The sequence below is a fragment of the Pygocentrus nattereri genome, chromosome 28 (genome assembly GCF_015220715.1).
Source record: "Pygocentrus nattereri isolate fPygNat1 chromosome 28, fPygNat1.pri, whole genome shotgun sequence".
Lineage (NCBI taxonomy): Eukaryota > Metazoa > Chordata > Actinopteri > Characiformes > Serrasalmidae > Pygocentrus > Pygocentrus nattereri.
The window spans coordinates 7,685,528-7,930,338 of NC_051238.1; the positions used below are offsets into that span (position 1 = coordinate 7,685,528).

The following is a 244,811-nucleotide window of genomic DNA, read 5'->3' on the forward strand; positions in this document are numbered from 1 at the left end:
GCAATCCACACAGATCTATGTGTACTCCATTCATTCGCACAGATTTAGAATCCACTTTCTTAAAGTGAAAGACTAAAACTATTTCTGTTTGTTTACTGAGGTTAAAATTAAGGTCAAAGATAAATGTAAAACATTATATATATATATATATATATATATATATATATATATATATATATATATTACAAATGGTAATTTCCAGTCAAAATAGCCATTAGGTACAAGTTTTTTACCTTTCAGCATTAGGAATAAAAAGAAAGATACAGAAAGTTACACAAAAGCCTCAACAACTAAATATAATATCCCATTTTTCAGTGTTCCATGTGTCACTCTTTACCTTCATTACAGCTTCTATTCTTATCAGGAGACTCACTTTCAGTTCCTCAAAGAATCTGCAGACACACCTCCAAAGTTCAAGCTGGTTGATGATTTTCTGAAGTAATCAAACACACTCAGTGGTGTTGAGGTCTGGACTCTGGGGTGGTCAGTCCATTGTTCAGCTTCTTTGATGTGTCCGTCTCCTTTTCTCAGTGAGGTTCTTCTTGATCAGCTACACGTCCTTTCAGACCCACAGCGCTGAGTGGTCTTCTCACAGTGGAAGGATGGACAGAAACACCCGTGGATGTTTTCAGATCTGAAGCAGCTTGATTTTCTCCTCTCTCTCAGATGAAAGCTTTAAGTGCTGTTTATCTGATGGGGCAGTTTTGGTGTCTTCCAGGTCTTCCAGGTGGTTGTTAGGAGTCTCAAATTCTTATCTTTTAATAATTTTTTAAAATCCATTTTTAAAAATCATTATTTTTCTTTCCTCTTCCTTACGCAAGTTAATTATTATTATCTAATCTGCTCAGAAACATCTGAAAAATGAATAACTTGTAGTTAATGTCCATTTTGACAGGAAATTCAATAAATGAAGGGTGCGCTATAGTTTTGCACAGTACTGTATATTATTACTACAAATAGGCATTTCCATACATATAATATAGGACACATCTATGATCCCACATTCTGACAAAAACAACATGTGTGTGTTCTGTATGTGTGTGTGTATTAGTGTGTGAGTGTGTGAGTGTGTCAGTATGAGAGTGTGTCTCTGTGTGTCTGTTTGTCATTGTGTGAGCGTCAGTGTGTGAGTGTGTGTCTACGTGTGTGTGTGAGTGTATGTCAGTGTGTGAGTGTGTGTCTGTGTATGTGTGAGTGTGTATTAGTGTGAGTGTGTGTCTGTGTGAGTGTTTGTGTCTGTGTGTGTGTGTGTGTGTGTGTGTGTCTGTCTGTGTGTGTGTGTGTTTGTCTGTGTGTGAGTGTGTGTCAGTGTGACAGTGTGTGTGTGTGTGTCTCTGTCAGTGTGTGAGTGTCAGTGTGTGTGTATGTGTATGAGTGTCAGTGTGTGTGTGTGACAGTGTGTGTGTGTCTCTGTCAGTATGTGAGTGTCAGTGTGTGTGTGTGTGTGTGTGTGTGTGTGTGTGAGTGTCAGTGTGTCAGTGTGTGTAGGTGTGTGTGTCAGTGTGTGTGTGTGTGTGTGTGAGTGTCAGTGTGTCAGTGTGTGTGTGTGTGTGTGTGTCAGTGTGTGTGTACCAGGAACAGAATAAAGCAGAGAAACAGATGCTGTTGGGCTCAGACAGCTGCGGAGTAAAGGCACCAATTACAGTGCCACCGTACCTCTGACACACATTATTACACACTCTGTAATCTCCACTCTCACTCCCACACACTGCCACCCAACATAGAGATGGAGAGTGAGAGAGAGAGAGAGAGAGAGAGAGAGAGAGTCTGTGAGAGTTCTTGTGAGAGAGAAAGACTGAGACTGAGCAACACATAGATATAAAGATCTGTGAGATAGAGACAGAAAGGAGGAGAGAAGCAGATGGGGTAGAAAAGGAGATGGTGAAGGGAAGAGAGAAACACAAAAGGGATGAAAGAGACAAAAGGATAGAGAGGCAAATGGAATGAAATAGAATGAAAAAAAGAGAGGAACAATGAAGGGAAGACAGAAAGACAGGGAGAAAAATAGAAAAAATAGAAAGAGAGAAGGAGTGACAGAGAAAGACAAAATGAGGGAAAGATAGAAAGGAGAGAGGGGACAGAAAGAGAGAGAAGGAGAGAAAAGGATGGGGTAGAAAAAAGAAGGAAAGCAAATGAGAAAGAGAAGAAGAAAAAAGAAAAAGGCAAAAGGACAGAGAGAAAGAAAGAAAGAAAGAAAGAAAGAAAGAAAGAAAGAAAAACAAAGGCAAAAGGAGAGAAGGGGGCATACATGCCACTGGGAGACAGAAGTAGAGATTAAGAGGGGGAAAAGAAAAGGAGAGAGGAGGTAAAGATAGAAGGCAGAGAGAGCGAGCAGGAGAAGGAGGAGAAGTCATTAGCTCAGTGTTGTGTGGCGGAGCAGCAGGAGGCTAAAATAACTCAGACAGACCGAGAGAGAGAGAGAGAGAGAGAGAGAGAGAGAGAGACGGCGTGTCCATCGCAGAGTCGTCACCGTCATTATCCTCCTCTCACAAAACAGCCTGTCAGGAAGACAGGAAGAGAGTGCGCAGTTCTGGAGTGAGTGCAGCTCTCATACATGCACACACACACACACACACACACACTCCAGCAGTGAACACAGCCTACCCATAAACTCACTGCACATACTGAACCACACAAACCTTCTGATTAAGCAGTAAATCAACTGAGAGAGAGAGAGTGAGAGAGCGTGAGAGAGAGAGAGAGACAGTGAGAGAGCGTGAGAGAGAGAGAGAGAGAGAGACAGTGAGAGAGCGTGAGAGAGAGAGAGAGAGAGAGAGAGAGACAGTGAGAGAGCGTGAGAGAGAGAGAGAGAGAGAGAGACAGTGAGAGAGCGTGAGAGAGAGAGAGAGAGAGAGAGAGAGAGACAGTGAGAGAGCGTGAGAGAGAGAGAGAGAGAGACAGTGAGAGAGCATGAGAGAGAGAGAGAGAGACAGTGAGAGAGCGTGAGAGAGAGAGAGAGAGAGAGACAGTGAGAGAGCGTGAGAGAGAGAGAGAGAGAGAGAGAGAGACAGTGAGAGAGCATGAGAGAGAGAGACAGTGAGAGAGCATGAGAGAGAGAGAGAGAGAGACAGTGAGAGAGCGTGAGAGAGAGAGAGAGAGAGAGAGAGACAGTGAGAGAGCGTGAGAGAGAGAGAGAGAGAGAGAGAGAGAGAGAGACAGTGAGAGAGCGTGAGAGAGAGAGAGAGAGAGAGAGAGAGAGAGAGACAGTGAGAGAGCGTGAGAGAGAGAGAGAGAGAGAGAGAGAGAGACAGTGAGAGAGCGTGAGAGAGAGAGAGAGAGACAGTGAGAGAGCATGAGAGAGAGAGAGAGAGACAGTGAGAGAGCGTGAGAGAGAGAGAGAGAAAGAGGGAGAGGCATAGAGAAAAAGAGATGCGAAGAGGGAGAAAGAGAGACATACAGACAGAGAGAGAAAGAAAGAAGCAGTGAGAGAAACAGAGACACAAGGGTTAAAGAGAGAGAGAAAGACAGAAACATGCAGATAGAGAAAAACAGATAAGAGAGAAAGAAAAAAGAAAAAAAGGCACACGAAGGACGTAAATAATGAAAAATGTGAAAGAAAGCATATTAAAAAATAGAAAAAGTAATACAGAAAGAAAGAACGAAATAAATAAAGAGAGAAGGTAAAAGTCAGAAAGCAGACAGCAGTGAGAGTCGGAGTGAATGTGCGTGAACACAAGTGGATGTGAACGAATGCAAATGAATGCGAGTGGATGCGAGTGAACGGGAGTAGATGTGAGGGAACATGAGTGAATATGAGTGAATGTGAGTGAATGTGAGTGGATGTAAGTGAATGGGAGTTAGCATGAGTGAGTGCAAGTGAGTGAGAGTGAGTGAGTGAGTGAGTGAGTGAGTGTGAGTGAATTTGAGGGTGAGTGAATGTGAGTGGATGTGAGTGAGTGAGTAAATGTGAGTGAGTGTTAGTGAATGTGAGTGAGTGTGAGTGAATGTGAGTGAGTGAGTGTGAGTGGATGTAAGTGAGTGTGAGTGAGTATGAGTGAATGAGTATAAGTAAATGTGAGTGGATGTGAGTATGCCTGAGTGAGTGTGAGTGAATGTGAGTGAGTGAGTCAGTGAGTGAGTGAGTGAGTGGATGTTAGTGAGTGAGTAAGTGTAAGTGAATGTGAGTGAGTGTAAGTGAATGTGAGTAAGTGTGAGTGAGTGTGAGTGAGTGACTGGGAGTGAGTGTGGGTGAATGGGAGTAAGTGAATGAGTGTGAGTGAGTGTGAGCAAGTGTCAGTGAATGTGAGTGAATATGAGTATGAGTGAATGTGAGTGTGAGTGAATGTGAGTGAGTGTGAGTGAATGCAAATGAATGTGAGTGAATGAGTGAGTGTGTGTGAGTGAGTGTGAGTTGATGTGAGTGGATGTGAGTGAGTGAGTGAGTGTGAGTGATTGTGAGTGAACGTGAGTGTGAGTGATTGTGAGTGAACGTGAGTGTGAGTGAATGTGAGTGAGTGACTGGGAGTAAATGTGAGTAAATAAGAATGAGTGAATGAGTGTGAGTGAGTGAGTGTGAGAAAGTGACTTGGAGTGAATGTAAATGAATGTGAGTGTGAGTGAATGTGAGTATGAGTGAGTGTGAGTGAATGTGAGTATGAGTGAGTGTAAGTGAATGAGAGTGGGAGTGAGTGAGTGAGTGAGTGAGTGAGTGAGTGAGTGAGTGAGTGAGTGAGTGAGTGAGTGAGTGAGTGAGTGAGTGAGTGAGCCAGTGTGAGTGAGTGTGAGTCAGTGTGAGTGAATGTGAGTGGGAGTGAGAGTGTGAGTGAGTGAGTGAGTGAGTGAGTGAGTGAGTGAGTGAGTGAGAGTGTGAGTGAGTGAGTGAGTCAGTGTGATTGAGTGCGAGTGAGTGTGAGTGAATGTGAGTGGGAGTGAGTGAGTGAGTGAATGAGTGAGTGAGTGAGTGAGTGAGTGAGTGAGTGAGTGAGTGAGTGAGTGAGAGTGTAAGCCAGAGTGAGTGAGTGTGAGTCAGTGGGAGTGAATGTGAGTGGGAGTGAGAGTGTGATTTAGTGAGTGAGTGAGTGAGTGAGTGAGTGAGAGTGTGAGCCAGTGTGAGTCAGTGTGAGTGAATGTGAGTGGGAGTGAGAGTGTGATTTAGTGAGTGAGTGAGTGAGTGAGTGAGTGAGTGAGAGTGTGAGCCAGTGTGAGTCAGTGTGAGTGAATGTGAGCGGGAGTGAGTGAGTGAGTGAGTGAGTGAGTGAGTGAGTGAGTGAGTGAGAGTGTGAGCCAGTGTGAGTCAGTGTGAGTGAATGTGAGCGGGAGTGAGTGAGTGAGTGAGTGAGTGAGTGAATGTGAGTGAGTGACTGGGAGTAAATGTGAGTAAATAAGAATGAGTGAATGAGTGTGAGTGAGTGAGTGTGAGAAAGTGACTTGGAGTGAATGTAAATGAATGTGAGTGTGAGTGAATGTGAGTATGAGTGAGTGTGAGTGAATGTGAGTATGAGTGAGTGTAAGTGAATGAGAGTGGGAGTGAGTGAGTGAGTGAGTGAGTGAGTGAGTGAGTGAGTGAGTGAGTGAGTGAGTGAGTGAGTGAGTGAGCCAGTGTGAGTGAGTGTGAGTCAGTGTGAGTGAATGTGAGTGGGAGTGAGAGTGTGAGTGAGTGAGTGAGTGAGTGAGTGAGTGAGTGAGTGAGTGAGTGAGTGAGTGAGTGAGAGTGTGAGTGAGTGAGTGAGTCAGTGTGATTGAGTGCGAGTGAGTGTGAGTGAATGTGAGTGGGAGTGAGTGAGTGAGTGAATGAGTGAGTGAGTGAGTGAGTGAGTGAGTGAGTGAGTGAGTGAGTGAGTGAGTGAGTGAGTGAGTGAGTGAGAGTGTAAGCCAGAGTGAGTGAGTGTGAGTCAGTGGGAGTGAATGTGAGTGGGAGTGAGAGTGTGATTTAGTGAGTGAGTGAGTGAGTGAGTGAGTGAGAGTGTGAGCCAGTGTGAGTCAGTGTGAGTGAATGTGAGTGGGAGTGAGAGTGTGATTTAGTGAGTGAGTGAGTGAGTGAGTGAGTGAGTGAGAGTGTGAGCCAGTGTGAGTCAGTGTGAGTGAATGTGAGCGGGAGTGAGTGAGTGAGTGAGTGAGTGAGTGAGTGAGAGTGTGAGCCAGTGTGAGTCAGTGTGAGTGAATGTGAGCGGGAGTGAGTGAGTGAGTGAGTGAGTGAGTGAGTGAGTGAGTGAGTGAGAGTGTGAGCCAGTGTGAGTCAGTGTGAGTGAATGTGAGTGGGAGTGAGAGTGTGATTTAGTGAGTGAGTGAGTGAGTGAGAGTGTGAGCCAGTGTGAGTCAGTGTGAGTGAATGTGAGCGGGAGTGAGTGAGTGAGTGAGTGAGTGAGTGAGTGAGTGAGTGAGTGAGTGAGAGTGTGAGCCAGTGTGAGTCAGTGTGAGTGAATGTGAGCGGGAGTGAGTGAGTGAGTGAGTGAGTGAGTGAGTGAGAGTGTGAGCCAGTGTGAGTCAGTGTGAGTGAATGTGAGTGGGAGTGAGAGTGTGATTTAGTGAGTGAGTGAGTGAGTGAGAGTGTGAGCCAGTGTGAGTCAGTGTGAGTGAATGTGAGTGGGAGTGAGAGTGTGAGTGAGTGAGTGTGAGCGTGAGTTAATTTGAGGGAGTGAGTGTGAATGAGTGAGTTCAGCTGTGTGTGCTGTGCTCCTCTGTGCTCATATTAATGGTGATCAAACTCCAGCAGCCTCACTTGACCTGCAGGACACAGTCACTGACTGTACAGCGTTACTGCTGCTCTCCTGACCTGCTCTCACAGCTAAAAACGCTAATTTCATTATCAGCCTCAAATAGATGGACAGGTCAGAGAGACTGCACTCCAGAAAGACGGCGTGGGGGGTTGGAGGGACACACAATAGGAGGAAAATGCTTAGAGGCCTTGGAGAGGAAGCAACTGGGTGACAAACAAAAGACAAACAGAGGGAGACAGAGAGAGAGAGAGAGAGAGAGAGAGAGAGAGAGAGAGAGAGAGAGAGAGAGAGAGAGCAAGAGAGAGAGAGAGAACAAGAGAGAGAGAGGTAGAGTGAGAGAGGAATATACAGAGAGGGACACAGAGCAAGAGAGAGAGGGGGACAGGATGAAGACAGAGAAAGAGAAAGGGTGGAATAGAAAAAGAGAGGGGGAATGACAGAGAGGGACAGAGAAATAGAGAGAAAAAAGAGACAGAGAAGGAGGAAAGTAAAAGAGGACAACAAAATAGCAGAGAGAGAGAGATAGAGAGATAGAGAGAGAGACGTATAGAGACGTAGAGAGAAAGATGTAGAGAGAGATAGAGATCTAGAGATGTAGATAGAGAGAGAGAGACGTAGAGAGAGTAAGATGTAGAGAAATAAAGTGACCTAGAGATGGAGAGAGAGAGAGAGAGAGAGAGAGAGAGAGACGGACGTAGAGAGAGATGTAGAGAAAGAACTGTAGATAGAGAGAGAAAGAGAGAGATGTAGAGAGACAGAGAGAGACCTAGAGAGATGTAGAGAGAGATAAAGAGACCTAGAGAGATGTAGAGAGAGAGAAAGAGAGATGTAGAGAGAGAGATGTAGAGAAAGAAAGAGAGAGATGTAGAGAGAGAGCTGTAGATAGAGAGAGAAAGAGAGAGATGTAGAGAGAGATAAAGAGACCTAGAGAGATGTAGAGAGAAAGAGAGAGAGAGATGTAGAGAGAGATGTAGAGAAAGAAAGAGAGAGATGTAGAGAGACGTAGAGAGAGAGAGAGATGTAGAGAGAGAGATATAGAGAGAGAGAGAGATGGAGAGGGAGAGAGATGTAGAGACGTAGAGAGAGAGAAAGAGAGAGAGATGTAGAGAGAGATGTAGAGAAAGAAAGAGAGAGATGTAGAGAGAGATGTAGAGAGCAAGAGAGAGAGAGAGATGTAGAGAGAGATGTAGAGAGAGAAAGAGAGAATTGAGAGAGATGTAGAGAGAGAGAGATGTAGAGAGAGAGAGAGAGAGAGATGTAGAGAGAGAGAGAGAGAGATGTAGAGAAAGAGAGAGAGAGATGTAGAGAAAGAGAGATGTAGAGAGCGAGAGAGAGAGAGAGATGTAGAGAGAGATGTAGAGAAAGAGAGAGAGAGATGTAGAGAAAGAGAGATGTAGAGAGCGAGAGAGAGAGAGAGATGTAGAGAGAGATGTAGAGAGAGAAAGAGAGAGAGAGATGTAGAGAGAGATGTAGAGAGAGAGAGATGTAGAGAGAGATGTAGAGAGAGAGATGTAGAGATGTAGAGAAAGAAAGAGAGAGATGTAGAGAGCGAGAGAGAGATGTAGAGAGAGAGATGTAGAGAGATGTAGAGAGAGAGATGTAGAGAGAGATGTAGAGAAAGAAAGAGAGAGATGTAGAGAGTGAGAGAGAGATGTAGAGAGAGAGATGTAGAGAAAGAAAGAGAGATGTAGAGAGCGAGAGAGAGATGTAGAGAGAGAGATGTAGAGAGAGATGTAGAGAAAGAAAGAGAGATGTAGAGAGCGAGAGAGAGATGTAGAGAGAGAGATGTAGAGAGAGATGTAAAGAAAGAAAGAGAGAGATGTAGAGAGCGAGAGAGAGATGTAGAGAGAGATGTAGAGAAAGAAAGAGAGATGTAGAGAGTGAGAGAGAGATGTAGAGAGAGAAAGAGAGAGATGTAGAGAGAGATGTAGAGAGCGAGAGAGAGAGATGTAGAGAGAGATGTAGAGAGAGAAAGAGAGAATTGAGAGAGATGTAGAGAGAGAGAGATGTAGAGAGAGAGAGAGAGAGAGACATGTAGAGAGAGAGAGAGAGATGTAGAGAGAGATGTAGAGAAAGAGAGAGAGAGATGTAGAGAGAGAGAGTTGTAGAGAGCGAGAGAGAGAGAGAGATGTAGAGAGAGATGTAGAGAGAGAAAGAGAGAGAGAGATGTAGAGAGAGATGTAGAGAGAGAGAGATGTAGAGAGAGATGTAGAGAGAGAGATGTAGAGATGTAGAGAAAGAAAGAGAGAGATGTAGAGAGCGAGAGAGAGATGTAGAGAGAGAGATGTAGAGAGAGATGTAGAGAAAGAAAGAGAGAGATGTAGAGAGCGAGAGAGAAATGTAGAGAGAGAGATGTAGAGAGAGATGTAGAGATGTAGAGAAAGAAAGAGAGAGATGTAGAGAGCGAGAGAGAGATGTAGAGAGAGAGATGTAGAGAGAGATGTAGAGAGAGATGTAGAGAGAGAGATGTAGAGATGTAGAGAAAGAAAGAGAGAGATGTAGAGAGCGAGAGAGAGATGTAGAGAGAGAGATGTAGAGAGAGATGTAGAGAAAGAAAGAGAGATGTAGAGAGCGAGAGAGAGATGTAGAGAGAGAGATGTAGAGAGAGATGTAGAGAAAGAAAGAGAGATGTAGAGAGCGAGAGAGAGATGTAGAGAGAGAGATGTAGAGAGAGATGTAAAGAAAGAAAGAGAGAGATGTAGAGAGCGAGAGAGAGATGTAGAGAGAGATGTAGAGAGAGATGTAGAGAAAGAAAGAGATGTAGAGAGCGAGAGAGAGATGTAGAGAGAGAGATGTAGAGAGAGATGTAGAGAAAGAAAGAGAGATGTAGAGAGCGAGAGAGAGATGTAGAGAGAGATGTAGAGAGAGATGTAGAGAAAGAAAGAGAGATGTAGAGAGCGAGAGAGAGATGTAGAGAGAGAGATGTAGAGAGAGATGTAGAGAAAGAAAGAGAGATGTAGAGAGCGAGAGAGAGATGTAGAGAGAGAGATGTAGAGAGAGATGTAGAGAAAGAAAGAGAGATGTAGAGAGCGAGAGAGAGATGTAGAGAGAGATGTAGAGAGAGATGTAGAGAAAGAAAGAGAGATGTAGAGAGCGAGAGAGAGATGTAGAGAGAGAGATGTAGAGAGAGATGTAGAGAGCGAGAGAGAGATGTAGAGAGAGATGTAGAGAAAGAAAGAGAGATGTAGAGAGCGAGAGAGATGTAGAGAGAGAGATGTAGAGAGAGATGTAAAGAAAGAAAGAGAGAGATGTAGACAGCGAGAGAGAGATGTAGAGAGAGAGATGTAGAGAGAGATGTAGAGAAAGAAAGAGAGAGATGTAGAGAGCGAGAGAGAGATGTAGAGAGAGAGATGTAGAGAGAGATGTAAAGAAAGAAAGAGAGAGATGTAGAGAGCGAGAGAGAGATGTAGAGAGAGATGTAGAGAAAGAAAGAGAGATGTAGAGAGCGAGAGAGAGATGTAGAGAGAGAGATGTAGAGAGAGATGTAGAGAAAGAAAGAGAGATGTAGAGAGCGAGAGAGAGATGTAGAGAGAGATGTAGAGAAAGAAAGAGATGTAGAGAGCGAGAGAGATGTAGAGAGAGATGTAGAGAGAGAGAGATGTAGAGAAAGAGATGTAGAGAGAGATGTAAAGAAAGAAAGAGAGAGATGTAGAGAGCGAGAGAGAGATGTAGAGAGAGAGATGTAGAGAGAGATGTAGAGAAAGAAAGAGAGATGTAGAGAGCGAGAGAGAGATGTAGAGAGAGATGTAGAGAAAGAAAGAGATGTAGAGAGCGAGAGAGAGATGTAGAGAGAGATGTAGAGAGAGAGAGAGATGTAGAGAAAGAGATGTAGAGAGAGAGGTGTAGAGAGAGAGAGAGAGAGAGAGACATGTAGAGAGAGAGAGAGAGAGAGAGATGTAGAGAGCGAGAGAGAGATGTAGAGAGAGATGTAGAGAGAGAGAGAGATGTAGAGAAAGAGATGTAGAGAGAGAGGTGTAGAGAGAGAGAGAGAGAGAGAGAGACATGTAGAGAGAGAGAGAGAGAGAGAGAGAGAGAGAGAGAGATGTAGAGAGAGAGAGAGAGAGAGATGTAGAGAGAGAGAGAGAGAGATGTAGAGAGAGAGAGAGAGAGAGAGAGAGAGAGAGAGAGAGAGACAGAGGATGAATAGTTTTGTTTGTGGTGAGTTCAGTTGAGTGAGTGTTTTAATTTGAAGTGCAGCGACAAAAAACCAGACAAATAAATTTTTTTGAAATTCTTTTAAACTGGCTGGGACTTCGATCGATTCAGCAGAGTCCATCTCCATAAACACCACCACACCAGTCTGAGACTCTCTCCCTCTCTCTCTCTCTCTCTCTCTCTCTCTCTCTCTGTGGTAAAACCCTCTGAGACTAGAGGGTCACGCTGTTATGGGAGACTGAAATTTTTTTTAATGTCCAGAATGAGCGAGCATCAGATAACGAGGGAGAGACAGAGAGAAATTCAAAAAAGAAAGTGAGGGAGACGAAGGCAGAGACAGGCAAAGAAAAAGAAGATAGAAGGAGAGAAAGAGAAAAGCGAGAGAAAGGAAAAGAGAGTGAGAAAGAAAAAAGAAGAGAGAGGGGAAGAGAGAGAGAAGAGAGAAAGTGTGATTAACAGGAGGAGAGAGAGAAAGAGAGAGAGAAGGTGAAGGAGAGGGGGAGAAAGACGAAAAAGTGAGGGGTTTAAAAAAAACACCTTGCTATCACTGCCTCCATCTTTGCTGGAGCTGCTATTTCCCCTCAGTGTCACACACACACACACACACACACACACACAAACACACAAACACACACACACACACACACACACACACACACACACACACACACCATGCACAGCCTCTGTGTGTGTGAGCTTTTTGCCAAGACACTCCTCCTCCTCCTCCTCCTCCTCCTCCCTTCAGGGATAAATTTAGCCTAATTGTTCTCTCATATTCCTCCAGAAACATGCAGCCGTATGCCCACCTCTGCAAAACTGCTAAATTGAGTTTAGCTCAGTTAATAAGTGCAGAAAAACAGACTCGGAGCCTTCAGCATCCAGAAGGACTGTAGTCAGCCACAGACAGACCTACGTTTACACAGCAGGTAAAAGTGGAGCAAACCTGATTTTCTCACCAAATCCGATTTCTGTGCTTCACTGTTCACGCTATCTTTTAAATGTGATCTGTATGTGACATCAGTCCGAACAGATCAGCTCCCAAACCGACCCACACGCGCAAAAGAACAACGCTTCAGGTGGCTCGTCCACAGGTAAACAGTCATGAAGACCAGCGAACACTAGTCGCTCCCGGTTTCGTCTTTGCTAGCATCTCAGGAGCGGTTATGAAGTTCCAGTGGTTGACAGCTGGGCTCATCACCCCCGATGTGTTCGAGTTCACCGTAAAAAGGAACGTTATACAGCCAGGTCCACTTCTTTGGTTCGTGTCTTCAGATTCTTTAAACTGTTCTCTGGCGCTGCAGACTCAGGCTCCTCCAGCTGTGCTCGGCCATTTCGTCCCAATCCTCTTCAAACTCGGAGCGGCTGCAATGAGTCTTCTATTTTTTGGTACAGAAACCTCGGCCTAAATGTTTATGAGTCTCAGCAGCACGAAATTATGAACGTGGAGTTCTGACGTAAATGTCGCATGAATTCAGATCTGGCTGTTCAGACCGAGTCGCATTGGCACAGATTGGATATGGATCAGATTTCAGTTCCACATATGAAAGCGTCTCAAATCGAAACCGAAACTGTCAGATTCAATGTGTGTTTTGCTGTTCACACTGCCACACAAATGACCCCTCTGTGTCACATATGAGGTAAAAGATCAGATTTGGGCCACTTTTACCTGCTGTAAACATAGCCTTACGAAGGTACGTACACTATACTGCCAAAAGTATTCACTCCCCCATCCAAATCACTGAATCCAGGTGTTCCAATCACGTCCATGGCCACAGGTGTATAAACCCAAGCCCCTAGGCCTGCAGACTGCTTCTACAGACATTAGTGAAAGAAGGGGTCACTCTCTGGAGCTCAGTGAATTCCAGCGTGGTACCGTGATTGGACACCACCTGTGCAACAAGTCCAGTCATGAAATTTCCTCGCTACTAAGTATTCCACAGTCAACTGTCAGTGGTATTATAACAAGGTGGACGAATCACGATTCGTCTGGCAATCCGATGGATGAGTCTGGGTTTGGCAGTTGCCAGGAGAACTGTACTTGTCTGACTCCATTGTGCCAAGTGTAAAGTTTGGTGGAGGGGGGATCATGGTGTGGGGGTGTTTTTCAGGAGTTGGGCTCGGCCCCTTAGTTCCAGTGAAAGGAACTCTTAATGCTTCAGCAGACCAAGAGATTTTGGACAATTTCATGCTCCCAACCTTATGGGAACAGTTTGGGGACGGCCCCTTCCTGTTCCAACATGATCGAGCACCAGCGCATAAAGCAGGTCCATAAAGACACGGATGAGCAAGTTTGGCGTGGAAGAACTTGACCGGTCTGCACATCCTGACCTCAACCCGACAGAACCCCTTTGGGATGAATTAGAGCGGAGACTGTGAGCCAGGCCTTCTCGTCCAACATCGGTGTCTGACCTCACAAATGCGCTTCTGGAAGAATGGTCAAAAATTCCCATAAACACACTTCTAAACCTTGTGGAAAGCCTTCCCAGAAGACTTGAAGCTGTTATAGCTGCAAAGGGTGGGTATACATCATATTAAACCCTCTGGATTAAGAATGGGATGTCACTCAAGTTCATATGTGTGAAGGCAGACCAGCGAATACTTTTAGCAATATAGTGTACCATATCAGTGACTTTTCAAGCTTCAGACAAACAAGCTCACCTCTACAATAATGCTAATTTCTACTAGCACCCCTATCGGATTTCTAGGAGTATGTTAGCGCTAAGCTAATAGTGGTGTACTTTGTACATTTTATTTTTAACTTGTAATGCATGGTAACATACTTTCACCCCATGTGTAGCAATTTTACAGTGACCCCTTTAGTAAAGAATCCATGGAATCGAGCTGCCACTGTTTTTCTTTTCTAACTGAGTGAAACCAGGTTGAACGACAGCTCGGATTCACAGCCAGTGACGAGAATGTCCAGAAGGCCTAGAGACTGAAACTGATCCCATTCACTGCAAATTAGAACCTGACTGGTTGATTGCACTCTCAGTCCCTAATTGTAATTAGTGAAATCAGCTACTTTAATGTGCACACACTGCTGACACAGGCATTCATAGCTTAGATAATATCCATAGAAAAGCACTGGAATTACAATGCAACATTCTGGAGCAGCCACACCTGAGTTCCATGTGCGGTCGCCCAATGAAAACCACCACCTAGAGGGGTATAAAGCCCCCCAGCACTGGGCTGTGGAGCAGTGGCACTGTGTTCTCTGGAGGGATGGAGCCTCATCTAGTATCTTTGGGATGCATTTGTGATCTAGAACTGATCATCTAACATCAGTACCTGACCTCACTGATCACTTGTGTCTGAGTACAATCAAATCCTCACAGCAGTGTTCCAGCATTTAGTGTAATGCCTTCCCAGAAGAGTAGAGACTGTTACTGCTGGACTGCTGGATGCATATTTCAGCACCCCTGCAAAGAGATGGCGGAGAGAAAGAAAAAGAGAGAAACAAAGAAAAAAGAGGAAAAGAGAAATAGGTGTGAAAATAAATGAGAAAGAAAGAAAGCAAGCAATTAAGAGAGAGAGAGAGAGAGAAAGAGAGAGAGAGAGAGAGAAAGAGAGAGAGAGAGAAAATTTCGGGAGCAATCCAGACGTGACTGAAAGAGATGGAGAAAGAACGTGAGAGATGGAAAGGGATAGAGAGAGAAAGAGAGAAAATGAGGGAGGAAGAAAGTGAGAGGGAAAGGGTGAGATAGACAGATAGATAGAGGAGGAGAGACAGAAAGAAAGAGAAAAGGACAAGGCAGAGAAAGGAAGAGAGAGAGAAAGAGAAGTGAAATATGACGAGCAATCAAGAAAGACAGAAGGACAGAGAAGGAAAGATAGAGTGTGTGAGAGAGAGAGAGAGAGAGAGAGAGAGAGACGAAATATGTGGTAAGACAGACAAAAAGATGAAAGAAACAGAAAGAAAAAAGAGAAAGAAGAGAGAGAATGAAAAAGAAAGAGATAAAAAGAAAGTGAGAAAAAAGGAAAAACTGAAATATGGGAAGGACTCAAACAGGGAATAAAAGATTGAGGGGAGAAAGAAAAAGAGAGAGATAGGAAGGGATGGAGAGAGAAAGAGAGGGAGACGGGAAGAGAGAGCGAAAGGGTGAGAGACAAAGAGAGAGGAGACAGAAAGAAAAAAAGGATGAGGCAGAGAAAGGAGAGAGGAAAAAAAGAAGAACAAATGAAATATGACGAGCAATCAAGACAGACAGAGATGGATGGAGAAGGAAAGCCAGTGTGAGTGAGAGAGAGAGAGAGAGAGAGAGAGAGGAGAGAGAGCCCAACACTCCTCTGTCTCTGCTCTCATCTACAGCGAGTGGAGCGTTCCTTTCCTCCTTCATCACTCCATCTCCTCTTCCTCTGCGTCTGGCTCTGCAGGGGGTTAAGTACCTCGTTTTTCACTAAATGCGCTTCAGATTATTTCTGTTTAAATCCTCAAACTGAGCGCTATCTCCACCCACAGATGGCCCAGGGATTTGAGAGATGACGGCCACCGGTCAGCCGGGTCCCGACACGAGAGGAGGGAGGAGAAAGAAAGACCCTGAACGAGGGATAAAGAGAGAAAGAAAGAAAGGCAGGCTGTGCCCACGAACGAGTGCTAAAGAAAAAACAGTATCAAACTCAAAACAAAGGAAAACAGCAGTCAGTGCAGCTGCAGGCTGGTTCAAAGTAATAGAGCTGTCTGCTTCTGGGGGGAATTAATTGAAGCCTGTATGGAGATTTCTGCTGTATGGAGATTTTGCTATTGTTTGGAAAGGCCGGGATGCCCTCTGTGAAAGAAAGTCCGTCGGGAAAACGGATGATAGGATGATAGGGAGAAAAAAAATCCATCCATTTTTAATGCTACCTTGAGCACATTCAATACCAAAGTTCCTCTTTGTGTCCGGGGCGCAATTTGACAAGCTAGAGGGAGGAACAGCGGCAGTTGGCATGATCAAGGGCTCTTCACACTCGCCTGCACACGCACGCACACACTGCCACCACACTTGACAGGATCTGTGTCTGAGCTGCAAGCTTCCTAATCTGTGTGTGTGTGTTTGGGGTGAGGGAGGGAGGTGGGACCCCGCTGATAATCTACACGGGACCCACCATAAGGGTGTGGGGCTGCAGGCTGTTTCTGACCTCTACATGTACACAAAAGAGTCTTATCAGTTTTAATAATAATATTCCTCCACACAAAATTCAATACTAATCATTCCACTTCTAATTTTAAAGGGCCCACGTCCTACACTGTCCAGCTACTTTAGTTATTCAATGGACATAAAGATTAGATCTAAATCACAATTTGAAAGAGCGCAATTTTCAAATTGCAATTTTAATAATAGCCTACATAACTAACAATGTTGTCTTAAACCATTTTAAGTGAGGAAATTTAACCCAATAACCCAGAGCTTGTAAATTGCTTAAGATGAGTCAGGGCAACAAAAGCAACCATGTGCTGTGTAATCACAATCACAACTAACTGGCAGCCTGACACACTACATCCAGGGCTCCAGCTTCAAGCCAGAAAACGTGGATTTGCTGCTGTTCTTAGCCAAAAAAACAGGCCTTGAATCTAATGTATAGAAAATAATCACAATTTAAATCACAATCATAATACTGGTCAGAAAATTGCAATTAGATATTGTTTATATAGTCTTGTAAAATCAGCATAACAGAATTTGACTAGGGTCTTGTCCAAACCTTTCAATATTCCAATATACATATCTGACCATCACTCTATATGCAGAAGTTTGAAAAGTCAAATAATGTTTTGTTGATTTTCTATGCAAAATTAAATTAAAATGCTGTACAGAAAGCATTTAAATATTGCATTTTCTGCTGATTTTAGTGCACAATTTCTATTTATCTAATTAATTTTACGGACGCCACCTGTGCAACAAGTCCAGTTGTGAAATTTCCTCACTACTAAATATTCCACAGTCAACTGTCAGTGGGATTATAACAAGGTGGAAGCAATTGGAAACGACAGCAACTCAGCCACAAAGTGGTCGGCCACATAAAATGACAGAGCGGGGTCAGCAGATGCTGAGGGGCATAGTGCGCAGAGGTCACCAACTTTCTGCAGAGTCAGTCACTACAGACCTCCAAACTTCATGTGGCCTTCAGATCAGCTCAAGAACAGCGTATAGAGCTTCATGGAATGGGTTTCCATGGCCGAGCAGCTGCATCCAAGCCTTACATCACCAAGCACAATGCAAAGCGTTGAATGCTGTGGTGTAAAGCGCCGCCACTGGTCTCTAGAGTGATGTGTTCTCTGGAGTGATGAATCACGCTTCCCCGTCTGGCAAGCCGATAATGGGATAATGGTGTGGGGCTGTTTTTCAGGAGTTTTTAAGGGGCCAAAAGTGTGCCAAGAAAATACCCCCCTCACCATTACACCACCACCACCAGCCTGAACTGTTTGATTGATACAACGCAGGATGGATCCATGCTTTTATGTTGTTTACACCAAATTCTGACCCCACCATCTGAATGTCGCAGCTGAAACCGAGACTCGTCAGACCAGGCAACATTTTTCCAGTCTTCTACTGTCCAATTTCAGTGAGCCTGTGTGAATTGTAGTCTCAGTTTCCTGATCTTAGCTGACAGGACTGGTACCTGGTATGGTCTTCTGCCGCTGTAGACCATCTTCTTCAAGGTTCGACATGTTGTGCGTTCAGATGTTCTGCATTCCTTGGTTGTAATGAGTGGGTATTTGAGTTCCTGTTGCACTTTCTATCATCTCGAAACAGTCTGCCCATTCTCCTCTGACCTCTCACATCAACAAGGCATTCTTGTCCACACAACTGACCGCTCACTGGTTATTTCCTCTTTTTCTGACCATTCTCTGTGAACCCTAGAGATGGCTGTGTGTGAAAAGCACAGTTTCTGAAATACTCAGACCAGCCCGCCTGGCACCAACAACCACGACACGTTCAAAGTCACTTAAATCACCTTTCTTCCCCATTTCTGATGCCCGGTCTGCACTTCAGCCAGTTGTCTTGACCACCTCTACACGCCTGAACGCATTGAGTTGTGGCCATGTGATTGGCTGTACCCAGGTGTACCTAACAAAGTGGCCAGTGAGTGTTTAAACATATATGTATATCGATAGATAGATAGATAGATAGATAGATAGATAGATAGATAGCATATAAGCTTTTGCAAAATCATTACCATATGCTTTTGTACATTCATCTTCAGTATATTTAATAATACTGCCTACGTTACTGATATCATAACAGGACATTTTTCAAGGTCTCATTCTTCCCACACACCCACCTACCCACACACACACACACACACACACACACACACACACACACCCTCCCTCCATCCCCCATCCCCTCCCCCCTCACCGTCACTGCATGGCTAACCGATAACACACACCCAGCTTTGATCATCGTTAACACACCCTGCATTTGATCCATGTGGATGACACCAAAGGAGCCGCGCTGACATATTAAAAAACAAAACATCAAAACCATCAGAGAGTCTGAGTAACAGAGTAACCGCAGCGCTGAGGGAACAATGGGCCGAACACAGAGACGTACAGGCAGCGTTTCTAATACTGCTGCCTGATTCAGCTTCCGTAATCACCACTCACTCATTAGCCTTAAAAAGCTGACCATGCACTCTGGGCTCCTTCAGGGGGGGCTCCTTCTCTCTCTTTCTCACCTTAACTCTCACTCTTCTGTCCCTCTCTTTCTCACTCACTCTCTCTATACACTCTTCTGTTTTTTCTCCTTTGTCACGCTCTCTCTTTTTCTTTGCTATGTTCTCTTCTCTTTCCCCTTCATTGTTTCTCATTCTTCTTTTTCTTCTCTTCTCCCTTTTTTGGTCTCTTCCTCTGCACCTTTTCTCTCCTCCCTCTCTCTCTCTCTCTATCCGCCCTTTCTCATTCTTCCCTTCCCTTTCTCTCTCTCTGTCCCTCTATTTTTCCCTCTCTCTCTTTTGCCTTTTCCTTTCTTTCTTTCTGTCTTTCTCCATTCAACGCTTCTTGTTCTAGAGTTAGTTCTCTTGCTCTCTCTCTCTCTCTCTCTCTCTCTCTCTCTTCCTCTATTTATTTTTCCCTCAGAAACAGACGGAGACTCGGTCTCAGTCCTCCTGAATCACAGGAAGCTCTGGTTTACAAATCGAGTCGTGTTAAGCTGAGTGTTTAATCGGTCACTGTTCTTGACGCTCCGTCAGACGACTGTGTCCAAAAATCCTGAAATGCTGCCCTCGCAGGATCTGAGCAGGACCGCCTGAAGTCTTCTCGGTCAACTTTAAACAGACAGTAAACAAACACAGAGCAGCCGACACTCGCGCTTTTCCAGAGACGACACCCTAAACAACCCGGCTGTGCTAAACCTGTCCAGGAGCAGGTGTACATACACCACATCTCCAAATCCAGCACAAACCCCCCTCCTCCTTCTGCTCGACCTCTGACCCCTTTCTATGAGGCCCAGGCATGATTTCCCTCTATGTACATTCTCCTACCATCCCCCTCCCTTTCCCTCTTACTTGCACACACACACACACGTTTGCAACATCCAGCAGATACATGTAGATATATACGTATATGGACCATACAACAAAAACATTTTCCCCCAAAGTTAATTCCATGAGAACCACCAGCTTAAACAGCACAGTGGCCTACAAACATCTCAGAAACAACATTAAAGAATTGAGGTGATTATGTAGTATTAGATTTTCTTTTCATTATTGTTTGCTCATTTCCTATGCAGCTCTCAAGCCATCTCAGAAATAAAGATAGAAGAAAAAGAAATAGCTGAAAACGGACTCCAACATTCCCCCACAGATGTTGAAGGATACTGCTCATTTTTAGTTCACAGATTGAGTCTCTTTAATTATACTGAATTAAAGAGAGCTGATGGTCATATTTCACAATAACTTTTCATTTTCACCACCATCCTGTGTGTTCGTGCTTAGTGGAACTCTTAATTTGACTAATTTGGTAAAATTCTTAATCATGCAATGGTTTAGATGTAAACAACAACTGTTGTCATGGTATCAACAACAAACTACTTGCTACATGGGTTGGTGGTTAGTGAACCAGCTATGTGACCAGAAGATTATCGGTTCGATCCCCTGAGCCGACAGCATGTGACTGAAGTGTCCTTGAGCAAGGCACCCAACCCCCAATGGCTCCCCGGATGCCGTGGATAGGGCTGCCCACTGCTCCAGGCAAGTGTGCTTACTGCTCCCTAGTGTGTGTTCTCACTAGTGTGCCTGTGGCGTTTCACTGCATGGATGGGTTAAATGCGGAGGTGAGATTTCCCCATTGTGGGACTAATAAGGGTCACTTAACTTAGCTATTATATTGCATGGCCTACTTTAGACTTAACACTGATATTATGCATCCTGATACTGCAGTTCAACACCACTCTGAACAGTTAACCAGCAAGATGCAACTGTGGTCTATCACAGCTCCTCTGATAAATAATGTTCCTCACAGAAGCTCTGAGTTTTGTTGACACCTTGCGACACAACACCACTAACCCAAGCTACAAAACGCATGCATGCTGGAGAGGTACACGCAGGGTGTTGTAAGGAAAAAACAGCATGAAAAGAAAGCATATATCTTCGAATTTAGCACTATTATGAAAACTTAGAAGACATGTAGGTTCACTGGTCATTTTGGATAGCAGGTAAAATGGTGATATTTGTAGTGAAGACATAACGATGTCTGGTTCCTACTACTACAATAGTGAACATTTTTGACATGTAAATTTCTCTAGAAAGGCACATCTCACACCAAACCACTCTGAATGATTTTGTTTACATCTAAACCCTTGAACGAATAGTAGTTCCCCTTTAACACTGTGATGCTGTGAAACAGTGACATTATGTGATAGTGCACACAGAGTTGTGTCAGTGATGAGTGGAGAGCTGGAAAACACCATCGTACGAGTATTCAAACACACTCAGCTGGGCTACTGTATGCAAACGACAAACCGCAGACAAACGGGAGAAATACAGGTCTGACCAGTCGCGTGTTTATGGTAACAGTGTCTGTGCGTGTGCACGTGTGATTTCAATGACCTCAATAGTGCGACACAAACAGTAACTTCACTTTTGTTCTGACATTAAAAAACACAATCTAAGAAAGTGGAACATCTGTTACACCATTGTGAAAAATACAAACCCACAACCAGGAATAAACTGCACACTTCAGTCACCTTTTATTTACTCTGAATAAACAATAAACAAGCAGCAAGCATTTCCATGGTGATATGAGCTGCGTTCTCAATGTACACACAAACTCACAAAGAAAGTCTCACAGTGCATCCACTAATAAAGGCAGCATGAATCAATTCCACATGGTGATCCATTCGTCTATGACCAGTGTGGACATAAACGCTCAGCAGCTACTCTGACAGGGAGATTTAATGAGTTAAAGAGGACAAAGACTCTGAATGGACCACTGTCAAAATGTGATCATGTTAAAGAAAGCAGCTGTAGTTAATACACCAAGATAATAAAGTGGCAGTTCAGGCTACCCTGTAGCAAATCCCCCAAACAGGTCAGATAACCAATATCTAACAGGCAGGAATAATCAGAAGGAGCCGTCCTAATTCAATTTCATGCAGACAATTTCTGTGCATCGGCTCCTGATGATCCTGCGATAACCCTGAGCAAAAACATCAGTGATTTACAATGCGCCGACAGATGTCCCCTTTGTGTGTGTAAAATGTGCATGTGTGTGTGTGGGGGTTGGTCGGTGGGCTGGTGGGTGTGTAAGCGCTAGTGTTTCGTCTCATCCTCTTGTAGGAAAATCCCGTGCTAATCCAGATTGGGAACGAGGACGGTCAATGGCGCACTCTTAGTGTCTTAACGTCTCACGCCACGTCTGAAGGCCGAAGTCTCTCAACGAAAGTAAAACCACTAGACTAGGAGATGCTCCACTGCCACTCATCTATAGGGCGTGTTCACGCTTTTGTCAGGTTTGGGCTCATTAAAACCTAGCCTGGTGCGACTGCTCTGTTAGGGTGTGTTTACATTCGCTGTTTGGCCCCCTGCGGCCAGAATGGGGTTAATGATTGACAAATTAACTGTTAACCAACAAATACATAAATGTTTGACCGGTGCTTTTAGTTAAAAAGTGTAATTAACTGCTGATAAACAACTGAAATTTGAAAAGGTGGGGACCGTTTTTGAAGGGAGTGCAACTTGTTCCGGTAGCTCTACTCTGGGTTTTTCAGGAGTCGACTCTGACTCTCAGCTTCTCCACTCCACTTCATTTTAACTGAGATAAAGAGATCCAGCAGAGTTAATGACCACCCTAAAGGCAGTTACTACATCACAACTAGGATATTTGGCCACATGACACAGCGCTAAGGTCGGCTACAACTGACTTTTCTTAACGTGATGATGCTTCTGTTGAGTGCAGCCTTGAGCTGTGTGTCTGCTATCCCCTTAAAATCCCAGGTTTATTACATAAGGCTACACACATAAGCTTATTTTTCAGAAGATACAAGGACTTCAATGCAAGCTTGTTGAGTTAGTCATAGATTATAGAAGTGGGTAATAAAACTGGCCATGAAGGGTTTACTAATGGTTAGCCTATGTCAGCAGTCAGCAACATACGCCACATGCAGCTCTTTTACTGTCCTGTTGTGGCTCCACAGCAGAATCAGATTTGTAGGTAAAAATAAATTAATCCCCCTTTACAGTAAAATAAAGCTCTGCTGATCCTTCAACACAGTTTAACAGTAAAGGTCTTAAACGCTGCAGTTAATGTAGAAGTACTGATTCACCCTTTAGCCCTGAAGGTTGGTGTACAGATTTAAGACGGACATAGATCATTTGGAGATGAATGGGTTTATTTGCATTTATAATCACTCCAGCTGGTTTCCCAATACGTTTAATCCACAACAAGAAACTGTCAAACGCTAAAAAATCGCAAAGCAGAAGTCAGATTCTCGTTCACCAGCTTCTTGTTCAAATTTTCACATTCCACCTTAAATGGTGCAACTCTGTTATGACAGCTACATAGTTAGCTACATTCTGGCACCCCAGGCGCCATTTAAGGTGGAACAGGAAAATTAGAATAAAGACGGCTTGAGGCTTGTAAAAAGTCAAATGTTGAAAGACGTTTACAGGAGACACGAGAAAAGCTACTAGAGCTGAGCTAAAGCTTAAAGCAGAGCAAAGTAAGTCTGGGTTTTCCTTTATATTTTTAGCCTATACTAGTACATTAGCACATACTGAGACACATTTACAGCCAAGATGGTGAAACATTACTTCAATAACAGACATAAAATGTTGTGGCTCCCAAAGTGGTTTGAGTTTTGTTAAAAGACACAATGGCTCTTCCTAACGTTTGAGTTGCTGATCCCCTATGAAGTTAAACCCTTCACAAAAAAGCTTAAAAGCAGAAAGAAACCAGGTCATTATTTATATATGTCTATGAACTTCAAGCTAGCCTTGCTCAGGCCATCAGTGTTTATTCACTAATAATATGCATTTAATGTAAGTAATCATTGCGCTACTGTCATGTCTGTTACCTCAGGCTGGAAGCCCAAAGCCTTGTTTATATAAGACACACTGCTGTGTTTGATGTTTTCATGGCTCGTGTCTGTGATTTTAGGTCTGTCAGTTAACAATTAATTATCACCGAAGCAGTAAATGATACACTCATGCATTTCTCGCCTGCTGTAACGACCTGCACTAACAGAGCAACTGCTTTTAATCACACCAAACCTGGCAAGTGTGAACACAGAATAGCACCACCACTGCCCCAGGACAGCGCTGTGTTTACTATCACCAACAGTCTTACACCAGACTGAAGTGACACTGATGTGGTGGTGGTGTGTTGGTGTGTGTTGTGCTGGTCTGAGTGGATCAGACTCAGCAGCGCTGCTAAAGTTTTTAAACTCTGTGTCCACTCACTGTGCACTCTATTAGACACTCAGAGACGACAGCTCATCTGCTCCTGCACAGTTTGTGTTGGTCACCCTCTAGTCCTCTATCAGTGGTCACAGGACGCTGCCCACAGGACGCTGCCCACAGGACGCTGCCCACAGGACGCTGCCCACAGGACGCTGCTGGCTGGATATTTTGATTCTCGGTCCAGCAGCGGTGACATTAAGGACCAGAACGACACACACTAACACTGTAACCAGTGTCACTGCAGTGCTGAGAATCCCATCACCCAAATAACACCTGCTTTGTGGTGGTCCTGTGGGGGCTTGAACCCTGAAGAAAAGGGTGAAAGGGGCTAACAAAGTATGCAGAGAAGCAGATGGACTACAGTCTGTAATTGTAGAATTGCTGCACCTATATGGTAAGTGGAGCTGATAAAATGGATAAAGCTAGACCTCGAAATCAAAAACAGCATCACATCTAAAAAATATGTGCACCACTAGTGACAGCAAAAGCATGTAATATGATATTAATTATTCCTCTTTCATAACTCATTAAAACAAGAGGAGAAATTTGGTGCAAGTGTGAATTTTAAACATTCAATCCAAAACACAACTGGGTTTGTAAGTAGAGAGTAGAGTAGCGGAGATTAGCAGTTGTTGTTGCGCGAGGTCTTGTTTTGCAGAAAGAACAAACATCCATTTTTTTCAAGCTTTTGTCATTTTGTTGACAAAAACAAACAGAAAAAGTCCAAACCTGCTGATACATGTACATGTAAGTCATTACATAACTGTTTTAATTATGCAATTAATTATTATTGCAATTATGTAATCACTTATATACAACAGTTAGTTTGGGCCACGCGAGCTGATTGGTTGAGAGGCGGTCTAACTGCGCTGTTATTTCGCCATAACATCACAGGTTTTTCACCAACACTATATCACTCTGCTGTGATGTTGTTGCTAAGCAACAACTTGAAAATGGACAAAAACTAAAAATGGGACTTTTTAAAATCACATTTGACCGACAGCCGAGTTGGTCCGACTCTGAAGATGAGACGACACTAAATTCCCAAACTGTCAGTTTGTCTGTGTGGAGCTGGAGAACGAACTGCCGGCTGAGCAGAGAGTGGGTGGAGCTCGTTACTCTGACGTAGCAACAAGCTGCTCGTTAAGGAGCTTTAATTAGGAGAAAGGAAGTGAACATTAAAACATTAAACGCTGCATTCACGGCCAGTTTATTAATTTATTACTGTATTTATTTAGCTGTTTATTTAGGAATAAAACTCTCAAGGTCGAATAACATCACGGCTGTGATGAGCTACGGCACTCGGGATGTTATTTTGTGATAACACATTCCCTCTCGTCTTCTACTGCAGCAATACTTTAGACTTATAAAAGTTAACACATATAGAAGATGTGGACCCAAACACACTGCTGTCTGCACCAGAGCAATTAAACTACTCAGTGATGATTACTTTTTCAAGGTAAATAACATTGTGAAGGGAGTTTTTATTATTACCTTAATTAAAGACTAAAGTCAGATTCTGTCAAGTCCAGAGTATTTAGTCATATTTAGCTACGGATCCGCTGACTGGTCAGCAGCACCAATAAAAGCCAGTGCTTTAACAGTCCTATCAATACAATTAGCCAAAGCACTGTGCGCATGCCAGTCAAATTATACAATCAAGTGTGACTGGTAATAACAAGTAATTGGTCACAATCATTATGCTTTATAAGCTAATGATGCATCACTGAGGGGGGGAACAAAAGCCTTCACACTTTCACACCATGGTGTGGTATTGATTAGAGGGAACAATAGAGTCACAGGGGTCTTGGCCATGGCCGCCAGCAAATGGAGGGGGGTTGTCTCTGGGTCTTTGGGTAAGGCGGCGCAAACAAAAGGATTTCACTCCTTACACTAACACTCCATATGGGGCCCAACACTGAGGCGAGTTCATCCATCTGCATCTTAAGCACTCCGTGGTGCGGGTCACACGGGAGATTCCACCACTAGCTTCATATCAGAATTACACTAACTGTGGTGTTCAGGTGTCTGCTGAAGTTAAAGAATGGAAAATTATTCATATATTGTAGCTCTTACGATACACAACCTGGTGCACTGATGCTAACGGGCTAAGAAAATCAGTTGCACAAAGCAAAACCTAGCCACCCAGATAGCAAGCATATGTATCGGTCAGCTGGCTTGGTAAGGTCAGCACCTCGCTGAACCACCCTTGGACCACCCAGATTACAAGGTCAAGTAATTTTAAATCTCCTCAAACAGATTTTCCATGCACACAGACTTTTATTTTGGAAAATAAACTAAGACAAACACTACATCTACTAATATCTACTAAGAGAAAAAAAATAATGACTAAGCCTGATAAAAAAATGATATAAAAAAATTTTGGAAAATGTTGTATCTGACTAACCATGTTTACTGGCAGCCTAATAATCCATTAATAATCCGACTAATAGCTCAATTGGAATAGTCTAGTTTAATTGAGGCCATTCGGAATAAAATTTCTATCCGGTTGAACGAGCTGGGTAATCCTGTAAATAATCTCTTAAATAGAAGAATAATATCTGTGCAAGCAGCTGTATCCAATCACATTCCCTATCGGAAAGTTTAAGTACGTTCTGTGCATGGGCGTCGAGTCATAGTGAAAGCTTATAGAGTTCAACATGGCGGGAGCAGAAATTGGTCTACAGAGGAGATGAAGTTTATACTCTGATCTTTTTCTGATCTTTGGGTTTTTTTGTTTTTTTTGGTCAGGCTTGAGGCTGCCCCTGCAGATAGGCTAACTTGCTAACAGTAGCACTGGAGTTAACCAGCGCAGCAGAAAATGGTGATGCCTCTTCGGCATCCACGCGTTCTCTGCTCCTCAGAGGATGATTCGCCAAAAACGTGTGTGTGTCAAGGTTGAGAACATTGATCCTTTTGGTTCGATTTAAAGCTAGCTAGAGTAGTTACAGCTGCACTGTCTCTGCTTTCCATCCGATCGCTTCTTGGCAACTCATTCACGTTAAGGCACTTTCACAGAAGCAAAGTATAATGTAATATAGCTACTTAATCTAAAAAGAAGGGCAGAAGTATCACAATTTACATTCCTGTTGAAACTTCACGGCATTTCACTGAATTGCTGGCCTGTGAATTTTCTGATTTTTCATAATGCTATGCAATGGATATCCAAATAGCAACGTCAACAAAGGCAGTTCGACGAGTACTGGAATATCTATGCACATCACTAAATTAGACAAAAAATAATAATACTTTTGGGGGTCAAAAAAGTCATAAAGTTTTTGGGTCCAAAAAAGTGAATTAATCCTAATTGATCTTAAGACATATTAATTAGTGACTATTATGAATTATTTAGTAGGTACTACGAATTACACAGTACTTATTTGGTATGTCCTATAGTGACTACTATGAAATAATCAGTATTTACTGATGAGTATCTTTGTTCAATATCTACTACGAATTATTAATTATTTACTACAAATTATTCAGTAGCTACTACTGAATGACTGGGTATCTACTATGTGTATTCAGTATCTACGATGAATTATTCAGTAAGTACTATGAATTTTTCAGTATCTACTATGAATTATTCAGTATCTACTTAGTCACTACTAGGACTTACTCAGTACCTACTATGTAATGTCTATATGTACTATGGTAAAATGTTATTCAGTAACTACCATGTAGTTTAGTAACTGTTTAGTAACTACCTGAATTACTGAGTGTGTACTGTGTGTTATTCAGTATGTACTGTATCTATTATGATTTATTAACTAACTCCTACGACTCATTCAGTAAGCAGTATGAGACTAATGTAACAGCTCTTCAGATATGAGAGCAAGGAATTGAAGTGTAAACTCACATTCTGGGCCTTCCAGTCTGAGGGGTAAACTAACGTATCTGTTTAAAACGATGGCCTCACTGCTCGCTGAGGCAGGTTTGCCGTTCTAGAAGAAATGAAGGAGAGTTTAAATAATTCACACGCTTCTCTCTGTGATCCCATATTAGCCGTGATGAGAGTTTTAAGGAAGTGGAGTGTAAGATGTAGAGAACATTTCAACCTCATTAGCCTGTGTAGTAACAGAGAGTCGGCAGAGGGGAGATGGAGATTAATACAGATTATTAACAAGAAACCCTGTAATCAGGACTGCTGAAATCCACTAATCCACACACTGCTGGGGGGCAGAGAAAGAGAAAAAAGAAAAAGACAAACTCAGGTAGAGAGAGAGAGAGAGAGAGAGAGAGAGAGAGAGAGAGCGGTAAAAACAAAGAGGAAAGAAAGAGTGAAAGTAAGGGAAAGAGAAAGAAAAAAAATAAAAGAATGGAGAGAAAAACAAAAGGAGCCTGAAAAAAGAGAGAGGGAAAAAGAGAGAGGAAAGAGAAAGAGAGAAATGGGGAAAGAGACAGGAAAGAGAGAGAGAGGGGGAAAAGAGAGAGGAAAGAGAAAGAGAGAGGGAAAAAGAGAGAAGAAAGAGAAAGAGAGAGATTGAAAGAGAGAGAGGAAAAAGAAAGAGCGAGAGATGGAAAAAGAGAGAGAGGAAAGAGAAAGAGAGACATGGGGAAAGAGAAGAAAGAGAAAGAGAGAGGGAAAAAGAGAGAAGAAAGAAAGAGAGAGATTGAAAGAGAGAGGAAAAAGAAAGAACGAGAGACGGAAAAAGAGAGAGAGGAAAGAGAAAGAGAGACATGGGGAAAGAGAGAAGAAAGAGAAAGAGAGAGGGAAAAAGAGAAGAAAGATAAAGAGAGAGGGAAAAAGAGACTGGAAAGAGAAAGAGACAGACTGATAGAGACAGAGAGGAAAAGAAAGAGTGAGAGAGGAAAAAGAGAGAGAGGAAAGAGAAAGAGAGACATGGGGAAAGAGACAGGAAAGAGAGAGACAGAAAAAGAGAGGAAAGAGAAAGAGAAAGTGGGAAAAAGACAGGAAAGAGAAAAAGAAAGTGGGAAAAGCCAGGAAAGAGAAAGAGAGAGATATGGGAAAGGGAGAGAGGAAAGAAAAAGAGAGAGAGAAAAAGACAGGAAAGAGAAAGAGAGAGAGGGAAAAGGGAGAGAGAAAAGAAAAAGAGAGAGAGGAAAAAGAGACAGGAAAGAGAAAGAGAGAAAGAAAAACAGATAGGAAAGATAAAGAGTGAGAGGGAAAAAGAGAAGTAGGAGAAAGAGAGAGAGAGGGAAAAGAGAGAGGAAAGAGAAAGAGAGAGGGAAAAAGAGACATGAAAGAAAGAGAGAGAAAAGAGAGAGGAAAGAGAAAGAGAGAGGGAAAAGACATAAAAGAGAAAGAGAGGGAAAGAGAGAGACAGAGGGAAAAAAGAGACAGAAAAAGAGAGAGGAAAGAGTAAGAGATATTGAAAGAGAGAGGAAAAAGAAAGAGTGAGAGACGGAAAAAGAAAGAGAGGACAGAGAAAGAGAGACATGGGGAAAGAGAGAAGAAAGAGGGAAAAATAGACTGGAAAGAGAAAGAGACAGGGAAAAAGAGAGAAAAGAGAAAGAGAGAGATTGAAAAAGAGAGATGGAAAAGGAGAAAGAGGAAAGAGAAAGAGAGGCATGGGGAAAGACAGTAAAGAGAAAGAGAGAGAGGGAAAAAGAGAGAAGTAAAAGAAGGAAAAAAGATAGAGGAAAGAGAAAGAGATAGAGGGAAAGAGAAAAAGAGAGGGGGAAAAAGAGAGGAGAGAGAAAGAGAGATTGAAAGAGAGAAAGAGATGTAAAACGAGAGGAAAGAGAGAGAGGGGGAAAAGAGACAGGAAACAGAAAGAGAGAGAGAGAGAAAAGAGAAAGAGACATGGGGAGAGAGGAAAGAGAAAAAGGGAAAAATAAAGAGGAAAAAGAAAAAGAGAAAGGGAAAAGAGAGAGGAAAGAGAGAGAGAGGGAAAAGAAAGAAAAGAGAAAGAGAGGGAAAGAGAGAGAGGAAAGAAAGAGAGATGGTGAAATAGACAGGAAAGAGAAAGAGGGAGGGAAAAAGAGACAGGGAAGAGAAAGAGAGAGGGGGGAAAAGAGAGAGGGAAGAGAAAGAGAGAGGGAAAAAGACAGGGAAGAGAAAGAGAGAGAGAAAAGAGACAGGAAAGAGAAAGAGAGAGGGGGGAAAGAGAGAGGGAAGAGAAAGAGAGAGGGGGGAAAGAGAGGGAAGAGAAAGAGAGGGAAAAAGACAGGGAAGAGAAAGAGAGAGAGAAAAGAGACAGGAAAGAGAAAGAGAGATGTAAAATGAGAGGAAAGAGAGAGGGAAGAGAAAGAGAGAGTGGGGAAAGAGAGGGAAGAGAAAGAGAGGGAAAAAGACAGGGAAGAGAAAGAGAGAGAGAAAAGAGACAGGAAAGAGAAAGAGAGATGTAAAATGAGAGGAAAGAGAGAGAGGGGGAAAAGAGACAGGAAACAGGAAGAGAGAGAGAGAAAAGAGAGAAAAGAGAAAGAGAGACATGGGGAAAGAGAAAGAAAAAAGAAAATACAAAGAGAGACAGACTAAAGAAGATTTTAAAAGAGATGGAGAGAAAGAGAGAGAGAGGGAAAAGAGGGAGAAAAAAGAGAGAGGAAGAAATGAAGGGAGAGAGAGGGAAAGTGATGGAGGAAAGAGAAAGAAAGAGTGAGGAAAAGAGAAAGAAAGGGAAATGACAGAGGAGAGAAACACAAATGAGAAAGAAAGGAAGAGAAAGAAAAAAGAGGGGGAAAAGAGCAAGACTAAGGAGAAGGAGGTGGGAGAGAAAGGAAAGAGAAGAGAAAGACAAAGTGAGAACGAAACAGGGAAAGACAGAGAGAGAGAGACAAGAATAAAGAGGGAAAAAAGGAGGAGAGATTCTTCTTAAGATGAATGAGTGCCTCTCGCTGCAGTGGGAGGGAGGAGGAAATGAATCTGAGGCTTTACAACGTGCTGCTAACATTACAGTTGGATTGTGTTGATACAGAAAAAGACTGATGAGAACCAATAAAAACGCCGAGCACTTGTTCACGGGCGATGAGGATCTGAGCGGAACCGGCACCCAGCGTCGGTGATGCCGCTCCCCGTAGAAGCTCATCACGACCCGCCGCTGCCTCACGACCACTCATGTGTGAATACATAAGGTGCGGAAAATGGAAATGACGGAAAACGAGGGGAAGCAGTTTTGTTCTTGAGTTGCTGGAATCATTCTCTCTCTCTCTCTCTCTCTCTCTCTCTATCCCTGTCTGTCTCTCTCTCAAAGCTTGGCAACGTGATGGAGACCAACTGCTGTGTGGACTTTTGGTGAAAACGAGCCAAATTGCTCGGAGACAGCCCCGGCTCTGCTGATGCCGCAGGCTGGCACACATCTGCTGCTGGGTAATTTCACTGAGACGAGTTTGTCTAGAGCGCTTGCTGTCAGATAGACCTCGCTGATAAAACTATAATAACTACAATTACATTTTGGGGGGATATAGTAAAGCAAATTTGAGTAAGTTCCAATAAAATATTTTGTCCTCAGTCTGGATTTGAACAATTCCTACTTCGGTCCACTAAGTGGCAGCTATTCTCCACTAGACAGGAAAAGTCTAGCCTTTCACTTGCAACACTACAACCTTTAAAATTAGGAAAATAAAAAGTGCTGTCAGAAAGAAAGACGACAGGAGCCTGTAATGAGGTGCAGAATGCAATTAGTTTGCTTTTCTTGCATTTTCTTACAGAGCAACTGGGACAGGAGTCAGGCTCCAGTCCTCGCAGGCCAAATCTCTACAGAGGACAAATTTCCACACGAGGCCTCATTAAACACACCTGATTCAGCTCATCAGCTAATCAGCAAAGCCTTCATGAACTGAATTCAGAGTCTTAGATGAGAGTAAACGCTAATCTCCACCGCACTTTGGCCCGGAAGTTCCAAAATTTGACATGCCTGAACTAGGAAATGCTTTCTTCCAGGTCCGAAAAAGTTAAACGGAGCATTAAAAGGGCTCCTGTAGCAACCCAGGGGTGATGGATCCTGCTCCTGGAGATCTACTACCCTGAAGAGTTCAGATCAAACACACCCTCTAAGGTTCATGATTAAGAACACTCTACCATTGAGATTCTCCTGAAGGTCTTCATTACCTGGACCAGGGGTGTTGTGCAGGATTGGAGATAAACTCCGCAGGGTGGTGGATCTACAGGACCAGGATTGAGCACCCCTGACCTGAGCACTGGCCCTATCAGGCGATCCCATCCATGGCCAAAAGTCCAGCGCAAGCTAAGGCAGGTGTGTGCTAGCAGTTAGTGTTCTCCTCCAAGCGTGTCGGCCTGTCCAACGAAGCTGTGCTAGCAGTTTAAAAGGATGTGGAGGCGCGCTATAAGCACATGCTAGCCTTCCCCCTCCCAGCTGGGAAGCAATGCACGATAGGAGATCTAGCTTGTAGTAGGAATTGGCTACATCTAATTGGCAGGTTGGAGGACACATAAAAATATATCCTGATCATATTTTTAATATTTCACTGCTGGTACCTGCTCACAGTCAGAAAGTCTCTGAGCACCTTTCTGTGGAATCCTTACCCTTTTAACCACATTCACCACAGCAGCCACAGCCACACCTTTAACAAAGAAAGTGTGGTAAATCAAACAAAATGTGCTCTTTGATCAACGTGCAAACCCAAATGCAACCTGAGAGACATACTGACAGTCTGACGGCACTCCCCCCGTGGCGGACGGCACAGCAAAATGCCCCGACCTCCTGCTTTCCTCATTTAAGATGAAACGGACACAAATGAACACTGTACGGATTAATTCAGCACCGTTAGCGTAAATCCAACACTGAGCAATGCTGTGCGGCCTTTCTACCCCAGTGCTCATTTCCTGACCCAGTCGGCTTTTGTATGCGGGTCTGTGTGTATTTTTTTTAGATTATCCTTTCGCCTGAAATCAAACGCATTCATCCTGTATAACAGCTGAAGGTCCCAGCCACCTCTGGGGAGTCAGCAAAGTCCTCAGCTAATTAAAACCTAAAGAGTTGGATTAACTCTCCCAGTGTCCGGTCATAAAGTCCTGCATAAAAAAGAATTATTCGGCCAAGAAATGTTTGCTTTCCACAGATTGCTTCTTTAATTTAACACTGGAGCTATGAGGCCAGTATAAAAGAAGTGTTCTGAATGGGTCACTCATTAACCGCTTGCATGGCCAGGGCCCACCAGCAGGCCCAAAGTTTTAGCACACACTTCTATCTATAACCTAAGAATAGCACAGCCAGTTTGCTCTGAAGTCCTGGAGCAGTACACCTCTTGTCAATGGGCTGGTCAGTAACTTTAGTCAGGGAGCCTAACTGTATCATAATCCACTGAAATGATATTTTCTAAGTCGTGTTGACTCCACACTCCGTCTTGTCTCCAGGCTTTTTATTTTATTGTTGTTTTAAATCCACTCTTGTTCCTTTCGAGGAACATTTACATTGTTTGTACCTTGATGAACAAAACATGTACTTGCACAGCACCTTTATAAGCCTATGTATGTTATGAGCCCTGGATTTTAAAGGGTCAACTCATTACAATATAGCACTTACAATACAGTGAACTGGCTGAAGAAAAACCAAAGAACGATGAAAAGATGCTGGCAGTTTGAACAACACACCAACATGGATGAAACACTATGTAGTTCACTATTTCTGCACCCGGGAGTGATTCTGAACGCAGCTTGTGTCAGTAAGAAGTTGGGTGACATAGACTTCCATTATTGTTTTAGCTACTTTAGCCTTGTAGCTCAAGTACAAACCTCACGAAGCAAACCGGTCGACCAAATATGTGGAATAAGGAGTAAATTGCATACATTAGATTTTTCAGTCGACTGTTCCTTTAAGGTCTAAATCCATTTCACTCTTCGCCCCTACCCCTCAGCCCTTAGTCCTCCGTTGTGCGTGTTCACGTCTAGGGGTGAACATGTAGGTAAGGTAAGGTATTTAGAGATAGAGGGGTAGGATGAAGGGTTAGGGCTACATGGAACTCCAAACTGAGGTGCTGGAGCCTATCCCAGCGGTCATCGGGCAGAAGACAGGATACACCCTGGACAGGTCGCCAGTCCATCACAGGGCAGAGAGACAGACAGACACAATCACTCACACTCACACCCAGGGGCAATGCAGCATGTCCAATTGGCCTGACTGCACGTCTTTGGACTGTGGGAGGAAACCGACGCAGACACGGGGAGAACATGCAAAGGCCACACAGAGACGACCCCGGTCACCCAGACCCGGTCACCCGGCCGGGGAATCGAACCCAGGCCCTCCTCGCTGTGAGGCGAAAAACCAAAAACTGGGCCGCACAAACAAACATGAGACTTTTCTCTGTTAAAAAATTAAGATAACCACTGTATAACCTTAGATTAGTGTCGTTTCAATGTATTTTGGTCATTTTCTTCAGAATAAGCATAAAAATTTGCTAATAGTACGCTAATGTCTCGGTAGCTAGCTAGCTAACTTTCCCGCTCCACCTTAAATAGTGCATTAGTTCTGACACCTGAAGCACCAGAATGTACCTTCTGCTCCATTTAAGGTGGAACAGGAAAATTCTAACAAGAAGCTGGTGAATAGCTGACTTCAGCTTCATATCACCACAGAATTAGGGGTGGGTGATAATAAACAATTGTCATATCGCCCCTTTTTGAAGGCGTATGACGCCCTAAATGTAACTAAAGCCCAGCAGTGAGGCGCTGAGCTTTACCCTCCTCTGCTGTCACTGCAGACGGGCAGCGTCGCCTACAGAGCAGCGCTAGTAGCTGTTAATGAAGTGATGCTCTTTTAATTGAAGGGTTCCATTTCAGAGGAGAAGATCTCAACTACTATGCCTTGTTACTCAGTTCCAAGGGGCAAGATGACACTCAAAAACGAGGGGTAGGGTAAAGATAACAAATGGGACTGGGCCTAAAACCGTGTTGAGTTCATTCATAGTGTAGTATGGACTCTAACAGTGTTGAATGAACTTCTTATAGTGTCAAAAGTCACTTCCAAAGTGTCCAGCTGGACTTTAAGCCCTTAAATGGCCAGGACCCACTGGCAAGTCTAAACTTTTACAACACCCTTCTATAACCTAAGAATAGCTCAGCCAGTTTGCCTTGTAGTCTATGTAGTTACTGAATAATAAGAGTTAGCATGTAACAAGCCTGGGATTTTGTGAAGGGTTAAAGAGCCGATTCCTATTTTCTCACAAATGGTTCACTTACAAAATTTGTGTAGTTTTATGCACCAAAAAGTCATAATTCATTACATTGCATGACCATTTACCAACCTTTGTTCATCCTAAGCATCAGCCTGTTTTTATTACTATGCCTTTAAAACTAATATGTAAATATGCTATGTTCTGATTGGCTGTCCTGTATAATACTCCTTACAAGTTACAGTTAATACAGCTTAGAGCTACATGTATAGCTAAACTGCTGAAGAAGGCTGAATATGCAGATATATGTACAGGTTTTTGTGACATCACAAAAACAGTGAATTCAAAACAGGCATTTCTGCAGCTTAGTCTATATATATGTACGGAGCCTTGCGGATGACATCTTGTATAAATAAAAAATGCGTGACCACGCCATATTAACGAGTGGGAATGAGATCCTAATGCGTGGTCATGACTTACTAAGGCGCGTGATCGAGACAGTGCCTTGCTAAGTCATGGCCACGCATTATTTTGTATTTATACAGATTGCCACATATATACGGCACGTATTTAGGATGGTACGTACTGTAAGCAAACTGTGAGAAAAATGTTGATATTCCAATTTTTCGTGATATGGGTCCTTTAACTTAGCACTGAGTGTTGCTGCAAGTGGACCGACTAGCCCTCCTCAAACTCCCCCGACAGGGTTCGCTCTCCCCGGCTTCACCTCGCTGCCTGGGTCACTCTCGTCCGCAGCGAGCGGTGCTGGAGAAAACACCCGGAGCCGCCGGGCGGAGAAGAATGCGGGCTATTCAGCCTCAGCAGGCCGGCTCAGGCTCATCCAGCACCTCGGGCTCAAACACACGACCCGGCCGCGGCGAGTCAGCGTGATTTCTTATTATTTTACTTAAGCTGCCTAAATAACTCGGTCCACGCAGATTAAAGTTAGACAGCGGCGCGCAGTCGCAGCTACAGGTCTCTAAACACGCTGCGAAGTCCGGAGTTTTGTGACACTGAAGCTGAACAAATTCACCGCAGCCAACTTGTTCAGGAGAGCGGCGCCCCTGACAGCCTCGGCTGCTTTCGCTGCTCTACGTCAGTCGGGGTTACTTGAGGGGAAGAGATGAAAACATCCCTCAGCAAACTCGCTTCAAAGCACAAAGCACGGCGTTAAGCGTCTCTTACCGTCCGCAGAGCTCCACGCGAAGGCTCGGTGCACCGACCGCAGGGGTGATATTCAGCAGACCTCGCCTGTCCTTTCTCCTTTCTTATTAGTCTTCGCGCTGAAGCTGCTGGAGTCTGTCCGCTGGAGGGTCCTCCGCCCCCCGCTGCTGCTGCTGCTGCTGCTCGGAGAGGAGCGACACGAAAACTTCTCCGAGCCGAAGGTAAGGAGCCCACAACGCAACACGTGGAGCGGGGTGGAAAAACTGAAATAAATAAATAAATACATAAATAAATAAAAAAAAGGCGCTCCAGTGCGGGAATGAGGCTGCGGGAACGCGCGTGGCTGGAGCGCCCCCCACTGGCCTGAAGGCTGAGGTGCTATGGAGAGCGGCTGACTCGTAAGATGTAAGATAAGCGCAGAAAAGCTACGCTAAACGGTCCGGAGGTCCGGCGCGGAGCCCCGCTGCTATAAATCAAATATATGTAGTATATCCAGTATAAATAAAAAGAATGCGTGGCTACGCCATGTTAACGCGTGGGAACGGTAAGTTCACGCGTGGCGATGAATTTGTAAAGCGTGGTAATTAAGTCGTGGACAGGAGTTGCTAAGGCATGATAATGAGATCATGTTTTACTAAGTTGTGGCCACACATTAGGATCATTAGGATTAAGATCTCGTTCCTACACCTTAACAAGTCATGGCCATGACTTAATGATCTCATTCCCATGCCTCAATAAGTCGCGGCCACGCATTATTTATATTTATGCTGGATCTTGATAATGATTATCTCAAAATAACAATCCAGATAGCAACAAGTTGATTTCTCGAGATTAATTATCTTGTCATCTCGAGATAACGTTGTCCTCTTTCGATAACAAGATAATTAACTTGTGTTCTCAAGATAACATTCCAGAAATGTACGTTGTTTTCTTGAGATAACAAGCTAATTATCGAACGAAAAAGTTATCCTGAGACAGTTATAACTTCTCAAGATAATAATCCAGAAAATTATAACAAAAGTTTTTGCCTTGAAATAACAAGTTAATTATCTTGTAATCTTGAGATAATAAAGTTATCTTGAGAGCACAGGATATGTAACTTGTTATCTTAAGATAATCCAGAAACTTCTAGCAACAACTCATGGCCTCTCCAGACTTCTGTATAAATGAGTAAATTCAACTTTATTATGTATCTGTTTAACTGCGCAGGCAGAGCTTGTCTAATGTGCATAGAAAACAACGTAGCAGCCACACATGAGGATGAGACCACCATGTCCAACGGCAGGCATCAACTAGAGGGGTATAAAGCCCCCCAGCATTGGGCTGGGGAGCAGTGAGCCTACAGTGATGGAGCTCAATCCAGTACCTTTGGGATGAGCTGGAGTGCCATTTGTGACACTAATGCTCTTGTGGCTGAATGCAACCAAATCCTGACAGCAATGTTCCATTATCTAGTGTACAGCCTTCCCAGGAGTAGAAGCTGTTACTGAGGCCTAAACTCCCTATTAATACCCTGGATTGAATACCCTGGATGAGGTGTCTACAAAGCTTTGTACTTCTAGTGTAGAAAAGTGGAGGATGTTATGTAAACAAAGGGTGTGTCTCAAATTCATTATTCCCCATGTAGTACAGTGAAGGGGGGCCACTTTAGAGATGGTGCTAATGTAGAAATAGTCATGAAGTGCTGGACTGCTCGTCTCCTAATAGATAGCTAGCTACACAGGTCAAAAAGGGGCACGAATAGCACAGAAATATGACGATGTTCCTAAAAAGTGGGGGGAAAAATCTGATTTGCTGATTTATTAATATTATTCAATTTATTAATATTATATCAGTTTTAGTTAAACAATTAAGAACAAGACAAATTCTGTAAGATCAAATCCACCATCTTCAGACCTGAAAGATAAGAGTTCTTTGCTCACTGTACTGCATTGTTGTTGCGCACCATGGATCTCGCAGTCGAAATTGTCTGTACGCTTCAATTTGCCCTGCATTGTTGGTCTTTGTTAGAGAGCTGAATAGGGAGGGTGTGTCTCAAACTGACCTCTTGCTTCCTGTCCGTGTAGTAAACAAACTGAGGATATTGTGCAAGTGTCCCAATGTAGAAATGATCCGAGGGCACTTGTCCCCTATTAATGTCCCCAGTGCACCTCAAAATGAAGGGGGCCCAATGTGTGCCCTAAACCACTTACACCACAAACTCAAGTACATAATAAATTTTAATGTCTTTCAATTAAAAGGCATTAACAAAAATTGGATATAGAGTGTTCAGAGCTTAGATATTTACAAGGATTGACATTAATGGATACAAGAGAGCGGGACATTGACAGGCGGATTGGTGCTGGGTCAGCAGTGATGCGGGCTCTTTACCGGTCTGTTGTGGTAAAGAAAGAGCTGAGCCATAAGGCAAGGCTCTCGATTTACCGGTCGATCTACGTTCCCACCCTCACCTATGGTCATGAGCTTTGGGTAATGACCGAAAGAATAAGATCGCGAATACAAGCGGCCGAAATGAGTTTCCTCCGCAGGGTGTCTGGACTCTCCCTTAGAGATAGGGTGAGAAGTTCAGTCATCCGGGAGGGACTCGGAGTAGAGCCGCTGCTTCTTCACATCGAGAGGAGCCAGCTGAGGTGGTTCGGGCATCTGGTTAGGATGCCTCCTGGACGCCTCCCTCGGGAGGTGTCACAGGCGAGTCCACCTGGGAGGAGACCCCGGGGAAGACCCAGGACACGCTGGCGCGACTATATCGCCCAGCTGGCCTGGGAGCGCCTCGGAATCCCCCTTGGAGAGCTGGTGGAAGTGGCTGGGGAAAGGGAGGTCTGGGCTTCATTGCTTAGGATGCTGCCCCCGCGACCCGAACCCCGGAGAAGCGGAAGATAATGGATGGATGGATGGATGACATTAATGGAGAAATAATTTGTGTATACACTATATTTTATATTTTTATATATATATATATATATATATATATATATATATATATATATATACACACACACATACACACACTGCTCAAAAAAGTAAAGGGAACACTTAAACAACACAATATAACTCCAAGTAAATCAAACTTCTGTGAAATCAAACTGTCCACTTAGGAAGCAACACTGATTGACAATCAATTTCACAGCTGTTGTGTAAATGGAACAGACAACAGGTGGAAATTACTGGCAATTAGCAAGACACACTCAATAAAGGAGTGGTTCTGCAGGTGGGGACCACAGACCACCTCTCAGTACCTTTCTGCTTTCTGGCTGATGTTTTGGACACTTCTGAATGTTGGTGGTGCTTTCACACTCGTGGTAACATGAGACGGACTCTACAACCCACACAAGTGGCTCAGGTAGTGCAGCTCATCCAGGATGGCACATCAATGCGAGCTGTGGCAAGAAGGTTTACTGTGTCTGTCAGCGTAGCATCCAGAGGCTGGAGGCGCTACCAGGAGACAGGCCAGTACACCAGGAGACGTGGAGGAGGCCGTAGGAGGGCAACAACCCAGCAGCAGGACCGTTACCTCCGCCTTTGTGCAAGGAGGAACAGGAGGAGCACTGCCAGAGCCCTGCAAAATGACCTCCAGCAGGCCACTAATGTGCATGTGTCTGCACAAACGGTTAGAAACCGACTCCATGAGGATGGTATGAGGGCCCAACGTCCACAGATGGGGGTTGTGCTCACAGCCCAACAGCGTGCAGGACACTTGGCATTTGCCAGAGAACACCAGGATTGGCAAATTCACCACTGGCGCCCTGTGATCTTCACAGATGAAAGCAGGTTCACACTGAGCACATGTGACAGACGCCTGCAACATCCTTCAGCATGACCGGTTTGGCAGTGGGTCAGTAATGGTGTGGGGTGGCATTTCTTTGGATGGCCGCACAGCCCTCCATGTGCTCGCCAGAGGTAGCCTGACTGCCATTAGGCACCGAGATGAGATCCTCAGACCCCTTGTGAGACCATATGCTGGTGCGGTTGGCCCTGGTTTCCTCCTAATGCAGGACAATGCTAGACCTCATGTGGCTGGAGTGTGTCAGCAGTTCCTGCAAGATGAAGGCATTGAAGCTATGGACCGGCCCGCCCGTTCCCCAGACCTGAATCCGATTGAGCACATCTGGGACATCATGTCTCGCTCCATCCACCAACGTCACGTTGCACCACAGACTGTCCAGGAGTTGGCGGATGCTTTAGTCCAGGTCTGGGAGGAGATCCCTCAGGAGACCATCCGCCACCTCATCATGATCATGCCCAGGCATTGTAGGGAGGTCATACAGGCACGTGGAGGCCACAAATACTGAGCCTCATTTTGACTTGTTTTAAGGACATTACATCAAAGTTGGATCAGCCTGTCGTGTGTTTTTCCACTTTAATTTTGCGTGTGACTCCAAATCCAGGCCTCCATTGGTTAATAAATTTGATTTACATTGATGATTTTTGTGAGATTTTGTTGTCAGCACATTCAACTTTGTACAAAACAAAGTATTCAATGAGAACATTTCATTAATTCAGATCTAGATCTGTTATTTGAGTGTTCCCTTTATTTATTTGAGCAGTGTATATACATACACACACACACACACACACACACCATACATATTTAAATATATGTATTTTTAAATAATTATATGTATATGCGCATATATATATATATATATATATATATATATATATATATATAAAAAAAGACAAGAAGTACTTTATACATACATTATTCAAGAAGTCTGAATATCATTGTGGAACACATTAAGAAGTCACTACCAAAACATATTTTCTGCAAAAACCAGAAATTGTTTTCATGAAAAATGTTATGATTGGTGTGTAAACTGTTCAAAGCAGTGTTTGCCGGTCATGCACTGTCCAGCCTTTTTTAAGGTATACTGAATGAGCTAAAAGTAGCTCGTCACTACTGAAACAGTCACGACGGAAACGTTTGGGAAAGGTTCGGTAGTGTTTTGACTGTTTTGGTGGTGATCATTTTTGCTAATTTTGAACATAAGTAAAAGTTCATTAAAATGATTCATTTTCACACCACTGCACAGGGAGGACTTTCAAATATTCACGATAGAGCTTTCTACAGCACAAACAATATCAGATCAAATCTTTAACAGAAACACGTCATCGGTGAAACACTGGGCAGTGCGGTTGTGGTCATTCACGAGTAGACAATTACAACAAAGAAGTGAAAAAATAAACCAAGCAAAAGCATTTCTCTCTACACAAAATGTTTTATTAGATTGCATGAAGGTAGGAAAATAGTCATGCAGGCCAATGTGCAAATTACTGACAGCAATGAGTTACATAGATCAAATAGAAATGTGTAGAAAAGAGTTACAGTATATCTAAAGGTAATTTGTAAGGATCAGGGTAAAATGTTAGTTCAAATCCAACATGTGCTCTACATGGAGATTAAGATTATACTGCATCATGCAAAGTCACGATACAAAAGTATTTGTGCATTACTTGTGCAAAATCCCACTTTTTCTCATAAAATCTTTTAGGGTGAAATGAACACCATTATAAAAATCAATCTAATACAAACATACTGGACACATTTTCAATTTAAACATTCTTTTAACGCAGTTATTAATACGTGGCTACAATCGTCGTATCAGTCAAGTGATTGAACTTTCAGGAAGAAAAAAAAAAAAAAAAAAAAATCAGCATATAGAAAGAAACCAGCTGAAAATTATAAGATAAAAACTGCAGAAATTTCTAAAGGACACTTTTAGAATGCACAACACAAGGAGGTCATCTCCTACAATGCTGTTATTATGATGGCCACACCACAGGGGTGTATGGTAGTACTCAAATTACTGATATATAACCAGCCTAAACAAAATCTCCCCTATACAATCATGTATGTATGTTCATAAGTGCAGACATGAACACCAGAGCATCACTAACTGATTGATTTTTTTTTTTTAGGGCTGGCCCAAACAGCGTTTACACACGTCGGATATTTGTTGACGTTTGCGACAAGTACTTAAATACTGTTTTCATAAAATCATTTTTACATCTCATAATTAACTATGACTTACGCATGTTCATTACCGCAGCTCAAACTGTGAACAACAGGCAGGAAAATGTATGAACTGTGAAGCGCAAATGAACTGAAATTAGCAGTGATATTAAGGCCGTCACATACCAAACGTGACTTTAATGTACAACACGAAAAAAGTGAAATATTCAGATGCTACTTTTTGGCATTGTGCAGTGATGTTGGGTGGGCCACGTTCTGTTTGGGGGGGGGGGAGTGTTGATTCAAAACAGAGTTAAAACTCTAAGGGCTTCCACATATAACTCTGGGGTCTGTTATCTGAATAAACTGCATGAATAGATTTTATGTAAATGTATGTAATCCTGAAATCACAACAGGCACATCACAGAGTTTTCTGCAGTTATCTGACTCTTCAAAGGGTCGTGTAAACAACATACTCTGATATCTTAGATCAGAGTAAGGTCTAGAAATCCGACTAAGAGAGCTGGATTTCAGCTCAGTAATCAGATTTTTCAGTGCATGTAAACTCTTACCCTGATTTCTTTCGGATTTCTGAGCATGTGCGAAATAGAAGCGTGAAATTTGAGTTTTACGTTACGTTTACGTCACGTCGTCTTCTGTGAGTTTATTGAAATCTGATTACTGCCTCAATCAGTAGACCTGGAGTTTCCCATGATCTGATTACTTATTAAAGCGAATAAAGTGTATGTATATGCGTTGATAGGATTACTGACAAAATCTGATTTTCTGCAGTTATCAGAGTGGGTCTGGTGCGTTGGGTTTAGGGTACACAGCATGTTGAAAAGTTAAGTGGAACCATATGCAAATGATTATGACCAACACAATGCCTTCACCCAATCAGGAAGCAGTTGGTGAATGCATGATTCAGGTCATGTACAAAACAAGCTTTTTTAAGCTTTTCTACACTTTTAAAACATTCCACAAGACGTTTATATTATATTATATTATATATTTTTTTTATTATATATTTTTTTATTATATATTATATTTTATGTTTATATATATATTTATTATATACATTATATTTTTTATCGTATTTATATACATGTGTGTGTATATATATATATATATATATATATATATATATATATATATAAACTTAGAAATGAAATAAATGAGTTATGATCAGTTATGAGTTATGTATCAGTTTCCGACAGGAAAATCAGCTCTTTTCACCGTTTTTAATCCACACTCCATTAGTACAGCACAGGAGCTGCTCTGAAACCATCACACCATCAAGATCACCACATTTTAGTAAATGATTATTTTAAATATGGTTAAGAACACTGGACAGCGGGACTGTGTGGTTTGACTAAATCTTAAAATGGCCTACCAAGTGCTACTCAGGTCATTTTGACTTCTCTAATCTTTTAGTTTCAATTATGATGTGCAAACTGTGCAAGTCTGTTGTGCTCTTGGGCTTAGGTGATGAGGATCCGTGGCATGAATTTATGATGCACTCCACCAAACCTGCTACCACTGATTATTTGAAATATTTTCCATATATTAACAATCACTCTTCTATCTAAAGGCCTTTGCTGTTGAGATTTATTGCAGATCAGTATTGCAGGCTCCATTTTCCGTGGCTTAAAAACAACAAAGCTTCTGAAATCTAAATAAAGAAACAAAAACCAACATTACAAGCGAATACTCCAGTATTGGTATTATTCAGGCCAGCCCTAACTTCATTAGTTTACATGTTCAAACTGGAAAAAGGCCTTTTACACATGACAGCTACATCTATCTGCTCCCAGTCTAAGTTCTAGTAACTAAAGTGAAATGATACGCACTGAAAAGGAAAGAATGGTTTCTGGTTTACTGTGGCGAATTAAATCACTGCTACAGATTGCTATTGCAAAGGTATAAGCAAAAGGGGGTGTTTATATCTCCCTCAGAGGCGACTCCCGCTGACTGTGTGAACCGTACTGACCTCAGCAGTGGATGAAACCTTTTCAAAACAAACACAAAACATTCACGGGTCACTGTTGCAATGCCTCATTGTCATTCACAATCATTCAGAGGTCAAACCACTCGATAAAAAAGGTAGTGGTTGTGATACTGACAGAGTTTGAAGATTTTTTTTTGCCCTTAAAATTGTTTTACTTTGTACAAAGTAAAAACTACAGCACTAACATTTTATCAGCATCGTGAGGACTTTCAGTGATGCACCGAAATGAAAATTCTTGGCCAAAGTTCAGGACTTGCTGGGCCAAGAACCAAAGAGCTGATAATGAATAAAAACGAAATAAACTCACAAGAATTTTTACAGTATGTGCCATGAACTCCAGTGTCCTCGACAACAGAGACCGGTTGGCCATCCAAGGCAATAAATTCTTTGATTTACTTTAGTTCTCTTTCCACTTTGGCACCACAGTTTGTGAATTTTAGCAGGTTATCAGGGACATTCTTTTCTGCTTCTGTTATTTTGGTGTCTTCTCAGTCTCCATATTGAGTGAGATGTCATGTTTTGAAGTGGTATCAAACCGGTAGTGGAGACTAGTGTAATGTGTTGGGAGATTTGTAAAACGCATTTCGAAAATAAAAGTGATACAAATTCAAAAACACTTCCATCAACACCAGAGCTACATTTTACAAACATGCCAGTCACAACACAATGGAAGTTAGAGAGCATGGAATATCTGGAATATCCATGAACGGCTTTATCATAAGGAGATCGTGAGTTCGATCCCTGGTGATCCCTGGCTGGGAGTCCAAGAGAGCACAACAGGCCTCGCTCTCTCTGGGTGGGTAGGATGCCCCCCACCTCCCACCATCACTCAAGCGTCTGTTAGTCCAACGACGTAGCGTGAGCGGTAGTTCGAGATGCGGTGACGCTTCATAGGCCTCAGAAAAAGCCTGTGCCAGCCTTCGCCCTCCTAGCGCTGGTGTGACTGGGGGAGTCCTAATAGTGGGTGGAATTGGACGTGACTAAATTGGTGAGAAAACTGAAGGGGGGGAAAAAATAAGCTGATAAGACCGTGGAGGCATTTTAGTACTTCATGGTTATGTCATAACTGTAGTCGGATAGTTATCAGTCATATCTGGTATTGCTATTTTAAATTTCTACAGTTAACTCCCTTCACAGTACAGTGATAGTAGTTATGTGTTCAGATAAAAGTTCAATTATTTTTACAGGTGAATGTTTTTGCTAATTGGAATTTAAAACTTTGAACTGTTCACCCTCTTTGAGTTTCATCCCGAAACATCTCCGATGAGTTGCTGAAGAATGCGTTTTCTATACTTGCAGTGCGTTTGTGAAATGCAGCCCTGGTGTAGTCATTCTGATGAGTGTTCTCTGATTGCAGTTCTTTTTTTTTTAATCACGCAGTGCAGTGGATCTGGTCAGCCACTGAATTCCTGGAGTTAACAGATTATATATCGATTGTCTAATGTCCCTGTGAAATAGTTCTAAGAAGCTATATTTTCACTGTTTGCTGCTACTCAAACATTTGAATGTATCTGCTCTGACTGGTGCAATCAATGCAATCAATGTTCGTATTTTTTTAACATTATTAAAAACTTCTGAAGATTCTGACACTTTGTTGTAGGCATATTTAGTCTTTTTTAGTCACAAATTTCTTTCTTTGTTCCCTTTTAGCCTGAAACCAAAAGTGCCATCTTTTTTTAACCATTTTTGGCCAAAAATTTTCAGTGGTCAAAATTTCGCCGCATCCCTAGTAGAGATGGACAGGCTCCAAAAGTAAAAACCCTCCCCAGGATTTTGTTCTAACTGCCTTGCCTCTATGATTAGCTCAAATCAGCAGTGCAGGTGTCCAAACAGTTGGAACACAATCCTGGTGAGGATTTTACTTTCTGGGCCAGAATTTCCCACCTGTGATCCCTATGAACTATTATTAAAGTGAACAGTACTGCTACATACACAGTTTTAGTCACTGATCCAACAGCAGCCCTCTCTCATATAAATCTCTATACTGCTCACACACACACTGCTGCCTAGATGCCAGAGAGTTTTGAGAGAATTCTGCAGAGAACTGCAATAACAAGGGATGGAGCAGCTTTCATGGGTGCTTTCATCATCCGCCGCACCTGGAAGAGCTGGCAGCTGCCTTATGCCCCCCCCCTGCATCCCCCCCACCATCGTCTCTAACACACACAAACACACACGGGCGAGGACGTTAAGCTTCAAACACTTGCACACAGACAAAAGAAAAAAAAACATGACACACACAAAATCACACATGCACAAATATGCATGGAACTCACAGCTTGGAAAGACCTCTACAGTCTACACCTGAACTACGATTATTCACTCCAGATCCTTCACTAACCCCCACATACACACTCGCTCACTCTCGCACACCCTCGCCCTCAGCTGGCCTTCAACACGTCTCTGTCACCTGGCAGCAAATCACTCCATAAGGCTTTTTTCCTGTTCAGCAGGGAACACATCTCTCTCCTCCCTCTCTTCCTGCTGTTGCTGCTCCCTCTGTCCCATCTCCCCCTCCTCCTCTTGCTCCCCGGGGCTCACCAGCCTGCTGTCTTCCCCCAGAATGCTGCACAGCTCAGCCAGACGCTGCTGCATTTTGGGGATGCCCGATAGCTGCGTCTCCAACCGCAGCTTCTCGTCCTGCAGAGACAGACGGGTGGACGCGTCCAGCTTTTCAAAGCGCCAGCCACCCTCTCCATCGAACTGCAGCAGGTGGGTGTGGTACTTCCTGCGGGCAGCAGAAGAGCAAAACAGATGCATGGTTAACATAAGCTTTTAATAATAATAATAATAATAATAATAATAATAATAATAATAATAATAATAATAATAATAATAAAAAACACGAATATGCAATTAATAACAACATTTCCAAACCATAACAATAATAATAAATCACTCCAAACCATAATAAGAAAAACTAAAGATTTTTAATTCATATAATAATAGAACATTTCCAAACCACTGTCATCAATTTTCCCTTAAAAATAATACTACAAAAAAGTATAATTATTATTATTATTAATAATAATAATAATAATAATAATAATGTAAATTCCATTGATATATTTCTTATTATTAAGAACAAAATAATAGCATTAATAACCTTTTTTTTCTAATTACAATTCTTAATTCATTCATTCAATCAATCATTACAAAGAATATTCACACCAGGGTCAGATTCTGTACGATCTGATCATAGAAGGACAGAGTGAACTCATTTGCGTCCTCACATGGCCAAATTCTGGTTCATATGAATTTTCACATACGGTGCAACTACACCTGAACTACTTTTACCTTCTTCTCCAGCAGGATAAGAGCCATGGTGATCACACGACCAAAGACTCACCAGAGTGATGGACGGTGTGTAATTGAGAGAAGTGCAATCCCAGCATCCTTTGCAGCTTCAAAGATTTTGCCCTCCACGTCGATGCTAACAGCGCTGGTACATTCATCCAGGAGAGCGTATTTAGGCCTGGGAGAAACCAGTCGGTCGGTCAACATGCAGAACATGACACCTCTCAGATAAAACAAACCGGTAACGCGAGACCCGTCTGATGCCGTGGGAGGCTGTTCAAACATTTCTTAGCACTTAGCATGTTGGCAAATTTCCCGCAGTGTTTTGAGCCACGTGGTTTGGTAAACGTGAAGTAAGCTCTGAAGTTAGCGGCTGGTTTAATCCTTTGAAGTGTAAACATTTACTGTGGCTCTGAACGAGGCTTTATTTGTTATGAAGCTGTTGCAATTGCTCACTTGTGGTAGAACATCCTGGCCATGCCCATTCTCTGCTTCTCGCCTCCAGACAAGACGTCCTTCCAGTCACTCTCTGCGTCCCAACCTACCACACACATGAAGTTTAAGCCACCTCAGTCAAGTGATAGCACACACACTTATTACTTAAGCAAGCTTTCAGTTTGAAACATTATTGTTAATTAAAACAGCAAAGCTATAACAAAGCAAAAGCACTGAAGATTACTATTAAAACTAATTTGAGAATTTATGGATAAAAAATTTTATTAGAATTAGATACTCAATTAAAGTGGTTTGCCTTAACTTCTGACCTACATCTCATTTAAAATGCATATAAATGTGACTGGCCAGGATAAAGTATTTGTGTAATTTCCCCAAACTCCCAGCCTTATTCACTCCACAATTATTACCGTCAGACTGTAAAACTACACACTGCAGATTCATACTGGATTTAAAAAAAAATCTTGTTTGTGACCACTTAAATTGTGGAACCTTCCCTTGTAAACAAATTCAGCTCCATTACAGAAAGGTGCTTTGCGGTGAAAGTGCATGCTCACCTCCCTCCCTCTCCAGGATGTAGAGGAGGTTGACGGTGCGGAGGATTCCCTCCAACTGCTGGTCCGTGAAGCCTCTCTCCTTCATCTCCTGAGCCGTGTCAGGGTAAATGACCTGGTCCCGCAAAGTGCCCACTGACATATACGGCCTGCACAGACATATCAGTTACAAAAGGAAAATAGACAGACCAACAGAAAGAGAGAAAAAAAGAAAGAAGGAGAGCAACAAACAGAATAAACAAATCAATGACTGAATGAAAGTAAATTCCACCAGAAACATTTCATGCAATTCAAATTTAGCCACATCTAAAGCAATGCTTTCTATTTTAGATGCCCTGACCAGATTAAATACACACAATAAGACAAATAAATAAAAGCCTCTAAACTTTGAACGATTTGGTTCTGAAAAGCCAGTATTTTGATTTATAGCATATTTCAGTGCATGCGAGTGCAACTCACCACATTCATGGTAACACAAGACAAGGTAAATTCTTTCCACCCTAGCCCATCCCATCTCTCTTCAACAGACTCAATATAACACCACGTTGAGATGTTCGCTGACCTGTGATGGGCCTGAATTCACTACAGCTGTTGGGCTTAATTGATGTATTGTGAGGCCCATTCTGCTGCTGCTGTTGCTAGTGTAATCTCTCTCACTCGTTCAATGAGACTATCGTGTCAAACACAAGCACTGCAGGGCCATCTGGACCCACTGCTTTCAGAACCTGCTCTCCTTATTAATCACCACACTCATCAGCGCTAATTAGCTTAGCAGGGCATGAAATGAGAATGAAACCAGGCCCTTTTTCTCTCGCTCTCCCATACGCAAACACGCCTAACTTCTAAGCAGATGGAGGTCATTTTAGTGGTTAAATAAAATTAAACCCAAAGTAGCACCCATGCTGTACGACCAGCTTTCCAAACTGAGACTTTAATCCCTTATGGAGGAAACACTGACATTCAGAATTCTTAACCTTTACCCAAGCAATTATAATGGTATCAGTAATAATTAATTAACTGTACCAATTGCAAATTCATTACTGTTAATTAATGCTCTTATTTCAATGACTTTATTAAGAGCATCAGTTCATGCTCTTAATTAATAAAGCATTACTACATAATTGAAATGTTACTATAATCAGCTATTACATTTCTATCCCTGTCTTGTCAGTGCTTGCTCCACAGCCTGTACCTCTGAGGGATGTAGAACATGTGCTGAGGGGGAGGTTTGTAGAGCACTCCGCTGTAGACGGGCCACAGGCCACTCAGGATCCGAAACATGGAGCTCTTCCCACAGCCATTCGGCCCAGTGATTAAAAGGTGCATTCCTTCATCCACCTGAGAGAAAAAAGTCAGAACAAATGAGATGAGTGGATAGAAAAACATATGCATAATTATGTACAAAATGCAGTAGGTCAGCAGATGAGTAGGTCAGTGACAAGTAGAAGTGCCCAGTGGAACCTTAAGAAGCAGTATCAATTAACATATCCATGCTCCACCCACAACTGCAGTCTTGTTGCCAAATTGGACAAGGTTTTTAGAACACTGGCAAAATGATGTATAAAGGGGACGAGTCACATTGTCAAATAGTGTTGGTCAAACTTCCAACCGTCCATATAAACATTCAGAAAAAAATGTATATTTCGTGGAGCAGTTCTAGAGATACAGAACTGTTATTCCAGAATCTACAAAGCTTGATTCCTACATCTCCAGCCTTCCTCTGCACTGTTTCAGGTGATGGAAACCACTTCCCTAGTCCACAGTTAGCATTGCAACTTCAGTTAGGACAGCGGTCAGCAAAACCCAAATGTTAGGAAGAGCAATTAGGTCCTTTCAATAAAAAACAAACCACCTTGGGAGCCACAACATTGTATGTCCATTTTAGCACCTTGGCTCAAAATATGTCTTGGCTGAAGTCTCATTCACTAGCTTCTGGTTCAATTTTTCCCATTCTACCTTAAATGGTGCCTGAGATGGACATGTATGTATACAACCCCAATTCCAATGAAGTTGGGACGTGGTGTAAAACATAAATAAAAACAGAATACGATGATTTGCAAATCCTGTTCAACCTATATTCACTTGAATACACTACAAAGACAAGAGTCCAACAGTTTAAGAACAACGTTGCAAAAAACAATAAAGTTTATCCATTTGAATATTAAATATCTTGTCTTTGTAGTGTATTCAATTGAATATAGGTTGAAAAGGATTTGCAAATCATCGTATTCTGTTTTTATCTATGTTTTACACAACGTCCCAACTTCATTGGAATTGGGGTTGTACAATTATATGGATTATATACATATATTTGTCACTTTTTTCCTTTCATTCAGTTTACCAAAAATTCATTCAAGAACTTTCACGAATATTTGATTATCTTAATTAATCGGAACGTACATCCCTGAATATAACTGCTTCATTTTGGGCCAGTACACATTCCATTGAGCCTCTCAATGATATGTAGTCATAACGAACCCAGTTTTCCTGAGTTTTACAATTCCATCTGAGTTCAGTAAAATTTCACAGTGAAAATGAATGACTGTGCACACCACATTTGAAGCAAGACTTCCATTTCAGGGATCATTCGATTTACTAGAAGCAAATTATTTGAAACATGCTCATTCTTCTTTCCAATTACACTGGTGTCACTGTCTGTCGGGCTAACACTTCTGTCTGGAAATTGTTGCCATGGTTCAACAAACTCCTCCTGCACTTTCCCCTATACTGGTGTGAGGGAGAGGCATGGCTGCACTGCTGTTTTAGACTGTCTCAAAGGGCATTATGGGTAACAGCTATCAAGTCATGGGTTGCCACATGACTGCTTCGTGAAAGCGGTGGGTGGGTATTAGCGGAGGGATCTCCTTAGTGCCTTAGCGGAACAGCACGTCATTGCGGGTGTGCTGTCTCTACGAGCAGAGCTGATGGCAGAGAGGAATAATCAACACATTGTTCCTGGCAAAGCGGCAGGGGGCCGGGGGGCAACGGGCCATGGAGCGCACAACCCGTTTCCCAGAATTTAACAGGAAGCATGAATTAATCATGAGGGGTCTGCTGTAGAACAGACTTACATCAGACACATACAGCCAGACTGCAAAGAATAAAGAATGATGCTGAGTTCAGACTTTTTAAAACCTTCGGGGGTTTTCAAATCTGATGCAACCACAGAACTGGGTTTAAATGATGTAGGTATGGGATTATGACAGTGTTGAATTAATCTGGTTTTTAAGAAACCTGACAATCACTCATTCCTAATTTTGCTTCCCAAAGAAAGAGGAAATAGTTGTCAATTACTACAAACACTAAACCATAATCATCTGATACAGGACATGATCCTGTCTGAAGAAGGAAGAACTGGTCTTCTGTTACATCAGCATTAAAGCTGTTAAAGTGAATGAGTTAATAATGTGTTAAATGTGATAAATTATTAATAGCCCAAATATGCTAATGCATTTTCCTAGTTTGACCTCTTAGAGCATCCGTAGTACAGTAAGCATAGCCGAGCAACTATAGAATCCTTGACTGTAGCCTTCTCAGATAGTTTTTACATGGCTTTTAAAGTGATACCTTCAGCATCTTTGACATATTATACTGGAGAGTGCTTGTGGGAGTACCTATGGATAAATCGACAAGCAACAAACTAACAATAGAAGGAGCAAAGTGGTGCTCCAGTTCCCCTTTCCTTGATACTGGGGCTGTACAAAAACTACACACAATAATGTGATTACCCCCGATTCATTTTTTAATCATTTGACAGCCATAGTTAGCATACTGCATAGTCACAGATCTCAGATTCTTCATCTTCAAGTTTGCCAAAAATGTCATTCAACCTAATGAGAAATTTGTCAAAATACTGATATTTAATATACTTTATTTATTCCAAATAACATATTTAGTGCCTGAATGGTCAAACTGTTAAAAAAAAGTGTTTCCCCATCATAGTACACATCAATAAGGTATTGTTTTAAACTGGAAACTCATTATACAGAAACTCTAAAGAAACAATGTGGCAGTCTGATGTGAATAATTTGGGTCTTTGAATTGTGCAGTACAAAGAACGTATTTGTGGACAGATGAAGTTGATTCTATAAAATTTTCAAGCTGTAAAATAATCCTTCAGTGCTAGACTCGGAAGACATTTTTCTCTGTGATCACCTGTTAGAAATAAACGGAAAAGGTGTGTGCTTATCATTATATAAGCCTCCTTATGAGGCCACTTATCAAGTTACCCTTATCTTTGTTGATATACTGTCACAGTTCCAACAGCTGCCTGCAAATGTAATCTTCCCACAGAAAATCTGTCAAAAAATAGTCTGAAAATGCATTTAAACTCAAAACTGGTAATAAAGAAAAAAACATCATGACAACCTTGACATATCTTAACATAGATAAGAACGCACTCCAAGTTTCTGGCATTAATCCACCAAACTTTTTTTAGCTTGAGCCCACCAAACTAAACTGAAAAGGTAGTTATCAAGTCTAGTTGTGTAAGAGCAGGGGAACGCAGCGGTCACTCAGGAGTAGAGGGAACAAACACGACTTTGAATGTACAGATTAAAAGGTTTATTTGACATAAACCTACTGTATGTTAAACCGAGCCTTAAGGAGTTAATAAGCCCCAACAGCTTCATAGATCAATGTCCGATAATGCCTTGCAGTTGTGCAATTCCACTGGCACCCATAATATTAGCAAAGGACACAGAAATCTGGGCCAAACTCCATACAGAAATCAGAAAAGATAACACATACCCATAAACAACGTATTATACAAAACTCTGACTTGTGACCTATAAAAATATCAAGCTGAGAATGGCATGCTTTCTTAGTTCACTGCCCCTAAGCGCTTACACAGCTGCACTGGATACACTGATCTCAATACACTGAAATAATCCATAATAAAACTAGAATTTCCACTGGGAAATTTTTGTGCTAATCAAGAGGTCTGGTAATAATTGAGTTTGCTGGACTTGTATTTTTTTTATGCTACACAAAACCTACATTGCATTTAGAGCTAGGCGATATGGTCAAAACTGTTCTCACGATAAACAAAATTCATATCGTATCGATACATATGGAGATAAATGTCAAATCATTATTTCTTTCAAGTTTGAAGGCTGATTTTTTTTACACTATCCTTTATGGTCAGAACACGACAAAACACCCGCCAAACAGTGGAACATTTCACAGATCTGTCATGGGACAGTGGGAGAAAGTTTCTGATTAGCTGTTTTTACCAGCTGGAAACACACGGCACCAATTTTTGGAATAGTCATAATTTAAGAAAGAAAAGATTATTTTTAGCTGTCTGGTGACGAGAGCTCGGCTATCCCGTTACAAAGGCTCAACAAGTGGCCAATAACAGAGCTAAACTGTTTAGTTTCTCAACAACGTCAACATTACTGCAAACATTACTGCCATCACTCCTACCACATCCATGTCAGAGCATATTACAGTACTCAGACACCAGCTAGCAGACGTCTGGATTTCTCTGTAGTAGTTTGGGGGGTGAACAGAGTCCTCCTTTTAGGTATGTTTAAACTGAATGCGGTGCTTTTGTGTCTTGTTTGATCTACAGTATCATCGCTGTGTTGGGTTTTTACATTCTTGTTAAAACTTTGTCTTTTCTGGAATTCTGTGAAGCTGCTTTGTGACGACATCCGTTGTAAAAAGCGCTACAGATAAATTTGATTTGACTTGATTTGTACAAGGGACAGAGCACTGCTTCAAGTTAGCCAGGTGGTAAAAACAGCTAGCCTGAAAAGATCGCATTTTCTCACTCTCCAATGCCTCACAGCTTCCTCAGTTTACTTCCATTTAAATCAGGGCCGGAACTCACATGAACCCACTTTCTTTCACTTTTGTTGCTTGGGAATGCACCGATACTAAAATATGACAGCGCTGTAACGGCGCTTTAGCTGAGACGAGCAGACTTGGTATAACGCTGCAAAAGCTGGCTAGGATGTAAGGAAAGAGGTGAGTTCACTGTAGGACAGTACAGCTCGGCCACTTATCTCGTCACTCAGACTTGGTCACAGGAGAACAGATCAATCATCGCTCCACTCAAACAGGGAATGTATAACTCCACGTTTCATATGTAAAGACTCAGTTCACTCGTTGCCTGAGAGAGTGAGAGGTTTACAATCCACACTCTGTGCTTTATTGCAATGGATAATGTGATCAGTGTAAACATGGGTTGGGACTTGTAAATAATAAGATAAAGTCTATATAGACGGCCTCTCTGAGCAGATCTGTTTAGATCTGGTTAGAGCTGTTTGAACGAGGGAGTTGACTTACTAAGCTAACACCGACCTCATTTCTTTCAGTAGAAATAGTCCTACGTTAATGACAAAAAAACTTTTTAAAAACTTGCATTTAAAGCAGTGCTGGTAAGTGACAAGGAGCTGAAGTTAAAATAAACCAGACAGGTTATCTGTGTTAAATTCACAGCCTGTAGGGCAGCAGAGTTTATGCTCCTTGAACGTAAGTGAAGCTTTGTTCACTGTTAAATGCTGATAGTCGAGGGGGCTGTCTCTTCTCTAGAACATGGATTATATGTATTTAAACGTTTATTGGTGAATTTCTATTTTACCGGACATTGTGTTGAGTGGGATTTTAATTTGCCAGGTAAGTTTCCATCAGTAAAACACCAGTATGTATAATTAAGATCAGGTGGCTACTACGTAAAAGGACATGCAGCAGTGAGTAATAGTCTTGCTTTATTGTAAAGTAGCCATACAAGTACACATTATTTTTAAAAACAAAGCATAAAACAATGCTATACCATTTTAGGATTTTTATTAAAAAATGTTACATTTACTGTTTTTCAGTGCAAATAAAATCAATAATCAACTTACTCTGACTGCAAAAATCAGTCCTAGTTCTTACAGTAGAAAGAGAATGATTTATATTATAACTGCTAGAAAACAAACGCAGGTGTGTACCTTGATGTTGAGGCTGGACACAACCACATCACCAGTGGGCGTTATAATGGGTAGGTCCTCACACCTGATGCCTTGCTCGACGTCAATCACTTGACCTGCACACATACAGATAAAAGTTAGGGATTAGACTTGCCCGCCTTTGATGCCGTAACTCAAAGAGGTAAGGGGTATCAAATCTGACGAGATCAGCATTTTCTCTCTTCTAATGCTGCAGTCATGACAACTGGGAACTTCAGATCAGAGCTTCCTACTTCACACAACTTCAACTGTTCAAAGTCAGAAAGAAAAGTTTTCTTGATTTTGGCTGCTGTGGGCTTATCAGTGCCAATTTTTATCGTTTCTCTGATAAGCCATTATAAATTCATCAGCAACTACTGATAACCACTATGATGTGAGGGCAAGAAATGGAAAGAAAACAAACAAACAATCTCACACGTATCCTAATGCTGAACACACAAACCTAAAGCAAGTACTTCTAAACAGAAACAGACAAAATTATAAACCTGAATCAACACCGAAATACAGTAAGATCACTGTATAAAGCAGAACTCACCTCGAATGAGTAGGGGTCCTTCCACACGCATGCCATGTTTAACTTCCCGTGATCCCCCGCGCGCTGCTTCGCCCTGCACCTCCTCTACAGAGCGGCGAAACACCCCACCGCACACTTCCTCAAAAACATCAAACATCTCATACACACGTGCCGTGTAGCCAGCCAGCTCTGTCACCTGGAGAAGCCCATAAAAGAGAAGACAAAAAGAAGTTAAAGCTTGGGCAAAGGGCATTCAGTGGGTATACATGTGCTATAGCACCGAATAAAGACATTGGGGGCAGTCGTGGGCTGTTGGTCGCCGGTTTGATCCCCAGTGCCAACAGTTCATGACTGAGGTGTCCTTGAGCAAGACACCCAACCCCAGGCGCCATGGATAGGGCTGCCCACCGCTCCGGGCAAGTGTGCTCACTGCCCCCTAGTGTATGTGTGTATTCACTTCACGGATGGGTTAAATGCGGAGGTGGAATTTCCCCATTTGTGGGATTAAAAAAGTATCAGTCACTTACTTACAAAGGTTTCATTATAGGACCCACATAATCGAAAATAGAAAGCTTTTTTCTTTCTTGAACTACTCAAATTTGATATATTTTTACATTGTTTAAGTATCAAAATGTACCATTTACTCCCCACTGCATATACAAAAATTGAGCTACCTTAAGGATTAACACACACACACACACACACACACACACACACACACACACACACACACACACACATATACATATATATAATAAGGTGGAACAGGAAAATTTGAACGAGAAGCTGGAGAATAAGAAGTGACTTAAGCCTCGTAAAACAGTCGAATGTTGAGAGGTATTTTATAAGAAACTGTTCTACTTCTGAGGCAATGTTTTCTGCCGGAAATGGGAGGAAAGCGGCTATAGCTAAAGGTTAAAGCAGAGCAAAGTAATTCCGTGTTTTCATTTATATTTTCATCCTATACTAGGACATTATCACATACTGAGACATACAGGACATTGTTGTGGCTGCCAAGGTGGTTTAATTTTATTTTATTTTTTTGTGAAAGGACAAAATGGCTCTTCTTATCATTTGGGTTGTGACTCCTGACCTAACCTGGCTTTTAACGCAGAGGGTGCCGGTTAGATTTCTCACTCATCCAGTTGTGTCTTTGTTATGTGCGCGTCACAGACTGTCTGGGCGCTGCACTACTGCACTTTCAAGTTCCGCCTTTTGCACTGCGTCAACATTATGTTATCATTTAAAATATAAAAATCGATTTTTGACATTTGTGAATTTGTGAACTGATCCATGTCGATGAATTTAAGAATCAAATTTTCCCCCACCACTAATATATATATATATATATATATATATATATATATATATATATATATATATATATATATATATATATATATATATATACACACATACATACACACACACACACACACACACACACACACACACACACACACACATACAATACCTATACATTTACATATATCCACCTATGCAGCCTACAGCAGTTTAGACCCGCTTAATCACGCTATATAAGTTATAACGAGTGTTTCAGACCGGACTTCTCTTTGAATTAGGCAAGATATAGGACATGATATAGCTGCACTCAATTTACTGATACACTGAGACGGTACTGTATCTGTAAAATGTGTTTCGGTGATACATTCCATAAAACAGTGTCAATGTCTGTCTGAAACAAAATTGCCAACATAGGATTGAAGTGTCTCACCTCCTTGTAGGAGCTCATAATCCTCTCCACAGCATCGGCTCCTGCATTCAGAAGGTTCCGTGCTGTGGTGAAGGCCTCCGTGCGCTCGCTCACCAGATCCTCTTCCTTCATCAGCAGCGCCGCCTGCTTCACATCCTCTGAATCTGAAACCAAAACATAAACAATACATAAATAAGAGAGGAAAGAAAGACAGCATGAAATAATGACCAATCCCATGATGGAGGAATACAGAGTACAAAGATCAAAACACAGATCAAAAGTGTGTATGTGTTTTTATGTGTGTATGAGCTTCAAAAATACATACAAACCCAAAGAAAGAAACATGAAAGGCTTTGCAAAGATCCTGCAACACAGAGGAAGCGTAACAGAGAGGTACACTGAAGTACATTGAGATACAGTGCTTTGGACAGCACTGGTCACGCTGAGCACCGATTCAAGGCAACTTATTTAGTAGAACAGTATTAATAGTAATTCATATAAACAGTTCAAAGTAATCTGAAAAGGACTTATAATTGAAATAATGCTCTACATTTAGGCTCTGCATGGCATACTGTACAGAGAGCCTGCATACTCTGTTATGAGCATAAGAGAAGAATGTGGACTGTCCCGTCTTCAAGGGCAGGCTGCTCAACGGTTTACGATTTGATTAAATTGCGAATTCTCAATTAATTAATCTGTTAAACTGTAACATGTACATGAGCCCATTCCTCATCTATTTACTTTCAGAACCACAGTATTTAAATGTTAAATTTATTGTTGTTACCAAATAATTCAGAGTAGTTATGGAGCAATAAATACACTCTTAAAGTGTACTTTAAGGGTTCTTTAGTAAAGGCTATGATTATATAGAACTGTGAAAACTCAAATAATGAGTGCAGTTTTTTTTTTTTGCAGTTGTAAATGGTTCTGTTTTATGATGAAAATGTATATAATAATGTATATGGTTATTTAAATAATCATTAAATGGTTCTATGTAGCACCAAATGTGCTATGCTATTGTTAAGTCATAGAACCTTTATTTGGTACTACATAGCACCCTTTTTGCTAGGACCAGAGAATTTAAGGTGTTATGTCCTGGAATATTTCAGTTTTACTGGCCATTTCTGCCACCTGGAAACCTCAATCTGTCAAGACAATGTTTATTAACCCCTTAAAATGCCAAACTTATTACATACTAAGGCTTATTATTCAGTAACTACAGGGACTTCAATGCAAAGTATGTTTAACCTGCAAGGAGAAACTGTCAATCACTAAAAAGTCGCAAAGTCAGATTTTTGTTTGCCAGCTTCTTGTAAAAATGTTCCTGTTCCACCTTAAATGGAGCAGCAGTTACACTCTGGTGCGTCAGCCATTATTTAAGGTGGAACAGAAATTTGAACAAGAAGCCACAAATGAGAAGCGACTTCCATCTTGTTAAAAATCAAACGTTGAGAGACATTTTGTGTGGAAAGGTTTCCGTCTGGAGATGCAAGAAAGACAGCTATAGCTGAGCTAAATCTGTAAGCGGAGCAAAGTAAGTCTGCGCTTTTATTTATATTATTACAACATAGATGGGCCAAAATCAAATTAACTGACTGTGTTGCGTGATTGGAATAAAAACCTGCCAATTCTGATTCTGGCCAATTCATTTTATATTATTCTGAATATTGCTGCTGTTGGAAAAAAAACTCGATTCCCCAAAAGGGCAACTTTACAGTACAAGGAGAAATATACCTTACTTTTAATGTAAGTCAATGGAACCAGACTTTTTTCCAAGTCATTTTGGGCCATTTCTTGTGGTCCATTGATCATGAAATTAACACACAATCTATAGGGGGCTGGTTATTTTCAAATTATGTTTAAAACTGAAAAACGCAGAAAATGGAGATACGAGGTTTTGTTCCGACAGCAATGACATATTGTATTACACATGTATGCAATGAACCCTCTAACTAGTCAGTCGATGTTTCATCATGTATGTGAGAATTCTGACCATCTTTGAACAAACCAGCTGAGCATTCCTATGGATTTTTTAATGCGTCAAGGCATTCACATGACCCAGCCAACTTATTTTTCATGTAGGGCAAACAAGATGCTGATGTGTAACAGTCTGTAACAACGTCACATTACGGATTCACTAATGCACTTGTAATCTATTATAAGTATATTGTAATTGCAATATCTAGCCATATAATCGCAATATGCAATATACTGCCCGTATCGTGCAGCCCTTGGCTGTAACACTTTGTGCATATAAAGATGAGCTTTGATGAGATCGTACCATGTTGGGAGTAACCCGGGGCAGTGATGATGGGCACAGCAACCATGACAAGGCCAGAGGCGCTCCACAGGTATTTCATGAGGAACTGCTCAAGCATGACGTACCACAGGCGCTTGAACAGGATCAGGTTGATTTGCGAGCGCAGCGCATTGTAGCTCCGCTGCAGCTGCGACATCTCCACCTACGCAGGGCAGCCAGACAGGAGCGCACACACACCCGCACACACAGATACACGCACACGCATACACAGCAAGAGAGCATCAAAGTGAGGATACAGGAATGAGTGTACTCACAGTCAGAGGCTTAAACTGGCAGCTCCTCACTTGTCTGTGTGCGTAGATTTAGGCTAACTTTTACTGTCATGAGCTTTTATTCAGGAAAAAAAATGTTTTCAAAGTAACATGTTTGGAAAGCAACTCTGACTTCTAATGTGAGGTACAAGGCTGTGACCACTGCGCGAGTGCTGAGGACGTAGGGTCAGAGCAGCAGGGCACAGAAATCTGCCCCAATTCCAGGGCTTTCCCTTTGTTCCACACCACATGATGTTTCTTTGCACTAGGAACAGTAACTATTGCCTAAGCACATGACCGAACTACATGGACCCTGTTTGTTTAGGGGCCCCTGTGACCTCTTACATGCTCAAAGGGGTGAATGTATTGAATGTACATGTATGTCATTCCAGGACATGTAGGTCTAGACCAGGGGTGGGCTCTTTTACTGCCCTGTTGGGGCTCCACAACAGAATTAGATTTGTAGGTAATAATAAAATAATCTTCCTTTGCAGTAAAATAAAGCTCTGCTGATCGTTCAACACAGTTTTTACAGTAAATGGTCTTAATCGCTGGAGTTAATGTAGAACTGCTGAGTCGCCCTTTAACCCTGAAGGTTGGCACGTAGACTGTTGGTCACTAAAGCAACGCAGACAACAATTTCGCCTAGCTAGTAGCCCACAAAAAAGCAAAGGGAGACGAATGGACTTCTTTGTGTTTATAATCACTCCAGCTGGTTTCCTGATACGTCTAATCTGCAGCGAGAAACTGTCCATCACTAAAAAGTCACGAAGCTGAAGTCAGATTCTTGTTTGAATATTCTCGTTCCACCTTAAATAGAGCAGAGGTTACAATCTGATGCATCAGCATTTAAGGTAGAATGGGAAAATTCGAACAAGACGCTGGCAAATGAGAAGCCGACTTCAGTCTTGTAAAAAAATCGAATGTTGAGACATTTTACAAGAAACTATTTGACTTTTGATAAAATGTCCTGCCTGAGATGTGAAAAAAGCGGCTATAGCTGAGCTGAAGCTTAATGTGGAGCAAAGCAAGTCTGCATTTTGTTTATATTATATTTTTTAGCTTATGCTAGTACATCATGACATACTGAGACATATTTACAGCCAAGATGTTAAATTGGACATGAAATATTGCGGCTCACAAAGTGGTTTGATTTTTGTTGAAAGGACAAAACGGCTCATCTTAGCATTTGAGTTGCCGACCACAGGCATAGACTGTCAAATACCAACACCAAATGCTGATTTTTGACCGGTTAATGCTGCAAAATGCATTCAAACATTTTAAATAAGATACAAAGAAATCCTGAAAGTCAGACATTCTACAATGAAAGCAGGTGCTAGATCTCACTCTCTCGGGATGTTATGTCTCTTACACATTGCATCTATGGGTTTAATGACGTTTAGATTAAAATAGTACTAAAGGAATGGCTTAAATAAATTAATTTATAGAAATTTCATCCATTTCATTTCATGTAGTTGATCAACCAAGACATGTTTGCTTCTTTAGTTTTACACTAAAGCCATGATGCTAATTTAGATAAGTAATAAAAGCTTTTAGTCACCAATTAGCACTGGGCACACTGCCTGCCTCAATGATCATCCTCTTACGTCAAACCGCACTACGTTTATACTGTAATATAATCTCAAACAGACCTGCTCATGTGGTTTATAACACTGTATGACCGTACGATCTACAGATCTTCTGTACCATTATTAAACTGGATAAAAGTAGTATCAGCAATTAAGCCTTGGCAGATTAACCACATTTGTGATAAGGCGTCAAGTGTGTAAATCTGATTTCTCCCCAAACTGCTCCTTTAAAACTGCTGAAAATGCTTGGAAAGTGCAACAAACAAACAAACAACAGTCTTGTTACCTTATGTCCCCCGTAGAAGGCGATCTCCTCGGAGTTGGCAATGATGCGAGAATGCATGTACCTCAGGTCCCCTTTCCTCTTGGCCTCCTCAGCCACCAGCTTGCCAAAGCGTGGTGAGAACGCCCTCAGGATTTTGGCGGTGAGGGCCACCACGATGCCTGCAATGACCGAGGGCCATGTGGTGTTGGCTCCCTTGGACTTGGCTGTTTTTATGAGAGTGTAGCAGGTCATGACCACATCCAGGATGGGCTTGGTGAGGTTGGAGTACAGGTGGGCCACGGAGCCGGCGAACATGACTATGTCCTCCGTCAGAGACTGGTCGGGGTTGGCCAGCCTCCCGTCCATGTTACTGACACGGTAGTAGGTCTGGTTGCTGAAGTAGAGCTGGTAGGCATAGGTCACCAGCCTGGTGCGGAAGGCCAGGGTCAACTGGCCCTCCAAGTAACGGATAGCACTGTTCACAAAGGTAGCAGGGATGGCAATGAGCAGCCATTTGGTCAGCTCCCACACGAAGGCCTGGGGGTCTTTCTTGACTATGGTCTTCACTATTTTACCATCTAGGTTGGCCACATAAATGGACAAGAATGTGCGTGAAATCAGGGCCACCGAGTGGAAGCCCAGCAGCCCGAGTTCTTTGCAGAAGATCCGCGGGAAGAGGATGCGCAGGAGGCGGCCCAGGCGCTCCAGAAACTCGCGGTTAACAGCCGGCGAGGTCCTCTTCTTCCTCCGCCTCTCCGTCACTCCCAGCGGCTCTCCGTTCGTCTGCGGCAAGCGCGGACTTGAAGGTCCTCGTTTGAGCCTCGCAGAAACGTACGGGTACAGCTTTTTCACCCCATAAGCGGCGATCAGAAGAAAAACCGCTTTTCTCGCCACGGAAGGCCTCTTCAGCTGTGAGGGCAGCCTGGAATAAACTGCGGACATTTTCGCTCCGGGTTGCTCTTGCGTGTGTTTACAGGACAGTGTCCAGCGCGTCCTGACGAATACTAATGAATAACCTTATGCATGCAGACAGTTCAGCACAGCGGGCTGAGCTCTCCGGTCACTACCTAATGTAATGTAAAGCAGCGCTAGCGGCTTCGGCAGCTGCGACTCCACATGATGTCCATCAGAACCGGAGGAAAAAAGACTTCCCAAATCCAATTTAAACGATTTCACAGTAACGTTATACTAACTCAGCACTGCAAGCTAGTCAACCTAACTCAACCAAAACTGTTTTATGTCAGCGAGCTAGAAAAAAAGTAAGATTTTCACGACCTTCCGCGTTATTTCACAACTTTAGCGTTAACCTAGCCAGGTTAAGTAAACCGGCTCCCGCAAACTGCATAGGAGACATTTAGCTATAAGGCTAGGCTAAGTAGGACCCGAGCACCTACTTAAATGACAAAATGTTCCAAGTTTGTAGTTTCTTGCTGAGGTAGACCATTACGAGCCCTTCAACTTCAGTAAACCGGCTGCCTGGGAGCTAGCGTTAGCTAGGTTAGCCAACCTAGCAGCTCAATAGAAAAGAAGTGGGGGAAATGCTAAGCTAAGCTAGCTAACCTTCGCCAATAAGAGTGCAACAATAACAGCAACGGGAAGGAGAGGCGTATACTATACGCGAAACCAGGCAGCAAAACAATAAAAACTAAAGAGTTAGACAAAAAATTGCATATTGACCGACAGATTAAGCACTGACAGCCGAATAAACCTTCAGCTAGCGTAGCTTACATGGTTCAGGTTCAAGTAACGCCAAGAACTTCCTCTGGCCGCCCGCCTGGAAGGTAGTTTTGAGCAAGCTTGAAGTTGCAGCGCTATCTTATCGCTTTCTTTGTGGTCCCAAGCCGACTAAAGATCATCCTCAGGAGAGATCTGGGGTATGAATGGCTGTAATAAACGTGTGCGGCGAAAGTCTTTCTTCGGGCTCCATGTTTGAGCTGCCCTCCCTGTTTCTTCGTGGAAGTAAGTCCGTGTGTTTACACCGGGCTCATATAGCCTGAGGGTCACACTAGTGCTTTTGCCCAATAGGAGCTGGAGAGCAGAGCGCTGCCTCCCAGGCAAAGCACCGTTAGACCTGCATTAATGTGCCCTGCTACAAACCCATTAAGATACACACCTTCTGACCCCTGTTCCAGTGCACTGTGTCCCGGTCAGCCTAGTCCCTTAGCACGGCACGTTTCACCGCTTCCCTTATGGCACTCAGAAAGGGTTCTTTAGTAAAAGGCCATCAGTTCTATATAGAACCATTTGCATGGTAAATGGTTCATCAGACTGATGGACAATGTGTTGGACAAGGTTCTGTGTAGAACCCTTTGAAAAAGGTTCTGTAGAGCACCAAAGGGGTTCTTCTGTTGTTGTGATGTCAAACTTTTAACAATGGAAAAATGCATTTTGGTGCTTAAGAACCATATACAACATATTCTCCAATCAACCAGTTCACCATGCAAAGAAGCATTTTATGCATGCAAATGGATCTATATAGAACTCACGGTTTACCTTTACTGAAGAAGCCTCAAAGAACCCAACTTTAAAGGCATGAAAATAAAACACCAAAACTCCATAATACTACATCCAAAAAGTGTCGAAATACAGGCTGTACTGAGAAACGTATATCCAAAAGAGCGTAAGGTCCTTAAATCGTAATTAGGCTTGGAAAATGCTCAAAGACATTTTTATGATTCATGATAAGAATCACAATATTTAGTGCTTCTGGAGTTTAATACGTTTAAACAAAAAAGAGACCCAGCTGTGTAATTAATAGTGTTAATTAAAAATGAATAAGATTCATTAACCTTTTTAACTCACTTAACGCACTTCATCGTGTTCTTCATAGCTTTCATATTTCATAAGCTTCATTCAGAAGCTGGGCGTCGTGTGAGGCTGTAACTCTTCTCCAGTCTAATAGACGGTGATGTCATTTTAAACCCTTATAATAAAAGAAGCTGAACTTTGTTTTTCTACTGAAAGTCGAGCCGTTTTCCACAAATCTGGGCTCTAAACTATAAACAGACGGCGTCTCTTCAGTGATCTGCTCTGGAAACATTACTTTTAGAAAACAACACAAAGAGCGTCTGAGATTTTTGGCTTTCAGTAGTGAACTGTAAGCATATAGTAATAGATGTGATCATAAAACACATGTTCTGTTAATCTGAGGGGAGATTTTACGAAAAAAGAAAAATATTTTTATTTATTTCATGCAGTTACTGAATAATTTGCTTTTTGATTTGGGCATGTAAATTCAAACCAAAATATACCCATGAGCATAACTAGTTAAAATACTATTAAAAACTAAGAGTACAATGAATTTCATTGTTTCGCACCCTGTACTGAATTAAATTCAGGTAAACAGGACTAATTACGCTCTCTTTGCAATGAAAGATCAAGTTATTAAGTTACTCAGTCTTCTTTCAGTGCTGACAAGATCCACAATGTGCTCACAAAATCATCTGTAATGTTCTGTAATTTACCACCACATCAGTGTCACTGTAGTGATTAGAATAATGCATCACCCTGATAACACCTGTGGTGGTCTGTGGGGGTCCCGACTATTAAAGAACACAGTAAAATGGGGCTAATGAAGTATGCAGAGAAACAGATTGACTAAAGGCTGTAAGTGTAGAACTACAAAGTGCTCCTATATGGTAAATGGAGCTGACAAAACTGACAAAGAGATACAAGGAGGTTGTTTCATGGGCCCACCCCCGGGCCCCGACGATGACCACCGCGAAAGCTGGGCAGGTGCATGCCACAGAGGTGTACCTAATAAAGTGGACAGTTGGTGTACCATGTATTTCAAATATGTACCTGCTCTTTTAACCTCATGAACTGTTTGGCAATGAGCTATTGAGCTGAATCAGCTGTACTGGAGAAGATAAAACACTAAAACCTGTAGTGCAGAGGGACCAACGCTGAGTATTCCATGCATCTGACAATGAAGCACACGTTTGCATAAGACAAAAAAACTTTAATATTTATTAAAAACAAACTTTTTACACTCCCATCCTAGTCACTGGTGTCTTTTCCAAGAATATTGCAAACTGAAGTATACAGCAAAATATTTACATTTAGATTAATTCAATTTAGAGTCTTCACAAAAGTGAATGAAATTGCTTAGTATACAGATTTTTTAGTTAACCAGGCAAGTCATGATTTCAAAAAGAAAATGCGTGAAATGATCTCCAATATTATCCAAAAGCTGGAAGCAACATCTGAAGTCCCAGTGGGTTTGTACCACAGTAGGAAAACAGCAGAAAATCCCCAATCAAAAGAACATTGATTTTATTTGCCTTGGCATTTCTGAATATTTAACTTTGTTTACTTCAGTTCTATGTTAAATGCCTCTGCTCTACCTACCTTTGGATAAAGATATGGAGTTTACCACAAGGCCAGCAAAATGTAGGTGTAAATTCATGAGTGGAAATACAACACAGACGTTTATTTTTTCTTACAAAACTTCAGGAACATACAGTAAGCAAAGTAAACATTCAGTGACCTTGTAGGAGGTCACTTGTGTTGCATTCTACATAGAAAAAACGATTGAATCCTATCTGTGATGCTACCCATGCAGCCGTGCTGTTGATTCTAAGACGGACAAAGTGGCCTATAAATCGGAGCAGCTTTCAGTTCAGTCTGGTCCTGAGACAAGCATGGCAGCATTTGGCAACAAGGTCAGAGCTTTGAACCCAATTAAAAAAGGAGGGGAAGCTCCTGATTGCTTTAGTAGTAACTCACTCTTCAACACGGGCAGGCTTCCCTGCCGAGGCCGGCTCAAGCTAGTTAAAAGGGAATTCCATCCATTTTTGTCAACATTTCAACATAATTTAATGGTTAAGATGTAAACAAGCCATTCAGAGTGGTTTGATGTGAAATGTGGCACTGCAGAAAAATGAGCCGAGTCAGAATTGTTCACAGTGGTGTTGAGAGGAACCAGCCGTCTGAAGAGTTGAATTTCTTTAAAAGGTCCCTAACAGACACTTGGACGCGTATACACACATATACACATTGCTGCAAACAGTAGAATTGTGTGTGATGTGTGGGTGTGGATGTGAACATGTGTATGTATGTAGCAGCAAATAGTAGAATTATGTCTGGGTGTATATATGTATATGCATGTATATAGATATGTGAATATGTATATGTATGTATTTCTGTATAATTGTTTTTTTCCCTACCTTTTTTTTTTTTATTTTATTTATTTATTTGTCTGGTTACTTATTTTATTTGTTTTTTCTGTTTCTTTCTTTTTTGTTTCTATTATTATTTTTTTTCCTATTTATTTATTTACTTATTTAATTATCATTATTATGATTGATTATTATTATCATTATTATTATTATTATTTATTTATTTTTTTTTTATTTTTTTCCCTCCCTTCTTCTCTTTCTTTCCTGTCCTCTTTTTTATTGCCTGTCAGGCCTGGCCAAACAAATAAAATACAAACTTTAACGAGAATAGGCTTTAGTAACCTATAGAGCTTTTCTTGTGAAAACAAATATGTTTGGTACATCAGTACATTCGGATTACCATTCCGATTGCAAAAATTGCCAGACATGACAGGTTAAAAAAAAAAGAAAAAAAAGAAAAAAAGGTCCCTAACAGAAAGGTATTAAACGACATGGTTATGGCTACCCTGCTTTTAAGGTCCAATTGTGAACCTTAAATCCGTTTTTCCCAGTAAAAAGTACATATTTGTATTTTTTCATAACCGAATGTTTTAAAAAAGAACAATAAAATAAAAGCCTGGAGGCGAGACGGGGCGTGTGGAGTCAGTACAACTTAGAAAATATCATTTCAGTGGATTATGGTACAATTACGTTCCCTGACTAAAGGTACTGAGATGACCCCTTACCACCCCAGTGACAAGTGGGGCACTGCCCCAGTGACAGTCTAGTACCCCGCCTGATGTCTGACACTTTGAGATAAAGTTTCGGCCTGGAACATCTTTCATTCATTGCGGAAAACTACGTGATGGACATTGTGAGGCAAAATATTCTCCAAAGCAATTTTTTTTCCAGCAACATAAGACACTTGTAAGATCACTGGTCATTTTGGAAAGTAAATAAAATGGCTATAGGTGTGTTGTAGACATTGCAACCATCCTTCACCACCACTGTAAAGAACTGGATCGGTCACTTTCTCTACAGTGAACCAATTTAAATCAAACCACTCAAAATAACTTTGTTTACAACTGAATTAGGCCGAAATTTAGAAAAAAATGGACTTACCCTTTAAGCAATAGCTGGTCAACCAGCACAGGACACATTACCATTTGAGTATGATGATTTAGCTGGTCTCCCAGCATGACCTGCTCTGAACGAGCTGGTTTGTTATCCTAGTTCAGCACAATGTCTAACTGGTCAAACACCTTTATGATCTTCATCAGCAAGAATCTGGCTAATGGCCATGAAAGGCCATCTGAAACCAGCTAAGACCAGCTATCAACATTCACCTGTTAAAGCGAATGCATTCAATTTCCCAGACAAGCGAACCGCTCTTGCTTCACTACTGGCTCAGTTTACAGAATGGATCATAAGAACAGGGCACTCATATGGGAGCTTAGCAGAAACGCAACGCTAACAAGTACCCGCATGCATTTGAACAGGACAGTTAAAGTTATAAAACAGCAATAACACTATGAAAAAAGCAGAACAACTCACTGATTTGGATTAGCCAGCAATCCTGACATTTTTTGCGGTGTTTCAACATTATAGAAAGTACAATCTGGTCGTGAGATAATACACAGACACGTGTTGCACTAGACTGAATGTGGTTTCCATGTATAGCTAAAGCTAAGTGTGTTGTTTTCACTGTTGCTGCTAGGCACGGTGGTTAACAGTTGGCATCCTGGTTTGATTACACCATACAGTAAGTCTCACATAGCATTCAATAAGCAGCAGTGGAGAGAAATAGGGACAATGCTAATATATAATAGGGTTCTCTTGATTCACCAGTTGAGCCTTCAGGCCAACCTAATTGCGAACCCAGTACTATATGATGACATCCTCTGCCCAGTGACCTGGGTAAATGGCCATTTGCAGTGGTGAATATTGAACACTGAGACACAAATAAGCAACAGTCAAATCCTGCCGCACACATCGCCCTGGGCAGTCAGCGTTTGCATACATCTGCCATGCTGTTTTGATTTGATATGGAGCAGCTTCTCCAAAGGCTGAAGCGCCTTCTAGTGGACACTGTCAGAAACCACACCTGGGGTTTTACAGTCATGAAGGAACAGTCGTCTAAATGCACCAATGGCAGCTGCCACTGGCAAAATGATATCGTAGAAGTACCACGCAGCTTTTCCATGTCTAAAGGCCAGAGCACACCGACTGAACATTCTGTAATAAACTAAAACACTGAAATGGGGGCAGTTATCATCAAAACGTCCAGAACAAGAACAAGAGAAATGAACTACAGTGAATGGGAGTGAACTTTGTAGAACAATACAAATCGGGAAGACATTCAAAAACAGTGTGAATGGAGGGCAAACATTCTAGAACAGTGTAAATGGAGAAAACCTTGTAGAACAGGAGTAATGGGGGGGCGTTCTAGAGAAGCGATGGGAAAATATTCTAGCACAGTGTGACTATGAAAACAGCATAAATGTGGGAGAACATCTGAGAACAGTGTAAATGGGGAAAACATTTGAGAACAGGAATGATGCCCCCCATTCTAGATAGGCAATGGGAGAATATTCTAGAACAGTGTAAATGGGCAAAACATTCCAGAACAGGAATAATGCCCCCATTCTAGACAAGCAATGGAAGAATACTCTAGAGCCATGTGCATGGGGAAAGAGCATTCTACAACAGTAGAACATTCTAAGATAATACACACTGGGAGAACATTGTAGAACAGTTCAAATGGGGAAGGCATTCTAGAACGGGATTAGCGGGCAACATTTTAGAGAAGCGATGGGAGTATATTCTAGAGCAGTGTGAATGGAAAGAGATCATTCTGCAACAGTATAAATGGGGGAAACGTCCTAGAACAGCATAAATGGGGGAGAACACTGCAGAACAGTGTGACTGGGAGGGATCATTCCAGAACATTGTGAATGTGGGAGAACATCATAGAACAGTCCATGCGAAGAGCATTCGAGAACAGTGTGAATGGTGAAAGAATGTTCTTGAATGTTCCTAACAGTCAGAAACAGGTATGGCACACCAACCAAGCATTTCTGGGGTTGGTCTGCTCTGGCCTTCGGACAGCGTGGAGCGCGGAACGTGAGTCAAAGAACTTTCAGTAGTCCATCACTGTATAAACAAAGGCCTGTCAGATCTGATCTATCCTGCACATACAGCCTATTCTTGGTAAAATCTCATTATCCTACTGTCTCTTTTGCTTAAAAATAGATACCCACTGGCTCCGTATACCATGATCAAAGTTCTTTCAAACTGATTATGCTGTAAATAGCACTTTTGGGTGATGTCTGACCCAGACATTCGTTCCCCAGTCTTTGTTGGGTTAATAAATGTCATTTTCTCATTTTGAATGTTTCCAAGAACAGCTCCTATGTGTGTTTTCTCACATCATGTCTTTGTGACACTGTTTATAGCATCTGGAGGCGATGGCAGTGAAAAAGCAGCACTGAACGCAGGCAGTGTTTTCCCTACACACAGCTGAAAATGTGACCTTGTGTCGGACGCTGAAAGTGCACACTCTGCACTGTCCTGTTTCCTGCTACAGCAGTCGACTGAGAACTTTTCTTTTTTGGCTTTTCTGCTTTAGAAGAGAGAAAGTACAGGATTTAACAACACAAAGTATTTCGTATAGTGATGATACTGAGCTCAGGGAAGAATATAACGTGTAAGATTTGGTTGGATGTTTTCTTTAGAGATATCATTTCTTACCTATTTCTTAATTACTATGCAAATCTGTATGACAAAATATTAAGCACATCAACCATTCATCAAATAGTATCTATTATCTCTAAACATAGTCATCTTGATTGTAATTTGCATAGACGTCTTTTTTTCCTTTTGTACAAAGAGTTATCTAAAAGATCCTGACTGATTAAAAGGACGCTGGAGCTGGACACTTGATTTAGAGACTCTATAGGAAAACCCTGAAGCTTAATACTGATTCCATTATCAAGAGATCTAGAGTCAAACCAAAGTGACGTTAGTACAAACGTAAAGAAATCGTCAAATGTACAGTACATGGTTTAAAAAGGAAATGTGCTACCTTGTTAAGGTCATCAGGTTTATGCCTTCTCCATCACGTGCATCTAACAAAATTTGGCGTTGAAAAGGAAAACTAACTCGGACGATATGGGGTAATGAAGAAAACCGTGTCCATTTCAGTTCATTCTCCCCTGAAACTGTGATTTGTAAAGGGAGGGCCATGTGTTTTTATCAGAGCTGCTGGGACTGATTAGGACTGTGTAGTCTATGCAAACTTAGGCAAAACAAGCTCTTGTCATTAGGCCAGTCCACACAGCTGGTGGTTATGCAGTCTTTGCCCATGTGTTAGACCAGCGTGCCTGGACTGGGTCTGTCATTATTTGTTTCTTTCAGAGTCAAATCCTGCATTTTGGATGGGAAGGTGTCTTGATATGGAGAGAGATCCACTGACCTACAGGGAAAAAACATGAAAGATGTGAAAATGACCCTTTATTACATGAAGGAAAAACACTTTCCCTGTTCAAACACACCCAGAACTGACTATTTATTGATTAGCTGATTATTTGGATCAGGTGTATTAGAGCACTGAAAGTACTAGGAGTATATAGATGCCCCATTATACAATATTATCAGGATACTTGTAAATGTTTGTGATTGCCATACAGCTAGGCTCTATATCTGTGTTCAGTGCGGTTTTGAGATACTGAGGGTCAAAGATTTAACTTTCAAAATAACAGGACTTTTATGTAGTACAATCACCTTCCATATCCAAATAAGTCTCAAAATACATGTGTATAATTTAGTTTATTTTTATTCAATTATACATGTACTTAAACTATTACATACTAAAATATTACAGTAATACTATAGTTTTGGAACGAAAGGGGTTAAATTCTTGAAAAGGCCAGCAGAAAATTAGCTAGTCACGAAGAGCTGAAGCAAAGTTTTGGTGCCTTAGATTAACTAATTACGAAGTGACAGTGGGATTAGCGTAATGATGAAGGGACAGTGGGATCAGCCAATCACGTTTCGATTTCCAATGCCTGGGACCAATTACGTGAGAAAATAGGTCACTCTAAGCTAAGATATGTCACTGACCGTGAATATGAGGAGCAGCCTAATTATACGGATGTTAGAAACAAAGGAACAGCACTGGCAGCTCTATCCCAGGCCTCTCTACTGAAAAGTCAGAGTGAAACTTTTTTTTGACATTTATATACTGAATTGAAGACCTCACTCTAACAGTCACGGTTCACCACTGCTTTGTATGGATATAATTTTATAAAGTATATTCTACTGATGTTTTTGCCCCCCCCATCCTTCTTACTCACCGCCCATGTATTGGATGTCCGTGGAAGGTGGCTGACTGGGGCAGTTGGGGGTAGGCTGTGTCACCCTGGAACGACTGTGGCTGGTGTTTGAGAGGCGGGTGTGGATGTGGCCCATGCAGCGAGGCAGTAGTACGTCTGCGCTGAGATGGCGCCACCTCCTGGCCTTTCCCTGCACTGACCCCTGTCTGGCCCAAAGCATTGCGCAGATACCAGTCCCTCAGGCCCTCTAGTGCGAGAGCCTTGTGCAGGTTGCGGGTTGATTCGTCCGGAACAGCGCCTGTAGGGGGGTCTGCGCTGTACTGGGGTGGTCTGAGAGGTGGTTGGAACTGCCCTGGGGGCTGGTCAGCCTGACTGTAATGCCCCATGCCAGATGTCCCGTTGGTAGTAGGCGTCTCAGCATAGGCTGAAATCAGGACGGTTTCTTGCTGGTGCTGCTGAAGGGGAATGAACGGCCCACAGGATTTGGTGCGGGTCACTTTAACTCGCCGAGGCTCACCCGGTTTACCTCGCAGCATCAGAGGGCTGTAGGCCGGGGGTCCGGAGGCCAAGATGAGGGCCTGAGACTGGTGGAAGCCATTCATGTAGGGCGGAGGGGCGCCTGAGGGAGTTTCGGGCCAAGCCCGGGCTTTAATACTGTTCTGCGCTTGCAGTCTCTGCTGAAGAAGTTGCTGTTGTTGGGCTTGCTGCATCTTCTGCTGCTTGCCCCACACATAGTCCAGCAGGATCTCACTGTAGCCTGCACTGGAGCCATTAACCGCACGCCCGCTAGAAACGGAGCGGACCCGGGACAGCTCAGTGTGCCCGTTTACCTGTCTCTCAGGGCTGCCCCGTTGCGCCTGCTTCAGACGTCCGTCTGGCAATGCCTCCGAACTTTTGTATGGCCCATTTCGGACAGGCAAGCCGGACCTTTGACCTCCTTCGTCCATAATGGTGTTGGTATTGCGGTCCAGGAGTGCCTCAGAGCTGTTGCTGCGGCGTGTTTGGGTGCTGTAAGTGCAGCCATTCTGCTCATAGGACCCTGGGGAAGACCCCTCCTGAGTTGGGACAGGCGCCAACTGAGGCACCTCTGGATTGTCTGGCCACTGCTTTGTTCCCGCTGTGCTGCTGGAGGATTCAGACCTGGTGAATATCAGAATCAGTGAGAAAGATTAAGAGAGTTTAGTCAGAGTTAACTCTTCTTCTTTAATATTATGATTTCTCAATGCTGTTGTTATATTTATTTTGATATGCATAGAACGATCATTCAATATTAATAATATGCAAAGCATCCTACAATACAGCCAGCATGGAGTTCCAAACAGGAAGCTCCAATTTTATATACAGATACATTTTACTATGACCAACTTGGTCACGTGTCATGACAACTGTGGGGCACATTGTAATGAGGAGATAATGGTAAAGTCTCTGAACAGACCACCAGAAAGACTTTAGGTCAGGGAAAGTTAAACTAACTATTATCTTCCAAAATCGGTTATAGATCTTTGTCAAATAGGGACGGACCATATGGCAAAAAATGCTATGACATTACAATATTTCGTTTTTCTGAGGTTGGATAAGCTGGAACAGACAAAAAGCAGCACCACATTTAAAATACTACCAAAAATAAATGCGGCCATTTTTTACATTTTTTTTCCATAACATCGCTGTACAAAGAAAAACAAGTATCTCCAAAATAGTAACTTCACAGGAGGGGGCAAAAACCTTCTTTACTCTCTGTGTAAGTCAATGGAAAGAGATGTTATTCTAAGCAATTTTGAAGCATTTCTATTGGTCCATTCATGATGAAATTTTCATACGATGTAAAGCACGGCCGCTGAGCTCGAATGATGCAGAAAAGTAAAAATTGCAAAAAAAGTAGATGTTTTTCATTGGGTGTGACGGGGAGCGAGGGGGTGGATGCACGTGCTTTTATCATGGGCAAATCCAGGGTCATGGTCAAAATGATCCAGGGTCATAGATCCAACATGGATAGGACAATATACAGACATGATGACAAACAATAAACACGTTCAAACAGTTCAAACAGTTCAAACAACACATCAAACACATCAAACAAACAGCACAATCAAACAAAGACCAGTCAAGACAAGGGGCAAACACAGGGCTTATAAAACAGGGATAACAAGGGACAGGTGAAAACAATCAGGGGCGGAGTCAACAAACAAGGGGGCTGAACCAAAACAAACATACATGGAAGACCAAAACAAAAAGCACATGGAGTGGGAGGAGCCAATCGTGACAGTGGGCAGCGACAACATACATAACTGACATAAACAGGCTTAATTATGCTCTCTTTCTAATGAAACATACAGTCAGTGAGCGTTCTTTGAATTCTGATGATATCCACGATATACTCAGAACAACACACTGTGACAAAATGTGATGTTATTTATCATAACAACAATAAATATAATCATAATGCATGCCTCTAATGTCAATTCAACATTATTAACCCATTGTGATATTTACATGGCGATAGGACAGTCAACAAACCTGATGTTCTACTGTTTTAAGCAACGGTAAATTCTATCACATCTGCTGAATGTACAGTGCACTGAATAATATATACAAATGTATTTAGAGATATAGTGAAAAGCTTTTTGAATTTGAAGGCATTCCTTTGGCCCCTGGACAGCAACTGTGGCGTCATTATGGCCCCACCTAAAAAACTAGAACCGCCACTGAGTAACGCCAGTGATTATACTGTATATAAGGGACATTGGGAGCAGGTAATGGTTCAGGCACAGCTAAGTGCTATTTTATGCCTCTCTATCGTGTTTAAATAACTGAAGCATCCAGATGCTGGTCTGTGTGCGTAATTGAATTCAGATGAAAATAAAAGGCTGAAGGAAACACGCAAGCATCACATCCATTAGTGCATTACATGTTCATTAAGGGCGGGATAACTTAATCCAAACGTTTAGGCTATTATCAATTCTGGAGTCATTATCTTTTATCCAACTCATTACCCAAAGCGTAGAGGACAGCAGGAGAAAGCCCAGAGGACATGTATATGTAGTCAGGCATGTATGTAAAGTTATTAGCCTGTACAGTAAAAATGGTAATTTTATTCCTTTTTTTTTTTTAAATAAACTTTTAAATGAACTCATTAGCATAATTATTTCTGACGTTTTAGTCACTGAAATTCACTAATTACACAACTTCACAAAAACATTACAATTGATGAACCGAAGACATGTTTGAAGGAGAAACAGTTAAGAGTGTTTAATAGAAACAGTGCTGAGAGGAGAGGGGCATACCTGATGTGCACACCGTTGGGGCCGTTGCGGGTCAGCAGGGGCGTGGCAGGGACACTTCTGCCCTCTAGGTTGGACATACTCCTTGGGAGAGAACGACTTGGGCTGGAAAACAAATGCAAAGCTCATTTTATATGAAATTTAAATCATTACTACACAAATAAAACAGTAACCATATTGCTCACAACATCAAAGTCATTAAAGGTGCAATGTGTAATTTTTTTTTTTATTAATACACTTTTACCCAGTTGTCTCCAATCCGATTCTACCCAATTTAGTCTTCTCCAATTCCACCCACTAGTTAGGACTCCCACAATCACATGATACTATCAACGCTAAGAGGGCGAAGGCAGGCACAGGCTTCCTCCAAAACCAGTGAAGTGCCACCTCATTTTTCTGAACTGCTGCTCTCGCAACGTCATTGGACAGCTGAACGCGCTCAGAGGAAAGCGCCAACCGCCAGATCTGTTACTTGTTGTCAAAGAATCAGGATAATAGAGGTCCGGGAAAAGTTCGATTCTTAGATGCATCGCGGTGCGGACGTGAACGATTCTGAATCGATTCATAAATGTCAAAAATCGATTTTCTAAATATTGAGTTCATACCGTAATGTTGACGGAACGTAAAAAGCGGAACTTGGAAGTGGGTAAGTGCAGCGCCCGGACAGTCTCTGGCAGCACGTAACAAAAACAGAGCTGGATGAGCGAGAAATGCGACCGGCACACTGAGCAAAAAAAGCCAGGTTCAATCAGGAGTCACAACACAAATGTTTAGAAGAGAAATTTTGTCCTTTCAACAAAAATCAAACCACCCTGGTGAACCACAGCATTTAACGTGCAGTATGTCTCAGTGTGTGCTGATGTTCTAGTGTAGGCTAAAAAATATAAACGAAAACACAGACTTACTTTGCTGTGCTTTAAGCTTTAACTCAGCTACAGCCTCTTTCATCCCCTTCCATCGGGGAACCTTCCTCAGAAGCAAAGCAGCTTATTGTAAAATGTCTCTCAACGTTCGGCTGTTTTATGGGGCTGAAATCGCTTCTTGTTCGAATGTTTCCATTCCACCTTAAATTCTGACTGAGGTGCCAAATGTAAATATGGCACCATTTAAGGAAGAACAGAAAATTTGAAGCGACTTCGTCTTCGCAACTTTTTAGTGTTCAATGCACCAGGACACCAACTGCGCTGCTCATAAATGCGAATAAGTCCATTCGTCTTCAAATGTTTGTCTTAAATCTCTTTGCCTTTTTGTAGCTACTAGCCAGGCGAGACTTCGCTGCTACGTGACCTGCAGTCTTCTAATAAGTTGGTGCTTTCGCACTATATTGCACACTTTGGAGCCGAGGTTCAGCGTCCAGTCTCAAAGATATTTTACTGGACACAGTGATCCCTGACTCTCTACAACGAGATGGAAACCGAAGTTATAAAATCACTGAATTAAACGGGCAGGATGGCTGTAACGTGCTGCGTGGACATCCGACTGCCACAGGATCTTATTTCACCGTAACAGCGCAGATGGGTGGCAGCAGCGTCTCAAACAAGAGCAGTGAATGAGAGCCTTGTAGATCACTTCCATTTGGTTTTTAATAAAAGATATTGGAAGTAAATTCATTATGGATCATCACAAATACTGCCAAGTCGTCACACAGTAAGAAAATAGAAATCCTGTATAGAAAAAAAGATGCACTGATGATTGTTTTATAAATCGCATCGCAGCCTCTGAAATCATAATCAAATCGAACTGTGAGGTGCCTAAAGATTCCCACCCGTACAGGACAACCTGACGGCCACCGTAGGTTCTACTATACACTTGGATAGGGAGGGGTGATGGAGGGGTATATAGTGAGTTGAACTCTGCAACCTCACCATCAGATGTCTAAATCTTACACACTGCACATTGCATTCATCAACAAGTGTAGTCTCCTATTATTGATTTTGACATATATTATTCAGTAAACACTTTACATTTATGAGAGTGCAGCATTTAAGTTGGGCCCACATACACAGCCTTAAGCCCACCACACACCAGATGCACCAGTAGCAGACACAGTACAAAGCATAGCAATACTACATAGAAGCACCGCAGTGAGAACACCAATAAATGACCAGCTCAAGTTCATTTTTACACGCTACTCGTATAAATTTAGCTGAATAAAATTTTCAACATCGTTTATAAACAACAATTTTTCAACATCATTTACTTTCTGTGCAGTGGCCTTTATAGCCAGCTTAAGTTTAATACCAGGGCAAAAAGTGGTCGTTACTGTCTTTTAATATACTTTTACACTTTAATGATATTATTGTTTTAGTGCTGCTGTTACATTTTATGTGTAAGAAACATGATCAATAAATAATAAACTTAACAATAAGCATTTCTGAATTCCACAGTGAACGTGTGCACACACTCGCTTAGAAACTCTCACAGTTTATCCAACAATAAAGGCAGCACAGAGCTTCTTTTAGGTGATAGGAAACATAGTAGCACACAGAAAGCTCCAATTCCATGTGCTGATCCATTTTACTGACCAATGTTTGTGGACATGCCCGGCGTGGTGTAGCAGTATTGGCAAATGCGCATCACCACCAAATGCCAGTGCCAGTGTGGTGTGTGTTGGCCTTTAGATCCAGATTAAGCTGAACTCCAGACTAAAAAAAGAATTCCCAGTGGTGATTTGACATTAACCCTGCAATTCAGTCCAACACTAGATTTATCTATATCTGCCAAGCCGACCGTTTTAGGGGTTGAATAAAATGACATCCGTACTTCCTTCTGACATTTAACAGGGGCTCGGATAATCAGTGCAACTTTACAGTTGAATGTAAAGCAATTGGAAAAACATGTATCTCCAATTTTTTGCGATTTTTACTTTTCTGCATCATTTGAGCTCAGCACCTGTCCTTTACATTATGTGAGAATTTCATGATGCTTGGACCAATAGAAATGGTCCAAAATTGCTTAGAATAAAAAACTTTTTCTATCAACTTACATTGAAAGTAAAGAGGGTTTTTGCCCTCTCCTGCAAAGTTACTATTTTGGAGATACTCGTTTTTCATTGGACAGTAGATTAGACGATATACATTTTGTTGCTCAATATAAAATGCTATTGTGAATAACGTCAACATCGTTGCAGTTCATAAGCCTGTAAGGACCCCCTTGGTCGGTTTTTGAGTGTATGAGTATGTGCGCTAGATACCTGGCTGAACTGGCCACAGAGTTGCGTCGTGCTCTCATTTCATAATAGATCTCCACAGGGGACAGTTTACGACAGAACCTGCTGTCCGGGCTCCCCGGGACCAGCCGGGGACGAGAGGGGGACAAGCCATCAGAAGTGTCCTCTAAAGAGACATGGGAAAAACGCATGCAAGAGAGAGAGGGAGGGAGAGAGGGAGGGAGGGAGAAAGAGATTTACAGTGTCATGAGTATTAATTACAAACAATCTTCATCACAAAAGCTTTCTATTCACATTCAAATGTACCACAATTAACTCCCACCACAACTCACCATTCTCCTGACTGGTGGAGTCTGATGTGGAGCTGCTCTCTGACTTCACTGTATTGTCTGTTAACACACAAACAACAACGCATTACATAATCACACCAACAGACATCTAAAACAAAGCTACTCTGTTATTTAGCCATTCCACACAGCTAAAGCTATACAGAGGAAATTAAGGAAATGGCGCCTTCACGCTCCTCTGTGTGTCCGTATGCCTACTGTGTATAGCTTTTTGTGTATTTTTCAGATTCCTGTTTGGTATGTGACGTTGATATTAGGGTTACATTTATGGTCTTGTTGAGAACATTCTTATTACATGTAGTTACTTATATATAAAACATATGGGACATTATTATTACATGCACTTATATACAAGACTAGGCAAAGGTCAGAGACAGTCCTTTGATTTATTCAATTTCCATTTAAAATGGCCATTAAGTCATTTATTTTCCAGCATCAGGAAATAAAGCAGAAAACATCTATTAAAAGAACACGGAAAAGCATCAAACCCTAAGGATTCAATTTTTCAGCGTTTAAGCCACTTCAACTGTTCAGTTACAGAGGGGTGTCCTCCCAGCAAAAGCTGTTTCCACAGGAATCTTTAAGACAATCCACTTGCATAAGAGAAACATCAAAGGAACAAGAAAACAGGGAAAAAACAGGAGTTTCCAAAACTGGAGTTGAAAAAAACAATCACGAGATATGGAGAAAACAACCATGCAAAACCTGGTAGACACCAAAAATGCCCCATCAGATAAAAAGCACTTCAAGTTTTCATCTCTTAGAGAGAGAGAGGAGCAAATCAAGCTGCTTCAGATCTGAAAACATCCACAGGTGTTTCTGTCCATCCTTCCACTGTGAGAAGACCACTCAGCGATGTGGGTCTGAAAGGTTGTGTAGGTGTCAAGAAGAAGCTCACCGAGTAAAAGATAATAAGAACTTGTATTTAATGGTCACTTTGACTCAAAAATCAGATAAAGGTCTGTAGTGTATATCATTTATATGGGGCATACTACTATTATACAGTATATAGGTACCTACAAATATACATAATAGATATGGAACATATGTATGACCCCATATCCTGACGAGCATTGATGTGTGTGTGTGTGTGTGTCATGTCAGAAATAATGGAAGGAAACAGTCCAATTACTCAACACTTCCTCTACTGTACATACTTGCCTTCCTGAGGCAGACCTTTTCCAGGGTGTGTGAGGGACCCATTCCTCCCAAAATTAATTTTACACCACACACACGCTTCCATAAGTTCCCACGATCCAGGCCGGCTTCCCTACCTAAAGTGGTCTGACCCGTGTTAAACTGTGCTCTGACCTCTCTCTCACTGTGGTTTTTTCTCAGCCACTGTAAGGCTGAGTCTAATCTCTGTAAGCTTAACTCAGACTGTTCACTGAGAGAGAGCGCGGATCAAAGCTAAGCCAGTCTGGAGCCAAGCCTGAACGCAGCGAGCCGTCTCACTGCAGTCTGACAGCTGTTCTGGGGTCAGTCGTATGCAGACGTAGGGAGTGTATGGGCGTGTGTGTGTGTGAGTGTGTACGCTTTAGGGCATCTCCCATGAGCTGTTTATGTGCTTGGGAAAGGTCACAGAAAACAATAGATGCACAATGTTACATAACAATATTAGAAGTCCTTGAAGTTCCTGTTATGTTTCTGTTCTGTGTTTCTCAGTGTACGTTCTTCACAGTGTTGAAGATATTTTTATCAAAGGGCTTATGCTTAACGTTCATATAGATGATTAAAATAGTAAGAATAAGGAAAACCTTCAGATGGGGCTTGAAATGCAGATGTTTTGTTTTGTAATGGAATGAGTTAATATTGAGTCAAATATCCTAAAGCCCATGACGCGAGAAAAACCTTCTCGTCTGCGAGTTGTAGGTGGCAATATTATTACAAAGCCCTTTAAACGAATGGTTTGAAAAGCCGAATAATAATGAATGACAGCCACTAGCTGGCATTATACACATGACGCCATGCTGACAGGTGCAAGCTTTCATTAACACTTAAATTTTCAGCAGAATTAAGCTCACCGGTATGACACCCTCTGTGGACCGTCCTCTTTCCATGTGTTGGCTGTTGCTCTGCATCCGTGTGCCTGCGGAGGGCGCCACTGAACAGAGGTTTCTTCGTCTTCCTCTGGGATGCGTCATCCTCCTTAACCACAAAGAGCATAAATCAATTTTTGAAGAACAAAAAACATATTGCTATTGTCAAAACAAAACATTTTATCTCCAGAATGGTAACTTTACAGGAGAAGGATAAAACATACATTAGTTTTAATGTAAGTCAGTGGAACCAGAATATTTTCCAAAAACTTTTGGGCCATTTCTCTTGGTCCATTCATCATGAAATTAACAAACAATGTAAAGAACAACAGGCATTTTCACATTATGCCAAAAACTGGAAAACGTCAAAAATGGAGATACAAGGTTTTGTCCCAACAGCACTGATATGTAAACATCTAATTACTCCCCTGTTAGACTATTAGAACTTCAATAAGTCCACATACCTCACTTTTTGGGTTGTACTTGGACCCGCTGCGGGCCAAACCAACTCTACGCCGCACATGGGGGAGTTTTTCTCCTGCCTCGAGAGGAAACTCACTCGGAACTTCTCCCGTCAATTCCTGTGGTACCAAAGTAAAACAAATGCGTCATACAACACACAATAGGTGACAGATATTACTGTGACACAAAAAACAACTGAAATTTATCTTTTTAATTGCTCATGATGCAGCTGTAAAATGTCGTACAACACTGTAAAAGACAGAGGCCACTTATTTATTTAGGCCCGATTCCATTTCACCTTTTGCCTCTACTACTGAGCTCTTAGCCCTCCGTTTTGTGTGTTCATGTCTAGGGATAGGGTGTCCTGATTTTAATTAAAATAGAGGAGTGGGGCGGAGTGTTGGGGCTACATGACCCTCCAAACAGAGGTTTTTCAGAGGCACACTCCAAACGGTGTGTTATGAGAAAAAACAAAAACTGGCAAGATGGCTGAGCAAGAGACCAAAGAAACTCACAAATGTGAGACTTTATGATAATCATTGTATCATCTTAGTTTAATGTTGTTTTAATGTTGTTTATTATGGTCCATTTCTTTACAACAAGCATAGAAAACACTAGTAGTATGCTAATGTTCCACTTTAAATCATCTGCTCCATTTAAGGTGGAACGGGAAAATTCAAACAAGAAGCTGGCAAATAGCTGACTTCAGCTTCGCATCACTGAAGAATTACTGGTGGACATAAATTAATGCCCTAAATGTAACTAAAGCCCGGCAGTGAGGAGTTGAACTTTACCCTCCTCTGCTGTCACTGCAGACAGGCAGGGATCGCCTACAGAGCAGCGCTGGTAGCTGTTAATGAAGTGATGCTCATTTTATTTGAGAGTCCCTTTTTGTAGAGGAAGAGTTCAACCAGTACCCTTTGTAACTCCAAGAGGCAAGGAGACACTCGAAAACAAGGGGAAGGGGTAAATAAGAAATGGGACTGGGCCTTAATTTCTAGTCAAAATGACCATTACGTTATTCATTTTTCAGCATTAGAGCAAATCAGAGGCATCAGCAGCTAAATATAGTACAACTAAAATATGAATGAAATGAAATTTCTCTAGATTTTCCTCTTCATTATCCAGGTTGATTATCTTATATCTAATCTCCTCAGAAACAGCTCCTGAAAAATGTCTCATTTGTGCTTAATGGCTGTTTTGCCTGGAAATGAAATAAATCAATGGTGTTTTCTGACTTCTGCATAGTACTGTAAGTTGTATGTTTTGAGCCTTAGCAACAGTAAAAAGCCTTAAAAGCCTGGCCAGGAGCATTATGTTTGATGGTTTGCACTCTATTGATTGCCTGGAGGAAGCACAGTGGGATTACAGGACTTATGGCCAGTTATCCTCCTCACACAGTGCAGGCGTTAGCCACAGACAGCAGGCCACAGCACGAGAGTGGGTATGAGTGTCCAATCGCTGCAGGGCGCGGGAGTGTGATAATGAGGTGTGTTGTGTGTGTTTTTGGACAGTGGACACCTCTTCATGCAACTGCAATGTCATCTTGACCTAACAAACAAGTGTTCCATATTTGTGTGTGTACTACAGTTGACCAACCAAATGTGAGACACTCACAGCCTCCTGCAGGCACACTCGTCTGAGCTCGGCCAGGCGGGTGCTGAGTAAAGCCTGAAGACTCCTGCGTCTCTCCTGCAGCTCCACCATCCGCTCTGCTCGCTGCTTACTGTCCATACAGCCCTGCAGCTCTACACACACACACACACACGTTTGTTTTTAGGTTAAGATGTGGGGTCATACATACATCCCCTATGTTTTATACACATATGTAAGTATTTATATGCAATTATAACATGTCCCATATATATTATATATATCATAGCTGTCAGAACAATATTTATATATATATATATATATATATATATATATATATATATATATATAATTTGAAAATTACATTATCTTATATTGAAAATTAAGAATTGTTTCCTCCTGTAAAGTCGTTGTATTTTTTTAGATATTATGATTAACACCACCTTTATTAGGGACATAAATGTATGTTTTACATTGTAAGTCAGCTATTATTGTTTTCAAATGAACACAAACAGGGGCATTTCTCATGTACATGCAACGAAATCTGTAGCAAAAAAAATTATGCACCTACCAGGTCCAGTGATCAGGTGACCTTTGACCTCCATGTCATGTGTCTCCTGTGTGACCTCGCTGCCTGCTGACTGCAAGTTCACCTGCATGGTGAGAGAGAGAGAGAGAGAGAGAGAGAGAGAGAGAGAGAGAGAGAGAGAGAGAGAGAGAGAGGGGGGGGGGGGGACATTTGAGTTTTCGCACATTCTGTTATCTGTACATCATACATATGAAGCATTTTCAGGAAAAATGAAATATCTGCTCAGTCATATACAGTAATACTGTAATGTTAAACAGTAAACGCGACATGAAGGGCCTCAGCAGCAGGAATATATACATATATATATATATATATATATATATATATATATATATATATATATATATATATATATATATATACACACACACACGTGTGTGTGTATGTGTGGACCAACTTCCACGGAGCATGTAGTGATTTCATAGTTTACATTATTAACCCATTAATCTCTAAAGGTCTGTATGTGGGTCTACATTCCTCACTCTCCTCAGTATGAAATCTACATATTAGTTTAACTGTAGTTTCTGTATAGCAGGCCTTTATTACTACATATACAATTGAACAATACGCTTAGAATTTAGGGAGCTAGCACACATAACAAAATAAGAGTATATTCTCAGGTTATATTTCTAATTGATTTGTGAATTTTTTGGAAATTAACCAAAAACCATTCAGCCTTCAGAAGTTTACAGGGCAAGAGAAAAACTGGGATATTTCAAACCTTACATTATATCAGAGCACAACACAAGAAACTTACAAGGAGGGGTGGAGCACGATGCAAGCGCATTTGATAATTCCATTTCTTCATTCTTACAAGCTGTATCTACTACTAAGTCATGTCCCAATCCACAAAGGCCCGTTTAAGTAACTTTTGGTCTAAATTCGAGTAACTGCTAAGTTAGTTATGTCTATATTACAGTCAGTGTGCGGCATTCATGCTGTGTCAAGGTTTTATTTGAATCGTTCCTCCTATATGCGCAACACATTATTTTTGCTTTTATCATTGTAAACATCAGTCTAAACTGATTTTATATAGCATGTGTTTGGAAACCAGCCAAAGTGTCTGGCAGATGAAGCAAATCTACTCAGATGTAAATATTTAGGCCAGATTTGGGTCAGATTTATGGATAAATTGTGAGTATGTGATAACACTTCACTGATGGAGGTGGGAGATTTAGGTGTTAAGAGCAGCATGGCATACGACAATAAGTAGACATTATAAAAAGAGAAATAAAAACCTAAATTAAATGAGAATATGCAGATACACAGACAGTGCAATATTATCCGTGCAGGTTAAAGGATGTACAGATCTCGATGTCCTGTGCAAATATGCTGATGTGCTGACAGGCGGTTGAACATTAGAACTATGCAACTATACAAGACATAGAAAACTGGATAAGAGCAATTGTAAACACTGTATAGCAAGACTGGGCAAATGTATCGATGAACTATATGAAGCTTTCTAGGACGTTGGATGTGTCTGGCGGTCCAATAGTTTAAGGCCTTGGACAGAAACGAATCTGATAACAGCCCTACTTCCCCATCGTACCTGTGAGTGTCTCACCTTGTGGCTGCGTTCATACGTGCTGCGGAGAGTTGGGCCTGTGGCCATGCAGCTCCTCTAACACAGGGGCTGCAGTAATCCAGTCGGTCTGCGGGGGGAGCCACTGTGCTGCTGGTGCCGAAAGCTCTGCAAACTCAATGCCCTGCAACACACACATCAAAGAGCCAGTGAGGAACACAGTCACAGCCAACCCACACATGAGGGTCCTGGGTGAAAGACTGGCCTTGAAGGGAGATTGATAAGTTAGCAAGTGGGTCTTATACAGTTACACATTGTATAAATGTGATAGCTCAGCTGAGGGGTTATAAGGGCTAATGCTTCAGTGGCATCATAAAGGTAAACAAAGATTACGCAGGCTGGCCAGGTGCAGAAACCAACAGAAGCCTGTTTCATACTTTCTGAGACAGAGAACTCATCACAGGGCGTAACTGCCTCGAAGAATGAAATGTTATCAATGTTGCTGAGAACACAAAACTGGCCCTGCTATTTAGTACCCACAATCCACTCAAAGCTAATTTAAACACTATTGTTTAAGATTATGTAAGATATTGTGATATACAATGCACGCCCATAAGTGCTGGCACCCTCAGTGCATATTATCAAAAAAACAAGGCTCTGAAAAAGTCTTTGCTAGTTTTCAGTTTGATCTTGATGTAACCTCTCAGTATGGCTGAATAACCCACAAATGTATGGATAAACTGTACAACACCTCATCCAGCGAAACAAGAAGATATGTGTGAGCATTAAAAGCTCCTAAAAGCTCAGCTGCGCTTAAACAACATAAATTGTATGCATATTCTATACACAAGCATACAAACGAAACCTCGCATCTCCAAAATAGTAACTTTACAGGAAAAAACAAACTTTACTTTCAAAGACAGTCAATGGAACCAGACATTTTTCCCAAGTCATTTTGGGCCGTTCAGCATGAAATTCACATACAATGTAATCAAGGTTTTGTTCAGACAGCAGTGATATACAAATGATGAATTGGAGTACATGGGAATAGAAGGGCACATTTGATCCTTTTCATATTTCTGTGGGGTCCCGATAATTGTAGCGTCCTCTAGAACGGGAATTCAGGGAGATTTAGTCCCAATTTCTACATTTCATACATGTTTACGAATCAGCAAATATGCAAACAAAAGTATCAGCCCACAATTCCCAAACTGGTGCATCCCTGATTATTTTGTCTCATTCAAAAGTGACACCTCTTTAATGTTACATAAGCCACAATGTACACTCTAAAGTCAAAGTGAGGAGAAGTCCAGACATTTCACCTACATTAAGTTAAGTAAAAATAAAAACAGAAATACGTTATGTAATATCATAGATAATACAGTTAAGTAAGTAACTGGACCCCATTTTTATCCAGGTAGTCATAAACATGTGATAACAGAAATGAGACCCTCGTAAGTGTTTGAGTTTATTTTCACTTTCAAAAGCAAGTGCTCCGTCTGTGCCAGAGCCAGAAACAGAGTCCATCCACCTTCACTCATCACCCACGGATGTGTCTGTGGGAACGGCGGACAGGAAGTGGCGCTCTGAGGACAGGAAAAGGCTCGTAAAAGCAGGAAGTGAGTGAGGGAAGCAGAAATGGGAGGCTCACAGAGAGCTCCACAAACAATGCTGAGAGAGAGAGAGTCTCTGACACCAGTGACCCATTCACAGGGCACCAACTCACTTAGACGATCATTCACAAGAACAGAAGCCATGGTTTTGACTTTCATGATGTAGTACTAGTGCTGAAGTATCTGATATCAATCAAAAACTGACCAGCTATGTTTTTACTACACATTTACATTTACTGTTATTGGCAGACACACTATTCAGAGCAAGCTACATTTAATTCATTTCACATATGCAGGTGAATGTAGTGTAAGGAGTCTCGCCAAAGGAGAGGTTGGTGTTGCTTGGTGTGTTTAGTGGAAACCCGAACACTCGTCAGCCGCGTGGAGTGTATCCAAGTGTTGTGTAAAGCCATATTTGGGACTGGAGTTCTGGCTTTGCTGTTCCGCACAACGTAACTTGAGGTGAAAGACGGCTAATGACTCACCTTACTCTGGAAGAGAAAAACATTACCATGACAAAGTCGATAACACAGGCTGCGATTCTTATACAGTTTCCCTTGAACTCCTGATCCTACTTAAACTAGCGCAAAACTACCAGATCTGTGTTTCCTGTAATATTTATCTCATACACTGCCCCTCTCCCTAATCTGGAGAGTCCCTCAAAGCATTTAACAGCACAGAAGCCCGTCGGCTCTTCACGTCAGGGTGGGTAAAGGATCCTGTGTTGCATAAAGAGGAGAAAAAGCTCCCATCATAGGAGGAAAACGACATCAGCTAATTAACACAGGAGTGGACAATGCAAGTATTTAGATAACTTCAGCTAATGTCATCAGCCGAGAGGTGAACAGTCGTCCCCCTAACGGAGCTGCAGACAGCCGGTATAACTTTACTGTCTGTTTCTGGAGATGTCAGTGACGTTTGAATGGAGAAACATTAACGTTGAATGTCAGACGGAATGGCGTGGATCGGAAAACTACACTGTGTTTCCATAGACGTGATTCTGTAAGTTCAGTGCAGTTAGTTCAGAGTTCAGCTCCAGTCCTGAAACCCCTGCACTGCATACCTGTGGCCTCCCTGGTTAAAGTACCTGATATTATTAGCTGATTAATACCTTCTTGAGCTGAATGAGGTGTGAACAGCCGAGAGAAACACTAAACTATACAATGCAGGGGCTCCAAACCTGGAGTGAAAACACCGAGTTAAAGGTCTGCATGTCTCTCGGCTTCTGTCTCGTCTTGCAGGTGAATCATGCAACACAGTGATAAGGACCAATCACAGTCAGATAGATAAAAAAAAGAAAAAAATATTGCAAAGCTGTTTGCAAGCGGGTGTATAATAATTATAGCATCCTTTTATTCATGTGTCAATAATTCCCGGTCATCCATTTTCCCCACCTTTAAGAAAAACGTCCTCTCTTACTTGAAGCTTGTAGGCAAGTCTGTGGTAGAGTGGACTCCAAGTGGCCTGAAGGTTACCGTGTTGGCACGTTTAGAAGAAGTTCGAGCAGGAGGCTGGTTGTTTCTCTTGCCCTGATTCTTTATTGTGCACGTTATCAAAAAATCCAAACAGCACTAAAGAAGATCATCACCATGGTACTCACACAACTATTTACACAAAAAATAAATAAATAAAACTCAAATGCATGACAGGCATTTTGTTACTCTTCCTTGACTATTCTCACTTCATTTCCCTTTCTAACTCCGGGTGCATATCAGCAGTGAGACAGGTCGCCCCAACTAGACTGGGCCTGACCTAGTCCACCCTCCCAGTGGACTAAACCAAAATTAAATTCAGGTTTTCATAAGGCAAAACAGTCACAGTACATACATATTCAGCATATACTTCAAGTAAATATATGTACAAATGTCATTCGTAGCCATTGTTCAATATTTACCATTAGTTTATTAACGGTTTTGTCTTTCTTTCTCCCCAGGTTGACCCATGCACCCCCTGCCTCTGTGTCCCTCCCAGGCCCACAGACCTACAAGAGGACCGAATGACCCGCACCATCACTCTTTCCAGGAAACAGGTGAGTAACTGTCTCCTTAGGTTAATTAAAATAAAAGGCTTCGTCATACCTGGGTGCCTTTCAGTCTTGTTCATGGCTGTTGGTGATGTGCTAGACCAGCTAGCATCATCACAAAGTCAGTAGTTTTTTTTCTAGTATATATAGACATAGATATGTTTTACATTTTCTGTCCATTGTTTTATAGCAGTAGATTCAGTCTTACACATTTCTTGTTCTTGCTTTTTCTTTTTTTTTGCTTGCTATCAGTTTAAACATTTACTCAACTCTTAACAACTCAAAAGGCAAAATGCACGAAGTAACACTGTTTAAAACAAAGGAACAGTAATTGTAGTGTAACTGATCTTATGCTGACTTTTGCCTACAACTGGCCTACTTAACTTTGCTTTATGTTGAACTTGCCCTGCAAGTGTTTCTGGCTAGATCTGTTAGAACATTCGTTTCATTTTTTATTTACACCGATATTTCACATCGCACGCTGGCATCTGCCTGGTTCTGATACTGGATGACATATCAGTGTTATCTTTACACAAAGCAGTGGAGAATAAAGAGAAACCATGGACCAGATCATTGTTGTAATTTATAGTTCTTATCCAAAAGTGCCTCATAGCCACTTCCTGTAAACATGTCTGTCTCCAGACACCACAGGCACCACCATTCCCTCCTGCTCCCGGCTTTCAGTGCCCAAAACAAGCTCTGAACATGGAGCCGTTTCTCATGCTCAACCAACACACGGCACTTTCTTCCAAACAGTGATTATCTCTGGAGTAATGCAGTGGACTGTAGGAGAGCACAGAGCAGCCCTGATCTGTCTGAGTGTGAATGAGAAACTGCTGTCATCAAAATATGGCCTAGACGGAGGGTCTAGATCTTATCGCCATCTGATTCGCGCTGTAAAATAAGTTAAAATCACTGTAAAAAAAAAGCTTCTTGTTGTGTATGTACGTTTTAATACTGTAAAATAATAATAATTAATATAAACAAACCTTCTGCCAAGAAAAGTAGCCTAGAGCAGTAGTTTAGAGCAGGTCATCCATGGACTGCTAAAGGGGGACATCAACTTTCAGTCATGCATCACTGTATGTTGCAGGCATTTCATTAACTTTAGTTTATATAAATAGTTTTATAGTTTAGCCAGATCATGAACATTACAGCAGTGTTTATTACAGAAATGTTAGCCTTAATAGTGGCTTCTTCTCGTTAAACTACCATAATGCTAATTTCTGCTAGCACATCTATAGGATTTTATGTAATGTTTTATTAGCATCAAGCTAGCAGTGCTGTTCTCCCACATTGAGTTTAGGGGCATTTTCACACTAGAGCTTTTTTGCTGACCCAGGTCAACTTGCTCTGTGAGTCCAGTACATTTGGTTAAGCACTAAAGTGGTTTTCAAGCCCGGGAGGGCTCCAGAAAACTGATCTCTGGTCCACCTGGTGGTCTGGCGTTCGCTTCCAGCTTCCAGCGAACTCTGAACTGTCCGCTGCAAGTGTGGAAACTATCCGCTTCCAGTGTGGTGCCCAACCTCACATGACCGTCGTATTTTCACTTCCGTTGGTCACGGTTTTTGCTTGCTATTGGATGAATTATACTTATGACAGCTGTCAATCAACAACTCTGGGCAGCAAACGGGTGAAGCAACAATGCTAGTACACCGCTGCATTAAATCAGTGAAGTTTTGCGGGTAACTTCAATGGCCTGCACAATACTTTAAACGTGCTAACTCACTAACTCGAGGGTTCTTGGGAAGCGAAATCTGGATGGTTGGGCTTCATACTGGCACCGCATGTGGGGTTGTGTAATTGGTTTGTCACGTGACTGCTTTGACTCAAATCATACATTAATACATACATCCCTTTTCGATTTTCATGATGGCTTGGAGGGGCCTATAGGCCTATAAGCAAGTGTACTCACACACACTCTCACATGCACACAGAACCATGGGGTCACAGCAGGGCCAACTGAAAGTGATCCACCTGATGGGTTTAACATAAACAAACACATGTTATTAGAGTAAACAGAGCAGACGAGTCCGCCTCCGTTTGTCCAGGGTAGAGTTTCAGGAGATGGAGTTGTTCTGCTGAGAGAGAGAGAGAGAGAGAGAGAGAGAGAGAGAGAGAGAGAGAGAGAGAGAGAGAGAGATAGATAGAGAGAGAGATAGAGAGAGAGAGAGAGAGAGAGAGAGAGAGAGAGAGAGAGAGAGAGAGCGCAAGGCCACTAAAGAGCTCTCTGATCACTATGTCCACTACGTAACAAAAACACCGGAACCACAAACACACAGAGATAACCCAGATTACTGTGCTAGGAACATGTTTGTGTGACAAAAAACTCCCTGTTTTTGGAGCTAAACAGGACCAGTCGACAGGACTAACACAACGCTCCTCCTGACTTCACAAAAAGCTTCCAGCCATATTATTATACAAATATATAAACACACACATAACTACATATAATATAGCTTCAAAATATATAATGTTAAAAGCCACAAAGAAAATGAGATGCTTAACAACCATGCAAGACCTGGTAGACACCAAAACTGCCCTGTCAGATAAACAGCGATTAAGGCTTTCATTTCTGAGCTCATGCAGCTCCAGACCATGATACTATTACCACCATGCTTGACTGTAGGCAAGAGACAGTTGTCTTGGTACTCCTCCCCAGGGCACCACCACACATGCTGGACACTTCATTCTGGGACGACGGCCACCGAGATCGAGTTGATGCATTGTGCAGCGTATGGTCTGAGCACTGACAGGCTGACCTCCCACTCCTTCAACCTCTGCAGCAATGCTGGCAGCACTCATACGTCTATTTTTTGAAGCCAACCTCTAGATATGATGCTGAACACGTGGAATCGACTTCTTTGGTCGACCCTGGTGAGGCCTATTCCAAGTGGAAACTGTCCTGGAAAACCGCTGTATGACCTTTTCCACTGTACTATAGCTCAGTTTCAGAGTGCTAGCAATCTTCTCATAGCCTAGGCCGTCTTTGTGGAGAGAAGCAATTCTATTTCTCACATCCTCAGAGAGTTCTTTGCCATGAGATGCCATGTTGAATATCCAGTGGCCAGTATGAGTGAATTGTACCCAAAACACCAAATTTAACAGCCCTGCTCCCCATTCACATCTGGAGCCTTGTACCTCTAACGAGTCACATGACACCAGGGAGGGACAACAACACAATTGGGCTCAATTTGGACATGTTCACTGTGAGGTGGACTCACTTGTGTTGCCAGCTATTTAGGCATTAATGGCTGTGTTGAGTTTTGTCAGAGGACAGTAAATCTGTACCGCTATACAAGCTGAACACTGACTACTTTAAGTTATACCCGGTTCAATTCTATAGTGTCGTCCCATGAACAGAGGGGTGTACTCACTTTTTTGAGATACTATATATATATATATATATATATATATATATATATATATATATGGTTTCTGACTTTTTCTTCTTTTTTTTGGGTTTGGTTTTGGTTTGTGGTGGTTGTTTTTTAACATGCCAGCTGTCGTTTAAACTGTGAAGACATCATGATGAATGTTTCTCATGTAACGTTACTTTTATTGAGCTTTTGTTCCATATTTCTTTATTTAAACCTTTTTAAATTTTAAATTGTTGTTTAATTTTCATAAAAATGTAACCTGACAATGTAGAAAAAAGTGTGTGTGTGTGTGTGTGTGTGTATCTGTGTGTGTGTGTGATGAAGAGAATGTGGAGATAAGTGTTCTGCTGTTCTCAGTGGGTTTGCCTGCATTCCGGCACCTTCTCTCAGTCATGTCAGAGCCTGCGCTATTGTTTCTCTACAGATGAGTCTGTCCAGTTCTCTTTATTCCCCCCTCTCTCTCTCTCTCTCTCTCTCTCTCTCTCTCTCTCTTTCATTCCCTACATTCCCTATTCCTTTGTTTCTGTCTGTAGCTCTCTGTCTCTCTCTCTCTCTCTCTCTCTCTCTCTCCCTTTCTCTCTATTATTTTCTTTCTCTGTCTTTTTTTTCTGTTTCTCTGTGTCTCTGTCACGTTAAACATTTTCTCTTTTTAATGGAACTCTATTCATCCCCCTCTCTCTCTTACATTCCCTCTCTCTTTCTCTCTGTCTCTCTTTCGTTCCCTCTCTCTCACTCATTCACTCTCTCTCTCCCCCCCCCCCAACTTCAGGAGTATTCAGAAGGCTGTTTCTATCTATTTTTGTTATTTCATTCACCCTCAGAGTGTGAGTGTGAAGCAGGGCTGGCCGTGTCTCTCTAGTCACTGCGTTTCTCCTCAGAGAGATTTATTCCTGAGTTTTTAGGATGTTTCTCTGAAATCGTTCCATCCTGCAGAAAAACAGCAGCACAACGACTCAGCAAATTTCTCCTCTCAGGATTCACTGTGACCCCTCTGATCCCACCAGGGGCTGACGCACACACACACACACTCCCTGCTCTCAGTCTCCAGTAATTAATCCACTAACGAGAAAGTGTGAACACAGCTGTGTTTCCACATGGATGCTCAACACACTCACACAGGTCTGTCGTCTGACTGCAGAACCAAAGGCCTCACACACTCCAGACTGACCCCGACCCGGTAAACGCCCAGCACGGGTCATGCTTGAACATTCCTCACTACAGTAATGTCTGTGCGGGTCAATAGTTATGACAACAGCCCAGGAGCAAAAAGGACTACATTCACACTACAGAAGTGAGGGGTCAAAGTTCAGCTTTGTCTACCAGCTTCTGTCTTCAACATCAACACACATAATCGCCACTGATATAATCCATCAGAATCCCAGTCACAACACACCTGATTAGCAGTGCATTACTAAAGGAATAAGCCACACTCCCATCATTTTACCACAGTTATGGGACGTTGGATGATACAAAAACAGAATAGAACTCCCTAACTCAGGGGTCGGCAACATGCGGCTCTTTTACTGCCCTGTTGCGGCTCCATGGTAATCCTAATCCCCCTTTACAGTAAAATAAAGCTCTGCTGATCCTTCAACACAGTTTAACAGTAAATGGTCTTAAACGCTGCAGTTAATATAGAAATGCTCATTCACCCTTTACCCCTGACGATTGGAACTTCTGGTCACCATAGAAATGCAGACAACAATCTCACCTAGCTAGCGGCTAACAAAACGGCAAAGAGGAAAATTTAAAATGGACATCGATAATTTGGAGATGAATGGACTTATTTACATTTATAATGACTCAAGCTGGTTTCCTGATACGTTTCATCTACAACGAGAAACTGTCAAACACTAAAAATTCACAAGGCTGAATGAACTTCTCATTCGCCAGCGTCTTTTTCAAATTTTCCCCTTCACCCGGTTACATTTTGGCACCTCAGGCATCATTTAAGGTGGAATGGGAAAATCTGAACAAGAATCTGGTGAACTTTGAGAGACATTTAACAAGAAACTGTTCTGCTTTGAGGAAAAGTTTCCTGCCGGAGATGCGAGAAAAGTGGCTCTAGCTGAGCAAAAATTTTAAGCAGAGCAAAGCAAGTCTGCATTTTTGTTTATATTTTTAGCCTATACTAGCACATCAGCACATACTGAGACATATTTACAGCCAAGATGGTAAAATCTACATGAAATATTGTGGCTCTCAAGGTGGTTTGATTTTTGTTGAAAGGGCGAAATGGCTCTTCTTAACATTTGGATTGCTGACCCCTGCACCAAATCATGAACAAACATTATAATGCATGGCTTAAAACAGCATTGCTTTCCTGAAACAATGACATCATAAGTCATAAGTTATCAGTTAATGTATTGAATGATTTAAAGCTTCAATTTCAACTTGTAAAAATAATACTTACTTTTTTTTGCATTTTCCAGTTTTTTATTTATATCTTTATGATTTCTTCCTAAGTTGTAAGGTTTAGATTTATCAGGAGATAGTCTACAATTCAAGCCAGTTAAAAGCCCGAAATTTGTTTACAACTTTGACTTTGAACCAGTTGGGCAGAAATCATCAATATACTTCTCTAATAACAGTGATATTATATATCATATACATATTTCAGTCTATACAGCACTACAAAACAAAGTAAGGCCGTTTAAATTGATGATGAGGACTGGAGGCGATAATTAGATGCCATGCGCTCTTCCACATGAAGGTAAACGGCGGCCAAATGTGTGTGTGACCCAGTGCCAGTCTCCTGCAGGTTTTTAGCACTTCCCCACCACAGGCTGAGAGCTTGGTGGTCTCCCTTCTGTCCCTGACAAAGAACTCATGCTTATGACGCCTCTCAAAAGACCCCTGATCAGTATCTGCTTCTTTTATATGGGTATTCATCACTACGCTGAACAAAAATGTGAATGCAAGACTTTTGGTTTTGCTCTTATTTTGCAGCAGTTTGATTTGTTTGTTTGTTTGCAGGGTTTACGTAAAACATGTTGCATATTTATTTCCGCTTGGTGTCTAAAAAAAACAATAAAACCCTGATTTTATGTCAATATTAAACAGGTGGTCCTGCAAGTTTGTGGACTGTCTGGCATGAGGACTTCAAAATATGCTGGGTTTAACGTTATAGGTAATGAATGTCTACAGAGTTCAACTCTTCGGGGAACACTACATAGTTTTAGAATTGAGAATCTTTTTGCCAACTGTGGAACTGGACCTCCGTATTTAACCCATCCATGCAGTGAAACACCCACCCACATGCACACTAGTGAACACACACACTAGGGGGCAGTGAGCACACTCGCCCGGAGCAGCGGGCAGCCCTATCCACAGCGCCTGGGGAGCAGTTGGGGGTTAGGTGCCTTGCTCAAGGGCGCTTCAGCCATGGACTGTCAGCCGAGGGGATCGGACCGGCGACCTTCCGGTCACAGAGCTGGTTCACTAACCTCCAGCCCACGACTGCCCCGTGGGCACAGTCAACTGTGCTTTAGGTGTTAACTGTACGCTAGCAATTTTACTGTAAACAGCACATACTTAGCTTAACACAAGGTTTTATCATCCTGTTTTACTTTCAAGGTCTTACGCTAGTACATAACATACTGCTGACCGGTTAGCATGAATCACTAGCATTTACCATTAGCTTCCCTTCATTTTAGCCACTACAGCTTTTAGCTGAAGCACTCTCTAGTCAAGGTTAAATTGAAATCATACTGCATTCTACTTTTGTTTTTCCAAGGAACAAGAAAGGGTGTCTGGGCTAGACTCAGTGTCTTTCAATGATGGGAAGGGGAGGAAAAGCATGAAATTATGGGTGAATATTATTTTCTACTTTGCATGTGATATAATTAGAGGTGGGCAGATTTTAATAGAAAAGTTGAGAAAATTCAAGAACAAGTAAGATTCTGATCCATTTTTACTTGAGATTGATGGTTTGGGGAAAAATAAAATCTCATTTTCTACCCCAGTTGTAGACGACTTGTTGATGTGGTTTAGCTCCCAGTATCATTTACTGACAAGTCTGTGTGACCTTTATGAGGACCTGGAAAGGGTCTGAGCATATTGGGGGGCATATTGACTATTGACTTCTAGTGTCTGTTAGCTACATTAGCCTTTTAGCTCTAGTTTAAAACTAAAGACACAAAATGTGGACACCATGTCTGATCAAATACTTCTGGGATATGTTTTTTGTTTTTCCAAACCATTTCGAGCAAAATCTATTTGAACAATGTTTTCAGACGCTCCTGGGGGATTAAGTGTGCCCCCCTAACAAAAATAATGGCTAAATGGTGAAAAGGAGGCACTATACCTTCATAACCCCATGAGGAGAGGTCAGGCTCTGGTCTTTGTAAAACAGTCAGGTGGTGCTATGTCAGTGTAACATGATCTAGGTCTTTGAAAGGCTCTCAGCTTTTGACACAATCGAATGCGACATCATGTTCTGAGTGATGAATGAAGTGTGCGCCAAACAACCGACAGCTTCAACACATGCAGCTTGGCTACAGCTGCAGATTTTCAGTAGAGGCTAAACAGGGTTTAACGGGTCACATATGACACGGATGAAGCCAACCAGACTTACTCCAGAAAGAATGAGGCGTAATGAGTGTGAGGCATGATAACATCGAGGCCTGAAGCACAACCCTTCGGAGAAACTTTGATGGGAAACGCAAGTTCCTCACCTTTTTGCTCTCCACCACACTCTCTCCCTCTCTCCTGTCCTCCAACACCCCTTTCCTGTGGATGAACCCCAAAACTCTGCCCGCACCAATTCCCTCTACACCTCCACCCCCAGCCCAACCAGAGCCCCCCTCCCAGCAGGCCAGGTGGAGGGCACATTTCCTCTGACAGGCAGCAGCAGTGGCTCCAGCAGAGAGCCGGCTGAGGGGCTGCAGACAGCAGATGGCAGGAACATATGCATTCACACAAGTCCACTTGCCACCGTCCGTTCACATTCAACACTAGCAGTAAACATGTTTGATTTTCAAAATGCATTTAACTATAACTCCTATAAGTCCTGAGCTCTCACTAGCACTTTACAATTCTACACACACTCTGAACCTGCCCAAATTTAGTGAGGAAAACTGTACTATGCAAGATTTTTTGTTAAAATTGAAAAAGTGGTATTACTCGTATCACTAAACCCATGTGCTGCTGCTGACCTGTAAAGCCTAAAACAGTAATTCACAAATTTAGGTCAGAGATGTCAGTCCATGTCATATGCCTTTACATATCACCATCACACAAACAGGCACGACAAAAAGGTCCAGCTCAATGTTTAAGCCTCAAATGCAAAAACAACATTATATTGATGAAGATATGATAACAGTAGTAAATAATTCACTTACATTCTTGTAAGACACATTCTTTACCAGGAAGAACAAGTGCATGGTGTCAGTGGTAAAGTTTGGTTGAGGAGGGATAATGGGCTGGGGCTGTTTTTCAAGGACTGGGCCCCTTAGTTCCAGTAAAGGATAATGTTGATGCTACAGCATACAAAGACACTTGAGACAATTATATGCTTGTTGTGACAGCTACAGTGGGACTTTGAGGAAGGTCCTTTCCTGTTCCAGCATGACTGTGTCCCTATGCACAAATCAAGGCCCATAAATAAATGGTTGAGGTGTGTGGTGTGGAGGAACTCCAGGGGCCTGCACAGAGCCCTGACCTCAACCCCACTGAGCCCTTTTGGGATGAATTTGAACGATGATTACAAGTCAGGCCTTCTCATCCAACATCACTGCCTGATCTCACAAATGCATATTTTTTTTAATTATATGTGTGCATATTCCCATCTTGTGGGAAGCCTTTCCAGAAGAGTGGAGGCTGTAATAGCTGCAAAGGGAGGCGACTCCATGTTAATGCCCATGATTTTAGAAAGGGATGACCAACAAGCTCATACAGGTGTGATGGTCAGGCGTCCACATACTTTTGGCAACATCGCATACATACTCAATACTCATGTTACATTACAACCAGTGTTAGCATGGCCAATGAATGGACACCAATAAGCATTATGACAAGGAGATCATGCTAATCTACAGGTATACTTTGGAAATTGACTAGTAGGTAGTGACAATCTGATAAACCAGACAAGAGCACGTTCAGTTCAGTAGTTGAGCACAGTCTGCTCTGCTGATTCAGCACAGGTGCAGCCTAAAATTCCCCAAAGACAATGATTTCATAATGCAGCTTTTCCTACAGCGAGGTAAAGTGGACACTGTGCTGTTTGTTATCATAGTCTGGGTTACATCACTGTAAATGATGCACCAGGGAACATAAGTGGTATGTTTATAATACATATAATCTAATAAAAGTTTAATCATTTAGCACTAGAAACCCTCAACACTAAAGAAGGTAGTAGTGGACATGTAGCTGAGTACAGTGAACAAGCCATGAATAGAAGAGAGGACATCAGTTCATTTTGACAAAACTGAACCATCACACTCTACCAGCATGTAGTTGACCAGCTGATTACAGGAGCAAGAACATAACATGTTTGGCTATGATGATGCTTTATGATAAGAGCAGCACTGAGTGTAGTAAACATACCTATCATACATGTGCCTGAGTGAGTTGTTATTATTTCAACAAGTCTAGGCAGGCCTAGCTTAGCTGGACCACAGTCCTCATACTCTACATTCCCAGTAGTTGTAGGTGGTATTCATAAAAAAAATCACCACATTTCTGAAATATAATACAGTATCACAGTATAACACACATCGGGGGACACTTAAAGTTCCAGCTGCCCTATGTACCATTTTTTTGTTCAAACTGAAAGAAGTTGCATTACTGAGTCAGGAGAACCCAGAACAAGGTAAAAATGGTGTGCATGTGCTGCTGCGGGTCCCAATAGCTGTTTACATGCAAAGATTTTTTCCAATCTGATTGAATACATCCAGCTTACAGATTTAGACTGAGGTGTTTATGCTCACTCTAATCTGTTGAAAAATCTGTTTACATTAACACTACAAGTAATCCGGTCTAAACTTACGCGCATACGTAGAGTACACTTACTGTAGACGTTACCTTGACAACGAGCATCACGTGACTCCAGTCAGAGTGAGATGAGCAGCAGTGAGCAGTGCTTGTGTTTTTAACTGCTTTAAAATGATGTCAGACTCAGGAAAACATTTTCCTATTGTTCTTATTAAAGAAGGGAGAGAGGAAGATGCCGTGTTCTGAGACAGAACGATCTTTTAAAGATCAGAGCATAAAATTAATCTCCTCTGCAGACCATACTTAAACTTTCTGATTGGGAATGTAATCGGATATAGGCATTTATATGGTTTTTATTCATCTATTTAATGGATTATTTACAGGATTACCCACCTCATTCAGTCGGATAAAAAGTGTATTCCAAATGGCCTCAATTGGACTAGATAATTCCCATTGAGGAGTATACGCAGATGTATTATATTCCATTTGAGCTATTAGTCCGATTATCAATGGATTATTAGGGTGCATGTAAAGTATATAATCATTTAAACGTTAGAGGTGTCCAGCCAGTTTTCAGAACTATGTTACATATTAATTTCACACAGACAGGCTCAAAAAGAAGGTCCGGGTCGATGTTTAGGTCTCAAATGCAAAATCAACATTACACTGATGAAGATATGAATACAACAGGTTATAATTCACTTACATCCTCAGATGACATGTCCATCACCTTTGAATGGTCTTTCAGTGAGCTCGCAATCATCAGATTCATCCCCTTAGGGAAGGAGCCCAAAGCACAACCCATGTTACAAAATATTCTTCTGCATGTTGCATGCAATTACACACTACAGTGTAGCTTTAATAAGGGGGTTTGAGGAGTTGTGAGTTGAAGCTTTATCTCTGTCCAATGAAAAAAACAGTTCAGTGAAAGTTGTACCATCACATTTACAACAGCGTTTTAGGGCCACTGGTAATAAAAATAAAAAAATAGTAGACTTTGAGAGAAAAGTTGTACTATTTTGAGAAAAATTTATAATATTATTATTAGTGATAATATTTCAAGTCATACTACTTAGAGAAAAAGTATATATCAAAGTGGCATAAATACCAGGAAAGATCGCAATATTGTGGTCAAAGGGAAGGGAGCACCTCCTCGTGTTAAATGAGGGGCGCTGAGTTGGTGGAGCTATACATTCCTATCGATTCACCCATAAAGAAACTCTCTGTCTCTCCTGACACATCAGAACCAACCTGTTATTAGTATAAGAAACAGCTGAGCAGGAAACTGTTTATTTACAATAAAGAGCCAGACGGACTCGGAGAACACTGTCTGTGTTGTTGAAGGAGGATTGCAGGCAGGGTGGTCTACTCAGCTATTGGGGGCTACATCACCACGCCATTCAAAGAGGGCATGAAGTTTCTCAGACAGTGAGATGATAATCAAAATGATCGATACACAGAGAGACAGGAGTGAGGGAAACTCCGGGGTCACTACAGCAACTGAGGCCCCAATGCGTTATGGCAGCCCCCCTACAGTTAGCCCACTTTATACTCCAAATATTACGACTTTATTCTTGAAATATTATGACTTTTTTCTTGAAGTCTACTTTTTTTTTTTATTCACTGTGGACCTAAAACGCCGTCGTGCACCTTTGATTTAGCCATGAACCTGTTTCCATTCTCAGCCATGTCCAGATTCCTGGAACATGAGCCACGTTAACTTCATCATATGGGCTCTTTCTTTAGAACAAAGCAATCCCAAGAAAATTAACCATGAAAATTGTCTTCCACACATGAAAACCATGGCCACATGTGGGAGGAACCACGGAGGAACAGCGCTGATCTAGGATCAGTTACCCTCTGTGATCTATATGATCATATTAGAGTCGAAACTGATCTCTGACCAGCAGTCCAACCCTGAAAGATTTGTATGACCCCCAAACCTAATCAAGCTCCTCTAGTTAAGCTTACAGGCTGCAGAATCAACACACTTTCATCTCTTATCTCTCTGCTCAGCACCTCTATCTGCATACACAGGCTTGGGTCCTCTGGAGATGTTCTAAAGTCATTGTTACGAAGCACCAAGCCATGTGGGATAAACATCAGGAACTACCTGCACATCTGGGAGGCACATGCTGCCTATGTCTGCAGGCAGGGGAGAGCTGTGGGGGGACGAAAAAGAACACCCTTAACACTAGCATGACATGTTACAGCTAACCGCAAAACAGAGGCGTCCCACTACAAAGCCCTGCTTCTGTATTCCCCTCCAAAACAGCCACACTGCCAAGCAACATGTGAAATATACATCCGTTATCACAGCAGGTGGGTCATACATAATGGAGAAATCTTCCAAAACAAGGAGAAGAAGCACAACCGTTAGTGTAGAAAAGGGTTTTCAGTCATGTACTCTGGATATGTACTTTCAGATACATGTTTGTAGAAGAGAAATTCCAGAGAACTTGTCGAGAAGAGAATTATCGACCGTTCTACTATTTCTTTCCTGAACATTAGAGGGCGCTCCTGAGCAAGGCCAAAATGAATGGGTTGAGATGGAGCATTCAATAGAAAATGATAGCATTTGATTGCAAAATCATGGTTGAATAAATCAATATTATAATATGAAAGAACGCATTCATTATAGGAGTTATAGGAGTTTATGACGTCAGTGAGCACGGACAGCCAATGAGCTGCTCCACTTGCCAACCAATCAGCACACAGTAGCAGTATTGCTAGCTTTCTGCTGTGCAAAACCCCTTTGCCTTTTAATGAAATACAACCATCTACTTTCTAAAATTAAAGGAAAGTTCTGGGCAAGTGCTTAGAAACTATTTTAGCTTTTTGTTTTTAGCCATTCACTCCCATTTCCTGAGACTCGCTCAGATGTCTTTACAGTGGTGGTGACAGGAACCAGGATCATGATTTTATAGTCACTATCCAAAAAAAAAATGGGCCAACTTATCCAGACATCAAAAATATATCGGAACGCTGGCTTGATAAGGCCGGCAACTGACTGTATGCCATGCTCGGACCACCAGATTACTGTCTTGCATATAAGGCCTAACTAGTTTTTAATCTCCTCAAATGGATTTTAAATTCACTGCATTTGATTTTGCAAAATAAGCTAAAACAATTATTGCAAAAATGAATGATTTTGATGAAAATGTTGTTGCTGATCCTCTTGCTTTCTGGGTGTGTCCACTGTGTTTTCATACGTAATGTGATGGTAAAACGGTGGCAAGTTTTTTGGCGACTATTTTGACTCACAATACCCTAAATGTGCCTCTTTGCCATGAACATAATTTAAAAAATGTCTCTCAAAAAATCCTAAAGCAATGTCTTGGAAATCGTGCAGCATATTGGTAACCGCTTCAGACGCAGTCATTTTTTCTAGAATAGCCTGTTTTACAGCAAACAACTCTGAATGACTTTGGTTACACCTGAACTACTGAATTATACAGAAAAAAAAAACATGAAATTCCATTTTAAGTCATCTCAAATTATGGTTTCTGACTCTGTGACACACTGTTGCCTATGGCTACATTCACACAGCAGGTAAAAGTGGCCCAAATGTGATTTTCTCACCAAATCCGATTTTTGTTTGGCTGTTCTCGTTATCTTTTAAATGTGATCTGCATGCGACATCAGTCTGAAAAGATCAGCTCCCAAACCGACCCACATGTGCAAAAGAACAACGTGTCATGTTGCTTCACGCGGCTCATCCAGAGGTAAACAGTCACAACTGCCAACGAACGCCAGCCGCTCCCGGGGGTTCAGCTTCGACTTCGCCAGCATCACAACAATGATCATGAAGCTTCACTGACTGACAGCTGGGCTCATCACCCAGAATGTGTCTGACCCATAAAAAGGTCAGTCACTAATTTGGTTCGTGTCCTCTGATTCTTTAAACTTTGCTTTTAGACTTTTAACTGTTCTTTGACGCTGCAGCCTCGTTCTCCTCCGGCCACGTTCGCCATTTCTTTCTACATCTCTTCAAACACAGAGGCTTTTGGATGAGTCTCTTCTAATTTTCTGTACAGAAACATCAGTCTAAATGTTTATGAGTCTCAGCACCGTGATATTATAACAAATGTGGAGCTGGATTGCCGTAAAACTCATGAATTCTGATCTGGCTGTTCAAACTGAGTCGCACTGCCGCATCGGATTTCAGTACCACATATGAAAGTGACTCGAATCGTAATTGAAAATGTCAGATTCAGTGCGCTTTTGCTGTTCACACTGACTCACAGACACACATCTGTGTCACATATGGGGAAAAAGGATCAGATGAGCGTTTTCCCATATTTACCTGCTGGGTGAACAAAGCCTATAAAAACAGGCAAAAGTAAAGACAATTCAGGCTTCAAAATGGCTGTTGCTACTGTTTTAGCTAGTGCTGTTAATTTTTAGCTGCTACTGTTTCTAATTCAACTGTGCAAAAGTGATTTTTCATCAACATATTCCATTTCATATCACAGACGAACGCTCAACGTCCCACCTGATTAAATAAGAAAATAAAAGTTGAAAGGCTGCTGGGGATTAAGTAAATCTATATCACTGATGCTCTGTTCAAAGGTCTGGTAGAGAAAGTGGGAGCTGCTTTAAATCAGAGTGTTATCCTCAGCAGCGCTACAGACTCTTTTATAGCCGCCCGATGAGGATTTACGGCTCTTTTCCAGCCTTTGAACTTTCCACAGCGCACAGAACGTTACAGCAATGAATCCAAGCAGGTACGGAGTGGAGAGAACGCTGTAAAGGGAAAATGCACCTACAGCAACAAGTAACATGGAGATGTTTGAGCGGAGGCTGGGGAGTGGGGGGAGCACCAAAACACGTTTAGATGGGTTGGTATAAAGAGCGTGGTCATATATTTTTAAAAATGTAAATAGGAGGAAAGATTTTATGGCTGCTTTAAAGGAAAAGGGCAGAAAAAGGGAGGAAACACTAGAGGAGGGAATCAAAGAGGAGGGAATGGGGCTAAATGAATAAATTAGCGAGTAGCGAGGCGTTTGAGGCTACTGAGGGATGCACACATGCCTCAGAACAGAGAGAGTGGGTTCATTTAAAAGAAAAACAACACCCCAGCATAGAGCAGCTGGAATCATACGGATGCAAATCTGAGCCCCATTTGAATATTTAAAGCCAGCGGGAAGGATTCTCTTTCTCTCTCTCTCTTTCTCTCTCTCTCTTTCTCTCTCTCTGTGCATGTGTGGTTGTATGATGGGGGCTGGGGAAAGCGGATGGATCAAGCCTGCACTGAATTGTAGCCCATCTCTTGATCACTGTTTCCACCAGATCAGCCTAATTCCTTCAAACAATCATATCAGAGTAGAATAAGCCCCATGACGGTCTCTCTCTCTCTCTCTCTCTCTCTCTCTCTCTCTCTCTCTCTCTCTCTCTCTCTCTCTCTCTCTCTCTCTCTATCTCTCTCTCTCTCTCTCTCTCTCTCTGAGAGAGAGAGAGAGAGAGAGAGCACAAACTGTGACAGTACAGGCAAAGGCAAGCTGGAGCGGCATGCATGCAGCTGCTTCAGGCCTGTGCTGAATTGCATTCATCAACTGCAATTCCAGCAGATACAGCAACTGCTCGCTGAACTTCACTGCGTCCAACCAAATAAAATGTCCCTGGACATCATTCTGTTGACCTGCGGTTTATAATGAGTCAGTGGAAAAGCGGAACCAGGGTAAGTATTCCTGTGTTGAAGAGCAGGTCATGAAGTAAACTCAGTGTTCTGTCTGCCTCAGTGTTCTGTCTGCCTCAGTGTTCTGTCTGCCTCAGTGTTCTGTCTGTCCTGTTCAACAAAAATCAAACCAGCTTGGGAGCCACAACATTTTACATCCATTACAACCAACTTAGCTGTAAATATGTCTCAGTCTGTGGCTGCTGTTCTATTATAGGCAAAAAATATAATATAATGAAAACACAGACTTACTTTGCTCCGCTTTAAGCTTTAGCTCAGCTACTGCCACTTTTCCTCAAAAATGCAAAATGTCTCTCGTTTGCTTTTTTGCAAGGCTTGTCGTTCACCAGATTCTTAAACTAATTTTCCCGTTCCACCTTAAATGCTGCCTGAGGCACCAAAATGTAACTGTTGCACCATTTAAGGTGAAACGGGAAAATTCTAACAAGAAGCTGGCGTACGAGAAACTGACTTCAGCCTCACAACTTTTTAGTGCGTGACAGTTTATTGCTGCAGATTAAATGTATCAGGAAACCAAATAAAATGCTTATAAACGCAAATCTATTCATCTCCAAATTTTAATCTTATGTTAATCTTAATCCAAATCTTAATCTTAAATCTTTTCTTTGCTGTTTTATTAGCTTCTAGCTAGGTGAGATTGTTGTCTGTGTTGCTATCATGACCTGCAGTCTGCATGCCAACCTTCAGGGTTAAGGTCGGTGAATTGGCAGTTCTAGGCTACATTAACTCCAGCATTTAAGATCATCTATTGTTAAAACTGTGCGGAATGATCAGCAGAGCTTTATTTTCCTACAAAGGAGGATTATTTTTACCTACAAATCTAATTCTGCTGTGGAGCCGCAACAGAGCAGGAAAATAGCCGACACCTGAGCTAGCACTATTGCCTCATATTAACCTTCAGAAATCAGGATCAAAAAGATTGTTGTTGTCTTGTTGTACTATTTATATGAACTGACAATTACATAAATCACTGCTTACTTTTTATGTCACTAATTACATTTAAATTTCTATCCTCCAAGATAGTAGTAATATGTGCAGTAATATAACAGCGTCACATGAACATTGACAGATTGTCACCATGTTTGATGCCATGGTGGCTAACTAGATTAAGTAGGGTACTCTTGAAAGTCATGAAATTTTAGCTGACGATTAATTGTCATATAAAAAAATGCAATCAATGATTTAATTGTCTTTCTTTATTCACTGTATGCAACTATTAACATACAAGCCTAAAGTGGTCAAGCATGATTAGCCCAGCAAGATTAGCCATCTTCTCTCTAGCTAGGTTTAATTAGTAGATAACACTGGTTGTCTTTTTGAAATACACTGCAATGTTTCACACATACTGTCACAAAAACAAATGTCTGCCATTACACCAAAGCACATGCAGAGTTAAAAGCTGCATTTTCTTTTTTTGAGAGTGACAATATACATAAAAAAAACACTTTGCTAGCATACATGCTAAACACAGTAGAATTAGCTACACAGCTACATAAACAAACAGTATTCAGCACATCTTGTAAGTATACTAAAGTACAAGTTCCATGATGTGTCTTTATGAACACATTAACTTATATGCAGCCAATTCACATTTTCTATCTGAAATTAGTTCTGAAGGGGAATTTCTTGCCATTCTTAATTTACACAAGTCTTCAGCTGTGAAATGTTATGGGCTATGCTGTTGTAACATGTGCACGATGTAGTGTGGGTGTGCCTGAAAAAGACGGCATCTAAAAGGCAGCATATGTTGCTTCAATGTATGTGTATTTCAGCATTAATGGGGCTTTCACAAATGAACACACCGCTATACCATGACACATCCTGGCTTTTGAACTTTATGCTGGTAACAATCTGGTTGGTCCCTTTCGTCTTCGTGCATCAGTCCGTTTCAGCTGAGTTCGACAAGTTAGTGTTTCAGGACCTTGTTGACATATGAATTCCCTCTCTACATATTACAGTCTTAACTCACAACTGTGGATGCAGTGAGGAGCAGTGTTTACCGACAACAGTTTGTGAAAGTAAGCTCATGCAGTGATGTCCATCACAGAAGCATGTCCGTTTTTAATGCAGTGCCTTCGGAGGGATCGAAAGTCAAGGATTTTCATTGGTGGTTTTTGGCCTTGTTTTTTATGCACAGAGATATTCCTGGATTCCCTGAATATCTTGATAACATTATGTACCATAGAGGCTGAAATACCTAAAATCCTCGCAGTTACTAATTGAGGAACATTAGTCCTCATTCACCAATCTTTCATAAGAGGATATTTCTTCTTAAAACCTACTTTTCACAGAGATTCTGACATTCACCAGTGTTTTCTAATGAGGGATTTGTTCTGAGCAAAGACGCAAATAATTCAGAAGTTTAAGAATACGTCACGTAGACTTTTTCTTAGGACCTTTCTCAAGAACACATTTGAGAAACAATTTTTGGAAGATATTGGTGAATGAGGCCTGTTGTTTTTAAACAGCTGGACTATCTGCTGATGCATTTTTGGCCTTGGCCTTAGGCCTTTTCTGGACGTTCCTTCCTATTATTAGCCCTTTTAAAATGTTTTAACAAAGTTCCTGGTTTAAAAATCCTCCGTCCCAACTTGTTTTGGAACATTCTGCAGGCCTCAATTTCAGAATGACAGTATATTTACGAATAACAAAGTTGATAGAATAAAATATAAAATCTCATCTTTGTACTGCTTTCATCTTTTCACTTCATTTAATGAAGTTACAGGCGAGAAACAATTTATATAAAAAGTACAGCATGTTTTTGTTATTACTGGCCACTGAAAAAGATGACTGAAATTAAACCACTGGTTTAAGGAAACTTAACTGATCAGTCCTTGCGGATGAGCTCATAGTCAAAGAGTGGATTACATCAGCCTTGGAAGAGGAAGTAAACTGACATCCCGTCAATGACCCAATGACAAATGACCATGCAAACAGTTGGGTCAAACCTCAGATAACCTGCCATAACTGTGCATTTGTGTAATATATTGGCATATTTAAATAATTAACCCTATCATATCTAACGTAAGTAATTCTACTACAGTATCACTTCAGACTGTTTTGGCACCTTTATTTTTAAGCGTGTACCAAATATTGACAGCAACAAGTCGATCCAATGTAGAAAACTCAACTGTTTAAGAGAAAAAACACTGTTCTCTCAGTGTATTTGCACTGTCCTTCCTCTGAAGATGCAACAGACATCAATCGCTCTGACTGTGCAACATCCTCTATTCACAGGCAAATCAATACGATGTAAACAGAGACAAACTGATAAAGTCAGACTTGCTTACAGAGGCACATGTCACCCTCCTCAAAATCTCAGCAGCGTCAGCAAAGACCATCATGAGATTACACCGTATCTCAGCAGAACCTGCTCTTACAGGCATGCCTCACCGGCTGAGCAAGACTAAACAGCTATTACACCCCGACATGGAATTTCATTAAGCTGGTCAATTGTCTTGGTCAAACATATGCTTACTTAACAGCAGCCCATCAGCAATGTTAGCTATGTTTGTCATGCACGAAGACCATGAAGGAACAGCTGATTATGAGGAGAATGAATGTACTATCTTCTTTTTGCACACAAGTAGGCCATGGAATTCTTAGGGTACTTCAGACAAGCTTTTGTAAGGGGGTATAACGATTTATTGATTGGTTCTATGCCTTGATTCTAAAGGATATGATGTTATTTTATAACAATGTACATACATCACTGGTTTTCATGCAGTGAACAATATTTTGATTTGTCTTTTTGTCTGTTTTGGGGACAAGGTTGAAAAAGGTTCGTAATCATCTCAGGATTTTCAGGGGAACTCTTCTTATGCAGCGAAATTTCTGCATAATTTAAATATCAAATCACAGCAAACACGATGATTCAGAGAGGTTTGCTGTGATATATGCAGTTCTAGATAAACTTGCCAATTCAGATTTCTTAACAGTGGTGGTGATAGGAACCAGGGGTCATGAGTTTACAATGTAAATTTTATTTACTATGCAAAATGACCAGTGAAGCTGCATGTGCTCTGAGTTATGACAGTGAATGCTGATGATGGTAAAACAGTGTAAATCAGCTCTTTAGGGACTATTTTGCCTTACAACAGCCTGCATGTGCATCACCACCATGAATGGATTTTTTTTTTTTTTAAGTCAGCATTTTCATTCCATGTAATAAACCATACTGCGTCAAACCGACCGGACAAGTCTACACAACCTTAAAGAAGAGCTGGACGTGGTGTGAGTGAGCTGAAAAAGGTTTTTGGTGCTGTATTTTTCACATTTGGGCTATTTGGGTGACTACTGAGTTATAGTGTTTTCTAGCTATTTTAGTCTCACTGCTCCAATACAGTAAGCATGTCGAACATGTCGACATCGTCTGGGGCAAGGGGGAAACTGAAAGCTGTCACCGAACCATTTCCTTTAAAAGCTTCAGACGTCTGGTTCCTGTCACCACCACTACGAACAATTTGGTGAATCAGTACATTTTTCTAGAATGGTACATTTCACATCAACCCACTCTGAATGACTTTATATCTCAACTATTTACTTATGCAGGCATGTCAAAACACAAGTGGAATTTCTTGTTGAATGTAGCATACATTACTGAGAGGAACAGCATTACAAGCCTAGAGTGTACATCCCTAATATACACCACAGTAAAAGAAAAATCCCATTAACCCCTTGCATCTATCACTTAGCCCTTACCCCTTTTATTCACGTCCAGGGGTAGGGTGTCCCTGTTTTGTTGTGATTGAGGGGTAGGATGAAGTGTTACGACTACATGGCCCTCCAAACAAACTCCAAACAGTGTGTTATGAGAAAAAATAAAAAACAGCAAGATGACTGCACAAAACCCACAAACGTGAGTATTTTCTCCGTTAGAAAATTCCGATAACCATTATATTATCTTAGTTTAATGTCATTTCAATGTACTATGGTCCTATTCATCATAACAAGCATAAAAAATTGCCAGCAGTATGCTAATGTCTGTGCAGCTAGCTAGCTAAATTTCCCGTTCCAACTTAAATGGTCAAGAACCGCTGCTCCATTTAAGGTGGAACGGGAAAATTCAAACAAGAAGCTGGCGAAAAGCTGACTTCAGCTTCATATGACCATAGAATTAGGCGTGGGTGATAATAAAGAATTACTGCATAATATTTATTCCCCTCTTTGAAGGTGTATGATGCCCTAAATGTAACTCAAGCCCAGCAGTGACGTTGCTGAACTTCACCCTCCTCTGCTGTCACTGCAGACCAGCCGGGTTGTCTACAGAGCAGCGCCAGTAGCTTTTAATGAAGTAATGCTCTTTATTATTTGAGGGTCCCACTTCACAGAGGAAGATTTCAACCACTACCACTTAAATCAGTTTCAAGGGGTGACTTTCAAAAACAAGGGGGAGGGGTAAAAATAAGGAAGGGGATTGGGCCTTAGCCTGTCCAAGAGCAGGGATGGACGCTGGGTTTTTAAAGGTACTAAACACATCAAGAAAGCAAACAGCTAGCTCGGAGGAAACTCCACTATGTCCTCATAATACATCACAGCTCACTCCAGACTCCAGAGACCCTGATTAAGGAAGTTTACCAAAACAAAAAGGATGTTAAATAAAAGGATGTTAAATAAAAGGGTCACATGCAGGAACACAGCACTGATAGTGCATTCATTAACCTGATAACAAGATAAACTCACATTAAGCTTCCCTTCACAAAAGAGTGGGAGAGCAGGGCTTGGCCGTGTGCCACAGGAGAAGGCCTGGTTTCTAGGTAGCTCTCCAAACACTTCAATAATCTCCTTCCCACTAGGCAACCATGCACTCCCCCTAAACGACTGAACTGGCCAAGCAAGCACACCGTGAGGCCAGCACAGTCATAATTTTTGTTAATTACGATTCACTGTTGTCTTTTCCACACATGAGGGGTGCAATAAACAAGCTGGAAATGAAAGTTCAGCTGAAACTCTGCAAACACAACACCACCTCACTGCTGAGGTAAAAGGGCTGTGCAGCTTGGATGAGCTGGAGCCAGGAGAGGAAAATACTTGAGTACTTGTACTTTGCTACTATACTTGAGTACTTGAGATTTTAAACATAAAACTGGATAAACTAAATACACCTACAGTTACACTTATCATATGGATGAACTCGTGCTGCATGTGTCAACACTAAAATACAAAAACAAATCATATAAACAGCAATAATAAATTATTATAAAGTAGTAACACAGTAGAATACAATATAATACATATTGAACACCTCAAAATGCATTATACTGTATTTTATATTGGTTATATTGTAACCTCAAGTGAAAATAAGTTAACACGCCCTTTACAAGGACCTTAAACATGTAATTCTTCTGCAGATTTTACTGCACGATTTCTATGTGTTTGATGAGTTTGACATATTTGGAAAGATGTAAATTGTACCATAACTTTTGCAGAGGCCACATTTGTTATTTGTAATGCTAAATAAAGTAAATAAACTGGAATTGTGCATTAAAATGTGCAGAAGTCTGTTCTCTGTAGAGGAAGTGTTCACTTCTGTTTGCTTAGAAAATCAAAAATTATACGGAATTTGACCAAACTTTTACATACGACCGTAAGCCAACGTACCAAGATTTGATTTTAGGCCATTTGGACCCTTTCTGTTGTTGTTTGTTGTGAAATTGTGACACAAATAGAAAACAAACAAAACAGAGATACAAGGCTTTGCTCCGGCAGCAATGATACACTTGAGTAGGTTTAAATGTCAAAGCTTTTTACTTTTTATATTTTTGGCTCCATTTTGCCACTTTTAATTAGGCATGGATGACCAGAATCGGCCAAGTTTGGAACGAGCGATCGCCTGAACTTCACTGCAGTTCATGAAGCAGGTATGAGCCCTTGCGCTGTATTTGAACGCTGCTGCCACACATGTACCAAAAAATCGCAACGTAATTCTGCATGAATCAGTCTGCTACACAGCAGTGACACGACCAAGCCATAAACGTCAAGGTGCGCATCATCTGCTGTCAGGAGTTGACATAGCCTTATGATAATTACACATGATAGTCATATGACATTGTTATGTCACTTAACATATGTCATGACATGTCAATGTTATGTAGCAGGGTTCAGGTATCACCCTGACCAAACCGAACTTTGGGCACTTATGAAAAAGTGCTGATAAAAGGTAAAAGCATTTGCCACAATTCCCATACTTTTACTTAAAGGGGAATTCCACCAATGTTTTAAAATTTCTGCGTAATTCAACCTTTAAGATGTGAACAAAGTTCATCATTCAGAGTGATGTGCATTCATTTGATGTTCTAGAAAACGTTACAACTTCAGACAATGGATTTTGATAGGAACCAGAGGTCTACACCACAAATAGAGCCAATTATTTACTATCCAGAATCACCAGTAATCCTACACGTTCTCTGAGTTTTTATATGGAATGTTTATAGTCATAAATGAGTTTTTTTAAATGTTAAATTCTTCATGCATTTTATGTACCCATTTATCTCTACCATGAATATATTTTTTTAAATATGTTTTAGGCAAGAAATGTACTCCTTAGACACCTGGTTCCTATCACTACCACTGTAAACAATTGTGACTAAGTTTTTCTAGAATGGAGTAAATCAATAATCATTCAGAAATTTTAAAAACTGGTGGAGAGCCCCTTAAAGGAGCTGTAATAAAGGGGTAAATCACCAAATCCAGCCTCTCTAGCAACTTCTTGAAAGAGTCAAAGATTAAACGCTCAGACGACAGTGTGTCGGCTGCTGGATCATCCTACAGAGCGGGCAGGCTGAAATTCAAACACTGCACACCTCCTTGCTAAAGACCGCCTCAAAGTTTCCCACTGAGCGCAGCTCTGAGCACAGCCTTGTGTGAAAATCATCACCCCTAAAACTATGAGCAAATACCACGATCGGCTCAAAGCAGGTCACAGTGGAAACCTCACGTCCTGTAAACTCCAGCTGTGAGCTACTTTCCAAGGATGAACCCTTTCGCTACATGACAATAAGCTAATAATACCTTCAACAATGCCCACCATCATCACATCTGTCCACAATTAGACTTTCACTCACAGTCAGCTGGTTTACCAAGCAGAAGTCAGCATGTTTAAGTGAGCATGCATGTGGACAGGGTTACTTTACTGTGTGCTGTACCCAAAGCTAAGAATGCTCTCAGAATCTGTTATACAGGTTGCTTTGTTCTGCCACAGCCTCAGCGCTTTAACTAACCCAACCTGGCCTGGATTAAACACCTGAAATACCAAATAATGAACCTCTCGTCGGGTCGGCAGCCCCTCAGGGATGGAAATGAGAAAGGCCGGGCATCCTAAAGGAGGAGGACTTTGTACAGATGCATCCGCAGCTCACCACTAGACAAACAGACCTGTGTGTCATAAAAGTCGACTCCCACAGAGGACTCTATGAACGAGACTGGATTTGACTACACTTAAAGGGCCCACATCTCAAAATAAAAAAGTTAGAGTTTGACATAGCATGCAAAGTCACAAAGTCCATATATATGAAAACTAAGCTGCAAAAAAGCCCATTTTGAAAGCACTGCTTTTTGTGATGTCACAAAAACCAACACATGTTCAGCTTACAGCAGTTTAGCTCCACCCATTCACATTAAAGTTATAAGGAGTGTCTCAGCTTGCACTGCTTTATCAATACGGACCGCAAAATATAGGAGAGCCAATCAGAGGAGAGGTTGTTTACATACGCCAGTGTGAAAGGAATAGTAACAAAAGCAGACTGTTTAATTCTAAGGGATAAAAATATGACATATAAAAGTGAATTAAGACTATGTTTCACTGCATAAAACCACATGACTGGCATAAATGGACCTCGGAGCGGAAAAAGAATAAGAAAAAATGTAGGATGTGGGTTTGATGGGCATCAACAACAAATGGTGAAAAGTTGCGCTGGCGTTTCCACAGTATGCCCATTTCTTCAGATGTCCAGAATTGTGGACTGTGTGAAGTTAAAACAAAGGCATGACTCAAACCGGAATCATTTCCCAGATCAGCTGTTTGTTGACACTACAAATCACAGACAGATCAAAAGTTCCCAACTGTAAAAGTTTCTGGCTAATAAAGGAACGTGAGTAAGCACACACAGTGACATGGACTGGTCAGCTGACCACATAATTCAACAATGCAGGAGTTCTCATAAACCTGGTCATCAGTTTGTATGCACAATAGTGAATGCAACTGCTCCATATGCTCCCAGTGATGTGAGTGGCACAGCGCAGATTGAGGAAAAGTGGCTTTAGTTACAGTCCTCAACAACAGCAAAGCTCTGAGCACCAGCCAACAGGCTTCCCCGCTCATAACAGAGCAGAGGTCAGTCTAATCTGTCAATGCACCCACCGCTTACCTGGTCACTTCATTAAAACCCAGGGCACCTCAGTCATGATCCCCAGGTTGAAAGAGTTCAGACAAAGCTCCGCTGCAGAGTCTATGCGCTTAATGTAACACGCATCAGCGCTTTTAAATTCCTCAGAACAGGTAATGCAGGAGGAAAAAAACACATCGCTCAGCTCCTCAGCACGGCAGCGGTCTCGATGCTTCAGATGAGCTCCATCGGAAAAGCAGAATATTATACTGTAAAATTATTTTAATATGTGGAGCACCCCTCTCCAGGGACTCCGCTGAGCCATTCCACCTCTCACTTCTGAAGCAGGTCGACTGAACTCAACGAGCCGCTTCCCTGGACGATACCATTCGACACGCTCACGGAGGGGTGGGCGCTAGGACCCGGGAGTAGTCGATTTCACGGATAAATTCGCAATTTTTTTTTTCGTTTTCACGCAGCTTTTAAGAAACACGTCAGTCGATATATATTATTACTATGGCTTGTAGACTGATGTAGTAATGTAGAGGTTTGGTGTCGTTAGCGCTGAACGCTGTGAGCCCGACATGAATGTGGTCGCGTCTGTTTACAGTAGGAGTTAACGTGGGCGCTTCTGCCTTTAGCCACTTTAGCTTAAAACATCTTAAGCCAAAGTTTCCGCAAAGTGGCTGCAAACTGATGGTTTGAAGCAAGGGAGACGCTGGCTGCTCTCGAGTTCAGCATGTTGGCTGTGTGCATGACATGTTAAATGATCTCCTGCTGACAGCGTGGAGCAGCGCTGCTGGCTTGTGAGGAGGTCTCTAAACCTTCAAGTACTTCATGGTAACTTGGTGCATTGTTCTCCTCGCGTCACTGCAGGCTAACGCTGATCTTGTTGGTGGAAAACCCAGAACGTGGTTCGTCTGTTTTGAGCCAACCTGAGGGATCAAGGCCCGCAGGTTCATTTGCAAACCAATGGACTCGAGCACAGCTTCTATCTGGGCGCTATTCTCATGTAAAAGATGGTCATTTAAATGGACTACAGAGCGATCCTGCTCGCTGAAGCTTCTCCAGCTCCAGCCTGCAGTTTAAAGCACCTTTTTATTGAGTAACAATAACAACAACACAGAGAGGCATGAGGACATAAGGGGACATGAGGACAAGAAAGAAATAAAGATAAACAGTTTGCTTGGGGGGCACTGTCACTTTAAACCGCACTGAGACACTTTATCTAGACACTTTATCCACTGCTTTAAGTCAATATCATGCTGCTATAGCAAACTTGCACTCTGGACTTCATATTGCTGCTAACTGCCTACTCTCCTACTCTCCCTCTCTTGTGTACTTTCTATTTATTTATCTATTTTAATAACAGCTCTTGGGTGTAAACTGGACCATGAGATCTTAATTTCGTTCCACCTCATGTACCATGTGATGCGAATGACAATAAAATCTCCTTGAATCCTTGAATCCTTGAATGGGGGGGGGGGGCTCCCATTTAAGTGGAAAAACAATGTAAACGGATAGAGATTTTATAGCATTTCTATTCTTCCTATTTTAAAATTTTCAAGATGTAGACTCAGAAAAAAGGCCTCATGTTACTGAACTTGCATTTGTGAATGAAGAATTTAGCAAGAAGAATCAATTAATTAAAATAATAATAATAATGAAATACATAATAATAATAATTGACCCATATTAGTCCCACAACGGGGAAATTTCACCCCCGCATTCTAACCCATCCGTGCAGTGAAGCACACACACACACACACACAAGTGAACACACAAACTAGGGAGCAGTGAGCACACTTGCCCAGAGCGGTGGGCAGCCCTATCCACAGCACCTGGGAACAGTTAGGTGCCTGGCCCAAGGGCACTTCAGTCACATACTGTCAGATCGAACCGGCGACCCCGCCGTCACAAGGCCGGTTCCTTAACCTCCAGCCCATGACATGAACAGAAATAGTAAGGCAGAACTGATTCTTGTTTTAAGTGCAACCATCAATCCAAACAATACATTTAAAAAAGTGAAGAGAAATCAACTAGAATATTGATACATATTTTGAGAAATCGCGCCAGAATTTCATCAAAAAAGGACAGCACCAAAACAAATGCAACCGGTTTCAGGATGCTCATTACAGAAGCTGTAGCTGGAGTTGATATCACTTTTAAACATCTGTAAGAATACATTCACTGGAATATATCTATGGATCACTTCTTTCATTTTGTTTGTAATTAAATATTTTTGGGGTAAAGTCCAGTCCCGCTTTCCATCTTATTTACCGAGACATTTCATTAAGAACAAACAGAAGAAGAGACAACACATCATTGAAAGAGAGAACGTATTTTGTTATTATTTTTTTTTAAGCGCATTTCAGTTCAGAAAGGGTCACATGTTTTATCCTGTTTTATTTAAAGGGCAATTCTACTTATTTTTCAAAATTTCTGAGTAATTAAATGGTAAAGATGTACATAAAGTACTTTACAGTGGTTTGTTTTGAAATTATCTGTTTTAGAGAAACTTACCTAGACAGAACTGTTAACAGTGGTGGTGATAGGAACCAGACATCCGAAGCACTTAACACCTCTAAGGGCGTTTTCACACCTGAAAGTTCAAACCCAGGTTCATGGATTTATTACACTGTATACATTCGATGCTGTTAGTTTTGGTTTCACATGGCACGCACACTAAAGAACTGAGACTACCTCTTTTCTTCGGACCAAATTTTGGTCTGAAGCTCCTTTCACACTTGCCATTTTGGTTCAGACCAAACTGAAAAGTCAGAATGTCCAGACCAAACATGGTAAGTGTGAAAGCACCCTAAAAGCGACCTCGCAGCAATGGTTATGAATACACTGCCTGGTGTCTGAGACACTTTCTTGCGTAGTTTTACAGCAAGGTTTTAGCCTGTATTTTTAAAAGTGCAGGCATTTTAGACTTTACCTCTCCTGGTTCCTATGGTGACCATTGTAAAGAAATTCAAGGTAGTATGTTTCTCTATAATTTCTTCAAATCAAACCACTCTGACTGACATTGTTTACATCTTAGCAACTGAATTATGCAGAATTAAGAAAAATAATTGCCTTTAAATCTTGGCTTGCAAGCATGAAAGAGAATCCCACGACTGACCACATCGAATTTTAAAAGGGGAGAGTAGAGCATTAAGAACTCTGTCTCTGCTGAAGGAAGTCAGGAAAGAGAGAAAATGTATTTTTTTCATTCATATCTAAAAATGTCATGATGTCTTTTTATGTGACAATAAAAAAAACAAAACCATGGATCCAATTTCTCTAAAGCAGGTGACAAAAAGGCAGAATTACCATACCAAAGGCCTTCCTCTCTACAAATGGGTGTTCCCCATAACGCAGGCTAGTGTATTCTATGAAATGAATGCGCACTGACCATTTCAGTGTAATCAGATCTTTCTTGTAATAAACAGAAGCCAATGCTTCAGGCTTATGTGTGACAGAGGTTAAGAATGGCTAAGCTTTCCTGCCTTTAATCAATCACTGGGACATATCTCTGTCATCCAGTGGCTTCACAGAGCATAGTTATCACAACCCATAATCCACAGCACAGCCATATGATTAAATGGGGAAAAACGTCCGATTGTATTGTGGCTTCCGTCCTGTTGGTCATCGTCGCGGCCTTTTAGACCACTAGTGAGTGGCTGAAGGGTTCGGTCATCTGGGATTTGCATCATAGCGGAGGGCTGCAGTTTAATTTGAGCATGTGGATTTGAATGGAGGGAAGTTCAGCTGGAGAGCAGAACAGAGTGCATCTCTGGCCCCTTCCTGGAATTCTCTGCAACCCCAAGAGAACATTCTCACACACAGGGGAGAAACAGGAGAGACGGAGACGGAGACAGAGAGAGAGAGAGAGAGAGAAGAGGTTCCCTGCTGAGTGTGGACTCTACCATTCACCCATCAATTACAGACCCATCACACTGCAGTGCTGACCCTAAACAACCCTTCACCGCAGTACACCTCATACCACGGCTTCTGTAGCAGGGCAATTAAAACAACGTTAGCCACATAATGTGTGAAAGTGAGTTTGGAAGAAAGAAGCATCCAAATAGAGTTTGGTAATAGAGTATCCAAACATATTGGAACTAATTTTGTCCATACCTTTGTCCATTTTTCTAAACAACATGACATAAAGTGCCAGAAACCACATAAGCAAGTCGATGCAAGATTATTTATAAGTCACCCTTAAATCAAAGTTAGCATTTTTCACCTTTTTAGTCAAAGTGTGAAATACAGGGGGTCTTGGAGGGTCCACAATTAATTTCTTGGACCACATGAATGTCTTGTAGTGATGAGAATGACCACTTTGTAATGTACTCCAGGGTTCTCAAACACTAGAGGGCGCTCTGGAGCAAGTACAAAATGAATGGGTTAAGATGGAGCATTTGAGTAAAATTGTAGTTTATAAATGCTTAAACATTTTTAAGGTAAAAGAAAACATTACATTACTTTACAGCCTAAAACATTTAACACTGTTGTTATATTTTGAAGAGCTTTAAAACTCGAGTTATAGGAGTTTAAAACGGCGCCTCATGTATGTTCATAACATCAGCGAGCCAATGAGTTGCTCCGCTCACCAGTCAATCAGTACTCAGCGGCAGTAATGCTAGCTTCCTGCTGCCCCAAACCTGTTTGCTGTAGAAAAAGGAAAAATACAGGCAAGTTTTCTTTGCTTCAACTTCAAAGGAAAGTTCTGGGCAAGAGATTAAAACCTAGTTTAACCTTTTGTTTTTAGCCGTTTAGCTAATTTCTCCCATTCATTGAGAACTCGCTTGCGGGCGCCCTCTGCCGCTTTGCAGTCATGTTTTTGATTTAACGAGTGAAATAGGAAGAGGCCAAGTTTCTCATAAACTGGCTCTGAAAAGAAATTCAATATCCTGCAGCACATGTTTAAATATGAAAACTTTCTTGATGAGATTGGTGAAAATAGTGAACTGTTACTCATTTCCCAAACCAAAGACAAAAAAGAGATGTGTAAAAAATGCATGGAATGCATTACCAAAGTGAAAAAGAAAAACCAAACATTTTGTTGCCACTGAAGCTAGCATAAGTGTGTCTATAGCCAGTCAGTTAGCAGCCAGCCAACATGGAGCCCCCACTGTCCGCCCACCCACCTGAGGACCATGGGGTATTTTGCACACTATTTTTAGTTACATGCCTAGTCACATTAAGCACAATTTATCATATCATACCAGTTAAAAGCCAAAATTTTTGTTTTCCCGTAATCTTTGACATAAAAGGACTTTTGTGCTCCTTTAAAACATGTTGTTGCTTTTGATTACGTTACCACACAAAAGCATCTGGGGGAAATAATATTAACCCATAACTACTTTAAAGTGCGTGCATTACTGACACAGGTGTTCCCTTATGCACATACAACTTGTATTATCTTCGTACAAAAGCAATGACCAACAGCATGGGGGAGTCTGGAACAGCTGCATATGAGCTTAAAGTCACTCAATGCCCAATGCTAAGCATCAGCCAGAGGGGTATAAAGCCCCTTAACACTGGGCTGTGGAGCAGTGGAACTACGTTCTCTGGAGCGATGAAGTGATCTGATCGTTCAACATCAGGACCTGACCTCACTGATGCCCTTGTTGCCGAATGCAATAAAATCCTCAAAGCAATGGTCCAACATAGTGTAAAGCCTTCCTAGAAGAGTAGAGGCTGTTACTGCACCAAAGGAGGACAGACTCCCTATTAATCCCCTTGATTTCAAAAGAAATGCTGGATAAGTAGAAATCTACAACCTTTTGGACATTATGTGTACATTATGATCTCCTATTCACTCAGACTTTAATAGTTCTAAATCGTCTGGTGTGAGAGTGAATAATTTAGCCAGGCGCTCAATTTAGATGTTGCTAAGTTTTGAGGTATGAGCTTCCATTATTTGTTATTTACGTTAGCCCAGGAACTAGATCCTGAAACATCTGTCCGTATTCCAAAGAGACCCGATTTGATGTCCGCTAGGCCGCTGCTTGTGAGAAAACAGATGTGCAGGAAATTAAACAGTGAATCGATTCAGGGGAGGACAGTTCATTGCACCCAAAAGGACTTTCGTTTGAGCAGAAATGTTGATTTCCTATACACCAATCAGGCGCAACATCATGACCACCTCCTTGTTTCTACGCTCATTGTCCATTTTATCAGCTCCACTTACTGTATAGGAGCTCTTTGTAGTTCTACAGTTACAGACTGTAGTCCATCTGTTTCTCTGATACTTTGTTACCCCCTTTTACCCTGTTCTTCAGTGGTCAGGACCCCCATGGACCCTCACAGAGCAGGTACTATTTGGGTGATCACTCTCAACACTGCAGTAACACTGATGTGGTGGTGGTGTGTTAGTGTGTGTTGTGCTGGTACAAGTGGATCAGACACAGCAGTGCTGCTGGAGTTTTTAAACACAGTGTCCACTCTATGTCCGCTTCATTAGACTCTCCTACCTTGTTGACCCACTTTGTAGATGTGAAGTCAGAGACGACAGCTCATCTGCTGCTGCACAGTTTGTCTTTCATCAGTGGTCACAGGACGCTGCCCACAGGACGCTGTTGGCTGGATATTTTTGGTTGGTGGACTATTCTCAGTCCAGCAGTGACAGTGTGGTGTTTAAAAACTCCAGCAGCACTGCTGTGTCTGATCCACTAACACACCACCACCACATCAGTGTTACTGCAGTGCTGAGAATGATCCACCACCCAATTTTTTTCAGATGAAAAACTGTTGAGACATTATTTAAAAGCACAGCTTGAAGAATAAACCTGTCAAAGCAGGATTTAAACTTAATTGTGGACAGATAATATTATTTTTCATGTTATTTATTTGTGACCTTAGGGCAGCCGTTAATACAGCTATCATTACCTATTTGGAACTGTGTGTAACAATGGGGCGAATCGGGTCTGTGAGTTGGGAAACTGCCCTTATGCTCAACAGGGGTCAGTCCATCCTTACTTTGTTTACTTTGTTTTCCGAAGTCATGGCGAGACCGGAAGTGTGTGACAACACTCTTACAGGCAAAACGCAATTACTCGCTGTGCCTTTAAGTCAGACAGCAGGAGAGAGGAGGGGTTAGAGAGGGGTGAGCCGCGGTGACGGCGAGAGCCAAATGGAGACGTTTGGGTTATTTACCATCTGTTTAACAAATCGTCGTATAACACGCTCTCCACCCCCTCCTCTTTCTCACAGGTGTTCAGAATTAGAAAAGGCCACAAACGCGTCTCAGGAGTGACCCTACGCCTAACCCTAACATTTGCTCTTCAAGTCCACAATATGAAGAGATTTCTCTCTCTTTCTGTTGTCCAATGACAAATTGGAAGAGTCCACAGAGGACACACACTAGCCGGTTCTGTGTGTGGGTGTCTGATATCAACTCCATATGTGAGCATTACACACTGTCTGCTTGCATCTTGTCACTGAAGGGTAGCAAGCTAAGTGAGATTTTCACTGTTTGGAATGTTCTAAGCTGGCAGGAGATGAAACCAGCCCAATACAGACAGAACCATCTGTACTGCAGGCCCGAACGGTGGATTATAAATGTACCCAAACAATTATTATGTATAATGAACTTTAATCATACTTATTATACAACAATTACACTTATATTGGTGCCAGAAAGAGTTCTTTGCGCAATGCCATAAAAGAGCAACTTTTGGTGCCCTAATGAACACATGAATGAATATATAAAAATATGCATCAATGAATATATTTTTAGAAACATACAGAACCTCCACATGATCAAAAACATCTAGCACAATGCAAAAGTTGCAGCACGATGTAAGAGTTATTCCTGGAACCTTTTTTAAAGTTTAAAGAACCTCCAAAGAGCAAAAGTTGCCATCGCTCAAAGAACATGTTATGGCAGCTTTTTTAAGACTGCAGAAGAGTGACTTTTGGTTCCCTGAGAGAACTTTCAATGGATGGTTCTTTAGACCTGTGGTTCTCCAGAAAAGAACATTCACACAAGATAAAAGGTCTATACCAATATAAGTGATCTTCTTAGAACCTTTCGATTATGTGAAGGTTCTTTAAACTTTAAAAAGGTTCCTCACACTCGCACATTTTATTTACAAAAATGGTTCTCTGAGGTAGTGATTCTAAAGCCAGCTCTCAGGGATGCCCAGATGTTTCACATTTTTGCTCATTCCAAAGGGTACAGAGCAAAGCTATGGACACCCTTGGGGGTCCCAGAGGTCTGGTTTGTACCACTACCCCAGAGAACCATTTTTATAAATGAGATGTGCGAGTCTGTAGAACCTTTTATAAGTTTAAAGAACCTCTACATAATTTAAAGGTTCTAGGAAGAACCCTTAAATTGGTATAGAACCTCTGCATTATGTTTTAAGCTTTTAAAGGTTCTTCATACTCACAGATCTTAAACTACAAAACCCAATTTAAGAACTGCTGTTCTGTGCCATCACTCATAGAACACGTTATAGCAGCTTTTTTTTTAAGAGTGTAGAAGAGCCACTTTTGGTTCCCTAAAAGAACTTTTAATGGATGGTTCTCTAAATGAGTGGTTCTGAAACCAGTCCTCTGGGACCGCCAGGCTATCCGTAGCTTTGCTCTGTCCCAATGCAGTGTGAATTGGGAGTGAGCAAAAATGTGGACCATCTGGGAGTCCCTGAGGACCAGAACCTCTACCTCAGAGAAGCATTTTTATAAATGAGATATGTGAATGTGAGGAACCTTTTAAAGTATAAAGAACCTCCACACAACCTAAAGGTTCTACAAAGAACCCTTAAATTGGTATTGCCCTTTTATATTATGTGAAGGTTCTTCACACAAACACACGTCTCTTCTTTAACCCCTTAAAATCCCAGACTTACTACAAACTGAGACTTATTATTCAGTAACTACGCGACTTCAATGCAAACTGGCTGAGCGGTTCTTAGGTTATAGAAGTGTGTAATAAAACTTTGGGCCTGCGGGCCCTGGCAATTTAAGGGGTTAAACATGGTTCTTTGGGGAACCAAAAGTGGTTCTTCTATGGCATTGCTCATAAGAAATATTTGCTAAAAGTAATAGAACATTCAAGGACGTGTTTTCGCAAATAACAGTGTGGCTATGATGATCTATGCACAACGTGATGTTATTTGATCTTTTTTGTGTTTCTTAATTATAACGTTATACTGGGTTTTAAGGCTACGAATTAAGTTCCCAGAGAAACACTTGTGGTGTTCTCACCATCTGAGTCACAGAGTCACAGTACAATGTGTGCATTTTGTAACAGGACCTGACATTTACAGGGCTTAAGACAATAGTTGCATATGAGCCAGCAGCACAAAGGGGTAGAAGACCAGACCTCTTAAAGATTTCAGCAGGGAGATCTCAGGCTAACAGCTGATTCTGACACATTTAACGGAGCACCTTTCATTTGCTGCCAGTTGGCTGGGAGTCCTGTAATCCGGAGAAAACGTTTGCAGAACCAGACCCCCCTCTACCCCCTCCGCTCTAATCCACAGCTTGTTCAGACTCGCAAGGAGGAGAGCGAAGGGCTCGTATATGTGGCCGTGCCGTACCAATGGACACAGTGAAGAACATAATGCAGTAAATGTGCTCTGAATTTACTTGATTCGAATGCACACCTTTCCACATGAATGAAATGTATTACAGTGTTTATTGGAAAAAGTGAGTCATTAGAACGGCCAAACTGTGTTGATGGCATATATTTTTAGATTTCATTCATGTGGAAATGTGCACACATTTGAACCACATCAATTCAATGCATCACTTCTTTCTGTGCACTTACGTCTCTTCAGTTATTGAACGCTTTTATCAGAACGTTGCCATCCGGTCTTGCCGGGAGAAGGCACGCTTTTTAATGACACGCATTCTTGGATGTTCTCAAGATAAAGCATTAGCATAAGTGGAAATGAATGGGCGCAGAACCCTCCAGTTAGCAGCCAATGTGCAAATGAATGCCTGTAGAGCTACGCGCTTTCATTAATGCTCCTTTGAAAGATGCGTGAATGCGCAGAACCCAACAGATAAGGCGTGAAGCTCGCTACTCGCAGCACCAGAGTGGTCATTAAGTGTCCTAGAGGATTTGGCTTTTCATATCATGTTGCTTCCCAATCCTCTTTCCCTCACACTTTGATGTTCTCCTTGCTTTAACACACCTAGCTTGACTCATGAAGGGCTTGGTAATTAGCTGCCGAGCTGAATCAGGCATGTTCAAGCAGGGAAACGTGGTAAACTGTGCAGCGCGCTGGGCACCAGGATTACAACTGGAAACCACTGTCCTAATTATAGTACAATTATAGGATCAGGAGCTGATCCTAGACCAGTGGTGTCATCGTGAGACCAGGTGTTTACATCTGTTTTGACCATTACGTTATGTACTGAGCAATAAAGTTAGGCTTGGTCTGGCCTGAGAGGTAGGCTGGGTCACTGGGTCGTGGTGTCAGAGTTGTATTTCCTTCCAGCAGAGCAGTGTTTCTGCACACAGGATAACAGACAAGCCCAAAGTCATCTGAACTTCTCTTAGCAAAGCTTCCTCCACTTCCTTCGAAATCCTGAGTCAGTGGGTGCTTTTTACTCTCCATGCTCAGAGAGCACTCACATTCGGTCAGTGGAACAAACTGCATTTACTCCTAGTGTCCATTTTATTGGAAACCCCTACCCTGTTGACATTGGGTACTGTCAGGGTTTCTAGGCATCCAAGCATCCAAAGAAGGCTTAATGATTTATAGGAACTAAAACAAATGTCTGGAAGTTTATTTCCAACAACAAAAGAGGTAACATTTCGACCTGCCCAGCAAACAATTGTCCAATCCAGATTTGTGTTCCTACAGCCAAGCAAGCTTTCCTACTGGTTAGGCCTTTAGGAGCTGGACAGAGAGCCTTAAGGCCATTACACATTGGGGGTTAGGTGTCTTGCTCAAGGCATGTCAGTCATGTGCTGTCAGCCCTGGGGATTGAACCGGCAACCTTCCGGTCACAGGGCCAGTTCCCTAACCTCCAGCCCATGACTGCCCCCAGCACACTTGCCCAATCCGCAGCACCCAGGAAGCAGTTGGGGATTAGGTGTCTTGCTCAAGGACACCTCAGTCATGTGCTGTCAGCTCTGGGGATCGAACCAGCAACCATCCCGTCACAAGGCTGGTTCCCTAACCTCCAGCCCACGACTGCCCCCGTGCAACAACAGACTTACAGGTTCAAACTTGCATACTGCATCTATAGCTGTTTCAGGTAAACTGGTATATATATAAGGTAGATACACCTAATAAACAGCAAACTTAATGAGCACAAGAACAGAGACTAGCAACCCCATGACTAACGACTGCCCATGCTGATCTACAAAATGCTCCACCCAGTGGTTCCTTCACCCTGTGGAAATGTAGTTCAACCTGAAATCACTAAGGTGACTAACAACGTGTGAAAGCTGGCATTGCTAGTCAGTATGACATCATACTAACTGGCACTGCTAGCCTTCATTCATTGTTCAACCACTTTCCTATCAGTTAGATCAAAAAGTGTACCATATCATACTGTATGTCTTTATGATATCATTTTTTACATGGTATTTTACCAACGGGGAACCCAAAGGGCCTTCAAAGGACCAGTAGTTTGTGTTGGTCACACCTCTAGTCATTCATCAGTGGTCATAGGATACCATAGGACACTGTTGGCTGGATATTTTTGGTTCTTAGTCCAGCAGTGACATTGAGGTCTGATCCTGTCATACCAGCACAACACACACTGCCACATCACCACCACAATACTGTCACTGCAGTGCTGAGAATGACCTACCACACAAATAATACCTGCTCTGTGGTGGTCCTGTGGGGATCCTAACCACTAGAGAAACTAGAATGTCCAAAATATATTAAAGTGAAATGCCTTTAGTTTAGTGCTGACATATCATTAGAATCCCACAGGTGCGCCAGTAGAAATTTGTTTTTTACATTCATGGGCCAAACTAAAGCCTAGTTCTAATCCTCACAGATTGCTACTGTTTTTTTTTACATTATATTATTGAGTTTTGTTAGTTAAACTGGCTCAAGAGTGCAGTGAGACAGAGAGAAGGGATGACATTAGCATTTAAGAGCAGACCTCTCTCCTAGTAGAACACAATATACATATATAGGGCATTCAGTTATATTAAGTGATTACATAATCCACTGGGCTCCACCAAAAAGATCAACTAATGTCTTTAGATCCTACAACAAAGCTTTGCAAGAAAAGAGGGGTTAGTCCCAGTTTAGCCTACTGTCCCCTAACAATGGATCATGACATCCAACTCAAGACCAGAGCTCATTACAGCAGAAGCAGACGAGCCAAAAGTGAAAAAGGCAAATCTTAAGCCGCTTGCAGTTCAAAGCACTCTGAATAAATTAGGCTGCAGATTATGTTCTCTCAGTTGTCATAAGTTGACTTGAGGACCGCAACAGCAATGGGCCTTTTTTCTAACGTTCTACTGTGAAGGCAAAGGACGACTTATGACAACTCAATATCTCCTCTTATTAGAAAATAGTAATGAGCAGGTTGTAAGATTGTACTGCTAGTGTTGAATTGACTCAAATTTAACCCCATAGGATGGGAACCCAACTCCAATGGGGAACCCAAAGGGCCCTCTAGGCCTTAAGAGAAGAAAATTATTACTATTAGTGCTATTTTTTATTTCATTTTTGGTACATTGGTATTAATATAATCCTCAAGCTTGTATTTAAACTCTGCAAGTGCTGTATTAATTTCATTGTTATTTTTTCGTTGGAAACAAAAGTATTAAATACTTGAAACATCCAACGGAAAAATATCCAATCAGGGATATTTTATTTCTTCATGGTATCTAGGTAGATAAAGACGAGCGAGCTCTCCTGTCTGTTAGGACTTCAGGAGCCAAAGTGAAGGCCTACCACATCAGACACACCACAGTTGCCATAAGTTGATTTGAGGACTGCAGCAGGAATGGGCCTTTGTTCTAATGTTCTACTGCGAAGGCAAAAGACGACCTATGACAACTCGATATTTTCTCTTACTAGAAAATAGTAGTGAGTATGTTGTAAGATGGCCTACAGCTACTGTTGAACTGACTCTGTTCATATTTAACTCCGCAGGATATTAATTAGCACTGATTTTGCCATGTGACATTTAGCCTGTATGTGCTTTCAGGTAAAGTAGAATCTTTAGGTTTATTTATTTGCCGCTTTGGCTCGTTTCTTTAGAAATCATCAAGAAAAGGTTCAACCCAAGTGCGAAATTGTACCCCTCTTCCAGGCTTCTCTTTCTTTCAATTTGGGATTAAAACACTTATGGCCCCAGAGCTGCTGGTTCATCTTTCAGTGAACTAAATTAGTCTGTTAGATAGCCAGATGATTAAATGAAGAAGTGATAGCATCAGACAGCTGTGAGGAGCGCAACACTAAACGTACCCCAGGCTACACTTCACCCAGCCAGTGAATATTCAGATGATGAATATTTATATGCAGCACGGTCCAAATAGCTTTAATAAAGGTGATGTTGAGGAATGCTGCCATGTTTTATTGTTCTAAGCCAAAGTGTTCCTGAAACGGTGCCTTCAAATGGCTAAACTCACAGCACTGAGGGGACACTTCAGCTGTGTTCCAAAGCCTGGGCTGCAGCCGAGGTAGGGCAGGTCCTCAGTAGGACTGTCCTATGAAGTCTCCTCCTTAGTAGGCAATTGGTCAAGTAAATGGAACAGTCCTAATGAGGCTGTGTGATCATGTCATCAGAAAGGTCTCGTTTTTTGCAATTGCAGCGGGAAACTGGTGTGGGAACTGGTGAGAGAAAATGAGGCCTGTTGCTTTGCATTTATTGTTTGTTGTTCTCATGTAGTGCAATAAACTACATATTTACAAATACTTCTAAAGAATATATGATATATGGAAAAACTCTTTAATTAATCAGTCATTTAACACTTTATAAGGTAACAAAGACGAATTAAAGTGCGTGAACAACTTACGTTTTAAAGCAAGTTCTGCTCCAACGGGTTCATTTACTGTCATTTTCGTGTTGCTGTTTTTATTGCATTTTTGTAGGCAGAGAACTGTGGGTAACCGAACGCCTGGAAAGATACATCTGTTGCGTCCTCGAAATCACTCAGAACATAGGTTGCATTTCTAGGCCAAAAACAAAGGATCCCTCACTTTAGAACGGCCTTCACTGACCGAGAAATTTCTGGGGCTCCCAGAAAGAATCAACACCAGCCATCCTGGGGTCGAGAGCCAACTTAAAAGCTTTGGACTCTACTCCACATGGTGATGTTGAAGTTTGCCAGCACCAGCACCAGATATTTTGCTGTCACTTTTTAGACAGCCTGTCTGAAGTATACAGCCATGCACAACACATTCAATAACAGTCCAGCTGTGTTTTACTCTAGTCACAGTGGAAAACAGTAAAATGTCAAATTTATAACAAAAAATTGGCAAATACAGTCCAACAATACTGTCAACACCCAAACATCTAACCCACCAGAAAGAAATGACAGAGGAGAATCAGGTACAACTTAGCCAACCTCAGTTGGTGAGCTATGTTAAAGGTGCAGTGTGTAAAATTTACTGGGGTCTATTAGCAGAAAAGTATACAAAACCATGTTTTCATTAGTGTATAATCACCTGTAACTATGATTTGTTGCATTTTCATTAGCTTACAATGAGCCCTTCATATAAACATAGGGAGCAGGTCCTTTTCCATGTTGTGCTGTCATCTTTCTATAGTAGCTCAGAACAGAGAACCCAAACGTTGGCTCTAGAGAGTGCCTTTTGTGTTTTTACATTGAACTGAGTGGTGCTACAGCTCCAGTTTGAAGATGTAGAGCGTAGAGAGAAGAAAAATTTGTGGTTGCTGCCAGTGCTGGGTAATTATTTTGTGTTGTGGCAAGTTCGAGAACCCAAATTTTGAGAAATGGAAGCTTGTACTAATCATTTATCAAAAAAGCTAAGGAGGGTGAATCCTCGTCATCAAAGATGTGAAAACATGAAGAAGCAAAATCCCAGAAAACAATGACAAACTTTGGCGTGGACTTTTCCAGATAGAAATCAGGAACATTTCAGAGGGTCCAATTTCAGTGTGATGTCAACGTTGCCCTTTTCTGCTGGACAGGTAATTTACAAATCAAAATGGAATTTGTTGTTCAGTAGCTTTAGAGCCTGACCGCTACCATAGGTTCTACTACACCCCTACACTACAGGGGCATTCAGTTGGTTGCAGTCTGCAACCTCACCACTAGATGTAGCTAAATCTTACACAATGCACCTTTAACTGAGCCACTGTTCGCTCTCCCTATTTCCTTGTTAAGGTCAAATACTGTTGCAGGAACAAAATCTGGTATCTCCATTTTTTTCAGATGTGCCCAGGATCATAAGGAAATCATTCCCATGGGGATATTACACATAAAATGCAGTCTTGTCTGTGAAAGCGTCCGCTTTTGGTTTCTGTGGTTAAGGCTGGGTTGCCAAAAAGCAACAAAAAACAAAATTTATATCTCTAATTTTGTTGTTTTCATTCATTTATTTTACTTGTTTATTTATTTATTTATTTATTTATCTGTCCCATACAATGTGTTAAAACTTCATGATAATTGGTCATTGGGCCAATAGAAATGCTCCAAAACTGCTTAAACACTTTTAAAAAAATATTTCTCCTGTAAACTCACCATTTCGGAGATACTTGGTTTTGTCAGAACAGAGATGTTATAATTACTGTGTTTCTTATTTTTGCCAGATGTCCTTCTCTATGTTACGGTTATTGTGTGGAATCAATTCTAGGAACCTATTCTTGTCATGTGGAAATGGAACTGGAGTCGACGCTGAATTTTCTTAAACGGAACAGCCCTGCTATGTAGGAAGTAGAGAGCAGGGCGTAAGGATGAGCACTGCACTGCATCCCTGACAGGATCTTGCACTCCGGCCACGTCTACTGTCTAGGAGTGAGATGTGAACACAGGCGATTTTGCAGTGATGAGAAATTCTGTTCAGTTTAGTTTTACTGGTCTAGAGACTAAGTACATTACATGTGTGGTAGTAGCCAGCACTAGTGATGCAGCTCTACCCTTAAATGGTCATCATATGTTTGTCTTTGCTGAAGAAAAAACATCTTTCAAAACTGACTTCCACCTCCAAGACACATGATCAGAGAGAGGGGGGGTTCCAGGAAATGTCTCATTAGAGTCTAATAGTCTAAAGAGGAGAGTAGGTGTGTTTACAACAGAAGGAGAGATGGGTAAACTTCTCATTTTGGTATGAGTGCTCTTTTAAATTCAGTTCAGATGAGTTAAATATCTGAGACCAAACAGAGGAAGCCAGCTACACATGTAACGAGTTTAAAAATCTGTCCTTAATGGAATATTTTATTACATGATTTCAATTATATTTGTCAGCCTGTGACATTAATGTTGCGCAGACGTTACAGAAGTTCGGTTTGTTAATCCTTTCAAATGATTCATTAAAAAGAACCAATTCAAAAGAACGATTCTTTCAGAGAACTTCAAACGGATCGTGTGCTTTGATGTGGGGGAGGGGGGGGTGCTTCTTGTGTTGCCAAGGAGAAAAAAAGCCTCACAGCTTTTCTGCTGGTGTCTCTGCTCTACAGCAGCATGGAGCTTTATCCGGCCTTCATCTCCAGACTAAGAAAAACACGAGGACATCTACAGTACACATCAGTCTCCTGACCGCAAGGACGCAGTCTGAAGCTGGGACTCAACCAACACACTGACTGAAACAACGGAATGTCAGTGTCAAGACCTGAGAAATGCAGCTCGTAAGACATTGCCGTTTACGACTGAAGTGCGGTTGAACTATAAATACCCTGAGCATGGCACTTTGATGGAGAGTGGCAAACCCAGGCCTTTAATCAAACACTGTGTGTGTGTCTATGTGTGTATTTAGCTCTTTGTGAGGACCGGGTGTACCCAGGATCATAGACAAGTCACACAAGACATTAAGCTTTAAAAATGTCTTTCCTGAGGTTCCTGAGGTGAAGGCTGGGTTCTTTGGAGCGATACCACAGAACAACCAAATTCAGTAGTTTTTCTATATGAGATATATGAATATGAAACCTCCAATCAATGTAAATGATCTATACCAATGAATTATTTTGGTCCTAGAACCATACAGCAGTGTCAAAAGAGCCATTATGTTCAAATGATTGTTTTTTTCCATTTCTATTTCTATTTCTATTCTATTTATTTATATTTATATTTCTATAAAATAATGCACTTCCATAAATAACAGAAAAGTTAAAGGAAAATAAGTGAAAAACTCAAATCTGGAGTTCAAAGATTAGAGACTCCTATTAACCATGCAAGGCCTGGTAGACCTGCTGAACTGTCCCCATCAGACAAACAGCACTTTCCTCTTCAGATCTGAAAACATCCACAGGTGTTTCTGTCCATCCTTCCACTCAGCGACCACTCAACGCCGTGGGTCTGAAAGGATGTGTAGCTGTCGAGAAGATCCTCACTGAGAAAAGGAGACGAACACATCAAACAAAGAAGCTGAACAATGGACTGACCACCCCAGAGCCCAGACCTCAGCCTCACTGAATGTGTTTGGGATTATTTGGAATGTGAGAAGCAGAAATAATAATAAAGGTAAATAATGGACACACTAAACCTCCCTGCATCACCCAGGTTCAACTTTATTGAGACTATTGTCTTTCCCCCAAATTAAAACTAAATTTAATCGTAGAAAAACTCAATCAGCCCGATTAAACAACCTAATCAACATATATCATATTCAGATGATAGCACTAACACCTCAGATCTAAAATTTAGACTACTCAATATAAGATCACTAAACTCTAAAGCAGTCGTTGTAAATGAAATGATAAGTGATCGTTTTCTGTCTCACTGAAACGTGGGTTAGACCAGATGAATATTCAGCACTAAATGAAGCCACCCCTGTAGGCTATAATTATGCACATAGGCCAAGATTATCAGGCAACGGAGGTGGAGTATGTGTAATCTACCAAAATACCCTAGATATTAGTCAGAAACAATGTGACACCTTCACTTCCTTTGAGGTCCTCTCTATTCACGTTACAAATCCGGTCACAAAAAAGAACGCCTGTTCATTATTTAACATTTACAGACCACCAGGGCCATACTATGAATTTTTAAAAGAATTTTGTGACTTCGCTGCAAACCTGGCTGTGTGCAATGATAAAGTAATAATTGTAGGAGATTTTAAAATCCACTTTGAGAAGGTAGACGACCCACTAAAAAAGGCATTTACCTCAATCCTAGACTCTGTTGGTTTTACCCAAAAGGTAACAGGGCCTACACACTACTGTAGTCACACGTTAGATTTAGTTTTGACACTACGTCTTAACATAGACAAGCTTAATATCCTACCGCAAACCTCAGCAATCTCCGACCATTACTTAATTTCATATGAGCTGCGTCTTAGCCACAATATATGCACATCCCCTCGCTATTCTACAAAGCGCTCGATGAAACCTTTTACCGCCCTGCAATTTATAGAAAATCTCCCAGAACTATCAACCCCAGTCTCCACTCAGTCAGACCAAATGGAGTTAGATTTACTACGCGATTATTTAGAAAATACCTTTCGATCTACTTTAGAAAATGTGGTGCCACTTAAAATAAAAAGAACCCCGTGCCTTAAAACAAACAGTTCAGAAACTAGAGTGGAAATGGCGACAAACCAGGCTGGAAGTGTTCCACTCTGCCTGGAAGGACGGCCTTATAGAGTATAGAAATGCTCTCACTGAAGCTCGCTCAGCATATCTGGCATCGCTGATCGAGAAAAATAAATATAATCCTAGAGTTCTGTTTAGTGTGATTTCCTAAGTCACAAAAAAAATCAGCCAGGTTCTGAACCAGAAATCCCAGCAACTCTCACCAGTGAAGTTTTTATGGACTTCTTTAATAATAAAATTGAAAATATTAGACAACAAATTCAACCCACAGTATTAAATCCAGCTTGGCTGTCATCTGACGTGGCTGATATAAAACAAAACACAGTTGTAGAAGTCAGGAAACTTTTTACCCACTCCCACAGCTAGAACTAGAGAAGATTATCTCCTCTGCAAATTGCACAGCCTGCACACTCGATGCAATTCCCTCAAAATTACTCAAATAAGTACTGCCAGTTAATACAAACCCTCTTTTAACTATAGTAAACTCGTCCCTTAGTCTGGGCCATGTTCCCAAAGCTTTTAAACTAGCAGGTATCAAACCTCTGATCAAGAAACCAAATCTTGATGCTAGTGTATTATCCAATTACATGCCTATTTCTAACTTACCATTTATATAGAAGATCTTAGAAAAAGCTGTGGCCCAACAATTTAGTTCATATCTACATAAGAACCATATGTACGAAAAATTCCAATCTGGATTCAGGCCACATCACAGCACTAAGACGGCTCTAGTTAAGATAATTAATGATCATCTTCTTGCCTCTGATCAAGGCTACATATCCCTGTTAGTGCTACTTGACCTCAGCGCAGCTTTCGATACAATAAACCACAATATTCTCCTAGAAAGGTTAGAAAACATGGTTGGAGTCACAGGGACGGCCCTATCATGGTTCCAATCTTACCTAACAGAACGTTATCAGTTCGTCAGTGTAAACAATTTATCTTCCAGTTATTCAAAAGTGAGATTTGGAGTTCTGCAGGGCTCTATTTTAGGATGACTGTTATTTACACTATACATGTTACCGTTAGGCACATTTATAAGTAACCATGGCATAAACTTTCATTGTTACGCAGACAATACGCAACTGTACATATCAGCCAAGCCTGATGACAAATACAGATTAAAGAAAATGGAGGACTGTGTAAAAGACGTGAAAGGCTGGATGTTACATAATTTCCTCCTACTAAACAGTAACAAAACAGAGGTTCTCCTTCTGGGTCCAAAATTGGCAAGAAATAAATTATCAGATTTAATTTTAAATCTCGCTGACTTTCCAGTTACACCTGGCTCAGCAGCAAAAAAAAATCTTGGCGTCATAATTGATTCAGATTTATCATACGATCAACAAGTAGGCAGCATCACTAGGACAGCTTTCTTACATCTTCACAACATTGCCAAGATATCCCTGCGTGACGGAGAACTACTAGTACATGTCTTTATTACTTCTAGGCTAGACTATTGTAACGCACTACTGTCAGGATGTACGAGCAGGAATTTAAGCAAACTTCAGCTAGTCCAAAACGCTGCAGCCAGGGTCCTCACTAAAACTAGAAACATTTATCATATCAGTCCAGTGCTATCATCATTTCACTCACTGAGTGTTAAATTCTGTATTGATTATAAAATTCTTTTACTAACATATAAAGCCCTACATGGGCTCGCTCCTGAGTACCTGCAAGACCTTATTTCCTATTATGAGCCATCACAACTACTCAGATCACAGAGTGCTGGCTTATTAATAGTTCCCAGAATTCAGAAGGTGAAAGCTGGGGGAAGAGCCTTGTCTTATAAAGCCCCCAAACTCTGGAATGATCTTCCAGAAGATGTTCGGGACCCAGACACAGTCTCAATCTTTAAAACTAGGCTGAAAACTCACTTGTTCAGTTTAGCTTTTGGTAAGTAATGTTCCCCCTTAAATAAAGGCGGCAGACCCAGGGGTCCATGGAATTATAGTAAACTGAGACGCTGGTGTTGTCGTCCCGCTGCTCGCACGCGGTCACTCAGGTCTGTTTTACATACAAACAAACAGAATAAATTTAATTCCATCTCCCTGCCTTTTTTTCCGAGTATATGACCGCCGTATATGGGCAACAAAAGACTGGGAAAGTTGAGGAATGCTCAAAAAGCACCTGTTGGGAACATTCCACAGGTGAACAGCTTAATTGGAAACAGGTGAGTGTCATGATTGGGTATAAGGGGAGCATCCCTGAAAGGCTCAGTTGTTCACAAGAAAGGACGGGGCGAGGTTCACCACTTTGTGAACAACTGTGTGAGCAAATAGTCCAACAGTTTAAGAACAACGTTTCTCAACGTGCAATTGCAAGGAATTTAGGGATTTCATCAGCTACAGTCCATAATATCAAAAGATTCAGAGAATCTGGAGAAATCTCTGTAAATAAGCAAGACAGAAAACCAACATTGAATGCCCGTGACCTTCGGTCCCTCAGGCGGCACTGCATTAAAAACCGACATCATTCTGTAACGGATATTCCCACAAGGGCTCAGGAACACTTCAGAAAACCACTGTCAGTGAACACAGTTTGTCGCTCCATCTACAAGTGCAAGTTAAAACTCTGCCATGCAAAGCGAAAAACACCGCCGGCTTCTCTGGGCCCGAGCTCATCTGAGATGGACTGACGCAAAGTGGAAAAGTGTCCTGTGGTCTGACGAGTCCACATTTCAAATTGTTTTTGGAAATCATGGACGTCGTGTCCTCCAGTCCAAAGAGGAAAAGGACTGTCCGGATTGTTATCAGCACAAAGTTCAAAAGCCAGCATCTCTGATGGTGTGGGGTTGTGTTAGTGCCCATGGCGTGGGTAACCTGCACATCTGTGAAGGCACCATTAACGCTGAAAGGTACATACAGGTTTTGGAGCAACATCTGCTGCCATCCAAGCAACGTCTTTTTCAGGGACGTCCTGCTTATTTCAGCAAGACAATGCCAAGCCATATTCTGCACGTGTTACACCAGCGTGGCTTCGTAGTAAAAGAGTGCGGGTACTAGACTGGCCTGCCTGCAGTCCAGACCTGTCTCCCATTGAAAATGTGCGGCGCCTTATGAAGCGCAAAATACAACAATGGAGACCCCGGACTGTTGAGCAACTGAAGTTGTACATCAAGCAAGAATGGGAAAGAATTCCACCTGCAAAGCTTCAACAATTAGTGTCCTCAGTTCCCAAACACTTACTGAGTGTTGTTAAAAGGAAAGGTGATGTAACACAGTGGTAAACACGCCCCTGTCCCAACTTCTTTGGAATGTGTTGCAGGCATCAAATTCAAAATGAGTGAATATTTGCAAAAAACAATAAAGTTTATCCGTTTGAACATTAAACGTCTTGTCTTTGTAGTGTATTCAATCGAATATAGGTTGAAAAGGATTAGCAAATCATCGTATTCTGTTTTTATTCATATTTAACACAACGTCCCAACTTCACTGGAATTGGGGTTGTATTAGTAGTATAATCACTTGTATGTAGTCTGACCAAAGGAGGATGACCAAATGAGCCTTGGTTCCTCCCAAGGTTTCTTCCTCAGCTCTTAGGGAGTTTTTCCTTGCCGCTGTCGCCCCTGGCTTGCTCCCCTGGGGGTTTTTGTAATTGTTGTTAAAACTGTCTTTTTGGGAATTTTGTGAAGCTGCTTTGTGACAACATCAGTTGTAAAAAGCACTACAAATAAATTTGTTTTGATTTGATTTGATTAAATACTGGAAAATTATATATTCTGTGTAATTTTTAAGTATGTTTTCTGCTTTTTTGAATAGCATAACAGCATTCAGCTACAGTCAAATGGAAAGCAATGTAAACACTCCACAAAGACAGGAATACAGACTTGTATGTGCATATGTGTGTGTGCAGTGTTCTGCAGGGAAGTTGCACAGCTGCAGCAGATGAAGGGAGTGGGGTCTGAGAGATAACCTCTGAAAAATAACCCAAGCACTCCGCTGCATCTTCAACTTGTCAAGACGTGCATTTCTCCCGTAATCTGCGCAAGAGCAGCATGTGGGGCTCCGCATGAGCAGGAGGCCAGAGAGGTCTCACCTTAAATTATACTGCCTATAATGCAAACATACAGGAGTTTCCACAGAACATTATACTGCTTTCTAAAACTGAAGGTTGAAAGTAATGACAGGTTTGAGCACTGAGGACTATAATGTTCAGAACTGACTGCGTTATTCAACAAAGCGGTTGGCAGCTTCTCTTCTCTGGGAGGCCAACTCTGCCAAGTGTTTTCATACTGGTGAGCTTCAGACGGGCTGAAGGAGCACCTGGCTGTTTAACGCCTACACTGTTTAACTGTTCTCCTGTTGTGCACAGAGGGGAAGGCAAGCATGTGTACGGCCCAGGCTCTGCCCCTTTTGTCTCAAAATTAATTAGGCTCTAAATACTTAATATGCTGCACTGCAAATCCTGTGTTAAACTTAAAGGAATATTTTAGTGGAAAGTCAATTCTACCAAAAACCACCTGTGAAGAAACGTCAACAAAAGTTCTTTCAGTCAGCTCACACCCCATCTAGGTCTTCATTAGGGTCATGCAGAACTGTTGATGTAGTTCAGGTCAACTTTTTCCACCCCAAGGCGCACCTGCTTATAAATACAAAGCATAGCAGCCCACAGGAAAACTAAAATAACTTTTTAAATACAGTTACTACTACGCTACAATGGTTCAGATCGTACCTCACTGGGCGCTCATTCAAGGTATCGTGGCATGGAGAGCTCTCCTCAGCCCACTCGCTATCCACTGGGGTTCCCCAGGGATCGGTACTGGGACCCCTTCTCTTTTCTATTTACACCACCTCTCTAGGCCGGGTTATCCGCTCACATGGCTTCTCGTACCATTGCTATGCTGACGACACCCAGCTCTATCTGTCATTCCCGCCTGATGACCCGTCGATCTCTGTGCGGATATCGCAATGCCTCTCGGACATATCCGCATGGATGAAGGAACACCACCTTCAACTAAACCTGTCCAAGTCTGAACTTCTGGTTATACCAGCTAAACAATCCATTCAACACAACTTCACCATAACCATCGACTCACTCTCACTCTCCCCGACAAAGGTTGCTAGGAACCTGGGGGTTATGGTAGATGACCAACTCTCCTTTACACACCATGTTGCCTCGGTGGCTCGGTCCTGCTGCTTTGCGCTGTACAACATCAGACAGATACGGCCGTTTCTAACACAACAAGCCACCCAACTCTCGGTACAAGCAGTGGTCATCTCACGCCTCGACTACTGCAATGCCATACTGACGGGCCTCCCGGCCTGTGTTATAAAACCACTGAAGATGGTTCAGAACGCTGCAGCGCGTCTGGTCTTTAACCAACCAAAACGGGCGCATGTCACCCCACTGCTCATTGAGCTCCACTGGTTACCGGTTGCTGCTCGTATCAAATTTAAAACTCTTACGATTGCCTACAAGGTGTTAACAGAGCAGGCTCCTTCCTACCTGCACTCGCTCCTAAAGGCTTACAGCACCGCCCGGCCGTTGCGATCCTCCAATGAACGTCGCTTAGCTTTGCCAAACATTCACACAAAGCAATCGAGACTGTTCTCATACTTGATTCCCCAATGGTGGAACAAGCTACCTTCCGCTGTCAGAGCAGGGGCGTCCCTCGCTATTTTTAAGAAACTCCTGAAGACAGAGCTCTTCAGGGAGCACTTGCTCTAATCGCCTCTTGCAAATCTAACCACTACCAACCTCATCTCCTTCTTGCCCTCCTTCCCTTCTCTACCCCGCTATTACCCTTTGGCCTCCTTTAAGGCCTGACTATCTTTGTTCTATGTACCTCATTATTTGTAAGTCGCTTTGGATAAAAGCGTCTGCTAAATGTAATGTAATGTAATGTAAAAATACAGTAACGTCAAGTAAACTAAAATAGGTTATTTAAATATGGTAAATTTAAATACAGTAAACTAAAAACCTGAGAATCATGGCCTGAAAAAGATCCGTCTATTTTCGCTCAATCACAGGTCCTAAAATTTGCAGTTATGTTAAAAAATATGCATTTGCAGAGATGTTAAAAAGGGGGAAAACAGCAAAATTGAAGTTTTGAAAAAATTTGGAGCTGCAGTACATTGAGTTTTCACTGAAAATACAGTGGCTTTGGTCTCGAGATTTCTCTTTAGTTTTGAGGGTATTTGTGATTAAATTGATTTCGAGTGAATCTTGCTATATAACTTTCAATCCGTGAGCCAAAATCAAATACATATCTTCACTATTATTTGATTTTACAGCAGCTTGTGGTGCAGAAGCGAGAGTAAATGAGGGTTTGTGAAGAGTGAGACGTTAGAACAGGCAGATTATGTTTACATTTATGGCATTAGGCTGGAGCTCTTATCCAGAGCGACTTACAATTTGGTCTTTGTTTTTTTACACAGGTAGGCAAAGGTAGTGTTAGGAATCTTGCCCAAGGACTCTTATTGGTATAGTGTAGGGAGCTTACCCAGATTGGGGATTGAACCCAAGTCTACAGTGTAGAAGGCAGAGGTGTTAACCACTACACTACACCAATCACCTGCTGACGGCACAGCTCCAACATGCTGCTAGAAGAGGAAAGCGAGCTCTGTCACAGACTGTCCCCAACAAAAGCCAGGCTTCGTTCAGGAAGTGGACCACAGTGCCACTGTCTGTCACAGACCCGAATACAGGTGGAGTTTTCAAAGATATCAAAACAGAGCAAACTAAAAAAAAAAGTCTGATATACCCACACCAAACAAAGTGGGCTGAACGCACCCTGAGAAACTTCTCCATCTCTGTCTCACTGTCTGTACCGCAAGCCCACGGCTGCGTTGTCTCAAACTGATGACGTGCTATTTTTTTATTTGTACGTATATTGGTTAGAATCTGAAGACATTAACTTCTCAATGTTTTTATGACGTTAAAGTGATGTTACCAGCCCACTACTAACTACTGCCCCCCACATTTCAGGCCTGTGAACCACTACAGGGTGCTTTGCTGGCCCACTGGTGGTCTGCAGGCCACAGGTTGGGAAACCCTGGACAGGGTACGATTACTGTGAGCTATAAAAATGAGTGCAATTTCCCCTCTACAGGCAGCCATTTCAGACAACACCAGGACTGGCCGCTGTTCTCTGGGTTAGATGCAATGTTTAGTTCCTTTCTCCAGCCCATCTGAAGTGGTGATGGACAATCCTGGACGTCCACCAGCTCATGTACACACACCTAGGCAGTTTAGCTGTCTTGAGATGGTCTGAAAACAAGCAGTGACTGGTTTCACATGTCTCTGAGGAAGCACATGCTTGCCTTTAGTGCCAGATTGGTTAGTGCTATGCGACAGGGCAGATCCAAACAGGCAGCTGGGAATTGGCATCAGCTAACACTGGGGAGACAATTGGATGAAAATGTAAAAAAAAAAAAAAAAAAAAAAGGAAGAGAAAATATTGCTCTGCTTACTGTCTCCAGAAGGTCTATGTTTGCTAGATGGGATTAAAATACATGAGAACAATGCAGGACAGGCCGAAACAGGAGAAGAAAAGTGAACTCAAAGTCAGGACAGTGTGGCGCAATGCAGAGTGGAGCTTTCTCAAGAAAGGACAGAGAGAGGAGAAGTCATTAGTGGAGGAGAGAAAATGGGACAGCAACACCAGCAGTAAAGCAGCCAGTGTTTATGTTCTGAGGCTGGTGGTGACACGTTACATTTACTCAGTTACACGTAAATATTCATGGATTTTATATTACTTATAAATAAGAATATATTTTTGAGGAAAGAATCTACTTTTGTCTTTATGCTTTTGTCTTTTTCATTTCATTTTGTGTTGGAAGCAGCATCTGAACTGCTTTAGAGTGATTACTCTTCACTTTTGGAGCTTTAGTGTTTCATTTTAGACCAAAAGTGCACAAAAAAAGAGAAGACCAGAGCCCAGCAATCTTCAGTTCCAATGCTGACAGATGCTGGATGAAGTTCCACTGCATTTCTATAAGGAACTCAGTACTTAAGCAGTTTTCTAAGCTTTTGTACTTTTATTCTTATTGAGTTTGTACTTTTTCTTTAACTTGAGTCATCATTTCACTGCAGTAACGTTACATGAGTATGGGTTTAGGATACTCTGCCCACTTCTGTTCATGTAGTTACACCCATCTCCAACATCTACAGTAGCTGTTCATCTGACCCTGCAATTAGTACCTTGGGTCACTAACCACCAGTGACCTCGTTTCCTCCTTCTACTTTATCCATTTTTTCCTTTCAAACACCAACCATGATGGATGGTAGTGCTATCCAGTTTAAACACACCCAATTCTACTCATCTGTATTTTTAAATAAAAGGGGAATTCCACTCATTTTTCAACATTTCTGCATAATAAAATGGTTAAGGTGTAAAAAAAGTCATTCAGAGTGGTTTGATGTTCCACTTCAGAGGAACTTACCATGAAATAGATGTCTGAAGAGTTTAATGTCTCTAAATGGGGTGGGCAACATGACGATATCTTGCCATTATCATGATCAATTATGTCACCGTATGCTTTTCTAATCATATTACGGATATCATCAGTACTTTAAGAACACCAATCTTGTGTGTGTGTCATTACAAAGTGAGTACAATTAGGCCTTTGTCATTGGATTTAACACAGCACAGTTAGTAAAAATGTGAAAATGAATAAAAATCATTGTAGCTGCAAGTTTATTATTGTTATTATTAGTAGTATTATTATAGTACTTTTTGTATGTGCCTCTATACATATCTATATGTGGTCTATATGCAGTTTTGTGCAGGTTCTATTTTAGCTTTTTCAACATATCCAATCTCTGAAAAACGCATATCAGAATATTGTAAAATTACAAACAAATACGCTGCTTAATGCCTGAGACTGTTTTTACAGTAAGTTACTACATTTTACAATAGGTCACAAAATTTCATTTTGGCCTAAAATTCATATTTTTAAATCTTTGCATGGCAGGCTGGTACATACAGGGTGTTGCTAAATAGTACATAAGATTTTTTTTTTAAGATTTACCTTTAGTTTACTATTACGAACATTGCAAAAAAAATCAGATGACACGTGTAGACTCACACACAGACGGCCCTAAATAGTGAGATGTGTTTCTGAGGATCATTTTATAGTTTCACAGTTTTTTTTATTCTGCTTCTATAACATACCCCAAGACAGCTGAAACCACTAGCATCACATCACAATTACAGCCATCAAAACTTAAACCAGGGCAGGTAGTTTTATTGATGCGAAGCACCAGCATGTAGTACTGCATGTCCCAAATGGGCACATGCTTTTCATGTGTCCACAATGGTCAGTTACGGAGCCCCCAAGGTATGGTGATTATTTTTAATAATACCATAAATTAATATATTGAAACCACAAGGTAATATATTGAGACCATGAGTTTCTTGTGGCCATGACTTAATATGCTGAGGCTACGCAGCCAAAAGAAACTTAAATCATGGCCTCAATATATGTTCCCAACATATGATTGGATGGCGCTGAACCTGGCAGTAAAGAGGTGAGGCATTTCAGAGGTTTTCTGTATTGTATTGAACTGCATTCCCTTAGAAACAAGGGGCAGATGATCCAAGCTGATTAAAGGACAGGAAGGCTTCTTGATGTCAGAAGGGTGGCATCGCTGACTGGTACAGTTTGTTCAGCTAATTTAAAGGTTTAAGCTTCACTTGCATTTCTGTCAAAAAGAATCAGAAGAGATCTTTGATGCCAAAGTGACAAACAGGGATTACTATAAAAAGGCCAACTAAATTAACTTAATTAAGCCATCAGGTACTAATAGTTCATCTGTTATTTTTAATCACATGTTCATGATGCTTCACGATAGAGGCTTTGGTTGGATTCATTCAGAACGGGTACTGGTTGCAGAGTGGGCACTGAATGTAAAGAAACATTCAATCCATACCATATTGGTGGTCTCAGAAGAAGCAGACTAGTTAGGTATGCTCTTGATTTTTTCTAGGTTTTGGTCTCGACTAGTCATGGTCTTGGACTTGCCTTGGATTCAACAAAGGCAGTCGTGACTCCAGCCCTACTAAAAGCTAAAAAGCTCAGCAAGGGGCAGGCAATAGTCCAACAGCGCCCTCTGTGGCAGAGATGATGCAGTACAGCTGCAGGCCATAACACATTTCCAAAAGGTGTGAAGAAACCAAAACACTTTCCCAAAAAACGCTTATAAATAGATCACCACCTGCCTTTCTTCTCTCTGACGTCTTCCTCACAGAATCTGAGGAAATCTCAATGCAGCATTAACGTATATTCACTGCAGCAAGCTTAAATAAAGGCTACTATTTGCAAATTTTGAGAGCATAAACTCTGTCTTTTGTAACTTCACACAACATACTCTCCTAATACCTTGGTTACAAGAAGCATAGAGTAGATATTTATTCTGGAGAGACTGGATCTAATCTGATGTAGTACAACATAACACAGCATTGTCTTCTGAACAAGCACAGGAACGACTTTTCCAGCAGGAAAAAGAAAAACAGGCAGCAGACAGATGAGTAATCCTCAGTGCGTGCAGATATTAGCCTGTTTTCTCCTCTCAGGCATAAAGAGAAACATCAGCTCTCACCTCGGTGGAGATAAGCGGCCCCAGCCGAACCCACCGGTGCTTTGAAAGAAAACAGCTTGTGCCAGCATGAGTTCAAGGCCTAGGTCACCCCGCTCTTTACATTTCAGTCTGTTAGTCCACTTCAGTACAAAGAGGATGATATGGAGGTGATGTGTCAGATTATTGGACTATACTGTTGAGAAAAACCAAAAAACAACTGTATGCCCAACAATATCCAGAAAGTCCTTCTAATTAGAGAATTCTGCTACTTTAAGGTGCACACAGCTTGTATGATTTAAAAAAAAAAAGCACTGCCAACAGAAGTAGACACCAAACATGAGCCTATGAACACTACACTCCATGACAAACATTGGCTAGAGGGGTATAAAGCCCTCCCCAGACTTGGGCAGTGGAAGTGGAACAGTAGAACTGGAGTGATGGAACCAGAAAAAATCCCTATTAACACCCTTGATTTCAGAAACATCAGATGAGTGGGCATCTACAAGCCTCTGGAGATGTACTGTACTTCAAAGCCACAGTTAACTTAATCAGTTCTTCTGTGCATTCCAACAGTGTGTAGACACCTGCTCATCTAATGCTTCTTCTGAAATCAAGGGTATTAACAGAGTTCAATGCTTTCCTGTGGAGATTACACAAGCGGTATCAAGCTAACAAAGGAATAAAAGTGTTGATCTACACTAAAGCACTAACAGCAAGGTTTTTCCAGTCATGGATTAGATTACAATACCAGTGATGAATCACCACTGAGTATTTGTCTTTAGTGTAGGTCAGGGGTCAGCAACACGTGGCTCTGGAGCAACATGTGGCTCTTTTGCTGTCCTGTTGTGTTTCCACAGCAGAATCAGATTTGTAGGTAAAAATAAAATAATCCTCCTTTACAGTAAAATAAAGCTCTGCTGATCCTTCAACACAGGTTAACAGTAAATGCTCTTCAACACTGAAGTTAAGGTAGAACTGCCAATTCACCCTTTAACCCTGAAGATTGGTCACCATAGCAACGCAAATAACAACATTGCCTAGCTGTTTTGCTAACAAAATGGCACAGGGAAAGATTTAAGATGAACATCGATAATTTGGAGATGAATGGACTTATTTGCATTTATAATCACTCCAATTGGTTTCCTGATATGTTCAATCTGCAACGAGAAACGGTCAAACACTAAAAAGTGGCGAGGCTGAAGTCAGTTTCACATTCAAATTTTCTCATTCCACCTTAAATGGTGCAAAGGTTAGCTATTTTCTGGCACCTCAGGCACAATTTAAGGTGGAAAGGGAAAATTCGAACAAGAAGCTGGTGAATGAGTCTTTAAAAAAGTCAAAAATGAAGAGACAGTTTACAAGTTACTATTCTATATTTGCGGAAAAGTTTTCTGCCAGAGATGTGAGAAAAGTGGCTATAGCTGAACTGAAGCTTAAAGCAGAGCAAAGGAGGTCTGTGTTTATATGTATATCATATTTTTTAGCTTATACTAGTACATTAACACATCCTGAGACAGATTTACAGCCAAGATGGTGAAACGTTACTTCAATAAAATGAACATGTAATGTTGTGGCTCACAAAATGGTTAGATTTTTGTTGAAGATTGCCAAAGTGGCTCTTCTTAACATTTGGGTTGCCGATCCCTGGTCTAGGCTTTGGCCTAATCAAGGCAAAGTACTTATAGAAAAGTCTGTCCACTCAATGGCCATCTTTGTGACACCCCTGGGCAGTTTTTTCTCTTTGAGTCTCTTGAATGGGAAAAGACCTATAAAACCAAAACTACAAGCTAAATTAACATTTAAAAACAAATTTGAAACCGCTAATAAAATCTGACTGAAGCAGCATAAAACAGTTGCCACTGTTTGGCTCAGAAAACACATAAAAATGTGAATTTGCAGCTTGTTCTGGCTACTGCGCACACACAAATCTCCACAACAAGGGGGAGCTTTTCCCGCTAGCCGCTTAACCAGCAAGCTAACTGGCTCCTTTTACAGAAGGGCCGGACTTTTCTGATAAACAGACAGCATAATGAGGGTTACAAGCTTTCCCTTTCATTCCCAGTCAGTGACTGGTCTCCTCCTTCATAACGTCCCTGATTTAGCAAATATGTCTAAACTCTTTAGACGTTATTTCATGAGAAGCATTCATGTTACTACACATGGAGTCTTCACCTAAACCGAAGGCGTATGAACCAAAATGGCCCAACCATCTTAAAAATAGACCAGTTAAAACTGCAATAAATGTAACATGCACTTCCAAGGAATCAGTGCTTAAGGGGAAAGTTATCTCCATTAAAAATATATGCTTTTGGAAAACTACAACAAACTACTCAGCATGTATTTTAAACAGTAGTAGCCTAGTTATTTATAATTCAGCAGCTCCCACTATTGACATACTCTACCCAGAGCTTTCTGTGTGTCTCTCTCTCTCTCTCTCTCTCTCTCTCTCAGTTCGCTTGGTTTTCTTTCAGGCTTTCCATCTTTGTGGAGTGTTTTTTTCTGTCTCTGTGCACTCGCTCGTTCTTCCTCTGCCAGGCAGCCTGTCCTTGACACCACTGCAATGCTTTTGTAAGGCTTTTCTTGCCCCGCTACAGGCACACCCACCAACCTACACCAATCACTTTCTGCAGCTGCACACTGAACGCTCCTCTCCGAGAGAACCAACAGCAAAGGAACGGAGCTCTAAAGCATCCGAAGCTGAAGTGTTTCACAGCATCCTTTCACCTCTCTCTCCTTCCCTCCCTCTTTCTTTCTCCCAGCTCTCGCTTTCTCACCCAGTTCTCTCTGAATATCTCTTGTTCTCTTTCTCTCTCTCTGTTTTCTCTCTATACCTCTTATCCACTCTCATTCCCTTTTCTTCGTCTATCTCTTTTTCTCTTTCCCTCTCACCTCCAGATCTCTCTTCCTCTCTCTTAATTGTCTCTGAATGTCTCTCCACCTCTCTTCATTTTCTCTATACACCTCTCTTATCCACTCCCATTCCCTTTTCTTTCTTGATCCATTTCTCTTTTTCTCTTTCCCTCTCACCTCCTGATCTCTTACTGCCTCTCTCTCACTCAGTTCTCTTTGAATCTCTCTCCACCATCTTTATTTCTCTCTCTCCCTTTCTTCCTTCATCTCTCCTCCTGATCTCTCCAGCCCATTTCACTCTCTCAATCTCAACCCATCTCTATTTCACTCAGTCCTCTCTAACATCTCACTCCCTTCACTTTCACTCCTCTCTCTCTCTCTCGTCGTTGTTTCAGTCTATTCAACCATTTCTCCTCCTGATTCTTTCAACTTTTTTCTCTCAAGCTAGGTTTCTCCTTCTCCCCATGTCTCTCCTCTCTCTTTCTCGATCCTCCTGTTTTCCTTCTCTCATTACTTATTCTTTCTCAGCAAGTATCCCTCCCCACTTCTTATTCTCTCTTTTCCTCTTTATCTGTTTTTCTCTCACCTCCTGATCTCTCCGTTTCACTCTTTCTCTCTCCTCTTTTACGTGCTCTGTCCTTCTCTTTCCCTATGCGTCTCTATCTCTCTCTCCATCTCTCCTCCTGGTCTCTCTGTTTCACTCCCTCATCCCCTCTCTCCTCCTGATCTCTCTTTCTTTCAGCCTCTCTCTATTTTTTCTCTCAGGCTATGTCTGTTCTCTCTCTCTTCTTCGCCCACTTCTCCGTGAATCTCTCTCTCCTCCTCTATTTATGTTTTTCTCACCCGCCATCTCACCTTTCTCTCCCTCTCTCTCACTCCTCCTCTTCCTCATTCATCTCTTTCTCTCTCCCTCTGCACCTCCATCTCTCCCACTGATCTCTCTCTCTCTCTGTTTGCTTTACAGTGTGACCTACATTTTTCTGCTCGAGTGAAGCTCACAGATCCGTCACACTCGAGCTTCTCCTCAGCGCCACAACACTCAGCGAGTCAAACGGCACAGTGAGAGAGAACTACGCACCAAGCAAGAGGGAAGGGGGAGTGATAGAGAGAGAGAGAGAGAGAGAGAGAGAGAGAGAGAGAGAGAGAGAGAGAGAGAGAGAGAGAGAGAGAGAGAGAGAGTGGGAGAGGAAGGGAGGGAGGAAAAGAAGAAGACAGTCGACGGGCGAGAGCCAAACTGCTGCATGGCAACAACACTGAAAATCCCCTACTAAAAATAGTGGCATATCGCAGCCTGGCACTTCCGACTGCGCAGCCAATAACCTTTCACCCCTAGGGCGCTGGCAGTGGGGGGGCGGGGCCTGGCCATCACCACGGTGTTTGGGTGACCGACTCAGACCCAGATGTCTGAATTGAAGCGACGAGGTCACGCCCTCGTTCACCAGGACGATGGTTGATTGTGCCTAGCAACAACGCTGCAAAAACCGCAATCCTGCAAACTAGCATTTAGGCTAATGCTAATGGAGAGCTGCTGGATGACACTCTCAGTTCTCTCAGCTCCACAGAGGTCATCTTTAACCCTTTAAACTCCAGTAAACAGTGGCCTTTACATTCCTTCCTCAGAACTATATGAACTGTATATTAGTAGTTAATAATTCGCATTAAGATTAATAAGCCTGCAGTTTAAAGGGTTAACTCCCCTGAGCCTTGCCTTCACATGCATGCTTTTTCCATTGGTCACACCTCAGGCTCACCACAGTCCAAGCAATCTCTTCAATTTGCCTCACTCAGCTGATCTCTTTGAAGATCCTACACCGCTCCATCCTTCATACCAGCCTTTCAGCGAGACTGCCATGAATCAGCCATTCCCCTGCGCACTCCTCAAGCAGAACACTCCTCTGCAGGGACTGCTTTATTAAAAGCTGAAAGGCAAAAACGATGAACGATGAAAGTGACGGGATGAATGTAATTTGACTTTATATACACAGGATGTACTCCAATCCAATTAGGCTTGATTTGGTGCTAAACTGACACTTCAGAGTCTAGCAACGAAGGTTAAATCAACCTTGTCGTCAGAATTACGGACATCATTTTGGAACAATAACATTATATGGACTATTCTTTCCCAACATACCACAAATTAAAAACAAGCTGCAAACTCAAAGCACTTTCTGGACTGGTCTGGACTGTAGCCAGGCTAGTTTGCCGCAGTCCATTTTAAATGAGCTTGGGCCCAGAGAAGGTGGCAGCATTCCTGAACCCAGTTTTTTGGCCTTGTTCCTTGCATACAGAGATTTCTCCAGATTCTCTGAATCTTTTAATATTTTGTACCGCAGATGATGAAAAGCAAAAGGTTTTTGCTATTTCATGTTGAGAAACGTTCATCTTGAATTGTTGCACTATTTGCTCGTACAGTCTTTCACAGAGTGGTGAATCCTTTCTCATCTTTACTGGCGAAAGACTACGTCTCTCTGGGATGCTCATTTTATACCCAATCATGTTACTGACCTGTTGCCAATTAACTGCCAGGTGTTTTTAAGTGTTACACAACTTTACCAGCCTTTTGTTGCCCATGTCCCAACTTTTTTTGGAATAAAAGGTTGGCATCAAATTCAAAATGGGCATATATTTTTCAAAAAACAATAAAATGTCTCGGTTTCAACATTTGATATGTTGTCTTTGAAGCATTTTAAATTAAATATAGGATTTCAATTATTTACATTTTTCACAGTGTCCCAACTTTTTTGGAAATGGGGTTGTAAGTTAAGTTTTATTTGGGCAGATTATTACTATCATTGTATCGTAACAGGAATTAGCTGTAGAGTGTAACTGTTAAACTAATAACACCAACTGGGAATGTGAGTGTCTGTGGTCTTATCTGCTTCTGTCAGTGATTTTCCAACAGAGATAGTCCATCTAGTCTTCCAGAAACATTTCCATTGTGTTGTGTCTCACTTCCGTTGTGTTGTGACTGACTTTGCAGTGTTTCTGAAGTTGCATGTGTTTGTAAAACGTAGCTTTATGAACGCTGATGAAAGCGTTTTCAGCGCGTTTATGAGTTTGTAAAGTGTTTTTAATTGTACTATGAATAGTGTCTTGTCGGCCACTGTGCCATTCTACTCAACCGGTTCAGAGTCAGAGTTCAAAACCATTTTCAGACTTTAACTGTTTTGGACTTTGGACTAAGATCTTTTCACTTTGAGTGACCCCTGTACCTTAATAATGTTTCTCTTATCAAAAACAAATTATAAAATGGAAGAATCAGATCCTAACCCTCACCTAACCCTAGATCATCTTTTCCGTAGGGACATGAGAATATGGGACAGCATTTTCTGAAAAAAGTTATGATAAATTAAAATATTTCAACTTCACTTTGAAAGAATCCAAAATGACCTTTAAATCACTGGAAAAAAAGTATTACTTTCAATGTATTTTCCGGGGTAGTGGGGGGGGGGGGTAATAAATATGTCCTATCCTTTGCTTATTAGTATCTCATTTAATGTCTGGGGATTAAATAGGTCTTAATCTTAATAAACATGTAAGGTCTGAATACTTAATTGTTTTTTTCTACTTCAGTAGAATGGCCCAAACCAAATACTGTGCAAAAGAGACTAATTTCTTTAACTTAAAGTCAAAATAACCATTAAGTACAAGTTCCTCAAGAAAAAGTGGGAAACATATCCAACTGAAAGTTACACAAAAGCCACAACAACTCAACATAGTATCAGTATTTAGCGAGTCCACCCTTTACCTTTATTACAGCTTGCATTCTTTTCATGAAACGTTCTGAAATCTGCATGGATATTTTTGTACACCTCCAAAGTTCAGTCACAGAAGTTGGTTGCGTTTTTTCAATTGTTCTGAGAACTCCAGCTGCTGCTTTGTGTGATTTGCTGTTTTTTTGTTTTTTTTTTACTTTTTCTTTTGGCTCTACACATCCTTTCAGACCCATAGCGCTGATGCGTCCTCTCTCACAGTGGAAGGATGGACAGAAACACCTGTGGATGTTTTCAGACCTGAAGCCTCATATCACATTCCTGAAGGTCATTTCTAACTGCACTGAACATTAATGTAACAATATTTCATTCCAAGTCATTAAAAATGATCTTTGGTCCATTCATTAATGCTCACACAGTGTGAAGGGCAGGTGGTTTTTTTTTTTTTTTTTTTTTTTTTAATGGTGTCCAAAAAAGGCTTTCCTGCAACAGCAATGATCTAATGAATGTGCAATTCAACAAAACTCACTCATCATAGAAAGCCAGTCTCTCTGTAAAAGAAGGATTTGACATGTGGGCTAAAAGTCGTGGCGATTAAAATGTGTGAAGTGGGTTTCCTGGTTTTTGGGGGTGGGGTTAGCCCTTCCAGGAGCGAACGCTATCCAGGACGTGGGAAAAGCCCCTAAGAGTCGGTAATCTGCTTACAGCAGCACAAACACATCCATTCAGCTGATACCCTAAAACACCTCCCCCAGAGCATCCCGAGAGCACGACTCACCCTCGCTAACTTACAACGCTCTTCTGCTTTCCAACGACTGTTTTGCCCCATTGACTGACTTTCAGTAGAGAGTCATATTTTATTCACTGAATTATAAAGGAATTTTAAAGAGCGATAGTTCTTCATCCAAGCATGCGCTGTTCACCCTCATCCTCGCCCTGCTCCATATTCAACATCAAACATCACACAGTCTCTCAGGATGCAGCCCTCTCCTTGGTTCATAACCCCTACCAGCTGAGTTGTCTAGTGTCATGTAATTATAGACAATGAAAGATTCACATACAGTAAACAGTAAAATATTATTTATAATATAAATAAAATAAATCAGCTCTTACTAACAGTATTGATATTTTATTGCTATCTGGAGAAAAGCAATTATCTCTAAAATGGTAAACTGCTCAAAATGCTCAAATGATGTAGAAAAACAAAAATTGTAAAAATTTTGATACTTGGCAATGAATATAAATATAAATAAAGTACTGTGAACTGTGAACTGTGAATATGAAAATAACAGGAGTGGTCAACAACAAAATGTATTATATTCAATGTAATACCTCTAATTCTAGAAATGCTTGATATACAGTCGATAAAAAGAACGATTTATCTCTCAAAGTCAACATGAATCGGAAATCAAAGCACATTCATCTTCTGTTAAATGATATTTTCTGAGTGAAACAGTTTTAGGGAGGGTCTCTGAGCTAGCTTAGCCTTTCGCTTGATGATGGGTGGGAGGGTTACAGTGTTAATCTAGTCAACAAAATTACTGAAGAAAACATTCATCAATGAATCTTTCTATCTTTTCAGTAAAGACAACAACAAAATCACTTCAATACGACATTTGAGGATCTGACATTGGCCGAACACAGTGCCTCTTCTACCTCAAGCGGCTGAGAAGGTTTGGCTTGAACCCCCACATCCTCAGAACATTTTACACACGTACTGTGGAGAGCGTTCTAACAGGCTCCATCACCACCTGGTATGGAAACTGCACTATCATTGAGTGGAAAGCTCTGCACAGGGTGGTGCAGACAGCCCAGCACATCACCAAGGTCCAGCGCCCAAACCTCCTGGATTTTTACACCAGCCGCTGCCTGAGGAAGACCAGGAGGATTCTAAAGGACTCCACCCACCCAAGCCACTGCCTGTTCTCACAGCTGCTGAGCGGGAGGAGGTACAGAAGCATAAAGTCCAGAACCAGCTGGTTCTGAGACAGTTTCTTCCCCCGGGCCATCAGGCTGCTGAACAGCAAGTAGTGCTGGTGTATCGGTCTATAGGCCTGTCACTGCACCTCTGAGTCATCATCATGATGATCTCCATGGACAAGCTAAAGCTCATCCACACCAACAGACTCACTCTGATCTTACTGCACCTTCAATCCAACAAATCTATACTTACACATATAGAGTGACATCTTGTACTTCTTCTATCCATATCTTGTATAATCTGGAAGATTTCTATATCAATATTCTATCCCCTGTGTACCTGCATCTCATTTATTTATCTCCCTCAGGCTAACTGCACATAGGGAAATGTGTACAATAGTAAATACCATAGTTATAATCTCATTTATTAAGTTTTATTTCATAACTTATTACTGTACAACTATAGATTTCAATACCGTTTTGTATTTAAATTATACAAGGGGGCTACGCACCTAAGATTTTCACTCATTTTGCACCTGTGTAGATGTGATGCGACAATAAACGGGATTTGATAAAAACAAATTCACATTGACTTATTTTTTTATATCTGCTAATCAAATCATCATAGACATAGTGGTGGTACAGCATACGTATCACTTCCAGAAAGCTCAACAGGGAGCATCATGGTGATAATGTTCATTTAGCACTTGTGCCCCTAAGTAGTTTTCAATGTTATGTGATATGGCAACAAAATACTATTTCCCACACTCTGTTTAATTGCTAAAAGGGTTCCACATAGGCCTGAACCAGAAAAAAATCACGAGGGGGCATCCGTAAACTACAAAGGAGTGGGGGAGTAAGTTGGGAGATATGAAAACAGAATAAAAGCTGTGTAAATAATATGATAACTCACGCCTAATATGATCAGGGACACAAATTACAGCCCCATTCCAAAAAAAAGTTGGGACGTTATGCAAAATGTAAATGAAAACAAAAGGCAATGATGTGAAAATCATTTAACCCCTATATTTAATTGGAAATAGTACAAAGACAACATATCAGATGTTAAAACTTTGGCAACTGTTTTCAGGGAACTGACAAGCAAAGCATCAAAATATAATATATAAGTACGTTTTATTGCATTGTTTGTTACTGTCAGTAAAGCGCATTGTCAGTTCTATGTTATCACATCAGACTGTGTATCCGATTGTGTTAGATATAAGTGTCTGGTCGCTGATGGTATGATGTTTATACGGTTGGTTGGAGAGACACTCATGCATTTAATATTTAAACTAGCTTCCTACACACTGTCTCTGTGTCCCATAGGGCTGCCATGCGGCGGTGTAATAGTGCTTAGGCTCCAGAGGTGTGAAGGGTGGAGGAAGGGCAGCTTTAAAAGCTTAAGCAGTGCTCGGCTGATGCTCTGCATGTTTCGTAACACAGAAAGACAGCTGGCTCCACAATCTGGATGGGACATTTAAAGCTACAATCAGGGATTTGTAAAGTCATGTCTGACTCCAGCAGTTTTAGAGTGAAAACTGTCTGATTTTATGTCTTTTAGATGGTAGGTATAAGTACCAGAGTCTATCATGAGACAAAACACATGTATACAGCAGACATTTACATGAACTGTATAAAAGAGTGAGCCATTGAGATTTTCAATAAAGCTCGCGTTTCTCTTTCTGAAGGCAAAACGATGTTAAACACCCCAAGAACAAGCAGAAGCATAGACAGCTATAGTAAAGGCCTGGCAGAGCATCACCAGGGAAGAAACCCAGCACCTGGTCTAAGGGGTCTACACTTCAGCCAGTCATTGACTGCAAAGGATTTGCAGCCAAGTATTAAAAATGACAATTTAATTTGAGTATGTTGCCTTATGCTGCCAAATTACTTAGTCTAATTAGTTCTGAAGCCTTAAATTTGGGGGCTGGTGTAATTCCTACACCATACACTCATTTTGGATACCCTCAAAATAAAGCTAAGCTCATTTGCTTATTTAATTTCAGCTCCAGTAAACTGTGGTAGACAGCAAAAACAACAAGGACTTTATTGATGACTGAATATTTATGGTCCTGACTGTACATGCAGTAAAAGTCCTCAAGGCACTGGCCACTGAGTCTCTCTTTCAAAGCTGAGGTCAGAACTTCACTCACTTTTCTGGAAAATTCAGCAGTATTTCTTTAATGTTTCATGAAAGCCAGCAATAAGATCCAGCTACACTCTTAAAAAAGATGGTTCTTGAAGAGCTCATTAATGAAGAAAATTATACAATACAAAATTATGAGCACTCAAAGAACCCCCGGCATGATTAAAGGGTTCTTCACATCCTGAAAGGTTATTCAGATTGATGGAGAATGCGTTTTATATGGTTCTATATACACCCTCACAAAGATGGTGCTTCAAGGGTTTTTTTAGTAAAGAAAATCATTTTATATAAAACCATGAACACTGGTTTGCTTGATTAAAAGGTTCTTTAAATAGTTGGAAAATGTGCATAAATGTCCGATAGATGGTTTTATACAGAACCATTTTGAAAGGTGTACTTCTAGTGATACAAGTCTGACTCCGTAACAACAGATGAACCCTTCGAGGTGCTATACAGAACCCTTGATAAAAAGGTTCTATAGAGAACCATCTACAGCACATTCTCCAACAGTCTGAAGAACCATTTCAGGATGCAAAGAACCCTTCAATCATGCAAAGGGTTATTTGAGTGTTCATGTTTCTATATAGAACCATTTTAATAAAGAAACCTTGAAGAACCATCTTTTTTTTAAGAGTATAGGACCTTTTTGAAAAGGGTTCAATATAGCACCAAAGAAGGTTCTTCTATCATCACAGGCTTGACATTGTAAAAAACACTTTTAGGTGCTATACAGAGTCCTTTTCAAAAACACTCCATATGGAACCATCTATAGCACATTCTTCATAAATCTGAAGAAGAATTTAATGATTCAAAGAACACTTTAATCATGCAAAGGGTTCCTCGAGTGTTCATGGTTGTATTTAGAACCATTTCTTTACTAAAGAACCATCGTTTTTTAGAGTGTACATATGATGTTCTAAAATCTCTATCCACCTTCACACAACAACCGCAGCCGTCTTGAAACAGGCACTTAATGTTTTCATGCATGTTACGTTTACTAAAGCTGAGCATAAACACACTCAGGACCTGAGAGATATGAGCTGCTGTACGACGCTGGACTCACTGTATTTATGAGATTTCCTGAAACAGAGGCAAAAGCCTGTTTTCATGCTGCCAGATTGTTTGAGTCTGGTTCAGATTAACATACCCTACACACACACGGGAGACCAAAGGTGTATTTACTGGCCTTTGTGAGGCATGTCAAATATTTGTGTTATCCACATTCATAACTTCATGGGTTTAGGTGTTCTTTCCTCTGTAGCCATCTCCTGAGCATCTGTGCTTCAGTAGCCATTCAGCGTCGATGCATGTACTGCTTCACTTTCATGCACCTGATATGAAAAGAGCACAAAGTGGGGCACGTGGCCTTTTTTCATAAGATTCATAAGACTATCTTGAACAACCTTCAGGGTAAAGGCAGCTCTGCGGGGTTTAGTTAATACAGCGGGGCAATGCTAATCCTCTGGCCTCTTTCCAAAACTCTCATTCTCTGGTGAGAACAGCACAGGCAGCAGCGCAGCTTCTTTTAGAAGACCTGTCTAGGGTTAGTGGTACAATTCAGCCGTCCTATAGCATTTTAGAACCGTGTGAATGCAGAGAATATTCTAGAACAGTGTGAGTAGGGGGATACAATTTTAGAACAGTGTGAATGGGAGAAAACATTCTAGAACAGTGAGAATGAGGGACAACATTCTAGAACCGTCAGAATAGGGGATACAATTTTAGAACAGTGTGAATGGGACAGAACATTCTAGAACAGTGTGAATAGGGGACACAGTTTTAGAACAGTGAGAAATCGGAGACAACATTCTAGAACAATGTGAACAGAGGAATACAATTCTAGAACAGTGAGAATGGGAGAAAACATTCTAGAACAGTGAGAATGAGGGACAACATTCTAGAACTGTCGGAATAGGAGATACAATTTTAGAAAAGTGTGAATGGGACAGAACATTCTAGAACAGTGTGAATGGGGAAGCATTCAAGAACAGTGTGACTAGGGGACGTAATTCTAGAACATTGTGAATGTGGATAATATTCTAGAAAAGAGCTAATGGGGAAGGACATTCTAGAACAGTGTGAATAGGTTGACACCATCTTAGAACAGCATGAATGGAGAGAACATTCTAGGGCAGTATAGATAGGGGAATATAATTCTAGAACTGTGTGAATACAGAGAACCTTCTAGAACAATGTAAATTAGGAGAGAACATTTTAGAATAGCATAAATAGGGTACAGTGTGAACAGGAAAAATTCTAGAACAGTAGGAATGAGGGAAGCACATTCTAAAACAATGTGAAAAGGGGAGAACGCAGTAGAGAAATGTGAATGAGAGAAAAATTCTTGGACATTGTCAACAGGGGAGATCATTCTGGAAGAGTGCGACTGGGGGATTACATTCTAGACACTCTCAAAAATCACACCTAGGAATGGCTTTGTTGGTGTCTGTTAGAGAGCATTAGCTTGGTGCTGATTCTCTGTCCATCTCTTTAGCTGATCTGATGTCCTCAGGGCTCTGTGGACCCCTCTGACCCCTCAGTCAATAGGGAGGCATTAGTGCAGGACCCTGAGGGGGCAGACAGTCCGATAGAGTGTTGACCCAACTCTGTCACTGACACTCGTGCCAAACACACTGGCACAGCACGCCACTCACAACACACTCACACACTGAGGCGCTGCTAATGCCACAACACTCTCTTATCTTCTCCACACTTACTGTATCTCACAGGCGCCTTTGTCCTTGTGTTAGATGGGTCTTGTCTGGTTCCAATGTAGAACTGGATAAAGCTGGCTAAATCTGAGGGAGAGGTGGGGCTTATACATTTAATCACCACTGAGAGACCATAACAAATCAGTTAAACGACATTTCCCTTTATGGTCCTTCTTGTTTTGCTGTTTCTAAAGAAGCTTTTTCAAAAGTCCTCTCCGACCTGGTTCTCGTTAAAGCAATGGCTTGACGACAAATCCAGCTACTACATATCGGGCAGTCGTAGGCTGGAGGTTAGAGAAACAGTCTTGTTGCCGGTTCAAACCCCTGAGCCAACAATACGTGACTGAAGTGCCCTTGAGTAAAGCACCTAACCCCCAATTGCTCCCCAGGCGCTGTGTATAGGGCTGCCCACCATGTGCTCACTGCCCCCTACTGTGTGTGTTCATTAGTGTATATGTGGGTGTTTCACTGCACAGCTGGGTTAAATGTGGAGGTGAATTTCTCTGTTGTGGGATTAATAAAGGGTAACTTTACTTAAAGATACATTTTGTATGATTTGGGGATTTGGAGGCCTCTCGGGTGGAAATGTGTCACTGCACACAACATGTTGAATAACATGTTGTAGTTTGAGGTTCGGACACCTTTCTCTGCATCATGCAGTTCGAAAAACCCCAGCCAAACCTGACCCAACATCAGGGTTACTCACAGCAGCACACAGACACCAATCTGACATAGTTCAGCTTTAAAGTCAACATGAAATCATTATGCATTTTCCTTATGTACCATCAAATATTTACGAGTAAAACATGGTGTAAGGATGGTCCCTGAGCTAGTTGAGCTCTGTCTTCATGACAGGTAGGGTGGTGGGAGGTGGAGGTGAAATTTGATATTATTGGTTAATTTTATTTTGCCCCGCCCACTGGTGCATGGAGACATAATCAAAACCCAGAAGAACTTTGACTTTTAAATGGTATGATGTGGTGAGTTTTACTTATTATGATCAAGGACATGGATTAACAAGGTTATAAAAAGGGAAATTTACTTTCAGGCAGATTTTATGTATCACATGATTGTTGTGTGCAGTTTGAACGATGCACATTTGTCGGTTATAAGCTTCCATTACATTTAGCTACATTAACCACGCAGGTTCAGTGCAAAACTAAAAAAGATGCGAGGCCAATAATGTTGCTACACATCCCTCTGGCTCCGACTCACCCAAGAACTCCCCTGGAAGATCATGCGACGGTAGAACCTCCGTCATCCACCTTTCACAATCCCCTGAATACTGATCTGTTTCATCTGCTCTGCGTGTCATGTATCTAGTAGCAGTAAAATGTATAAGCCTGGGCTTTAGACTAGATTCTTCGCATGGTTTTGCATCTCCTTGTAGAGCTACTAAGCGTTTCCTGTGTGCCATTTTGCCTTATTGTGTTTGGACCGTGTTTCTGGATTTTCTGACTTTGCCTTTTTGCCTTTCCCCTTTTTGGATCTGGTTGCCTGATATCTTTCTTATTATATACCTACGTCCGTTCACAGACTACGATTCTTGTCAAACCTTTTACAAGTAAAGCCTCACTACTTTTTTTCTACCATGAGCATCTGGCTGGTTCGGTCATGTTAATTTCTTTAATTCCAGTTAGAATTTAATTAAGATCAAACAATTAATTTTTCTGGAGATACCTCTGAGGAGATTCAAATGTAAGATAATGTAACAGGAAAGACAAAGGAAAGCAGAAAAAAAACAGGAGTTTCCAAAACTGGAGTCCAAAAAAATCTTAAAAGCTACAGAGAAAATGGGGCTCCTAACAACCACCTGGAAGACCTGACAGACCACCAAACTGCCCCCATCAGATAAACAGCACAAAGCTTTCATCTCTGAGAGAGAGGAGAAAATCAAGCTGCTTCAGATCTGAAAACATCCACAGGTGTTTCTATCCATCCTTCCACTGTGAAAAGACCACTCAGCGCTGTGGGTCTGAAAGGATGTGTAACTGATCAAGAAGAACCTCACTGAGAAAAGGAGACGGACACATCAACAAAGGAGCTGGACGATGGACTGACCACCCCAGAGTCCAGACCTCAACACCACAGAATATGTTTGGGATTATTTGGATTGTGAAAAGCAAGAAATGCAAAAAACAACATCTAAGACTGAACTTTGGAGGTGAGGGAAAAGTGTCCCTGCGGATCTCTTTGAAAAACTGAAAGGGAGTCTCCTGAACAGAATGAAAGCTTCCATTCCTTTAACATGCTAAAAACCACAATGAACTAACACAAAGCCAGACTGTAATAACGTCTATTGAGTATATTCTGAGTCTGAGTATATTGTTGAAGTCTCTGCACATGGCCTTGTTGTTGAAGCCCAGGGGACTCACACAGCTTCACACTGTGTCCTAAGATACACACCTTCACTCACAGAACTAAGCCAAGACGGCATTATGCTCATAGCAACCCAGATTCTCCCCCTGAACATCCTGCCCCATTCAGCGGAGAGAGAGAGAGATAGAGAGGACTTTGATTTAGACTGGGTGTAAAATATTCACTGAGCCTCCAGCAGCAGAGGGTGAGCTGCCCTGAATGTCTAATTAGAAATCAGAGGCAAAAGGCTGCCCTAATTATGCCCAACCCTACACATTCACTCTTTCAATACTCTTCTCTCATCCTCCACCCTTATCCGCTCCCTCCATCCTTCCCTTTCTCTCTTACTCTCCCTCTTTATCTCTGTCCTTCTGCGCGCTCCCTCTCCTCTCTGTCCATTCCCATGTGGTCTAATAAAAGTGGCCCCGTTTCTGACTGCAGTCCTTTCTCTTGTCCTGGACTCAGCTGGCACCCCTAATAAGCCCACATACTGCACAATATGGAGAAAACACAATACAGTGATTAGAGATCACATCGATCTGATTTCAGACACTGACACTGGCCAAACATCAACAGAAAATGCTCCACTGGATATTCAAGAAACAAAGAACAGATCTAATGAAAAAGTAATACAACTAGCCTGAAACATTGCAGGTTTGCTTGCAGCATAACCTACTGAAAAGCACAGTACAGAGTACAGCAGGTCACATAATAACAGCAGCAGCCATTTAGCCTAATGGCAGCATAAGAATGAGTGTTATTATTTTTTAGCTGGTTTCTAAATCTAGTTTAAACTCTAGGGTAATTCCTTTGGTATTTTGGGTCAACTACAATATAATTGCAATTATAAAGTATTTACATGAGATGCCACATGTTATTTTTAGGAGACCCTTGGCTACTCAGATGTGTCATTTTTTGACATGTAAATGCTCGCAGAATTTTGATATCTTAATGAATTTGGCTAATTTTTGATCAAAACCTTTCCTAGTACCTGCAGAATTTAGCAATTTTTTAATTATAAAGATCTTCAAAACAAGCAGCACTTTAGATTTCCCAGATGTTGTTAGTCTGGAGTCTCTGTGACTTGAAAATGCAAGAATTTTGATTGTAATTGATTCTTTTGGTCATTATTGAGTAAAAATTAAGGTTGCCATGTTCTTTATTGATTTTCTGTCCTCTTTTTTTATTACAAATTGAGTTACATATTTAACATTAGATATTTTTAATACTCAAAATTAAATGTGTTTTGGGGCCTGTTTGTGTGATTTTGAATGACGTTAGGCTGAATGACACTAGCTAGTTAAGGCCGGGTCTGCTGAGTGTTCTGATGTGTGGATCATGTTGTAGCTTCAATCCTTCTGACGTTATGAAGTCAATTGTGCATTTCAGGTCCTAAGGGTTAAAAGGAACTTCCATCCATTTTTCAACAATTCTGCATAATTAAACAGATAAGATGTAAATAAAGCCATTCAGAGTGTTTCAGCGTGAAATGCTTCATTATAGAGAAACGTACGGGGGTCATAAGTGTCACAGTGGCGGTGATAGGAACCAGATGTCTGAAGAGTTTAATGCACAGTGAAATAGTTGTGAAATACATGAAATAGTTATGAATACACTGCCTGATACCTCAGACATTGCTTCATGATAGTTTTGACGACATTTTAGCCCAAAAGGTATTTCTAACATCCATTCACGATATAAAGGTACCTGCAAGGTGTCATAAGGTTTTTAACATTATTAAAAATGTACATACAAATCAGAAGACAAGTATAGGTTCCTAACACCACTGTAAAAATCAGAGTTGGTAAGCTTCTCAACAAATCACTACTTCACATTAAACAACAGTAACTGACTTTATCATCAACAAGTCATATTGTTGGTGTATTGCTATGTATATACATTACTATACATTATACTGTACGTGTGTATATTCGAAAATATCTATTGTCCTTTATCATCATCATCATTGTCGTTAACCGCTTAATCCAGATAGGGTCACAGTAGCAGTTGGGAGAGCAGAGAATCCCAGATGACCCTGTCCCCCACAACTGCCTCCAGCTCATTCCCAAGGACCGCTCCCAAGCCAACTTGGAGATGTAATCCCTCCAGCGGGTCCTAGGATGACCCCGGGGTCTTGTCCCGGTAGGCCATGCCTGGGAGGCACCGAGGGGGCATGCGAATCAGATGCCCGAACCACCTCAGGTGGCTTCTCTCAGTGCGGAGGAGTAGCAGCTCTACTCCGAGCTCCTCCCGGATGGCCAAGCTCCTCACCCTATGAAACAGAGTGTAGCCCGCCACCCTGCGAAGAAAGCTCATTTCTGCCACTTGTATTCGCGATCTCGTTCTTTTGGTCATTACCCACAGTATATATATATATATATATATATATATATATATATATATACACACATACACACACACACACACAGGGAGATTCACTCAAAAGAGGCCTCGAATTTTCTGCTGTAACTCCTGTTAGGATGAAGCAATTTTAACCAAAAAAAAAATACACTACATATCTTGACGTATGTGTAATCGATTGCATTACATGCGATGCCAGAAGTGATCTCCGTTTTCTGTTAGACACATGACGGGGTACAGGGGGATGCACCCGGAAGTCAGCCAGTGCCTACCTCATCGATCTGACGCAGGGGCATCCTGGGTTGTTTGAAGCTCCATATACTGAGGAGCACATTGCACATTGCTTCGTCTTAGCAAGAGTTATTACAAAAGATTGTATACATATATCACCCTGTATATATATAAACAAACACCCACACACACACACAGACACACATTTATTTTGCTAAATAGCAAATGAAGTAAAACTGGTGTTGAATGTCACACAAATGTCTACAATGCTTCTTATTCACCAGCTTTTCGTTAAAATTTTTTGTTCCATCGTCAATAGACCTTAATAGGTGCTTAAATGCCCTGCTCTATTTAAGGTGGACTGAAAAATTCATAAAAGAAGCCAACTTCACCTTTATTGAATTTGGAAAATATTATGGTTTGTTTTCACAAATAAGGCCCCAGGAGTGCAGCATGACACTGTTAAGGAAATCAGACTGTTCTGTCCATGTTAGGCTAAGCTAGGGACAGGAAACCCCAAAAGACATTCCTTTATATCCACTGCAAGGGAGAAGATCCAGGGACTGTTGTGCTTTCATTTCCATTTGAAACGTGACTGAAACATCACTGATTCAGCCATTCAGATGGGTTACCTGGGTTTAGCCAGGTTAGCGTAGCACAGTTTACACCGTTTGTATGTCGCGGTCTCTGTGCTTATATGTGGCCTACCTGTTAAAACGGTTGTGACAAAACATGCACCCGAGGAAGAATTATGTACCACGTAGCGAGGAAAAATGAGCCATCTCCAACAGCAATAACACGACAACTCCTCTCACTATATATGTTCATACGTGGTCACACGTAAAGGTTAAACTAATGTCACAGACATGCTGCTTACCAGGTGTTATGAATGGCTGTGATCCATTAAAACACTCAGGACCAGCATCGTCTGTCATTTATTACATGTTTCATTTGCATATCATGACCTTTTTTGCAATATCATAGCATATCACGTTATCCAGCCTCAATCAAAACCAAGCCCAGCATGCTTTGAGCCATAATATTAGCAAGAATCTCATCTCCCACATAACATCTCTACTTACTAGTAACTCAAGACCTCCAAAAATATATCTGTTCCCACCCTTTAACCATCATCATACAGCAAAGCCACCACAGCTCAGCTAAAAAAGGAGATGAAGAAGACCTTTCAAGGCATCAAAATGGACCTAGACTTCAAATTAGACCATAATGACCATTTTCTAGTCCCCACCCCGACTCAGGAGTGGTCCCACATGTGTTCTCTGAGGGCTAGTTGGGTTAGTGAGGCACCTTCTCTTTAAGAAGAATTACAGTTGGGAGTCCTTTTCACCTCAGAAAAGTCTGACCCAGTTCTCACTGCAGAAGAACCATCCTCTCTTTCTCTCTCTCTGCCAGCGTAATCCTGCGATTACGCTCTAAGTTATGATGTGTAAAGAGGATAATGGCCGAAGATTCCCTGCCCTGGAGTCAAACAGAGTCAGAGAAAGCCTTAACGCCATGCACTTCTTACAGCCATATCAGAGTATTTACACGATAAAGTTAGAGACACGCTGCAGACAGTTTAGACAGAACATGGAGTGAGAGAGACAGAGAACTAAGCAATGTTCTCAAACTGAAAAAACAGAAACCTGAGGCTCCAAAGGCCATCAATAGTTACAAAGAAGGAATAATATCAGCAGTATTTGTGGAAGATAAATAAAACGATGAAGACATGATATTAAAGGAATCGTCCAACAAACTGTTTGTTTGCTAAATGTAACGTTCTAAAGCCCATGTGTCAAACACAAGCCCACGGGCCCCGTCAGGCCCGTGACACAATCCTATTCGGCCTGTGAAATTATTTCAATGTTCTATTCACATCAGCCTGAGAAGCACTACAGTCCCCAGCATGCACTGCAATATAATGTGCATTCTGAGCCCCTCGCCCCACAATAATCTATGGGTCAGGGGTTACACAAAAAGAAAAGATGCCTGGAGTCTAGTTCAAGCAAATAGGCAGTTTTAAAAACTACCTAAAACGATTTATTTTTATTTTTATTTAGAATTACTTTTCAATCAGTGAATCGATGCTTTTGAATCGATGCTTATTTTGCTGTTACAGGTTTGGGACAATAAATTAACAGTGGCTGGTTCTGGTCCTGGCAAAACATTAAGCAAAGATGAAACAAAAAGCTGGCCCACAGATTTGCTGAGACTTTTTTTATACGGTTCTTTGTGTGTTCTAGTTTGACACCCCTGCTCTAAAGTAAGATACAATAGTCCAATTAGGACATTTGTCCCTGGATGCAGTGAAAAATATTTAAAATGTTCATATGATACTGAAATGGAGTTTTAAACATCAAGCAAAGTTTACAACAAACAAGACAGCAGTATATTAAAAGCTTAAAAACTAATATTCAGACCTACCTGAGAATTGCCTTCGCGAGGCCAGAGCTTGTGTGACTGAAATCTCAACACTCAACACTCCCTCATCACTCCCAGCCTGCAACGGCACTGAAACAGAACACAACAGTGCGAGTGAAATGGGAGGAAATGAGTGAAGCATGCTCTAAATATACACAGGAGGTGTTGTAGACTCTCTTCACTGTGTCCCCTCACTAAAAACATGATCCATCTTTCATACAGTGACATCTTAAAAGAACATAAGGCTCTTATTCACTTTACTGCAGGATGTGTATCCAGGGAACAGACAAGGGGGCTAACAAACAGGTGGACTTGTACACTGATATCTTTAATAGGTCAGCTTTCGCTTGGTTGTTAGCTTTTACTCAATGAGAGACCAAATGGGGGAACAGTTTTTTTAAGCTGTGCTCCCAGGACAAACCATATCAGCCTGGTAGTTGGTGAGGGTGTTGCTTATACAAGTGCTAATCAATAACAGGAACAGCCAATTTACACTGAAAGGGGAGCATTTTGGGAAATATTAGCCCATATTATCGGGCATTGGTAAGTTCTTCACCGCTATACTTTCTACAGGCGTATTATGTGCCTTCAAAAGCAGCATTAACCTCCTCACAAAGAAAACACAGGTTTAGGTTCCTTGGGGCAGGAAATAAACTAAATGGAATTCATTTTAAATAGAGCATTCCAAGATATGTTATTCTATATAATATTTTATGGAGAACCATAAAGAACCTAAAGGTGCAGTATATGAATCTGGGGAACAACTGTTGATATCTAAACTCCACAGTAAAACAAGTACACCCCTTCCTTCAGTGCTCCTGTAGAAGCTCCATCCTCTGTGCTCTTTTTGAATCCCAGGCATTTCCGTAACTCTGGATTTGACATTTTCATTGTTTGTCGTGTTACAAGTGACAGAGGAAACATTAAAAATCCGATTTGAACAGCCAGAGTGTCCAGACTGAGATGTACCTTTAAAAATGTAATTGGAATCACATTTCAAGCCGTCTCCAAAATGTGGTTTGGACTTTATTTGCAAAATTTGCATTTTGTGTGGTTTTTTTTTAGTTTAGTTTTGGGTTTGTTTTGCTGTGTAGACTATCAAAAAATAAATCTGTAAACAATCTGGATATGACAAAAACCAGATTTGGGCTGGCAGTCTGAACATAGCCCGTGTTGCAGAAATGGCCTCCCATAGGTGCTCATGGGGTAAACATGAGAACCACTTTTAGAACCCAAGCTAACAGGAATATTTGTGTAATTTTGTGCTAGACATTTATGAACAGTAGGAACACATGATGCTATTAGAATCATATCAGTCGTTTAGTGACCATACTTCAAACTGAACTGCTAATAGATGGCGAGCTACTGCACTACGAAGAACCCTAACCCTTGTGTGGTGTTCAGGTCAGTGGAACCCATTTTCAATGTTTACCAAAAGAAAAACTGAGGCGACTTATTATTGCTTCAACCTCAGATTCCTCATTCTTTGCTCATTTTCTGTGAAGAACATATAAAACAACCCATTTTCAGTGTCTTCACTCTGTTCAACCCCACATCTATATTACATAGGTGGTGTTGGGCTGAACTCACAGGGAATAACAGTGTGGAGGTGCGGTGTCCTTCACCCTGTTCTCCTCCTACATGGCCTGCTGTTAGTGTGTGTGTGTGTGTGGGTGGGTGGACAACATGGACAAGCTGCTGACTGGCTACAGCTGCTAAAGGAGAACCCTACACTGGTCACTTTTGATATTTTAAACATCTGGTATTTTTACATAAGTTGTTATGGCTGTATTGACTTAAAACACAATGATAAAGTGGTGGGTCCACCAGACCACCGAGTAACAAAAAAAACTCAAAGTTTACTAATCTTTAAAAAATACTTTTAATTCATTTTACTGCATTTGAAATAGACAAATTACATTTCTCTATAATGCTAAGATTTAGTCTCAATTACTAAGCATCAGATTCAGTATCAGTATCGACAGATATACACAGAAATATCGGATATCAGCATCGGCCCCAAATCCCATATCGACACGTCCCTGCACAGTGAGTTTGAATTAAGTAAGGTAGACAGGTTACACACTGAAGCTGGATCTCCAGATCGGCTTTTAACGTTAACACGTTCATTCTAACACACAATAGACGTGGTGACGCGTTACTGTTCACGTTTGCGTTGCTAAGGCGTCTGAAAATGAAGGAGTACGAGGCGACTTTTGGGCTGTACCTTACTTCCACACCACACCGCTCACAGCCAAACACCGGAGTCGTGTTTAAAGCGCGTCACTGGGACCGTTCGTTTGGACGCCTTTGGGCTGAGTCGAGACGGACGTGAAAGGAAACCATGGTTACGCCAAACATTAGGCCAGGAGCGCCGGACGGCTTGAAGGTGCCACGCTGCTCCAGACAAAACATGAGGTGCGAACGAGTTATGACGGGTGTCAGCAACAGCAACAACCCCGAAGTTCGCGCCGAAGCACGGGAGGAGGGAGTGGCCAGTTCTAGCGCTGTTTAGGGCGCGCGGGCTCTCTCCGTTCAAACGCCGCGGCTGGCCGTGCTAAAGCGCCCGTCAGCTCTCAGCGCGCGAACACGCCCAACACGCACAGCTGCCACGCGAGGCTGAAGCCAGCTTCTCGTTGGAATTTCCCCGTTCCACCTTAAATGGCGCAGCACTTCCATCCTGGCGCGCGAGACTGCTGCCCCATTTAAGGTGGAACGACCTGGCGAGCGGGAAGCCAACTTCACCCATCAAGAGTTAGAGCGCGTTCAAAGCGGACCCCGCCGCGGCGCGCGCTGTTACCTGCGTCCCGGCGCTCCGCGTCCACCGCCGAGGCGTCTTTGGTCACTTCGTATTGCTCCGGTTTCTCAGAGGGACAGAAAGGAAAAACGTAAGGATTCCTGAGAGGGTGCGCGCGTGCCCTGCTCACCTCGCGGTCATCGCCGGACGGAGTGAAGAGCTGTCGAACCCGCGCGAGCAGCGCTGCGGGAAAAGACCAAAGCACAACACAAATAAAACTACGCGCGTGCCACGTGCTCTGTCGGCGTCACGGCCCGGCGCTGCAATCAAAACAAAACCCGAAAACAATAAAGAGGCAACAGAACGAGCGCAGCCCGCAGCGCGTGCGCACGCAGCGACCATGTGGCGCATGCAAACAGAGGCGCGGACTCGAGGGCGTTTCCAAGAAAGGCAGGTGAGTGAGGGCGCGCGCACGCCTCAGCACCCCCCCCCCCGCATGGTGAAATGATTCTTCAAAAACTGATGCAGAACGTGTTGCACATGGTTCTGTACAGCAGCGAAAAGGGTTCTATTATTACAAGCTTAATAGAACCCTTTTTGGTGGTAGATTGAACCATATGCAACACGTTCTCCATCAATCTGAAGAAACATTTCACCGTGCAAGGAACCACTTAAGCATGCATATATTGTTCTGTATAGAACGCATGGTTCTAAAGCACCTGTAGTGAACCATCTGTAAGTGTAAAATGGGTTCTTCTATTAAGCTTGTTTAAGCATGCCTATGGTTCTAGAGAACCATTGTCTTTACTGAAGAACCCTTGCAGCACCATCTTTCATTAAGTGTGTTGGTGTACAGATGTGCTCCAGGAGTGCAAACATCCATCCATCCGTCCATTTTCTAAGCCGCTTCTCCGACAGGGGGGTGCTGGAGCCTATCCCAGCGGTCATCAGGCGGAAGGCAGGATACACCCTGGACAGGCCGCCAGGCCATCGCAGGAGTGCAAACATGATTTCCAGATTTTTTTTATTTTTTTTTAAAATTGGCCTGCATTCACATTTTGCATGTTCTGGTTCTAGATATTTTTACACCTATACTGATCATATCGTTTAAAGGTCAGTTTGTTTTTGAATGAACATGGTGTAAAAAATGTGCTTCTAATCCATCCGTGAAGTGAAATACATACTAGGGGGCAGTGAGCACACTTGCCCGGAGCGGTGGGCAGCCCTATCCAGGGCGCCCGGGAGCAGTTGGGGGTTAGGTGTCTTGCTCAAGGACACCTCAGTCATGTGCTGTCGGCCCGGGGGATCAAACCGGCAACCTTCCGGTCACAGGGCCAGATCCCTAACCTCCAGCCCATGACTGCCCCTATATTATATATAATTATAACTATGCCTTGGAGGTGTGGCTTAAAGTAATCCTTATTACTGAAAATAATTACTACAATAACAAACAGCCGTTTTAAAATTGCATTTACATTTCGGAACAGGGCGTTTAACATCAACACCCAACACATGCTAATCTGTGTCTTAACGGACGCCGCCACCTTTGCCTAGCACAAAGACCGGCCCTGCTAGTAGTTCAGTGCATGCTGTTAGAGTATCTCAGTGTCAGCCCGGTTCTCTGTGCTGCAGGGTTTGGGTGGTCTGGGAGGAACTGACATGATAAAAATTTACTTTCCATGAAAAGCCAATACAACCCGACACAGGCATGAGTGGTAGGATTCTAAGTAGTTTAACGTGCACTCCTCCATCAGCACTGTGCAGCCCCAGTTCTCTGGACTTCTGATGGCACCACTGATGTTAGTTATTGGGGTGAGCTGGCCTGATACAACGCTTAGTGCTTTACTGCACCAACAGATGAGGCCTGAATGAAGCCCTCAACAGGTTACAGTATGGCTGGAATATATGATGTCATGCAACAGTAAGTTCCAGCCACACAAACTAATTGGTTGAGAAGCATTCTGAACATGCCGATATTTCACCAAAACATCACAGGTTTTTCACAAACACCATCACTCCGCTGAGACACCATTGCTAAGCAACGACTTTGACAGCTGTAGGAGCCATTCAAGCCATTTAAACATTTTTACTTCTTTGTGCAGAAACAGAAAACGGAGACTTTTAAAATCGCATTTGACCAACAGCCGAGTTGGTCCGACTCTGAAGATGAGGACACTAAATTCCTAAACTGTCAGTTTGTCTGTGTGGAGCTGGAGAGCGAACTGCCGGCTGTGCAGAGAGTGAGCGGAGCTCGTTACTCTGACGTAGCAACAAGCTGCTTGTTAAGGAGCTTAAAATTTGGCGGAAGGAACTACGAACATGAAAACATAATCAACGCTGCGTTCACAGCCCAGTTTATTCATTTATTACTGTATTTATTTAGCTGCTGTATCAAAGCAATAGAGCACTCGAGGTCGTGTGTTATCAGCACAGCTGTGATGATCTATGGCGACCAAATCAGAGCCGTGATGTTATTTTGCGATAACACACTCCCTCTCAGGCTCTATTGCTTAACTATTTTAATATTGTTGTGATTTTACACTTTTCTGAGTATATCGTCAGTAAGAACACTGACTTTCATTAGAACGTAATAGCTAGACCCGTTTAATCGGATGTTGTGCAGGTTATTTTAACACAGGTAACATTTTGTCTATTGTGATGCATATTGGGCATTGTGACAATGTCTCAAAGGAACGAAGGCGATACGATACTTGACTGTGCTGTAGCTTTTTTCAATGAAGTGTTCATAGTACAGAGATTTGTTGCACTGATGGACAGTTGGGAAGCATATGCTAAACCAGCACTAAAAGGGTGGTTTACACAGTAAAGCACTGTATTTACTCAGGGTAGTTTTCCCCAACAATCTGTAGCACTGGCACCATCAAAAGCCTGCAGATCAGAGAACCAGAGCAGCGCCATAGCTATAAATACAGGAATGTTCATAGAATTGCACGTGTACATAAACTATGCGTATATATTAAGCAGATGCCCCTTCTAATTAGAGAATTCAGCTTTTTTGTGCAACCATTGCAGACACTCTTGTTCAATGGCGCACACATACTTGTACAGTCGTCATAGAAAAGCACAGAGCAGTAGAATGGGACACTCTGGAGCAGCTGCACAAGTGGTCATCATGCCCAATGACAATCCCCCCCAAACGCTGGGCTGCGGAGCAGTGAAAGTGATGGAGCTCCATTCAATACCTTTAATAACATCAGTACCTGACCTTACTCATGCTCTTATAGCATGCAATCAAATCCTCACAGCAGTGTTCTAACAAGTGTACATCTAGTGTAAAACCTTCTCAGAAGAGTTGAGCTATAACGGCAACAAAGCGACACATTAATACTCCTGATTTCTGAAGAAACATGGGATAAGCAGATGTCTTCATTGTTTGAAGCACATCTAGACATCTATGCATCTTTGTCCATGTTGTTTAAGTAAGGCAACATTGCATCAGACTCCCCTCAACACCCCACCCAACCCCAGCGCCATCAAAAAACCTCCAGGGCACAGATTTTGGCCTACAGTGGTTCAAGATGCTAGAGGAGAACATGCTCGACTACTGACCCATCATTCCACTCTGTCATGCATCCCTTTCACCCCTCCCCCCGATAAAAACAACGCCTCTGCCATTGCAGCTCACAAAAAGCTGCACATCAGTGAATGTAGTGCATCATGTTCTTTTGACATTTTATACAGCCATGTGACCTTGGTTTTGACCTTTACCTCCCTGCCCCCACATCTACTACGTGAAGGGTTAAAACAGACGGCGTAATCCACAGAGATTAAAATTTGCAGAGGATGAATGCAGAAAGACCATTCAAAAACAGCCCTGTGCATGCTGGGAAAACAGAAGATTTTTCATGCATGCATCTAACACAGCGGCTCCAAACAATCCAGCATCTTTTGGTTTATGCCAGAGACATAACAAAATCATGAAGCTAGGCTTGATCACCAGATAAATAAATCAAAAATAAACCTGCAATAAATCATTCACACCATTAAAGTCATTAAAATTACACATTGTTTTAGCCTTGCGCTCTGATGGGTTCACAGCAGCCATTTACCAAATAAGGAGCCGTGAATGAAACAAAACACTAAAATTTGCTGGATTGTACAGCCTACTGCAATTAAAAAGTAACATTTGTACTTTTTAGACTGAATTTTCTCACAAATCTGGTTTTTGCTGTGCTCTTAAAGTAATATTTGCAACTGAACAGACTAAAACTAAAGTCCACCAAAGCTGTGACTTGGCCTGGTGCTGCTGCTGCTCATCATTCTGGCTCAAAGTTCTTCTTAACCACAAACTTAACTCAGAATCTTGAGCAGAGAATAGCCCCTTCTAGTGGACAGTTGTGAAACTGCAAGGGAACTGCAAAGCCATGGAAAACAGTGAAGCCCAACAGTTAATGTGGTAAAACCTACTCATGAAAAAAAGCAAACAAGCCTGTTTGTAGAAAACAAAAGTATTTAATGCATTTTTGTAGAAATCACCTTCCTCCCAAGTTCTAAAAACAGACTTTGGCAGTGGTAGTAGAGCAGGACATCAGACACACAGCAGGGTACAGTACAATCAGGAATGAAAGATGACATGTATGCCCTGTAACCTCTTGAAATTAATCTCAGAAGCTTATATAAATCGCTGCTATCGGAACAAAACCATGTACCTCTAAAATGAGAAGTTTACAGGAGAAGGAAAAACATGCTTTACTTCTAATGGAAGTCAAGAGAACCAGACATTTCACCCCCCCAAAGTCATTTTGAGCAGTTTCTTTTGTTCCGTTCATCATGAATACACAGCGTAAAAGGCAACAGGCATTTTCAAATTCCATCACAAACTGAAAAACGACAAGAGTGAGATGTGAGGTTTTGTTCTGACAGCAGCGGTGTGCATGTTACCACTGTTTTATGTTCATCCAAGAACAATAACCAAGCAAAAAAGGGGTCCCCAAAAAAAGAGAATGTTGACTGGCTTAACTTATACATGTATATTACTATTTTCTTAAATACTGCTATAAAACAGAGGAAACATTCTTGGGTAAAACATAAAAGTTTTTCTTGCAGGGTCATAACCAAAAATGTATATTAATGGATCTTAAAACTTATGCAGTCAGTGATCACATGGTGCTTTTGGTCAGTTCATTGACACAGTTCAAAACCATAAGCCATGTCTGAATTAACACAAGGGGTTTCAGGCTCGTCATACACAATTTCTACCCTTACACGGGTTTTAAACAGCAGCAGTGAAAGGTTTAGTAGTGCGACTGGATGGAAGCCTGTTTTGTTCTCTTGACACAGTTACATAAAGTCAGAAATCTTGCCCAGATTCCCAAGTGCTGAGACATACAGCGATCAGGCATAATATTATGACCTTGTTTCTACACTCATTGTCCATTTTATCAGCTCCACTTACTGTATAAGAGCTCTTTGTAGTTCTACAGTTACAGACTGCAGTCCATCTGTTTCTCATATACTCTGTTAGCCCCCTTTTACCCTGTTCTTCAGTGGTCAGGACGCCCATAGACCCTCACAGACTAGGTACTATTTGGGTGGTGGATCATTCTCAGCACTGACATGGTGGTAGTGTGTTTGTGTGTTGTGCTGGTATGAGTGGATCAGACACAGTTTAAAAACTGGAGTTTTTAAACACCTCAGTGTCACTGCTGGACTGGGAACAGTCCACCAACCAAAAATATCCAGCCAACAGTGTCTTGTGACCACTGATGAAGGACGACAGGATGACCAACTCAAGCTGTGCAGCAGCAGATGAGCTGTCGTCTCTGACTTTACATCTACAAAGTGGACTGACAAGGTAGGAGAGTCTAATAGAGTGGACAGTGCTTAAAAAGCTCCGGCAAACACTTCTGTGTCTGATCCACTTGTACCACCAACACACACTAAAACACCACTACCACCACCACAGTGTTACTTCAGTGCTGTGAATGATCCACCACCCAAACAGTACCTGCTCTGTGAGGGTCCATGGGGGTCCTGACCACTGAAGAACAGGGAAAAGGGGGGTAACAGAGTATCAGAGAAACAGATGGACTACAGTCTGTAACTGTAGACCTACACAGTGCACCTATGTAGTAAGTGGAGCTCATAAAATGGACAGTGAGTGGAGAAACAAGGAGGTGGTCATGTTACGCCTGATCAGTGTTCACCACAACAGCAGGCAAAATCAGCAATCGTCAACTACCAGAGGGCAGATGCACAGTAAAGTTTAGGGTCTTTGCCAATCTTAACTGATCTGCCTCGACTCAGATGGTCGTCAGACTTGGATTGCTGCAGAGGTTTAAAGTAATATGTACGCTTTAAAAAAAAAATGTAATCTCTACCTGCTGCACCTGTAGCGTACAGTCGAATACCACGTAATTCCTGGTACTTCCTCGAAAAGGGAAAAAAAAAATAAATAAAAACAAAAAAAAACGCTGACTCACAACCCTCTTACAACAGAAACACTTCCAAGTACACTGACGTTATCGTCTGTGTTAATAAGGGCTGGGTATCGAAATTCAGTTACTTCAACACAACTAAGTACTGAAAAGTTGTCACTTAATACCAAATTCCAAGACCCAAGTTGTCAGTTTTACCAGCATCTGTGAGCCGATGGACATGTCTGTTCCAAAATCTAGAATGCTGATTGGCTGTCTAAATAGCATGTTATTAACATCAGAGCTTCTCGATTAAAAGAAGCGATCGAGGTCAGTAAACACACACACACACACACACACACACTTTTGGTGTGTAATTTAAAAAGGTATTTATGAAGAAAAAAACCTTCATTCCCAGCTCCAGTGGTAGTCAACTGTATAGTACAGCAGCAGATTAGGGATCAAGTTGAACACTAAACAGAATAGAACTCTCGTCCTTAAGTAAATAAACAAACCATCCCTGCATTGTTTGAGCACCAACAGCACGTCAAGTACTTGCTTGTGAAACCTTGTGAGGTTTGTGCAGCTCCAGACACAAAAGCTGTTAAAAAAACTACGTAGTGTAAATTACTGCTTCGGTTCAGTAGTGAAGGCAACCAAAGTAAAAGTGTTTTTAAGATGTCCAGCAGAACATCTGTCCACATGTGGAGGATGATGGACAGTAAAACAAACATCACCAAGCCTTGGTATATTTCCTAACTACAACACAGCCTCCCGTCCCTCCTTCAATAAGACATCTGGAAAATGCATGAGACTCACTGGCTCAAAGCTATAGCACCCCTGCTGGACAGAAATAACAGAGGATAAGAGCTTATTGTGGCTTAAAAGGGAAAGTCTGATTTTCAAAATTTCTGCATAATTCAGTCGTTAAGATCCAAAGCCATTCTGAGTGGGTTGATATAAGATGCTTTCTAGAGAAACTAGCAGTTAGGATTGTTTACAGTGGTGGTGATGGGAACCAGACGTCAGAAGCATTTAACACCTCTATATAATATATAATATCTAATATACTGCCTGATATCCAAGACATTTTTACAACAGTTTTTGATACAATTTTGACCTGAAACCTATTTTTTCAGTACATGCAGGTAGAATAGTCCAAAACGAAAACACTTTTTCCAGATTTACCACTGCTTTACCATCAACAGTGGTTTTGGATAGTGAATAAAATGGCTACATCGTGTTGAAGATATTGAGTGTGTTTATATGATCATAATCGGATTTCTGCAGTTATATAATCAATCATTCAAGTGATCATGTAAACAGCGTACTCTGATCTAGAAAACAGATTAAGAAATCCAAAAAAAATCGAGCTGGATTTTAGCTCAGTAATCAGATTTCCAAGTGCATGTAAGCTCTTACTCAGATTTCTTTCAGATTTCTCAGTCTGCGAAATGTGCGAAAACAGGCCACGGTACCAGAAATAAGCAAGCAGCTTCGCCACAAGGTGGCAGCAAAACCCTCTGGCAACGACACAAATTACATGCTTGATCAAATTAAGGACTTGTATTCTTTATTTTTTATAGAAGATGTGCGTTCACATTTTTTAGGTAAAGTGGAGCGATGTGTTTAAGTTCAATTTTACGTTACGTTTATGTCACATCTTCTGTGAGATTATTGGCTTGTTGCAAAACAGAAATCCGATTACTCTCTGACTCATGTTGACCTGGAGTTTCTCCATTATCAGTTTACTCAAGTGCATGTGAACGCGTTAATCAGATTACTGACAAAAGCTGATTTTCTGCAGTTATTGGATAATTAAGTGCATGTAAACGCACTCATTGTGACTTCTGCTTCATATCACCATCACGGTAAGGAAATCCAATTTCTCTACAATTAACTATTTCAACTCAAACCACTCTGAACAATTGTTTACATCTCAATGACAGAACTATCCTGAAAAAAGCTTTGGAAAAATCCTCTTCAACAACAGAAATAAGAAAATCTGAGGCCTCTGTTTAAAGTTCTTTCAATGCCCAACCATTTGTTATAGAACACAGAAGATCAAATTTGTTTCTGTATTGATTGCTAATAATAATAAAAAACAAATTATTATTATTATTATTATTATTATTATTATTATTATTATTATAAAGTAGTCATCCAACATTTATATCCAAGTAATGTCACAAAAAAGTCTAGTTGATTTAAGCCAGAGGTGGCGAACAGTTTGTTGATTTTCTTGCTCAACTGCACCTGATTCAGCTTAGCAGTCAATTACTTGGTTTAATCAGTGTCATACATGAAGGAAAAAAAATCAAACTGTGCTAATAAGAAGCTTTATTCAACGTAACAACGTTCCCACTTGATAAATGCTATTCTGTATAATTACTTAAGGCTATTATAATTACATAAGGTTATTTGGGAAACAGCACATTTTATGGTTCTGTGATTTATGGCACCTGTATCAAATAGCTCTGTACTGCAATGTGCAAATTAAAACAAAAGAACAACCTGTGCATCAATACTATATAACTTGAGGTTGAAAGATTAAACTGCTATTGTTTGATTGTAACTGTAGAGTTGCTAGAACTGAATTATACATAAGTTCCACATTCTGCATTATTTCGATGTTTTATTTTCATTATTCTGAGGCTTAACAGTAGTAGCTGTGGACAGCAGCACCCCCAAAAACTCTACAATAGATCTATAATCTTACTATTCTAATAAAGCCTTACTTGCACCAAATCAAATATTGAGAACCTGCTACTTTGAAATCTCAATTAAATAGGAGCTGATATGCAGCAATGATAAAAGCAAAGCAGATTGATTTGGGACACCAGTGACGGCTGAAACTGAACGATGGTCCGAGAGACCACAGAGGTAGTTAACTTCAACAACTTTCTTTTCTCTCTCCACATTTCTGAGAGCAAATCAGAGAGAACAAAAGAACCAGCAGCCAGTTGGACGGAAACAAGAACTTACCGATGGTCCCCTCAAAGGCTTCAGGATTAGCCTTGATGGAGATTTGGAGGACCTGTAAATACATGCATTGCTACAGAGAGAGTTCGGTCAACCAGGCAAAGAAAGCACCATTATAACAGGAGCAGCTCCAGGCTTATCTAACAAAAGCAACACTTAACAAGTGACCGGCTTGAAAGACATGTTCCACCTTGGGGTTTTTTTTCCGTTTTTTAAATTATAAATAAAAAAATAAAAATCTCTCAAACGTCCAAGAAGCATAAGTCACACTAGGGAATATTTCTAAAGGTTTGCAAGCTCGACTACAGCGAGATGAGTAGTATCTATCCCCCTGGAGCCACCACTGCTGGAGAGAACTGCTGCAAAACTTTGCTACCTGGAGTTTTGGCATAGCTTATACTTCAACACTCCTCTGGAATTTAAAAAAAAAAAAAAAAAAGATGTAAGAGGCTAAGAGTTGTGCCAAATCATGCAGTCTTGCTGCACTTACAAAACAATAAACCAGCAGTCTGCTTTGAGCAGGTCCTGGCTATGTGGACCCTCTGCCAAGTTCCCGAGCTTACGCCAATCCTGCTCAGCACTCAGGCCTCAACAGGTAGCAGACACCTCTCACAGCACTCATCGTCCTGCGGGATGAGCAGTTGGCACAGCGCAGCTCGGGCGCACAGCAGCGGGCCCTGACGCGACCCTGCCTCGAAGCTCTGGTAGCCCTGACACACAGCCAGCCTCTCCAGGTCCAGCAGCAGTGCTACCACCAGGCTGACTGAGGTGAGGCGCTGTGGGTGGCGCTCATAGATGGGGTGGGTGAGCAGCAGTGGTTGATTCTGGACGTTGATCTGATAGTAGAAGTCAGTCTCGATCTGTAGTACAGTGTCAGCCATGGGTGAGAGCTTGGAGCACTGGAAGAGCTGCAGCAGTGGACCTTTGGCCATCACACCTACCCAGTGGGCCGGCAGCACGGTGCGGCGCAGGGAGCTCAGAAGCTCCAGCAGGCCCGGGTCCTCGGTCGGGCCGTTTTCTTTAATGTCCGCCAGGCTGTAGATCTGCGTGATCTGCAACAAACCAAAGAGTTGGTCACAAATATTGTCATTCAAAAAAAAAATAAAAATAAATCTCTTGCAACTTGTTGGATTGTCTGGTGGTGACCCCAAACAAAGCATTCCTGGGTCATATTACAGAAACTTCTTACGTCTGAAATCTAATCTGTTTAGTCACCATGACGACTTCAGTCAGGACTGTATTTAGGACAGAGGCTATTACAGAACAACAGTTCTCGAGTTCAAGAACTCCACATATTACAGAAACATCCTAAACACAATTTCCTAAATTCTGTCCCAACTTTAAGGTAAACACCAGTGGTGTCTTAACTTCTGTTTTAACCATCTGTTTCTGTTTTATGCAGTGTCAGGCAGCATAGTTCACTATAACTAGCATAAAGACGCTACCTTAATATACTGAAAACAGTGCTCTGACTTATGAGGGTTTTTTAAGTGTAAAAAAAAAGTGTATTAAAAAGTGTTTAAGGTATTTTAAGTGTTTTAAAGCCCCAAATGCTGAAAACTGCATGTACCTCTCTGCCATGACCAGATTAAATCTGTACACCAAAACTAACATTAAACAGGCAGCATGATGCATCATATTTCTAACATTTTCATAACTTTCTGTAAGGGTGTTTTTGAAGGCATTAAACTTCTGCCTCCCATCATCACCACTGTGAACAATTCTGACTGGGTAGGTTTTTCCAGAATGCAGTCAAACTCTGAATGACTCTGTTCACATCTTAACCATTTAATTATTACACAGGGATAATAATTAAGAGAATGGCAAAAATTATCATCATCTACAGCCTCCCTACATGTCCCAGATCCACACAGAATGTGCCTAGTCTTCAGCAGCACAAAGGGGTCCAGTCCAGGACCCACTACAGGCTTATTTGGGGAAAGAGGAAAAAAAAAATGTGCAGGTTGCTTTTAGACAGGTGATATTCTTCTGAATCATAAATAGACAGCACATTTCCATGCATCCATTTTTCTTTTGCAAAAAAAGTAGATAATGGGTTCATCTATTTACCATTTTGGGCAATAAATGGACAATAAGTGGCAATAGACTCAATTTTATTATTGATTTGTTCCTTTTGTAGACTACTGACAGTCTAACAGTAATAAACAGTGATTTTATTGATTTGTGGCAAGTACTCATGCAGTAAGCTACAAATGAGATGTTGTTCTTACTTGGGAAGATTTGTTAGCCATACTCTTTGTGCAAGCACTAGCTTATTTCCTTTCCCACCATTACAAAACTCAAAAAGGGGAGTAACGTGACCAAATAACCTCAGGACATCTCTATTCACGAGTATGTTTGCAAGCTTTGTGAGCATACAGCCTTCACATCAGTTCTAATGCAGACACTCTAAGCACACCGAGACTCACCGATGGCAGGTCATCTGGAGGCTCTGGTGCAAACTGTGGTGCTGGGATGACCTGTGGCATGGTCGTCTCCACCTGGATCAGATCTAGCCAGCTCCTATTCAAAGCCTCACTCAGTTGTTCGTTACTGCTAAGGATGTTCGAGACTTGAAGATGGGCAGGTTTGTCCGGCACATTGCTGAACTGTACGGTGCCATTGCTGCTCAGCTTTACAGACCCCAGCACCTGGGAACCCTCAGGAAAGCCCGCCACAGTGCAGACCCAATCCTAAAAAGTACACACACAGGCAGATAAGAGGTTAAAGACATTCTTCACCCAAAAATACCAAAACAGATATTGAGTGACAGGTGGTGTGGAGTGTCTGGTAAATGTGCTCACCTGAGAAGACTGGCTGGACTCCACCATGCCTGGCTGACCGCTACTGTCCACAGTGCCATTCTAAAGCACACAACAGCAGCAGTTTGCACACAATCTCCACTACCAACAGTGTACACCAGTATACACATACATGAAGATGCCAGGAAGTCATACAGTGGTGTCACATAAGCCAGATGAATATGAGCAATGTTTTGTCAATAAAAACACACAGTATGTACTGTTTTACTGTATCCCAGTATAAGCTAACAGACCTGACTGTTTAATTGGCTCAGGGTATGAGTAGTACCATTACTAAAATCAACAATCACTGTGCTAAAGCAGTACTAACTCATCAAAACGATCAACACCGTGTCCACACATAACCCTGGAGAAGGTCCAAACAGTTCACTGGCTCATCTAATGTAAGGAAACTAAGGTAATTCCATCAATAATTTATTTTGAGATTCCACATCCCATTCTCAAACAGTTTTTCTTTAAATCCACACCGCTTGCCCTTCCACTTCTAGTAACGTTCAGGGTTTCACAGAACTGTAAACAAAATACATTTTATGTCTGTAAACATTACCATTTACGTTTTAGAGAACATTCTTACCCATGAGAAGTCGTGCAAAAGTGTTTTCTTTATTAACTGGTACAGAATGTTACGATCTGTGTCTGAACCTGGAGAAAAATCCTGTCTACCTTGTGTGGGGTGGTATATTATCCATGTTGGACTTTAAATCAGTAATTACAGTGAACTACAAAAAAAAAATAAATAAATAACAGCTACTTTTGTATTTTTTTAATACATCACTGTTTTTCCAGAACTGAGATTAAAAATTTTTGCTCTCCCACTGAGAAGCAGCAGATGGTCACTTATATGGCTGCTGTGACTAAAACAGACAAACTAGAGACGTTACTGTACAAATTTTAACAGGACTGCTATGATTATGAAATTTTAACTGAAGATTAATGGTCATATAAATAACTGCAAATTGTCATTTTCTTTTTTCATTGCATGCAACTCTTAAAAGCACAAGCCTAAAGTGGTCAAATTGGCTGATTAGCCATCTTGCTTTCCAGCTATGTTCACTCAACCAAATATCTAGAGTTACAGAGAATCATGTGTAGACTTCAGCAAAGCTATACTATGCGCTAGAGCACTAGATTACAAAGCATCTCAGTGGACACTATATTTCCAATAGTATTCTCTCATCTGGCTTCACACGCATATGAACTTCAGTGACATCCCATTCTTAATCCATAGGGTTTAATATGATGTCCGCCCACCCTTTGCAGCTGTAACAGCTTCAACTCTTCTGGGAAGGCTTCCCACAAGGTTTAGGAGGGTGTTTATGGGAATTTTTGACCATTCTTCCAGAAGCGCATTTGTGAGGTCAGACACTGATGTTGGACGAGAGGGCCTGGCTCACAGTCTCCGCTCTAATTCCTACCAAATGTGTTCTATCGGGTTGAGGTCAGGACTCTGTGCAGGCCAGTCAAGTTCTTCCACACCAAACTCGCTCATCCATGTCTTTATGGACCTGCTTTGTGCACTGGTGCGCAGTCATGTTGGAACAGGAAGGGGCCGTCCCCAAACTGTTCCCACAAAGTTGGGAGCATGAAATTGTCCAAATTCTCTTGGTGCTGAAGCTTTAAGAGTTCCTTTCACTGGAACTAACAACTCCTGAAAATCAACCCCACACCATAATCCCCCCTCCACCAAACTTTACACTTGGCACAATGCAGTCAGATAAGTACTGTTGTCCTGGCAACCATCAATACCAGACTCGTCCATCGGATTGTCAGATGGAGAAGCGTGATTCGTCACTTTCAGAGAACACGTCCACGACTGCACTTGACGCTTTGCATTGTGCTTGGGGATGTAAGGCTCGGATGCGGCTGTTCGGCCATGGAAACCCATTCCATGAAGCTCTCTACGCTGTTCTTGAGCTGATCTGAAGGCCACATGAAGTTTGGAGGTCTGTAGTGACTGACTCTGCAGAAAGTTGGTGACATCTGCGCACTATGAGCTTCAGCATCCGCTGACCCCACTCTGTCATTTTACGTCGCTGATCACTTTGTGGCCGAGTTGCTGTCGTTCCCAATCGTTTCCACTCTGTTATAATACCACTGACCGTCGACTGTGGAATATTTAGTAGTGAGAAAATTTCACGACTGGACTTGCACAGGAGGCGTCCGAACACGGTACCACGCTGGAATTCACTGAGCTCCTGAGAGCGACCCATTCTTTCATTAATGTCTGTGGAAGTAGTCTGCAGGCCTAGGAGCTTGGTTTTATACACCTGTGGCCATGGAAGAAATTGAAACAGCTGAATTCAATGATTGGGATGGGTGAGTGAAAACTTCTGGCAATATAGTGTATTTACTGCTTCCTTTTCTTGACGTTTTTGTCTCAGTCCAGCGGATCCAATTCACATCATGCTTGTGAAATCTAACGATAATGAATAAAGCTTGCAGTCGTTTAAATAATCATCTCAAATAATTGCTATTATGTTATAACTGTGGCAGGCATACAGTTCAGCAAACAAGAAGGGTTTGATCTACACACTGGCTAAAACAAAACCGCATTTGGGTTAATCTGGCCAATATAGAAAAAGCTGAGCTGAACCCGATATTGTGACAGTTTTACTAACTTTACACTTTTGGTGGAAGAAATGATATGAAAGCTAGAGAACACTCAAGGTCATGTGTTATTGTGAAAAACCTCACAGCTATGACAATCACACATGCTCCCTTATATGTTCTAATGTTTATATGGAAATAATTTATATGGAAATAATTCCTAAACACATTAAGATGCCACTTCTGAATTTTTTTCCCCCAGGTATTATATTGCTGTAAATGGGCTTAATACAAAGAACATGTATAAAATGAGTAATACCACCTTTCAGATAAATAAAAGACCATGTGCACATTACAGGCCTCCCCGCTCAGTTCTGATTTTTGCTTAGATCAGATTTTTCTAACTTGATGGCTTACATTCATGCATGCAAGTGACTCAAATCTGTAATTAATGTAATTACTCGTCTTGAAATGACTTGCACCGGCACCTCCATCAGACAGTTCAAATTAACCTCATGTGGAATAGGATATGTATACGATCTAGAACCACATATGAAAGGTGCTCACTTCTGATTTAAAAAAAAAAAATCTGATTGTCAAAAATTCTATTTAGGCCATGTTCACAATACCAGGCTGAAGTGGCACAAAGTGCGTTATACAACAGTTGCAGACTCTTATGGTTATAGATAGATATACAGTCATTTGCATTTAAAACTTCACTTGAGCTGTAAGTCCTTGTAAACATACTTAAGCTACCGGCACAAGACCGAGTTCTGACATTTTAGGCTGCAAAATAATTAGAACAAAAATGGCTTTTGGGCATGTGTTTTACCTGTGCACTGGGAGAGTAGCTGTTTGGGTAAAGCTCTTCATAAAAAACATTATTGCCATCATCACATAACACAAACTGGGCCTGTGAGAACAGGAGAGATAATGAGCACAACCATTAAAGCTGTAATTGTCTGATACACCTCTTAAAAATGCATTACTTCATAAATACTGTTGCCAGGTTGGAAAAGCTTTACAGAATGTTGGCAAAAATCAATTTAAAAATCTAATTTGATTTATTGAGTAAAAAAAATATTGTCTGGTTTTAAAGATCACAACTATTAGGATAGATGATCCTAAACTGAAGATTTTGTCCTGTAGTCTAATTGAAACGTCAACAGTTTTGCATGGCTTACTAATTTTTGGTTGGAATATTAGGATTTCAGCCTCACAAAGAGGCTTACCTTAACTGTTGCAGCTCATGGCAACAAGTATTGCTTTCATTTTTGGTTTGATGTGTATTATATATGGCAAAGATTGCAAACGCTGGTAATAACTTTGTCCTACCTGACAACAGTTGCTATAAAAGAATGTATTTGTGAGCAGAGCACGAATAAGTCAAGCAGATTTCAGCAAGGTCTGTAATGCAGAAAATATAACCTACAGAAAACAGAAATACTCTAAATTCGTTCTCTTTCTGACATCACCTCCTCTGGATCGTCCAGTCCATCCTCCTCAATCTCAGGCCCGCCCATCTCATCACCTTCCTCATCTTCCTCTCGTTTGAGACTGTACCTCCGTTTCTTTCCTTTGCCCCGCCGCCCTTTCCTCCTGGGACGCTGGTCTTCATCCTCATTATCATCAACATCATCATCATCATCATCATCATCTTCATTGTCAGTAAAATCGTTGTCCCATGAGCGGCGTTTCATTTTCTGCTTCCTGCGAGGCGTGCCGTGCTTTCGGACCTCCAGTTCATCAGCTTTTTCATCAGCCTTTTTGTCTTCGCCCTCATCAACCAAGCTGAAACGCTTTTTGAATTTCATTATTCTCCAAGTCTGCAGAAGAATAAACCAGGTAAGGTGAGGGTCATCAGTGAAGACATACTAGCACACATTACACACCAAGACTGCACTTACAGCAATTACACGGATACATGCTGTGATCGCAGTGTGCTTGCAATATACACTGTAGACACATGCTCATCCAACATTTCGTCATATCAAGGGTATTAACAGGGAGTTTGTGCCCTTTTGCTGCAGTAACAGCCTCTACTCTTCTGGGAAGGCTTTACACTAGATATTGGAACACTGTTGTAAGGACTTGATTGCATTCAGCCACACAAGCACTACTGAGGAAAGTTACTGATGCTGGATGATCTGTTCTGACTCCCACTCATCCCAAAAGTACCATCACTCCAGAGAACGTAGTTCCACTACTTCACAGATCAATGCTGAGGGGCTTTATACCCCTCCAGCAGATGCCTGGCACTACATATAGTGACCTCAGGTGTGGCTGCTCCAGAGTGTCCCAATTTATTAACAGTGCTTTTCTATGGAGATTAAACAAGCTGTGAGTGTGAAATTGAACACACAACAGAGCTAAACTGAATTAGAGGGGTGTCTTCCTACTATTGGACAGGTAAGTGTATTAAAACACAATGATGAAAATGAAAATAACATTACTGATTACTCAAAGTAGTAATAAATACATTCTGATTAATCTTATTTTGTTCTACAACAAAATGTCCTGATTTGTAAATGAAAGACATACATATATTTATAGGGTCAAGGTTGACTCACAAGGGCAGTTCTGGAGTAACGATTAACAAACGATGCACTGTGCAGCCCTGCCTTACGCCATAGACAAACACCCCCAGCTGTATGGGTGGGAATCTTTAGGCACCTCACGATTCTATTACAATTCAGAGGGTTGTGATGCGATTATAAAACGATTATCGATGCATCTTGATGCATTTTTTTTTCTATACAGGGTTTCTATTTTCTTACTGTCTGAGGACTTGGTACTTTTAAAGCAAAGTATTTGTGATGATCCATAATGAATTTACTTCCAATATCTTTTATTAATAAACCAAATGGAAGTGACGTGGCAAGTGAACTAGAAGACTCATTTCACTGCTGCTCTTTGGAGCACATGAGACGCTGCTGCCACTCATCTGCGATAAAATGCAGTTATGGTGAAATATGGTGAAGATCTCGGCTCCAACGTGTGCAACCTAGTGTGAAAGCACTAGCTCCATGGACTTACTCGCATTTATAAGCAGCGCAGTTGGTTTTGTGGTACGTTAAATCTGCAACGAGAGACTGCATCTCTCTAAAAAGTTGCGAAGATGAAGTCGTTTCTCTTTCAAATTTTCCCGTTCCACCTTAAATGGTGCAGCAGTTACACTCGGCACATCAGTCAAACTTTAAGGTGGAACGGGAAAATTCTAAAGAGAAGCAACATTGCCTCGTAAATCAGTTGAACATTGAGAAACATTTTACAAGAAACTGTTCTAGTTTTGAGGAAAATTCTGGCAGAGATGGGAGGAAAGAAGCTATAGCTGAGCTAAAGCTTCAAGCAGAGCAAATTAAGTCTGTGCTCTTGTTTATTTTTTTTTTTAGCCTTTCTAGGCTTAGGACATCAGCACACATTGAGACATACTGGGCATTAAAGGTCTCCCAAGGTGGTTTGACTCTGTTGAAAGTACAAAATGGCTCTTCTTAACATTTGGTTTGAGACTCCTGATTTAACCTGGTTTTTAATGCAGAGGGAGCCGGTTGGATTTCTCACTCATCCATGTGTGTTTTTGTTATGAGCCGCCACAGACTGTCTGGGCGCTGCACTTACCCACTTCCAAGTTACGCCTTTTACGTTCCGTCAACATTACATTATAAATTAGACATTTAGAAAATCAATTTTTGACATTCATGAATCGATTCAGAATCGTTCACGTCCGCATCGTGATGCAGCTCAGAATCAAGTTTTTCCTGCACCCCTACCCAGTTGTGTTGAATTAAAACTCTGGTCATAAACTTCCTCCTGGAGATCTACCAACCTGCACAGTTCAAACCTGACTGACTGAGATCTTTCTACTAGATGAGTTTACTTCAAGTGTAATCTAGTCATCTTTAATAAATCAAGTGTGTTAGAATGAGCTCCACAGCCTATTCCATATTTTTTCCTTAAAATGTGTAATAAGCTGGCATTCTGAAACGTGTAATATATTGCATCGCTGTTGTCGGGACGAAACATCTTGCCTTCATTTTTGACGTTTTTTTAGATTTTGACATAATTTGGAAGTACCTGTCACCCTTTACATTGTGTGTAAATTTCATGATGAATGGAGCAAGAGAGATGACCCAAAATTACTTGGAAAAAAGGTCTGGTTCCATTGACTTAAAATTAAAAGTAAAGCGTTTTTTCCTTCTCCTGTAAAGTTACCATTTTGGAGATATGGGGTTTTAATCAGACAACAGTGATGTATTATCCAAACAACACAACGCATTAAAAGTCACTAAAAGTTAGGGGTAATAAAACCTCTGACAACGCTCATGTCTGCTAACACACCTATGAGACTTTAGTGGTACCTTAGCACCATGTTACTAACAATTCACTTGAACATTTTTGGCTGTTCTAGATTAAATGCAGACATGCAAAGCTTGTAAAAGACATCCCATGTTTTCAGACATTAACATTTTCCCTTGTAGCAGTTTCACAGTTAATTGGTGGTCCAAGCTAGCACTCGTACTCAGCCAGTTATGTCTCTAGCACTTATGAAGCCCCCCCTCAATAAACTGGCCTCACTCATCTAATACATTAGACCTTCAGTCCAGCTCCTGAGGTCCTAACCAATGGGAGAGCTTGTTTGACACTAGCTAAAGACTATGGGAAAAAAACAGATTGGGTAATTTTCCATTGGGCGGATGATTAATTTAAGCCTTTTGTTTCCAACCAAATCTTAATGAAATAAGAGAGTTGCTGTAATACTTCCAGAGTTAAAATACAAATATTTTTCAAACACCCCCCCCCCCCCACCCCCTAGAACGTTACCTGCTGATCTATGTACAAGTGAAGTGAACGCAAGTGAATGTCTGCAATTATTAAATCCACAAGCAGAAAATAAATCATTTAAATTTTGAACATGCTCAAACCTGAACTTCAGCTTGCCAGAAAATGATGGCGATGAAAAGGTAAATCAAAATGATTTACCTTGAGGCGAGAGTGAAACTGGCATTGACGATAACGGCATTTTTGCCTTTTCTTGTTTTTCCCGCCATATTTGGGCTTGTCCATGCAGAAATCACATTTGCCACAGTCCTGGTCACGGAGGCAGGCCTTACACTGACCACACATCCGCCGTTTGCGTTTCTTCGGCTCAAACTGTTCACAAAACGGAATTGACACAGTCTGTCTCAATATAGGCTCTGAGGCAGTAGTTATAGTATCCAAAATGCTCACAAAAAAAATCTTCTTATTTAAATATGTAAAACGCAGCTTATTGTAGACTCAAGTACTTAGACTTAGGAAAAGCAGTTGGTGTGACAGAGAAAAAGCTAAAAGCATTTCCTATTACAACTACTAAAAACCTTTTTTACTTCCAAGCGCCACTGTGACAGAGATACCACCAAAGAACAAAACATTGGCAAAGAATTCTGTACTGTGACTTCGTACTCACGTCTTGGTCATCGTCATCAGCACCGTCATCATCCTCACTGTCCTGCTGCTCCCACAAAACATAATTACCAATCACACATTCAGTTTATACTACATAAAATGCCCAGTCATGCAGCACACATGAAGTCATCTATATATCTATAGATCTGTCTCTCTTTGGAAGAAGACCTATCGGATGCATATTAAAAAAAAAAAAAAATTATATTTATATATATATATATATATATATATATATATATATATATATATATATATATATATATATATATATATATATATATATATATATATATATATATATATCTTAATACTAAGACAATTATATCATATCAAATTGTGGGCCTAAATCAATATCCAACACCAAAAGCTTACCTTCTTGATTTCCTCCATTTTTTCCTTCTCTAGCCGTTTGGCCGTCAAGCTCTGCAAGTCAAACTCAATGTTAATAACACAGACACAATAAGATCCCTCTCACTAAATCTTATAAAGCCCTGCTGGTTATTTAATATTATACATGTTTCTGAAAAATATTTATGTAGGGGTGTCACTAGTCACTTGTGTGTTAGTTAATGCTACTGCATTAGTTCTAGGCTAATATGAGGCTTCATAATGTCCCAGATATGTCAAGATCCATTATTTGATTATACACTCTGATCCCTGATAAATTTTATAGATTCTTTACAAAGCACATTATATACACCAGTGCAGACACTATTATACCACTAGGTAGCAGTATAACAGAATGAACTTATCAAGTGAAACACATAACATCAGGTCAGCACAAGTGAACAGTGCAACTCTATCCAACTTTTTAGCTTTCTGTGCGCAAAAAATAAATTGTTACATTGAAAAAAAGTACTGAATAGAGACAAAGCCATATCATACAGAAAGGAAATGTAAATTGGTGCTAGTGTTGTGGCACTTAGAGCATTATGATGACTGGACCAATAGAAATGCTTAGGAATTAGGAAAAAAAGGAAAAAAAACCCAACTTGCATTAAAAGTAAAGGTTTTGCATTCTCCTCTAAAAGATACCACTTTCAAAAAATGCTTTTTTATACTTTTTTTGTGTAATAAATCTACTTTTATAAATTTTACTTCAACTACTTGAATCTGTCAATCTGTCAATCTGTGCGTGGGTTTTTTGTACTCACCGAAGCATAATGTTTCTTTCCAAGGGGAGAAATCTTCTTTTTCTGAAAAACAAACATTTTCTGCACAAGCTGCTTTTCAGACTACGATGGTAAGAGACTTGTTATATGTCTGTATAATTATATCAGCAGAAATTACACAAACCCCTGTGGAAGAAGATACTTACCAGGAAGCCTTCAGGTTTTGTTTTCCCAACCACCCACTTATCTTGCCCCACCTCGGGAGAAGTCATATTAAATTAACCCAGTTAGGATCCAAACTCAAATGCATATTAAAATACAAACAACATTTTTCCCCAGGTTTCAGTCTTATGGTTAATTACACAAAGCCAATTAAAAAGCAGATTTCAGGTTTCATATGATCAGGAATAAATGAAGCACCAGAAAAGAAGGCCCAAACGAGTTAAAATGTTAGTGTGTCCACAAGCAGAGGAAGGTTTAAATATAAAAATTATGCCAGAGAAAGGGTTAATTGTATGAAATTCCCGAGGTCCATACATGCACAGATGGAAAAGATGCTTCTTAATAGTACAGATTAAAGATGCAACAATATTTTGGGCACTGAAAGTTATTGAACAAAGATTAAACTAACTGAAAATCTACGCTATGAATGATCAGCTATTCTATAACGAATACTTGACAATAACATTAATAATAATAATAATAATAATAATAATAATAATAATAATAATAATAATAATAATAATAATAATAATAATAATAATATTGCTGACAATAATATTACTTGAAGCAACACTATGTACAGTATCTCACAAAAGTGAGTACATCTTGCAATTATTTATATCTTTTCATAGAAAAGATTGTATAGCAGTACAGATTTACTGTCCTCTGAATAGAACTCAACACACAGCCATTAATGTCTAAAAAACTGGCAACACAAGTCCAACACATGTCCAAATTGTGCCCAATTGTGGTGTTGTCACACCCTGGTGTTGTGACTCGTTCCAGGTGCGAACGGAGAGCAGGGCTGTTAAATTACGTGTTTTGGGTACAATTCTCTCATACTGGCCACTGGATAATAAACATGGCACCTCATGGCAAAGAACTCTCTGAGGATGTGAGAAATAGAATTGTTGCTCTCCATAAAGATGGCCTAGGCTATAAGAAGATTGCCAACACCCTGAAACTGAGCTATAGCACGGTGGCCAAGGTCATACAGCCGTTTTCCAGGACAGGTTCCACTTGGAATGGGCCTCAGCAGGGTTGAACAAAGAAGTCGAGTCCACGTGTTCAGCGTCATATCGCAAGGTTGGCTTAAAAAAATAGACGCATGAGTGCTGCCAGCATTGCTGCAGAGGTTGAAGAAGTGGGAGGTCAGCCCGTCAGTGCTTAGACCATACGCCGCACTATGCATCAACTCTGTCTGCATGGCCGTCATCCCAGATGGAAGCCTCTTCTGAAGCTGATGCACAAGAAAGCCTGGAAACAGTTATGAGTACCAAGACAACTGTCTCCTGCCTACAGTCAAGCATGGTGGTGGTAGCATCATGGTCTGGAGCTGCATGAGTGCTGCCGGCACTGGGGAGCTGCAGTACATTGAGGGAAACATGAATTCCAACATGTACTGTGACATTCTGTAGCAGAGCATGATCCCCTGCCTTCAGAAACTGCGCCACATGGCAGTTTCCAACACAGTAACAAACACGTCTGTAAGATGATAATTGCCTTACTGAAGGTAAAGCTGATGGACTGGCCAAGTATGTCTCCAGTCCTAAACCCAATTGAGCACCTGTGGGGCATCCTCAAGCGGAAGGAGGAGAAGCGCAAGGTGTCTAACATCCACCAGCTCCGTGATGTCATCATGGAGGACTGGAAGAGGATTCCAGTAGCAACCTGTGCATCTCTGGTGAATTTCATGCCAGTGTCTGTGGTCACACAGACACTTTTGAGCACAATTTGGACATGTTCACTGTGAGGTGGACTCACTTGTGTTGCCAGCTATTTAGACATTAATGGCTGTGTTGAGTTTTTGTCAGAGGAGAGTAAATCTGCACTGCTATACAAGCTGAACACTGACTACTTTAAGTTATAGCCAAGTTTCATTTCTATAGTGTCGTCCCATGAAAAGATAAAATATTTGCAGAAATGTGAGGAGTGTACTCACTTTTGTGAGATACTGCATATTTTTGTTAAAATTGAAAGATGAAGCAATACTGAGCTTTTAAAAAATGTCCAGCTCAATGTTTGGGTCTCAAATGCAAAAATCAACATTACAAGTTCTGATGTCAATAGTAGATAATTCACTTCAGTTTTGACAGAGTTCTCTTTGAACACCCACTTGGGGAAGGGGTGAGAAGCACTTTTCCACATTCCATGCAATTACACAATTCCAGCAGAGAGGTCTCGAAATCCCCAGATTTAACATAATGCATCTTATTTTACATAAACTGTTTTATCTCTTTTCAGCTTTTTAGATCTTTGGCCAAGTTGTTTCGTGACCAAGAGTTTCAGCCAATTTCTTATCAAATTTTTTATACCAATACAATATTTTGTATAATTTTTTTTACCAATACAACATAAAGGACTGAAGGAATAATAGATCATCTGAAGAGATTAATGCATCACAAACGTATTGCATGAAATGGTTATGAATATGTCATCTGATGCCCGAGACGTCGTTTTACGATAATTTTGAAATCATGTTATTTTGGTGAATCACTAGTGCACAGTATACTATAAAATAATAATACTGGTGGGTTTCATGTTAAAAGGTTAGATATACAAAGAATAAAGAAAGAGAAGGTGAGAAAAAGGAAAGGATGAGTAAATGCTTACCTTTTTAAAGATAATATGAGGAGAACGCTGCCTCTTCTTCGCTGAGGAGGGAAAAAGGCCATTATTTTTAAACCATGAAGACATTTGTTTATATAATTAAAGAAATGTTGTATAGTATTCTGTGTAGTATAATATTTACACACATGTGCATTTGGGACACAGCTCTTCTCCACTGCCAATGCCAGGGTATTTGCAGCCACAGTTTGCACAGCCACTATAAGAAAATGACTAGTGATTTTTTGTTTTCATTAGAAAACTGCAAAGAACACAAAGCCGTCTCTGATGTGTCTTTTTGGGCACTTAACTACAAAATTAAAACAACTCTTGCAACCAGGGATGCCCTTTTTTCCTGATCTTCAGGTGTCTGAACCCTGTCTAACCTAACTATTTGATAGGTATATATAAACCCTGATATTTATATAATTAAAATTTTAAATCAAACATACTTAGCTTAAGTTAAAGGCATTTACTGGTTAAAAAAACTTCACAACTGAATGCTTTCAGAGTTGGTTTCAGCATGAAAATTCACGATGCTCGTTGGCATGGTTTATCCTAAACTGTGTAATTAAATTCGACGTAATAGAATCTTTGCTGTTAGCGCCACCCCACAAAATACTGGCCTTAACAGATTTTGCAGTGAGTATTTTTATGTGAAACAACCCCACATTGTTGACATGTTGCCCATATCAGTTACGCCATCTCTATTTCCAAAACCAATACTGTATTTAAATGCCATCAATACTGGCACCGCATTGGTATCAGTGCTACAGCCATACAACACTGAAGGACTGTGAAAGAATATGAGTTCATCAAATAGGAACCAGACGCCTTAAGAGTTTCATGCCTCACAGAAATGTACTGAATGAAATGGTTATGAATATGGGGTCTGATGCCCAAGATGTAGTTTTTCGATAGCTTTGAGATCAGGTTAAGGACTAAAGCATATGTTTCCAATTCACTCATGTCTGCAAGGTCCAGGTGTTATTTTAAGGCAAAGTAGGGTCTGTACATACATACTAACTACACTGCTCAAAAAAATAAAGGGAACACTCAAATAACACATCCTAGATCTGAATGAATGAAATATTCTCATTGAATACTTTGTTTTGTACAAAGTTGAATGTGCTGACAACAAAATCACACAAAAATCATCAATGGAAATCAAATTTATTAACCAATGGAGGCCTGGATTTGGAGTCACACGCAATTAAAGTGGAAAAACACACGACAGGCTGATCCAACTTTGATGTCCTTAAAACAAGTCAAAATGAGGCTCAGTATTGTGTGTGGCCTCCACGTGCCTGTATGACCTCCCTACAACTCCTGGGCATGCTCCTGATGAGGTGGCGGATGGTCTCCTGAGGTATCTCCTCCCAGACCCTAAAGCATCCGCCAACTCCTGGACAGTCTGTAGTGCAACGTTGGTGGATGGAGCGAGACATGATGTCCCGGATGTGCTCAATCGGATTCAGGTCTGTGGAACAGGCGGGCCAGTCCATAGCTTCAATGCCTTCATCTTGCAGGAACTGCTGACACACTCCAGCCACATGAGGTCTAGCATTGTCCTGCATTAGGAAGAACCCAGGGCCAACCGCACCAGCATATGGTCTCACAAGGGGTCTGAGGATCTGATCTCTGTACTTAATGGCAGTCAGGCTACCTCTGGCGAGCACATGGAGGGCTGAGCGGCCCTCCAAAGAAATGCCACCCCACACCATTACTGACCCACTGCCAAACCGGTCATGCTGAAGGATGTTGCAGGCAGCAGATCGCTCTCCACAGCGTCTCCAGACTCTGTCACGTCTGTCACATGTGCTCAGTGTGAACCTGCTTTCATCTGTGAAGAGAACAGGGCACCAGTGGCGGATTTGCCAATCCTGGTGTTCTCTGGCAAATGGCAAGCGTCCTGCACGGTGTTGGGCTGTGAGCACAACCCCCATCTGTGGACGTCGGGCCCTCATACCATCCTCATGGAGTCGGTTTCTAACCGTTTGTGCAGACACATGCACATTTGTGGCCTGCTGGAGGTCATTTTGCAGGGCTCTGGCAGTGCTCCTCCTGTTCCTCCTTGCACAAAGGCGGAGGTAGCGGTCCTGCTGCTGGGTTGTTGCCCTCCTACAGCCTCCTCCACATTTCCTGGTGTACTGGCCTGTCTCCTGGTAGCGCCTCCAGCCTCTGGACACTACGCTGACAGACACAGCAAACCTTCTTGCCACAGCTCGCATTGATGTGCCATCCTGGATGAGCTGCACTACCTGAGCCACTTGTGTGGGTTGTAGAGTCCGTCTCATGTTACCACGAGTGTGAAAGCACCACCAACATTCAGAAGTGTCCAAAACATCAGCCAGAAAGCAGAAAGGTACTGAGAAGTGGTCTGTGGTCCCCACCTGCAGAACCACTCCTTTATTGAGTCTGTTTTGTTAATTGCCAGTAATTTCCACCTGTTGTCTATTCCATTTGCACAACAGCTGTGAAATTGATTGTCAATCAGTGTTGCTTCAGTGGACAGTTTGATTTCACAGAAGTTTGATTTACTTGGAGTTATATTGTGTTGTTTAAGTGTTCCCTTTATTTTTTTGAGCGTATATTATATATATATATATATATATATATTTTTTTTTTTTTTTCCTTCAGATTTACCACCTCATTTTCAACTCCTCAACTGTTGTAGACAATTTGTTCTAGTTCTCGTCACCACCACTGTATGAAAGTCCAAGGCTGCTTTTGTGGTAAAATGCATTTGTTAGACTGTTGTAAAGTTTAGAAAAGCACTAGTAAAAATTAAGCTTCAGTACCAACACTGCTTAATAATGATGACAAAGCACCATTTCACGTCAAAGCACTCTGAATGACTCTGCTCTGAACTCAATAATTGGAACAATGGGGAAATATTGATGCATGTCATTTGGCTGGTCATTTTTTGCCTGAACATTTTCTAGCCAACTGCAAATACGAGAACAAAGGTGATTGTTGTGGTTAGAGTGCCTTTTTACTCACCTAAGAGAGAGACCATTCTCTTGATTCCCTCCATTGAGCACTCTGCTAGAGTCCAGTGGCATTTGGAAGCCTGGAGAGCTTGTAAGTGCACTGGGATGTGTGAATAGGTCTCTCTCAGGGGTCTCAGTTGGGCTTAGAGGGGCCAGAGGGGTCTTGAGCCAGGAGTGGGCAAGCAGTGCAGCCTTGCCTTTTTCAGGAGTGGTAAAATGGCTGAGAATTTGGGGCGAGAGGTCACCCAATCTTAGAGAAGGTGAAAGGCTGGGTAGCTGGGCCTGGGGCCCTACTGGGGAAACTTGGGTGAGCTGTGGTGGGCTGTTGTATGGTTCATTTGAGGGTGAAGGTGTAACAACACTAGCTGCCAGGGTGTTGGGAGTGAGGTGGGGTTTCTGAGGGGTTCTGGTCAATTTGTCAGGAGTGTGGATAATGTTATGGTTCAGAGTGTTGGCCTTGGAGGAAGAAAGGCTGGAACGTGTGGACCTTCCACGCTAGAGAAAGCAAAGCAGGACATTCCACATTATAGAAAGGGTCACATTACACCTTGTCCTAACAGCAAGCACAGCCAGTGACGGCAGAAAATCTAGAAAGCCCCTGTTATTATTAAAAGAAGCATCAGGCGAGATGCTGCATGGTTTGATGGACACTCTATTCTATTTTTTGCTGCATCGCATCACACTGCATCGCAGTGATGTTCCCGCTCAAAAATAGATAAGGAGAAACAAAACCATTAGGAGAAAAGGAGGGCACTGTATAACCCTTCCTCTAAATCATAGAAACTATAAGTAATATTAGCCCAGGAAGTTACTAAATACATGTTTTGATGTATAGATGCAAACATCTTTTCTTTAAAAGCAGGGTTTCCATTGAATATAATTAATATACATTGCCCTCCACAAACATTGGCACATCTGGTAAACATGAGCAAAATGAGCTATAAAAACACTGTTGGTCATCTTTTTAATCTTTCATTCAAAGTATTATCAAAAATCTTGCCTTTATTTAAATCATGAAATAAATATATTCTCAAATCTGTGCGCGCCAAAACAGTTGGATCCCCTTTACCTTCTTATGAGTGAAATCTAACTGAAGTATCTTCCCAATAATTAATGTTTAAAGTTAACCTGAGCCATTTGGAGCGCTTAAATGATCAGCCTGTTTCACAGGGGCATAAATGAGGTGATACACAGGCCAAATTCCCTTTCCATCACCATGAGAAAGAGCAGAGAATGCAGCAGTGGTGTGCTATAAAAGGTTTTTGAGCTGCACAAATCGGAAAATGGCTACAAGAAAATATAAAAACTGTTTTAAAAAAAATGCCAAATTTCATCCATCAGGGAAATAACTAATAAATAAAAGAATATTAAAGCAAGTAGTGATGTTAACAGTCGGCTTTGAAGAGAAGATATGTCCATACTGACTCCTGGTTACATTTATGGAATTTGGCAGACGCTCTTATCCAGAGCGACTTACAATTTGATAATTTTACACAAGTAGGCGAAGGTGGTGTTAGGAGTCTTGCCCAAGGACTCTTATTGGTATAGTGTAGGGTGCTTACCCAGGTGGGGGATTGAACCCCAGTCTACAGCATAGAAGGCAGAGATGTTACCCACTACACTAACCAACCACTGTGTTAGTTTGATATATAAATCACCGTGTTAGATTGGTTAGATTTTCCAAAGAATCTCCAAGAACCACAGCTGGGATTGCAGACCGTTAGGGAGTCAGAACCACAATCGGAGGCCACCTACATATCCAAAGGCTGAGGGTTGCCCCAAAAAAAAAAAGCCCTCTGCTGTCAAGGATCAACAAACAAGCGCAAAAAAGTATCTCATCCCCACTGTGACGTCTGGTGGTGGATCTGTGATGTTATGTGCCTGTTTTTCTTCCAAAAGTCCTGGAAAACTTGTTCTGATAATGGTAGGAAGTTTAAATTGAGCTATGATTGAATCCAAAATGCCAAAAGGTCCAATCAGCCCAGTCTGGGTTAACACAAATTCAAAAATCTTTTTTAAAAAAAAAAAAAAAACAGACATAAAGCACAGAGTAGTCAGTTCATTAGGTATTTAGTCATGAGTTGCGCCTCCTTTGACCATTAAAACAGCACAAATTCACCTGAGCAAGGATTGTCATGGCTACAAGATGTTGGATATATTGCACAGGAATGCTGCACCAAGTTGAATAACTATGTCACACAGCTGTGGTAAATTTGACCACTGCACAGTCTAGCTGCGAGCAGCCTGTTCCACTTCATCTCAAAATGGTAGTTTCTCACAGTGGAAGGATGGACAGAAACACCCGTGGATGTTTTCAGATCTGAAGCAGCTTGATTTTCTCCTCTCTCTCAAAGATGAAAGCTTTAAGTGCTGTTTATCTGATGGGGCCAGTTTTGTTGTCTACCAGGTGTTGCACAGCTGTTAGGAGTCATTTTCTTTGTATCTGTACATTATAGTTAATCCAAAGACAAACATCTTTTTTTGAGAGTGTACATCATGGCCATTTTATGTAGAAACAGAAACCCAAGAGTGATCCGATTTTTGCGTAGTAGTGTAGAATGTCTAGAGAGATGTGCCTTATAAACTAGCAAGTGCCCAATGCAATGCTTGTAAAAAATACAGCTGTTTTGAAAATGAACAGCGGTTACCTTTGTTGTGATAACACCATCCACAAATATGCCTTGATTGAAGTCAAAGTGAGTCAAGTCAACCTTGACACGTCTGTTAAGTTCTTTCTTACTCCTGACTCGGAAGCCCTTTGGACTACAAAAGGATTAGAAAAAAAGATTTGTGAAGCAAACAGTGACCGTGGGAGTCCAGGCGTCTCGAATTATTAAGCAGGTTTTCCTCTACCTCATGTAGTGCATGATTTTTCTGCCCACGGCAGGGCCTGTGCGGAGGAAGATCACTTTTTGCTTCCAGCCTTTGCCCAGGTCAGGGCAGTCCAGCCACCCATCATCCAAAACCACCTTCCGCCTCCTTCCTTTCCGCCTGCGAGACACAAGCAAAGCTGTTCAGCTGTCAATGCATGGCGCAGCACTCCATTCACTGTGGGCTGCACTAAATGGACATGAACATGAATCTTGCACGTGTAGTGCTACATACTGAGACTGTGATATGCCTTTGCCATATATTACTGCTGTTTATTAAGGTCGATCTGTATTTCATGATATGACTTGGCTAATCCATTTGGGAAATAATTGAAGTTGCACTATGTAAGACCTTTTTGTTAAAATTGAAAGTAGCTGCAAGAGAAAAAGAAAAAACATGCCAGCATACAGCGTGTGTATATATAATATAAAAAAGGTCACAGACAACAGGTCTGTACACCTGTTGTGTACAGAAAGTCCAGCTCGATGTTCAGATTTTAAATAGAAAAATCAGTATACTGATGACGACATGACAACAGTAGATAATTCACCCACATCCTCACAAGATGTGTCCTTCACCAAATTTACACAACAGTTTTCCACTCTGGAGAACATTTTCCAAAAGCAGAGTTTTCAGTGACCCAAAATGCTGTTTGCATGCGATCTTGAGGTTTTCAAAATGTAACCCTGGTAGCAGAACAGCATTATTTAGCCATGCAGTTTAGACTGACTGACATCAAAATATATCATCCTTTCAGCCAGTGTCATTTATTTTCTATTTACCAATTTGAAACAGAATTAGCTGAAATTAGCAGATACTGCTACTTTTCCATTCGACTACCGTTTTAACATCTTAGTTACTAGAGACTAACCAATATGGAAACTTGGACCAATTCGGAAACCTGATATTTTCCTTGTACTGATCTGGTGATGCTGACACATTCATGGTGTGGCAACTGGGACTGAAGTGACCTGTATTAGCCTTACAGAGACATTCTATTTGTTTATGTACAGTTACGAACGCACTCTCACATGTGCCAGGTGAACTCAATTTTACACCATATACAGTTAAATGTTTGTAGATTTTTGACATTTTGGTTTGTGTACAACCCTGCTCTTAGTTTTTGTTATCTGCATGTTCTTTTAAAGGGGACCTATCATGGTTATTTTTAAGTGTTCACATTTTTAGTGTTGGGGTCTACTAAAATAGGTTTACAAACTTTTTTCTCATACCGTACATCTCTGTTCACCCACTGTTCACACTGGAATACCTGTGTCTTTAAGCCCTTCCCCCCGATGAGCCCAGTGTGCTCTGACGGGTCAGCTCACACACTCTGTTCTGTCTTTTCAACAGTCAGAGAGATTCTGCCCCTGCCCAGTAGTCTACAGACAGACTATTCTCTCCTGAGCAGCTGTAAACACTGGTGTGGCTATTTTTCCAAAGCTGGTAAGTGCAGGTAGGTGGGCAATAAAAACAGTGTTACAAGATTGCACCATCTTCCAAAAACAGTGGAATCCCAGCAAGTTTTTCAGACAGCTCAGAAAAGTGGTTTCTACGAGCGAGAGCGAGATATTCTGCCTTTGGCGTTTACGTTGGGCTTTGTAAAATTGCAGGAGAAGCAAAATAGGTCCACTTTAAGTGCAGTAACATTAAAAGGGAAGAGTAAGCACCGTCAGGCCAACTAATCCATAACCATATCGGTTGTTATGTTTAAATGTCAATGTCCTTGAAATAAAAATTGATCATGTTTTAAAAATAGTTGCCTCCTAAAATCTACCAAAACACCTTTGACCTGATAGTTAAGCTAGCTAAATTTCCTGTTCCATCGTCATCCGTGGACGTCAAAACCGCTGCACTATTTAAGGCGGAATGAGAAAATTCAAACATGAAGCTTCATCTTTCAGCATCATATCACTGAATAATTAGTGGTGGGCAATAATAATTGCCCACCAACCACACCCCCTTCTTTGAAGGCAGATGATGCCCTAAATGTAGCTAAAGCCCAGCAGTGAGGAGCTGAACTTTACCCTCCTCTGCTGTCACTGCAGACTGGCAGGGTCGCCTACAGAGCAGCACAAGTAGCTGTTAATGAAGTGACGCTCTTTTTATTTGAAGGTCCCAATTTGTAGGGGAAGAAGCAACACCTGTGAATGCTCACAGCACACAATGGACAATTTTGTGACTGGTTTCTGCAACATCAGTGCAGGTCATTAATGCAACAGCTATTAACACACTATTTTGTGCTGACCTACTACAAGTGCTAATGAGTCTGGACAAGGTGAAAAGTACAGTCAACTGCAAGAATGAGAAATAACATGGATACAGTCCATCCATCAGTCGTGACAGATCACTGACCATAGCTGCAACATAAACAGGGTGACGTAAACAAAAGGCATACAAATACAATATAAAGAATGAAGATAAAAGCTTCGATACATACCATCCTCCCCTTTTGGCTCTTGTTTGAGTGCTCTTTTCACTCTCCATGCCTTCTTTGCCATCCTCAACATAGTCCTCCTCCAATGGTTCCAGCCAATCGGGAGGTGGGTCATCCTCAGCATCCTCTAATTCCACGACAATCCCGTCTGTGTCAACACTGACTTGGACCACGTCGTCCAACAAACCAGGATTGGTCTCCTGTCCACTCACCGTCTGCCCCCTTGACTCCTCCATCATTTCATCCATCACTGTCACGTTCACAAGCCAGTGGAGCTGGACTCATCCCAGGAAAAGTGAAGATGGGAGGGACTCACATCCTTTTATCCACTGTGGAGTTCAGTCCGTGTGAAACAGAGGTTGCTTTCATTTTAAGCTGCTGGGAAAAGTCAAAGTGGTTTGAGTAGATCCAAATTATACTTCTTAACAATTACTGCGAAGCTGAAGAATGAATGCCATGCTATGGTATGAAAAATATAAAACACACTATATTTATTTATTTATTTATTTATATAATATATATTATAAATATAAAATATTTATAAAACTTAGTAATTAAACTGCCAAAATCAAAGATTCTGCTGGTCTAGTCACTTATGTTTCTAATTTAATCCAGTATTGCATTAGAGACCTGTACTAGTCTAGTAAACACTGGTCTAACTATGATTACACAAACATTCACCACACAGCAGTTAAATGCATGCTTGAGTCAAATGACAAGAAAAAACTATGGAGAAAAAGAAGAAGAAATTCTCTTTGCTCCCAATTACTCTGCTAAAAACAAAAAACAAACTGCTTCAGTTGAGCATCTGTTAAAAGTCAATCAAACCTAAGCCAATTAATAGCTAATACTCAATCTAAGCTAGGAAGCAATAGGCAATAAAAAAAATCCTCCTCTGAAAGAAATCCCTTTCAACAGCCTGAGGCCTGAGGCTAGCACAACACGCTCGACTGGAACGTGATGGAGAATTTTTAGAGGGAGGAGGGAAAGAAAAAAAAAAAAAAAGAAAAAAGAAAAAAGGGAAAAAAAAAAAAAAAACATAAAACCACGAGCGGTTGCCATGGCGATGGTATTCCAGTGAGCCGAGCAGAGTGAACAGGGAGGCCAATAAAAACGGCCTCCATCTCGATATCTGCAATGCAGCGCCATTACTATGGCAATGCACTAGATGTGAGGAAGCCAGCCACGGCAAAAACCACTAGGTGCACAGATCTGACAAATAATAATGAGGGTGGAGAGAAGCGACACTGCAGATTATTTAAACATATCCATGTGAAGAAAATAATTAGCCTAACAAATAACTAGCTTAATCAGTAAATGAATGATGGGACAGTCAATTTCCAAATCATCCAATGAGGAGAACCATGCACATTTAGCATCATGGCACAACCTGCATCTGAGAGCTTGGAAAGGTTTTGTTTTTTTAATGAAATGTACACTAAGCAGATTATTTATTGCACAAAAAGAAATTTGGAAATGGTCAAATATTCTACAGCAGATATTATTCAGTCTAACTATTCCAGCTCGTGAGTCTTAATCATTTGTTTAGCCTTTATTCATACATGTTACATTTAGATTGGCGGTAACCAAATTGGGGGATGTCACTAGGCCCGTTCTGCAGTAGCTTTGTAGCTATAAAACTAATGTTTTATTAAAAATAGTGTTTATGACGGAGAAGCGGCTTAGAAAATGGATGGATGGATATTGTAATAATGATTTATCTGCATCTAAACACTTAGTCTGACTAACAGGTTAGCTTGTCTGTATGGCTTAGACAGTAGCGACAGGGAAAGATTTACAGCAGCTCTGCTGTACCGAGAGCATATCGCTGTTGTCGGAAGAAAACCTCGTATCTCCATTTTTTAAGTTTTTCAGTTTTAGACATAATTTGAAAATCCCTGTTGCCCTCGACATTGTGTGCAAATTTACCTATGAATGGACTAAAACAAGCGGCTCAAAATGAGCTGTAAAAACATCCTGGTTCCATTGACTTACATTAAAAGTAAAGCATGTTTTTTCCTTCTCCTGTAAAGTTACCATTTTGGAGGTAAAGTTTTGCTCCTACAACACAGATATGTTTATAATATTTAATAGTTAAATACTTTAGGTCACTGAAAATGTAATTAATAGGTTATGGGCAGCAAAAAAACTGCCTAGCCAGGCCACAACAACAGCAGCATCAGTTTAGTCTAGAGAAAACAGACAACAGCAATTTAAGCTTCAAGACGGCTACTGCTGTATTTAGACTGGACACGTATTCTGGTCTATTTGTAAAGCCAACAGCAAGTCATACAGCGTGGACAGAAACTTAAGCAAGTCTCTGACTTTACTTAACAGTTGTACTGATTGTGCAAGAGCTGACTAAAGGAGTTTAGGCTTCCATTAACTGTTAGCTACATTAGCCTAGCTGCTCCAGCGCTAAACTAAACGTTTGATACCGAGCTTTTTTTGGCTGACTACATCTGGGAGGAGAGGAAATGTGTGTTCATCTGACTTTTCGCTGAACTACCACTCTATGAACAGGAGTCTAGTCACATTAAAATATCTTCTAGCAGAACAATAAGAAAGATTATTGTGACCATGACGGCTACAGCTAACCTCACAGCAGCCATGCTAACATTACACAAATAAGCACGCAATCTTTAAGTTAAATGTCATTTATGCAAATGAACACAAGCATGGTGAGTATCTTAGACAAAGCTCACAACCTTCCTTCAAGTTTTGTTCACGCATTTGTTGAGAAATGCACTACATACCCATAAGCTTTTAAACACATGCTAATCCCATGTTTGGATACTGGATGGAGCTTCATCACTCCAGAGAACGCAGTTCCACAGCCCGACGCTGGGAGGGCTTTACACTCCTCTAGCAGACACTTGGCATTGGGCATGGTGACCTTAAGCTCATAAACAGCTGCTCCAGAACGTCAACATTCTATTTTCTATGGAGATACAAGTCATCCAAGTACTTATGTTCACTAATTAGAGTGAGCAGACACTTCAGGGTTTATACTACAGGTTAGCCTTTTGTAATCCTCTCTCTGCTCATTGTCCAGTGAACTACCAAATACTTAAGGGAAATATTATGCAAAAATACTCTCTGACCCCTTCAGGGACCATGCAGCAGTTGAAATGGATTTGTTTGAAGATCACGTCATGACAGCAGGGCCAGATTAAGATTCTGTGGCCTTTGGTGTGCCTGAGCAACAGAGCAATAATGATGATAGCCTTTTACCAAACAGGTCTTGGGGTGGATTCCCTAAGGTTTAGCTAAATTTTGCATCTGCACAGTTTTTCAATATATTTATGACCCTATAAAGTGTCAAAAGATCATTAAAATAATTTAAAACCTGCACTTTGGAGCAACCTTTTGGCATGCCCCATATCAGGCCATGCATGACCATAAAACCATAATCTCTAGGAGTGATACCCAGAGTTTAGGGATGCTTGTTGCAGTGAATTTATAAATGATACCAGCTCACACGCAACTGGGTTTTTATCAAGTCGGCAGAGCACCATCTGCCACTCGTGTAAAATGGCTTGTTGTGAACAAATACAAATGCCCAGACCTAGTCAAAGGGGAATTTCACCGATTTTTCAAAATCTCTGCATAATTCATTGGTTGAGATGTACAAAGCCATCGAGAGTTGTTTGATATCAAATGGTTCGTCAGAGAAACTTGCTGACTTCTTTGCAGCGGTGATGACAGGAACCAGACATCACAATGTCTACAACACAAAGCCACTTCATGTTACTATCCAAAACCACCAGTGAACCTACGTGTGTCATCTGAGTTTTTTTATATGTAAATACTGATGATAAATTAGTGGAAAATCTTTGTTTTCTTTGGGGACTATTTGCCATTAAAAAAAACCCAAAAAAAAAACCACACCTTTCATGTATCCCTCCACCATGGCTGGATTAAATTAATAAATTCAAAATACATTTTAGGCCAAAACTGTAACTACAAAACTAGCATTAAAAAAAGCAATGCCTCAGACATCAGATTGAGTATTCATAAGCATTTCAGATGTAACTTTCAGCAATGGAGCTTTTAGAGGTGGACGTCTGGTTCCTATCACCGCCACTGTAAGCAATTCTGACTCGCCAAGTTTCTCTAGGAAACTTTCTCTTCGCACCAAACCACTCTGGGTGACTGTGTTTACACCTTAATCAGTAAATTATGCACAGTTTTTGAAAAATCGGTGGAATTCCCCTCTAAGCTAGCTCATCTGCTAAGCAAACTGGGCAGCAAAGAAGAGTCTTTACGATGAATTTAAATGAAGTTAGAAAGTTCAGATTCGCCCACTGACAATGGAGGCAGCCTCGTTAAAGTCCCAGTAACGCCGCCCGTTCACAACACAGAAATAAAACGTGTTCAAACTAAAAACAGCCACTTTCCAGAACCGGCTAGCACGGCCCTCTGAGCGGAGCGGCGACTTGCTAACGACAACAACAACAACAACAACAACACAGCAAGAAGTCCAAGCGCCGGACCGGCCAGGCGAAGAAGCACAGCAGAATAAGCAGGCTGCCAGCTCCTGTAGACAGACTGTGTGTTTTACAGGTAGAAGTAAAACAATCCTGGGAATAAATCGCTCAAAAACATCCTTCAAACCGGCTGAACACATGAAAAGAGAAAGTGGAGCCCTTCTGGGTCGCTTTAATCCGAATCTCGAGCTTGTGCACGAATTACAGATACAAAAATCCCAGTTTACAAAACTGAAGTTGGCTTCCTAATGCAACTGTCCGTTCCACCTTAAACGATGCAGCAGTTCCATTCTGGCGCCTGCACCATTTAAGGTGGAACAGAAAATCCCCATAAGAACCAAAACTTCCAACTTATAGGGGTAACGTTATATTATAACGTTGGCATATACTCATCAGAACTTATTGAAAGCCAACTTCCAACTTATTGGAATGATCAGTTCCACCTTAAATTTAAGGTGGAACGGACAATTCCTACAAGGGGCGAAGTTCAGCTTTGTGAACTGCAGCGCGGATTCGCGAGTTTATTAGGGGCGCTACATTATTGGCGGTACGCGGTCGCAAAACTAAGATAGCGCCGGTGCCCGACTTTATTTAGCCATTTATCACGAGCAGCAAGGGGGACGGCACGGCTGAGGAGCCTTTTGGCCCATATCTGACGCCATAGCCCCCCGTCCGTGCCGCCCCTCCTCCCTCCCGCACTCGCTTTGAATCAGCATCGGGTCGCTCCACGCTGCTGCCGCCGCCGCCGCCGCCGCCGCCGCCGCCAAAAACAGCCAGCCAGCCAGCCAGCCTCGCCGTCCCGTCCCCCCCGTTATTCATCATAACGGTCATTTCGAGTTTTAATTCGAATTTGAATTCTAACCGAGAGCGCGCGCGCGCTGATTTAACAGAACCGAGCGAGCTGTAACCGTCACGGAATCTCTCTAGAAACATCCGTTAAACGTAGCGTGAAAGCTCTTACCGCCCAAAGCAGCACACGGCGCCTCGCGCAGTCGCTCCTGCCGCTCTGCTGCCCCTTCGCGTCGCGAGTGCCTTCGATTAGCGATACTTTCCGCGCGCTACTGAGCATGTGCAGAGCGTCGGAGGAAGTTGAGTAGCTACAAATCCACGGTAAATTACAAACCGCTGGGGGGGCCGTTAGGAAGGCCCCCCACCCCCAGCGCTGATTGGGGGTCACGCTGCAGTGTGGACAGTGTACGATCCTGAATTATGAGCGCACACTTCACTTCACTCCTCCTCGCGCTCTTAGCGGCGGGCTTTGATAAGAAAAACGATTAAAATGATACTACGACTCGCCACAGTGCGTCACAGCGCGCAGCTGGGGCACGAACTGTGGAATGAGCGTCGGCTGGACTGACAGCGCGGGGGTGTAGAACTAGTTAAACACACACACACCAGCTCCCCACGCACACGGCGATCTGAGCCCGGTCTGAACGTATGATCGGGCCCGGTTTCGGCTGGGACAAGTGGGAGGCCAAGCCGCATCAGGGGTCGTAGCTAGAACTGATCAAGTTGATCAATAAGTTAGTTGTTAGTTGATCAATAAGTAACAGCGCCGCTGTGTCAGCATTCTCGTGTTCTCTGCGTTACTCGGTCGGTCCGTGGATGAAGTGTCGGTCCAAACGACTGCCGAGAACAAACTAGACCACTTTTGAACTATGAAGGACCACCAGCACCCAGAGAACCCTTTGCATGGTTAACACGTTGTTTGCATCATGAAACGCGTCTTCAGATCGATGGAGAATGTGCTTAGATGCTTCTTTATATAGAACCTTTTTGAGAACGGTTCTATACGGCACCCAAAAGGGTTCTTCTATTGTCAAGCTTGTAACAGCAGAGCCCTTTTCCAGCTGCTCTGTGTTAAACCGTCTGCGGCGCATTGCCGATCAGTCCTAACGCTACGCTGCGATGACGCTACGCTGGTAATTAGCATATCTTGCTGTGATTGGCTAAGTTGCCAAACAATCGGGCGCGTTAATGAGCGCTGGGTCCTGCGGCGGCGCTGTTCCGTCAGCTAGGTAGCAAGCAAGCAAAGTTTATTTATACAGCGCTTTTTACAACAGGTGTTGTCACAAAGCAGCTTTACAGGACAATCAGTACTACAGAGAGAAAAGAAAAGAAAATCCGGGTCCGAGCCCCCATGAGCGTCGCCAGCAGCGACGGTGGCAAGGAAAGACTCCCTAAAGAGGAAGAAACATTGAGAGGAACCAAGACTCAGAAGGGGAACCCATCCTCCTACGGTCGACACCGGAGAGCAAACGTTATTAGTATGAAGTATTATAGTACAAAGTGGGACAAGAGAAGATCTGAGGGTGAGGACTGCACAGCACTGTATAGCAAGAAGCTCAGTGGTGGGCAAGGCGGTCCTGAAGGCTGGTGAGCAGCGGCACCAGATCAAGGCAGAAGAGGCAACAGCATCAGACGCACAAGATGGGCAGATGTTCAGCTCAGCGAAGAAAGGAAAGAAGAGTGGCTGACCACAGATGACAGTATAACAGAGCAGCAGAGACTCCAGCAGGTCTAGATCTGCCAGGGAAGACTAATCACCGAAGGCTTGACTATACAGGCTAGGTTAGCTGCTATTCGATGGTCAGATTAGGTTAACTATCCAAAATTAGTCAACTGTCACTTTAGAAAAATGATGGTTCTTCAAGAGTTCTCTGGTAAAGAAAAGTTGACTTAGAGCCATGAACCATTCAACTTCTGTCTGCTTAAAATGGTTGTTTGCCTGGTGAAAGGGTTCTCGAGATTGATCGAGAATGTGTTGTATATGGTTCCATGTAGCACGTTTTGAAAAGGGTTCTGCTATTGTGACGATGTCAAGCTTGTAACAGCAGCAGGACCCTTTTTTGTGCTATAGAATAGCATTAAAAAAAACATTCTATATAGAACCATATACAACACATTCTCCATCAGTCTGAAGAACGCTTTTACCATGCAAAGAACGCTTTAAGCATGTAAAAGGGTCTTTAGGTTCTATATACAACCATTTTCTTTACTGAAGAACCCTCGAGGCACCATCTTTTTTGAAGAGTGTAGGACCTTTTTGAAAAGGGTTCTATATAGCAACCAAAAGGTTTCTTCTATTGTTACAAGCTTGAGAACGTAACAATAGACGAACCCTTTTGGGTGCTATATAGAACCCTTTTCAAAAAGGTTCTATATTGAACCATCTCCAGCACATTCTCCATCAATCTGAAGAACGCTTTCATGACGCAAAAACTCTTTAATCATACAACAGGTTCTTTGAGTGTTCATGGTTCTCTGTAGAACCATTTTCTTTACTAAAGAACCTTAAAGAACTGTCTTTCTTAAGAGTATAGAAGTTATTCATTTAGGCTGCCGTCACTACAGGTTAAGCATGAGCCTAATGATCAGAAAGCCCAGCACTGTATAAGAGAACCCACAACCCATGCATGTAGTCACAACTGTAGGAAGAAATTAGCATGAATAGATTCTACGCTCTTAAAAAGATGGTACATCCAGGGTTCATTAGTAAGGAAAATGGTTCTGTATAGAACCATGAACACTCAAAGAACCCTTTCCTTGCTTATGTGGTTCTTTGCAGAGTGCAATGGTGCGTGTTGTATATGGTTCTACATAGAACTTTTTTAAAAACGATTCTATATAGCATCAAAAAAGGGTTCTGCTGTTGTTACAAGCTTGACATCATCACAATAGCAGAACCATGTTGGTGCTTCTTGAAAACCTCTCAAAAATGTGCTACATAGAAGCATACACAATACATTCTCAACCAATCTGAAGAACCTTTCACCAAGCAGTGAGATATTTAAGCATGGAAAGAGTGGCTTTGCAAGGTTCGTAGTTATAAGTCAACTTTCTTTACCAAAGAACCCTTGAAGAACCCTTTTTTAAGAGCTGACTAAATTTTGTAGTAGCTAATGTAACTGACGGAGCAGCACTGCTGAAGGACCCAGCGCAGGTTTACTCAGCGAAACTAGCCAATCACAGTACGATACACTAATCATTAATGTAGCATCATCACATTCTTATAGCGGATGGGTGACGACCCTGATGGCAGATTTACGCCACAAGGCATAACTGATGCTTTACTGGGGATGGATTCACTTTCCATAACTGGGGTAACCAGAAGGGTGACCGTCATTCCAGGGTATACGCCTCTGTGTCCAATTAACGGCCGGATCGAGGTCCAATCGAGCAGTCGGACGACTGGAAGGATTTCTGATAGGAACTTTTGACGCTTTGTCTCACAGTTTGAGCAGATCTCACAAACCGATTTCTCCAAGTTGCACCTGAAACCACACAATCAACAACCACAAGCTCAGCACAGCTGAACACGCCTAAACAAAGGCAAAGAAGTCGACCCTTGCAGTGCCGAAGCCAGTGAACGCTGACTTTACTCTGTTTGAATAGAACTGTGAGTACAGATGTGGTCCCAGCTTAAAAGGGTTTAAAGGAAGTTTCCTGTAGAACAACTTTAGATCCCACTAGGAGATCATTGGTCACTTGTTAAACCATTAGGACCCAGAGGTCTCATCCACTAAAAGGGCCTTATTAAAAAAAAAACAACAAATCTCTGAGCCAGAAAGCTCAGACTGTATATGCTAATACATCAAAACGTCAACCACAAAATAGTCAATTGTAATAAACCTTCAAATATTCCATGGGAATACTTATTTAGACTATATTAGATCCAGATAACTGTTAAATCTCTTCAGATGTCCGCAGCATTTAAACCTACTTCTGTGCTTGACCTAGACACCTGCCATACTTTCTGTGGCAAGTTCATTCATTCTTGGGATCAATTTCTGAGCTACTGAGCGTTCAGTGTTGATGTTGGATGATATGATGTGTGGAACTGGGTAGAAAACTGCTGTCCCATAGGTTGTTGTTGACGGAGGGGGTTGTCAGTGCAAATTTTTGCAATGCATGTTGGGGATTGTAGTGCAGTTCACTGTGAAATGGGCTAATATTAATGTAAAACCATAATAATCTCCAGGGCCGGATCTGGCCTGCGGGCCTTACGCTTGACATACAGGCTCTACTCGGTGATATCAACCCTATTAAAAAGAATTATTAATTAAATTAATTTAAAATTTAATTAATTAATTAATTTTAAAAAACACATTACAAAACCATCAGCAACCAACAGAAACACTCAATGGTTTCTATGTTCTGTGGATTACAGTGTTTTTTAAATTAAGTGCTGTAGCAGTTTCTGAATGGCCGACTCTCACACGGCCTTCCTTCCTGTAGTGCGCCCTAAGTTCCCAGCTTCAAAACTAATCAGACGTCTGTCCAGTATGGAGTTGTACACAACGGCTGAATCCCAAATCACTATTTATTAGACATATTAGGTACTGTTTGGGTGCAGGAGAGGAGGAGGCACAGTTTTGATTCCGCTATATAGAGAGCAGAGAGCCATGTGAGATTTAGCTAAGCTACTGCACTACACATGCTACACTAACGAATGGACTTCTACTGAGGATGTACTCTTTTTAACAGACTATTTAGTACGGCAGTGTGCGGCTCTGGATGCAGCCCCAATGTTTTTGGGACTCGGACGCGAAGTGTGTTGTTTTGAATGAAAACAGCTTTATTGGAAATTGTCTGCAGGGCTGTTTTTCATGTAGCACAGTGTTTTCGCACAGTGTGAGCATATAAACTTTGGCAGGCTTTGTCTCTACCGGATGGTCTATTCCCCATGTGCCAAACACAAGGCCCGTGGGCCAAGTCAGGCTCGTGGCACAATCCTATCCAGCTTGCAAAATTATTGTTATTATTTTCTATCTCAGAGCGACTCAGGTAAACTTGTTCATGGGTTTGTTATACAAGCAGAGTTGATCACTGTAATACTTTTCTTACTGGACTTCATAAGAAAACAGTGCATTCCTTCATCAATGCATCGTTTCTGCAGTCAATCGTTACAGACCTCCAAACTTCATGTGGCCTTCAGATTAACTCAAGAACAGCGTAGAGAGCTACATGGAATGGGTTTTCATGGCTGAACAGCTGCATCCAAGCCTTACACCACCAAGTGCAATGCAAAGTATCGAATGCAGTGGTGTAAAGCTCCGCCACTGGACTCTAGAGCAGTGTTCTCTGAAGGGACGAATCACGCTTCTCCGTCTGCCAATCCGATGGACGAGTCTGGGTTTGGCGGTTGCCAGGAGAACGGTACTTGTCTGACTGCATTGTGCCAAGTGTAAAGTTTGGTGGAGGAGGGATAATGGTGTGGGGTTGTTTTTCAGGATTTGGGCTCGGCTGCTTAGTTCCAGTGAAAGGAACTCCTTAATGCTTCAGCAGGCCAAGAGATTTTGGACAATTTCATGTTCCCAGCTTTGTGGGAACAGTTTGAGGATGGCCCCTTCCTGTTCCAACATGACTCCACACCAGTGCACAAAGCAGGTCCATAAAGACATGGATGAGCGAGTTTGGTGTGTTAGAATTTGACTGGCCTGCACAGAGTCCTGACCTCAACCCGACAGAACACCTTTGGATGAATTAGAGCCAGAGAATGTGAGCCAGGCCTTCTCCTCCAACATCTGACCTCACACATGTGCTTCTGGAAGAATGGTCAGAAATTCCCATAAACACACTCCTAACCCTTGTTGAAAGCCTTCCCAGAAGAGTTGAAGCTGTTCTAGCTGCAAAGGGTGGGCCAACATCATACTAAACCCTATGGATTAAGAATGGGATGTCACACAAGTTCATATGTATGTGAAGGCAGACAAGCGAATATTTTTGGAAATATAGTGAATGTATTCCAGCACTACTTTATAGTGTTGCTACACTTAATTTTACTAAGTGCTAGCAACAAGTGCTACTGAACAAAGCTAAAGGCATGATGTCTACAATCAACACTTTCATCCTCTATTTTAATTACATGCTGTTTACTAAAACATTTAGACAACCTAGAGGTAAGGTGTGCATGATGATACTATTACCACTAAATAAGACTTAATGTATGTATAATGCAATGACTGTTTCTGGTAAATGCAGTGTAGCTTTTAACAGGATACTGTTAGCGAGTGACACAACTTTTGGCAAGTTTATTAGACACATACACATCAAACAAAGTAGAATTTAATTTGGATGACACACATAATACATTTGTAAATTACGTACACAGAATCGGTCATTGACCAAGACGAACATACAGTTAATAGTAAATAGTAAATGAAACTCAAAGCGGCACCGTTAGCATAGTTTTCTCTGCTAGCATATCTGTTCAAAGTTAACGATAAATGTAGCAGAGACTGCGTGACAGCATAGCAGTGGCTCTTCAGCTGATATCTGCTTTCATCTGAAGTGCATTTCTGAACAGTTGTTGAGCTCCGCACCCTGTGACCAATTTCACTGGGGCTAATGGAGCCTTCAGGAAAAGTAGTGCACAAGTATTAGTACTTCTGAATAAAACGCAAACAATGGGCCTCATTTGCCAAGATCTTCCCAAGTCTTTTCTCAAGTTTGCTCTTCAGAAATGTCCTAAGAGTCTTTCATCAAAAAGTCTACCTGAGATTTATGATGTGTTCTTAAAACACGGAATTGTTTGCATCTTTGTGCTCTTGAGTGTGTGTAGATTCTGTTCTTACCTAAGAACAAATTGCAAATAAGAAAACACTGGTTAACATCAGAATCTTCATAAAAACTGCGTGAGAGGGTTTTAAGAAGAAATTTCACCTTAAGAAGAGTTGGTGAATGAGGCCCAGTGCTGCACAGGAGAAGACAATTCACATCAAGAATGGGCAAAAATTACTTTGCAAACAACAACAAACCTTATATGTAGTATATTACAGGAATTTTAAAGGAATTAGATGGGAAAAAGGGGGAAAAAAACATGTTGGACATAAAAACACCCAACCAGCAAAAAGCATAAGATAAACCTTTATTTCATATTGCTCATAGTCACATAGCTAAGCTAGCAGTAATCATATGACTAAGTTAGCATAGCTGTAACTTCCTTCCTCCAAACAAGACCTTATTTTTAATCTCAAAAAGTTATTAAAAATGGTAGGAAAATATCATGAGATGAATTAATGCATATATGTAGAACTCCATAGTGCTATTAAGAACCACCTCCAAAGCCAGTCGGCTATTTCTAATGATTATTTACAAAAACATCCATGTAAATCCAAAGCTGTCAGTCTTAGAATAAAATGAGAAACTTTAGTCACTGAACTTGGAATTAAAGAAAAAACTACTGTTACTTGTGTTGTTTGGTCACTTATTAATAAAACATTAGAATGAAAAGCAAAAGGGACCTTTGAGTTTAAAACTTTCCAGAATTGTTTTTAAAAGATAGAGAATTTTCTGTGCAGGTTTTTTTTTTAATTTCTTACTGTTACCAATATTATTTAAACATTTACTAGTACATTAGCACCTATGAAAAGGCAAAGCAGACCTCAGTGGCTATCTGTCCTTGCCAGAACGCAGATCTGTGGCATGTGGGTCATGTTGAATGGTCTGATGCAGCATGAGAGCCAGCAGGCCAGCGCGATTAGTCATTGCCGTGCGGACGTTTCGCTCCTGTTCAAACAACTCGTCCAACTTGTACCACTAGGAGAGAGATACATCATGGGAAACGTGGTATTAAATAATTTAATGAAGTGACGGTGACTAATTCCTAAACTTCAAACCTACAAAATTTGCACAAAACTAGCATCACATTCAAAATCATTTTACATATGTATCTGGGAAAAACTTGATTTTATATCCCTGAAAACATTCTAACTTTGAAACGATGGCATATGATGAGAATTTGAGATGACTTTAGAGCACACTAACCACTCTAACTCTCTCCAGATCCACTTCTGCTCTGCGGAGCTTCTCCCAGCAGTAGTGTTTGTTGCACTTGCGCTTGGACACTCTGCAGTATTCCCCTGTGGGCTCAAAGACATCACGAACCAGAGGGCAGCCACACACCTCGTCTGCTGGAACCTGCAAACCCACAGATCAACAACAAGTCTCTATTAGTAAGGTAGTAATCAAAGAAAAATGTCTGTAAGTAATAATGCTTTGTTGATCAATTGAGCAGAAAATTCACACAACAAACTTACCTTTGGATCTCGAGAGTGTTCGGGACAGAGAACCTGAAGCCTCTTACAGTATGTTTTGCTCTGAGGATTGTATACATCACAGAACAACCTCGTAGCACTGCAAAAACCAAGTGATCCACAAAGGGTTGATTTTATATTATTGACTTAAACAAGTAAAAACCACCATCTTAGGTTTTGTTCACACTGCAGGCCAAATCAGACTTTCTTTGTACCGGTCTTTTTAGAACCACTGGTCGGCAACCTGAATGTTAAGAAGAGCCATTTTGTCAAGTTTCAACGAAAATCTGTGGCTCTGATGGGAAATAGCTTTTTTGCTATTTAGACTGTATAAAATCTGTCCTGCTCAAATCAGATATGCTGAAAAATCGGATTTGGGCTGGATATCCAAACAAGGCCTTAGACTCCGTTTACACCTGGTTGTTTCATGCGTCTCAAGCATCAGGATTACATCTGGACTGAGATTATCCACATAAAAATGCAAGTGTAAATGCACCCCAGATGCATTTAAAACAGATCTGAAGTGACATGCAGCAGTCCAACCAAACAGAGACACATTTGATTACCAAGCACAGAGGAAGGTGATTAAAATCTTAACAAGTTGCAATCCAGAAATGAGTCACATAAAACGGCCAGGCGTAAACATTCTTATATAAAATTCACTTTCTATGTCCATTTAGCCTGCCAGTGCTTCTCGCCACATGTTGCTGAGCAGCTAAACACGCTTGCAGGAGAGCACTAACTCCTTGACATTGTATGACTAGGATTTCTGAAGATACACCTTCACCTGGATTGATACCAAGCTGTTCATGTTCACTTACCCTTCTATGCGTGTGGGATACATGGAACCAAATGATGTCTGACTCTCATACTGTTCAAAAAAAAAAAAAAAGAAAGATTTACAATTAGAATAAATCAAGACGTCAAGTTATTACTGCAAACAGGTATATAAGTCTTCATAAGGAACACATAATATATAGCACAGTTAGGAATGACCGGGAACAGTTCAGTTCACCTTGGCATAGCATCTCTCCATATGACGCAGCGCCACCTTGGGGTTGACTGGATGACTGCAGGAGACGCAGAAAATTTGTAGGTCTGTATCATCATCTCCCTCATTCACCTGCAGGGGCCAACACTGAGTCAACACTCAGAAAAATGCTTTCACAGATCCTACACTAGGACTTCCTCTACAAACCAAACATGGCTCCTATCAATGTGCTATTCCTTCAGGCAGGACTATAAACCAGCAATTAGTTATGGTTGACATCATGATGCTCTCTGACCTCTTCATCATGATCTACAACTTGCTGTTTGGCCTTGGCGATGATGCCTTCCAACTCGTGAAAACGCTTCTCCATCTCAGTGAGCCTTAGGCGGGCTGACTGTTGCTCACGCCGGATGCGTTCCAGAAGCTTCTTGCCCTGTTCCTCGGCAATACAGGGGCTCTGCTGCCACTGTTGGATGCGCTGAGGGAGGATTTCATAGATGCGACTGATGGGACACAGAGAAAGATGAAAATGAATCTTAAGATGGTTTTTATGTCAGTATTATTATGCACATATTACTATGCATACACATGTATACATACTGATTACTGCATATTGCACATTTATAATGATAACGTCAGCCTTACTTGGCGGCAAGCTTCATGCCACAGTCATCAGAGCAGTATTTGGAGTTGGGACGCGCCGCTTCCACACAGCTCGGCCCGAGGCACTGTCTGGTCCCCCCGCTGTCTCGAGCTTCAGTCCGCTCACTGTGCCTCACCTTGTCCCGGTGCTTCTGCTTTGGTTTGTGCTTACGGGGCTTATTCTCCTCTTTCTGATAGAAGATACAGAATGAAATGAAACGTTGAGAAGTTATGGAAGAGGAGCAGAGAATGAAACAGAGAATGGAAACTGAGGCATGTTACATGTTTGGTGTTCAAATTTTGCTCCTTCAATTTACTACAGTAGCTATGAGGCTAACGTTGCTAAAGAAATACTACAACTCAATAGTCACCGAAATCTTTTCAGTAAATACATCTTCAAAACTTGTCTTTAACCCCATCCGGGTCTTCTTAAGTCACTCAGACTTTAATGTAACAGTATGACTTAGTGTTAAGTATAAAAGTGCACAAAACTAAAGTAGCTGAATGAAATTAGCAGCCATTTTAGTAAAAAGGTGTGTCAAATTCTGACTCCCCTTCCCCTGCACGACCATCACACAGGCCACTAGATTACTAGATGGATTACTAGATGGACACACAGGCATGCTGATACTAGATTATATTAGACATTTCTGTTGTAACTTTTACTAAAACATATGTAATCAGTTAAAAAAAGAAGATTATTAAAAGTTAAAATTATTCATTAACAGAAATCTGGAACATAACATCTAGCATAGACACGCTTGCATGATGTTTTTTGGGTAATCATAGACTTTCAATTAGCCACGTAGCTTCTAAATGAAAGCAACAAAATTTGGACACCAAACATGTCTTGGCTGATCAACTACACTTGAGGTAAATGTAAAATTGTGTAAATTAGATTTTTCGAAAAAACATTCCCTCATGACAGAAATTGCTTTTATTTGTTATTAACATTAGCAGTTATTAACATTAGCATTAGTTTTTAAAAAAAAGTAGTCACATTTTTTGTAATTACAGCTTTAAATGACCTTAATGCAGTTTCTTTTGTCAGTTAACAAGCACTATTCTGTGCTATCTATGGTGTCTAAACTCACCTCTTTGTGCTGACATGCATACAGGCTGCTCGATTTTGATGGTGTCTAAATTTGTGTAGGTAATTAACCTTTTTCTCAGATCGCTTCTCCCTCCTCTTCACATGTTTGACTTTCACAGCTCTCTTCCGCATGGCAGGGTCAAGGCACGTACCATCATCTTCATCGCTATTCCAGCTCTAATAGAAGATACACACACACACACACCATGTCTGTCAAACCTTAGACAAGTTTTACATGGAACTACATTTCTGCCTGTTAGCTCGCATACAAAAGTCGATGGCAAGCCAGATATTTCATTGCTTACAATGGAACAGCGAAGAAAAAAAATCTGCCACTGCCAACTGCAGCAAACTCAAGCGGTCAGCAGATCATTCTATCAAGAGTTTTTATCAAGAGTAAATATAATCAAAATTACTACAACTCTCCTCTGATAATCATTGATTTTCACTAGTGATACTGTCACCATGGCAACATTTCCAAGGCTGCAAAGCCGCTGTTAGTTGTCTGCAACTATAAGGCACGGAAAATATATTCAACTCCAACATATAAACTCAGCATTAGGCTGTAATTCTGTAGAGAAAAACAGCTACCTAGTAATGTTCCATCAATGTTGCTGCAGACATAGTAATTCATAAGTGTAAGAATTCTGAAGTAAAGATTAGGTGAAAAACACATATTAAGCCTTTAAAGGCACAGTTTTGTGCCTTTAGTGATAACTTAATCTATACAATGTTGTGGTTGTATGTGCGTACATGGTCTCCGTATCTGCCAGCACGGTACTGCTCATAAAGCTCCAGCTCATCCTCACTGAACTCATCTGATAGAGGGCAGTCTCTCTGGGGCATGTGTGGGCTTTTAGACGCAGAGTACTCCTCATCCTTCACCCGTAGCATTTTCTGCAGCACAATCAATCAAACAAACAAACACAGTATTTCAGCTCACATTCAAATGAATCTAAACAAAGTGTCTCACATTTACGGCAGCTGGCAGACACTCTTATCCAGAGCGACTTACAATCTGATTATTTTACACAGGGAGGCCAAGGTGGAATTAGGAGTCTTGCCCAAGGATTCTTATTGGTATAGTGTAGGGTACTTGCCCTGGTGGGGGATTGAACCCCAGTCTACAGTGTAGAAGGCAGAGGTGTTACCCACTACACTATACCACAGCAGTAGCCATAGTAAGTAAATATGTTTTGTTTATATAGCACATTTAAAAACAAAGTGCTTTACAATGAATTAAATCCTTTTTACATATAAAAATGCATTAACACTACCACCACACACAATCCTCAACCAGCAAAAACCATTCAAAAGTTAATAAAAGACAATTGACAGAAATGTGCTCTGATCTTGGATTTAAAAACAGCACCAAGGATGAAAACTGTTCCAAAGTCCACCAATGGGCTTTTCTATTCTATTCTAAACTGGGCTGGTATCCAAATACAGATGGAACACCAGTTAAACATTAATTTTACTGTGATGAAAATGTAAAAAATTAAAAATGATGGGTTAATGCACTAAGTGACATGTGATGCACAGTAAAACTGACATCATTATTTGTGAACACATAGGTGTGAAACTGGCCGAGGTGTGTTTAAAATTCAGCAGCACACTCACCCGAGCCCGGACTTCACACTGCCTTAGCCGACACTTCTGCCTGATCTTATTTGGGCCGCCAAACTTTTTCATGTCCTTGCAGAAATCACACTGAGCGCAGTCCTCTGTTCGCCTGCAGGCCTCACACTCCCCACACATACGTGCAGACCGCTTCACCTGCAGGCACATTCAATACACATAAGCTCAAATGTGCCTGATCAAAAATGTTAAATACCGCAGCTACTCCATAGGTGTCTTCATTCATAATCAGTATTCAGGGTTTGCTTCTTGTGTTTTGCACTGGAGCCAAATGGGGAATAAATCTAAAAGTAATCAAGGTCTATGGGTGTTTTTCCACTGCACAAAGTATTGGAGCCCTGGGCACCATAAAAATGGAACTGTGCTTTTTCCATTGACCACTGGTAGTAGTAGTAGTAGACAATGAATGTGCTTACATGCGCTCAACAATCCGATCATAATTTGATTACTGCAGGTATCTGATTATTCAAATGGTCATGTAAACAGCATACTCTGATTTCTTTAGATTGGACTAAGGTCTAGAAATTAAGAAATCCGATAAAGGGACTAAATCAGATTTCTCAGTGCATGTGAACTCTTACTCTGATTTCTTTCAGATTTCTCAGTCTGAACGTGCAAAAACAGACGCAGTACCGGCTGAAACCAACCACATGCTTGACAAAATGAAGGGTTTAAATATTCTTCATCTTCTAGACGATGTATATTCATATTTTCAGGTAAAGTGGTGCGATGTTAATTTTAAAAAATTACAACACCAAGAACTATTATATTACCAATAAGTGCACTAGAATGGTGTGAAATTAGAATGGCGTGTTGATGTTACTTGCTATCTTTTTAAATTTTCACTCATTTTCACTCTCACCAGAGAAAAATGTAAGCTTTGCTTGATTCTGTGTAAACTTAGCTTTGTGTGTGTGAGCACAGCGCCGTATACAGTTTCATGTCAGCCAAATACAACTAGCAAGCAAAGCAGATAATGAGCCAAATTACACAGTAGCAAGAAATTACCAAATAGACAATAAAATTGTTGATCATCAATTTTTTTTACTGGTTTTGTCTCTCAAAAAGTGGAAAAATGAATTAGTATCACTGGAACCATTTGGGATTTCAGTTCTTATGTTTCAATATGCAGTAGAAAAACAGCACTATATTAGTCTCATAGCTTCAGTGCAAAACTGATTTACTATGTTAGGATAAAGGGGAAAAAAGGTAAGTCCTTCCTTCAAGCAGTGGCTTTAAGCAGTTTTGGTACAGTTAGTTTACCCGTGACCCACGCCGGCCAGTCTTAAAATCGGGTGTGTCAGTGTCAGCTTGTGAATCCACTCCATCTGCCTCTGCATCTTTCTCTCTGCTCTTCTTGGGACGAAACTTAACCTCCAAAGAATCATCTTTACCTGGAACAGGAGATTATAAAAGCTAAGCAACTGACCCATTTTAACTGCACAAGTGGTCAGGGTGAAATAAAAGATCTAATACAAGATACTCACTGCGACATCGTTCACAGTACCAAACCCTGATTGTTTTCGCTGTCTTCTCTGAAATCTTAATGCAGTCACCATGAAACCACTCATTGCAGTTGTCACAACCTCTGTACAAAAAGAGCAAATGAGTTAGTGCCATAATGTATGTCACCTGTTACACTTTAGCAAGTCAGTCCAGTTTAAATGCAAACAAATTCTCACATCATGAAGCAGTTGATATCTGGTTTGCGACAAATGCAATATAGTGGAGCGTTCTGGTTTATGCTGCCCTCATTGTCTCGTGGACGGAAAGCTGGATTCTCCCTCTCCTAGTGGGAAATGAGTAAAACAAAAAGGAACCAAGTAAGAATAACCGAGAAGTAAGACTAATGGATGGTCATGCTGTTCATGGTGCTAGCTCCCTCTGTTAGTGGAGAAATAGCAAACAAAGGTTACAGAATAACAGAAAATATTCTAACAGATATTTGTGCCATACTCCTTTGTGTAGTACACTGTAAAATGTCATATTAATACACCACAAAACAAGCTGTATACAAACAACCATTTCAAGATGGTTTTGGAAACTCAAAAAAAAAAAAAAAAAGATTATTTAAATTTTAAAAATTTAAAAGTGTTTCAAAACTTTTAACTATCGAACTTCAGGATCTCTGAATTGTTTCTTGTTTGCTGTCTTTTGCGAACACAACTGTTAAGTGTTTCAAAACTGGGCATCTAGGTTCATCTTACTAGAGTAAAGTTGGTGGGGAGAGGGCGGGGCTTATGCATCAATTCATATTTTTGTGTGTGTGTGTGTGTGTGTGTGTGTGTGTGTGTGTGTGTGTGTGTGTGTGTGTGTGTGTGTGTGAATCTAAACATCACTTAAACAGAGTCTGTCTGGCAATGTGAAGCAGGATAGAAGGTCTCAAAAAGCAGCACATAGTGTCACAATTTAAAGTGATTCAAATACAGATGTAAAACAAAGTCATTCAAATCTACCAAATCTACCATTAAAGGGTTACAAAGCCATTGGTGAGGATGTGGGACTCCAGTGAACCACAGTGAAAGTCATTATCCACAAACAGAGAAAACTTGGAATAGTAGTAAACTGAGAAAGACACTGGGCAAAAATGGTATACATGGGAGAGTTGCAAGGCACAAAGCACTGCTGACCAAAAATAACACAAAGGCGTGTCTTGTGTTTGCCAAAAAAACATCTAGATGATCCCAAATCGTTCAGATAATATTCTGTGGACTGACGAATCACAGACGGAACTTTTAGGAAGGCATGGATCTCGTTACATTTGACATAAAGCTAAGACCACATTCCACCATAAGATCATCATACCAACAGTCAAACATGATGGAGGTAGTGTGATGGTCTGGGGCTGCTTTGCTCCTGCAGGACCTGGATGACATGTCATAACTGATGGAACCATGATTTTTGCTCTGTATCAGAAAATCCTGAAGGAGAATGTCTGCCCATCAGTTTGTGACCTAAAGCTCAAGCGCATTTGGGCAATGCAGCAGGACAATGATTCGAAGCACATAAGCAAGTCTACCTTTGAATGTCTCAAGAGGAACAAAATTAAGGTTGTGGAGCGATCGAGTCAAAGTCCTGACTTGAATCCCATTGAGATTCTGTGGCGAGACCTTAAACAAGCAGTTTATGCTCAAAAAACCATTCTGCAAAAATGTAAAGTAAAATGTGTGTTGAAAGTATAACAATTCTGAAGAGTGGGCCAGAATTCCTCCACAGCGTTGTAAAATACTCACTGCAAGTTATCAGAAACATCTGGCACAATAACTGGCTAAATCAGTTATTAGCTCTAGGGGGCAATCACTTTTTCACACGAGTAATATAGGTTTTCAATGAATCTTCATCTTTAACAAACAGAAGGATCATTTAAAAGTGGCACTTTGTGTTCTCTCGTGTTGGATGATCGGAAACATGTATATGTGACCAATTAGCAGAAATAGAAGAAACTGAGTGAGGGGCTTTTTCACAGCACTGTATGGTAACAGCAGTCAACAGAAGATTCAGATCTTAGTTATTAAGAAAAGAGCCAGGAATTGACCCACACACCACACTAAACTAAGGGAGGTGGTCACTGACTGCCTCATCCCAGCAGCCTGGTGACCCACCAAACAAACCCACCCCCAGACACAATTAAACACATGAAACATACACATATAGCTTTAACTAGAGGAACAGCAACATAAAACAATCTTCTTTAACTAGGGTGTGCACCTCTTCCCTGTATGCCAGCTCCTGGTTAGCTGCATCACCTGTTGCTACTATATTTATGCCTGTCGCTGCTGTTGGAACAAAACCTCGTATCTCCAAAATGGTAACTTTACAGGTGAAGGACAAAACACACTTTTCTTTTAATGCAAGTCAATGGAACCAGACATATTTCTAAGCAATTTTCGGCGGCTTCTTTAGGCCCATTCATCATGAAAGCTTGACACAATATAAAGAACAAAAGGCATTTTCAAATTATGTAAAAACCTGGAAAACGATAAAAATGGAGATCCGTTTTTTGTTCCAACAGCAGTGATATACAACAAGCAAGCACGGAAAAAAAGTCCCATGAAAGTAAGTCTACTCAACTCCAACTACTATCCAAGTAGGTTTACTGCTGTCACAAATCATCACATTTTTTACCATGTTAAACACCAGACTTAACAAAACTTAGATATTTTGGTGATGTCACTAATATGTGGCCTTGCATGTAGCATGCAGAAAGCATTATTCCCATTTTAACTGCTAAACGGCCTCTAAAGTCAAAGGGTTCCAGTCACGCATAGTGAAGATCAGGTTTTGAACATTTTTGTCTTTTTTGATCACACGACGCAAAAGCAGCGATTACGCCAGTACCATTCATTTATCACACAGCGGAGAACTGCTTCGTCCTAAATGGGACAAAACGAATACGGTACAGGACAATTTTATTTACTACAGCGTGACACAGCCGCGATTTTCAAAGGCAAACAACATGATTTTTTATACTTCTGACCTGTTTGCCCCAATTTTCCCCCCCATAGAGACCAATCCTGGGTGTTGTCATTTTGGGGGCTTATTTTGATAGCATGGCACGCGCATCTGAGCCAAACCCACCTGTGCACTACACAGACTGGGAGCTCAGCAGAATCCAGACACTTTTAAGACCAGGACACCGAACTGAACTGAATCTATACCTCAGAATCGGAAACCGAACCGAACCGGACCTGAAGACGCCGCCAGGCGCGCCTCCAGCTACAAAACTCTTCGTCAGCCAAGTGACAGGGCAACACAAATGACCCCGAAGGTCGCCGTTTAGGGGTTCAGCAGGAACAGTGTGACCAGACAAGTCGGCGGAGCAGCGCAGCTGCAGAAATGCGCTGTATGTGATTTTAACGCGAACCTGCGGTGTGGCCTGAGCACAAGGCGCTGCCTCGGTCTGCCGAACCCAGCTAAGTCTACAAATACTCACCATGCCGAGTTTGGGGATTTACTAAGGCCAGAATAAACCGCTGAGCACTCAAGCTGTAGAAACCGTGTGTGAAAGCCCAGTATCAGGTCAAACCAGACGGGTTTGTAGCCATTTCAGGCTCCAGCGCTGTGTTTACACAGGAGAAAAACACTGCAACGGCTTTCACGCTTCTTCCTCTTCTTCTTCTTTGATGCGAGGCGCACTTAAACTCACTGCCCTCTACTGGAGGCTGGCGTGAACATCAGGGGTTAAGAATATTACAGTATGTTGTTAAAACTGTATTTACTATTAATTATACAGCAGGTAGTCCACGCCAGCTGATTGGCTGAGAAGCGTTCTAACTGATATTTCGCCAAAATATCGCGGGTTTCTCACAAACACTGCATCGCTCAGCTGAGACGCCGTTGCTAAGCAACGAGTTTGACAGCTGTAGGAGGCACTCGAGCCTCCTGAACGTTTGTGCTTCTTACAGAATCAGAACCGAGCTCTACCGGCCAGGGAGGCGCCGCATACGAGGAACCAGGACTCAGGCTAAAGGAGCTTGCAGTGCGCCGTATCAGACATGCAGAGAATAAGATAAAATAAAATAAAATAAAACCTGCATTACACAAACACACATACACACACACACACACACACATACATACACACACACATACATACACACACACAAACACACACACATACACACACACAAACACACACACACATACACACCACACACACACACACACACACACACACACACATACATACACACACACATACATACACACACACAAACACACACATACACACACACACACATACACACCACACACACACACAAACACACACACACACAAACACACACACACACAAACACAGAGTGCAGCAGCAGTTAAAGAGCGTATAGTGGCAGAGAAAGGGGTCCATGGGGCGGCAGTGAGATCAGGGGGTAATATGGTGGGTGAGTACGATGCAAGAATAGCACTGGTTTGAGCGGCACTTCCAGACTTTGGAGTTGAACGTGATACTATATACCAGTATATGCAGAAGTGCAGTTTGAAGCTGGGATATTGTTGCTATGTAATATTTTAACTGTTCAAGAGAGTGATGGCTTGTAGGAAGAAGCTCTTTTGTAGCCTGGATGTTCTTACTTTGCCACAAACAGAAACTTTTAAGATCACGAGTTGGTCCGACTCGGAAGATGAGACGACACTAAATTCCCAAACTGTCAGTTTGTCTGTGTGGAGCTGGAGAACGAACTGCCGGCTGAGCAGCGAGTGGGCCGAGTTCGTTACTCTGACGTAGGAACAAGCTGCTAGTGAAGGAGCTTTAATCAGGAGAAAGGAACTGAACATTAAAACATATTAAACGCCGCGTTCACGGCCAGTTTATTCATTTATTACTTTACATATTTAGCTGTTGTATTAAAGTAATAGAGACACTCCAGATCGCGTGTTACGGTGAATACCATCACAGCTGTGATGATCTACGGCGACCAAATCACAGCCGTGATGTTATTCCTTCTAATGCTTAAATATTACAACATGTTATTAAATGTGTTGTTAAACAAATCATATTTTATTCCTTTAAAAGTGCTCATATCCTATATTTTCTTTTTTATTCTTTCTCCCCTGAAGTCCATTTATAACATACATGTAGGTTTGTCAACCAAATCCAACCACAATTCTTTTTTCACGACCATTAAACAGGCTGTTGTTGCTACTGTGCCTGTAAGACTGATGTATGTAAATGACCTCTGTTCTGATTGGCTGTCCTGTGTTGAACCTCGTTCAAAAAAGCAGTCGGGAGTGAAACACTCCTTAGAACTTCAGCAGAAATGGGCGGGGCTAAACATCTGGAGGCTGAGCAGGTGGATGAATATAAATAAACTGGTTTTCACAGAAACAGTGAATTCAAAACCAGCGGTGTTCACATGACAGTTTAACAATGTTTGCATCCAACGACCAGCTATTTAATTAAAGTCAATAATGATGCTCTAAGAGTAATAACTGGGTAGTAATGATTCGATGTCTGCGGAGATTAGTGTGAGGTTTTATCACATTGCGCTGTTATTCTTTCATTGCACTTCTGTTTGAATAAACTGGACCCTTCCTCTGGACGGGCACTTTTGTTTAGGTTACTTGGTCATCAGGCTGGCCTGTTAGCCCTTTTAGCTGAAACTACAAACAAACAGAGATATGAATGCAGTTTAAGCATGGCTCAAATCTGAGTACTAACTCATTTTATTTATTTATTTAACAAATCAGGCTTCACATTGTTCGTCACTGTCAAAAATGGTCTTCCTTTAGATTTCATAGGTTTTATATCAGCCCTGTTTTTCCACCAACGCTGCATTTAATAGGAAAGCGCCTAATAAAAGCTCTAAGAGCACTGAGTGAATGAGGCTTTTCACCGCTCCGCCGGAGTCTCTAAGGGCAGTTTCATTTCTGTCATTTTTAAAGAACAAGATGTTTCCTCAGATTTTGCCCCCGAGAGAGCGCGTGCATTGTCAGTCAGAGCGACGGGGCGCTGCTGCTGAGTGAGATTCAGCGCAGTTCACCATTTCCAGTCCTTCATGTTGTGAACTGGTGAAAATCATTAACACTTAATGCAAGCCAAAGCCAAACAAATCCATTAACCTGTTCTTTAAAAATTCTACCTATGTTAACCGGGAAAGAGGAGAGTAAAATGTCTGAATATGTGAAAAAAAAAAAAATATATATATATATATATGTATTTAAAACGATTACAGCACCAAAAATATCCAAAGGCTTTATTTTGGCGGCGTCTTTGTTTTTAACACCCGTTTTCTGACAATCCCCGCCCACATGATCCTGTGATTGGCTGATGGATCTCCCTTCCTGCGCAAGGATTGGCCAGAAGCCCTGTCTGTGTGTAGAACTACCCAATCATAACGCAGGAGGCGGGATGGAGCGGAAACCGGGTGAGGAAAACACTAACGCCTCCCTGATGCGACTGACTGGCTGCTGGAGTTGATTTAACCGTCGCTTTCGACCTTAAATCGAGCTGGATCTTCTAGAGCTGAGAGGCTGGATCTGCTCGAGTCAAAGTGAGTGTGTGTTTTTGTCGTTTTAATCACGATTCAGGCGTCCAAAGTGAGTTAGACCGCCCGAAAAACTAGTTTGTAAGTCATTGTAATATTCTCGTCCCACGGTCTTTAGCTCTAGATCACTTAAATCTTACTTATTAGACTGAAATAATCAGCAAAGTAGTCCAATTAGCTTGTTTTGTTGCCCAGTAAACCGACAGGCTAGTGAAATATGTCGTGTTAGAAATGGGTTATAACTAATTAATTACATGTGCTTGAGCAAACCTTTGGTGTATTTTCCACTTTTGTCAGTATTTTCCAAGAATGCTTCTGCTGAAGCTTGTTTGTGAGGTAAAGTGACTTTCTCCGCTTCAGTCGTTCCCATTTAGCTCCTGAAGTTGTTTTCATCGTTGGGGTTTCATTTCATTTCATTCTGTTGTGTTGGTTCAGCTCCTGTGCTGCTCTGCTGTTGCTCACACCGCTCTCAGTTTGGAGCCTGAGCTTTTTAATTTCAGACCAAAGACAGAAAACAGAGCCTTTAAAACTTCACACAGAGGCTGAGAACATCCACTGCAGTTCTGTAAGGAACTAGAGGTTCTAGTGTTTATGGTCCAGACCTCTGGTAGCTACACTACAGATGGTTCTTCAAGCCCTATAATGAAGGGAATGGTTCTGTGTAGAACCCTGTGTTCTACATAGAACTAATTCATGCTAGGTGATTCTTCGCATGGTGAGATTGATGATTGTCTTTGGCTCAGCATAGAAGCTTTTTGAAAATGGTTCTCTGTAGTGCCAAAAAGGGTTCTGCTATTGTTAGAATGTCAGTGTCAACCCTGTAACAAGAACCCTTTGTTGGAGCTATCTAGAACAGCATATGCAAGCGGAAGGTGTTGGTTCTAGAATACGGGAATCTGTCGTAGTTGTGAAAATCTGGCTCTCTGTTGTAGGCACAGTGTCTTGATGATGAGGCTGAAGGCAGTTTAAAGCTCCTGTAAGTGAGGAAGTTCGGCTTTTTCGGTTACTCCGGGTTTCAGCATGTAAACAGGGCTCTTTACCTCGTCTCAGCCCCGTGGTTGGAAGTCCTCAAAGGCATTATGTCAGTAGATATCTCCATAAGCTTATCAGAAAACGGTTTCTATTTCAGAATTTATAGTAATGTCACAAAAACATGGATATGTTTGGATGTTTGGAAGCTGGTATACGGACTGTATAGATATTAGACGAATTGTAACAAACATAGCGTCACAGACTGGACAACCAGCGCTGTGGTCACTAGTCATGACCTAATCAGCTCCTGTCCAGCGTTCATACAAGCTAATATTATTGATTTAAAGCAGGTAAGGCTGCGACTGGATGAAAGTGAGATGCCACATATTGTTGATTCCCAAAAAAACACAAGTGTCTAATTTTTCTATTTTTATTTTTCAGCATCATTTGAGCTCACGAGCTGCTCTTTTCCTCTTGACATTGTGTACAGATTTCATGATGAACTTTATATTAACTTCATGTTTTTGGCCTGTCTATAAAGTTACCAGTTACCCTTTTGGAGATAAATATGTATCGCCGCTGTCGGAAGAAAATCTCGTATCTACATTTTTGTTGTTTTCGGTTTTTGACATAATTTGAAAAGCCTGTTGTTCTTCACATTGTGTGTAAATTTCATGAAGAACAGACCAGAAGAAATGGCCCAGAATGACTTGGAAGGAATTCTGGTTCCATTGACTTACATTAAAAGCAAAGTAGGTTTTTTCCTTCTCCTGTAAACTTACCATTTTGGAGATACGAGGGTTTGTCCTGACAGCAGTGATATACTGTGTGTGTGTGTGTGTGTGTGTGTGAGTGTGTGTGTGTGTTGCTGCTATCAGTGAGCACCCGTATCACCCATTCATGTCCAATACATAAATATTGTATGAGGATAAGGAAAAGAACTTGTCCACAGACCAGTGAAGTCACTATCTCGCTCTCCCTGTTTAATCAGAGTCACAGACAGGCGTCTCAGCAGGAGACAGAAGCCATGGACGTCCAGCAGCAGGACGTGACGCTGAACAGTGGAAAGGACAGAGCCAAGAGCTGCGAAAACCACACTAACCACATCAACCCGTCAGAGAGCACTGCTGAGACAGAGGCCATCACAGCAGAGCCTGGTCAGTAAATCAGAAAGTGCTAATCTGATCTACAGTTCACGAAAACTGTTGGGGATTAAGGGGCGTCTATTAACTTTCATGCGGTATAAGCCATGTCATCCTTGCTGTGTGCAGTATTCCTTTTAAGGTCTCTATTCTTTCTGCTCGGCGTAAAAATAATCTTTGTGGAATCATGTGTGCGTACAGTCGTGTGCAAAAGTTTTGGCACCCCGGTCAAACTACTCGTTTTGTTGATTTTCTAAGTAGAAATCCTAGAGAGCACCCCCTTTGCACATTTTAATGCACAATTACTACTTATTTTCAAAAAAATATTGAAGAAAAAAATTGTGGCCCATGTAAAGGTTGTGGCACGTTTGATATTTTATGGCATATTTTATATTTAGTGTTTTAAAATAAAAAACGTGCAATAAAATCTGCAGAAAAATGCCATTTGTTTCTTTTGCTACCTGCAAAGGACGTGTCTTATTTTAAACACAGCATGTCAGTTGACTGGGGGTGTTCAAACTTTTGCATATGGCTGTATAATCAGAGCTCGTCCTGTAGGGGATGAAGTGCTATTTAGGCCATTTTTGCCAAGAAATGACACAATATCCTTATCTTTCTTGAACATATGATTGCAGTGACAGAGCTAATTTACAAGTACATTTTATGCATCATGATGTTTTCATCTCTGCTCCATGAGAACAGGTGAGGAAACCGTGTCTTCAGTCTTTTTGTTCACTTGCATTGATTCTCTTTCAGCAAAGATAACATGTTCTAATGGACTAGGCCACAGGGGAAGTTACGTGTCGTTGAATGACATCGTAGTAACGAGTGAGGATGCTCTTCTGCTTCCCGACCACGTACCAGTGATTCCCCACAAAATAGAAAAAGGTAACAGCATTTACGGTAGGTTTTTATTCTTAGGCTGCGCTGACTGTGAAGGACAATCTGAGGTGTCACTCGCAGTGAAGTAGTGGTGGTTAATATTGACGGTTCTTCCCAAAGGAGTTTATATGAGCATTTGGTTATTATAAGAATCACTGTGCTGAATAGGCTCTATCTATGGACTAAAACTGTGTTTCAGTAGTGGCATGAAAAATATATTAAAACATATTTTAAATAGAGTTTTTTATTTAGAAATGTAAATATTTCAAGCTGTCTGTGGGACCGGCACCTCCCAAAAGAAAGTATAAACGATGGTTTTGAATACATTTAGCTTAATACTATCTCAGTTAGAGCTGTGGGTTTCAATAGATCATATTATAGCCTTTGTAAATATCTGAATAGGTCCACAGTTTGAATAGGGACCACAGTTTGAACTAATATGGTAGACTGACTCATAAATGGATTCAGTGGAATATCACAAACCTTTTTTCATTCGTCCGTTTTATAGATCCGTTTTATTATAAGGTTTGGTGGACTGATCTGAAGTCTAGTCTAAATAGTCTGAATTTGTGTTTGAGATTACTTGGATTGTAAGTAGCAGAAAATTCAGCCAACTTCTAAGACTGAACTTGGGAGGTGTGGAAAAATATGCCTGCAGATTTCTTTGAAAAACTGAAAGGAGAATTTGTACATTTGTACAAAATGTTAAACAAATGAGTGCTTTTTCTGAGTAGCTCCATGTCGCAACTTGTCTACTCTCTCTATTTCAGAGACTCTTGGCCCTCTCACTGGCCCCACTCCTCCAGACACTGTGACTAATGTATCACCGCCCATTTGCACACCTCCCACTGCCTCTACAGGTCAAAAGGCACCTGACCCTGCCCAGGTACCCAAGTGCAACGGGCACAACGCTCACAAAAAGCGCCTGCCCTCCACCTCCAAAAGCCAGCAGAGTTTGAAAGCCAACGCCACTCAAATACAGCAAGTCGCAGGCGACGGTGAGAAGAAACATATTATACTAACACCTTTCAGATGTCTACTTAAAGTCACATGTCTACAGATAATAGTAGTGCAGAATTATCCGGTGATACATTGGTTCTCAATCTCAGTCTGCTTGGTTTTAGTGTTTCCCTGCTCTAAAATACCTACCATGACTAATCACAGGGTTGATGAGCTGAATCAGGCTTGTCAGAACAGGGGAAACACAAAAGGAGCAGTGCAGAGTCCCCAAAACTGAGAGAGGGATTTTCCCTAGTGCCAGGAGCAGCACAGCTTATTAAATTCATCAAGTGGTTCTCAAACCTTTCATTAAATCATGTGTGTGATCAGTTGCTGGAACTGGCAAACCCTTGTTTAGACACCAGGAGCTTTGAGTGAAACATGCTTGACTCTCAACCTTTACAATGACCAGAGACCATGTTTATATCAGTGTGTTTAAACTGCTGGACAGCACATGAAGAAAGAGGCCCCCACCCATAGAGTTAGCAGTAAATAAGCTCTGCTCTTATCTTGCAGCTACACTGGGCTCTGCCTGTGGTTTTATCTGTGTGCCTCATGCTGTCTGCTAGTCAGTGTCTGGTAGCCGTTTCCTTTAGGGAATATTTTAAACCCTCATGGCATTTAGAAGCATTCACACTGTGCCAAAATCATCATTTGTGTGGATCTGAAACATCAAGTTTCTCAAAAATTGCTTGTGCAAAGGTCATAAAAGATGTATCTTGCTGTGGAGATGCAGTTGTATTTCGGCATGGGATTGGAGCCTAAAGAAACTGATGTTTTATTGTGGTTTTTCAGACCTGTCGCATTTAAAATTGAGTCAAATAGAAAGGGGACAAAGGCCATCAAACAACAGAGAGATGCTAAACAGTGTTACATGGATAAATTAGTCCAAAACACAGGGTGGAGTGTTGATCTGGATGTGCTAACATTGCCTCTTTTCTCATCACCTGGGCTTTTTTATTATCTGATTCACTATCTGTGGCACACACCCCACTGTAGCTAGCCTTTTAGCAAACACTGCTAGCCTAGCTAGTTAGCGAACTAATGACACTATTACTGTACTATACAAAATAAAACACCACAAAATCCGTAGCAGATCCCTCAAAGGCCAAGCTTCTGTTTTCATCTCAGCTAATGTTCCTAGTCACGTCGCATCATAACTTGCTTGAGAGGACGAGTTAGTTAGCTGATGCTGAACGTGATAAATACTCTAAAGTCCAATCTATGTCAGCACTCTCACTGTAATGCTTTCTTTCAGCTGTGTGACTAGTGCTGCATCCAAAGGCAACTTGCTTTCCTATCTGCTTTCCTTGATTTTGCTCTGATCTTTCATCTGGTAGCCATGAGGGTTCACATTCTAGTCAGCTCTGCATGCATATTGACTGAGTCTATGGGTTATAGACCAAGTGAAATAAAGGAAAAGCAGGTAGGAAAGATGATTTAACTATTAAGCACCAACCTAGACTGCTTAACCCTGCCAAAATGGCGGATCACCCATTAGATGCTATGTTATGATATCAGGTTGCGTTTCCAGTGTTTCCAGTGTAGGGAAGTGATTGAGAAAATGTTGGGTGTTTATGTCAGACAGTTTATCTAAAGTTAGAGTCAGACAAAGCTCTGTATTCCAGTAAACATGGCTAATATGTGTTTTTATTCACAGACTGCTGCGTGCACTGTATTCTGGCATGTCTGTTCTGCGAGGTGTTGTCCCTGTGCTCAGCGCTGACGCAGTGTTTGGCCTGTGGGCTGGAGTGTGACGCTGCGTGTTGCTGTGGTGAGGCGTGCAGTGGCTTGGCCTGCTGTTCTGAGGACCCCTGCTCTGCCCTGCTGGACTGCGCCATCCTGGAGGACTGCTGTCAATCTTCCGACTGCCTGGAGATCTGCCTGGAGTGCTGCTCTATCTGCTTCCCTGCGTAGAAAGTCTATCGGCCAGTGGCATGAAAGAGTGAGTGATGAGAGGGCTTACGGAAAGGTTTTGGAATGTGTCATAACACCACAGTGTTGTGAAAGGTTGCTGTCATTGCCGTATGCTGTATTTATTCTGTAGGTTAGTGAGAGGTTAGGGACGGAGATCAAGGTGTGTCCGCTGTGTCTGAAATGAGTCACTGAATATAAGTGGAACGAACATGTGTTATTGGTGATTGGCTATTCAGTGACATACCAGAGGTATTTGACTCATGAGGGGCAGCTTAGGGCTTACTGTATTTAAAAGGCTAGTATTCCTATCTGTGAATGGCCATTATTGGGTAGTCACTGGCTACCACTTTAACATTCACAGGTCCCAATGCCTTGAAACTGTGCCATTTGTGTTCCCAATGTTAGTAGATTCAGCTTTCTTTGAGAGTTGAGCATGTTTGCACTTGCCCAGGGCATAATGCATCTTCTTTGATCACCACAGGAGGGACAGTACTGTCTGGTCAGGACTGGATTTATTTTTACTCAGTTTCCAACCTGTTTATTTATTTTGCAGTGTCAAGGGAGGAAAGCAGGAAACATGTTTAAGTGAAAATTACACAAAACACTTTACTGTACTTGGCGGATACACACTGTATTTTAGCGGATCCTATGGCTACTGCCACTTTCCATCCTTTCAGTCTTAAAACCAACCAGTTATAGTTGCCAACAAAAGCGTTTCCCAAAGGAGTCACTGACAAAATGTTACCCTTCAAAGAAACCCTACCAATCACACAAGCAGCTACCCAAACTCAACTTAGCTGCCTTGCACATTTTAGGGACCACTTGTGTTCTATATAGGGCTCCAATGATAAGAATAGTGATTTGGGGACCATTTAAATGCAGCCAACTTCTAAGACTGAACTTTCGAGGTGTTTCCAAGGAGCCCGCAGAAAACTCTGGAGGCTGTAAGAAAAGCAAGCGATGGACGCAATAGATACTGAAAAAACTGATAGTTGACTTTTCAGCAATTCTTTAATTTTCTTGAAAATGTGTTTTCTCCTTTTTTCTGACACTGATAAATGAATAACTTGTACTTACTGACTAGTTTTTCTGGAAAGTAAATAAAAGTTATAGGTGTTCTCTGACTTTTGCACAGCACTGTAGTTCAGCAGAATATGGTCATAATTTGATTTAACGTTTTTCATCTGCACATTGACGTCCTTATATTTGTTTTAATTCTAGATCAAAAAGAGATGCATTCAACTGACTTGATTCAGAGGTGAACATCATATTCACACGCATAAAATCTATTATATCAAGACAGTTATTGCTAAGAGTATTAAACTGAAAGACGAACTGAAAGATAATTGTGTTGATGTAGTGTATTCTGTTCAGGTGCAAGTGATGTACACATTTGAATCAAGTAAAATCAGTGCCACTCCAAAGCAGATAAGAACACAAAGGCCAAATATATTTAGAACATGAAACACTTTTGCTGCACTTGCTCTTTGTTTTTAGATTACTGACCTGTATATGAACTGCTTAATTTGATGCCTGATTGGTGTCTGCACACTAGACGTGATCTGTCAGAGGACTGCATTAGCTTACAATTAACTTATGATCACTGTGAACTGTATTTTGTATTGTGCGTAAAAAGAAGTAAAGAGGCTTTTGTTTTCGTAAACACGCCTCCCCTCTTTCTCTGTAAGATCAGTGCTTACTTATGACCTTTATAGTTGTTGTCGCTCTAGTTAACTTTCCATATTCGCATTTAGGGTATTTAGTTATAGATATTTATTTATTTATTTATGTAGTATTTATTACACTTATTCTTATAAGTGTAGGTTTGTGTTTTTTTTTTAGTTAACCACTTCGAATCCAAGACCTGAGCACCCCTCTTGTCACTGGGTACCCTCAAAGGTACATCTCAGTACCTTTAGTCAGGGAACATAACTGTACCATAATCCATTCAAGTGATATTTTCTAAGTCCTACTGACTCCACACACCCCGTCTCGCCTCCCGGCTTTTTATTTTATTGCTCTGTTTCAAAACATTAGATTATGAAAAGTTACACAGATGTACTTTTCACCTGGAAAAACTTATTTAAGGTGCACAACTGGACCTTAAAACCGCTGTTGTACCTTTGAGGGAACATTTACACTGTTTGTACCTTGATGAACGAAAAATGTACCTGCACAGCACTTTGATTTAACAGTGTAATTTAAACGGCCTGTTTTTCAGCAGCTGCACAGACTACAGTGCTAACTGGCTCGGTTATTCCTAAGTTTTACAAATATGTAATAGACATTTCGACCCGCTGGTGGGTCCTGGCCATTTAAGGGGCTCCTTAAGACATGCCCTCTCAGCCCTGTAGGGTCAGATGAACTCTAAGCACTCCCTTTGTGTGCACTGAGCTCTTATCTGAAGCTGATGTCGCAGGAAGCCTGATGAGTCCAGCCTTGAAACCGATGCAAAAATAACTGGCCTGGGTGACCATATCAAGTGGCTGCATATTCCTCTGGGCATGTAGAATTTCACAGCCTGCCTCCAGCCAGTTACGCCCTGAGGCAGGCGTTGTGTATTCGGACAGCATGCGGCGCACTGCAGCGTGAGGCTGCTGGACATTGAGGAAAAACAGAGTTTAATGTGGAGGTAAAATGTCTGCTGTTGACTCTGGCAGGGCGATGGAGCTCTTCAAGCCCAGAGAAAGCTGCTGACACCTCATCCTGCAGCCGGCTGTGAGGAGCGGCTCCTCAAACATCAGGGCTAAACCTGCTCCACACAGCAGGAAAAGAGCCGTTAGAGATCAGAAACACATTATTGGTAAAAAGGTTTATAGACTGAATTAATGTGCACTGCAAGTCACATTATTGAAGGTCGGCTTGGTGGTTTTAGAGTGACTGATTCAAAATCCTGCTTCAGTTCAGCTGAAATGAAGATGAAAAATAGAGTTGGATGAATATTGTCCGCCTCAGATTCATAGACAAGGTTCTAGAAACCAGAACCAGTTCATGTTCTAAGTGCCTTGTTCTGAATCTTCTCATATACTGTGTATCACGTCTTTGTTTGTAGAAGATTCACACCAGATAGAAGAGAAAAGACCACAGTTGTGGTCACATTTTCTTGAAATATAAACTTGCTTGATTTGTATTCAACTGTCACTATAATCAGTTATGAATGTCAAGAAAGCAAGTAGTGCCTTATTGAAATGTTGACTTACTATCTTGGAATAATGACACTTCCTTCCAATATCTTAAATGAATTATATATGTATATTTTTTAAATATTAACACGGTATCTTGAAATATTGATTGATATTATTAAGAATGCAATGAATTTCTAAATTTCAAGAAAGTAAGGAATTAATTTGGGGTAATAAGTCATTATTATACTAATTGTTTTGACATAGCAAGTCAACATTTTGAAAAAGAAGTCATAGTATTAGTATAGTCATAGTATAGAGGGCATAGAATGTGATTATTACGAGATAGTAAATCGTTATTTTGACATAGTAAGTAAATATAAGTAACATTTCCCGATCTCAGGAACTGACAAAGAGAAAAAAAACTGATTTTTATTGCAGGAATGAGCTTCATAAATATTGACTCCTGACAGCTGAATGTGATTATTTTGTTCTCTTGGTGCATCTGAAAGAAAGCATGCTAAAAATACATGAACACATGCTGTATGTCTCTGCTGACAGAACAAAACCTTGTATCTCCATTTTTGTCGGTTTTCACTTTTTGAAATAATTTGAAAATCCCTGTTGCCCTTTATATTGTGTGTACATTTCATGATGAATGGACCAAAAGAAACCCAAAATGACTTAGAAAAAAGTCTGGTTCCTGTAAAGTTCCTATTTTGGAGATACAAGGTTTTCTTCAGATGACAGAGGTATATTATTTGGCATGAAGTTGAGGTTAACTTAAAAAAACAAACCCTTAAACTCAAATTGTACCTTTAAAGTGACAGTGTGGCAGTTTCTGTTTTACCTCAAATGTAGTAGATCAGACAAAACATGCCTGAAATCTGCTGCTTCAGTTTTGTACTGGACTATGAGGTAAATGTAGCTAACAAGCAATTAAAGCTGATTCCCTACCAGTTAGCACTGTGCAAACTGCATGGCCTGCATCATCATACACTGTGAGAAATGAACAAGTGTAGGTGGCACAGTTAATAACAGTAGGCATCAGTTACTGAGTGATGGGGTAAATTCCAGCTTTTAAATTTATTTTAAATCTCTTCATAATGACATGGTCAAGATGTAGAGTAGCTTGGTCTAGTGTAACTTTCCAAGTCAGAAATGCTCACAGTGGTTGGTGATAACAAACAGAAGAGCATTTACAGCCTTTTAAAGCTACCTCACATCAAGATATTGCAGAAAATGTGATGAATACAATGCCTGACGACTGAGACGTGGTTTTAGGATAATTCTGAGGAAGGTTTTTGGCCTAAAACATCAGTTTTTAAATACGATCATGGTGGAGAGGAACATGCAGGGCATTGTAAAGCAAAATAGTCCCCAGAGAAAACATTTTGTGTGGTAAATAAAAAGACTGTTGTATATATTGTGTGTCCTGGTTCCTCTCACTACCACTGTAAAGCAAGAAGCTTTTGTACAATAAGCGTTTTGCATCAAGTCACTCTGAATGACTTTGTTTACATCTCAGCTGTTAAATTCCCCTTTAACCCAAGCTGTTGCTTTGAGCATGCGGCCCACCAGCGCTGCGGATGTTTGGGATGAGGGGGATTTTTATGTGAAACTACAAGACAAAAAGGCAGAGGGAGGAGTGAAACCGCCTCCTCTAACAGAGGGATCCTGATTTGAACGAGTGCAGGCAGGAAGTGGGCCACGCTCCACTTTCTCATGTTGGGCCCTCTCCACCTGCCTGGTGGGCCCCGGGGGCCTGCACTGGCCCGCATGGGCCGCGACCTCTCATTGAGTTGGCAGAGGGATCGGCTGAAGAGGAAGAGGCGATGACTCACTCAGAGCAGTTCTCACAGTACAGACGCAGCAGGACAACAGAGAAAACCATAAAAACGCAACATAGGGACGCAGTTTCCACCAGAAAGAACAGCGTGTGCTGCAGATGGAGTTTTATATGGGTCTGAACGTCTGAACGCTGCTCTAAACACTGTCTGTGGTGAAGAACCGCACCCTGTTACGGCCCTCAGTGTTTGACCTAGCAGGTCTTCTCTGGGCTCCTAGGCGAAGCCATGATTTGTGTAAAGTGATATTGGACTATTGGTCATTAATCAGAGCTTGTGGGCAGAAGAGCATGTTTTGCATGTAACTGGGTCCCTGAGTGGGCCGGACATGGTCAGGAAGGCCGTGTTTAAACTAGAAATGTGCCAAACAGGAAGTGCAGGAAGTGACTGAGATGATAGTGTTGAGGGTGACAGGATAGCCGCTGTGCTGCCCCTAACCGGGCCCCGCACTCCACCCGAACGCTCCTGCTCCACCCGCGAACACTTTTGCCCCTCCGTGCTTCAAACAGAGCCGCCGCTCCGAGGCCACGCGGACAGGAAGCAGATTTTCTAACCCACAGCACTCCGAAACCAGCGCTTCTCTACATACTGCACAACACTGCCAGACCTAAATCACGCTGACCACCGGGTCAGCACCACATGCACTACAGCCAGAGTTGGGCCTTCAGGATGTTTGACTTGGCCCATCTGAGGGCGCTGGTGAAGCTGCTTCTGCTTTGAAGTCTTTCTAATTTAATACAAAGTCATTCATTACAAAAGTGGGATCTTTGAAATATTCATATGAATTTTCAGAAGCTCAGAATTTGGTTGTATGCCCCTCTTTTGCTTTAATGACATCGAGCTGGATGACACAGGTTTGCGCAAAAGCCTCAGATGAGTAGATCCAGTCCACCTGAGAATTTTCCGAATGGAGTTCAGTTCATTCTGTTTTAAACGGTTTCAGTTTCATTTTGATCTTTTGTTTTTTCATTTTAAATGTGATTCCACCGTTGTTTTTAATTCCTTACGTTCTTTCGGCTGTTTTTATTTGACTTTTTTCTCTTTTTATTTTACATAAAGCACTTTGAAATGCCTTTGTGAATGAAACGTGCTCTACACAGTCGTATGCTGCAAAGAAATGGTGTCTTGTCGAGTGAAATGATCTTAAATCTAGTCGTTATATCTAATATTTCTCATCTTGAGATTATTGTAAACTTATTATAAGATGATTTCACTTAATTCTAGACATTTTACTCATTTTAAGTAAATAAAGTGAAGTTATTCACTATATCGGTGGATAATTTCACTTGTTTCAAGCAATTTTCTTATATTGAGCAAAATGATCTGCTCACATAGTGAAACAATACAACTCACTAAAATCACTAAAAATGAGTAAAAACAACCGAAAATCAATAAAATAATCTTACAGTAATCTCAACGTGAGAAATATTGGATATAATGACTAGATTTAAGATCATTTCACTTGGCAAGATACCATTTTTTACAGTGCATGCACAGGTTTGGACGCCTCAGTCGTGTTCTTTAAGTGATAATAAGCGAACCTCCTCTACAGAGAAGAACACACTGCTGCACATTTTAATACACAGTTACTGTTTATTTGCTGGATTTAGCGAAATAAAATGTGGCCTGTGGAAAAGTTTATTTTTGTGTTTTATGTTCCATTTTTTCAAATATTTTAAACGATGAAAACAAATAGAAATTTTGTGCTAAAGGTTGTGAAAAATGTCATCTAACGTGTTTTTACATGCGACTGTAAATGAACCTGCCTTGAACATGAGCTTCAGTGGAAGGGATACATTTGCTGGACTTGTTGGACTTTGTTGTTTATTCCCAGATTGTGGCGTTTAGACTCCACTGTATAACTTCTTAAACTTATTCAGTTGTACTTTAGTGGCAAAATGGTATTAAATGATATTTTTAAAAACTTCATTTGAAGTCTACTGACCTTTATTTGTACATGGGTTTGCCTTTTTTAGCCCTCAGTCCACCACAGCCGTCACACTTTAGCCCCAAAGGCAAAAAGTTTGCGGACCCCTGCGTTGGAGAAATGCACTCATCTCAGAAGGGAAGGGGTCACAGAGGAGAGCTGGATTGGTGGGAGGAAGCACCAACGTTAGGCTTTCTGGAAGTGCATGTGTTTATGGTTGTGACATCACAGCCACAATGAATTTGAAATGGGCTGTTTCTGCAGCTTAGTGTCCGTATGCGGACTGGGGCGTGAACTGGACATTTTGTGACATGAAGAATGTTTATATAGTGCACTAAACTCTTATTTATTATAAGAGAGCAAAGAAAAATCCAAAGATATGGGCCGCTCTCCATTTGGGCCCAAAAAGATGCTTCTAATATTGGGCACAGCTCCAAAAGTCAGTATGTACATTTACTCAGTTGATTAAATAACAATTTTTCCTCATGATTCTCTGATTTCTCTTTTTTTACCATTTCATAGTCGCTCTGCATCCGTAAAACAGCTCGTCACAAAACCATTTTTAGTATAAAACAATATTTTTAAGAGGTTTAACTTTGGAATTTGTATAAAACAGAATCATGTTTACTTTTTATATCATTAACATTATACTGCATTTAAAGAAAATATATTTTATTTATAAAATCATTTGTCTCAGGGATTTTGGTCAAAGTTGGTATCAGGACTCTTATATTACCTTTTAACACAGTATTTTCAGCTCCATTAAACTGCTTCTTTGGGTCGAGGCTCACCAGAGAGGAAGCGTCTCAAGGCATGAGAAGGTGAGTCCACACTTGCTCACTATATTTCACTAATTTATTAATAAAGCCAGTGCGTAACCTCTATGTGTCACTGGTGTTAGGTGCGTTAATGGCTGGGTGATTATAATTTTGTCATATTAGTGCCGTACATCATTTTTATTTCTGATTTGATTAACACAAGGTCACCTGACCCGCCAATGAGTCAGCCAATTTATAAAATCCTCAGTTTTAACCAGAAAGTCCCTGGAGTCACAGTCACTGGTGTTACACGCTATTCATACAACACCAGTGACTGTAACATATGTTTGGAGTTAAGCTCTCCTTTCAGCGTATATGATACTAGATGTTCATGGACATATTAAGATTATTTAGTTTAAAAATGTGTCCATGAATTTCCACAAGTGGAGAATGACCCACACAGTCCCTTTAAAGTTCCTCAAATACATTCCTTGAGAGACACAGAACCACACGCTGAAGACTTTGACTCCTAGCAGCTGATTCAGCTCATCGGCCAGTTCATAAATCAGGTGTATGAGCTGGATAAACAAACAAATGTGCAGCGCAGGCCTCTGGACTGGGCCGGACGCTGGTGGCTTGGTTACAAGCGTATTAAACTGCTGCTTTCTTCTTTTTTATTGAGCAGGACGGGAGTTTACTGAGCCAGCACAAAGTCTTGGCCCTGACGAGAAAAGCACACTCGGCACGTTTCTCACAGCAGCGAGGGCTTCAGAAATAAGCTCCACTAACACGTTCATCTTTTATTCGCTTAGTGCTTTAGGTTGAGTGACACACCTCAGACCTCTCAGTGTTAACAGGTGCTTCCTGTTCTTTTAAAGGCACAACAGTGTTTTTACTAGACAGGAGTGACGGACTCACTTTAGCCAAAACAATCAACACCAGCCCAGCATCTGTAATTCAGACTTACAATTGATTTAACTTTGATTCACAGCAGCGACTGACAATAGACAACCTGCCGAAACGAGCCCTTAATACTAACTGTGATAGTATTTATTGATAATCAGGTAATAAATGGAGGTTATAAATCTTTATAGATGACATATTTCAACACAACAGTGAAGGCCAAGCTGGCTTTAACAAGCACCAACAGAACATCGAAGATCTGTTCCCTAATGTTCTTCCCCGTTCACACTGAAATGCCTTCTTCTATTCACATCTCGAATGTTCTCTCTCCTTAGACAATGTTCTTCGAGTGTTCCCCTCATTCTCACAGTTCTAGAGGGTTCCCTTCATTCACTGTCCTAGAATGTTCTCTCCCTTCACATGGTTTTAGAATGTTCTCCCCATTCTCATTGTTCTAGACGGTGCTCCTGATTCATGCTGCTCTAGAATGTTTTCCTCATTCACACTGTTCTAGAATATTCTACTCTCTTTCATGTTGTTCAGGAATGCCCCCCATTCATGCTGTTCTGAAATGTTCTCCTCTACTTGCAGTGCTCTTGAATGTTATCCTGCAATGACATTGTTCTAGAGGGTTCTTCCATATTCACAGTTCTAGCATCACCTTCCCCATTGATTCTGCTATGGCACATTTTCCTTGTTCACATTGTTCGAGAATGTTCTCTCCCATCACTGTGTTCTAGACTGTCAACACACATTCACAGTGCTCTAGGATCTGCTTTCTCAGTCATTTTGTTCTAGAATGTGCTTCCCCATTCGTGCTGTTCTAGAATGTGTCACTGTCTTACTGTGATTTAGAGTGTGTTCCTAATTCACTGTTCTAGAATGTGTTTCTGATTCCCCATTCACACTGTTCTAGAATGTGTTCCTGATTCACTGTGTTCTAGAATGCATTCCTGATTCATTCGGTTCTAGAATGTGTTCCAGACTCACTCTTCTAGAATGTGTTCCTGATTCCCTATTCATGTTCTAGAATGTGCCTCCCCATTCATGCTGTTCTAGAATGTGCTTCCCATTCATGCTGTTCTAGAACATGTTCCCGATTCACTCAGTTTTAAACGTTCTTCGCTTTTCATGCTATTTTAGATGTTCCCAAATCAACACTGTTCTAGAGTGTTGTCACCCTCATTCAGATTCTAGAACGTCAACACACATTTGCCATTTACTCTGGTTCTTTTGACATGTCAGCTGTTCTGGGGATTCTTTAGTGTTTGGGCTGCGTTCTCTGGCCTTAAATCCAGTTAACTACACAAAAATGAGGCAAAAAGGCAGGTGCTCCTGAGGCCGGGGTGCAGTAAACTCAAATATCAAGTAACAATTCCAAGTTCCAAAGCTAGAAAACTAGAGAATCCATCTGCATCCACAAAGCTTGCGCAAAGTAAATCACAGAGCAAAGAAATTCCCGGCTCAGAGGAAGGAAATATTGAGACTGAAGCCGTTTTCCTCCTGATTCTGGAATTTGGCTCCTGAGAGATAAAAACTCAAATTTTCTCACTTTGATCAAAATGAACTCTTTGGTGTCTGACTCATCTCAGCCCAGTCTCAGCTGAGTAAGACCTCCATAAGAAAAGTGTAAGATCTCATCGTTTTCTTGCTCTGCTCTAGATCACAGAACTCTCTCAGCAGTCTGTCCGTGCAGAAGGAGAACTCGGGCTTTTCTGCCTCATCATCAGACCTGTGAGAGCAGTGAATTGCTGATGTTAACCTCCTCTTTTCTCCTGAGGGGTTTTAAGAGATCGGTGATCCTTCACTAATGTAATAGTGAGATCTGCTTTATTTCTCTTAAGAAAGAAATACAGATGGATTTTCTAGCCTTCCCCCACTCCCAGCACGGAACCCTTATTTCTAATTACACTGCAGATTCATGCATGGCTAGTAGTTTAAATACATTTTAGTGGCGACCGCCTGCCTGAGCACCTCCTTCGCCACAAGGGGCTGATTCTTTTCTTCTTGTTTTACACTCAGTCTGTGGTAAAGTGGAACACCCTCCTCTATCAAACAGATCGCATGGCCCTGAAAACACACAGGCCAGAAAACTGACCCAGATCGCAGTTTATTCCAGACCATTCCACCCAGCGTCAGGCTGTGAAAGGCCTGGTTAGACTAACAGCGCTCAGCAGGTGGGCACTGAAGTCCAGCCAAAACTAGCAGAGCGTTATTACGGGGAAATGGGCTTTCAAATGAAAACGGCAACACGGTTTTACCGCAGCGAGGTGGAGAGCTGTAATAACAATAATAATGAGCCTAATGTAGCAGCTCCGGGGAATTCAACTCAAGTGCACCAGTGACCACTGGAATTCAAACAGAGCTCAGACTGAGGTCAGACAGCAAGACTCTCTCTCTCTGATATACACACACCATCGGTCAGTCACTCTGATATAGTAGTCAGTTAGAACCTAAATGGCTTTTGTGATTTCCTAGAATTACACTCTTAAAAAGATGGTTCTTTAGTAAAGGCAATGGTTCTTTGCGAGAGTTCTATACAGAACCAGTTCATGCTTAAATGGTTCTCTGTATGGATAAACAGTTCTTCTGACTGACTGACTTATGGAGAATGTGTTGTATATGGTTCTATGTAGAACCTTTTTCTGTAAAGCACCAAAAAGGGTTCTGTTGTTGATACGATATCAAGCTTGTGCCAAGAGAAGAACCTTTTTGGTGCTATATAGAACCCTTCAAGACATTCTCCATCAATCTGAAGAACCATTTTACCATGCAGAGAAGCATGAAATGGCTAAATAGAACCACTGCCTTTATTAAAGAACCCTTCTATCTTTTCTATAGTAGCCTGCCAGAAATTTAAGAGATACCACTGATGAGGTGAGGTGGGCTGTAGACCAGGGAGGACATTGCTGAACATTTCTGCCCTCTGCTGGACATTGTTAGCAAATCCTGTTTGTAATAAAACCGTTTGTGTCTGATTGGGAGCAGCTGCTCATCTCAGTTAATGGCCCTATTTAGAGCTCCATTTCTATTTAGAATTTGAGATTAAGGACTTCCTAGTCTTTGTCTGAGTCACTAGACCACAGAATCTTCTAGTATCCTCCAGTTCAGTGCCCTGAGAGCAGGACATTTATACAAGAAGCAAGACAGCACCACTGTGTTAAGGTGGCCCTGTTGCTGATACAGCTATTTAGTTGCTGACACAAGACGTATAATCTATAGGAAAGCACTGACCAATAGAATGGAGGCTCTGGAGCAGCTACACATGAGCCTAAGATCACCATGCCCAAGTGGCAAGCAGCAGCTAGAGGGGTTTAAAGCCCCCCAGCATTGGGCTGTGGAGCAGTGGAACTGCATTCTGTGATGGAGCTCCATCCAGTTGGAGTCAGGGCCATATCATGTTCTCATACTGCAGCACACATTTACTTTTTTGTTTTGAATATAAATAAAACTGACCATAATAGTTCTGCAGTGCAGTATTCTATTGTTTATACATTAGGAGTTTTTATACAACAGTTAGTTTGGGCCACGCAAGCTGATTGGTTGAGAGGCGGTCTAACCATGCTGGTATTTCATCATAACATCACAGGTTTTTCACAAAGACTGTATCACTCCGCTGAGACGCTGTTGCTAAGCAACGACTTTGACAGCTGTAGGAGACGCTCAAGCCATTTGAATGTTTTTATTTCTTAATTTGATCAATTTGAACACAGTTCGTCGCTCCATCTACAAGTGCAAGTTAAAACTCTGCCATGCAAAGCGAAAGCCAGATATCAACACCACCCAGAAACACCGCCGGCTTCTCTGGGCCCGAGCTCATCTGAGATGGACTGACGCAAAGTGGAAAAGTGTCTTGTGGTCTGACGAGTCCACATTTCAGATTGTTTTTGGAAATCATGGATGTCGTGTCCTCTGGGCCAAAGAGGAAAAGGACTGTCCGGATTGTTATCAGCACAAAGTTCAAAAGCCAGCATCTCTGATGGTGTGGGGGTGTGTTAGTGCCCATGGCGTGGGTAACTTGCACATCTGTGAAGGCACCATTAATGCTGAAAGGTACATACAGGTTTTGGAGCAACATCTGCTGCCATCCAAGCAACGTCTTTTTCAGGGACGTCCTGCTTATTTCAGCAAGACAAGGCCAAGCCACATTCTGCACGTGTTACAACAGCGCGGCTTCGTAGTAAAAGAGTGCGGGTACTAGACTGGCCTGCCTACAGTCCAGACCTGTCTCCCATTGAAAATGTGTGGCACATTATGAAGCGCAAAATACGACAACGGAGACCCCGGACTGTTGAGCAACTGAAGTTGTACATCAAGCAAGAATGGGAAAGAATTCCACCTACAAAGCTTCAACAATTAGTGTCCTCAGTTCCCAAACGCTTATTGAGTGTTAAAAGGAAAGGTGATGTAACACAGTGGTAAACACGCCCCTGTCCCAACTTCTTTGGAACATGTTGCAGGCATCAAATTCAAAATGAGTGAATATTTGCAAAAAACAATAAAGTTTATCCGTTTGAACATTAAACATCTTGTCTTTGTAGTGTATTCAATTGAATATAGGTTGAAAAGGATTTGCAAATCATCGTATTCTGTTTTTATTTATGTTTTACTCAACTTCCCAACTTAATTGGAATTGGGGTTGTAGGACGCAAAGGATGAGCAGTCTGGACTTATGGCATGTGTTCTACACCGGTCAGGCAAAACATCATGACAAGCTCCTTGTTTCTACGCTTTACTGTTTAGGTGCTCTTTGTAGTTCTACAGTTACAGACTGTAGTCCATCTGTTTCTCTGATACTTTGTTAGACCCCTTTTACCCTGTTCTTCAATGGTCACGACCCCCAAAGAACAGGTACTATTTGGGTAATGAATTATTCTCAGCACAGCAGTAACACTGATGTGGTGGCGGTGTGTTACCGTGTGTTGCGCTAGTCTGAGTAGATCAGACACAGCAGTGCTGCTGGAGTTTTTAAACACTGTGTCCACTCACTGTCCACTCTATTAGACTCTCCTACCTTGTCAGTCCACCTTGTAGATGTAAAGTCAGAGGCGACAGCTCATCTGCTGCTGCAGTTTGTGTTGGTCATCCTCTAGTCCTTCATCAGTGGTCACAGGATGATGTTGGCTGGATATTTTTGGTTGGTGGACTATTCTCAGTCCAGCAGTGACACTGAGGTGTTTAAATACTCCAGCAGCACTGCTGTGTCTGATCCACTCAGACCAGCGCAACACACACTAACACACCACCACTAGTGTTACTGCAGTGCTGAGAATGATCCA

The 244,811-nt window shown here is 41.5% G+C and overlaps 6 protein-coding genes across 11 annotated transcripts in view; 1 reads left to right on the plus strand and 5 right to left on the minus strand.

Annotated features, from left to right (window-relative positions):
* The window catches only part of plxnb3 (plexin B3), a 152,827-nt gene extending 116,710 nt beyond the window's left edge, over window positions 1-36,117 (minus strand). For both annotated transcript variants that reach the window (XM_017719454.2, XM_017719453.2), the window contains exon 1: window positions 35,904-36,117. The gene's annotated coding sequence lies outside the window, so the exon portion shown is untranslated. The remainder of the gene's footprint in view (window positions 1-35,903) is intronic.
* An 8,994-nt stretch (window positions 36,118-45,111) lies between these two features.
* Window positions 45,112-63,884, minus strand: abcd1 (ATP-binding cassette, sub-family D (ALD), member 1). The gene is made up of 10 exons (XM_037535817.1): window positions 61,778-63,884; window positions 59,613-59,793; window positions 57,353-57,495; window positions 55,639-55,813; window positions 55,086-55,180; window positions 49,337-49,482; window positions 48,148-48,293; window positions 47,594-47,678; window positions 47,190-47,315; window positions 45,112-46,568 (listed from the first exon to the last, which is right to left on the minus strand). Exons 1-10 carry the CDS (start codon window positions 62,696-62,698, stop codon window positions 46,262-46,264), a joined length of 2,325 nt encoding a protein of 774 aa, XP_037391714.1. The 5' UTR covers window positions 62,699-63,884; the 3' UTR covers window positions 45,112-46,261.
* A 3,654-nt stretch (window positions 63,885-67,538) lies between these two features.
* Window positions 67,539-167,126, minus strand: si:ch211-169p10.1 (coiled-coil domain-containing protein 120). 3 transcript variants are annotated; one of them, XM_037535762.1, is made up of 12 exons: window positions 166,835-167,126; window positions 164,038-164,124; window positions 85,215-85,371; window positions 83,648-83,729; window positions 83,101-83,231; window positions 81,486-81,602; window positions 81,007-81,130; window positions 78,968-79,024; window positions 78,660-78,801; window positions 75,470-75,571; window positions 72,210-73,328; window positions 67,539-71,329 (listed from the first exon to the last, which is right to left on the minus strand). In XM_037535762.1, the coding sequence occupies exons 3-12, from the start codon at window positions 85,275-85,277 to the stop codon at window positions 71,224-71,226; spliced, it is 2,043 nt and encodes a 680-aa protein (XP_037391659.1). In that variant the 5' UTR covers window positions 85,278-85,371; window positions 164,038-164,124; window positions 166,835-167,126; the 3' UTR covers window positions 67,539-71,223. The 3 variants fall into 3 exon arrangements, with proteins under 3 accessions (XP_037391659.1, XP_017574936.1, XP_037391660.1); XM_017719447.2 differs by having other exon boundaries at window positions 85,230-85,371; window positions 166,835-167,125; XM_037535763.1 differs by lacking the exons at window positions 164,038-164,124; window positions 166,835-167,126 and adding an exon at window positions 114,200-114,496.
* Window positions 167,127-175,471: 8,345 nt separating this feature from the next.
* On the minus strand, window positions 175,472-204,732 carry mbd1a (methyl-CpG binding domain protein 1a). Of its 3 annotated transcripts, none has more exons than XM_037535760.1 (17): window positions 204,638-204,732; window positions 199,190-199,561; window positions 196,732-196,869; window positions 196,527-196,641; window positions 193,889-194,373; window positions 191,035-191,105; window positions 190,892-190,932; window positions 188,263-188,313; window positions 188,099-188,140; window positions 187,317-187,367; window positions 186,946-186,990; window positions 186,480-186,650; window positions 182,975-183,325; window positions 182,332-182,412; window positions 178,935-178,994; window positions 178,560-178,823; window positions 175,472-177,182 (listed from the first exon to the last, which is right to left on the minus strand). In XM_037535760.1, the coding sequence occupies exons 2-17, from the start codon at window positions 199,432-199,434 to the stop codon at window positions 176,712-176,714; spliced, it is 2,682 nt and encodes an 893-aa protein (XP_037391657.1). In that variant the 5' UTR covers window positions 199,435-199,561; window positions 204,638-204,732; the 3' UTR covers window positions 175,472-176,711. The 3 variants fall into 3 exon arrangements, with proteins under 3 accessions (XP_037391657.1, XP_017574933.1, XP_037391658.1); XM_017719444.2 differs by having other exon boundaries at window positions 199,190-199,564; window positions 204,638-204,690; XM_037535761.1 differs by lacking the exons at window positions 188,263-188,313; window positions 204,638-204,732 and having other exon boundaries at window positions 199,190-199,633.
* Window positions 204,733-210,690: 5,958 nt separating this feature from the next.
* On the minus strand, window positions 210,691-222,203 carry cxxc1a (CXXC finger protein 1a). Its single transcript, XM_017719443.2, has 14 exons — window positions 222,012-222,203; window positions 218,761-218,867; window positions 218,566-218,666; window positions 218,342-218,472; window positions 217,061-217,216; window positions 216,194-216,337; window positions 215,510-215,617; window positions 214,351-214,538; window positions 214,001-214,208; window positions 213,730-213,837; window positions 213,536-213,585; window positions 212,718-212,814; window positions 212,446-212,598; window positions 210,691-212,217 (listed from the first exon to the last, which is right to left on the minus strand). The coding sequence occupies exons 1-14, from the start codon at window positions 222,012-222,014 to the stop codon at window positions 212,071-212,073; spliced, it is 1,701 nt and encodes a 566-aa protein (XP_017574932.1). The 5' UTR covers window positions 222,015-222,203; the 3' UTR covers window positions 210,691-212,070.
* Window positions 222,204-224,973: 2,770 nt separating this feature from the next.
* zgc:113363 (uncharacterized protein LOC791449 homolog) lies at window positions 224,974-232,638 on the plus strand. The gene is made up of 5 exons (XM_017719466.2): window positions 224,974-225,069; window positions 227,027-227,192; window positions 227,934-228,065; window positions 228,830-229,057; window positions 230,719-232,638. Exons 2-5 carry the CDS (start codon window positions 227,063-227,065, stop codon window positions 230,973-230,975), a joined length of 747 nt encoding a protein of 248 aa, XP_017574955.1. The 5' UTR covers window positions 224,974-225,069; window positions 227,027-227,062; the 3' UTR covers window positions 230,976-232,638.
* The last annotated feature ends 12,173 nt before the right edge of the window (window positions 232,639-244,811 follow it).

What these genes read in the sequence shown, in the direction of transcription:
- abcd1 (XM_037535817.1), bottom strand. Translation starts at nt 62,698, where the DNA reads ATGTCCGCAGTTTATTCCAGGCTGCCCTCACAGCTGAAGAGGCCTTCC. An exon ending in TGTCCAGCCTCAACATCAAG is followed by an intron (nt 49,483 to 55,085) that starts GTACACACCTGC and finishes TTTTTCTCTCAG; the next exon opens with GTGGATGAAGGAATGCACCT. An exon ending in ATGTTCTACATCCCTCAGAG is followed by an intron (nt 48,294 to 49,336) that starts GTACAGGCTGTG and finishes ATGTCTGTGCAG; the next exon opens with GCCGTATATGTCAGTGGGCA.
- si:ch211-169p10.1 (XM_037535762.1), bottom strand. Translation starts at nt 85,277, where the DNA reads ATGGCCACAGGCCCAACTCTCCGCAGCACGTATGAACGCAGCCACAAG. An exon ending in ACAAGGTGAGACACTCACAG is followed by an intron (nt 83,730 to 85,214) that starts GTACGATGGGGA and finishes CTCACCATGCAG; the next exon opens with GTGAACTTGCAGTCAGCAGG. An exon ending in TCACCTGATCACTGGACCTG is followed by an intron (nt 83,232 to 83,647) that starts GTAGGTGCATAA and finishes GTGTGTGTGTAG; the next exon opens with AGCTGCAGGGCTGTATGGAC.
- mbd1a (XM_037535760.1), bottom strand. Translation starts at nt 199,434, where the DNA reads ATGGATGAAATGATGGAGGAGTCAAGGGGGCAGACGGTGAGTGGACAG. An exon ending in AAAATCATGCACTACATGAG is followed by an intron (nt 196,642 to 196,731) that starts GTAGAGGAAAAC and finishes ATCCTTTTGTAG; the next exon opens with TCCAAAGGGCTTCCGAGTCA. An exon ending in GACTGGACGATCCAGAGGAG is followed by an intron (nt 182,413 to 182,974) that starts GTGATGTCAGAA and finishes CTGTTCTCACAG; the next exon opens with GCCCAGTTTGTGTTATGTGA.
- cxxc1a (XM_017719443.2), bottom strand. An exon ending in AGTGTGAAGTCCGGGCTCGG is followed by an intron (nt 216,338 to 217,060) that starts GTGAGTGTGCTG and finishes ATTGTGCTGCAG; the next exon opens with AAAATGCTACGGGTGAAGGA. An exon ending in TGGAGAGATGCTATGCCAAG is followed by an intron (nt 213,586 to 213,729) that starts GTGAACTGAACT and finishes TTTTTTGAACAG; the next exon opens with TATGAGAGTCAGACATCATT.
- zgc:113363 (XM_017719466.2), top strand. Translation starts at nt 227,063, where the DNA reads ATGGACGTCCAGCAGCAGGACGTGACGCTGAACAGTGGAAAGGACAGA. An exon ending in GGCCATCACAGCAGAGCCTG is followed by an intron (nt 227,193 to 227,933) that starts GTCAGTAAATCA and finishes ATTCTCTTTCAG; the next exon opens with CAAAGATAACATGTTCTAAT. An exon ending in TCCCCACAAAATAGAAAAAG is followed by an intron (nt 228,066 to 228,829) that starts GTAACAGCATTT and finishes TCTCTATTTCAG; the next exon opens with AGACTCTTGGCCCTCTCACT.